General features: G+C 38.3%; 11 protein-coding genes and 1 pseudogene across 25 annotated transcripts in view; 4 read left to right on the forward strand and 8 right to left on the reverse strand.

The window, feature by feature from the left end:
• fam222aa (family with sequence similarity 222 member Aa) overlaps positions 1-30,006 on the reverse strand; it is a 55,771-nt gene extending 25,765 nt beyond the window's left edge. The window contains exon 1 of the mRNA XM_026261459.1: positions 29,004-30,006. The gene's annotated coding sequence lies outside the window, so the exon portion shown is untranslated. The remainder of the gene's footprint in view (positions 1-29,003) is intronic.
• Positions 30,007-99,290: 69,284 nt separating this feature from the next.
• mvk (mevalonate kinase) lies at positions 99,291-105,691 on the reverse strand. Of its 2 annotated transcripts, none has more exons than XM_026261467.1 (10): positions 105,372-105,691; positions 104,845-104,992; positions 104,541-104,679; positions 104,260-104,415; positions 103,450-103,553; positions 103,310-103,355; positions 103,057-103,147; positions 102,023-102,142; positions 101,261-101,414; positions 99,291-99,591 (listed from the first exon to the last, which is right to left on the reverse strand). In XM_026261467.1, the coding sequence occupies exons 1-10, from the start codon at positions 105,447-105,449 to the stop codon at positions 99,440-99,442; spliced, it is 1,188 nt and encodes a 395-aa protein (XP_026117252.1). In that variant the 5' UTR covers positions 105,450-105,691; the 3' UTR covers positions 99,291-99,439. The 2 variants fall into 2 exon arrangements, with proteins under 2 accessions (XP_026117252.1, XP_026117251.1); XM_026261466.1 differs by having other exon boundaries at positions 104,541-104,682.
• Positions 105,692-105,837: 146 nt separating this feature from the next.
• Positions 105,838-108,619, forward strand: mmab (metabolism of cobalamin associated B). The gene is made up of 9 exons (XM_026261468.1): positions 105,838-106,021; positions 106,146-106,210; positions 106,322-106,415; positions 106,523-106,580; positions 107,604-107,676; positions 107,780-107,877; positions 108,058-108,122; positions 108,223-108,282; positions 108,418-108,619. The coding sequence occupies exons 1-9, from the start codon at positions 105,918-105,920 to the stop codon at positions 108,500-108,502; spliced, it is 702 nt and encodes a 233-aa protein (XP_026117253.1). The 5' UTR covers positions 105,838-105,917; the 3' UTR covers positions 108,503-108,619.
• A 1,694-nt stretch (positions 108,620-110,313) lies between these two features.
• LOC113096067 (ubiquitin-protein ligase E3B) lies at positions 110,314-127,516 on the reverse strand. 2 transcript variants are annotated; one of them, XM_026261457.1, is made up of 27 exons: positions 127,088-127,516; positions 123,751-123,845; positions 123,381-123,554; positions 122,144-122,261; positions 121,952-122,011; positions 121,750-121,854; positions 121,473-121,569; positions 121,295-121,380; positions 120,897-120,979; positions 120,670-120,775; positions 120,428-120,548; positions 120,081-120,258; positions 119,793-119,962; positions 119,143-119,310; positions 118,712-118,883; positions 118,355-118,473; positions 118,052-118,166; positions 117,764-117,863; positions 117,530-117,649; positions 117,110-117,286; positions 116,785-117,033; positions 116,343-116,408; positions 116,203-116,261; positions 115,679-115,861; positions 113,335-113,446; positions 113,158-113,250; positions 110,314-113,067 (listed from the first exon to the last, which is right to left on the reverse strand). In XM_026261457.1, the coding sequence occupies exons 3-27, from the start codon at positions 123,539-123,541 to the stop codon at positions 112,876-112,878; spliced, it is 3,210 nt and encodes a 1,069-aa protein (XP_026117242.1). In that variant the 5' UTR covers positions 123,542-123,554; positions 123,751-123,845; positions 127,088-127,516; the 3' UTR covers positions 110,314-112,875. The 2 variants fall into 2 exon arrangements, with proteins under 2 accessions (XP_026117242.1, XP_026117241.1); XM_026261456.1 differs by lacking the exon at positions 127,088-127,516 and having other exon boundaries at positions 123,751-124,003.
• A 163-nt stretch (positions 127,517-127,679) lies between these two features.
• Positions 127,680-135,439, forward strand: kctd10 (potassium channel tetramerization domain containing 10). The gene is made up of 7 exons (XM_026261458.1): positions 127,680-127,775; positions 130,542-130,755; positions 130,874-131,043; positions 133,038-133,124; positions 133,214-133,266; positions 133,349-133,544; positions 133,787-135,439. Exons 1-7 carry the CDS (start codon positions 127,773-127,775, stop codon positions 134,003-134,005), a joined length of 942 nt encoding a protein of 313 aa, XP_026117243.1. The 5' UTR covers positions 127,680-127,772; the 3' UTR covers positions 134,006-135,439.
• A 148-nt stretch (positions 135,440-135,587) lies between these two features.
• Positions 135,588-147,100, reverse strand: myo1ha (myosin IHa). The gene is made up of 32 exons (XM_026261465.1): positions 147,095-147,100; positions 143,937-144,092; positions 143,734-143,849; positions 143,453-143,651; positions 143,293-143,373; positions 143,032-143,211; positions 142,806-142,904; positions 142,587-142,700; positions 142,398-142,469; positions 142,185-142,304; positions 141,888-141,955; positions 141,633-141,738; positions 141,451-141,531; positions 141,263-141,354; positions 140,360-140,454; positions 140,206-140,252; positions 139,937-140,017; positions 139,275-139,380; positions 138,987-139,104; positions 138,773-138,886; positions 138,590-138,666; positions 138,439-138,507; positions 138,210-138,294; positions 137,944-138,106; positions 137,522-137,605; positions 137,309-137,402; positions 137,177-137,232; positions 136,938-137,073; positions 136,309-136,379; positions 136,068-136,165; positions 135,888-135,987; positions 135,588-135,812 (listed from the first exon to the last, which is right to left on the reverse strand). Exons 1-32 carry the CDS (start codon positions 147,098-147,100, stop codon positions 135,786-135,788), a joined length of 3,111 nt encoding a protein of 1,036 aa, XP_026117250.1. The 3' UTR covers positions 135,588-135,785.
• Positions 147,101-152,047: 4,947 nt separating this feature from the next.
• LOC113096062 (forkhead box protein N4) lies at positions 152,048-161,046 on the forward strand. Of its 3 annotated transcripts, none has more exons than XM_026261448.1 (10): positions 152,048-152,774; positions 153,378-153,466; positions 157,072-157,235; positions 157,633-157,697; positions 157,829-157,921; positions 158,017-158,138; positions 158,249-158,345; positions 158,455-158,662; positions 159,427-159,813; positions 159,908-161,046. In XM_026261448.1, exons 2-10 carry the CDS (start codon positions 153,381-153,383, stop codon positions 160,156-160,158), a joined length of 1,473 nt encoding a protein of 490 aa, XP_026117233.1. In that variant the 5' UTR covers positions 152,048-152,774; positions 153,378-153,380; the 3' UTR covers positions 160,159-161,046. The 3 variants fall into 3 exon arrangements, with proteins under 3 accessions (XP_026117233.1, XP_026117232.1, XP_026117234.1); XM_026261447.1 differs by having other exon boundaries at positions 152,049-152,774; positions 157,606-157,697; XM_026261449.1 differs by lacking the exons at positions 152,048-152,774; positions 153,378-153,466 and adding an exon at positions 156,030-156,777 and having other exon boundaries at positions 157,606-157,697.
• A 112-nt stretch (positions 161,047-161,158) lies between these two features.
• acacb (acetyl-CoA carboxylase beta) lies at positions 161,159-186,354 on the reverse strand. 7 transcript variants are annotated; one of them, XM_026261439.1, is made up of 55 exons: positions 186,208-186,354; positions 185,227-185,754; positions 181,316-181,448; positions 181,061-181,199; positions 180,746-180,855; positions 180,588-180,669; positions 180,401-180,499; positions 180,214-180,323; positions 180,017-180,127; positions 179,704-179,913; positions 179,042-179,212; positions 178,654-178,815; positions 178,002-178,165; positions 177,719-177,869; positions 177,473-177,576; positions 177,284-177,365; positions 177,047-177,192; positions 176,798-176,948; positions 176,524-176,658; positions 176,135-176,281; positions 175,861-176,049; positions 175,266-175,366; positions 175,069-175,157; positions 174,781-174,905; positions 174,478-174,591; positions 173,836-173,949; positions 173,667-173,756; positions 173,465-173,583; positions 173,173-173,208; positions 172,260-172,283; positions 171,371-171,514; positions 171,195-171,294; positions 170,954-171,061; positions 170,821-170,877; positions 170,677-170,718; positions 170,374-170,589; positions 168,717-168,872; positions 168,420-168,623; positions 167,701-167,856; positions 167,453-167,575; positions 166,960-167,229; positions 166,615-166,712; positions 166,407-166,527; positions 166,167-166,277; positions 165,929-166,072; positions 165,486-165,606; positions 165,282-165,378; positions 165,117-165,213; positions 164,839-164,974; positions 164,108-164,285; positions 163,911-164,023; positions 163,674-163,828; positions 163,340-163,510; positions 162,848-162,984; positions 161,159-162,386 (listed from the first exon to the last, which is right to left on the reverse strand). In XM_026261439.1, the coding sequence occupies exons 2-55, from the start codon at positions 185,601-185,603 to the stop codon at positions 162,260-162,262; spliced, it is 7,167 nt and encodes a 2,388-aa protein (XP_026117224.1). In that variant the 5' UTR covers positions 185,604-185,754; positions 186,208-186,354; the 3' UTR covers positions 161,159-162,259. The 7 variants fall into 7 exon arrangements, with proteins under 7 accessions (XP_026117224.1, XP_026117229.1, XP_026117225.1 ...); XM_026261444.1 differs by lacking the exons at positions 185,227-185,754; positions 186,208-186,354 and adding exons at positions 183,448-183,489; positions 184,196-184,477; XM_026261440.1 differs by lacking the exon at positions 173,173-173,208.
• A 1,424-nt stretch (positions 186,355-187,778) lies between these two features.
• On the reverse strand, positions 187,779-205,275 carry rusc2 (RUN and SH3 domain containing 2). Of its 3 annotated transcripts, none has more exons than XM_026261482.1 (13): positions 204,971-205,275; positions 199,244-200,940; positions 198,553-199,090; positions 196,277-196,942; positions 195,623-195,820; positions 195,271-195,417; positions 194,624-194,700; positions 194,337-194,523; positions 194,164-194,269; positions 192,257-192,303; positions 191,015-192,074; positions 190,445-190,621; positions 187,779-190,314 (listed from the first exon to the last, which is right to left on the reverse strand). In XM_026261482.1, the coding sequence occupies exons 2-13, from the start codon at positions 200,780-200,782 to the stop codon at positions 190,131-190,133; spliced, it is 4,926 nt and encodes a 1,641-aa protein (XP_026117267.1). In that variant the 5' UTR covers positions 200,783-200,940; positions 204,971-205,275; the 3' UTR covers positions 187,779-190,130. The 3 variants fall into 3 exon arrangements, with proteins under 3 accessions (XP_026117267.1, XP_026117268.1, XP_026117269.1); XM_026261483.1 differs by having other exon boundaries at positions 190,075-190,314; positions 194,349-194,523; positions 204,971-205,274; XM_026261484.1 differs by lacking the exon at positions 195,623-195,820 and having other exon boundaries at positions 190,075-190,314.
• Positions 205,276-206,329: 1,054 nt separating this feature from the next.
• LOC113096090 (phospholipid-transporting ATPase ID-like) lies at positions 206,330-228,308 on the reverse strand. 3 transcript variants are annotated; one of them, XM_026261487.1, is made up of 28 exons: positions 227,752-228,308; positions 220,741-220,832; positions 220,412-220,470; positions 220,046-220,159; positions 219,288-219,386; positions 218,022-218,083; positions 217,076-217,148; positions 216,870-216,940; positions 216,631-216,713; positions 215,552-215,710; positions 215,197-215,285; positions 214,558-214,745; positions 214,227-214,435; positions 214,018-214,064; positions 213,775-213,940; positions 213,500-213,688; positions 212,772-212,887; positions 212,322-212,486; positions 211,923-212,034; positions 211,377-211,482; positions 210,996-211,137; positions 210,643-210,826; positions 210,103-210,323; positions 209,905-209,988; positions 209,395-209,640; positions 209,164-209,302; positions 208,545-208,675; positions 206,330-208,240 (listed from the first exon to the last, which is right to left on the reverse strand). In XM_026261487.1, exons 2-28 carry the CDS (start codon positions 220,781-220,783, stop codon positions 207,920-207,922), a joined length of 3,618 nt encoding a protein of 1,205 aa, XP_026117272.1. In that variant the 5' UTR covers positions 220,784-220,832; positions 227,752-228,308; the 3' UTR covers positions 206,330-207,919. The 3 variants fall into 3 exon arrangements, with proteins under 3 accessions (XP_026117272.1, XP_026117270.1, XP_026117271.1); XM_026261485.1 differs by having other exon boundaries at positions 210,103-210,326; positions 227,752-228,305; XM_026261486.1 differs by lacking the exon at positions 227,752-228,308 and adding an exon at positions 227,549-227,656 and having other exon boundaries at positions 210,103-210,326.
• Positions 228,309-228,686: 378 nt separating this feature from the next.
• On the reverse strand, positions 228,687-234,903 carry LOC113096091 (protein unc-13 homolog B-like). The gene is made up of 10 exons (XM_026261488.1): positions 234,790-234,903; positions 234,264-234,410; positions 233,876-233,999; positions 233,004-233,048; positions 232,855-232,926; positions 232,452-232,599; positions 232,262-232,318; positions 231,471-231,563; positions 231,179-231,338; positions 228,687-231,022 (listed from the first exon to the last, which is right to left on the reverse strand). Exons 1-10 carry the CDS (start codon positions 234,801-234,803, stop codon positions 230,737-230,739), a joined length of 1,146 nt encoding a protein of 381 aa, XP_026117273.1. The 5' UTR covers positions 234,804-234,903; the 3' UTR covers positions 228,687-230,736.
• A 6,037-nt stretch (positions 234,904-240,940) lies between these two features.
• Positions 240,941-242,317, forward strand: LOC113096057 (CCAAT/enhancer-binding protein delta-like; annotated as a pseudogene).
• Positions 242,318-244,292: the final 1,975 nt, after the last annotated feature.

A 244,292-nucleotide genomic window follows, 5' to 3' on the forward strand; every position in this document is an offset into this window, starting at 1 on the left:
AATGCCATATTGTGTGTGGGTGTATGTGTAACATGCTGATGAGTTGGGTGGGGGGCAAATGCCAAGCGCACATCAGGGCCAGTGACGGGCGTAATCAATCTCCCCCCGGGCCATAAATCTCTGGCTGCATTCCGACTCTGCATCCCTCCATCTTCAGCTCTTTCACTCCAGAGGGAGAAGAGAAAACGGGGCGCGCTGCCAGGCAGTCAACAGAGGAAACAGCAGCTCTGTTGGAGAATGCGGTATAGGACCATCTGACTACGTTTTAGGCAGCACCCACCCACCAGCCGACTCTCAGACTAGCAAAGAATTTCTAATTGCAAGTTAAAGGAGTAACTTTAGGTGAAGTGCCTTGCTCAAGGACACAAAGGAGAGTTTGAACTTGCAACCTTTTAGATACAACCCAGATCAAAACACAAAGCTACCTAGATCAGGACTTTCATGTCAGCACAAATGTGCAAGTGTATTGTACTTTGTTCTTCACTGACAAGTCAAGTCAAGTCAAGGTCTCTCAAGTGAACTATACAAAAACTAAATTATTACCCTGTCATTACTTCAAAAAATGTATACAAAAATGTCCCAAAATTAATTTGTTCAACATGATATACTATAAAACTTTGGCAGATCTAAAATACTACATGCAAAATAAAAAATAAACAATCTAGAAAAAAAATACACCTAAACAAAAAACAGCTGTGATTGTAATAAAAAAATAAATAAAGACCAATAAAGTGAAATAAATGGAAATTAACAATTCAAACCCATAATAACCTTGGTGTAATGCTTACATGGTCAGCATTTGTATCAACCAATCAGGTTTCAGGATTAGGCTTATGGCTGGGGTTAAGTGCTTGAACAACATTCTTAACCCATCATCCCCCTGTTTAGTTAGGGTTATGCGTACAACTAGCACTATAATTTATAGCTACTTTATCCAGCACCAGATAAAGATCTACGAACATATACTACTTGGCTAAATCAAGTCATCCTAGAGGCTCTTACAGCTCTTTAGGTAGCGATGTGATTAAACTCAAGCAGAAACTTCTTGGAGCTCAGTAAGAATGTCTGACAACCCTTTACCTCCCATCTTTTCAGTCAGAGCTTCAGAGGGAACAAATCCTCAAACTGCGAACAACAACAACTGAAAACATGCAATCCAAGATTGTGTTGAATTGCTCCGTTTTACTGACATGTGAAATCGGTGTTATTTAAAGATCGCAGCTCATTGGTAAACATCTCTGTCTCGGTTTCCTCAATGGCTTTCTGTCACAGCGGGGAAATGGATTAGCCCTTCCTGAGACTCTGTTCCCAAAAATCTGCATGTGAATACAAGCAGATGATGAGGAACTGAGCAAAGAATGAGAACGAGATCGGCAAGCGACTCAGGTCTGTCTTTCTGCCTGTCAATATTCATTTATAGTAAACAGGCATGCGATTTGAAATTGTGTAGCCATGTCAGCTAACATGTGCTTATCAATGTATTTGAATAAATCAATGGCAACACCAAATAAAATCTCCACCGATGCAATCCTCATTGCCGTCTTTCTTCAATCAAAAGCAGTACAAGCTCAGCACTATGAACAGCAAATGTAGGAAGATTTCTGTGATTACACTTGTTTGTGTACTTCCTGAGATACAAGCCACCTAATATATTTGCAAATTACTATTCTTATAAACTAGAGGGTTTATAAGCTTTCCATTGGGAAAAAAAAAACTCACGCATTCTTCAATTTCCTGAAAATAGTGAGATGAATTCTAGATACCACTGAAATCTTGCACCACTATAAGAAACACAAGGTGTGCTTGGATGGCTAAAACCGAGACAGCATGGTTTTAGTTTGATGTTTTTTAGCATATGATTTTTATATTTAGCCTTATAGCAACACTGATTCCATAGACATCCATCCTGAACATCCTGGTGTTAGGTCCCTTGGTTAGGGTAAAGGCTCATGTTGCAAAAGGCCTTCAGACCTACTAACACAGAAGAAGGGTTCAGTGCAACATTGTTTTAAAACTAAATGCATCTCTATGAAACACTTTAAAATGAGAGAGAAAATTCACACAGTGAAATTTGTTTTAAAAGCGGTTAAGAAGTTTTAATTAGCGCTACAATCACATGTAGAGATGCACATATATTTCAATTCAGACTGATACTATCTCTTTTTCATGTAAGGGCAATAACCAATAAATTGCCTATATTACAATTCAATACTACTCTTTAATTTTGAGTAATCCAAGATTACTTTTAACAGTGTTATTAAATACATTTTATTGTAAAAATCTTTAAACATAAGGTTAAAATCTTTGAGCTTAACTTTTAAGTGAGTGTTAGATGGCGGCAAAGGTGATCAAAATGCAAAAAATGGGATAAATGAGCATATGCAATTAAAATATTCTATTAAAGTATATGAACAAAATTCAGCACCATTGCATCTAAAACTTAAAATAAAAACCCTAAAAACGAAATCAATTGTTTTAAATTCTAAAAGAAAATTTAGGCATGTACAGTATGTAAAATGGATAATAATTTTAAGATTTACCCTCTGACCTTAACTTTTAAGCACGCATTGGATGACACCAAAGATAATGTAGAAGTTCAAAAGATGAGCAAAAATATCCCATAAAAACCAATGCATCTATAAAAAAAATAGATAAAAAATGGATGATAAATTATATGGTACTGACATATTGTGCATTTCTAGAAAATACACAATGCACTTGCTGCCAGTTTTTCTTGTTGGGCTGACATCTTATTATAAGTCTTCAGTGCTCTGATAGACTGCGATTGGGCAGCACCACGCAGCATTTTTGCTTTTAATGTGAACCAACAAACTACAATAAAACTTTTTAGGACAAAAACACTAAATTCTCCAACAGATACATGCAGCTTAGGTCAAAGCCTAGCCTGTGCATAAATCAGCTTCCGTAATGAAAGTGCTTTTGAACATGTAACAATATACAGTTTCAGGTAGACATGCACTTAGTTTGTCTGATGCATGCCGAGATCTCCGGTGGACGAATTAACCTCACGCTGACCTGAGCCCCCTGAATTCTCTGAAGTGCAATTCTGTTGGAGAGGCGAAAATATCGATAGGCTGGAAAGTGAGGGGAAGGTGAGAACGAAAGAGGTGTAAGTGCGGATAAAAGAACCTAAGACAAAAAGCATGATGGCTAAAAGTTGATTTCCTGTGTATAAAATCCTCCATTATGACCAGTATAGACTCGGCCTGTAGGGAATCTATGTACATTGATGTAAAGAGGGAGAAAGGAAAGAGGTTTTGCATTTGTCTGCAATATCCGAGAGAGATGAGGGGACGGAGAGGCGGGGGATTTCTCTTCCTAATTGAATGGTGACCTGCCAGCTCAGTGTGTGTGTGTGTGTGTGTGAGAGAGAGAGAGAGAGAGAGAGACAGAGAGCTCCATGAGTGCTTTTAAAAGGCCTGTGTCTCCCCTCTTAATAAGCCCAAACAAGTTAATCCAATCGACACACCCAGACCCTTTTCTTCGGCTTTAACAAGCAGCCACTGCAGTCCCCCATAATCCCTCACACACACCGCACCACTGAATGGAAAGCAATGAAAGAGCTCATTAGAGGGACAGACAGAGTCCCCGACCCCTTAACTTCACCACACAGCGCACACACACAAACTTAGACACTCAACACTATTATATAAAAACCACACACACATGAACATGCTGAGCAGGTGACAGTAGAAACTAATCAGAATAACACATCAAGTCGCACACACACGAATATAGCAACAGGACAAGGACAAACGAGGATGCAAAACACAGACAAACAAACAAACAATCCTTCAGAGAGGACATGCACACACTCTGGGACATAAATTCAGCAATTGTTAACAAGACACACACACACTGGAGACCCGTTGCTTCCTAACAACACATGAATGCAGGAGAGGACGTAAAACCCACGGAGCGCAAACAGTCCTGCTGACAACAAACAAATGATATACGCACGCGTTTCCACTATACATACAGTTTCTTTCAATAGCTAACAATTTTGGCACACAATATCCACATCTGCTAAAGGGCCGCCTCCATTCCAGGGTCAGATCCAGGTCAGCCATTGTTGCAAGCATAAGCAGATGGAAGATGGTTTATTCTGCAGCTCGAAGAATGAACAACATATTGCTGTTGTAAATTCTTGATTTCGGCTCTCGATCCGAGCCAAAGTGCGGCCCGTAAGCGGGAGCCGGATAATAATGCGAAAAAAGTCTATCTCTGTCACAGCACGCCAAATCGCACGCCCGTTATCTTGAATCACGCTACAGTAGCCAACATTAATTCTGTCACATTGATGGCTGAAGCACCAGCTAATTGGCCGCTGAGACGAGACGCTGAATGAATTTGTTGTGCGTGTGAGATCACATGGAAGAACTTCACGTCTAAAGCAGTGAAAGGGCAGTTAGTGCTGATGCATTCACAATAAACACCCAGGGATATTTTCTTATCATCAAAATGACATTTGGACATTTTCACATTATCCTCATCCAAATAATAGATTACAATTCATTAAAACATTAAAATTCTGTCAGCAAAAATAACAGAAAAACAATAGTGAGCGAATGCATGCACAATTAAATATCCAATATTGAACCGTATGAATCATAAAGAAAAATTAATTAAATAAAACTAAAATATACAAGCAAGCAATAAATTAATAAATATGCAAGCTAAAGCAATGTGCATGGTTTTGATCTTGTAATGCATTTAAATACAATAAATTGGAAAAGACAGACTGTACAGCCCAAGTCTATAGAGGTCACACATCTAAATAAAGACACATCAGAGCAATTGGTTGTCCAGAAAAGAGCAGCTAAACTAAAAAAAAGCACAGTGCTGCCCATCACATATCTGAGCTCATTCACATAACACAAGGACCCTGTTTAGGATTAACAAAATGAAAACAATGGCCTATTGTATGCACAACACCCCCACACCCTGAAGGCATTCATTTGTCAGTGTGAATATTCAAGGGTCTTCTATTTTATATGTTCCATTTCCTTTAATAATAATAAAAAAATATATATATTTATTTAGCCAAAACACAATGTAGTCATTCAATTATGTGACCACCATACCACCATTTCATTCACTCCCACAGATCCTTCAAAGCAGAAACATATTTTGTGCAGGGATGTGCAGTGCACACTCAAATATATATGCTTTATCAGACATTGTTTCCACTGAGATGACCAGTTTTCTGTCCAATAATCAGAGAGAAGGTGAGAGAGCGTGAATAACAGCCCTGTACTGCCCCAGAGGCAGGATATATCCGGCACCTTCCATATCACACAGCCGTCCTGATAAAGACCCGCGTTATCATTCCCCTTCCGAGAGACATGAGGTAGCGAAGGTGAGGTATGTGTGTAATTCAGGCGCGCTTGTGTGTGTATCTACATGAAGGTGAACACTAAGAAAGGAAATGTGTGTGAAATGCCAATCTTTAGATGAGTCTCAGATATGTGCACAGAAGCCTTCAATAAAAGGCATCCCAGTTCAGTGCTGCCCGAGACAAAGCTGCTATGCAAAATGACATACAAAGCAAATCGCTTCCAAACACACGTCAACTCTACCTGACACAATCGCACAACCACTGACTCACACGTGTGACTCTCAAACCAATGTCATATTCTCCAAGAACATTAGAGGGTTTAGTGAGGTCTCCTCCGCTGGTCTTGAAAAGCATCCTAAATCGCCACTGACAGCTTGACGATCATGAGGTCAAGTGAGGCTTGGGAGATTCATCCGAGACTGAGTTTCTGATCCGATGAGGATGATGTCATAAAATCCTAGCACAAAACAAACACTTGGCCTGAAACCTCTTATGCAGGCACTCAAGAATAGGTGCAGTCATGCAAAACCCTGCTTATGATGAGACGTGCCCTCTGACCTTCTCTCTCTCTCGCTCTCTCCAGGGTGGCATACACACACACACACACACACACACACACGTCCCTAAGCAGGGTTCAGCATCTTAAATTACTGCCTGCCCTTTCCCTCTGTGTGTTGCCCTCCTCTCCTGACCCCTCCGCTTCGCTGACGGGGAACTGTCCGTAATTAAATGTTAATCAAAAAAAAAACCTTTCCTTCTTCCTATCTCTCGCTTTTTCTCCCCCACATTTTGAGGAAGAGATCTAGTTAGAGATTGCATTAGCATGAAAAAGCAGGCTGGTAATTGTCTTCACCCAGCGGAGTGATCTGTAGCTCGGTGAACGGAGAAATTTGAGGATTAGTAAAAAAAAAAAAAAACGTCAGCTCTGTCTTTATTCCGAGTGCAGATAGTGCCCACAGCCACAGAGTCTCCGATTAAATTACACTGCGAATAGGATGTGGCCATTGACTTAAAAAAATTAAATAAAATAGACCAGCGGGAAACTAAAGCTTGACCTAAGTTTTAACTGCCGAGCATTTCCACAAACCCCTCATCGCACTAATCTATTAATATGCATTTCTGCTGAAAACGAGGGAAGGGATTGAGTCGGTGGTTAAATGTGTTTTCGGGATATGGCACGGTGTATTAAAAGGGTTAGATATCCCAAAATCATGCCTGTAGGCCCTACTGCCCTCCTTTAATCCTGGGTGTCACATTTGAACTTCTCTGCTTGCCGGATCCACACTTCAAACACACATATACCCAGAGGGGAAAAAATATTGCTCAGAGGTTGCTCTTTTAAAGCTAAGGAGACTTAATGTTCTCAGTTGTTTTGTTCAAAGAAAAAGTTCATCCAAAAATGAAAATCATGCCCTCCAGTGTACAGTAGCTTGCAAATTGTTTTTTTGCCAATGTGCACATTTCAGTCTGGGAGCATTAAGATTGTTGCTGCAGGTTTGATGTGAATGATAACAAACGTCAAGTGTATTGAGACACACCATGTCTAAAAATGCATAGCCACTAAAAGTTGAGCTGACTTGACTTTTGGGTTTTTGGGTTCAAAAAATATTTAAAACATTTTTCTTGTGTATTCTAGAGATGGGTAACTGATTTTCATTTTTGTGTGAACTATTCCTATAGCATAAGTTTTCCCTTAAACACAAATGAGGTTTACCTAATTATTAACATACATTAGAAGAACAGAGCTTTAAAATTTATATGGAGAGCATAATCTAGATGAGCATGTTTACATATTGAGTCACTAGTTGATGCTCAGGAAGTTCACTGAAATAGTGTTGAAAAATGTATCGATACATTGTAACGAAAAAAAGCACAATAAAATAATGGGTTCAGAAAATGGTGTATTAACATGTATTAAAATACAATTAAATATTTCAGTATAGCATGATTTAATTTTTTTTTTAAATGGGCTAAAAAAAAACTGTAATAACTAAAGAAAAAAGGGATCCAGAAAAAAAAGTGTACTAAAATAAAATTATTTTCTTTGCTGTATAAATGGGTCTTGTATATATGATAATACATATTAGACCATCAGGTCTGATGGGCCATGGAATTGAGAATTTTGAGAGCACCTGACCTAGATAATAGACCTTGATATTGGAAGAATTTGACCAGAAATATTTGCGTTCATACTTAAATCGCTGACTTCTGATTGTAGACGGGTATTTTGACAAATCTCAAACCTCTCGAAACCTTCTCGGCTAGAACCATCCATTCATTTTGGTCTTATGCCACAAACCACCAAATACATCAGGGATGAGAAAAAGCACTTCCACCTCCAAGGCAAAACTTCAGCCGCCCAATAATCAAATATTTCATAAGCTCCTTTATTTCACTTCGCAGACTTCCTTGAGATGAAACATTTGCCCTGCAAGCTATGGGAATAATGGCGGTGTCAGGGTGGAAGTTAAGGACCGGCAACTGACCTTCTCTTCTGCCCAGAACTCGACGCGCAATTAGCTACATCCACTGTACCGTGGAAGCCCACAACAGAGTGTCTCGGTTTACAATTTACATAGGAAATAAAAGGGCAAAAGGGCAATCCACACGTGTCTAGAACATTTGTGAAGACCTTGATAAACGTTTTCTCCTTGGATGCGCCTTTGAATTTACCATAAATAGATCAAGAGAAAAGATCTGTTTGTATGGCAAGCACAGCGTGTGCCCGTTGGTGGGGTAAGCAGAGCTGACGAGAGATTGACAGATTGAGTGTACAGGATACGGGTGAGGAGACTTTGTGTGGAGATATACGACTCCCGCTCTGATCGGCAGTCCCTGACCTTCCGATGCACGCTCCTTAACTTGCTCATTAAGCTGTCACACAGCCTGCCAAAAACAAACCAGACCTCAAAACATATCTCCCTCCGATTCAACAACACAATCTTCATCCTAGAAAATAAATTAAAAAAAAGCCCAGAGACAATCGAACAAGCGGACGGCTGGATCGGTTTTCAGCATCTCAGCTTGCCCAGCCTGGGCAAATGTGCTCAATACTTGCAACGATTAAACTGGCCGTCCCGTCTAGCCGTAGACAGTCTGCCTCAGTCCACAGCAATCATACCCTATTAGAATAATGATAAGATATCCCCATCTCCTTTTCTTTCCCTTCCTCTGTGCCTTCCTGGTCGGGTCTCTGATAGACATTAATTCCAGTTTCATCTATAAAGCCAAGCTCATGCATATTTAACAGAATCTATTACTTTAGGATTAAATTATAAAAGACTGTCCCTCTTAAATTTTTTATAGTTTGCGTAATTGGTTGCAAGGCCCAAATGGGACCTTAAAAACCCTAGTTTATTAAGAAAAGAAAAATAAAATAGGCCAAGGCACACAAAAGGCAACTTGGAGGCCTTCAGAAGTCTGTATAAGGATCCACATAGGAAATGTATGTGTAGATACAAACTAACAAGCAAATAAAAAGTTAAGCCGCTTTAAATTGACCTGACCTAACAGGAAGATATTTTAATTGGTTTCCAGGACTCAAGGGACCCCTCACAGCGAGAGGACACCTCCACAGAGGAGGAACTAGATTTACATGACAAGTGAGAAATTTAGCCGAAGAAATTATAAAAGCCTGTGAGCAAGATCATGGCCACAACAGCATAAAAGCGGCTTGCATGTAAGCAGAATTTCAATAAATGTAACAATTTAGCATTTTTTTTTTTTTTACTCAACACATTTGAATGTTGGCTTGATAAAACATTGTTTCAAAGAACTGACTGATCTCTGCTTCATTACAGTTTGCACATATTTTTTTCGTCGCGAACATTGATCTGCCTTCAAAACAACTGGTAAAGAGTCGCGCGATAACGTGCTTCATCACTACGAAACACCCTTTACGGCATTGTTTCTGGCTTTTGTTCACACAGAACTCGTTCCGGGACTGAACCCGCCAATGTTACTAGGTCCCTGACCAGGGATCTATCCTGGAATGTGTTTGCGTTCTCAGAAGGCAACCCGGCAATGTTCTGGCAATTGTCCGGGTCCAACATGCAGTGTGAAAGGGGCTAGAAAGAGGAATAGAGTGAAACAAAGTGGTGAAGCGACAGAGTGATAGCGACAGAACGATTCAGTAAATTTCTCTTCCTGTCATTCTAATTCCTAAATATAGGCCTTAGTGAAACTTATGGGCACATGTTTAACAAGGGCATTTCCTAACAAAAGAGGGGGGAAAAAAGGGAGAAACCTCTGGATGTCACCGTCGCCCAAATTAGACTGAAGGGGCATTCCCAAAGCTCGTCCTCAACGCCTGCCAACGCTCGGGCATATCTGCGCAGGGGGGAAATATTTCACAGTGTTTAAATTATTAAGCTTGCGCGAGAGGCCGGTGTGCTAAGCAGCGAGCAGATAGGCCAGTTATTCACAGCTCTGCTGGGACAGCGGCGTCTGCAGCCTCCGCGCTCCTATCAGATCGTTTGTCACCAGCGAAAGACAATTTACTACACAAGCCTTTTTCAATTTATTCATTGTGCTGTCACTGCAGTTTTCTCCCCCGCACTGAAAGCCGCCATACTCTCAAACGAACCCAGCCTAATGGAGAGAGGCTGAGCTGTGTCTATTTGGACACACAGACACACACTTGCAGAGGCTCCCTCTTTAGTGTGGGCAAAGACAAACACTGTCTTTTTAAATCTTCTTAATTGAGAGTAAAGGATAAGAACACAGGAGACACAAAAAGCAGATGTCCCTTTCCACACTCTGTCTCTCTCCCTCACTCCCCACCAAACCTCAGCTACTGAAACAGTGTGATAAAAGCATGCGAGGTGGGAAGAGCACATAGAGACCGCAAACACCCATCCTCCTTGTCTCAAATTAGCTCTGGGCTGGCTTGAGGAGATAGCCAGTGAGTGCTTCCATTAAGAGAAAACGGTCCCCTCTGTGACCACCACAACCATCTCTACACCAATCTCACAGAGGCTCAAAAAGGTACCCAGGGCTCTTCTGGGAACACCAGCAAGAAAGCAGGGTTGACCTGTGCTGGCAGTTACCTTATATTGAGGATTTTGCACATTAAAGATAAAAATCTGTAAAACATTGCACTAAAGTCAACACAAACGCAAAAATACCATTGGGGGCCTTTCACACAGTCACACAGTCTTTGCATCAAAAATTAGAGCCAGTATGAGCACCTCCTCCGCCATGTTGGCGTCAAATAAAACAAGTGCCATGCCAACTTGCAATTATTATTGTTATTATAAAAAAAAATGTATTATTTTATTTTGATCGTTATATATATACAGTACAGACATAAAGTTTGGACACACCTTCTCATTCAAAGAGTTTTCTTTATTTTCATGACTATGAAAATTGTAGATTCACACTGAAGGCATTAAAACTATGAATTAACACATGTGGAATTATATATGGAATTATATACATAACAAAAAAGGGTCACACTTTATTTTAGGGTCCAATTCTCACTATTAACTAACCATTAACTATGACTTTTGCCTCAATTAACCCCTTATCTGCTGCTTATTAATAATTAATAAGGTAGTTGTTAAGTTTAGGGTATTGGGTAGGATTATGGATGTCATGCATTATATGTACTTTATAAGCACTAATAAACAGCCAATATGTTAATAATAGACATGTTAATAAGCAACTAGTTATTAGTGTGAATTGGACCCTATACTAAAGTGTTACCCAAAAAAGTGTGAAACAACTGAAAATATGTCATATTGTAGGTTCTTCAAAGTAGCCACCTTTTGCTTTGATTACTGCTTTGCACACTCTTGGCATTCTCTTGATGAGCTTCAAGAGCTAGTCACCTGAAATGGTCTTCCAACAGTCTTGAAGGAGTTCCCCGAGAGATGCTTAGCACTCGTTGTCCCTTTTACCTTCTGTCTGCGGTCCAGCTCACCCCTAAACCATCTGGATTGGGTTCAGGTCCGGTGACTGTGGAGGCCAGGTCATCTGGCGCAGCACCCCATCACTCTCCTTCTTGGTCAAATAGCCCTTGATGCCTTCAGTGTGACTCCGCAATTTTCATAGTCATGAAAATAAAGAAAACTCTTTGAATGAGAAGGTGTGTCCAAACTTTTGGTCTGTACTGTATATATATAAATACTGCCTAAAACAAAGTTAGGCTGAATACTCAACTCAGGAGGTTTTTTAGGAAAGGAAAATTGCAGGGTGAAATTTGACCAGGGTACGTTTCTGTGAGATCTACCCATTTAGATTATGATCGAGTTGGGAATAAAGGCAAAGGAGAGTTAGAATTCCCTCTAAAGCACGTTTCTTCAAGACACTTAAAGGACAGAAAATGCTGTAGAGTTGCTGTCATACTATTTGTTTGAAAGATTTCAGTATCTCGGAGTTTAGCAGCACATAACCTTGCTGCTGGATATGTGAGTCTCTTTGATTAGCGGCTTTAATGAGCCACACAATTAGATATGAGGCAATAAAGGGCTCGTTTAGGAGCGGTGTGGTCTCTGATGGCTGAACCGGAGTTAATTGAGATTTACGTGACAAGATGCTGCAGCAGCTAACAGCCTTGGAGAACGGTCAGCCTAAACCGTGAGCTATTCGTGATCAAAGAAATGACCAAGCAGATAAGAGAGCAAAAGACAAGCCTGCTGACACATGCTTGGCATCGTATTTTGTATTTTCTGTCAAATTCGATGTTAACTTTAGGGAGAAGGAATACAGGCACAGATCTGAGCACTTAATTTTCATGAGTCTTTTAGCTCTGAAAAAAAAAATGCATCAGTGGCCATGAGAGAGCCAGAGCCAGAAAGGTTGGGGCCACTGTACGTCCTTCATGTGAAGCCAATGCCACTAAATAACAGCAGAGAGAAGACTCCCCAAGGACCACAGTCCTCATCATAGTACGCTGATCAAGGCAAAGCAGCTGTCACAACAGCCAAAGTTTTGGCACACATAATCACACAGATATATGTGTGGCTTAAATAATAAAAACCTCTTGGGGAATACCAGTACCAAGTTACAAACAATTCAAAAGTAGGCTGTATTTATTTGATCAAAAATACATAAAAAAGTTATATTGTGAAATATTGTGTGAAATATTGTGAAATATCATTACAATTTCAAAAATATTATTAAAAAAATATGCTGATTCAGTGCCCAATAAAAAAAAATATATAATTATTATCAATGCTGAAAACAGCGTAATATTTTTTTTTGGAAACTATGATACATTTTTTCTTTGGCAAATAGAAAGAAATAAAAAAAGCAGCATTCATTAAAAAATTATTAAACGTCTTTAATGTCAGTTTTGATTTAATGCATTTTAGAATAAAAAAAACCCCTAAACAAGCATATCTCATGTGATACAGTACAGATTAAAATTGAATAGAAAACAGGAATAAAATCATGTCACTTTTATCCAGCGTGGTTTGACATGATTGTGTAAAGTGAAATGTTAGACTATGATATTATTTATGGCCCTACATAATATAAAAATGGTTTCCAAGAAGAGGACCGTTATATTTTGACTAAAGATTATAAAAGCAAACATAGCATAATGTGCCATTAAATCATACAGAAAGATAAGCATTTATTAGGAAACTAAATAGGGAATCCGATTTTGATTTCATGTTAACAGAACTATTGTGCCTTGAATAAACAGCACAGTTTTCCACACTCCAAACACAACTATAGAATTCAGTGTCCTAAATGATTTCAGCTGCACAGACAGATCCAGAGTTACTCCAGTGTCTTCCAGGAAGAATGATTACAACTGTGCAACTATCTCAGATGTCCCCTTTGAAAGCACTGTTCCAGACTTTCTCTCTCAATAAGGGGAATCTGATAGATGTGCTGAGAGCCTGGCTGTCTGGCCCTTGTATATAAGTCACAGACAAAATATCCAGAGAGGGCACCAGGGCACAAGGTGACCCTGTTTCCTGGGAGCTTGTGAAATGACACAATAGACGCCTCTCATCTCTATGTCACACACACACACACACACACACACACACAAACATATATCCACATACGCCAGTCAGACATAACTGTGCCAAGGAAGGAGACGGCATAAAAGCAAAGGCTGGTTGGGGGACACCACCCACCCCATAACGCCCCACTCCAGCGCCACAGCCCTTGAGCCCCATTCAGGCAGAATCCGGTGACAAGCCCCCTTCATACACCCCACAGACGGTGCCGAATTCCACCCTCCACCCTGAGCCTCAACCACAGGCCCAACAGATGGAGTGGCTATTGATCGAACCGCTCGCACCCACCCCGCCCGCTGCATCCATCCCCTGAGGAGACAAAGGGCTGGAGAAGTCAAGAGAGACGCCTGAATATGGGGAGCAGGGCTGGGGCAGCCACAAGGGCGGGCAAAGGGGGGCCGAGATGCTTCCACACAGCTGAGTTATGCAGCAAGTGTCTGCGCGCTTGGGAGTGCGGAGGCATTTTAAAGCTTTGAATGCACTTTTATGATCCAGACTCGGAGGAGACAGGTTGTGTGGAGAGCACACAAGATCAGCGGCGGCTGTGTTTGCTCGGACATAATGGACAGTAAACACTGCCAGCGGAGATGATACGGTTACTGACGGACAGAGCATCATCAAAACAAACAGCTTTTTTTTTTTTATCAGCAAGCTGGGAAACTTCACAAATATTTAGACGGATAAATTGTTTGGTTAAAGTAAACGGAAGAACATGATATTGTGAAGTAAAAAAGCCTTGTTCTTAAAGGGATATTTTACTCAAAAATGTCAATTCTGTCATCACAGTCTTTTTTTGTCCATATAATGGAAATCTATGATTAGCAAGACTGTTTTGGTTAACAACATACTTCGTAACCAAGTACTTTTTGTGTTCCACTGAGGAAATTATGACAGAAACTATCCCTTTAACCAACAAACAATGCCAGGATTCCCATGACAATGTGCTGGGTATAAATTGTAAAAAATTATTCCAAAGACAAAACTTAAAAAAGAGCTATTTTAGCTAATAAAATGACAAATATATTTACAGCATAAATAAAATAATATTTATTTTCTAAATAAAAAGATTGGAAATTATTATTATATATTTTTAAATAAAATAAAATAGCATCCATGCTGTGACATTTCATAATTCAAGTCCTGCCATATCATATATTATATATTTTGACTAGGAAATACATCCCATTAAGGAAGCTAGATGAATTTTGATACGGTGTCATGTTGTCTTACACATTTAATAATCCATATAAAAAGCTTACTTAGCAGTAGATGTTCAGGAAGAACTATCTAGAGTGATTTCCACTTTTCTTCTCTCAAATTAAATACAGATCGACTGAAAACTGGTAGTGTGAATCAGGAGTAAGCAATGGCAAAAACATGTTTTTCCTGGAGATGAATTTCAAGTTTCTTCCCTGAGCAGTCCTTGGGAGAAACCCCTATCGAGTAGCACCATTCTCTGCACCACTGCGTCCAGCCAACCCTGTCTAGAGCTCTCAGCCCAGCCAACCTTGTCTGGATCAGGTTTCCTCAGGTGGGGACCTGAACACCTCATCTTAACTAGGAGAGGGGGGCTGAGGTTATGAGAGGGCATCAGCACGAAACACACTAATTCTATATAGGGGTGAGTCAAGTTCCAAGAACCGATTACCATTTTGTCTTTGAATAAGACGCCTGACCTCTTGTTGCTCCAGGGGGATTGCACTTGCAATTAGTGTACCATGAGTCTCTTTGAATTAAAAGTGTATGCTTAATGCCAAATAAGCAATTAAAAGAAGCACAACTGAACTAACATTAATAACCTCACTTCACCATCAAAATGCTGTTTAGAGGCTCGGTTCTGTTTTCCTCAGCTCACTAGTTTTATACTTTTTAATTCCTCCTACAAGGACGACACTTTATTAACAGTGAGAGTCTTTTTTTAGGCAGAACTGCCTTCTGGGTTTGTGATAAAATGAGTCTGTGGTTTTGCTTTAAAAGCTCACATGAAAGGTTAGCACTGATTTCTCAACTGTCTGCTGTATGACACACACAAAAAAATAGAATAGAAGATTAAATAAAATTCTCTACATAACTAGCAGTGTTTGCTATATTGCTCATACTTGTTGTTAGGAATTTGTCAAAAACTAAAGTGTCATGGAAATGAATTATACCACAAATCATGTGATCTGAAGAGAGACGTGCTGTTACTTTTGTGAACGATTACACTTATGATTTTCACCTGGTGGATGATTAAACAGATGGAAATTTTTCATGGGCCTACATTGAGGGAGGGAACGGAGTCATATCTAGCGACCAAAATATCAGAGATCTGGGGTGTGCAACCACCCAAAACACCCTAGAAACCATCCAAAACACATGTGCAACTGCGTAAGGCATAATAGAACAGCCGAAAAACAAAATCGCAAGAAGCATTGCACACAAAAATCTACCTATAACAGAGCTTACTGGAGTGTTACTGATTCCTATGCCTCACAGGACACACAGGATGTTAACTTTTGTAAGCAGCACGCTTGTTCTAATGTGCCCGTTTTTTTCCACTGCTGTTTTGCCCTTGAGCGAGGCAATGAACTCACATGATTTGCTCCAAGGGTGCCCGAACACAGCGATTCTGCATCTCCTGGCCTAAGCCCATGACCAACAACCTTTTCGAAAGAGCGGAGACCACCCAGTGACCTTCCTCTACTAAAATAAAGGTCATAGCAAGTCACATGGACTTTTTCTGACAAGAAAAACACACCCCCATGACACTGAACGGGTCAACGGGTTAGATGAGAGTCAACGAGCAGAGGGCCGGAGGGATATCAGGTACAGCCAGGCAGCCTGATTTCACAATCACCTCACCATCTGCATGTTGCTCATCTATCACTCGCTCTCTAATAGATTGGATTTCTAATATTGTGTGTGTTCAGAAAGCTTCGGTTTCTCCTTCACAAAGAGAACGAGCCCCGTTATGTTCCCCCCATTCGCTGTTTTTCAGAGTGGTCTCCACAGAGCGCTCTCAGATTCCAGAACACAATGCTGCTCAGGTCTGGCTCGGATTTAAAAGATTAATAGCCCTCTGTCGTGACAGAAATGCAATCGTCTGAGTTTTCTGTGACAGCAGGGAGGGGGACGTGCAAAAAAAATCGGCGAGTGTGAAAACCCGAAAGAGAGAAACTATTGTCCGCGGTCACAAACGCAGCTGATGAGGACTGATTGCTATCGCTGCTCTCTCAAGTTTGGCTGTCAATCAAAGCCGACGACATCAATGGGACAAATTTGAATGATAAAACGAAAAGTCACAAGCGGCAGCATTTTGCTTGTCATCGGGGTTAGCGAACGTGTCGACGCGAAGAAGAGGGGAGGGGAGAAGTTTTTTGCAGAATTCAGGTTTTGCTGTGAAAATGCCGGCTCTGCCCTTCAATCATAACACAAGGCTTTACCACCGAGCGTCTGCTTAACAATTCCAGTTTCAATACCCGACACAAGTCTGTCACTCGCACACGAGAGAGAGAACAGAATGGGCCTGGCGCTTCAAGAAACATCGTAAGTAAAACTCAATGGAGGAGTTTCATTGCTCCATCAGCGCGGATCAATCAAGCGTTCCCCAATAACCAGCAGCTGTCACCTCACAGGAAACATCAATCAGATGCCATTCAAAACTAAAGATGGTAATTAATCAAAGAAAAAAAAAAATATGAGAGTTAGTAGATCCACACGGGACCAATCAAAAATATACTTTAAGTATACGATCACAACCACATATCGCAAGAAATTAAATTCACTCCGTCAAGAACTTAGAGGCTTCGAAGATCAAAAGCGCTTCAAAAACGTCACTGGTCCAACTTCTAGAGGAACTGATGTAAAAGTATATGATAAATGTTTGATGTGCAGTGGATTTGAACCTAGAGACGGGGGCCAAAGAAAGTGGGAAAGCGAGAAAGTACATTTTGAACAGCTGTTCTAACTACAGTCTCTTCCCAGGAGAAATTCTCCTCTGGTCTTCTTGGTCTTCCTCCCTCTCACTGCCTTTCAGGCCGAGGACCTGAAAGCCTTTCTTCTCACATCAGAAAACTGACTGCTTCAATGCGGTTCCTTTCAGCCTGACTCTCCCATCTACTAACACCATGACTAGAAGGACAAGGGAAAAAAAAGAGGGTGACAAGATGAGCAAGAGAGGGAGAAGGAGAGTGAGATATCCCTGCAGGCTCTCGTCAGTTCCAGGCCATTAGCTCTCCCTCACTGGGACTTTGTTTACAGGCGGACATAAATAGAATTCTCCTCCTTTATCTGAAGCGCCATCCTGTGCCACTGATGAGGGATGGGACTTCAGAGTGGAGGCTCTCAGAGAAGCGGTCGAGTAAAAGGCACTATGATCTAACAGCCAAGAGATAGTGTGCGTTAAGAACTGGTCGCACAGGGCTCGTCTTACCGTGAGGGGAAAGAGGCTCACGCATTCACAAAATAAGGCAAAGTTAGCGTCACACTAACTAATGGTAGAAGACCTCCATGGAAAATTCCAAGAAATGAGAAACCGGAGCATTTAAGACTTTCATTTATTGGTTCATTTGAACAGTTCTTTATATTGAAAAGGTTAAACAATATTAATTCATTACTCAGATTACACGTTTTAGAGTAGTGAACAATATTTCATTAAATAAATAAAAAATGCATCAGCACTGAAGTCCTTTTCAGTGAATGGTAAAAAAAAATAATAAAAAAAGTTAGAATACATAAAGGTTTTTTTTTGTTCAATACTGTTGTTGATTACTATGTTTTTAAAAGAGCTATAGATAGTCAAACGTTATTTTTTCATGGTTCCAAAATGCCATAAACATAATTTGTTATGAAAAGGTTTATTTAAAAACATTTTATATTATTTCAGTTCAAGTATTTTTTCAATGCTTTCAAATATAGATTGTGCTCATAAAATGTTATTTATAGCCCTAATAGGTTTCAGTTTGACAAAATCATTAAAAAGAACCATTTCAAAATAATATTTTGATCGGCAATCAGACATCACTAAGCAAAAAGGATTGTGCCACAGTTTTCTGCTGAGAACAAACCACTTTCTATTAAAAATGTTCTGAAATGTATATAAGTTGACAGCATTACTTGAAAATCAGGATTAAACATGAAAAATCATACAGAGGAAAAAATACAAATTAGGAACCATCTGCTGCTCACATTTCTGCATATTATTGGTAAACAGGCACAGAGGGAGTGTGTATGTATGTGTGTGCATGCACATATTTGATATAAAATCACAGAGCAATGCTCTGACACACTCTCATATTCCTTCGAGAGAGACAGACACACGCGCAGACAGAAGACTCCAGCTACACTTCCACAGTTACTGCCCACAGCAGAATCTGATTGGCTGAGACAAGCTGACAGCTGGACAGATGTTCCAGAGGAGGCACACATGGGAGGATAGAATGTGTGTGCTGTGTTTTCATCATGTCTGCATTCTGACTCCATGAACAGGAGAGCTGTCACAGACGGTCTCACAGACGGATCCCATGATATCGGCGCGGAGCCGCTTGAGCGAGGGACAGGAAGAGGAGACAGAACTGTAGAACACATCCAAACCTTCCAAAATCACATCGTCGTCTGCAATTTCCTATGGCAGACATACTGATTGTAATGTGAAATGCAAATCAAATGAGATGATGGATTACTTTAAAACGAATCCTGCATTTAGGTCAACATCTAATTTGTTTCTTGACAGAACTGTAATTGAACTGTGACATGTTGGAAATGAACTATGAACCATCAGGAAGTTCAGACTGATATTTATCAATAATTAAGCCATATCCTCTAACCATTACCTATCAATATAACAAATAACTTATGGACATTCAAACCCACGTAAACACCAGACAGATAAAAGAGCAGCAAATGTGCCCAATGCAACATAATAAACCATTCAAACCGTTCAAAGTTCTGCAAGTGTATTTTTAAAACTAACTAGACAACTGCTAGACCAAGCTTAACCCAGAATGGGCCTAAGCAAGCATAATCCAGAAAAAGTATATTTAAAAAAAAAATACAAATACAAATGAACATATCCAGCAGTAGACCACTGAAAAAAATATGCTTATTTGAGATAGTTCAAATTGCAATTAAGGTGTTTCCAAGCCTAAAAGAAATCAAAACTAAAATGTCAAATTAAAACCAAGGGATCCTTGATTTTAAACCAGAGTATAATTTAGGTTTTAAGGCTCTCGGGAAGCTCCAAATTAATTTTCATTCCAACCTGTGGAAGCAAGAGAAAAGTCTTCAAAACTGGAGAGATAATTGGCCGCACACAAATTATGCCTGAAACTCGGCGCAAGCTAAAAGAACATCAATGACTTTCGCTAGGAAAAGGCAGTGTGTAAATTGGGGTCAGGCTCAAGAAGCACAAATGCACGCGGTGTAATGCATTCAGCGGAGGTTGCAAATGTGGGATTTTATAAACAATAAAACTCTTTTGAAAGACTCTCTTGTCTACCTTCTCAGCAAGTGAGCACTGAAGTTAAAACAATCGGCTTTGGGCCAGCCATATCTGCCAAACCTCTCATCTCACTTAAGCGGTGCAGGCAATTCATTAGTCCGTGGAGGGTCAGCAGTTCCAGCAACTCAATCAAAATGTTAATAAAACTAAGAGTCCACAAAAAGAACACAACAAATGTGCCAATGAGGGTGATTTCACCATGTCCTCATCACCCTGCAGCATTTGTCATATTTTTGAAAGCATCGTTTTTTGAACCAACAGCTAAAACGCCTCAGCCTTTTTTTCATAATTTTTGAAGGGGTGGTTAACTAAGTGTTTAAATGAGTATAAGGTGTCAAGAGCCTCAAAAAAAGCAAAACTAAATGGACAGTAGAGGGTAACTGGACATGATGATCAAACCTGCACAAGAACTACAGCACACATGACCGACCAACCATTACGAATTGATGCAATTCTAGAAACATTTCGATTAAACTCGGAGCAAACAGGCAGTCCACGAACGGCCGACTACTCATACGCCTGCTCGATGAAAGAGCTATTAGATGGGTTTCAAAGGATGAGAGTGGACTCATAATTATACATGACATCTTTGGGAGATAAAAGTGATTACCATGGCAAAAGGGTTGGGGAGGGCCACTAAAAATTGCTTAGCAACCAGTCATTATACCTCCACCCTGAGGAGAGTGAGGTGGCCGTCCATCCATCTAACCCCCTGCCCCCACCCATCCAAATACAAACAGTGATAAAAAGTGGCGCAATTGCTCTTGACACACAAATAGGTTAACACAATAAAGCTGCCTATGCCCGGCTCACTCGAGGGAGGAAAGCAATTCCAGCAGCAGGCAGAAGGTAATAAAGCAGAGGGGTTTTTTTTTTTTGGGGGGGGGGGGTGTGCTTGTGTGTCCATCCAGTCTTCATCTTGCGCTCCTGTGCTGAAGTGGAGGAAGGCATGCAGAAAAGTAGACGCCCGAGGGTCTAATATCACTGTTGGTTTAGAACCTTTTGACAAGAGCAATAACACTGGCCAAGAATGGCAGAAACCCCAGCCTACAGCAGTGGAGCACTGTACAGAAATAATGGCGTTACGTTAGAGACGTGTGCGCACTTTGCAGTTCACCACCGTCTCCCAACAATAGCATTAATATCAGGGAAAAACCCTATGTAATGGCTTTTTCAATCACAAACCTATTGAAGGAGTGAGATATTGTATTCTGACCCATTAACAACATCAACAATTAAACATCTATGCCTGGTAATATGTGATACAAATCTCCAGAGTTTTTAATAAAATGCTTTGCATTCCCAGCACACAGCATGAAGTCGGCAGCAGGGGTGTGGGATCGCTAATCGCACACGGCCGAGGCAGGAGGCATTGTTTCCTGCAGTCGGTGGAAATTTCATTACCTCTCGACAACACTACAAGTTGACTAACTGCTTTTATGAAACGCACGGCGTATACAATATAGATTGTGTGTGTTTGAAGAGATTCAGGGCCATCTAAGTCACCGCCAATGGCACTTTTGTTCATTGTCACCAACTTGAATTACACAACCCACTTTGAATGTAAACGGAATCAACTTTTGTCTTTGCGGTCATGGTTAAGAACGTAATTAAATGTGTTACACTTTCAACCGCACCGCATGACAAAACCCATTTTCCCTGGCAATAAAAAAAAACAGGATTTGTAAACAGGTCACAGTCTAAGGCTCTCGCTACGTTTTAATAGCCTCAATATGTTGGAAAGGAAAAGCAAGCATGCATTCCCCACCCACCCCAAACCAATTTTAAAGGCTGCCCACCACAATGTTAATAAATAAGACTCAGAAGCACAGTGGGAGTATGATATTAGTCACCCTTTCTGTCAGACAACCTTGCTAGCAAATAGAATCAAAAATGTGTCTACTCTATTCATTAGACCTCCATGAAATAATTCTAAATAATTCAACAGCTGACTTTTCACAGCCCATTTGCTGTGTATATGTCTCTTTCAATAGCACTAAATACAGAGGATATAGGCATACTATTAGAAAGGCAACTGACTGACAGACGAATAATTGAGCTTTGACTTCCAGCGCAGCCTGTCTTACCCTGCTGGGGGATTAGGAGAACTTTCCACTCCGTGAGAACACCAGGCATTTCTGTTTTGTGCTGCAGTAAGCCCATATCTCATGCATGTGTCATGTTCTATCAGTGAGCTCCATATGTTCAAACAATAGCACCGTTCTTTATAATAACAGGGTTGACATAGTTTAAGGGTCAACAGGAGCGTTGCAATGATCCAAGATAAGCTATGGATTTCAAGTTGTGAGAGATGTAACACTTGTGTGAGTGAAGGCTGCAAATATTAAAAAGCAGCATAGGAAACACAAACAGGCCTTAAAGTGTTAGTTCACCCCAAAATTTAAATTTTACTCACCCTCGAAGCACCCTAGGTGTATATGACTTTCTTCTTTCAGACAAATCCAGTTGGAGTTATATTAAGTCAACAATCATCAAAATGGGGGTGGTGTTGGCGCAGTGGATAAGACACATGCCTTTGGTGTGAGAGACCCGGGTTTGAATCTACTGTAAGACACCGGTGTGTCCCTGAGCAAGACACTTAATCCCTAGTTGCTCCAGATATAGCAATTGTAAGTCACTTTGGGTAAAAGCGTCAGCTAAATGAATAAATGTAAATATAAAGTGTGCGCATTCATAATAAACAAGCTTTACGTGGCTCTAGGGGGTGAATAAAGGCCTCCTGTAGTCAATGCATGCAATTTTGTAAGAAAAATATCCATATTTCAAACATGATAAACACTTTTTTCCTCACTTCCAATATCTATCATATGCAGAAGCCATTCCGGCAGATGACGTAGTAAGATGGCGTTGCGTGATAAGTGACAAAGTTTGAAATTATTGATTGACAATGCTTTTTAATGCTTTCTGAAAGCTTTTAAAATAATTTATAAAAAATATTTAATTCATGGGCCTTATTGATGCTTACTTGCATGTAAAAGTGCAACACAAACATTCCTTAAAACATTGTCTTTTGTTTCCTTTAGAATAAAAAAAAATATATAACACATATTTGGAACAACATGAGAGTAAATCAGATTTTTTGTGGGGGATGAACTATCCCTTAAAGTAATGGTGAAAAATATAGTCTAAACACTGCAGATTTGGACTGCAACGCTGGTTTCATTACAGCATGTCACAATGATGAAATGCACCATGGGAGGGTATGGGAGTCAGGATATTGCCCAAATCTTTCGCAAAAATGGGGTAAAGAACAAAGATATCTGCAACGGCATAGAACAGAGCTGCACTGAAAGCATTTCACTGAATTATGCTGGCAGAGAAACAATAGTGAAGGGAGTACAAAGTCACTAACTGAAAACACGAAGCCGTAACTCATAGAAATTGAACTGCTCCTTTTACAAGGAGGAACAGGATACACAGTGAATTCTCCAGTAAAGTTCTTTGAAAAACACACTCCCGTAATTCTCAATGACTGATGCCTAGGCAAACTTTTCATTCCTTGAAGAGCAGCAAGCAGGTCCACTTTCCCAGCATCCCCTATCATCGCCAGCAAAAACAATCCACCCAGGAGGCCGATTACAGAGCTGTTTGTTTTTTAGGAAGAACAATTTGCCCTTCAAAGTGGCACTCTTTGAATATGATTCCTGTTCGCTAGTGCGATTAGCTATGAAGCAGAGATGATGTGAAGTTGAACATACACCATTTAATCTGCCGTTCTTTCTCTGCACTCAGAGCCATTAAATGACAAACATGTCCACAGTTATCTCTTTCAGCCTGAAGGATAGACACAGCTCCTTAACATGCTCAAAGAGGGCTTGTTTGAACTTTCTTACCAGCACATAAAAATAGGATTTTTTAATAGGCCAAACTATCTAATCTGATTTGCTAATTCCAAAACATCAGAAGCTACAGTGAAGCCAAAGATCTTCAACAGGCTGTGAAATCATCATCATCCCCTTGAAGCTGCAGAGAGGCAAAGACCCTGGAACGGCTAAATCAACACACCGCAGCTCGGCATCTCGTCTGGATGAGGATATTGAAATTGAAACTGCAGCAAAGCAAAGGTCAAGTAAACAACAACAACACACATTATCCTGAAATTCCATTTAGAGCCGCCCATCTTGACACCATTTCCATGCTTGGATTTTCTTCCCGACACTTTTAATCAATATCACCTACGAAAGCAATGCAGGCTGGGCCTTTTATGTAGCGACAGGGGAGAAAGGAATGCCATAAAGGAGAAAATCAAACAGCCTCCTCCGCAGGTGTTGCGCATTAACAGATGTTGGGAACATTAGCATTGTACAGGCGGCTCGGCGAACAGAGTGGGGGAGAGAGGATAGGAATTGCGGATTACCCGGGGCACAGATATAATAGCTCTTCCGGAACAATGGCACCTCCTTAACACTCAATACTCGCAGGAGGAGCTCTGTAGGAGACCTGCGAGACAGGAGCATTCACAATCTATTCACCGCACTTTCACAACTAACAAAGACATTTTCTTTTGACACTCTTTTCTATTCTATATTTCTCAGCAGCCAAGGTAAATTGGTCTATTCATTTTTCAAAGTACCAGTGATTTCGAAAAATGCACAAGATTAAGGAGACCCATTCTGCTGAAGGTAAAAGCGACCAGTAAGTTTAGACAGTTTTTTTTTTCCTACTGTGGACATAAGGGCTTTTATTTTGAACAATACCATAGTTGACAGCTGAATCTGGGACAAGGTCCATTTCAGATCCTGCCTCGCTCCACACCCACCCCTTACCGGTGTTAAAATTCAACTGAGCCTCAAAAGAAGACAAACCCAGGGTTTGGATGGCAATGACCTCTTGATCATTACCAGAAAACCTCAAAAAAGGGAATTAAACAACACACAAATCCCATAAACAAACCCAATCTACTAGACATGCACACGTTTTCTTCATACGTGAACAGGCCATGCCCCAAGCCTTGAGAGACACTGTTTTCAGGCTCCAGAGAGATATATTCAAGTATCATGTCCTGCTCCATCCATCCAAATAACTGCTCCACCAAGCCCACAGGAAAAAAAAAATAAACAGGAAAGATTTGTTTCTTTAAAAGCTTATTTATAGTTACAGGACAGCTACTCTGTAATCGATTTCCAGAAAGAAGGGTTTGATTATACAACCAGGGAACTACTAGGTCTATACTGGCTGAGACAATACCTAAAAACAGATTCATATATAAAACAGGAAATTAAAGTTTTACTAATATAATGATATTCATGAGCGAAGCCCTAGCTCTCCCTGGTTTTAATAAGAAAACAGTTGAGTGATTTCACCCCATGGCCATCAATCAATCAATCTACACAGTTATCTCTATATTCAAATGAACAGTGCACTCTTCTTTAATAATATCCTAGTGAAATTAAACTATCCATCAAGATCTGCGGCAGAGGCAGAAACGGTGAAACGGGTACGAGTTCAACTTCATACCTCTGGAAATTCGCTCTTGTTTTAATCTCATTACGATCTTTCCCATTCAATACAGTTGGCAGAGGTTGAATTGCAACCAAACAGCGTTTCTCCATCAAAAGAAACCTTACTGCTGATGGCGGTGGTACAATAAACTGAGTTTCTTTTTGGATGGCTTTCAGGGCATAAAGTCCTTCCAAAACATCTTGACATCAGTTTTCTGTTGTCAAACTCTTTGTAATTACCTTGTGTGGAAAGAATAGCTACGGCACACAAGGAAAAAATTCAAGCTGAACTCTCAAAACTAATAATGTTTGCAAATGTGCCAAGATGATCGAGTTAGACATGGAAAAAGTCAACAAAAATGAGAAACTGACAAAAGGGAAAAATTAAATAAGCTATGAAAAATGAGAAACAATGCTAAGGCCATTCAGTGACCTAAATATTAGACTGTACCATATCACCACCAGCTATCCCCTCCTCCATGCACACTCGGCTCAGTTGAGATTAGCATTATGCTGGAAGCTCTATTTGTTTAGGTGAGATCGAGCCACAGAGCTAATACCGGGCCAATTTGCTCAGCGGGTCACGGATGTGCAGCAGGAGTAGGAAATGAGGCAACTCTGGCCCCCGGAGGTGAACCTTTCCACTCGTACATCACTGAATGTTTTATTCAATAGAGTGGTGAGCATAGTCCTTGACAGGTGCTGTCTCCACGGGTGGAGGGAGTCGCAGCCCTCAGAGTGAGGGACTCTGCTGGGGTAATGAGGCTGCCAGGCCCTGAGGAAGGCCACATGCTGGAGCTGAGCTAAGAGCCAGAGCCCTAAGCCTCCAGAGTGATGACTTGCAGAGTGGAACGTCCACCGTGGAGCAGGGGGCCAATCGCATTAGTCAGAGCAGCGGAGAAATGATGGGGGGCCTCATGAGACTCAAACTGTGATGTATGGGGAGAGAATAAAACTCTCTTTCCTGACAGACGATCAATATGAATGCTCATGCTGGTCCAAATATTAAAAAAAATGTAATCAGTTATTATTTTGCGATGTTAAACTACCTGTTCTACTTTTAAGAATAAATGAATAAAAAAGTAAAGTGAAGTGACCGAGTATGGTGTCCCATACCCAGAATTTGTGCTCTGCATTTAACCTATCCAAGTACGCACACACACACACACAGTAGTGAACAAAAACACACTGTGAACGATCACTGGCGGACCTGAGACTCAAACCAACAACCTTTGGGTTACAAGTCAGACTCTCTACCCATTAGGCTACGACTTCCCCCACTTAAACTCATGCTTAATCTAGCTTGTGCTCACTGTTGTAAACGGAAGCAGTTCCGGGCAGATGACGTATGAGTTCGACTTTGGGTATGTGCCGCTCAAAAGTGATGAAAGCCATAAGCACAGGGGAGAGATCAAAACGAAACAATGGTCACTATTTAGAAGTACAAAACAAGGATTTGTAAAGAAGAATGTCAGAGGATTTCGATATAAGCCAAGAGGAGACTGGTTATCCTTTGCTAAAATAAGAAATCTTTGCTTCCTTTGATCCTGTAAACAAACGTTGGTTTTCACGAGACTCACCAGCACATGCGCAATGCTGACCTCATACATCATCCGCCCAGAGCTGCTTCAGTGTACAACCTTTGACATGAAAGCGATCATTAAGTTTTGAATATGGATATTTTTCTTACAAAAACACATTGATTCGCCACAGGAGGCCTTTGTTCAACCCCCGGAACAGTGTGAGACACTTTTTTTTTTTTATGGATGGGCGCTTTTTTTGGGCACAAGCTTCTTTTGGACTGATGTGTGCAACACCCACTGAGTGCCATCAAACAGCTTGAAAGATCAAAGTTTTATATAACTCCGACTGGATTCGTCTGAAAGAGGAAAGTCATACACACCTAGGATGCCTCTGGGGTGAGTAAAACAACACAGCTTAATTTTCATTTTTGGGTGAGCTAACCCTTTAAAACCTCAAGTTGCCTCAGGAGGACTGACCCTCTGAAAAGCAAGATGTTTTATGTAAAAGCTTCAGCAGAGTGACTAAACAGTTTTAGGAGTGGCTCATGGCAAGATGTGAAAGGTTTGATAGATGAAATGCTTTGTGTTCAGGGCCAGTTTGGATGGTGGGTTTGGTCGTCAACAGGCTTTTCATGTAAAGCTATTGTCCCTGCACTCGGATGTCAGCTGTTCCTTCTCCATGCATCACTAGCAGTTTCCAAGAACTGATGTTTTGCATATCCTATCTCTATGAAATCTAATCAATGAATGCCTGGAAACTAGCTAAAGTGCAGTCTGGTTTTATTTGGATGTTAAGGCAGGTCAGTTGGCCTAAACAAATACAGTGTTTTTGATTTGTTTGTTTTTTTGGTCCCCAGAGACTTTAACCCGCTACAGTAGAACCTTTTTGTGAACAGGTCTTAATATATATATATATATATATATATATATATATATATATATATATATATATATATATATTTTTTTTTTTTTTTTTTTTTTTTTTTTTTTTTTTTCTTAGTGTGAAGAACATCTTAATAATCTAAAGAACTTTTTTCCACTATAAAGAACTTTTGTGCAATATAAAGCTTCCATGGACGATTCTTCAAAGGTTCTTCATTGCACCATAAATGTTAATAAGAAACATTACTTTTAAGAGAGTAACAAACTTTTTTTCTCCAGGGCCGGCTCCAGAGGAGGCCGCTGAGGGGTTTGACCAACCTAATCATGAGCTTGGCTTACCCGGAGAGTCTCGAAGCACACCTTAAATCATAAGATCTGGAACCAAGCAGATTTTTATCTTTGATATAAGTTCTTGAGCAACCAATATCTGATGTAAAACAGCCTTAACTTTTGTTAGTAGTTAAGAGATTAAGTCATAAAGGAAATCATTGACACACACTACGTGCTGAAACCAAGACGAGGAGGTACTGGCAAAGATTTTCACACTTTTTTTTCAGATTCTCTCGCCTGCCATCGTGTTGTAAACAGATTTTATGCTTTGAGAGCATTCATCCTGTCAGCGCGCTCTTTAAAGACCCAGAGTGCACATCAAAGCGCGTCCTGGGGCCATTCAGCGGCCGACACCTCCATTTTACTGCACTTCCTTTATTTATTACAGGTAAAACCGTGAAACAAAGGTTATATGTTCTGTCAGGGACCAAAAGACGCCACCCGATACCACATCACACGATTTTATTGCGACAGAAGCGAAGCGTTAAACAAATGAAGCTAATCATTGCTGAAAATCACCATCCAGTCAAAGGCGATTCTGTTACCTTTCAGTCAAAGTTGCTATCACACACATTTTGCATAATTGAGATTTTACTAGCAAACTTCTTTGATTATTTTAACGCTCAAAGTGAGCGCAACATCGTAGCCTACATTATAACAAATATTCACTATAGTAAATTAAGCTATTTTTCATGCTAAAACTGTGGTAACCTGCTATATATATATATATATATATATATATATATATATATATATATATTTTTTTTTTTTTTTTTTTTTTATTTTTTTTTTTGTAAGGGGACTACATTATCCTACTGTATTGTAGCCTACTGCGACTAACGTTACTTATTGAAGTGTGCGTCTCGAGAAGCGTTAAATTATGATGCATAGCCTACTTAAAACCCTGCTTAATTATGCGAAAAAACAAGCATGCACATTTTCATTAAAAGATCAATTAAAGCTGAAATAATGAACGGGGGAGGGTATATTTACCATAAATCGCTCTGTGATGCTGACTAGATTTCCATGCAGGATTGTGATGACAGGACTGTGGGAACGTGAAGCGGCCGAAAGAACAGACGAGGGGGAAATGATGAGGGGTGGAAAAATCAATAATATCTCACTCTGTCCTTAGATGAAATGGAAAAATGTATAATCCCTGGTATATTCAGTAGAGTTATTATAAGTTTATTTCCTTTTTTCTTCGTTGATCACGCGCGAAAAAAAACGGCTTGTTCAGAAGGATCGTTGGGCAGTTTTTCCTTGCCGTTCTTTAAAGATTTCTTCTTTTTTATGAATCTGATCTGTGCTTTTCGTTCAATAGCCTAGGAGACAGCGGATCAAAGTGAGGAGCGGTTCCCAAAAATGCCGTGTGTCAATTGCGCTCCGTTAACTGCGTTCTGAACTACCGTCAATGATCCCGTCTGTCTGGATCTTTACCCGTTTACTTACTGGAATAATCTCCGAGTAAGGCTTAGTAGAAAACTGCAAACTCCAGTAAAAATTACAGCTTATTCTGCTGACACGAACCCGATAAAATAAATAAGTGCTTTGCCAATTAAATAAACTGCGATTCGCAAATGTCCTTAAATCCGAACAGCGAACAGACTTTGGCGTATACAATCAATAGGAATGATTTATCCTCGGCATATATTAAAAAGCCCTGGTTGTGTTTAAGGCGATATTCCTTTAACGGGAGAGCAGGTGCAGGAATTGAATACACGCCGTTTAATCCTGGAGAAGAGAAATCACCGTTCAATTCCAGCGGTTCTTTTCATCCCCTTGCACGGACACCTTCCGTCGCGATTTCAACTCCGAGGTCCGTTTAATTATTCCTCTGAAGGACTCCAAAGGTTGCAGCTTTTGTTCATGTTAATATCGAGGGAGAATTAATCAATTTAAATCAATAATTTGTCTGTTTTCCGCGTCTCTGTGACACGCTCACATGCACTGCGCCTCACCCCTGCGCCGGGCTGCCGAGACTGACAATAACCCGGAACGGTGCAGACTCTCTCGGATCCACCGACCGCCCACCAGCCAATCAGCGCACAGGGGGGATTTAAATATTCCCACGGGTCGGCCAATCATGGGTAATTGAGGGTTGTTACCACGGTGACGCTGTCAGCGTCTAGGCGTCACGTTTATTATTTGCGATATTATAAACGCTCAGGGACTGGACGTTGATCTTGTGAGACTGAGGGGACGGCGTTAACAAAGGTTAAAGGCACCCGCAGCAACCAGTAACTAACAAATAAAAGTTGAACTATTTATTGGCATACACAGCAGGTCAATATCCTTGTAAATACTCTCATAGTCGTATAATTTCACATTATAAAGGTTGTAGGCTATTCTTTTATCTTTATAGTATACTATATGTCGTCGACCTACCTTTTGATATTGTGAAGCTACTATTAATTATTTAAACAGTAATCTAATCACATAATAATACGGTGATTGGTTGCAAGTTTGCTCATTAGCAGACTTGAATATGATTTATGTGTTTTCTGCAGCTCTGTGACTTACACGCTTACGGCATTTTCTCGGTTTAAAATGCTGCTTTTCAGCCAGAGAGAAATTATCCAGTGTGATATGACATTTGACACATTTGTTTTGTCTCGCGCATACATAATTCATTAGTTTTATGCGCGCTCATGCAGCCAGATTGCTCGCGTCCAATCTATATCGCAAATTGCGTCCACTCTAATCAAACTTGAGCAAACATGTGCGGAATGTTAGTGGAGTCATCTGCTTATGGAATCAACAGATAACATGCTCTCCCACACGCATGTCATAGCTGGAGCTCAATTGATTACCGATGGATTGTTCTCAGAGAGATGAGATGGCAAGGTTACCAGGTAGGAGAGAGTGGGACTGAGAGACAACTCTAGACACACTGGTTTTGTTTAAATCATAAAGACACTAAAAAACTCAAATAAGCTATTCTATTATATTCTATAAAATAGTAGGTCATCTATCTCTTTCAAAGCAATTTAACCTCTTCCGTAAGCTTCAGTAAATCTGACTGTTTGACATTGCAAACATCAGAGAAGGCTAGATCCTATAGGATGATCTTATAGGGAGAAGCTGCCAGCCTAAGGAAGAATTCTGACAGCAGACTGCAGCTCTGACTGAAGCCTTTCCATGCCTTCCACATCTCAAATCAGCCAGCAGACATCCATGTCAGGTCAGTGTTAAAATCTTTTAGTTTTTAATTAGTGAATAGTACTACTAGTTGTTAAAAGCTTGAGTCTTATCAAGAACCTAAAAGAAAAAGGGTTCGTTTTTTCAGCGAAACTTCTCTCGAAAACAACCAAAATACTTCAAAACATATTCATATTTAATAAAAACGGATTGTTCTGTCAGTTAAAATGCTTCAACACTCTGAATACACTCTCAGTGCTCATTGTTTTAGACAAATAACATGATTTGCAGTATTGGAGGAGATTTAGGCTAGTTGTCAGAAGTTCCTAAATGGGGAAAGTTGTTTCATATGTCGTAATTTAATACAGTTGATTGATTATACTTATTGTTTGGCAAAAAAATTGTTTGCTTTTTTTGTACTGTACAATTTTCTGTCTTTGTTGTTTCAAGAGTTGTTTTGCATTTTAATTATTGTTTTGCTGTTTCAGTTTTGCTTAAAAACCCTGTTTAAAGGAATAGTTCACCCCAAAAATGAAAATTTGCTGAAAATGTACTCACACTCAGGCTATCCAAAATGTAGGTAAGTTTGTTTCCTAATCAGCACAGATTTGGAGAAATGTAGCATTACATTACCTGCTCACTGATAGATCCTCTGCAGTGAATGAGTGCCATCAGAATGAGATTTTAAACAGCTGATTTATGTGTTCACCTGCCTATCCAATGTTGATGATTAATGGTAAACAACCCCCCCACTCAACAAATCTATTATTAAGATGTTTTTAACTTCAAATAACTTGATTTCAAATATGAGTCCTCTATCCATAATATTGCTTTCTTCAGTGAAAAAGTCATCTGGTCTGAGTTAGGAGAGAATGCAGATCGACAAGTGAGAACAAAGCAAAAACAGTCGAAAACAGTTCTAAATAAATGTTGATGGATTTTGATGTGAGCCAACAACAAGGAAAGTTTTAATGTTAAAATGCCTTGATGGAATGTTTTTTACTTTTTTTTTATTTTCACATGACAAAAAGTCAGTTGATGGATTTGTGTTGTTTGGATTACATTTGGACATTTGGGTGTATAAGCCTTTTGAACCTTCATTCTAACGGCACCCATTCACTCAAGAGGATCCATTGATGAGCAAGTGATGTAACGCAAAATGTATCCAAATCTGTCCCAATGAAGAAACTCATCTACATCTTGGATGGCCTGAGGGTGAGTGAATAATAGTAAATTTTCGTTTTTGGTGAATTTTGCCTTAATTCCAATATGTGTTTAGTCTTTTAACTTTCCAGATTAAACAGTACAGAAATAAACTCATATTAAGTGCAGATTAAAAAGTGTGACAATTAACCCTGGTCTCTTCTATATTATTTGTTGTTAAGGGTTAAGGGCAAAATTAGTGCATGCATAAGGGTGAAATAAACTTACAACTCTCTGTTCTCTGATTGATGAGATTTTACTATACAGGAAGGCTGTTTCAGTAAATAGCATTTGTATAACTCACAAGCTCCCGAGATGCACAATGGCAATATGTCCCATCTGTGCTTTGGATAAACTGTTCATTCTGACAAAACTGTCACTTGACATTTCTGCTACATTGAGGAATTGAATCTAAACTGAAGCAACCCTTTTTTACCCTCTTCCTTGATCTTTTTCCTCCTCATCTTCTCATCAGCCTTATGTTTCAGTTTGTTGTTTTGGCAAAGTAAGGCAGTTTAATTGAGCGAGGTTTGAGTCTTCACAAGCTGCAAGGTAACAGAGAGAAATCGATGGAAACAGAGGCATGGAGAAAGAGATAACATTGATTTATCTGCCATCGATAGGGCTGAATCACTGAATTCCGCTGCCAGGTGAAACGTGTGCTGTCTGCCAACAGGATCTGAAAAGGTGTCAGGTGGTCAGAGGACACAGAAACAGAATGAGAGAGAGAGAGAGAGAGATTGAGAGCACGAGGGCAATGTGATGATGGAGAGCATGGAGGAGGGCAAGGGCAAATAGATATAAAGTTGAAAAAAGAGCTGCTGATGCGATCTGATGAGATTGAGAAATAGGGAGTCGGATTTAGGGTCATAGGTATCTCTCTCACACACACACACTGCAGATGGCTGATGCCACTGTGAAGCCTCAGGCACAGCGGTAAAGGTCAAAGAGAGATGTATGTTTTCCATAGAAGCCAGCAGCACAAGTGCACTTAATTGTGGCTTTTGTGAGCAGCGTTTATTTTGACAGATATGTGACTGGAATTGATGGTATATACAGGCTGTTGTCAATAGAAACTACTCACTTTTCATTTTAGTTCATGTGTTGAATTACAATACCAAACATGATGAAGAATAGAATTTTAATGCATGGACATATACAGTAAATAAAATTAAGTTACTGTAATTTAACAACAATGAAAGGATAGATAGATAGAATAATGATATCAAATAATCAGGTTTAACAATGTGCCCTACTCAGTTTGATTCAGACCTTAACAAGATGCGAACTGTAGATTAAAGCTGCAGTACGTAACTTTTGTAAAAATATATTTTTTACATATTTGTTAAACCTGTCATTATGTCCTGACAGTAGAATATGAGACAGACAATCTGTGAAAAAAATCAAGCTCCTCTGGCTCCTCCCAGTGGTCCTATTGCCATTTGCAGAAAATACATCGCTCCCGGTAAAAAATAACCAATCAGAGCTGCGGTCCGTTACTTTGTTTGTGTTCAAAATGTAGAAAAATTTATATAATAAGCGAGTACACCATGAATCCATTTTCCAAACCATGTTTTTAGCTTGTCCTGAATCACTAGGGTGCACCTATAATAAGTGTTTATATTCAGACTATTTTAGATTGCTTCAGGGGTACCGCGGCGGAGTAACTCAGTACCTTTGTGATTCTTCATAGACATAAACAGGGAGAAGTAGCTCCGGCTACGATGTTCTTCCGCAAGACGCAAGCAGTTCTGTTTATTAACCGCTAGAGCGTCAAAAGTTCCCTACCGCAGCTTTAAATATCAAATGCATTCTAATGGGCTGCTACTGTGCCACGTAGCATTTTTTTTTTTTTTTGCTTTCAGTGTGGACAGACAAATTATGTGTCACTGCAAACTTTGCACCTGGACAGGACACAGTGGGAGGCACCATTGTACTCCTAATCTCACACTATTTAAATAATGCCAGTGTTATAATCTAACGTATTATTTTATCTTAATAACACCCTTTCACAAGAGAGGGAGATTGTGTTATACAGAGCTCTGGTTAAGTATAAGTAAAATTTTACAATAGCTAAAGTTTGCATTTGTGATGGAAAATGGAGATAGGACATTTTATTGGGACAATGACAATGTGTTCCCTGATAGTCAAACTGAAGTGCTGAACCGTGGAGGATTTTGGCTTTGTGTGAGTGTTAAACCTTTGGGTGTGAAGGCCCACACTGGCTCCGGCAGGTCTGCTTACCTGAAGAATTTGTTAGAAGACATTTACTCCCCCAGCTTTCCATTGCAGAACAAAGGGACAGGTGTGATCAAGGTAAGATAACAAAGGGTTATTGATGAGATATAAGACCATCCTGTAAGGAAAGGTGAATTCAGCATGGATGACCTGAGAATGAACAGGGGCAATCTGCCACCTGGACTGAAGATAAAGCAGTTTCTCCTTTAAAATGCAAAACAACTCCAAGTCACAGGCACTGCATGGCCGGAGATCTGAACAAAACATCATGACACCCAGTGCTGTGTCCTCCCACAGAAAAGACTCTTGCAGACACCAAGTGACAGAAGCCACCAATGAATTGTCAGTTTTCTCTGTAATCAACAGCTGATTTGGACAGAGCTGCCAGGAACAGGCCTTTTAGGCCTAGCTTTTTTTTTAAAGGCACTCTTAAGAGAGGACAGAGCATTAGTGTGCCTGACAACATGAGATATCTCTGTGACTGACAGCAGTCGTGGGGTAGTTAGGGCGGAATGGTTGATATTATTGAGGATGATGAGGTCTACATGCAGTTTTTGTATGTGTAATATATGACAGATGCTGTTAACACTCACTGGTCCTTAAAGGTTTTTGGACACCTAAGACACCCCCTTAAATGAATAGTCCAGCCATAAATGAAAATTCGGTCATCATTTACAGAATTTAAAGACTGTGGGACTTAATTTTTTTTCTGTGGAACATAAAAGAAGATATTCTGAAGAATGTTTCGGTTCCTGATAACTTGTATTGTAAGGATAAAAAATACAATGGAAGTCAGTGGGATCTGAAACTGTTTGGTTACCAACTTTCTTCAGAATCTTCTTTTGTGTTCCACAGAAAGTCCTTCAGGTTTTTTTCATTTGCCATGGACTTTCATACAATAGAAGTCAATGGAACCCAAAACTGCTGGTAACATTCTTCATTGTAACCAGTATGTGACGAGTGGGGCGGGGCCGAGAGACGTGGTAACAGAGCGAGGCCGGTGAAGTGATTAGCCTCGTTTCCACTGGCGAGCTTAAACCGGGCGTGCTAGTGCGTGCCAGGGCCAGTCCCGTTTCCGCTGTCACTTCCGGGGCTTGATCGTGCCTCGCCGCGGCTTCCTCGGGGCCAACGGGCAGGTTTTTTGGCCCGACGAAAACCTTGGGCCAAAGCGGTTATGAACAAAGGCGGAGTTTCTCCGCATCTAGAGAGCTCAGCACTGCGGATCATTTCAGAAAGATAACAGCTTTAACACCAGTATTAAAGACTTTTTAAAAAAAGTTGTGGTCAAAACTCACTCTTAGTCAGCAGCAAGTTTTTGAAATAACTTGATCCGATGTGGATTATAATCACTAAACAAGGCAGAAATATTTATAAGCGATGCAAAAGACTATGCACGCTAAACATTAACATTACCATAGTAAACATGGTAAATATGACCGCTTGGATAAATCAGACTTCAGCTTCTTATTCTCTATCACAATTGTGTATTTATTAAGTAACATTTTATCTTTCGTTTCGTTTCAAGAGTTTAGCTCCACGTTGCATATCATCAAAATATAATAATGATTTTTGTTCGGGGAGCTTTTATAAAAATAGAGAGTCTGCGCTGCTGATCATTTCAGAAAGATAACAGCTTTAACTTTTTTTTAAATAAGTTGAGCTCAAAACTCACTTTCAGTCAGCAGCGTGTGTTTGAAAAAACTTGATCCAATGTGGATTATAATCACGTAACAAGGCAGAAATATATATAAATGATGCAAAAGACTATGCACGCTGGGCATTGACATTACCAGTAAACATGTAAATATGACCGCTTGAATAAATCAGACGTCAGCTTCTTATTCTCTATCACGATCGTGTATTTTTTAAGTAACTTATATTATCTGTCACAATCCTCTTCTCGAGAGTTTAGCTCATGTTGCCTATCATAAAAAATATAATAATGTTTTTGTTCGGGAGCTTTTATAAAAATAGAGATATTATCATTAATTCTAAATGTGACGGCTAATGTGGCTACAAATAAACAGAAACAGACTCGACTGAATAAGCAGGCTATTTTCATAAGCGTTAAAAATAAATAAATAAAATAGAAATAAGTTTATTTATCCTGAGTCCTGATAAATTAAATCAATATGATCAATGTATCACTTATTCTATAGTTAAAACATTGATGCTTTTGAATTTGATTATATATAACAAAGCATGCAAACAAATGGCCGAAAATGGTCTAATAACTTCTCTTTGTTGGTGAAATGATGGGGTTGCATGACGTTGTTATGAGAGGCGTGTAAAGGGCATGTTTTAGTGACGTGTAGCGGAGCTTCAGGCTTGACTGTGGAAACCCTGCGCTATTCTGGCCACGATGCTACTGGCCCGAGGCTATTAGCCCTGCCCGGCCCGCTTTAAGCCCTGGCTCACACTGGCCCGACAGTGGAAAAGCGGCTATTGGAGATGAGCGACACCTGCTCGACCAACCGGTCTCGAGTCCCACGGAGGAGATGAAGGGATATAAAACTGGAACGACGACAGTGGAGGACGAGAGAGGACCAGGCCTGGGTTTTAGTTGTGTTTGCTTTTTATTTGTGCGCGTCAGTCGTCCTTGAGGGGCTGACGTGCTGTTTTGTCTTTATTTTGTAATTAAAGTTTCAGTTTGATTGTCCGCCGGTTCCCGCCTCCTTCTTCCCGATTATTATGGAGTTTTAATCGTTACACAGTGGTTAGTTTGTTAGGGCATCTTTCTGAACTTGTTAGTTGGCAGATGCCACTTCATTTGATCTTTTATTATATAATGCAACAAAATACCTACATTTTCATGGCTTAAGAGTGCCAATATTTTTTGGGGAAACTGTATGTGGGTATACTTATGGCTATTTTGAGCAATATCAAACATTTAATCGCACTCGCCATTATGATCCATGATCGGGTGTTTTTAGGAGTGTGGTTCATCGTTACAGTCCTTTGCTTAGGTCAGATAAAGGAAGACTGATCATGTGTGATTTTGGAGAACATTCTGTTCTGACCAATTTCACACCTCCTTTCTCACCTGATACAGCACCATTAATTCTGACAGGTCCTCTTTACCATCTGGGATTTTAAGAGCCTGTTCCCGCTCTCTCCGTCCATCTCAGAGCATCATCATCTCTTTCCATCTCCCAGTCTTTAAAATATGAGACTGAAACAATAGCAAAGGTGCCAAGTCCAAATGAGGACTGTTCTTGCTTTATCTTTAGTATCCACTTTTGCTCCAGTTGCAATGGGCATCTGATCACATTCAAGAGGGCATTTATTTCTGCTTCCCATAATCAGACCCCTGCATCCTCGCAGCAGGACTTCTGGACTTTTGTGCAGTTTGAAGTTCAACTAATTCACAGTTTTGCCTTTGAGACAAAAATGAGATATTCATATGGCCATTACATGCTTTTTAAAATGACCAATTGTGTGCCTGATTAGGATCAAATGTGCACTTTTATGAACTCCATTCATGAAACATCTTTCAGCAGAGCTTTTAAAAAAAGACAGAACATGTTTCAAGGGAACCTGGGATCCCATGGCCTCAAAAATTATGCTTTATTAGGAGGTTTTTCTCAGAATAGGTTTGCACCTGAATAAAACAAGAAATGTCACAGTCTCTCCGCTTTCAGCATGAAACACTTGGTCTGAAATATGTGCATTATTAACTACCTGCTCCATATTGCCTCTGAGAATGGGGTTTATGGAGAAGAACCGGATTAGATGACTAGAAACGCAACAGAAAGAGAGAAAGAAGTAACATGCAATCAGCACTCGAGGGGGAGCCCAGCTGAAGGAAGTGCTGTGCAATTAGTAAAGTTACAGGAGGGAGAGCTGTACAATTAAATAGTCTGTATACCATTCCAGGGACATAACTGATTCACAAAGTGCTTTTTATTGCTAGTCAGCTCCTGCTATGCCATAAAAAAGTGCAAGCTGAAAGAAGCTTTTAGATAAATAAGCTCCAGGTGCTCATTTCCATGCTTGCTCTTCCGCTGGCCCCCTTTCCTGCAGTTCACTGTGTCACTTGGCTGTTGGAGGGGTGTCTCTGCATACCGCTCATGCCGTTAATATGTCTACTTCTCTCTTTTGCTCCCAGTCTCATGCGTTCCATTCCTCTCAATGCAATTTTGATGTCTGCCACTCCAGTTGCCCTCATACCTCCCACTTTCCTTGTAAACACACTTTAACCATTTTACCACTCTTCTGTCTTTCTGTCTCAGCTGCGGAGCAGTTTGCATTCAATATTCAGATCAGTGGAATAACTAGAATGAGTAACAATTTATTTTAAGGACCAGCTCTTAACTATTAACTAGTTTCTTATTATTATGTATATAACGAGCATACTGGCTGTTTATAAGTACTTGTAAATCACATAATAATATATTTTTCTGCATGACCATATTTTAAGATCCCATAATCCTACTCCATACCTAAACTTAACAATTACCTTACTAACTATTAATAAGCAGCAAATTAGGAGTTTGTGCAAGGAAAAATCATAATTAACATTGAATATGTGTTCCCTATTCTAAAGTATTACTCCAGAATGCCAACCTGGGCCATATGCATAAGTTTCATAAGTATTGACAATGTAAAATTGTTCACTTACATAACCTCAATTTGTCTAGAAAAATTGTGAGAATGAAATAAAATCATGACTTATTAGTCTAGAAGCAATAATTATTATCTATTTTTTAATTTTTTAACATTTTTTACAATTTCTTTCACCGATGGAGTTTGTGTCCTTTGCCAGTGTCGCCTTTGGTTTGCTTAGTTGGGGTCTAAAAGACACTTAATATTCAGTTCACAATATTTTCTGCTTTATAACTGAATCTAATTTTTCATAATTGATTAATTCTGCAACACTGACAATGTTATTCAACTGAACAACTGACTCGCTAAATAATGACACTACTGTCTTCAGTTGAGCTGCTTATTGCTGAACTGAGCTTGTTTCATGATGAGTGTACTTTAAACAGTTGTTGAACTGAACAGAACCAACACTAAACTGACTGGAGCTCAATAATGACTCTATTGTCTGCTAAAACTGCTTCATAGCAAAATTACACTTGCATATATTCTGTTACTTTTCTGTTTAATACTGTAAAGCTGCATTGAAACAATCTTTATTGAATAAAATGCAATCAGATAAAGATGACTTGACTTTGCTGAATAAATCTGAAATAAATAAAAAAACTATCTAATATTAGCACATAATAATTCAACCGAATAAAAAGGCTAAAACAAATATAAAAAATATTGAAAAGAAAATACTTTTTAGGTATTTATCTATTGTTTGGGTTATATTTGATATAAAAGAAACTGAGGACTTTGCCTATAGTATAAAAAAATATATATATAACAACCTATTGTTGTTAAAAACAACCTTTATGGAATTGTGATTGTTTGAAATTGAAAATTTTCCCATCACGTCTTCTACACACAAAACTTCTAATTAGTGCAAAAAAATATATAAATTAAAAAAATTAATTAAAACGTTTTTTTTATTATTATTATTGGCCCACCCTCACCTATGTCCCTGACTCATGTCCACAATCTCCCAGATGCAACACCTGCTCATTTCTAGCCCCTGAATATCTCCTCGTATAATGTCTCCTGAAAGATGCTCTCTGCCTGAACCTAGCTCTATCTATCTATTAATCTAACTCATCTTTTTTTCTCCCTCTGCTTTCTTAAAGGTTGGCTGCCTCTCCTCCCTCTCCATCTGTCAGTCAGTCTTTGTGTGCAAATCCTCATCTTTTGCTCCAGTCTTACAGTACTGCTGCGTTTAAACACCATTTGTTTCACAGCTGGCACAAGGAGCAGCCAGCTCCCCTCCTCTAATAGCACCGCTGCTGCTAATCGTCCATCCACCCACATCCCTGCACTTCCTCTGCCTCCCTTAATATCTCAGACCATGAGTTAGACTCCTGTCTCTCTCTTAACCTCCCCTCCTTCTTTTCTCGAGGAGGCGTTTAGTTGTCGCAGGCTGCTGTGCACCTGGAAATCAGTTTGTCAGGAAACGCGTCTCTCTCAATGCAGCTATTGTCACTCACTAATGCTGGGCTGGGTCAAGATATCCTGCCTCCAACTTGCTTTAATTGGGTTCTTGCTGAGAACACACACACACACACACACCTCTAAACGAAGGTGAAGAATGTCATTGTCATCATGTGACTGGAATTGGACGGGAGCTGCAGCCAAAAACAGTACTTCCTTCTGTCTGGCTCTAAACTGCTGGGTGTGGGGAATCATCATGCAGCCGAGCTCTAATGTCAGACACTTTAAAATTCTCGCAATCTAGAATCATGTGTTATTTTAATCTGCAGTGGCTCTCATCAGTGACTGTTCCCTGCCGAGAACAGGCCCGGCTGATTAGCGGCGAATCTCTCGCAGACCAAGACTCAACTTGCTCCGACGACAAGGCGAATATAAGACACAGAGGATTTCAGGTCTCTTCTTTTTCCGTCATGAATCCTTTGAGACTTCCTACTGAGAAAAGAGCCAGAATTTTGCAGTCACATCAGATAAAATGAGATTACCTTTGGGTGACTTTATGCAGCGTTTTAATCTTTCTCTCTTTTTTTAAGGCCATGTAATCAACTGCCAAAGCAATTCCACCACTCTATTTCCCTTCTCTCTGGAGGCTCTGACAGGCATAAGACCGTCTGGGCCTGTCTTTTACCCGATGCTAAAGGTTTTACCCTTCGCAGTTTGCAACTCTGATCCCACTGCAAATGGTGGCAATTCGTTGCCCAGGCAACACACTTTCCTCCTGGCTAGTGTTATGTTAATTCAGCGGAGGGTGAAAAGTTAAGAGAACCAATCCATTCACAACACTCATGCTCTGGAGAAAAATCTTTAATAACACAAAAGCTCTGTTCCACAAAAAAGCAGGGATCTTATTGCTTCCAAGGCAGCGTTCTGACTGAAATGTAACCCCAGAAGTGACCGATCTGGAACTTTCTACTCTCTGTGTCCTACTTCCATGGAAAATGTTGACTTTTCAGTGGTGTTTTCCATGTGGCTAAGCTAAGGAAGTAACACTGGAACACTATATTAAGCACTAAAAATACTCAAATGGGGTGTAAACCAGTGATTTTTTTTATATTCATAGATTTTATATTCATTTTTTTTATTCATCACACTGAATAACATTTAAAAAAAATTATTTTATTGTGTGACAACAGTGATGGATGAGAGAGAACCAGGCCTGGACTATTTATTTTGTTTTATTCTTTTACTTTAGTTTTGTGTGTTTATTTATTTGATTATTCAAGTTTTATGTTAAAATGTTCGCCTGTTCCCGCCACCTTCTTCCCGATCTACGAACTTTGTGACAAGTATAAGTGGAAAAATCTGCCTGTGCAGTAAGACAAACTAGGCTACACTTATATTAAAGATTAAAAACAAGATTTAAGGCAAAGTAGAATAAAAAATAATTAATTAAATCTTTAAAATCATTAACTCACCATCAATCCATCCTTGTATATGACTTAATTTTTTTCTCCTCCTTTTCTCTTTTTTTCTTTCTTCATTCCTGCATATGACAACTGGCCAGAAGTGATAGTTTATATGGTTAAAATGTTTAAATGATTTATATTTATTTTCAGACACATACTGATACTTTCAGAAGACATCGATTCATCTGCTGGGGTCATATGCATGGATTACGGTCATGTTCATATTTCAACTTTGGATGTTCCAAATTTTTTTTCTAAAAATCATAGTTTGTGGTCCTGAAGAACACTGAAGAAAGAAAGTAATTTACATCGGGGATGGCATGAGGGTGTAAAAATGATAATGATTTATTATTTTATGCAGTGTTTCTTCAACATGCAATCTTGGTCTTGATATTTATGAAATCATCTTGTTATAGAAATTTTAATATTTTACACAAAAAAAAGAAGAAAAAAACGTATTTTTTTAGCAATTAATCATTTCTCTAACTTTATCATCTTTCTTGAATTAATTTTATAGGCCTTAGAACTAGGTCTAAGATATTTTATAAGGTTGCATAATTATGCAGGAACATCAGGAACGTGCCTATGATGCCTTAAAATGCTGTCTTGATTGACAGCTCACTAGTCTGTACCTCTCTCTATCCTTATCCTTCTCTCTCTCCCAGTTCTATGTTTTGCAAATGCAGACAAAGCAGACGGTTTATTTCTGACCTATACCTTATAGCCTGTGCACCACAATCCTGAGTGTCAGAGGATTTCCTGTCTAGAGCATGACAGAGGCTTCGTCTTAAGAAAGAAAACAACAACATCAAAACAAAATATAGATGTTCCGTCTCTCAAAAGGAAAAGTGTGGTACTATACTAAAATAATTGGATTTGGAGTCTCTCTCTCTCTCTCTCTCTCTCTCTGGCATGGAGTGCCCATATCCTTAATAGGTAGTACCCGAACAGATGGAACACAAATTGCTCTTTCCCTGCACCTCTGGGTTCAAGGCAATTTTATCCTGTGTGCCTGTGAAGTACTCAGATTGCCTTCCTGGCCTTTGAGCTGTGTGTGCTTCAAAGGGCTCTCTTTTGAGCGTGCACACACACACACACACACACACACACACACACACACACACATGAACACAGACAGCATGTCATCCGGACCTAAGTGTTTGTGCGTTCACTGAACATACAACCTGAAAGAAAGCTCAGGCTGGCAGGTCACCGTCACAGTGGAAGGGGTGTGGCCTGATTGAAACATCAGTCTCTACGTATTTGTTTTTGTAGCTGCACTTAGACCCCTGTAGAAGTACATGAATGCAAATGTTTGTGATGGTGAGGGTGATACCACATCTATCCTTTTCGATCCCACACTAAAGTGTAAAAATTCTAAACACTGAAAGTTTTTTTTTTTTTTTTTTGAGGATAAAAATAGTTAACAGCTATTCAACTTTAGCAATTTTTTTATTATTTTAAAATTTATTTAGTCTAAACTGCAAATAATCATATCATTCAGTACATTAATTTCCATGCTGAAATAATAAATGAAATAATTCAAATGTAATTATTACCATTCTCCTCTCCTCATGTCATCTTGAGTACCTGCATACATAAAATAATTACAATTAAATACTTTGAGTTAAGTAAATGTAGGTGACATGTACACTGAAGAAAAAATGGTGTATGATTTACTTTCACTCAGAAATTGCCAGTACATTTCACAAATATTTACAAAGCAACAGCAAGTAACTGTGAAATTTTGAAGTAGAAAACTGAAAGCATTTTCTTGTAACTACAATAATAAATCTTTTTTTTTTTCCACCGATGTAGATGTTTATCCAAAATTACTGAATACAATAGTCTCCACACTGGCTAGGTCATTTATTTTCCCCTGTAAAACAAATTTGTCCATCACCCTTTTTGCTCAGATATAACAAGGATTTAGATTCAGCATTGGGCTTTTTTCGGGGGCAAATCCATGAAGGCGATTAAAAAAAGACTCCAGTCCCATTGTTTACTGGCCCATTAACAAACAAACATCAAGCCCCATCTCTCGAAAAACCGCTGACAGAAAAGGCAACGATTAATCACCATGGCAACCAGCCTCTTGATTACAAACTGCTTGATGGGGCTTTGGGATGCAAGGGGACCAACGGAGAACGGGAGGGGAAAAAAAGAGGGGGAGGAAGCGAATTTAAAGAGCATTGTGCTAAATTAGAGGCCTTTATGAGCAGTAGCGACTAACAGGCTGCCTGATCTGCATACCAAGTGAAGGGTTAACCATGTCCCTGAGGTAATTTTGAACAATCAGAGCTCCAGTTAGCAATTAGTGAATTAACTGTAATGAGTCTGTGGTTGCCATACCAACAACGGTTTTTAAATGACACTTGTCAAAGTGAAGAACACTTGAATGTTGTGGAGATGAGCCCTTTTTATTAGAAAGGGAGGGGGTGTTCGTTTAGTCAAAGTCCATTTAATTATCTGAGAGATGATGAGCATTATTTGTTTGTCTGAATAGATGTAAAAGCATACCAACAAAACAGTGTAATTAACCTGTGAAATCAGATCGAGAAGAGTGCACCGTTACGAAACTTTCAGCTGCGGTGGAAGTGCATTGGTGGTGTTCCATTCACCAGGCAGGTGAGGGGAGCGTAATAAATGCAGGCGAGCAGGGTTCAGTGATGTTTTGTGTGGGTTGGAACTATTATTTTATAGAGGAGAGATGCAGAGCGAAAATTCGGAGGTGTAAAATGGATAAATAGCGCTCTCTCTCTCTCTCTTTCTCTCTCTCTCCTTCTATCTCTCTACTAAATGGAGACTGAAACAAGATTTGTGAAAAATATGGATATATGTATGGATAGAGTGTGGGAAAAGAGGGAAATTATAAATGACAATGAATGGAGACGATGCAATGGCACAGCCGTCACGCTTTCTGAGTCTGTGTCAAACTGAGATGCTCCAGGTTTCTGACAGACTGTGTGGAGGAAAAGCACCTTAAACTGCCTTTAAACAACACTCAGAGTTTAGTGCTTTGTCTTCTTTCAGCCCTTTCGTGCACATTCGGCCTTTTTAATGGGAAAACTGTCTGAAATATGGAAAACCGACAGCTTCCTGACGCAATCGGGACTGTCACACAAACAATCATGATGGAAAAGCTACAGCAGAGAGTTGTAGAAAGTTACTAAACAACCATACTGGTCACAGTTAAACTATTGCCAAGGCTTAGGAGAAATGTGCATCTTTGCAAAATGATTGCATATTTTCAAACTGCATTTTCTTATTGTGTCTGCATCTCTGTAAATACGCTGCCTCAGACATGTAAGAATTTGCATGCTTACACGTTTTTTTTTTCTTCTGTATACTCTGGCTGCCTATAGGGAATTGCTGCATTTCACCCATATTATTAAACCCAGCATGTAGATGGTGGTGGTATTGTGTGCCACTCTGTGGGGTTAGGGTAAGATAAATCACCACTGTTGCTACATTTCTGCTGAGAAGCTTTCTCGTACACCATGGGCAGAGCTTGTAACGTACTCTCATATGTGTGCACATACACATATTGCCGAAGGGTTTTCAGATGGCTATATGTCATGCGGTTATTTGTGTTGCCATTAGTGTTGAAACATCACCGCTGTGCCCTGCAGAAACCACAACAATAGTAAAAACACACAGCACATATACAGAACCTGGTTTATTAGTACTGCTGTGAAATTTCATGTGAAAAATAATCAACACTGCCATCGATTAAGAGAGAACTACAGTGTGCCTTTAAAATATAACTGTACCACGATACACTGGTAATATCCCTAATGGTAATATTTAGGAATTATTATGTCAAAGTTCCATGATTTTTTTCCATCTGATATATTAGATGGTAAAATCATGGAACTTTAACTAATACTAATCCCTAATCATTACCATTCGGAATAGGAATAATACAATCATTTACATTTCTGTGAATAATTTTTCATTTAAAACATTAATGGAACATTATTTGAAAAACAAAAAAAAACAAATGCAATACAATTTCCAAATGAGGAGATAATTGCAATTAAAATAATAAATAAATACATTTCGGCAATTCTTGCAAAAAGCTTTTTGATACAACAATACAACAATTGCCTTAAAAATAATTGCCTTATTTCTTTATACAACAATGCTAAACAAACAATAATTTAACATTTAATTCATTTCATTTTTCTATGGACAAAAAGCAAAATGTGTGTGTTTAGATGCTGTCATATGAACAACAAAGTGAGTAATTTAAGTCTCACAGTTAGGTTTTATGTGTTTGATTTACAAAAAAGAAATGAATCATTTGTTTAGGAATCGGACTGAACTGACTGTGTTGTGTGTTTTTGATTCATTAAAAAGAACCTGTTCATAAGAGTCATTCATTTGGGAATCGGACTGAACTGTCTGTGTTGTGTGTTCTTGATTAACTAAAAAGAGCTGGCTAAAAAGATTAATTTGTTTGGGAAATTGACTAACCTTGTTGCACTGTGTGTTCTGATTCACTGAAAAGAACCAGCTTATAACAGTTATTGGTTGCTCTGCATGTTGTGGAGTGACAAATGATAAGCCGGTTCATAAGAGTTATTTATTCACTCTGTAGCGTTGCAGATGTATATAATTTCAATAACCTATATTCAGACAGATTTGGCCTTCTATCCACAAATGGCATACATCCTTACTGCTGCGATTGGTGGGTTTATATGGACACATATATGGCTCCTCCCATTTGAAACTCCATTAAGTGCTTTCATAAATCTGACCTCATGGTCATGTACTCTCAAAGCAGAGAGAGGATGAAGGCTGAGAGGTGGGGATGGTTAGCACTGTTCCAGGAAATGGCAGATATACTGTCATGATCTTTTTTTATGCTTTATGTCAGGACGTTCGTCAGTGCCTGTCTTTAAAGAAAAATGCCAGAATGAAACAAACTTGTGTTTGAAACAGTCTTCTTCCTTAAGGGAGGGCTAGTCTTTTCTAGTGGGTAACTGAGATGCTTGTACAGTGGTTTATAAAACCACCATCACAAATCCAAAGACCTTTTTTTTTTTAACAAATCAGATAAAATGGAGTTCTCATTAGGAACAGTTCAGTGAGCTCTGGGTGGTGAGACCAAATCATTACATTAAAAAAGAGCCCACACATGAGTCAGTTTCCACGATAGCAGCTTTAATGATTCTTAGAGCTGCAACTAAATTTGCAAAGGACAGTTCACTATCTCTAAAAAAGAGAAAATGAGCACAGTTCAAAACTCCAGTTATGCACATGTAATACTGGAGTTACAATAATTCAGCAGTTCTGAAACATTGGAGCTACAATTCTTATTGCGCCCTTCATATTTGGCCCACTTTGCAGATTATTCAGGTTATAAAACTGCCTATTTAGGAAGGTCTGAAAACAAAACAAAAATAGATTGTTATGGAGGAAAAAATGCCTTTGTAATAAAAACAAATCCCCAAAACATTAAGAATACATTAATGGTCTTGAAAATCTATGAGAGTTTCCTGACTTTTAAGTGTTTCAAACAAAACCAAACTATAATACCTGGAGGTTAGCTATTATCCATGACAAATCTCCCTTCAAAAAATAAAAAAAATAAATCAATCAAACAATTAATCAAATTGCTATTCATTAGATATTATCCATACAAAATGAAAGGCAGCAGAGAAGGGGAAAAAATATGTTCCAAAAATATAGTTTTATGCATTTAAAAGTCTCAAAACTGTTTAAGAAAGCTATCCATTAGATGTTTTCCATTATTCATAACATGAAAGTGAAAAATAATCATTCCAAAAAGACGTTGGCTGCAAACATGCTTGCATTGTGACTTAACAGCAGTGTGTTTCAGCTGTAGCCTGTTACTGGAAAATCTGCTCTGTTTTGAAAGCACTGTCATGCTAAAGTTGCCACTACTTTTGGTTAGCTACTCCCCAGCACTGTTGTCTTCATAATCATTTGATAAGAGAAATGGGCATTTCAAAATTAAATATGCCACTCTACAAGAGATTTTAAACAAGTACACAGCTGGAAGCACACCGATACCAGCTGTTAGCCACAGAGACAGAGAGGGGGAGAGAGTGTGGGATTGTGGGAGATTTTAGAATTACCTGAGGGTAGGGTATAGCAAAAGAGAGATAAAGGGAAAGACAGTAGATTAAAACCTCAGTCTGCCTGACTTTTTTACACATATAGTAAATCCAGTTCACTTCTGAGTTTCATATAATCTTGGCACAAGCATCCAAGAGGCCTGACCAAAAATGACCGGCCGCCCTGCGTGTGTATGTGCAAGTTTGCACACTCAAAGGTTGACATATTCAGCAATGTGTCCAGAGCTCTGAATGCGGCAGTAATTAAAGTGAATTAAATATGTGCTGAACCTATTTTCACAGAGTCTGGCTGGCAGTACTTTTATTATTGGGATGGATGGATCAGACTGGCTTATACGGTTGGGGATTCGAGCCAACGGAGGAGAAAAGAGTGAAGATTTATTCAGAAAGAACCCCCCCCAGAAAGCTCAAGGCTCTCAAATGCAAGTGGTGGTGTGGAGAAAATCACTTTCTCTCTTTTTTCCCTCCTTTATTCCAGAGGGACGGAGATGACAGCAGCAGGAAGAAGTGGAAGTACCAAGGTTCAGTGGAGGAGGAGAACGGGCGTGCACATCAAAGACTCTCAGCTGGAGTGTGTCCACACCTTTCTTCTCTCTCTCTCTCTCATTTACTCTCACGCAGACGTGCACACACCTCTCACAGACTCTTATCCGTCCTACAAATGGCCGTTTTTAATTTGTGTGACAATATGTGTGGATGGCCCCTTATTTGCAAGGGGAAGCCTGGAGCTGCTCCCATTTGAATAAGCACGCATCTGGGTTATCAGGGATCAGAAGCCTGTGCACATAGACGACAAGCAGAGCGTGACGAGTCGGGCTTGGCCCTCACCACTGGGGCATGGAACCACACTGCACAGTGCAACACAACGCAACACAACACAACACAACAAAGCTCAGCACAACACCGGGGTTGTGTGGCATTCAGAACTGAATTAAGCATTCCTTAAAATGAATTGGATTTTGCAAATTTTGCAATTGCAAATTTGAATTTGAATATAATGAGGTAGAATTAAAGTGAACTGAAATTCAAATAAATTTCTAACCACGTTAACAGGCCATACAGATAGAATGTCAGAAAGGATGATTGAACTATCAGAACTTTGGATAGAATTCTAGAGAGAATGAAAGAACAAACAGCAGACAAATTATCAGAAAGACAGACAGACAGATAGATAGACAGACAGACAGACAAAATAAAAAAAAAATAATAATAAATAATAAAAAAACAGTGATCTACAGTTCAACATAAGAGGACTGGAAATAAAAACAACAGAAATAACACACACACACACACACACACAAAAAAAATAATAATAAATGATTAAAAAACACTACACACACAAGCACACAAAACACAAGTCTCCAGACTCCAGAGGTCTGCGGGGTTCCACTTCCAGGCTTCCCAGTAAACCTCAAATTAAAGACTACACCAGGATGCTGCAGCCCTTTCATGAAAAAACCACATCGGGCTTTTCCACCGTGTCGTCCTCATGTCTTATTCCCTCATGAGGCACAGAGAAAAACCTGAGTGAACAAGTGAGCATTCTCCCAGAAAATATCATTTCCTCCCTCTGTCAGAACAGCTGAAGACATGTCTTGTTTGTGCTTTTTTCCTGTGTCAGCTGCAAGGCCCTCTTGGCGACAGCAGCCTGGGGAGAGAGCGAGAGAGAAAGCAGCTCCCCTGGGGGGAGGAGTTGCCTCGGGCCTCAGAAAGCCTATTTACGACAAGCTGTGCTTGTTACTTTCATCAAAATAGAGCACAGAGCTTTTCTTCTCCCCTTGTTTTCTTGTGCTTTTGGCAGGAGGTTGTTATTGTAAAGCACCAGGTTCCATTGTGCTTGACCAAGCAGTGAAAGTAAAGGAAGGAGGATGGTCATTTTAAAAAATGTTGACTTTATGACGTACTAAATGCTGAAATTTTGAATAAGATTCTTTACAAGAGGCCTATACTAACCACATACTAATTTCTTGACATTATTACTAATCAAAAGTGTGTGTGTGTGTGTGTGTGTGTGTTTTAGGTGTATGGCAAATTCCAATCAGTTTTTTAAATGTGCAGAACAACAAAATCAACTAATTCCTATTGTTTGATAAAAAAAAGTTACAGAGTTGAAGGTTTTATATGTGATTTGTAATATTGATAAACCTTTTCATGACTGAAAAGTAATCATATTTTGAGAAGGACCTGGAATATTAGGGAGGGAGGCACTGAAATAGAGGATCACACCTTTTTATTCCCTGCCAGCCTTTCCTCTCCACGCAGTCCGTCTCTCTATCTCCGCCAGAGGAAAACCTGTAATGTCATAGAGTGTGTGCAACCTTTGATCCTCAGCTGTACTCCATCAAGTTCAATTAGAGCTGCTGCTGTCCCTGGTGGCCCCGTTTGTCATCATCTATTGGCCCGCGCACATTCCACATATTGAAGGAGTGGACAGAAAATCAATAAATAGGATTGAGCTGCCGAGGCGCGCAGGGAGCCCTCTCTCTCTCTCTGTCTCTCTTTGTGTCTCTCTCATTCTCCGTTGCTTATGGAGTCTAGGCTAAAGCAATTTTTAGATCTGCTCCATCATATCTGTCTATTTTCACCCAACTCTACACTGTTTTCAATTTCATTAGCAAGCAAAATGCTGGTTATTACTTTCTCACTTGGTTTAATCCATTAAGTGTGAGTCCAGTAAAATGTAATAGTACATCTTACCAGAGTGTCTGAAATCTTGTATATTGCATTCTTCATAAGTTTGAGTAGGAGCATCCAAAGTTGCAAAACAATTCCAAATGTGCTGGAGTCCACGAAATAAAAATAAAAACCCAACATCAGGATACCACTTGTACACCATCCAAACAAACTGATCTGTAATATTAAATGCACTCGGTTCAACACCATAAGCTCTAGTGTGATTCTCTCCATCACTCGTTCTCTAGTTCTCCCTCGCCTTCTCTCGCTCTCGCAGACACTTACACTCATGGTCACCCACTGTGTTTCCACAATGCAGTTGCTCAGTTTGACTCCCTCTCTGAAGTGCTTCCTAGAGCGCAACCTTTCACCCTGCACCCCTGCATGTCGGCCCACACTTAGAAGAGTCAGACATGAGACCAGAGGCTTTTTTCACCTGAGAAAATAAGAAAATGCTGTTTGATGAAAGTTAATAATCACAGAAAGACAATGTTTACACATGAAATGAGACACAACATGGTAGAAATTATTTGAAGTTATTGTTTTTTAGTACGTATATATATATATATATATATATATATATATATATATATATATATATATATATATATATATATATAAATGTTTTTTATTCACCTAAATGCTCTCTTTCTCTCTCTCTCTTTGACACCCATACAATAACTTCATCAGTGCAGGTGCACGAAATGCTCCCCCGAGGTCCCTCTGTTTCCCCGCTGACAGAACTCTCTCCTCTTTCACCTGGAGGAAAAGTGACAAAGCCACTCAAGGTCAGCGCCTCCTTGACAGCCGCTCCGTCTGCAAGGTACTATCATTTCATTACCTGCCTGCATCAAAAGGCCCTGCTGTTATCCCCATGATTCCATCGCCATAGTAACTATTGATTTATTGTTTGTTAGAGGCCAGTCGTTCCTGGATGATTAGCTCTTGATAGCGCCATATGACAAACAGCTGCTCTTTGAGCCAGAGAGGTTGTTGTTTCAGTGTTTGTGTATGTGCCCACCCTGAAGACTCACTTTGTCTGTTTTGATAGACAGTAACCATGTGGCTTACTAGACCGGGAGGAGATGGCTCTCTGTGGACCTCTGTGGTACATGCAGCTGGACATTGGTTTGTCAAATAGAGTTTGAGAACTTCTGTTTTCTGACAGAAAGCTGCTTAAACGGATAAGAAACCCCCTCCACCCTTCCACCCACCCTCTGAAGCAGCAAGATCTATAAACCCCTCCATCAAAATCAGCTCACCTTCTTTACGAGAGCATTAATCACTGCTCTATGCTCTTCAAAGCACCTTCATGATGCCCGGCCCAGCTCGAGTGTTTATCTCAGGAGTGATGAAGAGAGAGAGAAAGGACAGAAACTACACCTTAAGATGTGGTCATATTAGTGTCACATTGCCAAAATAGTCAATTGCCAATAGTGTAGTGATATATGAAGTAGAGTGCATACAGAAGCCACAGCTTGGTCAACGCAGCAAATTTGAGGGACTAACTTGAACACGTTGCAAAATCTGTGTGAGGAAATATTTCATGTGGTTTTCAGTTGAAATCACTGGATTTGGGACACAGAAAGTCACTGGATTTAATCTGTGTTCAATGACAAGCAATAGTCTCAGTCAGTTGTTTACTGATAATGGATTTTTTTTGTAGTTTGTTGTGTGATGGGTTGTTACCTTGTGTGCTGTGACAATAACTTCATTCAAACATTGCATATATAATATAGTTGAAAAGTTTGGGGTCATTTAAATTATTTATTTATTTATTTTGGTAGGGGGGGCACTTTAATTCAGAAAAATGCACAAGTGACAGTACAGACTTTTACAATGTAAAATAATAATATATTCATAAGCAGATTGAAATATACTTAAAGTCTTATTTCTATGAATTTGTCTAATTTTTTATGTTTAAATTAATTTAATGTGTTTTTCATCATCTGTTATGTGATGAGTGTTAGCTCAGGTATTGCAACACTAAGGCTTCATTAAAACAGCAGTTTTAGTGTTGTCTGTGGTAAATTTGATCAGAATTAGAATACTACTATTACAGAAAAAAATAAAATAAATCAATAATAATGGGAAAAAAACATTTTGCTAAAATCTCATGTAAATTTGTGATGTAACCATGACAACTAATGTGGGCGTGTTTGCAAAAGTGACTACTATTTAAACAGAAAAAAAATCAGATCTTAGCAAACATAAGTTGCATTTTGAACAGTCTGAAAAGTAATTTTGCTGAAAGACCAGGAAAGTGTATTTACAAAGTAAACAGAGTCAATTTTGGATTTCCTGTTGACTTTAAGAACCCAGTAACCTACAGAAAATGAAAAACCTAGACGTATTGTTATCAGTGTCAGAAAGCCTTCGGCTACTTTACTTTGTGCTTGTGCATGCTGTAAAGCAAAAACTGACCGAAGCCTGGTAGCTTTAAGAGTTTTCTAAAGCACAAGCGGAGTCCCATTAAACTGTGACCAATCATTGCCTCCGCTCACCCTGCCCTGTTTAAGACCTCCATTCACATAATTTATGGCACCTACTATTTCGTTTTTAAAGAGAGAGAGAGAAAGAGAGAGGGGGACACAGACAGAGAGCTCTCTGAAGGACCCTACAGAGTCCCGACGCTGCCACTGACTTGCAGTAAATAAATTAGGCAGGCAAACGAGGCAGGTCGCAGGCTGGGAGCACAACCTCACTCTGGCTAATGACAGCCCTGGCTGCAGCCTCACCGCCCTGGAGCTAACAGGTGGAACTGCTGATATTAATGACTCCAGGTGGGCCTGCCAAGCAGGAGGGAAGACGAGAGAGATTGAGACAGAGAGAGCGAGAGAGGATTAGAAAGCTGAAACCAATCCAAAAGCAATCTCTCATCCTCAGTCCTAAAGCCATTTTACAGATATGATCATAAGAGAAAAGGCAGCAAATCAGTTGTAAATATTTAGAACAGACTAGTGGCTTAAGTCGTATCACATTGAGGCAGAAAAAGAGGTGTAATTTAGGACCGGGGCTGTTCTAATAATCCTGCAGAGGGGACATAGTCATAGGGGGTGTCTCGTTCCATTCACTTCTTTACTTTGAGGCTGTATTATAACCAATATCATTCCAGTATCAAATGATTCATATATTGTGCATCTTGTTCAAAAGTACACTGACATTAAGAGGTACTGTATATAGAGTATAGATAGAAATATATACAGTAGTATACGTTTACAATCATATACATAGGTAAGGAACAGAATGACAGATAAATGATAGCTAAGACAGACAGACAGAAAGACAGACAGAGACAGATAGAACAACATAACAGTAGAACAATGAGTAGAACGATAAACAGAATGACAGAAAGACAGATATAGATGAAACAGACAAACTTTCATTTATGAAATAAAGTGCAGTAAAAAGTATGACATTTTGCTTTGGAGTGAAGTAAAGTTTTCCAATGAAAAACACTCTGATAAACTACAGACGCTTTTTAAATTTACTTGAGTAAGGTAAAAAATACTTCACTACTGTCCGCCTCTGCACATAGCCATGGAGAAACAAGAGATGGAGAAAGGCAAATAAATGGGATCCCCTCTGAAAACCGGTGGCAACCTGCTCTTTTCTTTTTAACAGCCTTCCTTCCGTTCTGTCTTTGTGCAGATGAGAATTGTAATCAGTGACAAGAGAGCAGCGCACATCAAACGGCAGGGAATGGCTGGGGTCTGTGCCGCCACCTAATAAAAAGCAAACAAGCTATAAATAAAAGGGAATTTTATAGTGGGGCGTCTGTGGTGGGCTGGTGGAGAGGCTGTGGAGACACAAACACACACACACACACACACATACACATCAGATGGATAACATAGAATGACTTACAGTTATTATAAATACAATAATTCTGTGTTTCAATGTAATGCATGGAGAAGGCTGGGAAAGAGACAGAAAGAGAGGAAGAGAAAGAGAGGAGAGAGGAGAGAGAAGCTAAGATATGACAGCAGGTAATGAGATCAGTATATGTGGCAGATGAGGGGGAACAGAATGCCTGCCACAGACCTCTGGAGAGGAAAGAGGTGAGGGAAGACCATGGCTTTGGTTACAGATCAAGCACACACTCAAACTCCACACACACACACAGACAGACAGTGATATGCATGCGACCCCATTAAATACGCAACAGATGTTTAATCAGAAGTTAATGTCAACATGAAATATATATATATATATATATATATATATATATATATATATATATATATATATATATATCATGTCCCAACACGGGAAATCAGAATATGCAATGCTATGGATATAAAAGGGGTTACAATGGTATTTCAACAAGGAAGAGCTAATTTCCTCAAAGCCTAACGCATATATTAAGATTTTTTTTTTGCCAATATATAGCATTCAAAAAGCAACATGCTGATCAAACTGTCACATCTGACAGTGTTTATTGTGAATCCTTGTACTTTTGACACTTCTTTGAGATGGTCTTTGTTGCGGCTGACTTTGAAGACCTCCACAGAACAATAATCAAGGCCTGTGTTAAAGAGCGCATAGGGATCAGAGGGAGCTGTGTTCACAGATCCAAAACAAATATGTTTCACCTCTTCAGACAACCTTGTGCAGAAGAGAGAGTGGGAGTAGTTTTTGACATTTCATCTTGTTTTATTATTATTATTTAAAAAATATATATAATTAAAGAAATAGATTTGGAACACAGGAACACAGTTGTGATTCATCAAAGTTTGTTTTAGAAAAGAGCTTTGATTTATAAAGACACAAAAAGAGACATTTGACTCAAAACCTGATTAGTATGCATGGGAAATTAGATTTTAAAGTCAACATGAAATCAAAACGGACCTTATTTACTTTCTTAATGTACGTTTCAGATCTTACAGTGCATGATTCATCAGTGCACATTATTCCAAAGGAAAACTTGTTTGTCTTCATAATCTTTGATCAAAATGTAATAACTTGCTCCACCTTTAAAAATTACTTTCTTTACTTTTCTTTTCTTCAAAGAGAAGGTTATTCCATAGAGGACCTTAGGGTTATCCTTGTTGACTATAGGGTACCTTGTTTAACCATAATCCCACAAAATGCATAATTTTATGGCAAATTGCAGTTGCACTTCATTCTTTACACAACACTTAAATCCAAACCTGGTTTAATGCAATAAATCAAACCAGTTTCTACCACTTTGTGAGCTCATATTTGGACTAAATGCACCCAAGAAATTCAATTCCTTAACATTTTACTCTCAAATTTGTACAAACTGACCAATGAAATTACCCTACATTTCATTTGAAATGTGAGAGGCATATTTATGCTTTTCTCTGCTTATGGAATCGTGAAATACTCTGAAAGGTCTCTGTCAATGGAAACCAACCCAAATAAATCAGTAATTATGAGCAGACCTTCACTTCCTGCGTGCAGACCTGCAACTGTGTGTGTGTGTGTATTCTCATTAGCCATTAAGTCAAATGGGGGTAAGTTTTCACCAGCGCTACGTGTCATTTCCTCCTGTCACATGTCTGACTGAACAGGTTTCACCAATCCATACTTGACAACAGCAACAACAGCAGCAAGAGAAATATTAGATATCACACAGGATATTCTGAGACAAAATAGTCAACAAATTACAAAACTTTGATGGCTCATTTGCCTCATCTATGGACAGAAATAAATTGATTTAATGCAGTTTCTATAATGGTTTAAGAATTATTACCCTTTAGAAATTCAGAAAGAAAAGTGATATATGCATACCATTTTCAAGAAGTTATTTTATTTTTATTTTAGAGTCCATAGTGTAAACTAAACAAAGCAAACCAGTAAAGTAGTATGATGCTCATGGCTGCCATTTCCAGGCTATTTTCTTAATAGCATGTCTGTTAATGTCAATGACATTTTATGCAAGTTGTGCAAATTCTCAGTTTAGTTGGAAGGACATTCATCTTTTTAGCATCGGCCTTGTGACGGCTCAGCATCAATTCCCAGATTCATGAAGCATGAAACTTCAGCATGGCTCTACCTCTCTCTGCAGGAAACCTCCAGTTCTTAAGGATACAGAGTTGATACTGGTCACCTTTGAATTTGATATAATATCACTAAATAGAAAGTACTTGCTGAGGCATTTGCTAATCAAAGATAAAGGCAAGCCACAGGGGGGTTTCATTATGGGAAGAGCTGCTCTGGGCCCCATGGCTAATTGCTGAAACGCACAAATGGAGGGGAAATTCAATGTGACATGAAGCGTAGTAAAGATAATACGGCTGCTTTGAAAGAGCAGCATGTGTGTATATGGCTCTCTGGCTGTGCCTAAATAGGAATTGAAGGTAAGATCGGAATACACACACACACACTTACCTCTCCTGTGTTTTTAGAGAACAAACACAGAGGGTTTTCTTTGTTTGATCTGATGCATGCTTTGACTGGCAGACTTTGTCATAACAGCAGAAGTACGGCGGTGAAGGGCAGAACTTATCATGGCTAATTTACACCTGGCAAACTGACAGTGAATATAAAGCAGCCCATAGCAGAACTAAACCGAGACAACCTCCAGCAGTTAGGATATGGTGGAACAGAGATAGCATGTGATGCACATACTGATAGAGAAAAGGGGTCAGGCGGTGGATTAGGAAAAATACAAATTTGCTGTGCGATCACTAGGAGGTTCATTGTTGTGCATTTCCCTCTGAAGTTGTGTCGAGTTCTGTGTTTTCTCAGGTTTGGGTTTATTTTCTATTATGACAACATGCTAGCTGATCTGAATCCATATTTCATGGTTAGGCATTTGGTACCGTGGCAACGGGCTGCAGGGCCCAATGAGGACGCAGCAGGGAGCTCCAGCTGTGCAGCTCAGTTTACTCATATGCCGTCCACCCCTTCGCCGGGATCTTCACTTCCTGTCAGAGAGGAGCAGCAGGAGACAAAGACATGCTGAACCTGCAAACCTCCCTAAAATCTACAAATATAGATCACCAAAAACATTTTCTTTGCTATCTACATAGACACATACCAGAGACATACACTTATTTTATATAAAGCTACTGATTCGAAATATCATCTAAATTTAGAACAACAATAATAGGTATGTGTGTGTGTGTGTGTGTGTGTGTGTGTGTGTATGTATGTGTATAATATATATACACATTAGAGAAACAGTGTGAAAATGGGGAAAAACGAGTAAATGACATGAAGAGCTTCCTTCCACTTCTAGTGGCTAATTTATGAGTAATGGCAACATAATGAAGACGGAGTCACAGATGCTGACAGCTGGCCAGATGTATCTTTTAGAATCTAAGTGTCACTCACTCCAGATCCAATTATAGCCTGCAGCTGTGAACGGACAAACAAGCGACTCCAGTTTATTTCAGCTTCCAGTCAATCAATGTGTCTCATTGTCTACAGACCCTGATTGACCGCCTTTCACATCAAGGTGAAAAAATACAAAGATATCCTAGCAGACTCCTCAATCAGTGGGAACCAAATGGGCCACAACACCGACATTAGCTAAATATTTAGAAAGACTCACTCATTGACCGAGGAGAACAGCTTACACAATGGGATCTGACACTTTTTTTTTTCCGTCTTCCAGTTTGTTTAGATTAACCAACGACAAAGAATTAGATCAATCATGCCAAAGCTGATATCACAGAAAGCGGGACAGGAAGGTCACGAGGGTCACAAGAATGTAATCAATCGAGTCAATAAAGCAGCTGATTTCCGCCTAGCAGCTCTGGAATTCAAATATTGCTATGGATCGGTTTTTCGCTTCATCTCCTCTGCGTGTCAGAATATGTTCGGATCGCAGTGGATTCAAAGCTCCAGGCCAAGATACTTTTGCACTTTCCTCTAATGGTGCATCTAGAAGCCAACAAGGGTTATTGGTCTAATGAAATTATACTGATTCTGTGAGTCTAATATCATTATTCTGATTAGACAAGTATAATCTCTCTGTCCATCTCTCTTAGGGTAAGGGATATCTCTCCCTCTGTTTTGCAGATGGAGGGCAGATGGCTGCTGCTTCACTGATGGCAAATTTCCATTTCCTTAAGGTCAACAGCTCACTGCCACAAAAGAGGCAAAATAGCTCCAATAAACACTCAGTATTTGCAATTAAAATAGGGTTGAAGAGGGTCATACTGAACCGCGATGTTTGCCTTTCTGCTCATGAGATCGGGAGGGGAATCCAACACACCATATAAACTGTCACTTTTAATCACGCATTCAGCCAAATGTGAGGTTTCTGACTGTCAGGAGTCATTACTGTGGGGTGAGGATATTCCGTTTGTAAAATAGTTGGCAGTGTATGCTGACCTGTACTGTCGACTGTTTATGTTGGCTATATTTCAAAACTGACAATCAATCAGAGTGGAATTTGATAAACTTCTCTGGAGAAAAATAATAATCTAAATAATGTAAAATATGGGAGACCTCCTGGGAAAACTAGTTTGCTGCTGGAAGAGGTGCTAGTGAGGCCAGCAGGGGGTGCTCACCCTGTGGTCTGTGTGGGTCCTATCACCCCAGTGTAGTGATGGGGACACTATACTGTCAACAAGCACCGTCCTTCAGATGAGACATTAAACCAAGGTCCTGACTCTCTGTGGTCAGTAGAAATCCCCTCCAAAAAGAGTAGAGGTGTGACCTCGGCATCCTGGCTAAATTCGCCCATTGACCATCATGGCCTCCCAACAATCCCCATATCTGCTGATTGGTTTCATCACTCTGTCTCCTCTCCACCAGTAAGCTGGTGTGTGGTGGGCGTTCTGGTGCAATATGGCTGCCGTCGCATCATCGCATCATGCTGCACACTGGTGGTGGATGAGGAGATACCCCCTGACTATGTAAAGTGTCTTGAATGCCTAGAAAAGCACTATATAAGTGTAAGGAGTTATTATAAATGTAATTTTCCCGAATTAATTTGACATACTATGGTTCAGTTCCTTCCTATTCATCAGTTACACAACCATGAACTTTTAGGAAGAACCTGTGACATCTCTAATGAAACTTTCTTCCTAAAGTGACAAAATTATGAAATCGATGAAAAACTACATTCTGAGGCAATTTAATACCTTGCCAGAAAATTGCCATAAAGAAAAATGTTTATATTGTTCATTTGTTTTGTATTTTATATACACACGTTTACTTCTAATAAGGATATTACATTTACTTCTATTGTTTTTACAACGTAATTCGAACCCACAGTCCCACACCCAATATATTTTTTACAATAAAAATTGTGTTACAAATGATGACATACATGTGGGTGTTGTTAATTTTTATATGAATGTAAATGTGTGTATAAAACAGAAATATAAATGTATCATGGCCCTGACATAAAACCACTTTTCTAAAGACAAGTAATTAGTGAGATGCTCTTGTTGTAGTTCGTAGAAACTGTTAATCAGAAAGCATTCAAAAAATGCATATTTTAAACAGCATGTATTGCAATGTTTTCTGAAATAATATTGAATCAACCCCAAACCCACTTTAACAGAACTCAGCCCCTCGAAACTGGCAAAGCTACAGTATGTCTGTCCCAAGCCGGAGGGCTGGACGAATCAGTACGGAGAAATTCCCAAAGAAGAGCTTTCTGAAATGTATATCAACTTTGACAAGAACTCACACAGGCAGTTTATCAGAGTAAACTCTGCCAAATATCAGACTTCTGCTATTGCTCTCCACATGTGCGTCATCTTCAATAAACAAAAATTAAAGGTGCTCTGTCTCCTGCGAGGACGTTTTAGCTGCGGCTGTCTCGGAGTCATTGATTGTGACTAACGGTGGAGACAGTAATCCTGTGCAGGTACTAGATTGCAATGGCCCTGATCAATAGGCCCCGCACGAAGGGAGGTAATGCCCACAGCGGCAGCAGCATTCATCAAAAGGATAACAGGAACAAAGTCAGCACTGCCCACAGTCTGTCTGCACAGCAACCCACTTGGAAGAACAAAGCATGCAAATACTTCATCTCCAAGCTGAAATCTAAGTCAGGTTTGTTCAGGGTGAGCTTCAGTGTGACTGAGGAAACAACCACACATGAGGCTGCAGAGTGTAAACAGAAAGACCACACCACTTTTGTGTACCACATGAGTTTATTTGACGTACAAGCACTCGCTATACGGTGTCTTATATCTCTCGTATGCGGTTTTAAAGACGGAGATGTCGAAACACAGTACATTTCTCATTTTTTCTCACAGCTTCTCCTGCTTGTCAGTGTTGAAACAGTTTGGTATCTCACTCACTCTTCCAAATGTTATGGCTAAAATTAAATCAAAAGCTCATTTGCACATTTGCCATTCTCAATGTTATTTAGAGCAGAGAGTGAGAATTATTTTGTCCCTGCACCAAACTGTGAACATTTTTCCAAGCGCAGCCAGATAAGATACCAATCAGTAGGCCAGATTGGTTTTCCAGTATCTGTGTGGAGATCAGAAGACGCATCAGTGAGATAATTTGCAAATGTTTCCTGTGACCTCCACACATTCAAAGGGAGTTCTTGTTTCGGTGCTGTCTCGGGTGTCCACAAGTTTACCCACAAACCCCCGAGCTTCATGCAGGTGGGGACATATTAAAATTCACTGCAGCCCAGCAGTCAATACCCCTCCATATTTTATGCCGTCTTGCTTTCAATGAAATTCATTCGTTTAGGATTTGTGGGTGAAGCTCCCAGTCAATCCAGCTTATAGACTGATAGATTGACAGGTGCTTTATTGATTCAAGAAGAAAAATCCAGCAATGATGTAGTTAATGTTTCATAAATCCCACAGGGAATCATTCAAATTTAAATGACACAGAGCAGAGCTGTGACAAATAAAAATAACAAGACAGATAAAGAGATTATATTAAAAACACACAGACACAAACATTCACCTTCATCTGAGAGAGAATGTCACGGAGAAATGATTAATCCTTTAATGTTGAATGAAAGAAATCGCTGTCCTACTTATTTGCTATTATAAGAGACGCTAGAAGGCTCCTTTGATTTCTCTTTTGGTCTGATTTTGGCTTGGTTTACCTCTTATTTTGTTGTTTTTCTTTATAATATTTTTCAAATTACAAAGTATTGAGCAAAAAATGGCTCCTTTGATCTTAAAATTGTGCATTTTAAATACTATTAATGAAGGAATACCTAAAAGCAAGAATGCTGCTGTACTAAATATCACGATTGTGAATGTGATATTGTTTTAATACATCAGTCTGATAAAGAAAAGGTTAATATCAAGTAATTTACATTTGGAACAACATATATGAGAGGAGCAACAACAAACAGTGAAATATGGAATGCCACTAATCCAATCAAATTCCAGAACCGGAACTAATTGCTGTGAAAACAAAAATAATAGTTGCTTTATTGCATTAAAAAACTGAATATTAGAGCCCTTGTGCTTTCACACAAACTTTTCTGTTTACAGCTAAAGCAGCTACTGTGAGTTATTCAAACATATTGATTGTCCTAAATACACTTTTTCGCCTGGGTATGAAAATGAATCGAAATGACATTTGATTAATGCCGTGTAAATATGATTAAATGTGCAAATTCAATAATGCATCCATTAAGCCATCAAAAGGAAAGTTCTGGCACTTACAAATTACAGAGGAACTGCTAACTTTATGAAATGAAATAAAGGGACATTGAATTTCGCCATAAAGACTTGACATTTAAATTTGATTGATGGTTTGTGAAGAAAATCATCAAACCATCACTTCTAAATGCCACAACAGACAGTTTAACAGATGAGCCTGGAAAGGTTTAAATTACATAATGCTAATCCAACAGGCACGGTGAAATACAATGGCAATCTTTAAAATAAAAATTGCATCTGGTGTGTTTTGTAATAATGTCCAATGCATCTCCCATATGTGGCCTTTTAGACTCGAAATATCAAACAGTCTAGGACACACTTTAAAATTGTTTCCCTAGGACCCCTCTTATGTGGCAAGATCAGAGAAAAAAATAGCTTTTGAGACATTTTTGCGTTTCAATTCGAGATATATATACATGTGTGTGTGTGTGTGTGTCACATTACAGGACAAACAAGCCTTTGATGTTTATTTTCATATGTATAAACCTTTCACATAGTTTACCAAAGCCTAACATGCACTTGTGATGGAAATAGTTTTTGGTGCACTGCACAGACGGGATGCTAGCCTGAAGCTATAAATGATAAACGAGAGGAACGGCAGAATTTCAAACGTTGCAGGGAGCAATTGGAATGCTGATGTTCCCATTTTTTGGAAGCACACACAGAGGTACGGGGCAAGGGCATTGAGAAATCGAGTACAGGTGCCAGACAGGGCCATAAAGCACATCATTCACCTGAAAAAGAGGCTGTAAAAGCATTGATTGACTGCTGCTCCTGTTTCGCAGCCATGGGTGGAATTTATCAGATTGGATGGAACACGACAACAGCCGCGCAATTTTCCCTAGTCAGCAATTCTATTCATCAAAGCCCATGTAGAATTCTTAATTTACTTTTCATACTCATTTCCTAACCTCCCTCACCCCATCAAAGCATTACTAAATCAGTTTAAAACAGGGCACAGTACGTACACACACACACACACACACACACACATCGCCAGGTGCTGCAGTGTGTGATTTAAAGCTTTGATTCTGTTCAAACGACAGCAGAGGTTAGCCTGGAGCAGGCTCAGGCAATTCATCATTTCCTGCTTGATAAGAGAGGGATTAATACATTTAAAGCTTTGGTCGCCAGCAGTCATCCGTCTAAACGTGGCCTAATCCATTCAGGCTGCGACTCCCTGGAGAACGCAACTAAACAGAGAAAACACCTGAAACTCAAATGCGAGAGAGGGTTGCTTACCCATTAAGGTGGGAAACAGGCATGCTGAGACACTGCATTAAAGAAGCCCACGCTAAGGAAATCTCACGCTGGGCTGATCTCTGCTCGACGGGGTATGGGATTCTAGAAAATGCCAGAATGCCGCCCTGTGGCTTTGGGCACCTTCACTCGAGCAGCAGGGCCAGATTGAGTGAAGACCAGAGGTAAAGTTTGACCTAAATGCTGGAAACCGGGAAAAAAAAATAGAACGTATGCCATCCCTCCACCCTTACTGTACAAAACCGTCACCCCAACAAACCCCATTATATTCCAAATCCGGACCTGGAGCACTCTGGGGATTTTGCGTCCGGAAGGCGGGCCGTGGGGGCTCTGAACGCACTCCAGCATCAGAATTCACAATTATGTGCCTGTGTTTTTAGGACACTCCTTTTCTTTGCCCTAATAGCTCGTAATGCATTCATTCCACACTTAATTTAACAGCCATGCCCATTTGTTCTCCCCTCGCTCACATACTCTCTCTCCCCCCTTTTTCTCATGTGCAAATGCGACGGCCGTGGAATGAAAGTGATCCATTATGCACATGTGTCTGAACAAGGCGACCTGTGTCACAGCTGGCTCTCTCTCTGCCTCTCTAATTTCGGTTTTATTGTGCACCGAACCGACCCCTGAATACACACTAAATGCACACTTCCTGGACTGATACATCTATGAAGAGAAATCGTAGATCTCTGGAAAAAAAAAGCAGGCCGGATCCAACCATCAATTGTTACCCACCTCCCGCTGTATAGAAAAGCCTCCATTGTGCGCTAGAGAATAAGACCTAATTACTTTACTGAAGGAGTGGCTCTGGAGTCTGTCATAAAGCGTACTCTGACTTTTTCTTCCTATGTTTCAGAGCCCTCGGGGCCAGGCCGGCTCCAATTTGGAATGAAGCATCCGCATGCACTTGAGCTCGGTCTCATCTGTGAAGGCCACAACCACATGGCTGTTGGCAGAATTTGGCAGAAATTGTGAATAAGACTATGAGGCTATGAGGCTGATTTTCTACACCAAGAGACGGTAGCATTACTATAACAAAGACATAAAAAAAAAGCTAATAAATAAACAAAATGGGAGAGTTTACTCAGAAATGAATATTTACTCATCCTCATGTCGTTAAACATATATATATATATATATATATATATATATATATATATATATATATATATATATATATATATATATATATATATATATATATATATATATATATATATATTCATATATCCATTTTAATTTTTATTTAAGCTTTAGTAATTTAGCTATGTTCACTTTTTTTTTATATATATATATATATATATATATTATTTAGTTATCTTTAATTTAGGTTGTTATTCAGCTTTAGTTCTATTCATTTTAGTATTTCCAGAAAATAGATTAATTTTATTTTAGTTAGTTGCCAGGGCAACTATATATAAATTATTCAAGGTTTATTTAAATTAACAAAAATTAAGGCTATTTACATGAATGTAATTATGTATTTTTTTTAAATGTTTGTGTGCTGCTACGCTAAAAAATCAACCAAAAACAACAACAAAAAACAGACAAAAAAAGGTGCACATTGTAAAATAGCAAAAGAAGATCATGACTATCAAAGACTAAGCATTAGTTCACTCTAATATGTTGCAAAAGAAATACACAAAGACAAGCATCAGTCCAAACGGTGAGAGGAAGAGGATGAAAGGACTTTTGATAATTGACAGTGATACATATTGTCTGAGATGACAGGATGAATGGTGACAGGATGAATGAGTGATTGACAGAACAACGACAGGATGAATGAAGCAACAGAACTGATGAAGCCTGGCAGGCACAATGAATAGAGACAGAGGAAAAGATGGACCCCTCACTGCTCCTTTCCGACCCCACCATACCCCCCCCCCCAACCGTATACTGTAAATGGTAAAATCCTGGACAAATTACAATTACACAATTTGAAAAACTGACTAATGACAACTTTTTACATACATATTTGTATTAGATATATTCACACATTTATATATTTGATCCACATTCTGTATGAATGATATAGTCCCTGCTCATAAATTCCTCTGGTTCCCAGGAGACAGCGGTCCTGCAATGCAGTGAATGGACTGCAGCCCCTTTCTTATAAGACCTGCTTCAGGCACACACTTAGTTCCATCAGCTGCATCTGCTTGACCTACGGTTCGCTCACACTAGGGAAACAGCTCTCAGTCACTTACACAGCTAATGTTCTGTGTCCTGACCTCCGCAGCACCGTCCATCTGACCAATCACTGACAACACATTTCATCACTGGAGGAAACCACACACAATTTAAAACTTGGAATTACCAAAAGCACTTGATAATGCAATCTTCATTATTGGTTATAATTTGAAGATTAGGACCAACACCTGATCCGTGCATAAACTCCCGCATGGCCTGTGCTTTGGATTTGTATGATACTTTACTTCAAATTATGCGATCATGAAGCATTAATTTTTAAGCAATCAAACTTGTCTAAAGATTAAATGGGCAAATTCCTACCAAGCCAATCATGGACACAAGCCATATTTATGGATAAGAAAATCAGGTAACACTTTAGAATAAGGTTCTATTAGTTAATGTTCGTTAACTACTTTAGTTAACATGATCAAAGCAAGAACAATACTTCTAGAGCATTTATTAATCTTAGTTGATTTTAATTTCAACATTTAGTAATGCATTATTCAAATCAAAAGTTATGCTAGTTAACATTAGTTAATGCACTGTGAATTAGCATGAACTAACAATGGCTGTATTTTCATTAACTAACATTAACAAAGATAAATAAACACAGTTATAAATGTATTGTTCATTGTTTGTTCATGTTAATTAATATGGAACATTATTCTAAAGTGTTACCGAAAATCATTGCACCACTATTCCAAACATCTAGAATACCCTAGCAACCACTTAGCAACACACAACCAAACACTCTGAACACAATAGCAACACCTTAGCAACTACCCAAAAAGCCATAAACCACTAAAAAATTAACAACAAAAAAGATAAACAACTATATAATATTATCAAGAATAAATTATATTTTATTTTAAAACCTTTATATGGGTTGTATATATATATATATATATATATATATATATATATATATATATATATATATATATATATATATATATATATATATATATAAATATATATATATATATATATATAAATAAATATATATATATATATATATATATATATATATATATATATATATATATATATATATATATATATATATATATATATATATATATATATATATATATATTTGTAGATAACATGATAAATATGTTGACGATTCTTTGATGATTAGAAGTTACTATATAGTGTGTGTATTTTATTTATTTATCAAAATGCACTAATATACTACAAGTTTTTACTATATTTTTAAGAGAAACCCAAACCATTAGAGCATTAGAAACTTCTTTCAAAAACATTTCAAAAATTGATCAAACCTGACAAAATAAATTGCTAAACACAAAAAGAAAACCAAAACAAATTTTTACTGTAATTTTACCGCAGTAAGAGGCCAGTTTTAGGCTTAACATGCCAATTTGCACAACCATCATTGGAATGTAAAGAAATGTCTAATGTGAATCATGCAAAATAGAAAAATTATCTTGATTTTCTTATTAGAAGAACATCATTAATTTTACTGATATTTGGAAGAAACAAAGAATGTCTGATGAGATGTCTGTGTGAGATTTAATTTCCATTATTTGCTTCGTAGTGAGAGCAGGAGACTGACCCTCACAGTCAGAGTGGATAGGACGCCGCTCAGCAGGGGTCAGGAGGTCACACCAGCCTGTGAAAAAGCTCTAATGCTGTGGAACGCCCTCCACTGGTGTGAAAGAAATACCAGGATATACTGTACATGGCCACACAACTGAATGCAAAGAAGGTATGCAAGAGCATTTACAACAGATTTAAAAGAAAGAAAGTTAAATCAAAAAAGGAAAAAGAAAAAGATGACAAAATGGAGACAGAGGATGCAGAAAAAGGTAACACATTTGATCTACTTTGCAACACTGTGAAGGATTGTAAAACTGAACATGATTTAGTGCAAACTATGTATTCAGTATCCACATATGCAACACCGAATATAAACAAACCCTTATTAAAATGTTAGCAAAGCCCAAAAATACATTTCTGTCATTATTTACTCACCCACATGCTGTGCTTTTTTAATAATCACCATGCTTATCTTTCTCATGAAACAACAGTTCATAGCAACCACATCAATAAGTTAAAAATAAATAAAGAAAAATAAATAAATAACACCCACAAAACACCACAAACGTCTTCCAAATCCACTACCGAATCCGTTGAAATTATGGCTTTAGAAGACTTGGAAAAAGTGCACAAGTCATATGGGCTCTGTTTTGACACTGATGCTGCTTTTTGGTTTATTTGTCAATACAATATCTATCTATCTATGTACACACACACAAAGAAGAAAATGTGACATGATTGTAAATAAATATTAATAGAATTTTCCTTAGGGGAACTATTCCTTTAAAATGTTCATATTTAAATTCAATCAACAAAATTCCACAATACAAACTCAGACAGAGCACTTCAATTCTCTACTTGAACCTCTTCATTAATGGCATGCATTAAATTAAGGAATAATTTAATGACTCATCCTCAAATAAGATCCTAAAAATATCCATGCTGGGCGGCTAAATGGCTGTTCTTTCATAATCCAGTGTTTCCTCACAGCAGCCCATCACTTTGAGGAAAACAATCCAACACATACTGCAGAGACTGAGAGAACGCGGCTATAATCTGGCCATACTACTCTGATACGCTCATCAGTTATGATTTCTGTGGCTTTCTAATTTCACAGAGAAACACTATAGAATTAGAGTGTTTGTTTGGGATAGAGGGGGGTAGAGAAACCAATTAGGATCTCCCTCGAGGAAGATGCTCCCAGATTGTGGCACAATTTTCTGAGCTCACACATCTGTTCTGCAGCCTTGAGTGGGGACGCACGAGCTGAAGACTTTAAGTACTGTATGACTATTACGCAATGATGTCATTTTTTTTTTTATAGCTTACTGTAAGTGACATTTAATTAAATGAATGTTTATGTCTAAAAAAGGTAACTTCGAACCTGCATCTCTAACATAAGCAACACAACTCAACATATCAAGAGAATGTGTGGAAATCTCTGCATCACAGAAACTCTTTTTGTGCTTTATTTGCTCTTTCTCGTTTTTTCCTCTTCATCTCTCTGATCCATATATAAATGATAGTTTGACCTCTGGCCAGCCTTCGTCCGTCCCTGCTGCTTGACTTTTAATACGCTCGCACAGCAGTCATGCACAAAGGTCAGCTTTCCTTAACAAACTAGCATCAACAGGCGACCAGTCTTATCTGACATCCTATAGTTTACCAGAAGAAATTTATCTCACAAACTCTCATTCTTTCTCAGATGTGCTGTTTGGGGATATGGCTAAGCATAATTCTAGAGTGAAGTAGATGCTGCAAAAACATTATGAATGTCCCAGATTTTCCTAAGCATTTCATTTTAATTATGTGTTTAATATTGGCAGCAGAAGTTGTTGTTGTTGACATTTACAATGGTGTTTAATACGGCTGAAGATTGCATATAAACCAATGGTAGAAATGTATACTATACTATATAATACTATACTATTTTATAAAAAAAAAAAAACCTACCGCAGCTTTAAATGTTATTTTTAAGAAAAATATAAATATAATACTAAACATAAAAAAAGTAAAGTAATATCGAGCAATAACTGATATGGTACAGTATACTGTATTATCATGCATCCTTAATATTTGCGTGTCTATGAACAAGCAGGATTGCTTTATGCTATTTACACATGAAACATGAAGTAATGCGAAAATAGAAGACAGGACACACCCTGAACAAGTAAAGTAAAAAAAAAAAAAAAAAAAAAAATTGAATCAAACAATATTAAAGTATTTAATCGGCTGGTAGGTAAAACAACATGGCTAATAAAAAAATGTTAATTTTTTTTTTTTTTTTTTTTTTTTATAAAAAAATAAATTGTGATACTGCTTTCATCAAAAAATATAGATATATTTTGGTCACTCTGCCCACTCCTATAATGTGTATGTATGGTGATATTTATCCTCTGCACTGATAAACAAACCGCTAGATGTATTATAACTATTGCTTTACAGGGGAACTGGATCAGTATCCGGGCATGCTCAGATTCGCAGATGCTTTAGAAGTGTGTATTGATTTTCTGACTAAAGCAATGAATTCATTAATATCAGCATTAGTCGACCATCTGACAGAGCAAGTGGGAGGGAAGGGGTGGGAGAGATCCTATTAGCTGATAACGTACCCGCAGACAGATCCGCTGAAGAACTTAATAAATCAAATGCACTGGTATTCAAGCGTTCCTCAAGAGCAAGGCCAAGCTTAACTCCAATTCAGTTACATACATATTCAGAATTTAAACACACACGATCTGGCCCTTCTCTCAGCTTGATTTGCACCTTTCTATAAAAAATAACACTACCGTATATATATATATATATATATATATATATATATATATATATATATATATATATATATATATATATATATATTTATATATTTATATATATATATATATACTATATTGCCTCTGGCAAGAAACCAATGAACAGAGAAGCAGGAAATGCAGGGTAAGAATTATTTGAGATTTTTTATTGAAAGGAAGGTGAGGGCTAAAAAACAGGTCTAAACTAGACTGACTTCAGTGTATGGTTTGAAATGGCATGGTGATGAGCAAGATTTTCATTATTTGGTGAACTATTGGTTTTAAATCAACATTCAGTATTTTCACTCTCTTTTCAGCTAATGACAACAAATGCACAGTATATTCATGTTTATTTCTCATTACAGCACCTTTTATAAATGTAAATGGTTTAAGTGGCGCTGTTTGCTGCCTCCCTCAGAGTCATCTGGCTCTTAGGGAACATCTAAGCCTTTTTTAGACAAAGAAGAAATATTGCACACATATATCCCATACATAAATGACCTATGTGCATATGCAAACACATTTTTCCTAGAGCAGCTGGGTTTTTGTAGCCCCTGTTAGCTGAGGTTGAATTTAAAACTAGGTTTTGTCAGGATTAGGACACTAATCCCTCTCTGGATGCTGGAGAGGAAGAAACAGAGCGATTCAGCCCTGAACAAAACTTTGGGTGACCCATGAATCGTGGCCTTCTGTGTGTGCATCTTAATAGTGTTTGAAAGACAGTTAGGGCTGGATAATATATCAGATATTTTCAATAATATGCTAAGGAATTAACATAAACATATACATTTAAAAAAAATTTATCAGAACAATGTTATGTGCTTATTATCTAGCCATTTGAGATCTCTTCATCTCACTGCTTGCAAATACTGAACTTTAAGAGAGTTGTTTTTTTAATTTAAAATGCTGTTGATTCAAAAGGTTTGATTAATTCCTATGACTCAGATCAAAACTCAGATTAATTTGCATCATCAATCAAAATGCCATTTAAATCTATTTAAATATTTAGTTAAATATTACTGTTTATTATTAGGTAGTAGATTGCTCAAAGTTGCTTTAAAAAGATGTAAAAAATGTAAATAAAATGTTAACACTGATCCAGAAAATCTCTACTTCAAATAAGCAGTTCTTTTTCAATGTTCTGTTTGGTGAAGAATCCAGAAAGATTTCACAGTAACATCTAAATCTGCATATTAGAATGATTTCTGAAGGATCATGCGACACTGAAGACTGGAGAAATGGCTGCTAAAAATTCAAAATTCAGCCCAAACTGCAACACAGGCTTAGCTGTAGAGAAGGCAGATTGGTTACAGTCTAATTTGCCCCTTAAAATTCCATGACCTCCCCTGCAGAATTCTTTTAAAACAAAACCGCTGCGACACCAATCTACAAACATTACAGTGTAGCTGTACGATTTCTGTAGGGAAGCATTACACCGGGTTAAACTTCCTGTCTTTACTCGCTACTGTAAAGTGAGAACGTCTCTTACCCCAGGGCAGAGATGCGCTCGCCCCCTTCCCCATATTGGAAAGATCCTCTTCAGAGCTCGGAGGTGGTCCTTTTCGCTTGGCGCTAAAAGAACAGTGCAGCCAAAAGCCCCAAAGCACCTCTGCAGGGCTCTCATGAATCAAACATGCTCTTCTGTCCGATTCTCTTTGAGCACAGGGGGCAGTGAGAAGCATTAATACTCCCAGACTGCAGGCTGCCAGTCCGACCCTGGCCTGACCTGACCTTCCTCCCTTCTGCCCCCAGCAAGAGGCCAGAGTCTAACACACAGCCAGAAAATACTGGATCAGCCCACCTTCAGCCCAGTCACATCGCATTACATTCACATATACACACGCATAACAAGAGATGGATCGAGTTAGAGAGAGAGGCACAAAAACCCACTGAGATAAGGGAAACAGAGAATGAGAAATGGAGAGCAAAGGGGGGAGGACGGGGATTAAGGGTAAAATAGAAAGAAAGACAAAATACGCCTTAGTCCAGGGCTGAAGGCTCCAGTGAAAATCAATTTGTATACACAATCCCTCATGAAAGCTACCCATCTTCATCCAGCAAGCGAGAGGCTGAAATATGTGACTGTCTGCCTGTGTAAATTAGCTGCTCCAGCCCATTGTGTGGCAAAGCATGACGAGGCCGGACAGTGCACTAACTCAAGCGGGAGAAGAGCTCGGTGCCGCCAAACACACAAATACACACATGCGCCCACACCAACCCAGCAATCCATAAATCACAGGCGGGGGAAATGAATGGCTGGTCGTTGGTGCAGGACCCGCCAGCTGGCTAGGCCGCCCGGGGTACCAGTGGAGGGATCGTAGCGAGCTGGGCGGCCGAGCGGCATTCTGCGTAGGTAGGGATGAAGAAAAACGAGGTCCTTCTTCTCTTTTGCTCCGCTGGCTTTCTCTCTTGGGCTGCCCGTTTGCACACAACAAGACGTATCATGTGAAGAATTGACTGCCTTGCAGGTTCGAGGAAATTCTGCCGTGTTACAGACGGAAACTAGGAAGGTAGGCGCACATGAATAAAGACTCTACACACAAATAGCTTAAAATAACTCAGCTGGAGGTAGTTTTGCACTTCCATAAAGATGAAATATCGCACTGTTCTAAACCATAGTGAGCTGAGAGACTTTTAAGGCTTCATCATCGGCAGTGGCGTCACTAGGAATTTAGGGCCCATTGCACTGATTTTATATTAACAAAGTGTTACCAATTTTTTATAAATATATATAGAAAAATAAAAAGCTTTAATTAAAACTGACTTTTCATCTAATATTTGTGTGAGCTACTCATTTATTCTGTTAATTAAAGTCACAAGCTTTGTTTATATATGCTAGCCCTTAAACTCAAACCTCAAAGCTGAAATTGACTTTTAGTTTCAAGTCTGTCTTTTGTGTAAAAAGCTATTCATGTGGTGTATTTTGAGGACATTTTGTTTTTGACTGAATAAAGAGCAACTTTGAAGAAATTTTGTCATTGAGTGCAATTTCACTGTTCCATATGATTTTCTCTGCCCACATATGAAGATATTTTACAAATGATGCATAAACATTCATCATGTTCATGATATGATGTATTGATGATACAGTGATATATTATGAACTGATGCAATATACATTTCCCCCTCCAGAATGTTCAGCAAGACAGCAAGATAACAGATTTCTTGTCAAAAAAGAATATTTTCCTGGCATTGCATCTTAATAATGACCATTTTCAAAACCTTTTGGCAATAATGAAGCCCACCAATAGTGCCTCCAGATATAGGGCTATAATAAAATTGCAGCTAATGTCACACTGTCTGTTATTAGATTCAATTTTAAGGGTATGGAGGACAGTTCAATCAAAAGTAAAATCATTTGTCATTCCAAAACTGTACACATTTCCCAGACAGCAAGCAGTTTCGGCCCAGGTCTGGCCCACATGGATTTCATGTGGGCCAGATGTGGGCCGGATCTGGGCCAACACTATGTTGCTGTCTGGGTTCTCTCTTATGTGGAGCAAAAGAGAAGACCCAGTGTTTGTTTGGACACCAATGTTCTTCAGAAATATGCTTGTTTTTCATGTTCCACAGAAGAAAGAAAATCTTTGGACATGACAAGAAGTAAATGATGACAGTATTTTCATTTTTGGCTGTCTATACCGACAGACAGGGATGCTAAAATTTTGGAAAGAAGCTTATGTCTGGAGCTGAAAAGAAAAGTTAAAAGAAAAGTGTATGGTGAAGTTTGAGAGGTTCTGCTCTAATGGATTCATCAGTGTAATGACTCACTTTGAACTATCATGAGATTCAATCTCACAATCAGATGTAATTAAAGGACAATATGTTGATGAAAGCTCTTTTTGATGAGGATTTTGCTGAATTGTATGTGGAGGGCTGCACTTTCCTGCTGACCAAGCTCTTTATGCAAACACAGGTGGGCGTCTGGACTAACAAGCCTCTTAGAACAAAAGCGTACCACACTGAAACAGAAGAAAAATGTGAAAAGTGCCAAATGATACAGGACTACCAAACCTAAAATTCAAGGAAATAATGAGACGGAGTCTCATCAAGTACTGAGTAATATAAATGAGCAATATGTACTTCAAATGTGATTATTTTGTAGCTTGTAAATACACTTTACCATTATTGTTAATAATGCAACAATGTGTGTGTGTGTGTTGTGTGTGTGTATAAAAAAACGAACAAAGAGCTTTTTTCTGTGCTGCAAAATATAGTGGATAAGGTCTGGTAAGGTGCATGTATCGTATTTCTGTGTTTTTGGGTGATTGCTTATTGGTAAAGATGCATCAAAATTGAAATTATAGCCAATACTGAGAAGACAATTATTTATTCATGTTGTGGATGATAATAGATAAATAGCCGATTTAATAAATAGCTTTGACCTAAAAAAAAACAAAACAAAAAAAACAACAATAATAAACACAAACCTAAAATAAATTGTTTTAATAGATTTATGCATGGCCAATTTAACAAACATACAAATTTCATTAAAAAAAGTACAAACCCGATTCCAAAAAAGTTGGGACACTGTATAAATGGTGTATAAAAACAGAATGCAATGATGTGGAAGTTTCAAATTTCAATATTTTATTCAGAATACAACATAGCTGACATATCAAATGTTTAAACTGAGAAAATGGATCATTTTAAGGGAAAAATTAAATAAATTTCATGGCATCAACACATCTAAAAAAAAGTTCGGACAAGGCCATGTTTACCATTGTGTGGCATCCCCTTTTCTTTTTATAACAGTCTGCAAACGTCTGGGGACTGAGGAGACAAGCTGCTCAAGTTTAGGCTCAACAGTATGTGGTCTGGCATTGTCATGTTGGAAAATTTAAGGTCTTCCCTGAAAGAGATGACGTCTGGATGGGAGCATATGCTGTTCTAGAACTTGGATATACCTTTCATCAGTGATGGTGCCTTTCCAGATGTGTAAGCTGCCCATGCCACACACACTCATGCAAACTCATACCATCAGAGATGCAGGCTTCTGAACTGAGCGCTGATAACAACTTGGTTGTCCTTGTCCTCTTTAGTCTGGATGACATGGCATCCCAGTTTTCCAAAAAGAACTTCAAATTTTAATTTGTCTGACCACAGAACAGTTTTCCACATTGCCACAGTCCATTTTAAATGAGCCTTGGCCCAGAGAAAATGTCTGTGCTTCTGGATCATGTTTAGGTATGGCTTCTTTTTTGACCTATAGAGTTTTAGCCAGCAACGGTGAATGGCACGGTGGATTGTGTTCACCAACAATGTTTTCTGGAAGTATTCCTGAGCCCATGTTGTGATTTCCATTACAGTAGCATTCCTGTATGTGATGCAGTGCCGTCTAAGGGCTCGAAGATCACATGCATCCAGTATGGTTTCACGGTCTTGACCGTTACGCATTGAGATTGTTCCAGATTCTCTGAATCTTTGGATGATATTATGCACCGTAGATGATGATAACTTCAAACTATTTGCAGTTTTTCTCTGAGAAACTCCTTTCTGATATTGTTCTACTATTTTTCGGCACAGCATTGGGGGAATTGGTGATCCTCTGCCCATCTTGACTTCTGAGAGACACTGCCACTCTGAGAGGCTCTTTTTATACCCAATCATGTTGCCAATTGACCTAATAAGCTGTAAATTGGTCCTCCAGCTGTTCCTTATATGTACATTTAACTTGTCCGGCCTCTTATTGCTACATTTAACAACTTTTTTTGAATGTGTAGCTTTCATGAAATCCAAAATGAGCCAATTAACCATTAAAACTTTACTGTAAAGTGTTACCAATCAAATATGCATATACTGTGCGGGCATTGCAGTGAATTGTGGCACCAAATGTCAATTAAAGTGTTACCAAGGCAATTATATTGCACAACACATTTTCACTATGGGAATAGCTACAGTATTTTCAGAGTACTCTTGTGTTATAGTTGGCCAGAAGGGGTGAAATGTCATCTATAAAATTGTCTGAGAGAAACTGTGAAGCTTCAGTTGACAAAAACCACAAAACTGGGGTGGAAAGAGGGGAAACAAATGTCATTGGGTGTGTGGGTGACTGCAGAGGGACTGGTCCCAGTGGCAGACAGGGGCAAATTATCTGCTCTCCCCCCAACTGTTTTAACCTAATTTCTCAGCGACCAGAGGCCCTCAACACAGTCTATCAGCAGCGAGGGAAAAAATGATTATCTTCTGCTTTCTGCTCTCTCTTTGGAGAATGACTTTTCTGCTGTCATGTCCTTGTGATGGATGAAAGGCAGAGAGAAGGAAAGTAAGAGATAGAGAAGGCAGATCCAGCATAGTTAAGATACCCCTAACCCCCTCGGCTTCTCATTTTTCTTTAGCACTTCCCAATTCATGCCTTTTTCTGCACTCGTCTATCTTTCTCTACCCTTCACTTGACCCCGGAGGTCTCCAGGTGCACAGAGATACACCTGCAGCTGGCTGCTACCCGAGGACCGGACGACATCACAGGCTTGGCATCAGCTTTGACAGGGTATCTGATTCAATCATCACATCTGGCGGAGTCCGAGCACTGAGAGAGCCAGTCAACCCTCCTAAATCTCACCCCTCCACCCTGAACCGAGGACGCTGCCATATTCACAGAGACATGGTACATACACACCCTAGTGCTGTACAGAGTAAGAGCAAAAGATGCATTAATGCACTGTAGCTGCAGCTCTCAACAGGACAGACGAAGTCAGCACACATAAGCAGAAAACAATCCTGCAGGTCTGAAAAGAGCCAGACTTTCCATAAAAACCTGCTGTCACCTAGCCAGCCATTTACCCAGCAGCTTCCAGTCGTTGTAATTTAGTGGACTCGGCTCTCCTTTGCAGCTGTAGCCATCGCCCTGCCTTACAAATGCAATAATGCTCTGATGCAAATGTGCCACAGTGCATGACTGATATTGCTAAGCATTAGCTACAATGCTACAAACTACGAATTCTGAGTGGAAAGTATTTATCTTATTTTTTTGCACCAACGAAAACTTAAATTACTGAAAAGTGAAATATCGTACATCAAATGTTCAGGCTAGAAATAAAAAATTCATACTGAGAATCATTTTCCACAAAATAAAAGTGGCCAGAAATCATTCCTTTTCAATCAGAGATGGCGATTTGAGATGGCATGAGAGAAAGTGACCACTGGAAATGAGTTCAACTTTAAGTAAACAAGCAGTGACAACAAGTTAACTGTAACTGTCACGGTAGGAAATCCAGTGTTTCCTCCGTGTCATGTTTTGTTATTGTTTTTGTACTTACGTTGTCCCCATGTGCTCGTTTAGTTGATTGTCATCACCTGGGTGTTGATTGTCTCGCTCCAGCTGATCTTCATCACACCTCAGCTACTTATACTCACCTCGCTCTCTCTCTGTTGTCAGATCCTCTCTCATGTCTCCGTGTCCTAGTTGGATTACCGTCTTCCGTGTTCGTATGCTGGATTGGATTAGTGTTGTCGTCCTCGTGTCAGTGTTCCGGTCTGTTCCTGGTTTCACCCATTGACCTCCTTCACCTGCACCATCGACTTCACCATCCAGCTCCTCTCACGCCACCGTAGACCTTCCTTGCCATTGCCAACATTCTGGACTCTCTTTCTAATAAACATCATCTTATTGCCTGCAATTGCTTCCTCCTCATTTACCTGTCGTTACAGAAGGATCTGACCATCATGGAAGCAGCAGGCGATCGCTCCCCATCTCATCTGGAGGAATTTCTGCAGAGAGCCGTGGGTCGTATGGATCGCCAAGACAAAGCGATAGATGAGATGGGTCGAGCCTTCCAAGCAATGGTGACGAAGGTGTCCGAGCTCGCTCTCCAGACTCAACACCAACAACAACAGTCACCCGCTGCGCCTCCCACACCACCCACACCGCCGATCGTCTCCGGGGGTATTTCCCAGCCCGAACCACGCCTCCCCATCCCTGAGAAATATGCGGGTGAGCCAGAGTTTTGTCGTTCATTCCTGTCTCATTGTTCTCTGCACTTCGCCATGCAGCCCCGCACGTTCTACACCGAGGAAATGAAGGTGGCATTCGTCTTGTCACTACTGACGTGAAGGGCTGCCCTCTGGGGGACGGCGGTGTGGGAGAATCAAGACAGCTGCTGTGCCTCGTTCCACGCCCTTTCGGAGGAGATGAGACGGGTCTTCGACCGCTCCGTCGCCGGGAGGGAAGCGGCTAGACTTCTCACGGACCTTCGTCAAGAGGACAGGTCCGTATCCGATTACTCGATTGAGTTCCGCACCCTGGCGGCGGAGTGTAAGTGGAACGAAGAGGCGCAGTGGGATCACTTCCTGCATGGGCTGGCTGACCGCATCCAACAGGAGATCCGCGCCGTCGAGCTCCCCACTTCTCTCAATAGCCTGATTGATCTCACCATCAGAGTTGACAACCGACTCGATCAAGCCGCCAGACGGAGGGGGAGAGCAGTTCTCGCGAACAGACCGGAGGCTCAGTGTCAGCGCTCAGAGGTTGCGGTCAGCCCACCGGGAGATCTTGAACCCACGCAGGTGGGGCGAGCTCGGCTCTCCCGGGAGGAGAGGATCAGGCGGAGATCCCTGGGACTATGTTTATACTGCGGCAGCCAAGAACATCATATCCAGCGTTGTCCGGTAAAAGACCAAGCCCGATAGTAAAACTGAGGCTACTATCGGGTGGGATCTCTGCCAGGAAGACCTCATCTACATCGACACTCCTTCCGGTGAGTCTACGGTGGTCCACCCACGCACTCGATCATCACGCTTTGTTGGATTCTGGGGCAGAGGGTAGTTTCATGGACTTCAAGTTCGCTTGTAAGCTTAACATTCCTCTCACCTCCCTCAAACACCCCATTGCACCCTTTGCTCTCAACGGACACAGATTACCAGTCATCACACAGACCACATTACCTGTTTCTCTCATCACATCTGGCAACCATACTGAGGAGATCTCATTCTACATCACGGACTCACCTCAATCCCCCATCGTTCTCGGTCACACCTGGCTTCAGAAACACAACCCCAGGATCAATTGGCGCCTTGGATCTGTGGTTAGCTGGAGCGAGGAATGTCATTTGTCTTGTCTTTTGTCTGCTGGTGTTAATGTTTCTGAGTCTGTGTTTCAGGGGGAAGCAGTGGATTTGGCTAACGTGCCCGCGGAGTACCACGACCTGAAGGAGGTGTTCAGTAAGTCTCGTGCTGATTCTCTTCCTCCTCATCGTCCCTATGACTGTGCGATAGAGTTATTGCCAGGTACTTCTCCGCCTAAGGGCAAGTTATATTCTTTGTCTATTCCAGAGACGGCGGCCATGGAGAAATATATATCCAGTTCTCTAGCAACGGGGTTTATCCGCCCTTCTTCTTCTCCAGCGGGGGCGGGGTTCTTTTTTGTGGGAAAGAAGGACGGATCCTTGCGACCTTGCATTGACTACCGAGGGCTGAACAACATAACGGTAAAGAATACCTATCCTTTGCCACTTATGTCTTCAGCTTTTGAGAGGTTGCAGGGAGCGTCCGTTTTCACTAAATTGGACTTACGTAATGCTTATCATTTGGTCCGCATCAGGGAGGGGGATGAGTGGAAGACTGCCTTTAACACCCCTAGAGGCCATTTTGAGTACTGCGTGATGCCGTTCGGGCTAACCAACTCGCCGGCAGTCTTTCAAGCACTCGTTAATGACGTGTTGCGAGACATGGTCGATCTGTTCATATATGTTTACCTGGATGACATATTGATTTTTTCTTCGTCTCTCCAGGAACACGTGCAACACGTACGACGAGTGCTTCTGCGGTTGCTAGAGAATGGATTGTTTGTCAAGGCGGAGAAATGCGTTTTTCATGCACAGTCTGTTTCTTTTCTAGGACACATCATTTCGACTGAGGGTGTTCGCATGGATCCTGAGAAGGTTAAGGCTGTGGTAAATTGGCCATCCCCAGAGTCTCGCAAGGCCCTGCAGAGATTTCTGGGGTTCGCCAATTTTTACCGGCGTTTCATTCGCAATTTCAGCCAACTAGCCGCTCCTCTGACCGCCTTGACCTCCCCTAGTTTGACGTTCAGGTGGTCAGACGCAGCTGAGGCTGCGTTTGCCAAACTGAAAAGCTGCGTTGTTTCAGCTCCCATTCTCGTCACCCCTGATCGCTCACGTCAATTCATAGTGGAGGTCGACGCGTCAGAGGTGGGGGTAGGAGCAGTGTTATCCCAACGCGCATCCTCAGACGGAAAGGTGCATCCGTGCGCGTATTATTCTCACCGTTTATCTCCTGCAGAAGTTAATTATGACATTGGCAATCGAGAGTTGTTGGCAGTCAAACTTGCACTGGAGGAATGGCGTCACTGGCTTGAGGGGTCGGGTGTACCTTTCATTGTATGGACGGACCATAAGAATCTCGAATACATTAGAACCGCCAAAAGACTTAACTCCAGGCAGGCTCGGTGGGCATTGTTTTTCGGTCGTTTCGATTTTACACTTTCTTACCGGCCGGGTTCCAAAAACATCAAACCCGATGCTTTATCCCGTCTTTTTGAGCGTTCCGATCGTACTGCTACTCCCGAGCCCATTTTACCGGGGACCATCATTATCTCCGCGCTCAGATGGGAGGTCGAATCGAAAGTGTTGACCGCCTTAGAAGGGGTAACGCCCCCGGCTCGTTGCCCACCGAACCGATTGTTTGTGCCGGAGGGGTTACGGTCAGACGTTCTCCAGTGGGGTCATTGTTCCAGTGTTGCTTGTCACCCAGGGGTTAGTAGAACTAGATTTCTAGTCAAGCAACGATTTTGGTGGCCTGGTATGGCTCGTGACGTCCACGATTTCGTCTTGGCTTGTTCAGTTTGCGCTATTGGTAAGACCTCCAATCGACCTCCAGATGGGTTACTCTTACCGCTGTCTGTCCCTTCAAGACCCTGGTCCCACATTTCGCTAGATTTTATCACCGCCCTCCCGCCCTCTAAAGGCAATACGGTGATTTTAACCGTAGTGGACCGGTTCTCGAAGGCGACTCATTTTATTCCCTTGCCCAAATTACCTTCAGCCAAGGAAACAGCGGTAGCTGTCATTGACCACGTCTTCCGCATACATGGCCTTCCGACAGACGTGGTTTCTGACAGGGGTCCCCAATTTGTGTCCAAATTTTGGCGAGAATTTTGTAAATTGTTAGGAGCGACTGTTAGTCTTTCTTCCGGGTTCCATCCCCAGAGCAATGGTCAAACCGAACGAGCCAATCAGGATGTCGAGAGGGTTTTGCGATGTTTGGCTTCCAGTAATCCTTCGTCCTGGTGTCAGCAACTCTCAGTTGTGGAGTACGCACACAATTCTTTGCCAGTGTCATCTACGGGCATGTCTCCATTTAAGTGTAGTTTAGGGTACCAACCACCTAATTTTGTCAGTACGGAATCCGAGGTTTCGGTCCCCTCCGCACACGCACTAGTCCAGAGGTGTCACCGCACCTGGACCAGAGCTCGCAGAGCTCTGCTCCAGGCTAGGTCGCGCACCAAGGCTAAGGCCGATCGCCACCGGTCGAAGCCTCCCCGTTACGTCGTCGGTCAAAGAGTGTGGCTTTCTACCCAGAATATTCCTATGCGTTCCGTTTCTAACAAACTTGCTCCCAAATTTATTGGCCCGTTTTCTATTACCAAGATTATTAATCCGGTAACCGTGCGTCTTAGCCTTCCTCCGGCGTACAGGAGGATTCATCCCGTGTTCCATGTGTCCAAAATTAAATCGGTGATTTCTTCCCGTCTTAATCCGCCTGCCCCGGTTCCCCCCCCGCCTCGTCTCGTTAATGGGGAAACCACCTATTCGGTTAATCGTATTCTGGACTCTAGACGGAGGGGACGCGGTTTTCAGTACTTGGTGGATTGGGAGGGTTACGGTCCGGAGGAGAGAAGCTGGGTTCCTGCTCGGGACATATTGGATCACCACCTTATAGATGATTACAATCTACAGGTAAAGCAGGCTGGGAACGTCAGGTGACGTCCTAGGGGAGAGGGTACTGTCACGGTAGGAAATCCAGTGTTTCCTCCGTGTCATGTTTTGTTATTGTTTTTGTACTTACGTTGTCCCCATGTGCTCGTTTAGTTGATTGTCATCACCTGGGTGTTGATTGTCTCGCTCCAGCTGATCTTCATCACACCTCAGCTACTTATACTCACCTCGCTCTCTCTCTGTTGTCAGATCCTCTCTCATGTCTCCGTGTCCTAGTTGGATTACCGTCTTCCGTGTTCGTATGCTGGATTGGATTAGTGTTGTCGTCCTCGTGTCAGTGTTCCGGTCTGTTCCTGGTTTCACCCATTGACCTCCTTCACCTGCACCATCGACTTCACCATCCAGCTCCTCTCACGCCACCGTAGACCTTCCTTGCCATTGCCAACATTCTGGACTCTCTTTCTAATAAACATCATCTTATTGCCTGCAATTGCTTCCTCCTCATTTACCTGTCGTTACAGTAACATCTGTTACAACATCTGTTTTGAGAGAACCTTGCCAAAACATTAGACAAAGTTCTGAAAACATTACCTGCTTGGGATAGTGTTAATACCAAAATAACTCTGGCAGTGACATAAGATGCCAACTACTAATTACAGTACTGAGAGTATAGATTCATTGGTGCATTTTCTTTATATTAATCTATAATTCAAAACAGTAATAAATAAAATACTAAATGATATATATATATATAAAAAAGTCACATTATGCAAGTAAAGCAGGTTGCAAATGGATAGATAGAGTATGTGTACATTTGCATACACTTTGCAATTGCCTTTTAAAAACCTCAAACGATGATTAATTAGTGTGTTTATGCCTAATTTGCTACACTGGTTGGTAAAAAAAAAAAAAAAAGATCAGTAGCATCAGTGTCTAACACATTACACCATATCTCCATCTCCATTTCTCCATCTAAAACACTCATCTCTCATCCCACATTCTGACAGCTGCTGAGATGCTGGTGGGCTGGTTGGAAGTGGCCGACCAGGAATTAGTGTGGGTGTGGGCACACCACCATTCAGAAGTGCTAAGGCCTTTCACACCCCTAATGTGTAATTAGGTGGTGTTTTGGAGCATACAGCCGTCCTCAACTGAAATTAGTGGCCTTTTATTAATCAGACAGACCAGCACAAAGGCATTCTGAGCCCCTCTGTAATCTACTACAAAATGTTTCTCTTAATTACAGAGGTGAGAAGCGAGAGCAGGGGGAGGTTTTTTTTTTTTAGGTGCTCTGTGCACAATGTGTCAATTTACTTGCCGCTATCTGCGTCAAATTTGCAGCACAGTCTGTGCAGCTGCCACATTGATAACAAATCATTTAAACTGTTCTTGCACACATAGGTACATGGACATGATGAAATATGGATATGAGTAAGATTATAACACTACTGTTCACATGTTTGGGGCCAGAAAGATTATTTTATGTTTTTGGATAGAAATGAATACTTTATTTTCATTTTTGCATTCAAATTTATCAAAGGTGACAGTTAAGTTATTGTAATGTTACAAAAATATGCTTTAAATAAATGGCTTCTTTTTTTTTTTTTACTTTATTTCCCTTAAATAATACTGAAACAAATGTTTTCCACAAAAAAAGTGAATAAATATTAAGCAGCACAACAGTGTTCTACATTGATAATAATAAGAAATGTTTCTTGACAAAGATGATTAATTCAATTCAGCAGTACAGTATGTTGTGCAATCCAATGAACACATTGTAATTGAATCCCTTATAGCCTCATGTTCATTCATGTAAAAAAATAAATATGGTACTCTGCTGAGTCTGACTAAGGTCTATTACAGTAATACTGAGGGTCATTTTCTCAAAAATCGATAAATGAGCTATACATCATTACCATGGATGACAATGAGCATTATGAAAAATCTGTCAGCTGAATCCTACAACTAACCAATTAGAATCAAGTATTCCAGGCCTACATTATGGTAAATCTACACTTTACATGATAAGTCCAGCAGCCATCACTGTGATCCAATGGCTCATGTGGACCTAACGATGAGTATTCAGACAACTAATGCCATGCAAGAAATCATCGAGAATTTGGATGCAAAGCAACTTCCTGTAATTGCCCAAGGCAAGCAGAAGGAACAGCACCCAGAGGGCCTGGCAATTAGGAACAGGAGGCATAAAAACATGAATGGTGCTGCTCGGCACACTATCTGCTGCTTTCCGTCTATAATCTCTCACTCAAATGTTGATTTCTATCACATATGATCCATCTATATCATGTCGAACAGCGAGAAGAAATATAAGCATTATGACTGAGAACAGTAATGTTTCTTAGTGGCTTTAGACTGCTCAGCTGAATACAGATAAAAGAGGATTCTTTCAGTTCCCAGGTCTCTGAATGCCACTCGCAGTTAAGAGGATGTTTTTCTTAGTGAGAGGAATATCAGGCAGGCTCTTTCATGTTTTTGTGCTCGGTGAAGGACAGACTTTGTGAGTACATCTCAGAACAGCGACGCACAGGAGTGTCTTATCCGTGAGGCGATGCTGTCATGAAAAGCTTTTGACTGCGTTTTCAAGAATCCGAGCCCGGGTTCCAAGGAGCAGTAGGACTGTCAATCACAAGCCAGAGTTTTGTTTTTTTACCAAACTTTCTTTTACATCTGACATGGTCCCAAGCACAATGCTCTTTTGCAAAGCCATTTTTGTCAGGTAAAATTACAAAGTGCTCGACATTTTGAGCACACTGTCACTTGGGGACCCCAGCTGACCTGCGGGATGTTCTTCTCTACGTCAGAGGAACAGGAATCTTTTTCATTTCTCAAAGCAGAAGAAAATAATCAATGTTTGTACTACTGCTTTTTTTTTTTCTTAACATGTTAGCGCCATTCACAAGGAATTTCAGAACTTCCTGAGTACCTACAACAACCAACGTAATAAAACATAAAATTGAATGTGCTTTTAATGCCACTTACTTTGAAAGTGGCACAAAATGTGCAAGCTCATTTTGAGCCTGTTTTGAAAAAGTAAAACCCTGAACTTGATGCAAATCTGCAATAATTAAAGAATTCAAAAATGTCTTCTGAATGAAAACACAAAGATCTGATTTTAAAGGTAGAACTACAGTAAGAAGAACTAGTATAAAAAGTTAAACTAGTCAAATAGAGTAAAACTAGTCAAATCAAAACTAACCAGGACAGAAATCAGAACTAACTTTCTAGGCCAGGCAAATTGCAAATGAAATCATCAGAAAAAACATTCTATTAATGAGCTCTGAAAACATTTGAACAATAAGGCAAAATCTCACAGAGACAGCTGATAAAGTCAATAAAAGCTGCATATGATTTAACATCATAAAATCTCACTCAACTTCTATTTAAATTTAGCTGTCTTAATGCATTGATATTACTCTCTTTTGCGGCCCCATTTTCATTAAAAAAATAAACTGAAGCAGCTGTCCTGCTGAGAGTGAAGGCACCAGGCAGAAATTCCCCTGGAGTAACTTTTTGCTTTGATTAAGTGCCTTATTCAGAGAGCAAAGAGAACCAACAGCTCTTTCCTGATCATTTTTGGGTGCCTACCAAAGAGTTAGCATGAAGTAGACTAATACTTTGACATTCCCTTCAACATTACTGGTCCCTCGCAGCAAGACCTGATGCACATTCTCCTGCATAAATGTGCCATTAAAGCATTCTCAATATGAAGGCTGACACATTAAAGGAATACTTCACCCATGAAGTTAGAATTCTGTCATCATTTATTCACCCTGTCATCATTTCAAACCCACTGGACAAAAGACGTTTTGAAGAATGTTCAGATTGCTCTTGTTCATATAATGAAAACATATAACCAGATTGTTCTAAGCTTCAATAAGAAGTAATATATATTAGTACAGCTTATGCAGAGATCCGATGAATACCATACTGTAGCTTTGTTTGTGTGAGAGAGCTCGCCAATCATCATGATGTTCCAAGCTAGTAATTGCATTATATACAGATTGTAAGTTACACCTGGTATAAAGGAAGTAATGTCAACAATTTCATTAGTTTAAAGTCAAGGTGAGTGTTTGCACTTTAAACTTTAGGTCTCAACCAACATGATCTTCACAAACGAACTGGTGAGTACTGTTCTCAAGAAGTCCCCTAGCTAGTTTCTTAACTGTTTTACTATCAACAGTGTCTGTGTGTGTTTATGATTACTCTGACTGAAGGCCTCTTGGGAATAATGCTGAGTGAAAGCTAAAGGAGCAGTGGCAGTCTGGTTTGACATGTATAGTCTGTGACATCTTACAAGGATAGTGGTCTAAGCCACTGCCTGAGTGAAAATCAAGACCCCAGCACTGACAGTGACAGCAGAAAAACTGTGGCAGACCGATTAAACATATGCAGTCCAGAAGAATCTTGTTTTATTTATATGTCTTTAGAATAAACTGGGGCCAACGGATTTAGTCGGTGCTTGAAACTCATATTTTGTAAGAGGCCTGAAAGACCTGAAAGCCCTTTAACAGTTAACATTTAAACTATTTTTTGTTTATTCAAACATATTTGAAATAAAAAAATATAAACATTAGATTAAAAAAACTTAAACTAAATTTAAATCAGAAATGATGCCTTGGCAGATAACTGAAATCATTTTTAATTTAAAGTAGGCTACTAATATTACAAAATGAAACAAACTGAAACTGAATTTATATATATATATATATATATATATATATATATATATATATATATGATATGATAGTATTTAAATAATACTATAAGGGACCCTATATTTAAAATATAAGTAAATGCAATGAATTTCCAAGTTGCAATTATCTGTAGTTGTTAAGTCCCACCAACTGTTATTTTGTAGTATTTTCTATATGTTTTTTTTTCTGGGGTTAAACTATGGCACAAAGTCATTATCAACATAAACACACAGGTTAAAACAGCAAAATCACACGGATCTTATTAATTTAGCCCATTTTTGCTCTAACACTAACCTGATATGAAATAATTGAACCTGACAGCCAGTGACAATGAAGATAGTTCAGGGTTTGATGGGATCTTGTGTGATGTGTGCCATTCAAATCCACCAGTCAGCGGGGGAGAAAGAGAATGAAGAAGGAGAAAGACAGAAAGAGAGAGAGAGAGAGAGAGAGCGAGAGAGATAAAAAGAGGAGCGAGAGAACCTCAGGACCTTGAAGGAGATGTCAGTTGAGGGCTTGAGTCGGTCTCGCGCCTGGCTGAATAGCGGTCAGCCCCTCTGCACGCTTCTCTTCTCTGAAAGCATGACATTGCCAAAGGGGGAAAAAACACCATTTTATCATTCTGTGCCATTCACACCCTCTCTTTCCCTGTCAAACATGCCATATGTCCCCATCTCAGGGCGTCCTGCCGGCTTATCGAGTGTGACAGGGCCATTCTCACACTGCTCCCAATCACACTCTGTCTCCGGCGGGTAGAATCCTGCTCTGGCAGCACCGTGCAGTGATGGACTGTCAGGGAGAGGGCAGTGACTTCCGCAGGGTCGCACCCCAGACAGCTAGAGAGTCCAAAGAAGACAAAGGATGCAATAGATGAGAGGGAACAGTGCTTGGGAGTAAAGGTGAGGCTGTGATGATCATGTGGACCAGAGAGCAGACTGGTCATTGGAGGTGAATTACTCCAAACGGTTTCTGCGAGACAGACCCTGCATTTCAATTCACATACTGTATTATGCATCTTAAACAGAAGGCGAAATTAACATAATAAGAATTAGTGAGTCGCAAATCACAGTACACTGAAAATACTATTTCAAAAGCTTCCTGGATAATAACAGCTTATTTTTTGTTTAGATTAATTAAAGGGGCGAAGCTGCACAGCATTTTTTTTATTGCTGGTAAGTAATAATGAATTTTCAGCAAGATGCTAATGCATACATATAAGCACAAACACTAAGACGAAGGACTCCGTTGACACTACTTTATGCAACACAAGACTCTTTGGTAAAATGTGCCTCTAACTTCATTTTTGCAAAACTCCAAAAACATACCTATACATAAACATTCACTGCAGTTTGTAGCTGAAAAAAAAACCTAGTGGTAATAAAAAGGTAGCAGCTTTTATTGCTTTTCAAACAAATATTGATTACGGGGGCACTTGGTTATGGGTCCTATGAAACACAAGTCACAAAAGCTCTCATAGTAACTTCTTTTTATTTCACAATTGCTTTTTAACACTATAGGTTAAGTCTAGGATAGAATTTAGTGAAAGTAGTACATTATTGTCAGGCTTGATAAAGCATTAATTAGCACCACTTTCTGCATGTACCTACAACAACCAAATTAATAAACTGTTGTCAGATTCTCGTTCATCTGTTTTGGAGAAAATTTTTTGTGCTTTTAGAACCATTCACTGGACATTTCCTTCTGATGGCACCCATTCACAGCAAGGGACACATTGGGATATCTATCTATAACCTGGAGGGTAAGTAAACTTTCAGCAATAATTATATATATATATATTTTGTGTGTGTGTGTGTGTGTGTGTGTGTGTGTGTGTGTGTGAATTATTACTTTAAATGTACAATTTGTAAGATATTTGCAGTCAAATAAAAAATAAAAAAACACTTGGCTAGTGTTATATATTTTGCCCAGCTGATTACTAACTACTACTACTACTACTACTAGCTACTTGTAAATCATGAGAAAATTCCCATTCTAAACAGTGACACGGGGCAGTGCAGTCGCCAGTCAATGACGTTAGTTCTTCTACTTCTTCTTAGTTTTATGGCAGATTGCAACCATGGCTTATAAGGTGCATACCGCCACCTACTGTATCGGAGTATGAAGCATGGATATGAATCTAATGACCTTAGTTACCCTTTGTTACCGCCTTTACTGACATAGAAACCACATGAGAACAGTGTCGTGGACAAATGCGGAAGTAGCTTTGCGACAAACATCAACTAGAAAGAGATGCATATTTTGCTTGTGTTTTACTTGACATATGAGTATTTTTGATTCATATCTTTTAAGAAGACTTATGCTATTATAACGATCAACAAGATTAGTATTATGGGGCACACACACCAAACGAGGGGGATTGCGTCTCTAGACCCGTGCGAGGACGCGTCTGATCCATAGTCTGATCGTGTCTTTGCATTGACTTTGTATGTAATCTACTTGCGCAAATCTTTGAACTCGCGTTAAATCCATGATTTATGTTGCCGTCAGATTTGATGGCCATCAGCGGTTGGGTAGAAGACTACAAATCCCATCATTCCAAGCTCCCTCTTAGCGTCATCAAACCACGCGATTGTTATTGTTTTGATAGTGCACCCTCTAGTGGCAGGTCCTACAACCTGTACCTTTAAGGCCAAAACATAGTGTACACAGTGCAATAATGTGAATGTAGATGTAGATTTCGTGTATCTCTGTATGCATTTTGACTACACCATCTCATGCAAAAATTCTATTTAGTTAATTGATTTTTCGGCTGCTCAAGAGACCACACTATGTGTACAACATTTAAAATATTTTTTTGAAACATTTTAAACTTTATCAAAAATCATATTGATTTCCTTTATTCTTGAAGTGAAAAAAAATGGTTTCAGTTCCTGTGGGCTCACTGCGCGTCACTCATATTGTGATGAGAAATTGAGAGAAAAGCTCTCAAAACCACTTGAAAGCACTGCAGAATATCACTGTCATGTCACAGCACCTTTCCTCCTGACAGCAATTGAAGTCCAAGGTGACTCAGAGCATTTAACACCTCAAGCATTAATATAGATGAACGCACCCAATGGCGAGCAGGTCAAACGGCTGCTGAGGAGACAAAGGCGGTACAGCTCACCTGGAAGGCCAGGTTACAGCTTCGTTTTCTCGCTCATTAGACCATACCCACACCTTCTGTTTCATGCCGATCTGTGACGGGCACAGGGGGCAGGGAGAGGTCACTCCGCTTAAGTATTTGATGGTGAAATGAGCCTCACGTATATGCAGATGACAGTGCCTCCTAATGACTAATGTGTGCTGATTGCTCAACAGCACTAGAACTCTGGGAAACAGCGCAGGGCACAAAGAGCTCTGCAGATGCCTGGGTGCTCAACAAGTGAGTAATCAAGAGAAAAGAGGACAAGAAATTGAAGACATTCCTCAACTGATGATGTGCATGGAAGCAGAAATCAGGAGCTGAAAGAGAGCGAGTGAGAGAGGGGACCTAAATTACCTGTAACTAGCATCTCGAAGGCAAGCCAATGCAAAACCAAAGGTCTCCACTTCCTTATGAGCATTTTCCCCCCTTAAAATATATCTGTAAAATGATTGCTAATCTATGCAAAAAAAAAAGCAATCAGGAGCTCTTGCATAATGCATGAGCGACCAATTTTAAAACGCTTTCAGATTATTAGATATTATCAGGAATTCAGCAGATGAAATCTGAACACTCCTACCTGTGCGGCTCTAATTACAGCAGCCGAGTGGGCAGACAGGAAGGCAAAATGCGGCACGGTTAGGGCCCACCGCAGGTCATTTGCAAACATAATTTAAAGCCAAGGTGACCGCAGGACAAATCCCAGCTCCAGGTCCAAGTCATAATAGACGAAGAATGAAACCACAGAATTAGCATGAGCATGAGTGAAACTGATAGCTGGAGATGAAATGGTTCAATCACTCTAAGCATCATGGATGATTTTTCATACATCAAGATGGTATAGCTATAATTTTGAAATTATTCAAAGGCAGATCAAATCAGTTGATCTGCATGAGATGAGATTGAACTCGGCAAGGATACCGACTGCTTGTGTCAACTTTTATTTAAATGGACCCAAAATCAGAGTGGGCTGTTATATTCTCCATTAAGCACTCAAACAAATGCATTTGCATTGGATTAAATTACTTATCTCTGCAGACAGAGGATGCTTTCTTATCATCTGAAAATCTGCAGGAGAGAAAGAATGGAGTGGAATGTCAGATGACAGGATTAACTAAACACTAATTAATTTCTGACATGCGGCTATGTCCAGTCCATCCAGAAGGGCTGCATTTAGACACCTGAAAATCCACCATGCAATCAGCTGTCATTCACAGTGGAGTTATGAGAGTTCAGGAAATTCGGTTTGACACTGCAGTGAGTGGGAGTTCTTTTGTGTATTAGGCCAATGTGGATAGAGCAGGACTTTCATGCTCTGTTCCAAAACCATTTACAAAGCATTTTAAGACATAACAGTGAGGCCAACAATGGAAAAAGGCTAATTAATTATGCTGCCTCCTAAAATACCCTGTATTGGACAAATTGTCGATGTTTGGAGAAAGCAGTCCCAGAATGCACTGAAGAGTTCAAAGAATATGCTAATGGAAATCACAGAGTTTCAAACTTTGGAAAAATTATAATTATTTGAAAATCTGACAAAAAGAGAAATGTACAATAATGTACTTAATGGCTTTAATGATGAAAAGAACTACAAAAACAAACATGTTTAAATATTTGCCATGTTTAAAAGCGCAGTTTTACATATGTTAAGGATTTGCCACGCTCTATTCAAACATAAGTGCCCTGCGAAGTGGACATCACAGGATATTACTCCATGATTCAGTTTCATTCAAAGTGCATTGAAGTGTACGAGACATGAATTTAAATTGTATTTATTTACAGAGGTATATGATGTCAAACTTGTCTGTGTCTGAACACATTGTGCAGTGCAAATCCGTGAATGAATAATCCGAAGTGAGGTAAACTTCAACAGATTTCCCTTGCTCAGGGAGTAGGGAACAATGAACACTGTGTAGGAACCATGTCAATGGGAACACATTTTCCAGGAATGGCGCTCACTTCTAATGAGCTGATTATCTGAATTAGGTGTGTCAACAAAGAGAGACATGGAAAATATGCAGAGCTGGGGGGCGCGAGGACTCAAACTGAGAACCGCTGGTGTAGAGTAGCGCTTGTTGTTTGCCGTTCCTCAGATCGTAAATGCAGACATCGTTTTATGTTTACGCAGCATGATGAAACATGACATCAGTATAAATCATTATAACCCGTAATTATGTCACCACTGGATGTAACAATTGGCTTGTTTGTAATGGGTTTCATTGTTTTTGTTTTGTCGCGCCGGGACATAAAGCATGACAGTATGGTAAGGGGCGTAACATTTTCGTCACACGGTTGAGGTATTCGTCCAATCACAATGCACTGCATAGCTGGCCAATCAGAGAATACCTCGCTTTTCAGACTGATGAGCTTTGTAGAAAACAACGCATTTCAGTAACTCAGGGCATAGAGGAGAAGCAATAATGTACAGTATGTGGACATTTTTTTTTTTTTTACTTTAAACCATACAAACACATTTCATTACACCAAATACACAATGTGTTATTTTTAGCAACATCATAGCCCTTTAACAAATAATGTGGACTGACCGTTTTAACAAAAGTATATTACACTGATTAACATCCTCACATTAGCTCTGTTTTTAGAGGTTTAAGTTTTTGTCAAAATCTATTCAACTCAATTAAAGTTGCTTCCTTTCTAGTGCGTTTCAAATCAGTCACACACATAAAGTTCCATTTTAAATATGATGCTGCTCTGTTTTTGGAACAGAGCTTCATACAGCAACAAAATATCTTCATGTACTGGGAATGTTCTTTACTCTATGTGTGTGTGTGTGTGTGTTTAAAGCAGGTAAAGGTGCCCTTCCCCGACACCCTCCACTCTGAACTGCTTCGATTTGCTCAGAGATTTTCTGAGGAGAGTCTGACAGGCTTCATGCTCTGAGCGTTAGTCAAGCAGAGATGAACACTGCTACAAAAATCAATGAAGCTTTTCAAAACCTACAGTACAACAAAAGCATTACTCTGCAATTAGATCTGTAGACCTGGGCACCCAAACACTACACTTAGTACAGTTCAGATATTTTATATTGTAAAATCAATATGGAATATATAAAAGTAGCACTGGCATTATAAAGAATCTTATGCAATTTCTCTGCTATACACCCATAGCAAGAAAAAGAAGGGAGAAAAAGGACCGGGGCTGTGGGAGTATCAGATGGTTATATCCTGGTACTTTGATATATGGGTAGTATCATGGTATTCTTGAATTACCATGACTATTAAACAGTAAAAGTGGTATATAGGTAGTTGATTCATGTTTCATGATTTTTTTTAATGATAAATCTAAATTTGTAAGAAAAGTGTTCTCCAGTCTCTAAATTAATATGAGGTCATAAAAGTTGCAAACCTAAAAGAATGATCAAAATTCTATTTAAAATAGTATTAATTGTCCATCATTTTATTGTCAAATGTCATACTGTGGGATTCCCAAAAATCCAAAATACATGGAATACTGTTTGATTACGGTTTAATATTTATATACTATGGTGTTTACGTGTACTACAATACGATGATATTATAATGATATAACATGGAATCTTTTAAGTTTGTGAAAATAGAACTTCAATTACAAGTGATATTAACATACTACACAGAATCATTTATCATTGAATTGATATGCTTTCACTGAGACCGTGAACAGCAATGGTATTGGATTAAATGTGATCATTAATCAAAAGAGGACCTTAACTGAATTCATCAACCTGAAGTGTCTATAAGACACTGCGGTCTTCTGTTCTCACTGATTCATCCCACCTTCAGTATTCAGACACTCACACAAGGACTTCTTTTCTCTCTCCTACACACACTTCAGCCTCTTGACATGTGCAGGTCTGTGCAGGATTCTTCTGCAGCCGACAGCCTTAATGGGGTCAGCTGACCTCTGCTCTCACTTCTCACCAGGGCCAGACAGAAGGGGAATGCCTTTCTCCACTCTGAAAGACACACAAACTCCCACACATACTCTCATTTTACACCACCTTGACCCTGACCTTTGCAGCGTCTTCTCAAGAGGAGCAGAGAAAAGAGCCCTGCTCAGCTGCAGAGCCACGAGCTCTTGAAGGAAGGTGAGAGGTCACTGGTGGGCAAGATGAAATCCTTCTCGCCAGTTGGAATTGCACAAGGCTTTGCTCATGAAATATCACCACAGTCTTGATTTTGCTAAAGTTGCTAGGGTTAAAAATCAATAAGTCTAATGAACTAGAGAGGAGATGAGAGAAAAGGGAAAGGAAAGAGAAAAGCAAAACACAAAGGAAAGGGGATATTGCAGAACAGGAGAAAGGAAGAAGAAAGATGAAAATGACATAACATGAAAATGAAAGGGGAAAAAAAACAGGACATGGGAACTTACAGAACAGGAAAAAGGAAAGAATCGAATAAAATGATGGACATGGAAAGAATCTGAATAGAAAGAAGAGGGGGAAATTAGATAAGAGGAAAAGCAAAAAATGGTAAAAGCAATATGAAAAAAGAAAAGGGCAAAATAATAGAAAAGGGAAAAGGAAATGGAAAAGATGAAAGGGCGAGAAAAGGGAAATGGAAACGAACTGAAAAGGAAAAAGGGGTGCGAAAGGAAAAATGAAAATTACAAAAACATGAAAAGGAAAGAGGGAAATAACAGGACAGGAAAAAGAAATGTGAAAGGGGAAAGGATCAGAAAAGAAAGAAAATGACAAAACATGAAAAGAGGAAGGGGAAAACAGGACAATAAAAAAGAGAAAGAAAAAGGAAACAAAAATAGAACTCTAAAAGGAAAGAGAAAAATAGTAGCATATGGGAAATGGAAAAGAAAGTTGAGATGACAATGACAGGATAGATGACAAGACAAGAAAAAAGAAATGGATAGAAAGGGAAAGAGGAAAGGGAAAGGACAGTAAAATAAAGATAAGTGATGAATGTTACTTTCCCCGTAAAAATGGCATCAAAGGCAAAGCCTGCTGAGAAGATGAAACATACTGACACTCACAGATCTGGTCAGATGCTGATCTTTATCTGTGCGACTCACAAAAAGGACATGGTGCCAGCGTGCTCTTCTGCTATGATCTGTTTACAAGAGTGTCACATAGACAAACGCAGACTTCATATCTATCACGCACAGTGTCATATCCCTGCAGAGAATGAGTCACAACAGCACCACACAATGCTCACATGCCCAGAGAAAAGAGCAGTAAAACACATCACGTCCTCACATTTACTCATTACTTGAACTGTCACTCTCGAACTTTGGTTAAACGAACACACGTAATGGGGCGAAATCATTCTGGCTGATGTTACTTCATGCAACACAACATGTAACAGACAAACAGAATAAAGATGGAGGGGAGAGAAGGCCTGAATACTTTTTATTATATTTCAATAGCTCTGCAGTTTCCCTCCATCCTTGACCCCTTTTCTCGGCTGCCTCTGTTATCTGGAATAATGTCAGGCCATCCTTAGAATCTATTCATCAGTGCAGAAAGAAGCTGCCACTGACATTGATAAAAAATACCATCTGTGCCTCGCAGGGAGGAGAGACAGAGAGGTACAGCTCGCCCCCTCCTCATTCCTCTTCATCAATGCAATTTAAATTGAAGAGCTCAGAGGTAATTAAATTCAAGCTGGGGTTACGGTGGGAGCCGAAGACACCGGTTCGACACAACAGAGAATGCGCAGAGAGGACAGCACATAGAGGGTCAAGGTTCACCAAAGGCAGCCTCGGCAAGCCAGTTCCCATTCATTCATACAACCTGTCTGCCTATGCCACACAAAAGCCTTCTGACATTTAAAGAAATGAATAAAAACAACAGAGAGAAAGAAAAAAATCAATTATTCCAGATTTTCCCCCCTCCACAAACTGACCTTTTCTCTCTAACATCCTCTGCCAGTTGTTTGTTGGACAGACTTCAAAACTGCCAATAGTGTTTAACTCATAGCTGGCCCTATCAAGGGCTCTCATGTCCGAGAACTGGGTGGAAGGAAGGAGTAAAAGTCAATAACGATTTGGGGGGATCTAGTTTTGTGAAATTATTTGTCAGCACAAACACGAGGCGCATGACTAGCAACAGGTCAGGGGGATTTCGGTGGCGGGGGCCGGTCCTGGGCCCCCCTCTTCTGGTTAAAGCCAGCTTTTTCTCATTCATTTATTCTCCTTCGAACGGCCGATGCCACCTTCTCCTCCCTCCACTAATCCAGTTACCGTATTCACACGCTGTACCCTCTCTCTTTTCATTACAGCAGATCAGAGATTGAAAAGCGATTCCTCAATCTGTCTGAGGATGAGATCCAAATTGGATCGGCCTAAAGTGAATGTGGTAGAGAGGGGATGATAGGAAAGGAAGATGATGCAACTCATTTTTACCCTTTAGAGCTGATGGCATCAGAAAAAGCAATATTCAGTGTGTATATATGGGTAGACGTGCCGTTTGTGGGTAAATGCCACACACTGTGATTGACAAGAGGGACAACGGCTCACTCCTGGGTTCTGAGGTCACTTCCTCAGAGTACTGCAATTGCTCTCTTGAGTGTACTCTTAAACGTCAACGTTCTCCAAAGGTGTAGATCTGCTATGCACAAGGATAAAAAAGAAAAGTACACTTCTGTTAAAAAGCTAGGGGTTATTTATTTATTAACGTTTTTGAAAAAATGTCACTTGTGCTCATCAAGGCTGCATTAAAATTCGGAAATATACAGAAACACAGAAATTGTAACCGAAACGGTATTGTGAAGTGCTATAACAATTTAAAGTAAGTGTTTTCTTTTCAAATGTATTATTGCGATGGCAAAGCTGAATTCTGCAGTAGCTTCAGTGTCACATGACCCTTCAGAAATCAAGCTAATATGCACTAATATGATTTATTACTAGTGTTGAACACAGCTGCATATTTTTTTGTAATGCATTTATTTCAGGATACCTTGAAGAATAAAAAGTAAAAAAAAAAAAAAAAACTAATTGAATAACAAAGAAAAAAAAGTATAATAAACTGTCACTTTTAATCAATTTAATGCATGCTTGCTGAATAAAAATATTATTATTATTTTTAATAATCCTCAAAATCTTTGACAAAATAATAATCCGAGATATTGGTTTGTTTTAACTCAGAGGGAGTATCAGTCACATTAAAAAAGTGAACAGCATAAAGGTCCTGTTATTCTTGCTTTTTTGATTGTGTTTACAGTGTGCAATATAACGTGTTCATGTTTCGCGTGTAAAAAAACAGTATTTTTCACACAATTCACCTATCTGTAATACCGCTGTTTTCACTGTCACAAAAACGGGCTGATGACTTCCTTGTTCTATAAAGTTCCTCCTTCAGAAATACGTAACGAGTTCTGATTGGGCCAGCGGTTCCTATGTTGTGGTTCGACAGCAGCTGAGCGCACGCAGCCCTCCTGGTAACATGATTGGACTAGTTTTGGAGTAGTTTTGAGAAGCAAGTGGGCAGGAGCATGTGCTGGAGATGTACTTATAATCACAGGAGCGTTTTTACTGACGAGATGCGCATGAAAATCACATTAGGTTTTTTGCACAGCCCTACCATCTAGTTAACAAAGGTAAACAGCGTTGCCCTCTGTGTAATAAGTTACAGAAACTGTTAAATGCACCAACTTAAATAATAAAATACACTTACGGGTTGTGGTCCATAAACAACGCCTTCTCCAGACAAAGAGGGAACTGCTCCATCTTTCAAGAATAATCTTTTTGCGAATCCGGCATTAAACTGATTGAGATTGAGGAAGTTGTCCTCAGCAAAATGTGCTGCACATAGCTTTACGTGTGGATTATAATTTTCTGGAACCGAGTTAAACATAAATTGTAACCATTAATCTCAAAGTACAGCGTCCCTGGGAAGCCCAAACAAAGATGATTGGACTCCCGAGATGAAAATGACAGCGTTTCAACGACATGGCAGACACAGCTCTTCCTTCTTCTCCGTCGGAGCGCAACAAGGCCACGACCCATTTGTGAATTCAAGTGGGCGGAGATTAGTCAAAAAAACTGTTTTAGTTACAACATTACTGCAGGAACTAGAGGGCTCTATTCCAAAGGGGTCGTTTTCTTGTAGGCGAATTCCGTTAAATAAAATATCTATATATCTATTTTTGGACCATGTTTTTCTTACCTTTCTGGACATGGACAGTAGACCGTTCACACAGTTTCAATGGAGGGACTGAGAGCTCTCGGACTAAATCTAAAATATCTTAAACTGTGTTTCGAAGATGAACGGGTCTTACGGGTTTGGAACGACATGAGGGTGAGTTATTAATTACATAATTTTCATTTTTCGGTGAACTAACCCTTTAAAAGTCATGTTCAAGCTCTTAAAGGGACAGTTCAACCAAAAATGTCTGATGATCCAATATATTTTTGAACTCCACTAGCTTGCAGTGTATGGACAAAAACGTAATTAATTTTTCTGCACAAAACATAAATAGCCTGAAATGATGGCTTTGTGCCTGGATTAAGCACGGTGACAGCTTCAGATTTACAAAATCAACAGCACTCACTTTTAAAGGTGTCTCTGACCTCCCTGGGTATTCTCAAAGTTGACTTGTTCAATTATAAGAGCCTCTGTCCTTCTGCTGGCCTTCAGTTTACAGGAACACATTCATCTCAGAGCAAATCCATTTCCTATTCTCTAGCTCCAGGTCTTGTGTGCTGAAGATAGCCCTCTTTATCTGTTCCTCACAAAACACCACTAAAATTACACCCCTCTCCTGAGACTGTGGGGAAATGTGTTCCTCTCTAAGTGCAGAGCATTATTTCATCACAGCGCTTCACAGATCAACTTGGACTGCATCTGGTCGACAGCCAAATGCGTCCTTGCATCCCCTCCTTGGCTTCAAAACTATTCCGGTGCAAAATATCCGGAAAAAGTGCAAAGAACTGAAAAGTAATTACTTTGGGTTTAGTGACACTAATACAACGGCTCCAGTCAGTCCAAAATGCTCCAAGCTGTGCTAGTTTTGGTCAGAAATGTGATCCGTGTTGAGAAACATTTTGGCAAATGAGATGATTGTACTACATTTGCTAGGAATACACAGACAGCCAGGAAATAATAATATTGTGCATGACAGCTTTCCATAAAAAAGGCTGTCATTTATTAGATGTTATTTTTAAATTAATTTAATATTCATATTTAATTAAATTATCTATTCTTTGAACTTCATGCATTCTGCCTAAAATTGACAGTATTAAATCTGACTTACACTTTGCTGCCATCTAGAGGCATATAAAACTTCATAATGCATAAGCACTCTGAATGTAATAACACAAAGATAAATATATAAAAATAATAATAATCAGGCAGATAATGAGGTTATGTTTTATATAATTTTCCCCAGAAATTACGGTATGATTACTGGTACGTTTGTCGAACCAGGATCCAGAGTAAAGGCAGCAGTGAACATCCTTGTTAACGGTAACAATGGTGCATATAGTACAGTGTTTTCATTGTGTCTCAGTAGCTGTTGAGGATCTTCAGTATGTCCTGACTGAGTGCAGCTGAAGAGTGCTGCTGGACGCCAGGAGCGCCAATACTGGTCTCCCAGCAGTCGAAACCACAAGCCTTCAGCTCCTCAATGGTGCTCTGAATCATAGAAGTATCTGTTTCTGAAAACAAGAGGACAAAAACATCCCCATCAACACCAAAGCCTGAAAAAATAACACTCAATGGAACAGGAACTCCATGGAGTTAAAGCTGAATTTTGTAAATGTGTCAATTCTGTACTGTAATATTCTAAAAGGGTTGTTACATTTTTTTTAAAGAAATGAATACTTGTATTTGGAAAGGACATATTAAATTGACCCAAGGAGACAGTAAAGACATTTATATCTGTATCAGTTTCCACAACCAATCAGCATATTTGAATGTTTTTAAAGGATCATGTGACACTGAAAGCTGGTTAATACTAAAAATCCTAAAAAAAAAGCTTAAAGGGATATTTCACCCAAAAATGAAAATGTTGTTATTAATCACTTACCCCCATGTTGTTCCAAACCCGTAAAAGGTTTTCATCCAAAATATCTTTTAAGATTTTACGGGTTTGGAATGACATGTGGGTAAGTGATTAATGACAAAATAGTCATTTTGGGGTGGATTAACCCTTTAAATTATATTTTAAAATATATTAAAATAAATAAAAGGTTATTTAATTTTGTTACATTGTAATATTAATTCACAATAATTTTTTTTACTGTATTTTTGATCAAATAAAATGCAATCTTGATGAATATAAGAGACTTCCCCTTAAAAACATTATCAGCCCCAAACATTATCACCAATTCCAGGAAAGTTTGGACATTTTGTGAAATGCCATAAAACCAAGAATATGTTATTTGTTCATTATTTTTAACCTTTATTTAATTGACTAAAGCACAAAGAAAAAAGATTCTCCTTTTCATGACTAGTCATACATTTCTCCTTGTGTAACAGAGATTGCTGGCATCCATGTCACCCTGTAGCCCAAGACCGGTTGCCCACTGAAGATTGACATTGCGTTTACTAATGAGGAGGCAAACTGTGTTAAGTGACAGCGGTTTTCCAAAGTACTCCTGAGCCCATGTGGCTATACTTAACAAAACAGTATGACGGTTTCTTATGGTACTGTAGATTTTGCAATCCTGTTTGCAAATCAAATGAGCAAGAGGACTTAACCTCAAAAATCTTCCAGCCTTGAATCAAAAATTCAGCCTTAACAAAGTGTGCCTAGAAAATGACAATGTTGTTAGTCATCATAAACATTATAAACGTTGCCCAGCTTCTTAAGCGTTGCATCTCCTCTTTATTGGAGGCTGTTTTTGAGGCTTCTTCTAAGATCCTGATTAAAATTCAATGCGTTAGTGGCTTCAGGCATAAACAAAGAGTGTGGCCCAGTCTGACAGCTGCTTCATCAAGTTGTTAGCTTTGTCAGACAAGAGTGACAAGCGAGATTCACCTCACGAATCCCGCTAAACAGTCACGCGGTCTGCAGGATGCCACCTTCACAGAGACTTTTCAAATAATACGAAGCAATCAGACTGACTAACCACAGGTAGCATATTCAAAACATACACACTGCAGGGTTCCATGAAGACATTTCATGCAAAAACAATGATTGGTACAATTATAATAAACCACAAATGCATTATAAAGCCCTAGCAACCATCCGTAAAACACTCTAGCACCAAAGCAGGGATTTTTGCATGGCCGAGTACCACTCATATCTTCTTGATCAAATATATTGCACACACAAATAAAAAACTTAAAATGTTATTGTTCTTCTGATGTTTGTACTGGTACCTGGTCGTAGGAGAGTGATTCCACAGCCTCCTCCTCCTGCTCCTGTCAGTTTGCTATGCAGCCCTCTGGCCAGAGTGACCCTACACAGTGTGTCCAGGGATGAGTGACCCACACCCATCACGTTCAGATGGTGCTGGTTTATATCAATCAGCTCCTGATGTCAAATGACACACAAAGAAATGTCTTAAAAAGATCAATCTAATCAATCCATCCATTCATCAGGGCTTTCTTGGAAGAATATATATATATTTTTTTGGCACTTTTTATTTAAAGGGGATCACAACTCAACAAGTAAATGCGCAAACTGCCATATGTCTGACAACAGAATAGTATCTTTGCTCTTGTGTAATTTAACAAGATTTGCAGGATTACAGTGAACTGTAATAAATTAACTGATCCTGATAAAAGATTTTCACTTCACTACTCAAATGTGATAGATATGAGTCAGATTGTACAGTAACATCTTGACTTAAAGCAAAGGCACAGTGTGCAACATTATCTTTCATTTACGCCTGACTGTTTGAGTCATGTCTTAGCTAAGATTTGGTCATAATTGATAGTGCTGACTGGATGTTTTAATTCACCTGCACATGTCCATTCTAACACCCTCATTTACATGTAAAAGCTTTTGCACTAATATTAGTACAGACTTTTATATTGTTACTTTATATATATATATATATAATACACACATATTGATAAATGCACATTGCTAAAGGTTCCACCTTCTTTATGAAGGACAATTTGTGTGTGTGATTGTACCTCCAGTATGTTGTAGTAATCAGCCGACGGTCCGTGCGCGGCCATCTCTGTGAGAGTCTGTTCACAGGTGACGGACACAGCACTGATGGACTCCAGAACTGGATTCATTATGGAGGGAAACTGCAATATAACACAGCACAAAGAAATAGAAGTACAGATAAGTGCCGTACAAACACAGGTGAGGGATTGACATTTTTCACCAAGAAAAATGATCAGCTTAAGCTTGTCACATTAAAAGATCATTAAAATTGTCATCCTTAGTCAAGCAAAATATTACCATACATTTGCTACTCAAACTCTTGCTATTTGACAACAAAAGAGTCCAATGTACTATGTCGACATTCTCTAACATCAGTCCATACCTGATTTTGATATTTCTCAGCTCTGAACTGAATCAATGAGGTCTAAGCTTTTAACAGATGACTATGTGACTGAAGTGACCAATGAAAATTCACTGTGGGCGGGGTTTGCACTCAGGGGGGTGGGTTGGGGTATAAGAACAGCAGTGATTTTTGCCCCCTATTGGACAGGAGTGTGAAGTACTAATTAGCGCACAAGAAATACATGGCATATGTTAAAATGACACTCTAAATTATCTCCTTTTATGTACCATGGAAGAAGGAAAGTGGTGAACATCCTTTTTTTAACTATTACTTTATAGCTAATTGTAAAAGATGGTGGAAATGGTTGGGTAAAACTAAACTTCAATTGTTTATGACTTACTTCTTTGACTAGTAATGACACAAAAGTGTAGATTGTTACCACTTTAAAGTCTATACTGACTCTTTGCTGTATTCCAGCCCAATAAAACTGGACTTCCACTTCACCAATCAGGATGTGCCAGCAGTGAGGCTACCTGCTGCCGTTGTCAAGGTAACGGAGCACAGGAGCGTTGGCAGAGTGTCTCATTTGGAGCTCTTATAAAAGGCACTCAGCACCGGGCCCCTGGAGTGTTCCTCCCTCACACACACACACCGGCCATTATGCTAATTGAAGGGCACAGGAATAAAAACATGCATGGGGACATTTACTACCTTGTTAATTTTGTCCTTCACTCCAGAAACAAGCACTTTGGTGCTACGTGGTACTTTGGTGTTAGTCAGGAGGATTCTCAGAATAGGGACCCTAGGGAGAAAATGAACCCAAAAACACACTTCAAAATTCAGCTGGTTCTGTAATTTCACTGAAATAACTTTTTATATACTTTTCTGCTTAATTGGAACAGTAACTTAAAAAAAAAAAAAAAGAATTCACTGTGAAAATAATTTTTGCAGAGAAAAATATTACCAGCTTAGTGGAGTTATATTCCCAGCATGGTATCTTAAAAATCCCCCTGTTATAAAAAGGTGAAGCAGCATAAAAAAACAGCATCAAACAAAGCAGCACCGGAGATTTATAGGATGGCAGTCACAGACTAAGAGTCTTACCCCATGTGCCCACAGCGTTATCCACCCCTGAAGGGTTACCGTGGATGATCTTCTCGCCCATGAACGCCCACCTGTTAATCAGCTCCAGCTCCTCTTTCCTCCACCTGCATCACAATCAGAACAAAGGTTTTGATTGATCTTAATACAGCTAATAGGCAAATTGTATATAACCTCAAATTAAATAATAATAATAATAATAATTACCTGTAATATACTATAATATACCTGTTTATATGTATAATATAAAGAGATCAAGGATGTATTAAAAAGACATTTATAATATTGAAAAACCTATTCATCAGAGAAAAATGCCATCAGAGGAATACATTTTTTGTACTGTATTTTTGTTCAAATAAACTCCAAACTTGTGTTTTTTTTCTTCTTAAATGTAGCCACTTTAAATGATCCAGGAAGAGGACAGAAAAAATTATAGGGGTGATCACTGTAGCTAAATTTGACACCTTATATCATGGTTTCCCCTGGAAAGTGTATTTTGAGCCACGCATTTTCAAACTTTAGAGAGATCTTTGAGAGGACAGACGAAGGACAAGGACTTAATCTCTGGTCCTTGGTCTGGTCTATCTTTATCTCAGATCATTGGTTACTTAAACTATCATCTCAAACCATTTCAAGAGTTGCATCACCTTGCTAACAATCTGGGCCGATAACCAAAAGGCTGCAGGTGGTTTCAGGAGGACACTCCCTAGAATAATTGACTACGTCACTTTTAAAGATTTAAAAATAAACGAAACAATCCTTACGAACATTATCTAAATGAAAGCCTCATATTTCATTGGAATAAAGTCTTACCTGGCTGACTCCAGCTGTGGTGTAAGAGGAGACGATATGGTTCCCCTGGCAGACAGCAGAGCAGCAGACAGACAAACATTATAGGCGGCACTGGAGCCTAAACCAGCTCCTGTGGGCAACTCTGACCACACAGAAACTGTTATACTGGCCAGAGACCTGGAGGAAAAAAAAAGAAGAAAACGCAGAAAAGACAAAAGTGCATATTAACAACAATTTTCATATGCAGCTTTAAATATATGCAGTTTTACAAAATGATACAGAGAGCTTAATGGTTTTCTTACCCTGCAAATACAGTCAGGTACATATAGAGGAAGGCCAACACTGCCATGCTTCTTGTGTCTGTGGAATCATCTGAAATGCCTGTGAATTCACGTAGCCTCTTCAAAAGATCTGCATCAGGTTCCTTCAGGCCATCCTGCTCTGCTGAAACAACGAACAGTCAAAGAAACATGACTGCTTTCCGACAACTGCGTTAATACAACTTCAATGAACAGTCCAAACAATAATGACACACAGAATATACAGGAGCAAACACTAACTGGTTTTTCATCTTTTTAATAATAATAAAAATCCATCTCCACTTACCTTTACACCCAGCCAGAAGAGGCTGCAGTGCAGTTATTTCCCAGGACAGAAAAGTGTCAATATTGGGGAGGTTGATGCGCACGTCACCGGATGATGTGGCCTGCAACCGCAGGTGTGTGCGCAGGTTCACACTCACAGCCAAAGCAACCTGTTTAACAGAAGAGGGACTCCAGAACACTTGATTTTAAATAATTAATAACAACAGCTACTCAATAAATATAAATATTGGTAAAAAAAAAACAGCAAACAGCAGCAGAATTGAACTGTAACACAGCAACAGTTCTAACAAACTTATTAAAACTATACACTGTACAAATATTTACATAAATATATTAGATGATTTTCAGGACCACAACACTTGTACACATGTACATCAAGTTTTCGCAAAATATGAGCAAAATATGAATCACTATTATGATGTTTGTAAACCCATGACTTTCTAAAACATTTTAATGGATCAAAAGCGAGAAGGAAGACTAATCATTTAAACATGTCAGTGTTAGGGTCTCTGATTACTAAACACCCACCTTTCCATGCACGACTGAATGCTCACCGTGAAGAATTACTTTCCCTGGTGCTGAAACCAAGAACTCACTTGTCTGCATCTTGGATATTCTATCAACTTCTGAAGTTATGAGGTATTTCCCAGGAAATGTGTCAGTGTATACTGGAAAAAGCAGTATAGCCTTGCTATAATCTCATACTTGTGTTCAGCCACCGATCTAAATTCAGCGCACTGCTCTTGTGGCAGTTTTAAAAATAACTATTTTGCTCAATAATCGAGTAATCCTGGCGCAGAGCGTCAAATGCATCGCAGCGGCTGTTCCATTGCCACACACGTGAACTGTCGCTGTAGCTTGGACCAATCAGGATTAACCTCTCACATCGCTGCCTCTAAACCGTCCTATCAGGATGAAGCTCTCATCGTCACCGACTCTCAAAACACCAATCGCATTTCGCACCACCTCGCGTCATCGGTTGCGTGATGGAACGCCTATCTACGGGCGGCACAAGCGGTCAAAACGGTCTGTAGTAAACATAGAAGCGCGTTTGGAAATGTTTTAACATTAACGATGTCATTTTTCGTGACCAAGTACACGGGTCTCCGCCGTGTCTTTCGTTTAGGGAGATATGTAAGCATAGAGCAGAAGCAGGTTGCGTGTGGCCATGAAAGAAGGTAAAAAGAATGTTGAATGAATCCCATATTCCATGTGTTCAGGCTAACGTAGCCACTAAACTAAACTGTATCAGTGTGGCGTGACATTTATTATCTGTTACTAACATTCTCTCACGTTTCTAAGCTATGCCAGCACGTCTGAAGAAAATAGAAGAATTCCCAAGATATACACGAAAACAGGAGATAAAGGTTATTTAATTCTATAATACAAACATGATTATTGACTAACGTGCTTGTAAAAGTGCAAGTGTCAGGTTTGTATAAACATTGTTTTGTTTTTAATACGTCTCGCCTCATTAGGTTTTTCCAGCACCTTTACAGGTGAGAGGAGACCGAAGGAAGATCATATATTTGAAGCTTTGGGAACAACAGATGAATTATCATCAGCAATTGGGTAATGGATAGAGTTAATGTTGCGTAATGCATGGGACAAATGACTCGAAAACGCTGAATGTAGTATATTTCCAACAACAACAACATGTCTCTGGTTCTCTCTTTCAGGTTAGCCAAAGAATTTTGCATTGACAGTGGCCATTCGTTCACAGATCAGCTGGAGAAGGTCTCTCTCTCTCTCTCTCTCTCTCTCTCTCTCTCTCTCACACACACACACACACACACACACACACACAAACTCACTCACTCACTCACTCACTCTAATGAGAAACAAAGCCTAAAAGGAATAGTTCACCCCAAAATGGAAATTCTGTCATTAATTACTCACTCTCGTGTCGTTCCACACCTGTAAGACCTTTGTTCATCTTTGGAACATAAATTAAGATATTTTTGATGAAATCTGAGAACTTTCTGACCCTTGCAAAGCCTGCAACAGAACTACCATGTTCAAGGCCAAGAAAGGTAGTAAAGACATTGTTAAAATAGACCATGTGACATCAGCGATTCAACCTTAATTTAACAAAGCTACAACAATACTTTTTGTGAGCGAAGAAAACAAAACTAATGACTTTATTCAACAATTTCTTCCTTGTCAGTCTTCGACGTGTATTTCACGACAGTACCTATAAAATGTACATAAAACGTTTCAGTTGCATTGCTGTCTATGTAGGGTCGGAAAGCTCTCGGATTTCATTAAATATATCTTCATTTATGTTCCAAAGATGAACAAAGGTCTTGTGAAATTGGAATGACATGAGACTGAGTAATTACAATTTTGGGTGAACTAACCCTTTAAGATGTGGATGAGTTTGGAGAATTTAGCATTACATCACTTGCATCACTTCTTTGTGATGTTTTTATCAGCTGTTTGAACTCTTATTCTGACTGCGCCCATTTACTGCAGTGAACCCATTTGTGGGCAAGTGATGTAATGCAAAATCTTTCCAAATCTGTTCTGATGAAGAAACAATCTTATCTACATTTTGAGATGTTGCCAGAGAGTGAGTACATTTTCAGCAGATTAAAATTTTAAGTAATTTAGCAATTATTTTTAACCAGCTGGTATCAAGTTGCTTTTAGTGGATGCATTAAGTCATTTAACTGCAGATTTGAAATGGTTTAGTGTAAATGGCACTTGGTTTACATTTTGTGTAACTTAAGTGCTTATATACTTCTCTGTTCTGTACAGATCCAGTGTGTACTACAGGATGTAGGGTCAAATATTGCCACTCCCCGGTCATCAGCTAGAGACAGTCACATCAGTAAGCAGAAGGAGGTTTTTAATATCTAAATGCATTCAGATATTTCATCATAAAGATAAGCAGTTAAACATAAACCATGTTATGATGTTCTCGTGTCGAAAAGAGAAGACAATGTTCAACTCTCAAGCTGTGATTGAGCTGGAGAAGTGGATGGATGCGTTCACAGAGGAGCTGCCTCCACTCACCAACTTCATACTTCCTGTATGTATGTTCAAGAAATAGATATGGTTACATAATCTCCACAGAGTACCTGAAATATTGATATAATGTGCATGGAGAATTGTATTTGATTTGGGTTGTTACTTACATTTTTATGACATTAATACTGCAATTTGAGTAATTACTAAAAGAAATCCATTTAATCTCACACCCAATTTGCAGTCAGGAGGGAAAAGCAGCGCAGCTTTACATGTGGCCAGAGCAGTGTGTCGACGGGCTGAACGCTGGTCAGTCTGACATCCACAATATTCTGTAAAGTTGAGCAGTTCTACTTGTGTTACCTTACAGCTGTATTAAAGCTCATAGGTCTTACACAATCTATTACAGTGTTGCCCCTGCTGTCCGTTCGGGTGAGACAGATCCTGAAGTTGCCAAATATCTGAACAGGTAAGAACCTATTTTAACCATTAGTCACTATATACTATTTATATTTTGGATCTATGAATTCTATTCAATTAGTATTTTTTGAGGAATTTTATTTCATTTGTTGATGCAAGTTTTATCGATGAACACTGTTTACAGATTGAGTGACTACTTGTTCACGGTGGCCAGATATGCTGCGATGAAAGAGGGCAAGGGAGAAACGATCTACAAAAGACCTGAATAGTATAGTATCAGGATATCATCTAGAATTTGAACCATGTTACTCTTGCTTTCAAATCCCGATCATGTCTAAATACAAGAACACTGTTTCAGGCAATTTGTTCCAGAGTACCTGTGTACATTTTTTATTTGTATTTTTCCAGAAGACTGTATAGGGATGAGGGAACATGTTTATTTAGGAGAATTTCTATCATGCTCCAGTAATATTCTAATTGAGTTACTAAGTAGTTTTTAATGAAACTTTGTATTATATTCATGATCCCATATTTTATCATTTTGTCAAGTACATTTTTTTTTTTTTACATAAATGAACTACTGTGGTGACTTTATGATATAAATACATAAATACATGTGCTGTTTAATATTTTGTGGATTCATTTTGGTGAACAGAAAGTTAAAACAACAGCATTTGCAACATTTAACATTGCAAATGTTAGTTTAATGCATACTTGCTGGATAAAATTTTAATAAAAAAATACAAATGCTATTTCGTTTTTTTTTTTTTTTTTTGTAAAATTTTAAATTACATGTGTTGTCTTCTTTCTTTCTTGAATGTGTTATTCTCATCTGTAAATCGCTGATTTCTAAATGAATAAATGGAAACATCAATGTGCAATTTACACTGAGAAGAGTGTGAGATCACTATATTCTGTATAGGTTTTCAGAAGGATGCAGACAGCTGCATATGACATTGGGTTTTACAGTACAGAATCAATGAACATTCCACGTTTCAATATCAAAGTTTATACACGGGTTTAAAATAGTTTTATATTAAAGAGACTTTACCACTTGGAGGGTAAAAAGGAAGTTGAATGATGATTATACTTTTGCATAATGTTACTTACAGTGTTTGCACTATTAAATTCCCTGTAAAACACAGAATATATATATTTTTTACTATTTTACCACAAGACGAACAAGTTTAGATAAATATCCTGGTTGACCTTTGAAAAATTTTAAATTTAAGTTTCATTTAAGGGTTAGGCGTCCAGATGGTGGTCAAAACTGTCACACTTTCAAAAGTACTAATATAGTTTTGGTACAAATATGAACTCTTAATGTATTTATATGAACCTTTAAAGTACTAATATGTAACATTTAGGGATAAATAAGTTTCTAACTTTGTACCTACGGGTACAGCCCCTGTGAAAGCTTTGTATTTTTGTATTCTGTATTTTGTAGTGAGTATCACCTTGTTACATCTGTTTTTGCTTGAGGAGAGTGAAATGGATGACATAGAGAGCATCACCAGGTTTTACAGTCTTCGTCATTTGAAAGCTTGGCACATTTATAAAGGCAAATACCAACAATTTGCTAATCTTGTGACAGAACATAATTTATTGTCTTTGTCATAAGCTACTTTTGGCTAGCTGAGAGAAAACACAATGTGAGGCTTTGTGTCTAAGGGAATGAACAAGTTTCTCTGGGAAGTGTCTGCTTTGTAAATGGAGAAATCCAAGCCAAAGACATAAGACTACAAATTCTAAGCTAGGTTTTATTAGGCTTTATTTCTCTGTTGCTATTTCAGTCTTTCTCTAAGTTCATGCCAAGTTGTGTTCTATACATTAGGGGTTCCGTCCATTTCAAGTTAAGTCAAGTTGGCTCAGTTGTGTTGGCTTTTGTGTTCAACAGAAGAAAGAATCTCAAACAGGTTTGGAACTATTGGAGTGCGAGTTAATGACCGAATTTTCCTTTTTTTTTCTCAAGTTTCTCACATTTTGTTTCTGCATCATACAGTATCATGCTCTGTTGTTGTTGCAACTTTCTAACAAGAGTCTCACTTGATAATCTAATAATAAATGACAGTGCACATTCTTTGTTGTTTAGTAAAGATTTAGATTTTCAAATGTTTATATGTTTGTTTGACAATTAGGTTTACATTTTACAGAGGAAATATTACTGTACACATGGAGAACTTTACAATGCCATTGCTTTTGTAATATACTGCGTATATAACAACCTGCAGTTCATGTAGTGCAACCAAATTCGAAAGACACTTCATTATCAGGCAAAGTAATAGAGACCAGACACTTTAAAGGTAGTTGCATCCCTATCGGAGAGAGAGAGCAAGATTCTGTGACATCATGAAATTCAGCCGAGTCGCTTCACCATACACAGTCCATAAAGACTCTTCAATGACGTTAATGCCAGTTACTTTAAATACAAAACTCTGCTATTTGACTCAGCCCTTGTGCATTAGGACAATACATTTATAACTTAACATTAACAGCAATGCATTAAAAAATAAAAAGTTTCATGAGCTTAAAACCAGTTTTCCACATCTACAAAGGCTTCTATTCATTAGAATATACTTTCATGCTTTGCTTCAAGGAGAGCTGGGGGAGGGTGGGCTGATAGATAATGTTTAACTCTGTATTTTTGCATATATAACAAACTAAGGGAAAGAGGGTTTGCATACAATAAACATTCTGGAATAACTACAGCCGATTACTGCTTTTTAGAGACCTGAAACCAAGAGCGAATCTAATGAAGAAATGTCCAGGTCATAATTCACTGCAAAAGACGACAAAAGAATAAATTATATTTTGCATTAACAAAATGAAGCTTGATTTAAAAAAAAAAAAAAGAGCATATGCCAAAATATTGCCCGGATACAATGATTAAACAAAACCGTAATAATTTTTGTTTAAATAACATTCATGAATAAATACTACTATGATGTTTTCTTGATGGTCAATTTAAATCTTAATGGACCTGAAAGTAGGCTTCACTTCTTTTTTTGCCAAGAATATTTTCTCAATGTCTTTCCTTAAACATTTTTGGGGAAAACAACCCAGAAATGTCTTAACAGATTAACCCTAACTTTCTTTATAACGAAAGAAAAAGACCAAACAACACAATATCAACAGCAGACTATGAACTCTGTGACCTCTGTGACACGGACATGGAATCATCCAATGACATCATTCAAAGGGAGATTTTGTTTGTTTGTTTTTTGTCCATTTGGAACAACATTTCACAAGATTCCATTGAGCCCGCCGACTTTCAGGAAAATCACTGCAACACTCTCCCTTTAAGAAAAAAAGTTCCCACGAGAGCTGGTTTGATAGCTACTCATCTTTACTGTATGGCTTAATTCCAGTAGTACACACCGCAATGAGGAGCAGTGTGTTAGTGGAAGATGATAGGGAGAGCGGTTTGTTATGTGATGATTGGTTACTTCCAAGATGGAGTAAAATACCTTTTAGTGATCAGTCTGTCCTTTCTTCATCAATTAAAAAAAGCAACCCAAGACAAGGAATTGATCTTAATGAATAGATAAGTTTGACATGAAGACAGCATTAGAGCTGAAAAGCATGAGCAGAATAATGAGTATAATATAATGAGCAAAAAGAAATGTCTCCATGACATTAGGCTGATAATGCATTCTGGAAAGGGCTCTGTAGTGTATGTGAAGAGACAGCAGGAACGGAGAGGCGTATCTCTGCAGGGACAGATCTCATCTAACATACCGCTGGCTCTACTAGCTAAAGCTGATTAACAGTGCTGGGTTTCCTCTTAAAGCTCGGTCCTCAAGTCCAGCAGAAGTTTAGTGCGCTGTGGATTTGAAAGCATTTGCCATACAAACAGGCAAAAGCCTCCTTTGTGTCTTGAGTTGAATGGCTTGCATTGCATTAGTATTGCTTTCCTGTTCCCTTCTTGTGGGAGTGAGACACGGAGACCTGAGACACAACGCTGAACTGTTTCTGCAGATCTTACATCTGAACATCCACCACTGTATCTGCTGGAACTTTAAGAGGAGGTTTTGGGGTGTTTGTCAATGGATGGAAACAGTGCTTAGAAGCCAATAAAGAACAAGCCCAATTTAGTTTTGGAGTTATTCTGGATGTACAAATGGAGCCAAGTTTTTCTAAGCCTCCGCTTGACAGGTGTCGATGAAGCAGGGGTCAGAAGGATCCTGACTTGACAACATTAAATTGAGCTGGTTTAAAATTGATTGTGTAAGGCGTTTGGAGCTATTTTGGCTTCAAATGCTGACAAGGAAAAACACGACAATAAATACGGATCTTTAAGTAGTTCAAAAACAATTCTGTAGGTAATGTTGAATGTTTTTAATATACTTCTATGGTTGAGCTCCTCAGAGTCTCTACGTTTCACTGGAAACATTTAGCTCAGTTCCACGATTTTAAAAAGTTAGCATGTTTCTTCATTCACTTGCCATTTGGTGGACGAGACAAGAGAACAAATTAATAAAAACAAAATCTGCCTTAACTGAAGGCCAAAATGTCAACAAAGTAATCAATATGTCTCCTACTTCAACCTTTGTGTGGCCACTTACTATAGCTCAGCCACTGCCATTTTTGTAGATATTCATGTTTGTAGATGGATGAGTTTGTATTGGTAGAAATAATGGGGTTATGAAAGCTCAAAGCCAGTGTTCATGCTGATTGCGTAGCGGAGTTTGTCTCTGAGGATGCTCTTCTTGCTGTAGTTAGGCAGCTTGAGAAGGTTGAAACAAGTGGAGGATGTAGGGAGGCGACCACCTGGCTCCTTCTTACGAATGGTGAAAAAGCCACGCAGAACACTACCTAAAGTGTCGCCCGTGTCCTAGATATGCAATCAAACACAAAAAAGAAAGATGAAACAACACAATCTTCGCAGGAGAATGTATGGAATGGTGATGGGGTGATGTCTAACCTGATCATCTGACACTTCCACACAACGGATGGAGAAAGGAGGTTTGAGGTAGGCAAAACCAAGCAGAGGAGGTCTTGAACAGCTGGTGACAAACTGAGGAGTAATACAGCCACTTTATAGATGGCAATAAACCTTGAAATAACACAAATAAAACCTTTGAGATTTGAGAAGTATTACCTTCAAGAACATGGCTCTCTCCTCAGGGGAAAAGTCACTGGAGAGAATGTCCCACAGCCAAAGAATGACTCTGTGGCTGCTATGAAAACCTCCGTAGTACACAGTGTGCTTCCTGCGAGACAGAAAAATCACATGCATCGTTCTGAGTAACCTTTTTAAGGCAGTTCTTCACAGCATGTGATTATTAGTGCTACATGTGGACATCTTTACAATTTCAGTGCTGTCTGTGGGAAAGATTTGCACAATGGTTACTAAAGTGGTGAATTTTGTGCTTGTTTAGACTACTTTAGAATAGTGAAAGCCTTTAAAGATATTTTAATAAATCCGTCAGAAACAAAAGATAATTAAATTGAAAGCAAGGGAACAGAAATAATAAATAGCTGGCTTTGATGTAACCCTCAGAGGTTATTCAAATATATAACAATTTAAAGAATAGGAGTGTTGCAATATACTGTTCTGTACTGAAAACAACCATGATATTTACAGAAATTAAACATAAGTATCATTATGTTAATACTACACATATTATATCAATAAAATAAATGCAGTAATTGAGCGCCTATCTGGCTGAAACACCAACACAGTAGATGAGAGTATTGCACATTCAAAGATGCTGTTTTCATGTTTAAATATTTGAGGGACAGGATAGTGAAATACAAAAAAAAAGCACAAGGTCCAGAGAGGATTTTTAAAAAAAGCTGAACATGATGCGTTTTCAGAGACACGAGCGCAATGGTCAAACAGATCCGTATAGTACATAAAGAAGCTAATGAAGCAATGCATTGGGATTTAAGAGCAATAGCCGCTTTTCCACTGTCGGGCCAGTGCGAGCCAGGGCTTCAAACGGGCCGGTCGGGGGCTAATAGCCTCGGGCCAGTAGCACCGTGGCCAGAATAGTGCTGTGTTTCCACAGTCGAGCCTGAAGCACCGCTGCGCTTCACTAAAACTCGCTCTTTACACGCCTCTCAAGAACAATGTCATGCAACCCCATCATTTCACCAACAAAGAATAGTTATCAGAGAACTAAGAAATAAGTCACTGGAACTAGTGCGATCACAAAACGAACATGATAAAAGTGGCCATTTTTTGCATGCTTTGTTAAATATTTAAATTCAAAATTCATCAATGTTTTACTATAGTATAAGTGATACACTGATCATAATGAATTATCAGGACTCAAAATTAATCACACAAAAATAAAAACAAAATATATTTTATTTATATATTTTTAATGCTTAACCGTTATGAAAATTGCCTGCTTATTCAGTGGAGTCTGTTTCTGTTTATTTGTAGCCACATTAGCCTATATTCACATTTAGAATTAATGATAATATCTCTATTTTTAGAAAAGCTCCCAAACAAAAACCATTATCATATTTTTATGACACAGGCTTACGTATAAATAAATACATGATTAGACAGAGAATAAGAAGCTGATGTCTGATTTCTTCAAGCGGTCATATTTACCATGTTTACTATGGTAATGTTAATGCCTAGCGTGCATAGTCTTTTGCATCGCTTATAAATATTTCTGCCTTGTATAGTGATTATAATCCACATCGGATCAAATTATTTCAAACACACACTGCTGACTGAAGTGAGTTTTGAGCTCAACTTATTTTAAAAAGTCTTTTATGCTGGTGTTATAGCTGTTAGCTGTCTGAAATGATCCGCGGCGCTGACGCTCTCCAGACGCGGAGAAACTCTGTCTTCGTTCATAACCACTCCTCTAAACCCAGCTGCCCCTCTTTGGCCCAAGGTTTTCGTGGGGCCAAAAAACCCTGGCCATGGCCCCGAGGAAGCCCCAATGATGCACGAACAAGGCCCGGAAGTGACAGTGGAAACGTGACTGGCCATGGCACGGACTAGCACGACCGCCTTTAGCCCAACAGTGGAAACGCGGCTAATCTGTGTGAATGGCCCTAACTCCAATTTCCACCGATCAAAAAATGGAAAAAAGAAGACAACAATGCATAGTGTAGCAATGCTGCCACAAAAAAAAAAGAAGGTTTTAAATGACAGACTAAAGTGAGACACTCTACAAACACCTAAAAAAAGCTAGCTTTCCAGGATAAATTTGTTATTTTTGTGAGGATTCTTTTAAAAGAATAAAAAAATGTAACCGTTGTTAGACACCCTAGTCTTCAGGAAGTTATTTTCGTATATGCTTTTGTAAATGTACTGTTACAAACTCTATCTCCACCAATATATAGCAATATAGCCAATCAATTTCTGTTCACTGAAGGTGTGATGCATCAAGATGCTTCCAGCCTTGTTGAATATATAGAGAGCAATGTAGACATGCAAAACCCTTCAAGGCCAGTGCTAAACTCTGCAGACTCACTTGAGATCATCCAGGTCTATCTCAGCGTTGTCTCCAGAGACAAGCCTCTGGACCTCAGGGGTGGAGAACATGTGGAGCCACTCTGGGTTGATGATGCTGCGGAAGCCCCTGATGAATGCGGCAGTCTGCTCCTTGATCTGGGTGTGCATGCGGAAATGGGCCATCAGGTGAATGTAGCTGATCCTGGAGGATGGTAACCAAAAAATAAATAAATAAATAATTTTATAAATAATTTTTTTGTTCTTAAAGGTTGACAAAACATGAAGTGAAAAACATTCTTTTATTGTGTTCTCTTCTAAGCTTGCTGATAAAAGAGAATTCGACTGTGAGAGAACAATAGGTTTAAATTGGCAAGTATTTGTCTGTGGTTGCAAATCCCTAATTGCTTTTTGAACTGCTCTGCTTCCAATACTAATTTGTTTTTTCATCGGGTCATTTCTTCTTATTGTAATGCATTTGAATAAGAGGCAGCACTGCCATGAAAATTTTATTTACACTTGACCGAAGAGACAAAATGGACTCACTTATTTTCATTAGTGACAGGCATGGTCTTTCCACCAGGAATCAGCTCATGACAGACTAACTGTGAAGAGACAGAGAAAGGAAAGAGAATGAGGAAAGCAGATCCAACAAAACTGATTCAGCTGAAACAAAGTTTGCTTACCTGCCCCATCACATCTTCATCATAGGACAAAGTCAGACCCAGATCACTGACATCCCCATCGTAACGCTGAAAAATCAAATCAATAAATGGTCATGGATATTACTATAAGATAAAAATGAATGAAACTAATAATAATTTGGCATAGGATTTGGTTACTATGCTGCAACTGTTCACGCCAGACCAAAATGCTTTTTGTGGTATGAAACAGAGACGTTTAGACATTTTTGTAACATTTAAGCCATTGCATGTGAAATGAAATGGGTAATGTCAAATGCTTCTTTGTCAGATTTGTTGCATTAGACTTAATTTATTAGACCAAAATGTGTTTGGGGGTATAAAATGAAGGAGATTAGACATCACCAGAGAGAATTTGGGTATAACACAATGGTTCAAATCCTTCCAAATTCTGCACAAATGTTGTTATAGTAACACTGCCACTGACCTTAATGGAGGTGAGGTTTTTGTAGAACTCTGAGTCCAGAGAGGGCAGCTCATCTATGGAGCTGTAGAAGGTGCTGTGATGGTGACCTAGAACCTGACTGAGGAAAAAAGAGGCAAATGGCACATCCACCACAATGCCTTCATACATGGCCTTTCCAAGCATCTTTCCAACAAATTCAAACAACTGAAGATGGTTCTCATGGATGCTGGAGGTTGGGGAGGGATATAATCTCTCATTCCCACTGGTGGTCTGAAAGAAGAAAGGTAGGTCTTATGATTGTTTGGGTGAACTGCAGCCTTTAGCCTTTAAAAAGAGCAGCGTATACCTTAAATAGATTGAGCGCTGGGTTGAAAACCTTCTTGATGATCTCTTCTAAGAACTCTTTAAACACACCGTCCTGGTCAATTCCAGCCTCATCCATGCCTAAATCATTCACAAACTTCACTCGGATCACACCCTTAATGGAGTTGACAGGTAGACGCCGCAGTTGATCATAACCATCCTATGGAGAGTAGGGAAAAAGAGAGATCATTAGTAGAAGTTTAAATTTATGCATATGGGAAACACTTTAATCAAAAGCATTCAACGTATACATTTTTATCAGTATATCCATTCATTGGGAATCAAACCCATGACTTTTTGCACCACAATCTTCTGTTTGAGATACAAATTCTAATAGGCTTAAAACACATTATTTATGTTCATTGTGTATATCAGTATTTGAGAATCACTGAAGAGCAATTACCTCCAACATGCGTGAGCGGCGAATAGTTATATGAGTCACATGGGGGGAGGCAGAGGTTGTTTCCACCAATCCTAGAGTCTCCTTCTCTTTTGTCACAATGTTCCGGAACAGCAGCACCCTCTGTGACAAAAATGAATAATTTTGTGTTGACATAAAATAAAGATGCTTTTGATCTAAACTGGAATCAAGAACCCATGAACATTAATAATCTCCTGTGATGAGTCCGATTCTCACATTTTTGTGCGGGATGACATGCGGAATGTACTGAAGTAGCAGCTGTGCTCTTTTTTTGCCTTTCTCCAGCTCTTGAAACAACAGGCTGGGCTTCAGGTCCCTGTATTACACAAGCAGAGAAAAGAAAAGAAATGAGACTTGATTTTGTATTTTGTAAGCAGAGGCATTTATCTTTCCCCTATATGAGGATAACGATCAGCCATTTGCTTTTGAATCGACCTAGCTCCAACTATAAAGTAAAACCAGAAAGTAATCTGGCTGAGATATATAAATGTGAGGTTGACACACTTGCGGAGCCAGTGATCTTCAGGCGTGAATCTCCTGCGACAGTCCCGCTCATAAAGAACCATCAGCCACCCGTGAACACTGTGGAATAAGTCCAGCTTCTCTCCTTTGGCATTCTCTGAAAAAAATGAATGGCCACACACAGAGAGCAAATTATCACTGCCTCCATACACAGATGGTTCAAAACAACTGTGGTTTATCTAAACGAAGCTGCAAGAAGAGAACAAGGCTGGAGAAAATAAAGCATACACATAAAAATCCCCTTGTTGCAAAAATAAACAAAAGGGCTAAATAATACCTGCTCACCTAAAATACCATCCCATATCATCTTGTACACAAATGTGTTGAGGAATGAGGAGATGGTAACAAGCTCTTCTATTTTAAAAGAAATCTGTTCCTCATACACCTCTATGTCGTCCAGAATCCTGTAATATATATATCACACACAAAAAAAAAAGAAAACATGCAAATTCACTGTAATTTGTAATATATTACTTCAATTTTTAAAACAATTCTTTACTCACACTTTTAGCCTGATAAATTAATTTGTAGTGAAATGGATAAATAAACATGCATGCATACACATATACATTTTTTTTTTTAATACAATACAAATAAATGCAAAATAGAAGCATCGTCACCAGTGGACTATTCAACACTTACGTGATGAGATGTCTGGAGCAGTCACAGAAGAGCATCAGCATGGCCAGAAGCTGTTTGGACTCTTCTGTGTCATTGTTAAGACACTCCATGAAGAGTCTGAGTCCCCCCTGAGGGCCAAGCTCACAGATAAATGCCCACAGCTTAGGCAGCAGCTCATCCAGATATGTCAGTCCTGGAGGCGGAGTTTAATTTGAAACCATAAGATCAAGATTAACAAGAATAGTAAACAAATATATTATGACATCCAATATTTAAAGATTTTCTGTAGTTGTTTCACTGAAAAGCTAACCTACAAACAACAAATATTCCGGAAAAACTACTTATACAAGTATAAACATTTTGTCCAGGTTCAGGATAAAACATTACTGAAGTGTTTGCTTGTGTGAATGTGGCTTAGACTTCATAAGTGGATTCTTCTAAAAAGCATGTACCTGTGAGAATCTGCAGGCGGATCTGTGTGAGCGTGGTGAGGGCCGTCTGATACAGCACACAAATACTGCACACCTTCTGAACCTCAGCCGAGTCCACACGCTTCCCTCCGACAGGTTTCAGGATGTTCCGCACAGATGCGGACTTCTGGAACGCCCGCTTGAACAGATCTAAACGTGATGAGAGGTTTACATTGAAAACAGGATGAATAGAGACCTGATGGCTTGAAAGACAGTACTGCGGTTTGCTTCGTATCTTTCGTATCGTAGCACTTAAAACAGACTCAGAGACAGCAGTGTGGCATTATTTACGCCAACCTTTTTGACTCCGATTTTTAAAGACAATATTTGAAGGCTCCTCAAGAGATTTCTAATACTACTGCTATTGTTTACAGAAACCAGGATAGACAATATATTACAATGTATATATTTGTAAATAATTAATTTCCATAACCACAATTTTTTACATTGGTTTACATTTTTTATCACCAATGTATATACATGACTACTCTAGTTTGTGATTACAGGGTTTTTGATTTGTATATACTTTTTTTTTTAGACAGTTTGTGTGCAAACATCTAGCAATTGTTCTATAAGTCCTGTAAAAATAGAAATGTTTAGGAACTTTATAGTATAAGATGGGTGTTTCTCACTTTTGACAGGCAGATTATTCTGTAATGAGCTTGGTTGAGGAGGGGAAGGTTGAGTGGGATCTTGAGTTTCGAGCTTTTTGCTGAGAACATCACAGAAAAGAGTGCAGATGACTGGAACTCCCCACAGACACTGTAACTGCTTTGTTACCAACGGCATAGACTCATTAAGCCTGAAAAGATCGCAAAGAAAGACACAAACAAGAGAGTGAAAGAAAAAGAATGCTCAACAGGAAACAACAGAGAAAGTATAATCAACTGCTGTATTCTTTCGATATAACACTGACATACCCATAGTCAACAGTCTGGGAGAACCAGCCCAACACTGGATGCCAATGCGTGAGATTGGATTTCTTCTGAAACACATATCGCTGGCAGTATGACAACATATCTGTCAGATCCTTTACAAAGTGACCTGCTTCCTGCTCTAGAACTTTTACATTAAAGTATCCCAGCTGAATGAGGTTACCTGGAGACAAAACATAGAGAGACAATGAGATAAAATGATCTAGGAATTATAAACGAAGAATGAAAATGGTCCAGCAGTGCAGTTAACATCTGTTCACCAGTCCACCATCACTGTTCTGCAAATCAAATACACACTCCAAGAAGTGTCTGCATACAGCGCACATGCTTACCCAGTAAGCACAGAGTGTGGCTTCCCTCCAGACAAACACAGATATCCAAACATTGCTCCTCTCGACTTAAAAACAAGACAAACTTGCGGAAAAGTTCATGGGTCTGGATAGTGACCACACACTGCAAAAGATCACAAATTCAGACAGGTGAAATCATATTTTCACAATATTTGTTTTGAATTTGTAAGACACGTGTGCAAAATAGGGGGTTATTATCCTTTCCAAATGTGTTTGTTTCTTACATCCGGAGTGAGCGTGTTGAGGTGCGAGATGAATGCTGGAACAGACATGATGTGGAGAAGGAAAGACCTCAGCAGGTTGTCTGAGAAATGTGCAGCGATAACAGGCCTGAAACACACCAGGATCAAGAACACATCACACTATCGGTCACTTGACAGAAACAGAGCTCCTGATGTAATCAGACTGTGTGATGTCTCAAAGAACAAAGCCAGTTCTCATGGCAACCGACCTGAGTGACAGCGTAAAAATGGCCGTGAGTGTTCCTTTGGAAAGGGAAGGTCTGGATCTTGCCAATCCATTTGTAAGTAGAATCTGCAAACAGCAAAGATGCTTATTATGTAAAACATTTCAAGCTAAAACTTGAAGTTCAGGTTAGGTTTGTTTAAACTAGAGCATTCAATCAGTTAAAAATTAGAATCAAATAACATGATTTACTAAATAGTTGTTTAAAATAATTGCAAATGTATCTCTTCGGATTCATCTGGGAGCTTTTCACATCAAATAATAAACACTTTTTAAAAATGTTCTTGAAAGAAGTCACAGCATTAGCCACATACTAAGATTCATTCAGATTATATACTACCAGCCTGTGACGAGATTCTGATTGGCTGTTTGGGTGAGAAGTACCTGAAGAACAGAGTAGAAGCCCTTCTGATTGAGATGTCCCATGATGTTCTCACAAATTCTGTTTAAAGCAGGCTTGAGGGCCTCTCCTTAAGAAAAAAAGAGAGGAAAATTCTAGTAGGGTTCTATGTATTTTAGCCTGCAAATCATCTCAACAGCTCTGAATAGATGTGACACAAACCCTTCCCTCGGATGATTTTCCATGTCGATGTGTCAGTGAAGGTTATCAGCATTGTCAGGTACAGCGTCACCAATTTATTCTCTTGCAGTATGTCAGGCTGCAGAGAGAAACGGAAAGCAGGAAATAAACATTCTTCCAGAATGACTAAATCACCGAATGAACAAATTACTGAAAGACTCAGAACTAAAAGAATACACCAGTATGGCACAAAGTAATTCAAAAGATATTCAGCAAACAGAGGAGATGTGTATTAACCAACACTATCACAAAGAAACACCTTCAGTTTCTTCAGAAATTCACAAGAGACCCAGAGCACATCTTTGATCTGTTTCAGCCAGGGGATGGTGAGATCTTTTGAAAGGGCCAGGGATACATACCATACCTAGAAAAATAATAGCTTGTCACAACAATGCATTCTTGCAGAACTATTAGAACATCAGATAAAGTATGTTTTAGTCATTGCTTGGTTAAAAACTTACTTTAGGTTCATTTTCGACATCCATGCTATTTAGTATGATTCGACACAGCTTCTCAAACCTCTGTGTAAGAGAAAGAGAGAGAGAAAAAACAATGCCATCAATAATAATAATACACAACATCCACAAAAAGTGTAAATGTTCACCTTATAAACAAATCCTATAAAAAATCTTAATATTTTATGTGATGCTCACCAACTTATCATCCTTGCTAAATATAAATAACAATTTCCTAGTGATTTTGAAGATGGATAATGCATTTCTTTTCGCTGAACCTGCATCGCTGACTGCAAAGAAGTCATCAACCTCTTTCCTGAAACGGAAAATCAAAAAGTGATAAATCTGTGTCAGAAATACCCACTACGCTAAATACAGCACATAGCTATATTATAAAAAATTTTTAATATGAAAATACAAATTTAATTTAAAATGTTAATAAAACTATAATAGCATATTAAATAATCTGTCTAAATTAACACTGGCTCAAACAAATAGCTCGTTTTTGAAAACAGTGTTTAGGGGTGCTCCGATCGTTAATGCGCATCTCGTCAGTAAAGCCGGTTCTCTAATCAGCCGTTAATTCCATCAGGTGCATGATTTCACATAGAGCAGCTGTTACTACACAGAGCCGTTGTTAACTGAGAAGATGCGCCAAAAAACGCTGAAAATGAAGTGGATTTGCGCATCTTCTCTATTAACAACGGCTCTGTGTAGTAACAGCTGCTCTATGTGAAATCACGCACCTGATGGAATTAACCGCTGATTAGAAAACCGGTGTTCTGTCGATTTGTCCTACGCTGTCAGATTTTCCTACCTCCCACCAAAACAGTGGGTAGTACAATTCCACAATGAAAATTCTACTGTTAAGTTATGGATTATTAACTTCTACACCTACCACAACCCTAATCATACCCTTACAGTACTGCAAATACAGTAATTATGTGTTATATTCGCGGTTGTAGCTAAAAGGGATACAGTTACAGGAAACCAACAATAAATATTATTTTCTACCAATTAGATTGCGTTTTTATTAAAGTCTACACCTACCCCAGCCCTAAACCTACCCTTACAGTAATCCAGATACATTAAATATCGTTGTTTAGCATAAGACAAAGGACGCGATATTGATGTGCGCGTGCGCAGTAAACCCGCGTAGGGAAATCTGACAGGGTAGGATAAAATGTCAGGACACCGGCTTTACTGACGAGATGCGCATTAACGATCGGCCGATCGTGATTGGAGCACCCCTAATAGTGTTAACATTAAATAAAATTTGTGCAAATTACAGCAAGTATTTTAATTTTCCTGTGTTGTTTCATTCCTAATTTTTACTTTTTTTTTTTTTTTATCTCTGGCCAACAGAGTTAGCAAAGACCTATGATAATCTAGAATGGTTTGACTATCGTAGAGAATGGCTCATTTTAGTCCAAACCTGATTTCTCTTTGCAGCCTGCAACGGCAGAGGAATCTTCTGACTAGAGCCTGGATTTGTGTGGCAGCTCTCTCTTTCTCCTTATAACCTTTCCTTTCCTCCCGTGCGACCCTGGCTTTATCCAGGAACTGGGATTTGGATATTTGGGTAGCAGTGAACATGTTTCACTCCAAACTGTGGGTTAAACGTTAGAAAAAGTGACAAAAATTGACATCACACCTGAGAGCAAACACAAAGACAGATGCAATGCATGCAAGTACGGAAAACTAGGTTCAAAATGATTTTCAAACCATATTAAATAAAGTAAGAAAATGAATGCATCTCATTTACAATCTCAAATCTATCTACCATAAACACACACACAAATTACCTTTTTCTAATGTAGTGATTGCTAATACTTCTGCTTCCACAGGTCACATGAATAATATCACATATTCACACTTGTTGTTCTGGAGGTCCATTGGACTATACAGACAGAAGAGTAATGTTCTGTTATTTATGTTAGAAAATGAATAGCTCTTCTCAGAGCCATATAGAGAGAGAGTTGCGACAACGGAAGTTCGAAATGTTTGGTTGTCACGTGATTCGTGTAGACTTCAAATAGTTCCAGGAAGTGCATTGGCGGCCATTCAAACTGATAGAGTAGAGTGACAGAACTGCGATTTCTGGTAATAAGGAGTCAATAAATGCATTTATTTTATATGTTTATACAACACACTGACATATGTATGTAGCATGAGTATGTAGTTACAGCGATGTTGTTTTTAAAATATCAAATCGGGTAATATTTGAGGATTAGTGTTCAATTACCGTTATTTTAAAAACGTATTTCAGGCTAACGTTAAGTTTTATAAACACGGGTTGCTGTTGCCTTTTTACGTTACATATTGTCCATTTTTTCACTGATCTAATGTTAACTCATGTCATATCGATGACTTTCAGGTAGTACAGAGACAGGCTGGTAACAGGTGATTTTCAGCTCGCACCGCACTATGGGTCAATTAACTGTTACCAGCAGTAATTAGCATGTTAAATAAATGTAAAATGAAGCTTACTGTTTATAATTCTTACAATTACATATAGTAATATAATTATGTATTATAAATAATATACCTATTATATCTAGTATAATTCTTACAATACGTATTCATGTACACAATATATTCAGGTTTAAAACAACTTAAGCATGCTCGTATATAAACATGTACACTGCCATTCAAAATGATGCTGAAAATTCAGGTTGGCATCACAGGAGTATATTCCATTTTAAAATAGAAAACAGTTATTTTAAATTGTAATTATACAATTAACTATTTACAGCAATTCATGAATACATTTCTAATAAATTTAATAGCATGACAAGCATTTTGTATGTGTCCTTTCTTTCATGTTGTCCTTGCATAGTCTCCACCGTGGTTTACTGTGCTGCATGGGGATGCTCCACTCAGTCAGAGAAAGGTGTGCGAATGTATGGCTTCCCCGCTGACATAGAGAGGAGAAAATAATGGTTGGCTCAAGTCAGCAGGAGCAATCTAAATACAAATAAAAATTACAACAACAAAAAATTGTTAGGTAATTATACTTACATTTATTTGCACTTTTTTACATTGACAATGTTTTACTAGAAATAAGGAACAAGCAAACCCTTGCAAAACCCAGGGAGCAGAGACTCAGGGTGAGACATTGCAGGGAGTCATCAGTGTTACCTATAACTGTGCATTTAACCACCATGTGATATGTACTGTAAGTGGGTAGACAAAAAAAAAGGTGTGTGTGGAAACTAAACTGAAGTCAGTATGCAGACAAATTGCGGCAATGCAATTTGTCATGACCAAAAAATTCAAGAGTAGGCTGAGACCAGATGCTATTCCCACAATCTTTGTACACCGTCCTGTGGTCAAAAAGAGGAGGGCCCTGCTCCACGATGCACCCCTAGACCTGTGAACATACAAGAAATGGCTGCTGATTACAGTTATGTTATTTCAGGTGATTCATATATAATAAGTACAAACTCGTACTAGTTGAAGTAAAGTGATGTGATATTTTCAATATTTAAAATTAGCAAAACCATGTATTCTACCTCTATCAGTTTCAAAGGTTGAGGAAAAAAGAACGAGGACACTCAGAGAAAGGAAAGTGAGAGTGAAGAAAAAGGACATGGCTAGAGAGGAGAGACAGGGACAGGTGACACTGCCCAGTCAACCAGCAGCAAGTCAGTCAGCAGCCAGTCAGCATTCCTGTGAACCATCAGCCAGTTACCAGGGTCTATTAAAAAAATTTAAGAGACAAGAAAAAAAAAATAAAGATCAAGCAATGCAAAGGCAGCACTAAGAAAAATTATGAAAATTCAGCTATCAAAAAAAAAAGGTCCCCTCAGCTCTCCTGACCTGCATCCTCACTGATGCTCCATCACAGAACACTTCAGTGGCACCACTAATCCTCCACCTACCAGCACCCACAGAATATTACAGTATGTTACTTTTATACACTAACACGTTTAAGTATATAATACAGTATTATTATATAATATAGACAGGTAATAGTAAATGAATCACAATGACTAAAAACACTCCACCCATGTTTTTACAAACTCAATTCACTCTAAATGTATATCAATAGGGTGCATTTTATTATTAAGTAATTGAATACGTGTAATAAGGAACAAACTTTATAACCTCATTTTTACCACTTCCACTCACCGCTGTCACACGTTATATTGAACTAACGTAATAGGCTATGTAACGTTAGCTAACTTTCCCCACCCTGCAAAAAAATATGTTTATACTCCTTTTTTTCTAATTGCAAACACGATGGATGAAACTGAATTATGAGAACAGATTTTACAATTATTAGGGTGTTCGTTACTAACTTTATGCAGCTCCAATCCTAGCCTAATCTGTTAGTTATCTGATAACAAACCTTAAATCTACTTATTTAATGAGTGATTATCTACTAGAAGGTTTTAATTTGCAATTTATTGTTATTAAGATGTACTGATAATATTCAATCTTATTATTTAAACGTCTTACCTGTTAAAAGTGCGTCGCAAACGGTTTGTTCTGCTGCATCTTCTACGGCGCGGCATCGGTTTGCCGCTACTTCCGGGAACTATTGAGAGGCTCCACGAGCCGCCATTGCTGTAAAAAAAGCGTTCCATTGGAGTCAATGGAGTTGTCGCAACTCTCACTCTATATGGCTCTGGCTCTTCTATAAGACAGCACAAATTATCCATTGATTTAGGCACATAAGTCAAGTTTTAGTATTTAAGTTAGTAAAGAAATGTTATAAATAAAAGGAATATTATACTTTACACAGTTTTTGACAGTTTTAGACACATCAACAGATCACAAAGCATAAAGTGAAGACGATACGTATCTGAAAGCATTATCAGACCAAAACAGAGCAGTCTTTATCATTTACTCAAAATAAAGAGGTGACACTTCGATTACACGACAGGATGAGCACTCTAAACATCTGGTGTACATTTGTAGAAAACTTAAACTACAATAAAAAACTGTGAATTGTGAATTCATTGTACCTGCAGAGACAATAACATTCACACTCGCTAACGTAACTCTGCTAGCAAACACAAACACAGTCGAAGCATTCAGCGAGCTGGTAACGCTTGAGAATGTTGTCACTTGAAAACTGTGTTTCAAATGAAAAGTAAAGAAAGTCTTTAGGGTATACACAAAGATTTCATTTACCTGAGCGTTTGAGAATAAATGGAAAACTGATGTAAACAAAAGAGCGACCAAGACACCGCAGCTCTAATCCATTAACGGTGTAACCTCCTAATCCTTCCGGAGCAACATTTTTTGTTATGACAAACCGCATTCACACAAGAAATATGGCTCGTACTTTTTATTCATCGTAGTACATTGATATCGTTTCATTGTTGAAACGGTATTACACCTAGCTATTTTAAACTGGTTAATTTGAGATTTGGGACAGCATTAATATTTTGTACTACGCGGAACTATTTGTGATACAGCTTGTCATTTGTTGATGTTCACCAACAATAATAAAATAAATAAAAACAATAAAAAGTAATTATTTGTTAATAATTTAAAACGTGCATGTGACCTAATGTCAACACAAAATCAGAAACAAAGTTCGTTGTATGAATCCGTTTTGTTAAATATAGTACCCCCAGCACTCAAAAAAATAAGTATATAATTACAATCACAGGCAGTGAGAAAATGAAATGAAATGATAGGACATTAGACCATTAGACAAGTGGAGTCACTGGAATGAAAAGCGCGATCACGTATTTGACCCGAGAGCCTCTAAGCGCGCGACCTAAAGCCTCGTGCACGATTCCGGGTTGCGACCGGAAGTGATCTAATTCCATACCTGTTCCAAGAGGCCCGAAATAATCGGGGGATTTCTATGGTAAATAATGACATTTGTCTGTTATTTTTTCTAATTTATATACTTCTAACGGTGTATATTTTAAGTACGATTTATCGCGGGGTGTAGTTAGCTTTTTTTGTAAGTTCTTGTTTATTTCCTTAAAGCAATTGAGAAAACAAGATGGTGTGCTAGTTTAGCGCTTCAGCTCTTGTAACTTAGTTATACGTTTCTTATGAGTAACTATTATTTTTTTTCGTATTTAGTTACGAATCATATATACATATATAAATATATATATAGGAATAAAATGAGCTAAATCTACTGGCTTTGTCAAAAACGTCATAGCAGGTTTTGATGTGACGTCATTAAAACAATCTCATTGTGCTGTATGAACGGGTTATTCATTGCATGAGCGATTAGTTATCAGTATTTTATGTTTTACAATCTAGCAATTTGTCAATGTGTTGCATTTAAGAGAATTTAAAGCTGCAGTCGGTAACTTTTGACGCTCTAGCGTCTTCTCTCTGGTGAAGTATGATCAGTGGTGTCAAAAGTATTGGCATTCATTACTCAAGTAGAAGTATAGATACTAGGGTTTAAAAAGACTTTTGTATAAGTTGAAGTATCAACTCAAGCTTTTTACTCAAGTAAAAGTGTAAAAGTACTGGTTTAAAAAACTACTTAAAGTATAAAAGTAAAAGTAATGTAAGGGAAAAAATGCCATTAAGAACAAAAGCTTGGGCCGTGCCACAGGGGCCTATTGTGCACTACCCCACCTCCTAAAAAAAAACATTTTTCTAAAGGCCATAATGACTATAATGTTATATTAAAATGTTCATGTTGAAAAATTTGGGATGCACTATAGGCTACCTTTTTCAGCCGCATATATGCCCATTGAAAATGAACGCATTTTAGTACAATGCAAATACATTAAAGTACTAGAGATATGATGACTAGTTGCCAGTAAGTATTGTTATGGTGCAAAAAGTCAAACTTCAGAGGCATGTCATCAATAACCTTTAATGGAATGTAAATGTACATCCAAGCTTAGCTGCAGGAATCTGCGAGGGCAATGGACAAGAACAGTGGTGCAGGCTTAGTAACAATTACTCTTGTATCGTTGTCTATTTACAATAAACATTATAGTGCTGTCAAAATGAATGATCAATCCAAGTGAGTAATCAAAACTAAAAATAACTCATAATCGTGATACCTTCTTGATTGATAGCTTCTTGTATTCGGTACATACGTCTGCTATGTCCAGTGTGGGAGGGGCAACGAGTTACAAAGTCGGTAAAGCCTACTTATCACAACATTGTCAATCGCGTCATCAATCGCAAACCATAATTTATTAAAACGTCTCGCTACCGAACTACCTACAATAGCTTAATTTGCGGAGGAAGAAGAGAAAGTACTCATTTGGTAAATGAGCCAGAGAAATAATAACTTTTAAGTAAGGTCCAGTGCCTTTTCGATACTTTTATAATGGTACCGGTGCCTAAACGGTGCCTAAACCAATACTTTAAAAAAAGAACCACAAAAAAAAAAAAAACTATGGATAACATTACAGAACATTACAAATATTTAAAATAAATCCATAACTTTCACCTTGGATGCTCTCATTTTCCAAGATGTGCCTCCCTTAATCTAAGGCTAAAAAATGTCATTTACAATCTGGGTCATTATTTAATACAAAAGCACACATAATGATTCTACTGTATCTCTGTCACTCACTCTGATATTTAGTTAAGATGAGTGCTGTCTGTCACTGTCTTAAATCAGTTCTGTGAATTACTGTATGGTCATTCTTTATAAAGTAGCTACAATGTCGTTTTTAAAATACAGTACTGTGCAAAAGTCTTATGGAAAAGAAAAAAATAGTATTTTCACCCCAAAAAAGGGTTTTAAACCAGTTATTTATATCTTTTGCTGCAGTGCTACTCGAGTAAAGTATAGATACCCCAAATTTCTAATTAAGTACAGTAACGAAGTATTTGTACTTCGTTACTTGACACCTCTGAGTATGATGGACTTTACCAATCGATTAGTCCACTTAAAGCTGCGGTAGGTAACTTTTGACGCTCTAGCGGTTAATAAACAGAACTGCTTGCGTCTTGCGGAAGAACATCGTAGCCGGAACTACTTCAATCGTTTATGTCTATGAAGAATCACAAAGGTACTGGGTTACTCCGCCACGGTACCCCCGAAGCAATCTAACATATTACGAATATAAACACTTATTATAGGTGCACCCTAGTGATTCAGGACAAGCTAAAAATACGGTTTGGAAAACAGATTCATGGTGTACTCGCTTATTATATACATTTTTCTACATTTTGAACACAAACAAAGTTACGAACCGCAGCTGTTTCTTAACGGGAGCGGATGAATTTCTGCAAATGGCAATAGGAGCACTGGGAGGAGCCAGAGGAGCTTGATTTTTTTTCACAGATTATCTGTCTCATATTCTACTGTCAGGATATAATGACAGGTTTAACAAATATGTAAAAAATATATTTTTACAAAAGTTATCTACTGCAGCTTTAAGAGACTTAAACTCCTTTTTCAACTCAAGTGCATATTTTTTTAAATCTTTGATGTTTAGAACAAACTTTTATTTATTATCTGAAGGAAATGTACCATATACCCTCTCTGTGTTCATAATACTGAAAATTATAGAGTGGTGTGTGTGTATTTGCAAAAAAGTTGCATATACTGTTAATCCTCTGAGAGAAACTAAACATATGATGTATTTTGAGTGTCCTGTGATTTCAAACCATTTATGTCACCATGTGTGATTTTCAGGAAGAGATGTCAGGAGAAAGTGTGGTGAGCTCGGCTGTGCCGGCAGCTACAACACGGACCACCTCCTTCAAGGGGTCCAGTCCCAGTTCCAAATATGTGAAGCTGAATGTTGGGGGAGCACTGTACTACACCACCATGCAGACCCTGACCAAGCAGGATACAATGCTGAAGGCCATGTTCAGTGGCCGTATGGAGGTCCTTACAGATAGTGAAGGTAGATGTACTGTAATAGCTACTGAAGAAGCATTCATGTAATAATATGAACCATATGAATACAAATGTGTGCTTCTGCAGTGCCCAAGTCAGACTTTTCACCTATGATCTTTCTCCAGGCTGGATTCTGATTGACAGGTGTGGGAAGCACTTTGGGACCATTCTGAACTACCTGAGAGACGGAGTCGTCCCGTTACCTGAGAGCCGGAGGGAGACTGAGGAGTTACTGGCAGAGGCAAAGTATTACCTGGTGCAGGGCCTGGTGGATGAGTGTCAGGCTGCATTACAGGTAGAGTACATTCAAACGGATAGTTCACCCAAAAATGAAAATTCTGTCATCATTTAGTTCTCGTTCCTAACCCATTTTTGTTCATCTTTAAAATGAAAATGATTTTATGAAACCTGAGAGATTTATATTGCTCCATTTATTAGGAGTCTATTAATCAAATGACTATTTCAAGTATCAATGCAGTAACAATTGAAAAAATGAAAGTGTTTTTTTTTTTTTTTATTGTTGTGAATGTCCCAACTGGGGTACAGGATTTACAATTGTCAGAGAATTCAGTTATAAATGTTTGTGTTGTATTTTGGTTGCATTTGTGAGTTAATGAAAATGTAAATGGTTGTGTAAAATAGGCTTAAAGGGTAAGTTCACCCAATAATCAAAATTTTGTCATTAATAACTCACCCTCTTGTCGTTCCAAACCCGTTGAGACCTCCGTTCATCTTCGGGACACAGTTTAAGATATTTAAGATTTAGTCCGAGAGCTCTCAGTCCCTCCATTCAAACTGTGTGCACGGTATACTTTCCATGTCCAGAAAGGTAAGAAAAACATCATCAAAGTAGTCCATTTGACATCATAGAGTCAGTTAGAATTTTTTGAAGCATCGAAAATACATTTTGGTCGAAAAATAACAAAAACTGACTTTATTCAGCATTGTCTTCTCTTCCAGGTCTGTTGTGAGATTTGAAAACACAGCAGTTTGTGATATCCGGTTCGCGAACGAATCATTCGATGTAACTGGATCTTCTTGAACCAGTTCACCAAATCAAACTTAATTGTTTAAAACGGTTCACGTCTCCAATACACATTAATCCACAAATGACTTAAGCTGTTACATTTTTTAATGTGGCTGACACTCCCTCTGAGTTCAAACAAACCAATATCCCGGAGTAATTCATTTACTCAAACAGTACACTGACTGAACTGCTGTGAAGAGAGAACTGAAGATGAACACTGAGCTGAGCCAGATAACGAACAATAGACTGACTCGTTCACGAGTGAAGAACCGTTTCTGTCAGACGCGTCCGATTCGAGAACCCAGGAGCTGATGATACTGCGCATGTGTGATTCAGCGTGAAGCAGACCCACACAGAGCATCTAAACCAAACCGTTTTTTTTGGTGATTGATTCTGAACTGATTCTGTGCTAATGTTATGAGCGTGGGTAAACCGAAGGCTTGAATCAAGGGCAATAATCGCAAATTACGCCATTACGTTGAGAGCAAAAGAACCGGTGAACCGTTTTGTTCAACCGGTTTATTGAATCGAACTGTCCGAAAGAACTACTGGTGATCCAAAAACCGATGCAACCGGTTCTTCGCTCGTTGCACTCGAGTCAGTCTATTGTTCATTATCTGACTCGGCTCGGTGTTCATCTTCAGTTCTCTCTTCACAGCAGTTCAGTCAGTGTACTGTTTGAGTGCATGTATTACTCTGGGATATTGGTTTGTTTTAATTCAGAAGGAGTGTCAGCCACATAAAAAAAGTTAACAGCTTAAGTCATTTGTTGATTAATGCTTATTGGAGACGTGAACCATTTTAAACGATTCAGTTCGATTTGGTGAACTGGTTCAAGAAGATCCGGTTACATTGAATGATTCGTTCGCGAACCAGATATCACAAACTGCTGTGTTTTGAAATCTCACAACAGACCTGGAAGAGAAGACAATGCTGAATAAAATCATAGTTTTTGTTATTTTTGGACCAAAATGTATTTTCGATGCTTCAAAAATTTCTAACCGACCCTCTGATGTCACATGGACTACTTTGATGATGTTTGTTTTTCTTACCTTTCTGGACATGGACAGTATATCATACACACAGCTTCAATGGAGGGACGGAGAGCTCTCGAATTAAATCTTAAATATCTTAAACTGTGTTCTGAAGATGAACGGAGGTCTCACGGGTTTGGAACGACATGAGGGTGAGTTATTATATATATATATATATATATAAATTTAGACTTACTTTCTACACTTCTGATTTACAAATGTTTTCAGAACAAAGATGCATACGAACCATTCTGTAAAGTCCCACTGGTGACATCATCTAAGGAGGAACAGAGGCTCATTGCCACTGCTAATAAGGTACAAATGCTTTATCATGTAAATTATAAAAAATAGAATTTGCTTTCACCGAGAACAGAACCTTGACTTGTCTTTCTGTTTATTTGCAGCCTACAGTCAAACTGCTGTACAACAGGAGCAACAATAAATATTCATATACAAGGTAAATATGCTTATAAGATATTGGTTGCTGGGAAGCTTACTGTTAAGCTTCTTCCTGATCAATGTACTCTTTCTCTTTGTAGCAACTCTGATGATAATATGTTGAAGAACATTGAGCTGTTTGACAAGCTGTCTCTGAGGTTCAATGGCCGAGTGCTCTTTATCAAGGATGTGATTGGTGATGAGATTTGTTGCTGGTCCTTTTACGGCCAGGGCAGGAAGATTGCAGAGGTGTGCTGCACGTCAATAGTCTACGCTACTGAGAAGAAGCAGACAAAGGTAAAGGGTGACCTGTCTGTCACATGTTTAAACTCCATACAGTCTAGCATCTCATTTTCTAAACATTAAATCTCTTTATTTCTGGGCTTCTGAGGTCTTAAAATGTAGTAATTTGCCCTTTTACAAATGAAGCAGAAAGTGTTATTCACAATATTAAATGTTTCATGCACTGCAAAAACTCTTTGTCCGAAATGCTTCTAAGTTGATATCACACACTTTTTCATTTCCTCCCTCCGTCACAGGTTGAGTTCCCAGAGGCTCGCATCTATGAAGAGACCCTCAACATCTTGCTCTATGAGTCTCAAGATGGCCGCGGACCTGACAATGCACTGCTGGAGGCCACAGGTGGCGCTGCTGGTCGTTCCCACCACATCGATGAGGATGAAGAGAGGGAGCGCATCGAAAGAGTGCGGAGGATCCATATCAAGCGCCCTGATGACCGCACGCACCACCATCAGTGACTACAGTTTCCCCCTTTTTTTAAGTGCCTTAACAACTACCAGCGCTTCAGTCACACCCCTCTATTTGCACACAGACACGTCAGTTAAGTTTATCCCGAGTCTGCTTCCTAAAAGAGAAACGAAAGCTCACAGAATTGCCAGTATTGATAATGTTATATGAACATTGCATATAGGGCAATGCAGCATTGACCTCAAATCTCAGTTGTGAACTTTTGGGGACCTCACTAAAAAGATACTATAAAGGTGTAAATGTGAACCGAAGTGCACAACAGATGGTTAGTTTTACTGCATTCATGACAGTTCCCTGAACACGTTGCACTATTTGCTAATCAAAAATCAAATTTCAATGAAGATATCAAGTCGATCAGCTAAATTGTCATTTAATTGTAGTTTTTAGGCTGCTAATGGATATTTTCCCAATTTGTCAGCCGTAGTAGTTGATGTTATTTACCATATTTTTCTGTTTCAGTCAAGACGGGTTCCTTGTGCCTTAATACTGTTTTGAGAGATTTTGTTGTTGTTGTGTATTGTGTGATAGATATTGGATTTTTGTGGCTTTTGAGTTAAGTTTATCCCTCTTTTCTTGTATATTTTGTTTGCTTTGTCGTTTTGAACTCAAGTGTTGGAACTGGGATTTCACAGTGCTGATAGTGAGATCTGATTTGAGATTCAAGTGAGTGTGGTTTAACAGTCAAGTGATCAGTGAAGGAGCATATTATCATTGCCTTATGAGAAGCATTCAATCCATAACTCCCCTGTTTTTACACGTATTAGAGAAGAGAGTCATACAAATTATTAATCAGTCAATTTTCATATTATTATGCGTGTGCAAAGCATTTATGCAAGCTGTCACTTGATTGTATGTGCTGATTTTTTTGAGAGGTCTATGTGAGTTTGGCCAGTAGAGGGCAGTACAGTGTTATGGTGTTTTCACTCGTACATGAGGAGGCACTTTTAGATGATCAAAGCCAGTAATTGTGAAGTTTTATATCCCTTTTTAGCTACAATCTCTAAAAAAGATGATGCTATTAAATAACTTTCCACTGCACTGTATTAAATTCCATCAATTTAATTACCCTTCTGGATTTTGTAAGTGATCACACACAAGTAAAGAAACTGAGATGTAGTCAGAAGTGTTTGGATGTATATCAGTAATTGAGAAATGGACACCAAGTATGAGAGTGTAATCAGAGACTGGACCACATCAGAGAAGCTCCAGGAAGAACCAGAGTACAGGCTCTCCTCTGCTGCAGAGTGTAGCAGCACAGATGGTTTGTGATCATTAGTTTTATTAAAAGTGTATTTAAAAATGAAATCTGTAATACTGTAGAGAAGTTTGTACAGACGTGCTCATGAATACAAATGTTTTACATACAAATTATTTATACACGCATTACAAATAAAGATTTCTACAAATTTTGTAGGTCAAACTGTTCATTTGCTTTATTTAATTTTTGTGGTTTGTGTGCATTTGTATAAAACTATTATAAATATTGCTCATCAACAAAACATGAGCATGACCAAATAATATATTTATTTTACAAGAAATGTGATCAAGTAACAACGATAACGTGGAGGGAAGCACGTATGAAAACGAAATATTTGTACTATTTATTTTACCTATTTAGCTGTAACTTTCCTTTTGTCTCCATATATTGAGCATTGAGTGGTCTGTTGGGTTGTGTGTGTGTTTTCAGTTTGGAATGGGATGGAGGAAGATATCGTCTTCCATAAGGGTTTCCCTCATGAAATACACATAGACTTGGTGACCTCCTTTGGATCATCGAGACTTGTTCCGCGGAGCCACCTTTGATAATGAAAGCGTCTTGAGTACTGGAGCGATAACGTTAAATTAAGCAGAAATACGAAAATAGTCACTTACCACCATCAGATGTCCATTTTTGCCTTTAGAAATCATAGGCTCTTGGCCAGTACTGAAGTCCACACCGCCCTCTTTGCCTGCCTGGATCTCAAACTTTATGCTGTGAGAAGATCAAATGTTAACACGTTGTGTCCAAATGTACATTACAGGTTGGAAAATAAGTGATGTTAGCCTTTTTACCTTCCCTGAACAACCTTGATGTTATTCTGCTTGTTTGCAATCATAGCCAGTTTGGTCAGAGCTTCAAACAGGTGGTCACACTGAAGTATCATGTCCCCCTAAGATAAAACAAGCTGCATTAGTACTTGGAAATGATGTATGAATTTGTGTAATATTGTATCGTGAAATAATTTAGAGTTTACCTAAAGGCCATCGGCCATGACAAAGTAACCAGTGTTGGCATGAAGCCTGGTTTGCTCACCTTCTGTTTTGGCTCATTCAAGGCAACGTGGAGGATCATGACCGAGTCTCCCAGATTACTGAGAGAAGCACCTGTGTAAACAAGATCAATTCACTGTTTTGAACATTGATGATAATAAATGTTTCAGCACCAAATCCGAATGATTTCTGAAGGATCATTCGACACTAAGGACTGGAGTAATGGCTGCTAAAAATTCAGCTTCATTTAATTATTTATAAAATATTATTTATATAGTTGCACTTATGTAGTTATGTTAAAATATAATATTACAGTTTTCTGTATTTTTAGTCAAATAAGTGCAGCCTTATGTTTCAAAAACATACCAAAATCTTACTGACCCTAGACTCAATAGGGAAAAGTTGTAGATGTTCTCAGTAGTGTATAATTGTACTTTTAGGTGTGCAACATGCCCTCAAAATCTCTAAAGGGTGCATATTGGTACCTTAGGAGTACACTGTAGTACCTTAAGGTACTAATATGTATCCTTTAGGGGTAAATATGGTACAAAGTTGTACCTTTGAGGATACTGCCCTGGTGAAAATCTTGAGGCATGCTACAGGGGAATAATTAAAAGGAGACATCTTTAAAAGTGCTGTCATGTTCTTTTACTTCACAACATATCAACCCACCTTTTAGAGAAACAAAGTCTACTCTCTGCTTGATCTTAGCCTCTTCTACCAGATATACAGCAGCCTGAGTGAGAATAAGTTGCCTTGGTCTGGGTTTAAATCCATTTCTGTCATACTTCACCACAGGAACGCTGTACTGCAGAGAGAGAAAGTGTGTTTAGGTGACACTGGAAACAGGCTTTTTTTCTATTATGCATGACTGACAACTGGGGCTCATCCATTAGAAAGATTCTTAATACCTTGATCCGTTCATGTCGTATAGTCTGAAGAACCCTCATATTGATGTCTTGTTCATCTGATAAATGAAAAGAAGTGCATGAGACATACAAAAGGATGCAAAACTAATTGCTGTTTTTGTAAACTGTACTGACTGATTCTAGTGTCCACAAAAGGAACAGCAATGCTCGAAGGGTAGCTGTCCTTCTTTCCCTTAAAGATGGCACTGGTTACTACTTTTTGTTGCAGCTGTGAAAAGACACAGCATTCGAGTCTTCATTGTCATCATCAGCCAAAATGTAAACATGGCGAAGTTAGATGAAACTGTATTTTAAGACACAAAAGCATGTGACAACAGTAATAGTGACCTGTGCTTTTTTTTGTGGCGTAATTCCCCGCACATACTTCCGCACCATCATACGTGTGTGCAGCTGCCGCAAAATCTCTGAGGTCTACAAATACAACAGCATTAAAGACATTCCCAGTTTTAAATACTATTGCACATGAACGTTTGCAATGCATACAGTGGCCTCAAAAAAATATGTAAAATTAAGCACTTAACTCAATGTTTATGACCTCTTTTGTGTATGCCTTATTTTAAATTATTAATTTAACTTTTTTAAACTTTGTATTATTTTTTATTGCTTTTTTATTTTTTATGTGTTCTTTTTATGACTACAATTTTTATGATTTTTATGTAAACCACTTAGAACACCATATGAAATGTGCTATTATGAATAAATTTGCCATGCCGTAAGTGTTCAAACTTTTTGGGGCCACTGTTGAATACCTCTGTCATGACTGGGGGAGGTGTCAGCCATGTGGTCTTGTCCAGGACAGTCTTTGGTAAATTGTCTTTCAGTCTATTTAGGTAGCTCTGTCGAACGAAGGCCAGGTATTCAGAGTTGTCAGTAGTTTTTGCCTCACGTCGTGTGATGTAACCCTTAATAAACCTGCATGGATAAAAATCATGTCATCATGTAAAAATCATGTGAAATGTATTAATATTTACAAAAAATAATAATGATTAATATTACATTAATTAATATTACTAACTTTTTAATGACTTTTACAGCCCAGGCTCTGCGGTCTCTTTCTTTACGTGCCTGCACTCCTCTCCAACACGTCTCAATTTTTGTAGCTAAATGTTGGCAAAAAAATAATAATTTTTAAATAGCACATATTTATGCTATAATAAATATAGTTTATGTTGCAATGAAGTGTCATAATATTATGCAATATATAGTTTTAAAAAACTATTAAATCAATAAATACTGTTATTTACCAGCCTCTTTCTGTTTTCGAAACTCTCCTTTGGCTCTGTAACCTTTGTATTTGGCCTGTATTCTCGAAGCTGTAAAAGCAACATGAACACATGCTTATTATAATACAAGAAAAATAATCTAAATGTCTCTTTTGAGTTCTCTTTTGCTTACCCAATTCATGTTTGCAGATTTCAAAGGCATCTTCTGTTGCAAAAAGTGTCCTGGCATATCGTATGAATATCTTCGTCCTTTGAAAATGACAGAATATGAAGAGCAGTTCAGGTTTGTGTGGTGAGAAACGGGTGCTAATTTCTCAGTTTTAAATTGTGAAGTTGAAAGCCTGACACCACTCACTTGCCCATTTTGTATTCATCAGGCTGGTAGCCTAGATGTTGCACGAGTTTTTCCACACCTTCTGCAGGTACACCTTTCCAGTGGGGCCAAGTGGCAGGACAAAGCGCTTTATACCTTAGAAATGTTGCATTAGATGAGCATTTTGAGTCTATGAGGTGTATTTAAAAGTTAACAGCTTTCACGTCTGAGTATGTGCTGGTATTAAATGCCATACCTCTTTAGAAAAACCTCATATCTACGTCGATATGCAAATCCAGCTCGTCTGACCCTCAGATGCTCCATTAACCCCAGATATTTCACCTGGTGCCTAACCAGAACTTCATCAAACTTGCCTGTGATGAAAAGAGAGGATAAACAGAGTGAAAAAAAAAACATATTTCTATTTTACCCGAAATCTAAATTCAGTTTGCACACAAAAATAAACAAGCATGTGCTTTTTCTCTGAATAATTGTATTTGTAACATTTATTAGTTCTTAGTATTCACATACACACGTTTCTCACCTGGTTGTTTATTGTCATTAGACTTGAGGCAGCGCACATACCATGCTTCCTTAGCTGTCAGAATCTCCGTCAGCCGCAGAAGACTGTTCTTAAACTGAGTGGCCACCTACAGATTTCATTTCATAATTCAGATTAAAGGAGATTGTATAAGGTAGCATGCGAACTGTCAAAGAAGCAGATTATTCATCATTTTATTTTATTTTATAGGATATTTTCTTTGTTTTTCTTCATTCGCCTTGATTTAAAATAGCAATAAGCTACACTACTCATTAGTAATTTATAGTAATAAACTGTATACATAAGGTGTGTATTGAAAGTATGGAAAGAATCCCTTGATCACATACAAACATTTGCAATATAAGTTTGTAATCAAGGTATTAATTAATTACTTTAATTATTTATTTTGTAATCATTTCACCTTAGGATGTTACAAACTGCATTTTGTCACATTATTGTGTGTGTGTGTGTTTATATATATTTTATATATATATATTACATTAAATTAAATTAATTACATTTATGCATTTAGCAGAAGCTTTTATCCAAAAAAAAGCAACTTCCATTTAATCTAAAAAAACAACAACATCCCTACTAGCTTGAAAACAACTTTCTGTACTTTAATTGAATATATTTCAGTATTTTAACACAGCAAGTGGACTCACTGTCTCGGGTCTTCTCTTACTGTCTCCCTCAGTGGCTGGAAAGCACTGCTGTATTACTGGGTTCTTTGACAGGCGCATCGCCTGTTGGTTACACACATAGAGACATACAGATATATGAGAAACACACATGCATGAACACATTTACTACCATTAACTCTTGTAGGACCAAAAACAAGGGAAAGGAAATTATTAAGTGGCTTTTATGAGCCAATGTTCCTTTCATCCACACAGACCAGCATTATCCTTTATTGTACACCCAGTGCACTTACGTCTTTGATGTTCTTGTACAAAAGATCATTGTTTTTGTCAATGAAACCTATTGAAAAAGAATAGATCATAATAAATTAAAGGTTGTGAAAGCCAGAAAACATGTTTCTGAGGTTAACTGGCATCTGAGATGTGTTTTTGTGCATCTTCTCTTACCCACAACGCAGTAGGTCACCTCCCCTGCATAATGAAGAAGACGAAAATCTCCTCTCTCCAGAGACTTGCGGGTCTTTTTATCAGCCAGTTTATACCTTCATTTCATAGAATAGTAAGGGAAATTGATCTTATTAGACTACAATAAAAACAAGTCACTAAAAATGTCTGAATGAAGAACAGAAGTTTCCACTGGATAGAGAACAATAGCAGGCCCTCCATGTTAAACAATGTATAACATTTACTTGCTTAAAATACACATCTATTAGAATAATAATTTGTGTTTGTATATTTATTATCTGTACTGATAAATGCACTGCATGTAATTAAGCACATACATTTTTATGCTTTCTTCTCAAGTTTTTTGGATGTATGTTTTCTGAAAATCCTTCAACCTTGACATTGCTAGTGCTATTGTCTATTAGCGAAGTACAATAACATGGAGGTTCTTAAATTAAATTTAAATTTATGCATTTAACAGAAGCGACTTACTATCAATTTTACCTATCATATGTTCCTAGGGAATCGAACCCCCAACCTTGCGCTTGATAGCATAATGCTCTACCAATTGAGCTACAGGAACACTTACAGGTTCTTGGCACTCAATCAGTAATTCAGGAACTTAATTTGTGTTTGACCTGGATAAAGATTGAGCAACACAACATCGTTATCTCTCTCTCTCTCAGACTGATGTGCACTTTCATCAGGGTGTCAGTCAATACATGGCTTAAGAGAGACCGTGTGGCCAAACTAGGAGAGTCACTCTCACTATCAGAGGCTTGTAGTGAAGAATCAAACTACTGACAGTTTCTAGCAGTACTGAATCCATTAAAAGATACTTAAAGCAGAAGAACTCTTGTTTAGTGCCACATTTAATATTAAGGTAATTATCAAACACAAACTCACGTTACAAAGTGGGGATGATTGCCCATTTTCTCTTCAAGTTTATCAAGAAAAGTGAGATCCGTGGCATCACCCGGCCTCATACACTCCTCATCCTGAAACACCAAAAGACCCAAAAAGTGCCAGAGAATTATATCTATCTACAGTATTTCTCTTCAGTGTGTAAAAACAGTGTCCTTATTATTCCATACCAACACAGAGATGATTCCTCTGTGCTTCTCTTCCACCAGATCACAGATGATTTTATTGTTGAAGAATTGCACCGGCTCCCACTGAAACACAGTGAGAGAAAAAGACCCTTATTCTATTATTCAAGCTCAGCATATCATTCCATTATGATGTCTGAATGATGAATGATTGATTTGTAGCTCACCCCAATTCCTTCTGCTTCATATTCCTCCTGTTCAGCCTTCAGTGTCAACTGAATGAAGAGCTGCTGTAGCTTCTCATTGCAGTAGTTAATGCAAAACTGCTCAAAACTAAGCACACATAAAATAAAATAAAAATCTATAAGATCATGCACTCAAATTATCTCTCTGTATCTATCTATCTATCTATCTATCTATCTATCTATCTATCTTTCTATCTATCTATCATCTGTCTGTCTCATTTAAATCCAAACACATACCTGTTAACAGAGAATACCTCAAATCCATAGATGTCTAACAATCCGATGACTGTCTTCCTCTCAGAATCCTTAAAAAAAGGTAAAGAATGAAGCAAGTAAATAAGTTATTTCGGTTTCCATCATAGTTTCTTTAAATCTGTCCAGTAGAATTTAGTTAGCAACAATATTTCCATTTCTTTACAGTGGAACAAACTGCACCCAGCGGCTTTTAAATGAATTTTACCGGGAACCAATCAATTGTCACTAATCAATGTCCTCAAATGGTAACTGAAATGTTATTTTCTGTTGTCCTCTTACTTTATTTTCCAGAGACTCATTGATTCTGTTGACCAGCCATGTGAAGGCACGGCCATAGATGGCTTTGGCCAGGGCATCTCTAGCATAGATGGCATGATCAACAGTAAATGGACTCAGAACCTGGAGGCCAAAAGAAAAAATAGTTATCACCTGCTTCAACACTGATCTTGGATAAAAAGACAAGTAAATCATTACATTGCAAACTTGTTTTACCTCCTCTGATTTGGCTTCAATCTTCCTGAATATCAGAGCTTCATGAAGGACCTGTACATGGATTCCTAAAAGCTGAACATCAACACAAAAAAGCAATGTTTGTTACTCAGATATGAAATCATTTAGAGTATGTCAATGTAAACTATTTAACATGATTAAGGATATATATATGTAAAATATCCAACTGACCTTGGATACCCAGCGCAGTGCTGCATTAGTGTTGAGAGTAGCATAACCTTTAGTGTCTCCATCAAAGTGCACGTTCCCCAGATGGAGCACACTAGCTATAATCCCAAAGAGGTGCTAGGATATTAAAGAAAAACTGTATCTGTTTATGTTCAAAGGTTGCAACTTTCATCATACTTGCACATCGGATCATTTATACACAAAAATTGCTACTCTTCTTACCTCAATGTCATTAGCATCAAAGTCAATGACCGATAATGCATTTTTAACAGTTTTCCAGTCATTCTTGTCATTAATGGAGCTCACATTGGAACATTCTCCCTATTACAACAAAAAAAGACTTATAAAAACACCGGAGAGTCTGATTCTACTATTTCTATCTGATTCTACGATTTCACAACTATCTTCTACTTATTTTGCACATCAGATTTAAAAATAGAAGTCATACCTGAACTAAATAACTATAACGTTTAGTCTCCTTCTCCAGGCCCAGGTGCCTCAGTAGGTCTTCCTCTCCTCCCTCCACCAGCTGGTAGAAAATATGAAAGTTTCTCTCACCGTGGTTTTGGTGAACTACTCTAGACTTTTCCAGCAGATAGCTGAGGATGTGGCCACCAACAGCATCTCCCTATGCATTAAACAAGCATGAACCTTCTTTAACAAGCCATATTATTTAACAGGATGAACTTAGTATGGTATTCGTCAATACCTGGCAATCAAACTGGATGTCCATATACTTCCCAAAACGGCTGGAGTTGTCATTTTTCATCGTTTTTGCATTTCCAAAGGCCTAAATGCACATGTAATGAATGTAAAGCATACGTAGTGAATGGTCAGACACAGTCTGAGAATATTATCGTTGGACTGACCTCTAGTACAGGGTTGGACATGAGCATGCGGTCTCTCACAGTGTCCAGTAAGGTGGTACTAGGACAGCTGACCGCATAGTACTGCAAAATCTTCTTGGAGGCCTCAGTTTTGCCTGCTCCACTCTCCCCAGATATCAAAATAAAGTTGTTGTTGGCTTCTGACAGCATGGTGTGATAGACATTATCTGCTAATGCATATCTGAGAAAATAAAAAGTATTTCTATTTTCTTTACAAATGTCTAATTTACTGGTTTGGCAATGAAGGTAAGTTAAACACTTACATATGAGGGGGCAGCTCAAAGAAGTTCACTCCCATGTAGAGGTCCATTTGTTTCTTGGTGTAGATGTCCAGTTCTTTGTACGGGTTTACAGATATCAGCAAAGTACCTATGTAAGTCTGAGAGTATAGAGACGTTTGACATGAACTTAATCACATTGAATATGTAAAAAGTAAATGAATCTTTGTTTTTGATATCTCACTCACATATATCAAATCCTCTGTGAAGCGCTTCTTCAGATTGTCCAGGAAGGCTGTCTCACTGTTGTGGGCATCAAGAAGCACAAAGTCCTGGATGCCAACTCGGTCTCTGGCAATCAGGGCTCCCTCCAAGTCCAACTGACCCAGTTTAACCTTTCCTTTCTGCCAATCAGACAAGTACAACAATGACCATGACCCAATGCAATTTGTTTACACTGACCAAGTCTATAGCACTGTCATTCTGCAGCCATAATGATCAAAAACATATTTTTTTAAGCAGTAAAGCAGTAAAACAGATCTAAATATAAATTTCAGTCAAATAATCAGTGACTTATTTCCAAAGAAATATTGGCTGTGGATGAGGCAGGGTTAAGATGGAACTGGCTTTTTTTTTCAACAATGAATATCAACAGTAAAACTGAACTATCTAGTGACTTTCCATCCTTTCATTAACAGACTAGCTATCATGTTAAGATTGAAACCGAAAATCGGGGTCTAAGGTCTCTGATAGAGTCACAATCATCCAACCGCATAATCCCCTGCTGAAGTACTTTATAATGGTGTTCTCTATTGTAGAGGCTTTTGTAATGAGATATCATCTGCAATGAGTAGACCATGTTCCTGTCCCTATGACTGACAGCTTTGCTTTCGCTAAGAAACCTGTTTAAATAGCATGTTGTGATTGGATTTATTCTACCAACCGTCTCAGATAGCAATCAGTACAAAGCCAAGAGTGCATGTTTTCAGTATACCTGAAATATTCCCTGAGATACAGGTTTATTTTAAAGCCAACATCAATAATAATGTGGGCTTAAACAATGGCAATATCTAGTCTCCAGTGTGTATCATTTACACAGGTCACAAGTGTGACCTGTGTAAATGAACAGAATTGTTAACATAGAAAGAAAGCAAAGAAACTTCAGTCTATGATGTTAATACATCGAAGTCTTTCTTGGGAACTCAGGAGGGTGTTTAGTATGAAACTGCAATCCTCAACCCTAAGGAACAATGTGCTTCAGTTACTTCCTCAGTTCAGTGTTTGACATTGTATATTAGATAAAAAAGACCAGAGAAGTATGTTTCTCAATAGAAAGAAACTTTCGAGGCATGCATTACTTCTTTCCTCAAAATTTTGCATTTTTATATGCAAGATGTATTTAGGATTTCCAGTGGACCAGCAGTAGAAATTTGCTCTAATTTGTCCTCTTCCCATTTTTTTAGAGCACAGGATATTTGACTTTCATATATTGAATTAGAAGAATAAACAGAAAAAAACTAAGTTTAATCTTACGACTAGCAGCCCCCAAAATCTTCTGCCCCCCATTCACCCCTATAAACCTCATTTGCTTTGAAAGAGGCCAGTTTTTTGTCCTGTAAATTCCAAAGAAGATGGACAATGAAGAAGCTTTTAAAATGCAGTCTACATTCCATTACACATATTCTCTCTGCATATCCTTTCAAAATTTATTCATTAGAAAACATTTAATGTCACACCGAATTTCACACTGGGCAGTCCCAGGACAATAGATGAGATTTGGCCTATATGGGCTGGTGTGGGCTAGTTGGTTGTAGAGGAGGGGGCAAAGTAGCAGAAGAGGGAGAGAGAAAGAGGGAGATATGGCGGGAAGGAGGGACAGAGGAAGGGAGGGAGGGGGGTTGCTTATATTTGTCTGATCTGAGAGTTTCTGAAATGAGGCCTTCTTGAGACAACAGGACAGACTAAATTGTGCTGTAACGGTCTGAGTCCCGCTGATCTCTGAGACACTCATTTTGCATGCCCTTGTGGCACACAATGGACGCTTGTTCAGAATGGCGCAGTTATATGAACACCGTAATCAAGGGTGCTTCGGGAGGGGGGACTTATTTCTCAGATGAGAGATTTTCTCCCACCTGTCCACCGATGAAATTTTCATCCCAACGTATGCGAGTTGTGAATCACCACCCACCACCTCACATCACTTCACGCTTTCCACTATTTCATACGCTCACCGACAACCCCAAAACATGCCCCTCCCCCTCTCACCCTGCATTAAGCCAAAGGGGCAGGTGAACAATATCATTGAAGATCCCCCATTTGAGATGTCAGAACCAATCTCAATCTCAGCGTTATTGTGGAGACTCCCCCTCTCTAGTTTCTGTCCTCACATGGGAACAAGCTGAACTCAATGTCACATGAGGAACAATGGACAGAGGGGATGCAAATGTTTATAGTGTGACTCTTTCGGTGTGATAAGACGCATGGACATCTCATAGGTCTGAAGAACCTGTATTGGTCACATACACAGTCAAAAGTTTGGACACACCCACCCATTCCTTTTGTATTATATTACCATGCATAAATAAATGAATACTGTAAGCTGTTATATCTTAGTCAAAACTATTAAGGTCGACCATATTTTCATGACTGTGTAGCCTGTAAGAAAAAGAAAAACAATACTGAGGCCCAAAGTCAAGAGATCAGTTTCTATTTTTTTCTATTTCTTTAGTTGGAAGATTTAATCTTTCTCTTTCAAAGAAAGTAAAATAGCCATAGAGACACAAATCATTTAAGTCACAAGGCTTGTCAGCCTTTTGTCACATCAAGTACATCGGCTTCCCTCTTTGGTATAAAAGCTATTGTCTTTTAATTAAGAGATAGTCCTTCAGCCTGGTCTAAAGTGTCAGTTGCGGCTGAGTTTAGATGACCTCGACCAAATCAGAAAGGGAGGGAAGGAGAGAAGGGAGAATGGAGGAAGAGAAAGAAAGATACAGCGAAGACATCCTACTCCTCAGAAGGCCTAGCCAAGAAAAGGAAAGACTAGACAAAATGGAAAATAGCACTCTCCTAAAGTGAACGGTGAGGTCTAGTTACATCTCTCTTACTCAGAGTAAAGGAACTTGAAGTTTTGACAGGTTTACAGCTTGTGATTAATCAGCTGGGTGATATATTGGATATTGCACTACACTGAAGCTTTCACCACCAACTGTGACGGAAAAAAGCAAACAGGAATCAGAAACCAAAAATAGAAAAATTTTTAGCTTTGCTTTTCATCGTTATTTCTGTACTATTGTTTTCATTCATGCAAAATATTGCTGGATGATTATAAAGATTATTGCAGTTAGAACTTATGTTCAGTAAAACACACTCATTCATATATATCTAGACACATGCAAACAGGTCGTACCTGCATCTTTGGTCAGCTGCCGATCAAAATATGAGAACTACTCGCATCCAGACCAACACTGTCCTAAAAAGTCCTTTCACGTCCAGCTAGAGCCAAGCAAATCCTACCATCCCGTCATGTGCCATGGAACACCCCAAAATTTCACTGTGGATCTTAAAACAATCTTGATACAATTTTTCTCCAAAAACTCATCAAAAGTTTTTCTAACAAGGCTTGCGAGCAGTTCAAACTAAGGTGGCTCAAACGCAGAGAGGATGCCCATCTATTATTGCTGTGCTCATCACAGAAATGACCCATGTTCTGGTGGCAAGGCCAGGGTATTTAATGATTCATGGCCCAGTCAGGAGGGGGTTCAGAGAACCAGAGATCTTATTCAGTGCTTACCTAGGTGTCTACCACTGCTCTGGGTGTAACACAAAGATACAGAAACACAATCCGACTAAACGTGGAAATCAACCCTTCCCCCAGTCATCTATCGCTGCTACAGTAAAACCAATCATTACAACAGTGCAGCTCCTGTTTCTGATCTTTGATTAGGGAAATAGACTAATGGCTAATTAACCACCATGCATTCAAACAGTGAGTTAGAGAGAGACTCAATAAAGTTGTCATCGGGGCAGATGGCACTCCTCTGTGCTCTTGGCCACTTGAAGCCAGCTGGCTCAGGACTCAACCAGCATATGTTTGCCATTCAATCACAGCTTGTTCTAAAATTTAGTCGGGCCTATAAACAATTACTACACATGGTTCTTGGATGGACTAGACTGGAAGAGGTTTTAGACAGTGATGACTATGAAGCCCAACCTTATTTTCCCTTTGTCTTGTTATCTGACTCATGCTTGAGACGACTGACTGGTGTCTCTTTTCGCTCCACTAATGACCCAAATAATCCAGCAGAAAAGATTGAGTTTCCTACCGCACTTGCCTTGAATCTTAAGTGTGTGAGCTATACTGTGTCAAGCTTGACAGGCATGTGATGTTCATTTTCACTCTAGCAAATTTCAAGGTGACATGTGAGGCCAGTTTCCACTGGAGTGCACTTAGAACTTTCGTCATAAACTTTTATTATCTATTATGAACAGGTTTGGAATGTAACTCTAACTAAATAAAAATTCACCTTTCAATACAAATAAACTCAATCATTAGCAATGTATCTCCATTTAATGAACAAATGGATTCATTAATTAAAGGATGAATAAATAAATAAAGACAGAAGTTACAGTGATGCATTTACAATGGAAGTGAACGTGCCAAATTTGCTAGAATTAAAAAAAATGCAGAAATGTGAAGCTAATAAATTAATATAAATGCTTACAATAATAATTATGTAAAAACTACTGCAGTATTTTATTTTTAAAGCTGTTTAAACATTGTTTTAGGGGTTATGGCATTCTGCTGTCATGGCAACATAATTGTAAAATTGGATATAACTACACAGAAATTACATGTGAATTTATTTCACACTAAAATCATGTCAACATGCATGTTGTTTATGTTTCTACTACTAAAACAGTGAGTATATTAACAATAATGCATCAGCCCCATTCACTTCACTGTAACCCAGATGTATGCATTTTTAAAGAAAAAAGGGATGTGCAGATTTTTTTTTTTTTTTTTTGGTAATCAATCATAATGCCACAAATGCTGTTGACTCAGTTTAAAATGATAGTTCACCCCAAATTTTAAATTCTGTTATCATTTACTCTCCCTAAAGTTGTTCAAAAACTATATGACTGACTTTTTTTTTCCTTCTGTGGAATACAAAAGAAGATATTTTGAGTCTCAGTATTTTTTCCATAGAATGGAAATCATTTGTCACCAAAACTGTTTGGTGACCAGAATTCTTCAAAATATCTTATTTTGTGTTCCGCAGAAGGGTGAATTATACAGGTAACTTGTACTGAATGCAGAATATTACTTTAAGCTTGTTGAGAATAATTGTTTGCTCTCATTAAATAGCCTTATAGTCCTGTGTCTATTGCAAACAGCTAGTCCATTGCAGTGTGAAGGTAGGACTACACATCTATCCACAGTCATATTGAAAATTGTCCCATTCACAACCTTTGTTGTCAAGGCTACCTTCACCCCCTTACACCACAGGCCCATTCTGCTTCACACCCCCCTTTCTAGTAATGCTTGTCCAGCCTTAACAGGCTTTGTGCTGCCCACTGGGCCCTGATGCAGCACGAGACCCGGCAAATCCTATTATACAGGAGTCACAGCACTTGATTTTCCCATTAGAGATTCCAAGCGGAGAATAAGGGTGTATTATAACACCAGCTTTGCCGCGTTCCCACCGAAAATCCCACCTTGCTCTCTCGTTTTCATGTGCTATTTTACCAGTATTAGCTATGTTTCATTGGTTCTTTTACTTTGGGATTCTTGATGAGCAGTGTGAGCTAGAAAAAACAATAAATATATAAAAAATTGCATTCTATATATCAATAGTTATCATATACGTTGGTTTCATTCATTGGTTTGATTTTCATTTGCGTTTTGGGTAATTAATGAATATACAATCAAAGCTTCCAGACTTACCTAGTGGCTATTCAGTTACTCTCTCCACGTGCCATTGGGAGTGATCCTAAAATACTTTTTCGCACAGGTTACCCAAGGCATCTTCAAACAGATCAACCAAAAGTCAACCGTTTTGACGTAATCCAGTTGGGACAAAACAAGTTGTTTTTGAATAAGTGTTAAATGAATAGCAGAGAGAAGAAAGCCTTCATTCACTTTCCCTGTCAGAGTTTAGATCAGCCATGACCTGTTGATATGACCAAAGGTCAAGACAAGTGTCAAGAGGTGACCTGATAGGTGACCCCCAAGACGTGGTGTTTGAACTGGCACTTTGAAGGTCAGAAAAGAAACAGAAGAATAGGAGGTGACCACTTACACAAGGGGACTCAGTCTATTGATTTGAGAGTTACAAATGTTTTCTATGTAGGCCAAGGCACTCTATTGCATTTTTGCTAGTCAATGATGTTGCAATAAAGAATAAGTTGCAAAGCTTGATCACATGTTTAACACAAGCAAACATATTGAATTTTGCAACATTATAGATACCTAAAGGGTTTTGAAGTCTTTCCTCACCTCCCCTTATTCAGGTGGTTTAGCCGTGAATTTGTGCTCTGTATTTAACCCATCCAAGTGCGCATACACTTACTCGCTTAGGCCACAACTGCCTCAATTAAAAGATCATCTTGATTTGCATTTCATTCTAAGAGTATCTTAAATGTTCTCCTTGAGTATGAGCTCTAGTGTACAAAAAAGCATATGTATCAAATATTTTACTCACTTAAAAACACAAATGCAGCTTTTATTTTAGATTTAGTAAAAAATCATTCCAAAAAAAATGATGCTGGAAAAGCTGAGACAGGAGATAGGTAAGCAGCTGCCATATTTTTACTAACATTTTTCAGATGCTTTCTTCTTGCAGCCATATTTGTCTCAGGAGAACCAACATTGTTACTAATAATTTATCAATGGACACCACTCTTGACCATGTGATCTCTAAACCTTTTTTAAGATATCCTAATGAGTTTTCCCTCTGACCCATCAAAGACGGATCTTGAGACCACACTTTCTCTGCTGTGGTCCAGTGTTGTCCTGGGTTTAGGGAGACAGTGGTCCAACAGAGGTGAGAACAGACTAAGAATGACCTCACTCTACAAGTGATTTGGTTAAAACAATATAAAAATGCTAAAACTGGTAATAAGCTTCAGGTAAATGCAAGATGACAATTTTGATTAACAATATAAACAGGACGTCTTCTAAACCTAAAGCACTGAGAAAGTTTCAACCCACAAAAATAATATAAAGTCATAAGGCAAGCTGCATGCACATGTCAGCCAAAATGTAGAAAAATATTGGTTAAGCAATAATGATAATATAACCGAATTCAGACACTAAATCTGATTTTTGCTTAAAATAAACACACATAAAAACGACAAAATAGAAGGCCACATAATGACTCTCAAAAGTGTAATTTCCTTAAACCATGTCCAATGAACAAATAGACAAAAGTGAAACATACCAATAGGGTAATAGACATCAAATATACACTAAAATAATGCTATAAACATAACAAAAACTCTAATACATAATGAAAAACAATAAGAAAAATAATTAAATAATTTAAATAAACCAAGTGTGATACGTCTGGAGGGATCCTGTTTAATCTAAAATTAGGTAACTTAATCAAACTGACTGGTTTTAATACAGTATGCATTGTTCACAATATGTTTCCCATAACATTATAAACATTGCAAATAGTGCAATCCAGTGACTGAGTCTGAGAGAAGCTGAAGCGCATACGGGCTTTAGGACCCAGTGCTCCTCTGTGGAACCATCTTTTTGTCCGTTGCAAGCGCGCATTGATTGTGACTTCGCGATTTACCATCTGTAGTGTCCCATGTGGTTCGACTCAATTAACGTCACTGGCCGGATCACTACCCACATGATTTAAAACCTAGCCTATATTTCAAAATTCCAAAAGTTTCCTTAAGTTACATTTAAAGACAAATAGAAAATTATCAAATTATGAAGAACTGTGGAAGTGCCCTTATCTGTTAGCTGTTATGAACTTATTTCGGCTTCCTTTCTCCGCTATCCACTATCCAAATATTAAACGTTAATCTTACTTTTATTAATTACAATGCCTGAAGTTGCATAATTAACGTTAGATAACTGCACGTAGTTCAAGTGTCCATATAAATGACTGTCAACCGTTCTAAATCAAACACACTATTGTCAATATCATTATTTGCTGTCGTTCATATTTATTTCAAAGGAGAGCTTTTAAGTCACTGCGTGTTCTTACATTTCGAGTCCCGAGCCGAGCCTGTCATATCTGTGAGATATCTGTCAAGTGCAGCAGCGCGCCACTCAGCGCGTTTTTCCCGCCGCGGTGTAACCAAACGACGCGGCTTCAAAGGCGGTTAAATCAAGAGCAGTACACTGAACTACTGCTCTTATTGGGACAGATCTCACAGACACGCGCGGAGAGGATGCATCGTCCTTTAGACCTGCATACAAATAATGTTTCTACTTAAAATAAGTGAACATTAGGATCTGTTATGTGTGTTATTTTGTGTTGTCTATGGCTAGAGGTGAACATGGAAATCACTGCTCGTGATAAACTTGTTAAATGTCTCCGGGTTTAAAGAAGCTATGTTCGTTTTTTCCCGAGTTTATAGGAATCCGCAGTGTGTAAAACGTTGCTTCCAGCAGAACCAGAGGATTTTGTCCAAACTCAGTTTTGTTCATTTATATTTTGGGGGTAACAGAAGCTGTACCGGAGCTGTAAACGCGCACCTGTGGACTACTGCACAAAGAAAACGGAGAAAACGCTTATCTAGCAGAAGAGAAGTAATGACTGAATAAAAACATTGGAAACCAGTAGGTGAGATGCACTGACAGAGATAATTCAAGTGATTGTGGAGGCAAGGCAACAGCTGTCAGTCAGCGCGCGAGCCCCCCTCCCCTGTACACGGCTCGCGCTGCGTGTGCACAGAGTGCGCATGCCCGTCAAGAGCGAACCTCACGGACGAGGGAAATTTAAAAAAACGGTTGTTGTTTTTTTTTTCTTGCGGGACAACAAGTGCCCCGACCAACAGTAGAGCTTTCCCCTGTCTCGTTATCCAAGATTTTCTATACCTCAGAACAACTTCAGCATTAACAGGTAAGATTTAATGTTTTTATTATTGATATTTTAAAATAAGTCTAGAGGCTGCCGACATATAATTTTAGCCCGATACAGCATGGACACTGATGTGTGACATAAATATATGATTTTATTTATTAGCTGGTGCTTTGAAGAAATACTTTAAGAAATACTTAACGTTTTCTGTTAAATTCAATGTGACGTGGCTATATTAAATATTGAGACGCGCGAGCAGACTGACAGGTAAGTTAACGGTGACTGATGACGTCTGGTGATCTCAGTTTTGTCAACAAAGCAAATATCACATCAACAGTGTAAAAATGTAATGGATAAAATTTAATTTTTAATCTTTTTTTATTTTCTTGATCACTTAGTTATTATGTGTCAAGTTTTTGTTGGTGATTTCCTAATTTAATTATATTAGCAAAGTCATGTATTCTCAGGGTGCCATGTGGTGCGTGTCAGACGTGTTTTCTTTCTTTCTTTCTTTCTTTTTTGTGTGGAAAAAGTTAATTATTTGTACTATTTGTATTTGCACTTTCTCATGACCACATGCACATTTCTAAAATTCATTTTATTCTCCTCTTTGCATTGTTAATTTACTTGCATTTTATATGCCAGGAGATGATTGAAAGTGGAATTACAACCAGGATGTCAGGAATTCACGAAAACCCTGTACAAAGCCACCACATCTCTGCACAAGACTACAGGTAGGGGGCGATTTCCTTTGATGGCTGAACCCATTGCTTTTGAACCTTGAGCAGATTAGAGAATAAAAAGATAATTTCGGGAAAAAGAAGAGCGCTGCTAATCTTGATACAATCTCCTCCTTCCCTATTCTGTAAAATAAAGGTGTGTTTTAAGAGGCAGGGAATTGAGGTTTGTGAAAAAAAAAAGGAGCGAGAGAATACATCATCTTTGCTCTGAATGGATCTGTCAGAAAGCATCAGCTCTGTTTACACGCCCGCTGTCGGCACACGGAGGGATTGAGGACCTTGGCGGGGGCCCCCACGGGTCACAAGGAGAAGTGGCTCCCAATTAGAATGTAAACGAGGGCGACTTGAGCTGTGATAAACCATGACTGTGTGCGCCCGCCTCCCCCTTTCAATGAGCATCAATGCATCAATGAGCAAATAAAATCATTTTTTCTTCCACTTGTATAACTGCACCCTAATGACCGTAAACTGTACAATACAGAGCTGGGTTTACAATAAGATTTCAGAAATGCTAATCAGTACAAGGATGTAGGCCCCCATTTCTTGATGATCCTAAATTTGAGTTTATGTGGCATGTTATGAATTCTTTCCGAAATAAAGCCCCGTCTCCTCCCAATTACTGAGGCACAGTTATATTCTATAACGAATACTTTTATTATTATTTCCTTTATTATATCTGTGCATCAATCTCAGACCTGCAGTGTAAGACAACGTTTTAAAATTAATTATTTATGTGCTTCTGACATTACAGTGCAGCCATTGTCTGGCAGGACAAGTGGATGCTCTTCTTGGCAACATTAAATTATCGGTTATAGTCATGTCAAAATCAGTTTATGATCCAAGTTCTCAGGCTTTGTGTGAAGGATTCTACACACTTAAATATTATATATATATATATATATATATATATATATATATATATATATATATATATATATATATATATATATACATTATAATAGAAAATATTTTCTATAATATTTTATTAAACATATAATATGTAACAACATGAAGGAGTTTAACGGTTGTTGTGGCAATTAATTACATATAAAGGTAACACTTTAGAATAACTTTCATTTATAAATTATTGACAAACATTATATAATGCTTAACAGATCATTAGTTATTATATATTCACAGTGCTAGTAGTATGAGATAATGTTCTTGTTAATGTTTACTAATGAACATACTAAACATTATCTAATGATTAACATATGATTATTTAAAGTAGATTGAAATGCTTACAAATGTTAGTAAACTTTCAGTTCATATGATCTTCATTTGTTGGTCTTTGTTTGTTGTGTATACCTCTATTTAATCATCTTAACAAATTATCTCTTAATTATTTCTTCATGTTTTTACAGTACCGAGTCCAAAATGGATTCATCATTTGCAAATGTTTATAAATGTTTACTAATTTTTAATACCAAAGAGAGAAGCACACCCAGGCTTGGCAAAAAGTGTCCAGACTCTATTCACACATCTTTACTAATCATTTAATAACCATTTGTAAATGGTTTTGCAGTAGCCAATCTAAAGTTGAAACTATTCATCATTTGTACCGGTAAATGTTTATAAGCAGTTGCTAATCATTTAGGATCTTTATGGACACTGGGCTTTAAGCTAATGTAACAAGATTTGTGTTTGTGGGTGACTGGTTAAGTTTAGCTAAATGCTGGCTGAAGAAATAACAGATTGTAATTTTGGTGCAAAAAATGTTTTTAGTGCCTCAACACTCACATTCTAATCTTCAGTATATCATTAAACAGGATATCAGTTGAATCAAAAATAAACAGGAGCAAACAAATTTATTTTTAATATTTTTATTTTTTATTTATATTTAAATATTTTTTTTAAAGAAAATACTTGTTCATTTATCAAAACGGTATAATATAAACATATTAAACTGTGTTCCCTTATAATCAAATTGACCACTGTACACTGTTTACCCTTTAACCAGCCCTTAAACCTTCCCATACCACTAAATCAAACAAGCACATTATCTCACGTTTCTTACTCTTTGAATATATATTAACTAATGATCCATTAAGCATTATATAATGTTTGTTATTAATGATTTATTGATGAAAGTTATTATAAAGTGTTACCCATATAAACATAAGCTTGTGGCAAACACTTTTATCCCAAGTTCTGAAGTCCTTCAGGATTACATTTCACAAATGCTGTTGTAATGTTAAATTACACTTATGAAATATCATAAGTTAATATTGGCTTAAGAAATTAGTAGAGAGCAATATTAATGAGGAAATCGATATTTGAAACTAATTCAGCTATAAAATGGAAGGGAGTAGAAATAAATTTTAATTCTGTTAAATGTTAACACTCATCAGAAAGCAGAAAACACTCATCAATAAGAAGCAGGTCTCATAAAGCCAGGTGTTCAAATTTCATAGTCCATTTGCAAGGTGTCTTTTCATGTCTTTCATGTATGTGGACAGGCATAAGAAGACATTTCAAAGCACATGACAGTGTAGTGTTGACATGTTCGGTATCTAAGGTTTCATGCTAGCAAGTGTGTGTGTGTGTGTGTGTTTAAAGGATAATTATTCAGAAGCTACAAAGCAGAGAAATCAGGGTGCTCAAGGCCATGTCCCCAAGTTCTTCTTTCAATGCTGTAATTTATTCAGGTGGCAGACTGTGTGTGCAGTACGGTTTGACCTCCAACTCCTTCAATGACTCCCTCCCAGCTACCCCCCTTAGGTACTGTCTAATGCCCCCAGGCAGGAGGAGGGGGCAGAAGGGGACAGGGGTTGGGTGGAAAGGGACAGGGAAACAGATGGCATCCTATTTTTCTCTGTTGTGTGAGCCTGTCATTCCAGTAGATTAATACAAGGGGTTGGTTAAAAAACGGTAAAGACAATCAACGAAGGGTCTTTGGGGGTTGAGGGGACAATAGAGCCACGTGCCGCTGTGCAGATTTGTCGTTTGGGACACAATAGGTGATCATTTTTCAATGGGGCTGGACCAACTGTTGCAGGCAACGTGTGCCACATACCCATGTTTCAAATGATCTCATGCATTGTTTACATACGATTCAGCCAATGACAGTGAAGAAGGCGGTGGTCACCTGACCGTTAGAGGTTGGTTTAATGGAGAGGGGGGCACTGAAGTGTCCAGACACCCAAAATAACTGAAAAGTGAGGGTTGTCATAGCGACCACAATTATTGGACTGAATAGCGAGTGTGGAGAGAATTCAAGAGGGTTTCTCTGCTTTCTTGTTGCTTAGTCCAAATGAAGAAATAGTTGAGTAAATAACTCTGCCTGCACTGGATTAGATCAGAGGGTAAGAGCGCTTTTATTTCTATTCCCAAACGATAGATTTACAAGAGGATTTTCTCATCTTTTATCTGTTTAAAAGAAAAACCTGCGAAAAGTATAGTATTAGTTTGTGTTGGCCAAAAATTATACAAATCTAATATAATCATCTGATGATTGGAAGGATTAAGGCAAAATTTGGTTGAATGCTTAGAGTGCAATTTTTGTTCACCCTCATGGCAAAAGTTATTCTTTCTTTTTTTTCACATAAAATAAAATCAAATGTTTGTGCTTTATGCAGAGCTATACTGTGTTTTTGCAGACTCCTGACTACTGACCCTTCACAGCTAAAGGACGAGCTGCCTGGTGATCTTCAGTCGCTGTCCTGGCTTACCTCAGTGGATGTTCCCCGACTGCAGCAGATAGGATCGGGACGGCCTGATTTCGCCAGTTCTGCCCAGAACAGCCTGCTGGAGCGGCAGACAGGTCAGAAGATTTACTGTGATAGAATTTGTAGAATAGATTGAGTATATATATACATATAATCAAAATTCTGGTTATCTTAGACAAACACCTTAGCATTAACCAGTGATTTAATTAAATTCTGTTACTTATTCACATCCATGTTGATTTGTCTGTCTGTCTGTCAGTTGTTGTTGTTTTTTTTTTTTGCATTTATTCTGAAGATTTCTTTTTACCAAACCTTTAGACTTTTCTTCGACCCAGTTCTTTAAATATACAAAGGATTATTAGGAAGCTGTGCCTTAACAGTAGAGGACTAAATCCCTATTAAATAACCGAATCCAACTTTTGGTTTCTAAAAAAAAAAAAAAAACTTAAAAATTCCAAATTTCAGTCCATCTGAATAGTATGACGGTCGCAGGAGGAGCAGGATCTGTGATTCATCTACAGAGTGAAATGCAGCACAGCCCTCTGGCCATCAGTAGCGTGAGTGATGATTCAGATTAACATTTCGAACAAATTCATATTACGTATATAACCTATTCAGAACTGAATTAACATTTGTAATCGAGCTAAAATAATCTTGTGTTTATAGATTTATTCTGTTGTTTCTGTAGATGCCTCAGTTTTCCCCTGGGTTTCCGTGTGCCACATCAGTGTACCAGACCGCCCCACAGCAAGTGCTCACTTTCACTCAGGCAAACCAACAGGTTGGTTTAGTAGTTGGGATGATTTGTAAAGACCGTTAAGAACAGGAATTTAATATAATATTTTAAAAATACCACTTCTTTGCTATATTTTTTAGTGTTCTCCCGGTGGACTTTATGGCAACTACAACAGCCAGAGTCTGTTTCCTCCACCCCGTATTACTGCTCACAACCAGGACTTGCAGCCCAAGACTTTCCCTAAACCCATCTACTCCTACAGGTGAAATAAAGTTCACTGTGACAGCCTCTGAATAACATTATAATTCTCTGGAAAGGGAACAAGATTTGATTTATTTCAAGTTTACTCTGTTTGAAATCATCTATTCACAGCTGTCTGATTGCCATGGCTTTGAAGAACAGCAAAACAGGCAGCCTTCCTGTTAGTGAGATCTACAGCTTTATGAAAGAGCACTTCCCTTATTTCAAGGTGAGGAATTTATGTAAAATAACGCTGGTGAATAGATGAACTAAGCCGACACACCATGGAATCAAAGAAATGTTACTTATAGTATATTGATGGTTACTATGCTTCTCAGACAGCACCGGATGGATGGAAGAATTCTGTACGCCACAACCTTTCCTTGAACAAGTGCTTTGAGAAAGTGGAGAACAAGATGAGTGGTTCCTCCAGAAAGGGCTGTCTTTGGGCACTCAATCCTGCAAAGATTGACAAAATGGAGGAAGAGATGCAAAAATGGAAGCGCAAAGATCTCCCTGCTATCCGTCGAAGCATGGCCAATCCAGGTCTTCAGTCTTTGACTATTATCTTTGAATGACATCTTTGCTCTAACAACAAGCCCCCAACACTCTAGCATCACAGCAGTACATTTTCTTACATTTAAGGCCGGCTCAACTCAAAGCAAACTCATGCAGAAAAATGCACCCTGTAACAAGGAAGACACATGACAAATAAAAAAGCAATGCATTCTAAAATTAACTAATGCGCCCATCACATCACCCATCATCACATAGGGCTTTTCACACTGCGCTAAAACTTGGTTAATGTCATGCTAAACCCCGCTTTTAACCCTGGATAAAGGAACATTTCACACAGAGTTAGCACCATTTTTGCTGCGTTAACCCTGCACCGGGTGCCAGCCTTGTACAGTGTGAAACAGAGCGGTGTTAGAATGTTACAGCTATACACTTAGAAACAGACATCCAATCACGTGCCTTATACTCACATGCTTTGGACAGTTACAAAAACACTGCACTCTATATAAACAGTTTTTCAGCATTTGAGGTGAAATGTCAAATGAGGATGGAAAACAATTGAATAGAAGTGAAGAAGAGACCATTTAATTATTACCTTAGTCCGAATCATCCATTCAGGAGGACTTCAACAATATATGTGGATACATACAAGAACCAACAATGTTAATGTTATCTCTATGCAAAGAGTAAGCTGAAGTAGTACAGAAACTAGAGCAGGAAATTAAGTGTAGAAATATGGTTAAATAAAGTATAATTGTTAATATTGTCCTGTTTTGATACTTTTATTTCCCCAGATGAATTAGACAAACTCATTACAGACAGACCGGAGAGCTGCAGAAAAAAGTCTATTGATACTGGCATGACACGCTTGCCCAGCTGCCCACCGGGGCCGACTCTCCCAATACCGGCTCAGATGCAGCCCCAACCAATGGTCACTCTTTCTCTACAGTGCCACCCTATGCATCAGCACTTTCAACTGCAGCTCCAGAATCAGTCTCGCTTGGCTCCGGCCTCCCCTGTTCCTGCTCAGACACCCCCTTTCCACACCGTCCCTGACCTGACTAACAGCTCCCTCCCTCAGCATCCTGCCAAGCAGCACAGCGACTTCTACACAGTTCACACTGACCTGAATTCAGAGGTGGACACACTGGACCCAAGTATTATGGACTTCACCTGGCAAGGTCAGCAATAGTCAATTAATATTACAATTTTGAAAGCCACAGAACGTTTGTTTGTAGGCTGATATTTAACAGAGTTCACCTCTTCCGATTACAGGAAACCTCTGGGAGGACATGAAGGATGACAGCTTTAACCTGGAGACATTAGGTACACTCAGTAACTCCCCACTTCGGCTGTCTGACTGTGACCTGGACACTGGCAATGTCACGCCTGTGTCCAATGCAGGAGGACTGTCTTACCCAGACCTGCAGATGACAGGCCTCTACTCTTCGTACTCAGCTATGGATGCCCTTTCTAACCAGTATATGAACACACAAGGAGGGACAAAGCCTATCGTTTTGCTTTAATTGCACCTACAAGAAATAAAGCAAGCTGAACTTTACTTTCCAGGACCATCTATAAGGCTTTCAATCCAAGCTTTCAAGTGTGTCAGACTCCAAAAACCATACTGCAACACAGATTTCTCCCAAGGCAGCCAAAAAACATCAGAAAGACAACATAACGATATTCTGAACTAAAATGAGTAGCGGTTATGGTGATGTCACAATATGCAAAGGTGTCATTTGCATTGACTATATAAATTGCATTGGGTTTGAATGGACCAAATCAGCAATTTTTTTTTTTTTTTTTTTGAGAATTTACATGGTGAGAAAGTGGGATTGATAAGGAGTTTAATCATTTCCTAAAACAGCACAGACAAGTGAAGATCGCAATATTGGCTTTGTGGCCAGACGTAATCATATGAACTAATGCTGTTATCATTATACACACAATGCAAAATAACGCAAGTTAACACAACACCTAAAGAACAAAGATCAAATTATGGGAATTATGATTTTGGGTGTTGCCAAGCTTTTTTCTGTACCATAAAAGGAACTTTTCATTTTGTTCATTTAACTGTTAGCCTTGTAACTGTAGTTGTGTTGTGTGTCTTTTGTTGTACTTTTTTGATAGACATTAATATTTGTTTATTATTTATATTTATGAAACGAGCTGAAATGGTGACATTAATCATTTTTATTGTACATATCTAAATATTTCAAATGCAAGCAATAAAATTTCGCATTCAGATTGAAATATGTCTTAATTTAACCAGTTCTTAATTCTCAATTTTTCAGCTGCATATACACGACAAACATACAGCACGCATTGCAGGGTGGCATTTAACTGATGTAATATTAGTGATATTACATTTATTAAATGGCACCTTACAAAGAGTGTGGCTAGAATAAGATGTTAAAAAATAAGTAAATACCATATACACACAACTGAAAGAAATGCTGACCCATCTGTATTCCTAAGATTAATTAAATTATGAATTGAAAAAACGGACATGTACATTATTTAATGCATAATTATTAATTTATTTTGAAACATCCTGAAAAACAGTCAATAAAGTCCGTCACTTGTCGGCTCTAGGATTAATCTGATTACAGTATAAATTCTAAAAACACACAAAATCGATTAAAGGCATTACATCTGATCAAGAAGTCGTCTTTAATCAGAATTAACAGTCGAGTACAGTGCAGCACCAGTAGATACACACATTTATCCATTCATAGAACCAGCATATACTGTATGACTGTTTTTATATGAACCGAAGAATTACCTGCAGTCATGTGATATAAACTATACAAACACCTGAATTTCAAGCCATTCAAATATACAGTGGCCCTGATATTGATAACACTTTTATAACAACTGTCACTTAGGTAATATATTTAACACTAAGCAGATTAATGTACATTCAATATAAACAGAAAAACGAATGACAAACTGTACATTAACAATTATCTAAGCAATAAAGTACATATTACAATGCAATGTTTGTTCATAACTACTGTATGTTATCAGAAAATCAAGTTATTATCAAGAATAACAGTGATTATGTAGGTGGAATACTTTTACTTCACTTTAGTAATAGAGATTTAATAGTTTGTTCTGCTTAATTAATATTGCATATATTCCTGAGGAAGTGCTACACAGCATGAATGTGCTCTCAAGCATCGGTGATTCCCTAAAATCATCTAATATTCAGTCTTGTCCTCTTATTATACATTCATCAGTCGGTTAACTCGACACAAAGGCACAAACATGAACAGATAAATACTATATACTGCTTTCCCTCTCTTGAGAGAGAGAGTTTAAGGAAAAGGTCTGGTGCTCATGTGAAAAAAGGTTCATCCTAACATGGTCACTGTGATTCAAACCAACAGTAACTGTGCAGTAAGATGAACAGGTGGACTATATGATCGCTTTTAAAATTGTTCGTTGGCAACTGACCAAGGTGTAGATCCAAAGAACAGACCAAAACCGTCCTTTTTGAAAAAAAAAAAAAAAAAAATTAAAAATATATATATTGTTTTAAAGTTTTAAAGCACTATTATTTAATAACACATCCGAAAATCATTTCTCTGTGTTAAGTTTATTTAAATGGCATGGATGTGATCAGCTTGTGGTGGAGTTGTCCAAGGTGGCCAGCAGGTGGCAGACTTTGGCTCTCTGTGAGGGTGTGATGTTCTGTGCCATGTGGATGATGCAGTCCAAGGTCACTTCTGGGTTGGCTTGGACCAAGCTAAACATATAATGCAGGACAAGTCCATGAGAAAATCACTTTGTGGATAAAGAAGTAAAAAAGGTTTTACTTATACGACTAGTGACTTCAATTTGACGTTTTGTTAAATTTGAGTTCAAGTAATGTTAGAATTAATCTCAAAACAGATATTTTGGATGCAAAGCTTTGAATTTTTGCTTCTTTTTTTGCCCCCCCCCCCCCCCCATTGTTATGAAAACAATTACATTTTAAATTAATGCTGTTAAACTTTCTGTTCATCAAAGAATCCTAAAAATGTTCCACAATTTAACAAATAATATGCATCACAATTGTTTGAAACATTGATAATGTGACACTGTAGTAATATTGTAGCTGTTGAAATTCATCTTTGATTTATTTCATCCCAGGAATAAAATACATTTTAAAACGATAAAGAGCTCTTTTGAATTGTAGTCATATTTTCCAGTATTACTGTGAATTACCTGCGAACGTGCTTGAGAGCATAGTCCCTCTTTAAGCATTTAATGTTCTCTCTGACGACAGAGCGCGTTCCGTCCTGCTGTGACAGATGGTTTTCCAGCCAATCCACCACCACTTTGTTATTGTCCCATAGATATGCCTGGAAGAATCAAACAAACACCTTAGATGGAATAAAAATCAGCTTTTCTTGATCAAGTTTGCAGATACTAGTAAATCATGTCAAGATACAGTTAAAGTACATTTTTCTAGAAATTGTAATACTTAAACTTATTTCTATTAGTGTCCAAGTCAACATACTTATATTTTATTTCAGCTTCACTATAAACTACTTTTAACAGTTTTCTTTTCTTAAAATAACTGTTATTTTCTTCTTGGCAAATCGTTTCAAACCCTATGTCTGATTCTATTAATGATTATTGATTTCATTAAAAAAAAAGAAAAATGGAAATCTTCACATTTTTGTTTTCCTATATACATGAATTAAGTTTCCTTACTTTCACAGTCCCTTCCGTCTCCACAAACCAGCGGCGTAACATGGACTGTATGTGTCCGTTGCTCAGATCTTGGTTGGCCTGCATGATCTCCCCCTTCACCACCTCCTCCAACAGCAGTCGCCGCAGACGCCAGTAAAAGAATGACCTAGCGTTCTTCCAGTCCAGGATGTCCTGGGAAAATTTTATTAAGTGATAAGCACAATGGCCACTCAGTTTTAAAACCAGTAGATTTCTCGCATGTGTCTTTGATGTGATCCACAGCTTTGGAAAAAGTTGTCTTCATAAAAGGTGACATATGGAGACTTATGTGCCTAAAAAATGGATTTCCTTTTACCGTGATGACACCCTTTTCCTGCATCCTTCCTGGAGTGTCATGAAGGTCCACAAACTGCACCGCTACCTGGTGGTAGATGGGAAGAAGGAACTCCTCTCTAGACTTCAGTTTGGCCTCCAAGTCTTTACGCTCCTGGCTCGGTAACTCTGGGGTGCCTACGTGGAGTACAACAGTAAACCATGTGTCACAGGTAAAGATTCCCTGGAAATTGTGTTCAAGTGAGATTAAATGCTGCACCTAGCTGCTCCGCCAGGCGGGAACACACAGCGTCAATCCTATGCATGGTCTTTAGCAGGTCTTTCTTCCTGAACTTTATCTCCACTGTGCCCTCAGCCTCCAGAACACCCCCTCTGAAGAGGAAACATGAACTGAGGTGAGCGATCATATTCAGTGGGCAGAAAGATTTAGAAGAGTAGTTGTGTCGACATGCTCACCTGCTTTCTCGATCTGCGTAGAGCTCCATGTGCTGAAGGTTTATAGTTGGGTCGATCACGACCCATGATCCTCCTCTCAGCTCAGCGTGGGGAGGGATGTAAACTAGTACAGGCTGGCTGAACTCTCGCAGGGCATCCACAATGTAAGAACCAAACTTTAGCACCTGGTCATACATATCTGACACAAAGCATTCATGTTGAAAGAAAAAACCCATTGAATACTGTAGATATACTTCTGTTCAAGATTTTATTTGAATTTTTCTGATGAAGTCTCATGCACTCACCAAAGCTGTATTTATTTGGTCAAAAATACAGTATAAATAATATTGTGAAACATTATTTCACATAATTTAACAGAATTGAAAATAGCTGCTTTTTATTTTAATGCATTTTAAAATGTAATTTATTCCTGACTTTGACTTCTCAGCAGCCCTTATTCCAATCTTCTGCGCCACATGACCCTTCAAAAATCTTTTTAATACGCTTAAGAAACATTTCTTATTATCAATGATGAAAGTGGCTGTGCTGCTTAATATGTTTGAGGAAATCATGAAAGATTATCTGATGAAAAGAAAGTTCAAAAGAACATAATTTATTCAAAATAGACTTTAACAATCTTTGCGGAATAGTTTCTTTCTTTTAAAAAAAAAAAAGTCTTACTGACTCCAAACTGTTTTACAGTAAGGTAAATTAAAATCCAAACTCAAATATAAGTCAGCTACTGTATATACCTTTCATGCCTCCGGAGAAGCCTCTCCAGTTGGCAAACACCATAAGTGGAAGTTTCTCCCGGTTGAAATCCTCAATAGCCTGAGCTGTTTTATACGCAGAATCTGGGAACCACACTTGACCAGCCTGCTGATAGATCTGAGGCAGAAAAGACACTTCATCTCCATACTGATAACAATCAATAGGATATACTAACAGCAAACACACAGAGCTCTTAGCACAGATCCCACAATAGACCCACAGTCAGGGTCTAAAACGTTCATAGTGTCAGGACTCTGACCTTGGCCTCTGAGTCCAAGTAAGCTGGATCTGCTGGAATGGTAACCTCAACTGTACGGGTCTCAACGGCAATGACACCAAGAGGAATCCCACCGAGCCTGTAGGACACTCACAGTCAGTCTCAGAATACTCCTTCAGTTAAATCAAATAATGTTCGGTCTCTTACCTGGCTCGGCCCACCACCACTGTCTGAGCCCAGGTAGCCATCACCTCCATAAACGTACCATGGTCAAAGAATCCACTCTGCCATGCTTCCTTTACAGCTGCCAACACAAATTCAATTCAATATCAGCCGAAGCTCCCATGCAGACAGGTCGATGGTATCTACTGAAATGTTCAGAACAGATTGTGTGGATAATGTGATTCTTACTGGGATGGGGTCGTCCACACAGCAGCCAGCGAGGATCATAGGGGGCTTTTGTGGGAACAAAATCGATCTCTCTCTCAACTGGATCAGTGGGAGGCATTATTGGGACCGGACTTTGATTGCTCTAAATTATAACAGCAAACACCAGTAGTGCTTTATGTTATTTAATCTAACAAAAACACACACAGACACATTATATACACACACATAAAATAAAAATGCACAAAACTTCAAGACGACTATGAAGTTAAAACCCATTCCCCAGCCAATTTTCAATACTGTGAAGCTGAAAAGTTTGTAGGGATAAATTGCCTGATTGTTATGAAAAAAAGGACACAATAAAAAAGGCAAAACTAAGTTTCATTTGCTTATACTTATAAACTATAATTTCAGTTTTTATTAATATTATTTTGGGGATAAATAGGAACTGGACAAGAAGAGACCACCTTTGGCATGTAGGATAGCCACTGTAGAATAGTTAACACCCCTTCAAAGTCATCTGGCACGATGGTGTGCGTCACTCCATTGTTGTGCATGATCTGAACCCCTCCCAGCTGGTTATTGGAGGTGTAGACTTCACGACCCAGCACCTTATAAAGAAATACAGAATTAAAGAATTTAAGACTTTAATCACTGAATTAAAGTGGATTTCTTCCATCCTCAGGAATAAAGGAAACACCACACCTTGTTTAGTGCCCCAGCCCCAGTCAGGATGATATGGGAGTTTTCCACTTGAATTACTCTTTGTCCTAGACGTACCAGATACGCACCAATTCCTATAGCACGACATGTGACCTAGAGGAACACAGAATGGTTACTTGATTACCAATATTTTACATTGCATAAAGAATAAACATTGGAATTTCATTTCCTGGCACACTGTAAAATGTCTGATAAGATTATTGGTATAATGTTAGGTCTCACCATGCTTATGGTGATGATTTCCTTATAAGCCTGTGAAGTTTCTCCAGCTATGGTGCCAGAACCCCTCAGATTCTCCACTCCAAGACCATCTACCTTCCCTATGATGTCTGTGATGATGTACCTGAGACAATATTTGAACACATGAGAGCTGAAAAGAGAGGTGTTTGGGTATTGGTCTTTCTGTGCATGCTAAAACCAGTTGGCTTGCCTGGACTCGCCTCCCTCCTCTACATGGTGACAGTGGACAGAATTAGAGGAACTGATGCGAGTGTAGTCCTGAGGCGTCAGATACAGGTACTTAAAGCCCTGCAGGGGCAAAACAGAATATTTGGACTTGAACAAAAACTTGAAAAACAAAGCAGAAATGCATCAATCATGATTTGTAAAATTAAAACCCAAGAGTCATTCAGACTCAGATTCAGTGGTTTTATTTTGCACTTTAAAGGTGCAAAAACATTAGTGATATATTACAAGAAAATATGCCCATCTCGCATATTCCTACTGGAAAAACTCAATTTGATTGCACAGTAACTCTTTAGTAGCATTCGGTCACCTTATAAGGGTCATCTGGGTCGATCCAAGCCACCTGAAACATGTGGCGGATCTCCTCCGCCAGGCCGATTCGAGCTCCACTATTGGCTGCAATGTAGATGCGTGGAATCCCCTCTTCTCTGGCCAGCTCAGAAGCCCGGAAAAAAAGCTGATCCTCCTGAGGCCCAAATGAGCCAATCATGTGAGTAATATCATTACAGATCACAATGATGTCTCTGCCCTCTGGGTACTCTGGAGTCTTCATTTTCATACGGAAAGCCACCATACCAATCTGGAAAGGGAGGACAAACAAACAAATGATTTACATACAGCTAATCCATACAGCTAATCCATTTACTTCATTGCAGAGAAAAAGTTAGTAAACCAGTTGCATTAGTCTGACTGATGAAGAGCGTTCCTCTACAATCCATAGAGAATTAGTACTGTGCGACAGAGTGTACACACTGCCTAAGAGAAAATCCCTTAATGAATATTTTGAGAATTCACTGATGCACCTCATTGTCTCCTGGTAGCCTGTTCATCTGCACAAGTCTCCCCTGAGAATCAAGGACCAGCTCATTACACATCAACACGTCTTTAGGGTAGCTGTCACCTGGTCCCCAAAGCTTAAACAAAGCCTGACAACAGAAGAAAAAAAAAAAAAAAAAGATAATTGGCTAATGTCAATCCAACAATACATCCCAAAAACAAGGCCGCCACAATCATACTGAGAACAGGTTTAATCTTAAATGAATCATCTCACCTGTCTGAACATTTCAGGGAAGTCATAGACATATGTAGTGCCAAGGGTCTGAGCCTGGAAGCGTTTGGACTGCAGTAAATCTTTTGTGACATATGGTGTGTTGATTAGCATGCCGTGCAGTGGACCTTGTTTTTCTCCATATGACTGGAACATTATCTGCAGAACATGAATACATGCAAGTAAATATATTTTTTTTAATCTGCATCCTTAACCCTTATGAAAAAGGAATTGAAAAGAATTGTCTAGAATTGTTCAACATCAAAGTATCACCTGCCGGACATACAGTAAATTATTATAAGTAAATTATTGGTTTACAGTAATGCAAGTACAGCTTCTATCTACTTGAATAGGGGAAATACTAAAATTCTCATGATTGTATTCAAATAACACATTTCAGATCAGGAATGAAGTCCGACAACAACTGCAAGTATAAAAAATTGGCGTCTTTGCAATTTTTTAAGATGGTCCGGCTAATGCGGCAGTTGGCAAAAGGAAATGCAAATGCACTTTGGAGCACATAAAAAAAAGAGATGAAAGCACATACACGACTTTGAATTAGCCATTGCTTGTGCTAGCTGCCCTGTAGCCACACTCATTACCCTGTGTTGTGGCTTAGCAGTCTTTCACTCTCTAAAAAATAAAGAGTTTTCACATTTTTATTCCTCCTTGACTACTCGTGTCATTTGCTATAATCATAATCTGGTAAATGTGGGCTGTACCTGTCCAGTGGAGGGGTCAGTGACCTCCTTGTATAGGCTGATGTCCAAATAATAGCCGGACTCATTGCTGAGAAAGAGGCGGATGGGAATGACATCTCCACTGGTGGTGAGGCGGATGCTGATCTTCAGCTCAGCCTGGAGAACACGCAACTTCCACAAACGAATACCGTACCGCATCACCATTGAGCGAACGGACTCTTCTATCTGTAGGAAAAGAAGACAGAACGTCCCAGAAAAATACATAGCTCGGGAAAACTAGTAGCTAGGATAATACATTTTCATGTTTCTGAATCTAACCTTTGAAGGGTCCATAATAACAGTGGGTACAAAATTGAGGAAGATGTGATTGCAGTCAGTACGAGTGGATATGTTACTGAAGGCCACCTCAAGCTCATCCATCGCCTCCAGCAACAGCCTCTCGCCCTCATTCTGCAGGTACTCAAACGAGGCCTCCTGCAGACAGAGTGAAAAGAATTAAAGGAAGTTGTGGGGAAGTCGTGGCCTAGTGGTTTTGACTCCTAACCCTAAGGTTGTGGGTTCGAGTCTTGGGCCGGTAATACCATGACTTAAGTGCCCTTGAGCAAGGTACTGAATCCCCAACTGCTCCCCGGGCACCACAGCATAAATGGCTGCCCACTGCTCCGGGTGTGTGTTCACTGTGTGTGTGTGTGTTCACTGCTTTGTGTGTGCACTTTGGATGGGTTAAATACAGAGCACGAATTCTGAGTATGGGTCATCATACTTGGCTGTATGTCACTGTCACTTTAAAAAAAAAAGCTTTTTATAAAATATAAGCCATTTAGAAATACCCATCAACAAACTACTAGTTTTTATATGAAATAAGAACTTTGGATTTCTGGTTTTGCATTTAAAATTTATGCAGTATAAAATTTTTATTATATTGTCACTTACTTTCTATTGCCAAGTCTGAAACAAGTGGAACTTGGAAGCAATTTGAAACATAACGTACACCAATATACTATGAAACCATGGACCACAAAACAAGTCTTAATTGTCAATTTTTCAAAATTTAGACTTATACATCATCTGAAAGCTGAATAAATAATCTTTCCAATGATGTTTGTTAGGGTCGGACAATATTTGGCCAAGATACAACTATTTGAAAATCTGGAATCTGAGGATGCAAAAAAATCTAAAAACTGAGAAAATCACCTTTGAAGTTGTCCAAATAAAGCTATTAGCAATGCATATTACTAATCTAAAATTAAGTTTTGATAAATTTATGGTAGGAAATGTACAAAATATCTTCAAGGAACATGATATTTACTTAATATCCTAATGATTTTTGGCAAAAAAAGAATAAGCGATCATTTTGACCCATACAATGTTTTTTTTGGCTATTGCTAAAAATATACCCCAGAGACTTAAGACTGGTTTTGTAGTCCAGGGTTACATATATACTAGCATTAAAAAGTTTGGATCAGTAAGTTTATTTTTTATTTAAATTTTTTTAAAGAAATTAATACTTTTATTCTGCAAGAATTGAAAAAAAAATATTCTATTTAAAAAAATAAATGCTGTTCTTTAACATTTTCTAGATTTTTTTCAACAAAGCACAATGAATCACAGTTTTCACAAAAATATCACAATACAACACTGATAATAATAAATGTTTCTTCAGCACCAAATCAGCATATCAGAACGGTTTCTTTAAGATTGTTTGATATGAGTTATGGCTAATGAAACCGCAAAAAAATATATATTTCTTAATCTTACAAATCTAATATCAATGCTAGTGTACAATAAACAAGAAAAATGTCAGTGTAAAAAATCTGTGCAGTATAGTAAATTATTTCACAATTTATGCCAAGGGACATTTAAGCATGAATTTATGATGGTCTACAGCTAGACTAATGTAATCACATGACTTTTGAATAATTGGGGATTAAATATAATACAGGATTCCAAACTGTCTAGTAGTGACATCAGTTACCTTTGTGATGAGATCAGAGTGCCGAATGATAGCTCTGATAAAGAAGCGATAATCTGTGACCTCTGCACCCTCCTCCACGTGAGCAGCACCCAAGTACAGTTGCATCCTGTGATGGGCGCAAGGAACGGCCGTCAGATCAAAGTTACGCATGCGATTCAGCTCAAGCTGGAAGGCCAGAGCAGGCTCCAGGTTACGGTAGATTCTGTCTTCACGGAACTAAAGAGGGGGGGAAAAGCATAATCTTCAGTTGTTACTCTATGATGTACATTTTTAAGTGATCAAATCCACACATGCATCACTTACTTCATCTCTGGCCCTGAACGTGAAGTACTTCGGGAACTCCCGCTGACGGCAAAGATTTATTATTTTAGCATTTATCATCTTAAACTTTTTCTGATTGACAATATATTTTGGAAATGGCAGTCATTTTTGTATCTGAGCATTCACCTTTTGTGCAACTAAAAATGTCATTCTTCTGATTCCATACTCATAGAGTAGAGTTTTCTGAAATTAGGCACAAAAAGAGTCAAGTCATGGAGCAGCACACACAGCTAAAAGGACAAGTCTTTAAAATACTTACTTTAGAGTGAGCAAAGGCAGTGAAAGCTCTGACTAAAGCATCATCGTCCTCAGTGTCTGCTTGTTTGATTGACACATTTATGATGTGTATGGGGTTTTCCTTCATGTTCTGAAAAAGAGACAGACCATTAACTAAATATTGTTTCACAGAAAAAGTAAAATCTTTTTGGTTTGGAATAGCATGAGGCTGAGTAAATAATGTCAAATCAATATTAATGTTGGTTTCTTCTCCTAACTCTGACCTTGCAACTCTCCCCATCACAGAATGTGGAACAGCCTTCAGAGAACAGAGAGCTCTCACAGAGCGGATCCGCAAAGCGGCAGATAACTTCATCAAAACACCTACAATACAATCAAACCATTTTGTTAACCATTTAATCAAGATCTGCATTTATAAGAAGAAAAAAAGTGAAGGCACCTTTTGAAGTGGTCAAAACTATGGAAAGCAACCATGGCTCCCATCCTCTGACAGGGGGGCGACAGTGCCCCCTCCAGGAAGAGATCACTGCCCTGACGACGCATTGTTTGAAACTCTCCTGAACCATTCACAGGAGCAGACAACCTGAGCGGGGAGAGGATTGTGTGTGTGTGAGTGCAAACCGTCAAAAGAAGAGAATTGTGGATACCAGTTATGGACAAAAAGGATAAACTAATTGCACTGCTTGTGCTGAATGGAAAAAGCAAAATACTCAGTAAACATTTTCTATAGTCTCAGCTTCATTGAAATTGGATAACGTGGATCATCTAAATTAAACGGGCAAGAGTTCAGGAATGGATTGGTAAATGTATTCCACATTTTTTAGACTGTGTTGACTGGCAGCATATTTAAAGGTGCCGTGTGTAAGATTTTGACTCTACTAAAGCATAAAAATATTTGTGTGCAGATATTTACGAAACATGCTAAGTTATCATAATTGTTTATCTAAAAAAGAATGCTACAGTCAGTTATTCTCCTTTAAAAATGTGCTTTCTTGGCCTGAAGCTTCGTTTTGGTTTGTGAAACTCATCCACTGCGAGTTTACCCAATTGAATTTCGGCACCTCGTTCCTGTTTGTGTCGTTAACCTGCTGTGCATGTCAAATCTGAGGAGGGACAAGGTGAAAAAAAATCTTATATTTTGAATTTGGACTGCAATATGTAGTATAATCACTCGGTGTCAATCCTACAAACAGCACCTTTAAGGCCAATTTGCGATTTTAGAATTACCCAATAAATTGAAAAAATGATCTGAGCCATTGAATCCAAATAAAAGGACTACCCTTTAAGGCTACTTTTCTTCAAGTCATTAAACAGATGCTGTACTCTACCTGTTCAAAGTAGGACTGCTCCCTCTGAAATGAGAGCAGGTGAGTTGTTAGCATGGGATCATCATCCTCTAACTTTGGATCTCTTTCTATCATGATTATGTTAAAAACAATCTTACTAGGAATATTTCTCTATATAAAAAAAAATCGAAATAGATTTTAATCAATATTTATCATTAGCTTAAAAAACTTCAGTGAAAAATAATTAGCAAATGGAACTGTTAGGGAATCACTTTTTGCATTTCATGAGAAAGCTACAATCCTTAATATGCCATTTGTATACAGAACACCCCAGTTAACGTGACTCGTGTGATTGACCAATCTGCTTTGACTTTTTGAAGAGATTTTTGAACAGTAAACATTTTTATAAAGCTGAAGATTTTATATAGTGATGCTTTAAAGGTGTTCACAACCCATTTTACTTCCATAATGTGACATATTTCTGAATATTACATTTTGATGAAAAACGGAAAAAAAAAAACGAAAAAGACAAAACTTTTGTCGTTTGATGAATCATTCACATTATGAGACCTGTAATGTTTAGCAGAGTAAACAGGGTCCATTTTAATTTCATGTCGACTTGTATTATTCAGTGATTTATATGATTTAAAATGATTCAGTGTCTATTTCAAAGAATTAATACCTACAATAATGTATAAAAGCAAATGCAATCTAATGTACCTTTTTCTTTCATACTCAAAACATGTTGATCAATCACTTGAAACTCCTCAGAGTGATGGTATGAAATCAGATTTCCCCTGTGCTCAATACCATCTCCCAGTATAACTTAGTAAGGGAAACCCAAACCAGGCTTTAGCCCAAAGTGGGAAGTTAGGAGTGTAAGACAATCTGTTTTTGTGCACTCTGTTATATATTACTTTATTAAAGAGATGCTAATAAATAAAGAGCATATTACGTGGATTTGGCTATGGACTGGCTCAGAGAAGTCTCTCTTTCAGAGGAGAGATACACAGAAAACAATGTCAAAGAAAATAGTTGTACTATATATCCAGGTTAAATTGTATTGTTATTCTATTACATAAACAGTGTGGTCTGTTAAGCACCTCAGAAATGAACTACATTTCATAAATATCATACCAAAAAGCTTCTCTATACAAAAAAGGTTAGTCACAACAATCCCAGAATCTGGATCAAATGTGTAAGCCCTATTCAGAATACAAAGAATCTACATGCGGTTGCTGCTATACCTGTTGGGGTGGGATGATGGTAACATGAACTGGAAATCCACTGCACATGTTCCATCCTGAAGCTGATGATGCTGAAGGCTGTTCAGCTCATATGCTATATATCCCCTCTGTACGTACACCTAAGGATTTCCCACACGATACATTGGAAAGTCTTCACAACATATCACTAACGTTTGGGAAGAAAAGGTCAGGCATTACTGACCTCTAAGGCGGCCATGCAAACCACTCGATTGTTGTGGTAAAAGAAACTGGGCAAGACGTCGAAGATAGAGGTTTCGGACAGGATGAGTTTCTGCAAATGCAGGATTTAAATCATCATATATATAAAAGGTGTTAAAGTGGTGAAGACAAAAGAATTGCTGCTGCTTTACCTTGAGGTTCTCGGGACAGAACTGATGCCCATACATATCAATAGCCGATAAAAAGATGGATTCCACCTGGTTATGTCTGAGCTCATATGAGGGCAATTGAGAGGCGATCAACACCTAAAGAAACATTATGAGTTGTTATGGCCATGTTGCATTTAGAGTGACATTCTGTTTTCATAAAATTTTGTTTTTCAATTATGTGTAAAATGTAACTTTTAGTTGTCCAATCATATACTAGTTTAAAAAAAAGCTATACATTCCTATACTGGAAATGGAACATTTTGGAAAATGTTGTAGGTCATCTTATGTATATACTTTCCACAGTATACGCTACCAGTTTTGTTAAATGTTTTTGAAAAAAGGCTCACCAACGCTGCATTTATTTAATCAAAATGCAGTAAAAAAAATTATATTGTGAAATATTACAAGTTAAAATAGCAGTTTACTATTTTCTGAAATTTCAGCAGCCATAACTCAAGTCTTCAGTGTCACATTATTAAAGTCGAAAACACTTGTGTATACACAAGTAGTGAACAGTATAGTCTACATACTTATAAAATAGTACCGTACAGTAGTATGCTACTTATTCTGAACAGAGTCAACATTAACACAGATTTCAAAGTTCACAACCCCTGATGTTCATACCTGTCTGGCCCGAAGTGCTACTTTAGAGTTTTCCATTTTACTGAGCTGTGTGAGCTCATTTAAAATGACCATGAGCTCATCAGCAAGCATTGGGTCTCGGCCACAGAGCTGGTCCTGAAAAAAAAAAATCAGTTGTATTATAAATTAAATGAGCACAGTTTGTATCAATGAAATCAAACTGAATTAAGTTACTCCTACTTAAACATTCTGTCACTGTTTTCATAATGAATGAGAAGAATCTACTCAAAGCCACAACTTAATAATATCAATAAGCACTGCTAAGTATTTCGGAAATGATCTTACTATAAGCATGGTGACTAAAATGTTCTTCTTGGAGACCTGAGCATGGGAGAAGATGGACTCCAGTACTGGAGTCATGTCAGGTTTATACTGCTCTCTTAGGTTGATGACGCATTTATCATAATGAGCTGTCAAGGGAAAGACAGAATTTTATATATATATATATATATATATATATATATATATATATATATATATATATATATATATATAAGAAAGGTAAAACTTCTGAAATTATCTTCCGTTTGCTCTGCTGTGACAGTAGTATCAGGAATACACTGAGACATTTACCTTGCTGAAATTGCATCTCCACCTGAAGGTACCGTCGCAGCAGATCCATCACAACTGATTTCATATACCCCCTAATGCCACTTCGGTACCTAAGAATAAAGTAAAACAGGTGCATATTGCCATTTTCTAGTTAAGAGAGAAGTCTTTGGTTATCTTAAGCAGAGGCAGGTCTGTGCGAGTCATCAGGCATTTCTTACCTTTGCACCAGTTGCACAATGCTTTGAGTGTTCATGAAGAAAACCTCTCGGTCTGCTTTCCTCTGAAGCATAGCAGCATGACTGTCAAGTATATTTGCTATCTGGAAGTGTCGATTGAAAACTGATTAAATTTTTTTTTTGCCACAACAGCATCATTTCTAAGAATCTGTCAAGTAAAACATATTTGTAGATCAGCTAACTAAATGTATTTCTTTTAATTAATTTGATGATGGTTCCAAAAACTGCTAAAGACTTATGAGTTACACTTGAGCCCTTATGAAACAAAAATATATTGCAGTATATTGGAAAATATCATGTAATATATTAGGCATATATTCTTATATATATTTATTTTTTTTCCAATATATTGCAATATATTGAAAGCGGCAATCATTTGTATCAATCAATATATTATTAAATGTATTCAAATATGTAAAATATTAGAAAATAAAAAGGGAAAATAATATATTACAATATATCACAATATATTTTAAGAAATATATTGGTAAATATATTTTCCTTTCGTAAGGGAGTCAACTATGTAAAACTGGCTGTGTCTGTGTTTCCAGATAAGTATATCAATTGCATCACTCACTCTTTGGCTGGGGAACTGACAGAGCACGGAGGTAATGTTACTGGCATACTGTGCCATGACCTTTCGAATGGCCTTCTCCACAGTCCCTGGTATACGTCCTGCCACGCTGGTCATAATCTCCTGCAGTTCAAGAAGAGGTAGAGATGGATCCCGAAGTGTCTTCATCAGTGTGTCGAGCCACTTCTTCAGCTGTAACCACATATGGATAGTTAACAGACTGGATTGCACACTTTTTATGCCGCTTTGAGTCTGATCATTGCATCAATGTTCTGACTTTTTGACTGAAGTATGGCTCTGGCAGACAGTATCCATCCATGATTTTCACCAGGTTCTCCAGAACACTGTGGAACACTTGGTGAAGCCTCTCCCCTGCAACAGGTAAAGTTTCCTGGGATGGTAATGGCTCTGTATTTGGCTTTACCTGAGGCAGTAAACCAAGAATTCATATTTCTCATCAGATGGCAGTGCGTCTATAAATTAAACCAGTAACAAAGCAAAAAGTGTGTCCTCAAATAGTATTTGGACACTACAGCATGAATGAATTACACTCATTCATTAGATATCTAGCCAAATTAAGCTACATCTTTTTACAGAACGGACAACACTTTTCTTTTTTTACTTCTAACCAGCTGATTTCAATGCGATTTTTGGAAGATGCATCACCGGGTGAATACAGCTGGGGTCATCCAGGTCCATTCGGGCCACTACACACCCAGGCTCTAATACTGTTCCTGATCTTTTTAAAAAGTGAATGCAGCCGGAATGCTGGACATGCAGGGTCATCACCATCTTCATAACCTGTGAAAAGACAGCAAAATTAAGTAATTTATAACTGTTCCCAACAGCACATATGGTCCTAATGCAGTATATTAAAAAAGTGCATTATATAAAGAGAAACTGCCACCTAGGAATGTAAAATGCTTGGTCTCATCCTTACCTCAATTTCAGCATAAGGCTGGGTAGCCAGAACATGAGAACCGTCATCGACTACATACTGCAACAGCTTGCCAGCAGAGGGCGACCTGAGCACCGTAGGGTCTCGCTCCTTCTCAAACACACACGTTTTGTTCCCCACTGTGATGCGGTAGCTATACATCACATGACAAACGGCCAAATAAACATTAGTTGATACACAAGAAAGTACACTTTGGTATCCAGTACAAAACCTCTTCTCTTCTTCTCTAACCTGTCAATCTCCTCTTTCATGTAGGTTGTGTAGCTGCTGCCACCATAGGAAAGTAGCAGACCGCCATCACTGAGCCTATGGACATCAACTTCAATATCTGAATCATTCATTATGATAATATACGTGGTGGGCGACTGGCGGGCCACCTGTACCACAGAAACAAACAAATAGATTCATGTCTGTCCATGGTAAACGGAAAGATGGTCAAAGGGATTTCACTGTTTTTTTTTTTGTTACCTGTAGGCAGTATTTGACTCCATCATAGATCAGATCAACACTGACTGTGTTGACTAGACTAGCAGCAGGCAACACCTGACCCCTGAAACATCCAGAAATGCATTAAAAAACACAGAATGCTGTGCAATACATTGGTTTCTTTAGGTTTTCAATGCCTTATATGCTGGAGCGCCCAAGTAGAGGAAATACCTTTCTAGGGAATGCAGGAAGTCAGACATGCTCTCTCTAAAACTTGCATCAGCAACTTGTAGAGCACCGCATACCACACCTAACATGGTGTCTGGCCTTTCCACCTAGAAGAAACATACGATGAAACAACATAAAACACTTTAAATGGCTTCAAAGTTTATTTCAAATTAGAGGAAAGTAGAACAAAGTTCCTAGAGAGACTCTGTCTTGATCTGGGACAATTCACTTCCCAGGTTTGGGTCTGACCTGGACTTTCTCTGCAATAAGGTGATCCAGCCAGCCAGTATCGATGTCATTGTTTCTAAAACTCTCGGTCTCCAGTAGCTTAATGAGGTACTCCACCGTGGTCCTGAAATCTCCTCTGATTGACAGCTCCTTCATGGCTACCACCATGTTCCTGCAGGCCATTGGAACAAAGACCTCATTCATTAATCTTCTACAAAAAACAGAGCTATCTGTCTATTTTTTTTTTTTCAAGGAGCAAAGAAGAAAAGACACAAGCATCTATTGATTGTCTCCAGGAACTCACGAGATGGCCTCTTCTCGGTTCTCGCCCCAGGAGAAACAATGTCCAAACTGAGAGTCTGCAAACTCATGTAGGCCTCCGGTTGCTCCTACACTGAAGTAACCCCACACGTTCTTACTGCTACGGAAGTTCAGCTCCTGAACTGTGCCTGAGCTTGGTTTAAAGCCCTTATGAGAACAAAAAATGACAAAGAAATGAATCATGCAATAAACTGCTGTAGAAGCCTTCAAAGCCTATTGCATTAAATCAAAGCTTTTAAAAACACCTAAAAAGATACTGTAATTAAGCAGGAGTTACTAAAATGATACTAATGAATTAATTTAGACAAGCAATATTAAGTTTTGTATTATCAGACAATTGTTTTAAGATACTTGCATGATTAAACTTACAAAAAAAGTTAGGGATCAGTAAGATTTAAAGATTTTGAAAGAAAGTCTTTTAAGCTCACCATTCAAGCACTTATTTAATCGAAAATGGCAAGAACAGTAATACTGTGAAATATTACAATTTAAAATTACTTTCCATTTTGAATGCAATTTATTACTGTGATGGTAAAAACTCAGCAGCAGAAATAATATTAATGTGTTGATTTGCTTCTTATAAAATATTTATTATTATTTATTATTTATTATTATTAAAGTTGACAACTGCTCACTTCATCTGGGTTCTCACTGGTGATGCGTGCAGCTATGACATGTCCTCGTGGACAGGGGATGCATTCTGGAGATTCAAAGTTAATAGGTGTGTCTCCCCAGGGAGTTTCACCAAAGAGGACGCGGATATCCTTAATTCTGTAAAGAGGGATCCCCATCGCTATCTACATGGAGAAGGTACAGAAGGAACAGTTTATGATCAGCATTTGAGAATTATATTTATATATTTTAACAACAACCATAATAAAATATGAAACAAAACATATATAGAGTCGATCCTGCAACACTGCAGTGAGAATCTCATATCTTCATTAAACCAAAACAGAACAAAAACTCATACACCCAATGCTTCCGAGTCCTTTTCCTCCTAATAGCTGTACTTTGCTTTACCTGTAACTGTGCAGCAGGAAGGTTAACATCAGCAATCATCTCAGTGCAGGGATGTTCCACCTGGAGCCGTGGATTCAGCTCCAGGAAGTGGAAACTACCATCCTCGGTGAACAGATACTCCACTGTACCAGCACTTACATAGCCCACCATTTTAGCCAGACGCACTGCATACTGACGCACAGAGCAGAAAATAAATTGTGCATGCCAATATCAACGTCATTATGGAATAGTTCCCAAAACCAAAGGCAGAGATGTAATCAAATAAATAATAAAATTCACAAAAATATCATGAATGGTCATTAAAACTCAAACTCTAAATAGCGCACATTAGTGTGCATCACTCCATGTTGTGCATGTCAAATCTAAATAAATAAATAAAAATGTATCAGTATTTATTTATTGCTCGTTAATTTCAATTAAAGTATCTGAATGTATTCTGCAAGTATACTTCTGCTCACAAATTTGAACGCTGTAATTCAAATTATGCATTTTAGCTAAATTCTGCCTTAAGAACAAATGGTGCAACCAAATATATTTCAGAGTTAGTTACAAAACAACTAATAGTTACTAAGCCTATGGTGTGACCTTTACAGCCCAATTCAACAGCTTATGAATGGCCAAAGGCAACATGACCACAATATATTCATAGATTTGTGTCTCACCCGCTCCATTTGCTCGAAAGTGGTGGTGGAGACAATGGTAGCAGGAGCTTCTTCTATGATCTTTTGGTGGCGGCGCTGGATGGAACAGTCTCTGCCGAACAGAGAGATAGCGTTACCGTACTGGTCAGCCAGAATCTGCACCTCCAGGTGGTGTGCATGTTCAGCTAGCTGCATGATGAAAATGGGTGAACCAGGCACCTCAGCCTGCACCTGTAGTGAAGAACAAACACATCATAGTACTACGTAATCAATCCGAAACTAACTACACAAAATAATGAAGTCATATCAAAGTAAAGCACTGTGTAGTGTGTACCTGTCTGAAAAAGTTAGGAAAGTCTTCGGAGCTGTCCACTTTTCTGATGCCTTTCCCACCACCTCCCCCTGATGCTTTGATTACCACAGGGTAGCCAATCTTTTCTGCACTCTAACCACATGAAATCACCAAATCAGCAGGATAAACGAAATCAAAGCTGTATGTATCCCGTAACCGATTCTGTAGTGAACACACACCACTAGGCCCTCGTCCACGTCTTTAACACAGCCCTGCACATAAAGTTCAGGTGGAACACTGATTACACAGCCATGTCTTTGTTCTTCTTCTGTCCATTCAACCCTCAGACCTGAAAAAAAGACAAAGAGGGATGAAGACATCACAAATACCCTAGCAACAGCTCATGTTGTGAATAGTATCTCTCACCGGTTCCGCTCCAGGGCAGGGTGGGGATGTCTGCGCTCTGAGCTACAATGGAAGATGCCACCTTGTCTCCTAATGCCCACATGGCTTTACTGGAAGGTCCTGAAAAAGACAACTCCATCAACCCTCTTTGACCTCAACTAGCAAGGCTAAGCTGTCTAAACAGGTTCTATATAATGAGATGAAATACCTAAGAAAGATATCCCTGATTTATGGAGAAGCTCTGGAAGTTTGGGGTTTTCAGAAGCATGACCCCATCCAGCCCAAACGGCCTTATAAGAAGAGAAGCCCATTATTAGTAATGATGGCAAACACACATCATTGAGACAGATTTTGGACAGGCCATACCTGCACTGGAATCCTTTTAGCTATGTCCACAATCATCTCAACATTGGCATAGTTGTTGTTATTTGGGCCACCAGGGACTGGCACATAGTGATCAGCCATTTTAATGTATTCTAGATAAGAACACAGGGAAATTTAGACAATTTCTAAAATATATCAAAATTGAAAATGTCCAGAACCAAATATTTATGAAATAAAGTAAAACGAGATCAAATTAAATAATAATAAATGTCATATTATATAAAATATTCACACAAAAAAAAAATTGCACAAAAAAAAAATACTGCAAATTGAACAATATTTTTCTTATCTGTGAACCTGCATTGGCTTTCAAGTCTTCGGGTGTGACCATCACCACAAAGCGAATGATCCTCTCATTACGGAACATTTCATAGGACCAGCGTCGAATTGAACGCATGCACTTAACTGCAGCAATGCCATTGTTAGCAATCAGCACCTAACATGAGAGAGATGAAAAAGACTACATGAGCAAACAAATCTTAAAATCTGTTTTTTTTTTTTTTTTTTACTGTTCCTGTATGTGAAACACACACACGAAGGCACAACTTTAACCTTGTCTATAATGTGGTTTCCCCCAAAGCGAGTGACAAACTCAGCTGGGGAGGCAACAGTGAAATCTCTGGGCGCGTCCATCTTCCTGTGTTCTTTGCCTGTTTTCAGCAGGTGGGGGCCTGACATGCTAGGCCTATAGACACAAAATATATATATATATAAATGTAATTATTGCCATTTACAGTGAATTTTAAAAAGTAAGCTGGTTATGACTCCAATAACGAATTACTTTTATTTAAGCCTTTATGAGAAACATCAATAAAGCACCATTTCAGCCAATATTTAGCATATTCAGTCATCAAACAATACAAAAACAAACATACGAGGTAAGAATCCATCAAATCTGATCTGGCCTCTGTACTCTCCACCTCTGTCCAAGTGTGCTATATAAATGCTCCCACAAGCAAATCAGCCAATCACAGCTTAATGTGTTATCATAAAGGCTACAGACTGACCATTAACTAACCCCTGAACTGTAGAACTACAGCTAACTTCACATTTTAAGTCACAGACCCATGTCTTCATGCAAATGTGAATGTAATGCAATGAATGTACAGTAAACCCTTACGAAAGGAAAATATATTTACCAATATATTTCTTAAACTATATTGTGATATATTGTAATATATTATTTTCCCTTTTTATTTTCTAATATTTTATATATTTAAATACATTTAATAATATATTGATGATACATATATTATATAATATATTGCAAAATATACAAATGATTGCCGCCTTCAATATATTGCAATATATTGGAAAAAATAAATATATATAAGAATATATGCCTAATATATTACATGATATTTTCCAATATACTGCAATATATTTTTGTTTCATATGGGAAAGGTGGAATACAGAAGACAAAAAAGTGACATGCAGCTTACAATACTGCTTCCTGTATGCCAAGGTGACAGCTTAAAATAAGAAGAGAATTGCAGATCTCCTGCAGGATCAGACTTCATTTTCTGCAGGCATCAGTGGAAAACAAAACTCTGAGATGCTGACTTCTGTCTTTTAAATGTGTCACTTGAAAAAATATCACTCAATAACTAAATGCAAGACATGTTGCATGTTACCTTTTAAAGCAAATAGAGATATAGCATAGCATAGCATATAGAGAATGTGTCAATATTAGCATTCAATTAACACAACGTCAATATTAATATTAACAACATCAATAAGACCAATATCACAATGACTAAAATTAGCCAAAATCATGATGATCAAAATTATATACTATTTTGTCTAAATTAATTCCAAAATAACACACTAAAATCAGAAATCAATGATTTTAAATACTTTCAAATTTAAATATGTATACTATAAAAATAAAATAAATAAATCAATAAAATTACATTTGGGTAAGTGCTTTAATTGAGTGTTAAATGGTAGCAAATGTCATCTAAATATAAATATAAGGGATCAGAGCATGTCCAAATAAATATCCAATACTGACACACTGATTTAAAAAAAATCTCTAATATTGCCTCAAACACAATATGGTACCTATACAAACTTTTTAGATTTTAAATAATTTATAACTAATGCACTGCTCATGAGTGCACATAAAAATGAAAAGTACCTAAAGATTTTATTATCCTTGTCGACAATCCTTTTGACAGGTATGCATTCTTAGACTTCATAACCAGCATAAACGGTACACAAACGATGAGCAGTTGCATTTGTTTATATTGTTATCTGAAGAACTGCATGTAGCATCCGGAGAACCTTTCAAACATTGCCATTATCACTCCAGATCTCATATGTTATCCACTTTCTGAGCTTTTACAAGTATATGAATTTAAAGAGACACATGCTAACATCATCATGCAGGTTACATTATGTAACCCTTCATGCACCGTTTAAACAGTCTGTATTGTGTTGTGCATTTCAGCGAAATCCAGCAATCTAAATTCTGCATTCCGAAACTCTTTTCTAACACTACTGTGCAGTTAAGATAAACTCGCGAGCTGCTGTGTTATGCTACACTGCTAGGAACAACAACACAAACCACACCCCTTTTATACTTCCAGTGTACTACCCTCGTCAAGAACATAGTGTACACTTACAAACGGGAGGTTCTAGAGGACAGAATGAACTAAATGCATGTTTGGTTTGGCACCAACCTCTTGAGGCACTGAAACCAGTTGAGTTCTTGCCCTCCTTCACTGTCCATGGCGAAGAATCAGATGATAGTGCAGGACAAGAAAAAAAACAAACATCTAAAACATTTTATGTTCCCTCCCTTTTCCTCTTTTGCCCTCTCATGTCCCCTCCCCCAAGTCAACGAGGACCTCACTTCACCACTGCATGTTTAAGAAAAACATTCTTGGTAATTCATTGTTCATTGTTTTTTGGTTTCTCTCCAGAGAAATAAATGCAAAAAGAGTAAACTTCCTTTCAAAATACCTGTTAAATTACAATAAGTTTCTGAAGGGTTATTACCCACACACTGTGCAAATAGTTGTGCAAATAAAGTGCAAATCTAACCATGTTTAATGCATATTTGATAAGAGTTTTAATTTGTAGATTGCATTTTAGCCAACTGCTGAATATAATAACAGATGCTTGTTTACATTATGATCACTATAACCCAGGGGTGTCAAACTCAATTCCTGGAGGGCCTGAACCATGCAGAGTTTTGTTCCTACCCTGCTTCAACACACATACCATGTAGCTTTCAAATAAGCCTGAAAAACTTGATTAGTTGGATCAGGTGTGTTTAAATTTTGTTGAATCTAAACTATGCATGGCTCTGGCCCTCAAGGAATTGAGTTTGACACCCCTGCTATAGCCAAAAACAGAGCTGTCTCAGCAAATGTCACCACAAGAAAAGATCTGTGTAGACAAATGTCACCAAAATAATGACCTTACCTTTTTCCTGTTAAGTTTTACTTCCACTGTGGGGGAAAACAAAATTAATGTGCAACCTCTATCCATTGGTTTTGAGTCCACCCAACTGAGCCTATGTCAACAGGATAGCTCACTAAAAGCCGGGGACCTCATCAAAACATCTTGACCCAACACATCCCTAAATATATGTCTAGGGTATTTTGTCTCTGGAAACGTTCTAAAAGAAAACACTGAAACGCAACGAGAAAGTCTTTGAAAGTCGACATCAGGAGCTTTGCTTCCATTAATAGTACAGAAATGTACGGCATGTCACTTTAACAGGTCATGTGATCACTGAGAATGGCCATATGGCTGTATTTCAGGTCCAACGCTCTGTCCCGTTTAACTTTCGACTCTTTCATGTGGTGTACAGCGTCCTCTTTTGGTAGCAAATCTCAAGACTAGACAGCAAATTAAACTATTATAACTAAAAAGTGGGTCACGTTAAGGCCCAAGAGAAAAAAATCTGAATTAATTTCACACTGCATTTAAGACCAGAGCTCATATCTGAGTTTATGAAAAATAATTTTTAAAAGAAATGTAAAGGTTTTAAGTTTAAGTTAAGTTAAAATAGTTGCCCTGCAAATGTATTTTTTCACTCTTTTATTTTATAAATAATGCAAACACATTATAATGCAAACACATTTCTACTCAGATTGTTAATTTTGTTGCTGTTTGTCAGTGGCTTTAAAACCTTCATGTCATGTCAGCAGCACATTTGCAGCTTAAAGGGTTAGTTCCATGTGACATCAGAGGGTCTGTTAGAATATTTTCAAGCATCAAAAATACATTTTGGTTCAAAAATAGCAAAAGGGTCGGTTTAATTAGAGTCAGAGCTAAACTCTGCAGGAAACTGGATCTCGCGAGCCAGATTTGAGGATAACTGTTTTACGGGTTTAAAACAACATGAGGGTAAGTTATTAATTACATAAATTTGCTATCTGGGTGAACTAACTCTTTAAAACCTTGTGCACACACAAGAACAACAATAAAACATCTCTAAGGATGCTCACCTCAAACTTGCTGATGGATTCGGGGGTGGCAGCACTTCTGATGACGTGTTTGGTAGTACATTAGGTGTCTCTGTGCTGTTGGGCTGAGGTTTGGGGGTCTGGCCCATAACCAAAGTCTCATCATCGGAGGAATTATCCTCAGAAGCTCCCAGAATAAACTTTAGTCTCTCTTTAGCCTGAACACTGGAACCAAATTTGGGCCTATCTGACTCACTGGTTTTGGAAACAGCTTCTTCTGTGCATTCTGACTGGTCAATGGGATCACTAGTCATTGATAGGGAAATTTTCTCATTTCCTGTGGAGGTGCTTGCTGATTCAGAGTCCATTGGAGGAGAGTTTTCCCTTGAACAGTCTGTGGTGGGTGTTTGTGATGGCATCCCTCTCACTCTGTGGACCTTGATGATGCATTCAAATGGGCTATATGAGTAAGAGCTGACAACATATATAACATTTTTGAGGGTTTCACATATGCCTTCTTGTAAAATTAGATGATGGTTCCTTTTTGTCTTGAGTTTTGTAAGTGTTCAACTGCAAAGGTAAAGAAACACCATGCCACAATTAGGTTATCAAAAGTGTGCAAACATGGCATCAGTGTGCAATATTATGATGCAACCAAAACATTGAGAAATGTGCATTTGCCTCTCTTGTCAGATATTAAAAGCTATACAGTGAAACACTCATTCATACATAATACCGAATTTCTTAATAAGATATATAGTTTAAATAACCAATTTCTATGATTCAGCTTTGGGAGGCTTTAGAGAAACATGTTTCTCATTGCCTAATATCATCATAGGCCTACACACACACAATTTAAACTGAATCACAGGCATTAGAAAAAAACATGGTCATATAGAAATCCAACATTAAATTATTAACATGTTTCATTAAGAAATTCTCAAAGAATTAATAAAAAGTATTATAAAAAGCGTTTAACTTTTAAAAGATTGCTAGGATTGTCAAAACAAGTTTAGCTCATACCTTTGTAGCAGTCAGTCAGTGTCCAGGCCTTCTCTGGTAATGGAATGTGAACGCATAGAACTCAATTCTCTTTAGAACTGGCCAGTGGACAGCCACAGCAGGGCCATTTAACAGAGTGGACCCTCTGTGTGTCTGTGTGTGTGTGAGGGAGAGAGAGAGAGAGTCTGTGTGGGGATGGGATCTAGGGGAAAGTTCAGCAGTGAAGGTAAGAAATGAGGGGGAGGGAATAGTAGCTCTCACAAACAACCTATTAATATAGTAACAACAACATCAAAGGTCAGAACACGTGTGGTGTGTAACCGGACACAAAGGTCACACCCCAGATAATCGGCCCGAGCTCGATAGCCCCACGACACCCGCGGTTCAGAATCATCGTCATCTGGGTCCAATGTGGCCCGCAGCTCGCTCTGGAGCATGTGTTTATGTTACGGCTGTAAAGCACCGGGTCTATTTCTGTTTCAGGATCTGTCCAGGCCTCTTTTTTGGCAATGACTTGGCTCAAAATTGAATTAACTACTAGTTAACTACTTTTTTCTACTAATTTTTTTCTCGTAAATTTGTCAAACACTAAATACCCGCGGTAAAGCTTAAATAAAAAAAAAAATATTAAAAGCGCTTTATGACATAACATTCACATAAATATGTATTTTAATTGCGCTGATTCATTGCGCTGAGTCTTGTACCTGTGTTCGTGGGCGATGTCCACCAGTGTGGATGCAAACAAATTTACATTGTCATTTCGATAAAGAAATTCTGGTAAGCATCGTACATTTACATCTTTAGCAATTTACTAACGCAGTAAACTTTGATGATCACTGCGATCCGCAAACAAACAGATGGGGAAGAGTATGATGATGGCCGAGCGTATACATGGACAAAGGTTTGTTTGTATTTCAAGTTTTCACATTTTTTTATGAATGCAGTTGTAACGGCTTTTATCTCGTGTTATGTCAGGAGACCTTGCTTTTCAGACCGATGAGCTCTGTGCATTTCAGAAGGGTGGGCTTTAGAGGAACAATGTACATTGTGTGGAAAATATTGTGTTTTTTAAACTTAAACCACATAAACACATTGCATTATACACATTGCATTATACCCACTGACCTATATATATATATATATATATATATATATATATATATATATATATATATAACCATGTTCTACATTATAGATCAGTGATTATACCACATACACAACATAATGTTATTTTTAGCAACATCAAATATTTCTCCTGGTAAATTTTATTTTAAGCAAACTTACCATAATCCTAGCCTACTTTAAGGTTAAAAAAGTGCCTTAACCATGGTTAAGCGTAGCTTGCATGAAACACCTGCTGTATCCGTGTAAGTGGAGAAACAGCCAAATGTTCAAAACAGTTTATGAATTAACAAAAAAATATCCATCAGTGAAGTACCAGTGTAACTGTGTTGTGATTCAAGTGGCACATGGATTTTGCAAACAAAAAAATGCAAACAATCACTAAATCAATATAATCATAAGAAAATCACTCCCATTAAAACAGTACTTATCATAAATACCTAAATGAGAAAAAAGGACAAGAGGCTCTGCATCAGTGTTCACATGAGCACTTTGTTATTGACATCCATACATGATGGTAATGTTATAGGAGAACAACATGGTCACAGGGGAAAGAAGAGCCAGGGGAGCTACAGGTATTGTACAGTATATACAGGAAATATTTCGAGGATCAAAGCAGATAGAGGGAGAGAGAGACACTGCACAAACATACATCACCCTCCAAACTAAAACATCCTCTTTGTCACTGGTGTTTACCTTCTAATAATCCGCATGGAAAACAGTCTGATTCCAGTTTTGCAAGCAACTGCAATGGGACCAACCACTTGTGAGGAACCACTCTTGAATCCCATTAGCAGATGCTTTGGTTCAAAAAGGCACTGGACAGCTATTTCTCTCGCAATCTCTCTCTCTCTCTCTCTCTGATATTTAACAGGTGGACTTTAGTGGAAACCAAAGCATATTTGGAAGACCAACAGACAAACCTGAAGTGGCCAAGACTGACCAAAAAGCAGCAGCACTACAATCTAGATTGCGCAGCTTTTTGTGAGAGCTATTTCTTCTCATAACATAACATCCCAACAGTATAATGTACGTTTGAATGGTTTTAACTGTTAGCGTTGAAAGCTGTTAATAACAAAGTTAATAATGTCATTTTCCTTTTGAGAACATGAGACTGCATCATATTTACATTTACAAATACACAAAATAATGAGTAATGCATTTTATAAATTGAAAATAATATAAATCATAAAACTGTTTTAACAAAAACATACTTGGACAATCATCTATTGATGTCTCAATAAAGCAATCTGAAAAAATCAAATCAAAATTTTTAACTTTAAACAAAAGCACATCTGGTGTCATACCAAGGGCTCAAGATTATTTGAAATAAAAAGTTGATCAAGTTGATCATTCTCAAATCCTGAAATAACGATGTACAATACACAATACACATTCCCTTCCATAAGGCCTCACCTTGAATTAAATTTAGCACATATAACTATATGTAGTTATAACTATATGCACAATGAGGAATAATTTTACCGTCCTTGTCTAAATGTCTTTTTTAGTGTGTGTGTCCTCTGCAAAAGCAGAGAAAAGTATTTGTGTATAATATTTTAGCATTGAAGTGTCTGGAGGATTACCTTCACAAGCTGGAGGAAATCATCTCATGAATTAAATTTATTTGAAGGGGAACAGATTCTCCAAACCCCATTAAACTAATTTTTGCTCACCATCTATTCAACTACTTGCATAAATCTCTATAAATCCATTCCTTTCTATCTATACATCCATCCGTTCATCAACAGACACATCTATCTTAATAAATATAGTCCAAACAGAATCAAAAGCTCCTTGAACCAAATCAATACAACCAAAAATATAAAGTAGACAAACATAAGACATTTCTTCCCTTTTTTTTATATCAACTGCAAATTGTGCAAATGTTGATATAGGAAGGAATTATAGCACATTTAAGGTTTAAGATGGAGCTTATTTCAAATCTTTAAATCCGTTAATATCAGCAAAAGCAAAACATTTGTGATGCACTCCATCACATGCAGGCAATCTTACAGGCTGTAAATTGTCCATTGAAATTGGTGAAAAAGCTTGAAATGAAGGGACAGAGATTGAGGTAATTGCATTAGCGTATTGATTAACCTGTCAAAGCAGCACAAGTTAGAGAAAAAAAAAATGACTCTGGGCAGACTGATTTTCCTTGTTCTGTTAGGTTGGGAAAACTTCTGTCTTTTTCAACATGTTAATGAGCTTTAATTCCTGTAGACTTAAAAACCAAGGCATCCACCTTTTCAGTGATGTACTATTCAGCTTCATACAGTTATTTGCACAAACAGTTTGAGAAAGAGATATTTATGAATGACCTCCGGTTTTCGCATGACCTCTGAAGGGCACATGCACACACTGTCAGTCACAACACATGAGATGATTAACATTTAGATTAGATAAAATCATACAGTATTTAATAAAGACAAGGCATATGTGCCAGTAGTGTCATCTAACAACTTCACTTGGTTTTTAAGTTATTTTTAAAAGGCTATTGTCATTTATGATTACAAGCTAAGTCGCAAAATCCCCATTGCAAACAATTTCACTACTCAGTAACTAGATCTACACTTTCTAATCACTGGTTGGCTCAATGCTGTTCACAGAAATAAAGAGGGTGCTTTCACAACAGCAAAGTGTGATGTTTGTGTGTGTATGCGTGCACTGGTGTATTGTTGTTTACATACACATGCAAGCACATAATGAATCCCTCAAATTCATCCCTTGTGCAGCAGATTTTATATTCAGAAAAGCAGTGACCCTCCTCTTTGTCCCCAACTGCATCTAACACCTGTCTCAATCGAAGCCGAAGAGTTTCAGCGCTCTTGACTGTCCTCAGTCAGGGTGACGTATATGATGGGAACAAGGCCCTGGATGTCGCCCAGAGCACACAGCAGCCAATCAGAGTCTGCCCTGCTGAGCACCTGCAGTACGTCACCTTTCTGGAAACTGAGCTGCCCTGGCTCTGTGGCTATATGATGGCAGAGCGCCTTCACTTCACTGAAAGAGGCATACAAAGATAGAAAGAAAAAGAACATTTTAGTTAAAATTTTAAGGTATGGTAGTAATATCTTTTCATTTGCAAATAATTCCAATTAACTAGTCATTCTAACTCATCTAACAACATTACCATGGGACTTGTCTCAGTGTTGGGGCATTCTGTGTTTGTGCTTGTTCAGTAGGGCCAAGGGGGGATTCTTGGCTTTGAGATGTGAGAGATTGTTGCTCTGCTCTTTTTCCCACTCCAACAGACTGAGCCATCAGATCTAACATGGAACGGTCGAGACTCAACCAACCAGACGGCAATCTGAGACAAACATATAGGTATTCAATTAGCTACAAGTCTAAACAAGTGAAGATGAAATATGGACCATCTTCATTTATAGCAATTATTTGTGTTATGAAAAGGCCAGTTTACACCAAGATCAATAGCTATAATGTTCTAATAATTGTTCTAATTTTAAGAGAATAGAGAAATGGACATCACAATGATAATGAGACAAAGGAACCATATCAGTGGAATCCAATCAGCCAATCAGAACCCATCTTACCTTAAAAAGCTTGAGCATTCAAATTGGGAGACAACATAACTGGAGCATGTGCTTATAATAATCAGAGCGTTATCATCCATTGGTGTGGGTTTAGTTAAATATAGTTATTGTTCTTGGTGTGAAAAGGCCGTAAATGTTTGCCAACTCACCTTTGTTTTCGGACTAGTTTCTGCTCACTCTTCTCCACCTTGCTTGCGTTTCCAGCTCCAAATAGCCGACCCCAGCGGAGCACCTGTGCCGACCCATCCTCCCCTGCTCCTGGCTGGGCCTGAACCCTTTCAAAGGCATCCAGGCAGTCTGGGTGCTTTTCCTTACTCTTCTTCAGCTCAGTGAGGACTGATTCCGGTGGACTTCCCATCCATGATGGCTTCCCCTTTGTGACTTTGGTGGGTTCTGACAATGCTGATTGGTGGAGGACACCAGTGCCAATGCTATTAATATTACTACTGCTGGTTCGACAATGTTCCACCTGTTCATGCATCTGCTGAATGGCCTCAGCTCCCTCAACCACACCTTCTCTAGGAGGTGGATGGCTTTTCCGGTTGCTCTCAACACCACCTTTCCTCCTCTTCTCCAGCTTCACAAATTTTGAGCCCTCGGTGGAGTTGTCGATGTAAACCTGTGAACTTTGCATCAGCTGGTACCACCAGCCAGCTTGTCGGTTTCTCTGTTTGGCTCCATCTCCATCCCTTTCTCTCCTTTTCTCCTTCTCACAGTCTTCTCCAACTCCCTTCATCCGGCCAGCACACCACCCGCCACCATTTATCTGTCCTGGGTCACTCTTCCTCAAGCACTCTTTGCCAACTCCAGCCTCCTTATCCCGTGATTCTGCTCCTGCACTCCTCCGCCCGTCACATTTCATTTTTAATCTCCTAAGCCGGCTCTCTTCATCTCTCAACAAGAACCTTTCTCTCTGAGGCAGCATTCCCACTTCCTGTGCTCCAGACTCCAGCGTTCCACAGCCTCGCATGAGCTGAAAGGTGGAACAATCTGATTGGTCGAGGCCTTGGCGAGCAGAGCACAGCTGTTCCTTGCGTCTCAGGTGTTCTTCCCCTTTCTGTAGCTGGTGTGGCTCAAATAGCAAGTCAAGGTCAAAGGGCAACAGTGAGAGCGGTTGAAGAAGGAGCAACAACTCTTCAAACAGTGGCTGGCAGGCCCCTTGAGACAGGGGTAGGAAACCCCATGGGTGGTAGTGGGCTGCTACGATGTCTGAGGAACCATGCCAGAACAAAAAATGCTAAATATTAGAATTATGCTGGGAATAGAGTATGAGAAACATACAAATATTGGCTCTGCTTCACTATTTCTCTGACTAAAGCCAACTGCTCTTGAACAAGACGCTAAAAATTAATGTTGCAGCATGAATGTAAGAGCAAATATCATGGTCCTACCTTCATGTGTATAAATGTGATTGAACCAGAATTCCAGAGATCGCAAGCTGAAAAACAGTGAAGGTGAGTGTTGTAAAATCATGGACACAAAACTACTGAGGTAAAATGCAAATCTGTAACTTTACTGCACAATAACAGAAATAATACACTTACACCAGAGGCAGGGGTCTTCAATATATTTTTTTCATTATATTTGAGGTCGGCAAGATTAATGTTTTTGAAAGAAGTCTGTTATGCTCACCAAGTCTCCCCTCCCCCAAAAGAAAAGTTATGTTGTGAAATATTATTACAACATTAAAAATAGATCTATTTCAATATATTTGAAAATATATTTTTTTCCTGTGAAAAACAGCTACATTTTAAGCAGCCATTACTCAAGTCATCAATGTCAAATGGTCTTTCAGAAAGCATTCTAATATGCTGATTTGGAGCTCAAATTACTTTTTTTTTTATAATCACATTTGAAAACGGTTGTTAATACAGATATGAAAATGTTGTATTTGTAATTTGTAATTAACGTAAATGGATTAATCGGAAAAAATTAAAATACAAATAATAATTTGCCTTCGACCATGCAGTACTGCTGAAAAACTCCTAGGGGTTGAGGACCCCCTGTTGAAGACCCCTGGAAATCTGTTTTAAAGTGAAATACTACAAGTGCAACAACAAGGACCCTGGAAGTGATTACTGCACTCTGTATCGATCTCAAGAAGAAGAGTGACCACAGTACAGAGTGAGACAGACAGATGAGAGAGTGAGAGAGAGATCAGTATGCATCAGAATGAATAATTGAAACTAATGATCAAAGTGCTGTGCGTCTGACTATAATTTTAATAGGAGTGGAAAATAGTTTGCACAGGAGCTGAGATGACTACGTCAAGGCCCTTCAAAGCAAAACTGGAGCCTTTGATGAATTCTAAAGACTTCTCTAATCTCACTGCAGAGATTTCGACAGGAAGATTTTAGTTTTTTTTTTTAGACCTAGTGCTAATAAAAAACATGCCATCGATCGGTTCCAAAACCTAGTGAGCTGCCTACCAAAACTCCATTTTAAGACACCAATCCTATTCCAAAAGTTAGAAAATGGCTAAATGTTTTAAAAGTTAAAATGTTAAAATCTAAAGCAATACTGCATGTCTCTTTCAGATAAAGCAATTTCTATATGCAAAGCATAAAAATGCATTTATATTACATTTTTTCCCCCATCAAATATTAGGAGTTGGCTCTCAATTGTTGTGATTAGACTATCAAATCTGAGGAGATGCAATCTAATCTAATTAACTTCATACACAGAATTTATTTAATCTTTTATTTTACTTTATTTGAGTTATTTCTTGTCATATGCCATTGGCTAAATTCATGATCCAATACTGAATGTAAAGCCTCTTCTCTTCAACATTGTTATCAAGATAAGATACTGCAGTACTGCAATGCATTTAATGGTCAAATATGTTTTTTATATCCAAGAAGATTAAGAAGCACAATCCGTTCCATCAATCAACTAAAGACGGAAACTATCATCCTTCTATCTGAACATCTCACTTGGTCTGTGTTGTCTATCTCTCGGGGGGCTGCTAAAATAAATGTAAGTTCTCAAACAGTGCTTTAAGACCTTTGAAAAAGTACAAATACTCCATAAATAAAATTTAAAAAGCATCAAATAACAGACCCTCCATTTTAAAGGCATTTCCAATTGAAAAAAATCATCCTAGATGGCAATCCAACAAATTGCACAATATGTCAATTTAGAAATCAATTTTGTATTAAATGTTGATGCTTTAACAAGCAATAAATGTAAAAAAGTACAAAAATGTGATTTCATAAGCAGTATGAAGACAAGCGTGATTAGAAACAGTGAAAGGAAGAACAGGGAGATGAAAAGAGAGAGAAAATTGAAAGAAGCTTACTTTAGCAGGCCGAAGATGAAGGCATTGAGTCTCATACTGTGATTGGTCAGCTCAGAATACTGACTGACTTTAGAAAACAGACTGTGTAAAACCCGTGTAGAGGGACCTAGGACAGAAAGGATAAGCATAAATAATTTCCTTCATTTCCAATCATAAAATAATCACCTCCATACCTCCTCTCATACCGAGTTGTGTGGAGGCCTCCACCACACTCCAGGGCTGGTTTTTGCATTGTCCGATGATCAGGTCTAGTACATAAGCTTTCAGTCCATCACGCAGTATCTCACGAATGGCAGGACAGAGGTACTTTAGAATAAGGTGACCCACGTTTGGACTTACAGAGCTATTGCCCAATTTGGCCTGAAAGAGACAGCGAAAGGGTAATGTCAACATTTGCACTGCCTTTAGTGAGACACGTAAACTAAGTATACAGAGTTTAACACTGTTATTTCAAATGTACCTTTACTCCTGCATCCCGGCTGGTGCCAAAATGAGCCACTATCAGATCAACTGCTGTGTTTATGGCCTTCACCAAACCTAGTACATAAGGACAAACAGAAGAGACAAAATAGAAAATATTCCATTATTTTATTTATCCAACTCTAACTAATAGTATGTACACCCAAACACATGCTGTCATGTGCTAATGCAGTTTAGAGGGTCTGATGGGATTGTCAGTATTTGATTGGAAAGCAAAGGGCCTTGTTTGACTGATATGAGTACCCAGTGGAAAAAACATGAAGAGACAAAGATTTCTTCCGCATTCTAGTCACTAGGGTACACATAATAATCACTGCAGTGTGTATGCAGCGGATTAAAACTAGAATTAATTTGAGAGCTAAAGGGCTCACCGCAACAATAAGGCTTTAAAGATGAGTTTCCTGAGGTTATTATACTGCTATGTCTATATGAAATTTATAGGTAAATCTGGACATTGTTTAAACTGCAAAATAAGTGAGAGAGGCAAACGTTCTGGCATAAAATAAAGACTGACATGAGATTGGCAGAAACTGTGTGTTTTGTCCCTTTAAGAACTTAGTGAACACATGCTAGGCCACTGTTAGCAGTACTACACAAAAAAAAAAAAAAAAAAAAAAAATCACACACCTTTCTTCTGCAACAAGTCTATAGAGATGGATTCTTCAGTATTAGCATCAGGAGATAAGCAGAATTCCTCTGGGGGGCGCTCTGTCTGAGAGAAATAATCAGGCAGGAATTCACTGTAACACTGCGGCAGTTGCCTCCATGACTGACCTATAAACAAAAACAACATCTGTCAGATAAATGCAAACCTACACCAAATATAGACTCTTTGCTAGACAAAACAAGCTGGTGATAACAAAAAAGATAAGGTCATTGTCACACTTAAGTGTTCACTAACTACAAATAAAATTATTCCAGCCCCCTTTCTGTCTCTTTCCCCTCAACCCCTGTTGGGTGATAGAAATTGGTTCAGCACCATTAAGTCTGCCGAAGCTGAGTGGTTGTTTGGTGGGAGGGAAATCAAACACATTGCGTCGCATGACTCGAGATCCAGGTCTCTTGGTTTCCAAAGCACAAGAGATAGAATGAGGGCCGTTTTTACCACGCTCCACACCCAGAGGGTTCTTGAGCCGGTACTCTCTCCATTTGAGTGCCTGCGGGGAAAGGTGGTGCACTGGGGGGGGCAAAATGGAAGAAAAAGGGGATGGTGGCAAAGAATGGATGGAATACGAAAATAAAATAAAAAGTATTGGTGAATGGATGGTAAGATAAATGAACATACATACATAGGGAAAAGTACCAAAAGAGAAAGAACAGTCAGAAGGGTAAGATAATATTGTGGAAATGCCAAAGTGATGCAATGGAAAAAATAGGCAGAAGGGGCAACAGAAGGGAAAGAAAAGATAAATTGTTAGCAGTATTTAAAGGAAAGAATAGTATGGAAGCTACGGCTTTGTTCAGATAGGCAGCCAATATACAATTGTTTTGAACTATCCAACTCAAATCAGAAAAGAAGAGCAAAACCACGTTAATGTTTTTTTTTTGAAATAAGAAAAAAATATTATAAAGTCATAAACAACACAAGGCAATGTCTAGACTGTGAATTCACAAATTTTTGCTCCAAACCTACCATTAGGCTGTTGCTGTGTCACACACGTGGGTAAAACCTTCACTGGCTCTTCCTGTGGCGCTGGTTCCAACTGTCCGAGAGGACTGAGACCTGAGCTGGGAAGCGTTGGCAAATTGCCACGGTGGAAACAGTGATTTCTAGTGGGCAATGCAGGCATTAGCAGACTCTGCTTCATCAGCGGAGGTGGAGGCGGTGTAGGAGGTAAGGGAGCAAGTTTTGGAGTCTCGGTACGGATGGCCATTCCAGTTGGAGTATGCTGTGGCAGAAGACCTGCAGAAATGGGACAAGAGAGGGAACGTGGTGGTCTCGGACCACCAGGGGTCGGAGTGCATGTCGAGCAGGTTCCAGAAGAGGTGGGTGCACCTAGGAGGCGAACTGGGGAATAGCTGCCCAGTGGGGATGGCCGCACTGTTGTAGGTGCGATAGAGGTGCCGTGAGGTGGCCTACAATCTTCTTCTGAGTCATCTTCACCTCCCTCAGGCGCTGTAGCCCCTCGAGCCTGCATTTGGCTGATGTATCCGTCCAGAAGAGGAAGGAGAGGCTTCGCCTGAGGTTTCCCAAACTGGTGCTGGAAAGTGAAAGGCTGAATGGGTAACGAAGTCGGACGTTGATCTTTGCTATAGCGAATCACAACTGGAGAGGAGTCTGTGGAACTAGACAGGCCACCTAGGGGGGAGAAAAAGATGAGACGCATAGATGAGCAAAGAGGGTTTGGAGATAAAATAAAACAGATGAAGATTATCATTTAATGCAGTAATGTAGGCATTAACTAAAGCTATCTAAAGTTCATAAAACATTAGGAATAAAAGTAATTTAAGTGATACATATCTAATTATCATATGAAGAAAATTATTTGATGGAAATTTAAAACAGAAAGGCTATGGCAATAGCACAGTATTTTACAACAGCTGGAATAAAACCCAGCAGAAGTAATAGCAACAACAGAGTCTTATGATGAAACTGAAACAAAACCATACATAAAACTAAATTCATACAACTATGTCAAAAACATACCTTAAAACATTGCTCCAAAAAGTTAATGACCAGCAGTGGTACATAAACAACCAAGACATTATGAGCAAAACAGCCTGTTTAAGAAGCTCCTCTGTTTGTGTGTGTGTGTGTGTGTGTGTGTGTGTGTGTGTGTGTGTGTGTGTGTGTGTGTTGCGTGTGCTCTGACAGGCACACAGTGTGTGTGAAACGTCACTCGGCTATTGCGCAAACGGTTTGCTCCACGTGCCTGAGAACTCATAATGTCAGAGGTCTTAGGACACTGCAGTACCCAGTCACGGCCAGCAGGGGCAGCACAGCACTAACCACAAAGAGAACTAACATGCATTCCAGCAACAAAAGCTAACCTTTCTGTTTATCAAACTCATTTTGCCCATTTCTTTTGCTTTGTCAAACATCCTAACCTAAGTATTAAACTTTATCATGTAACTCTAGCACTGTTTGTGCAACAGTCATGAATGACACCTCACATAATGCATCTGGACAGATGTATTATTACTAATCTCATCAGATTTGAGATTGCCTGGCAGAAAATAAAAAAACCATAGACATACATAAAAGAATATTTTACACAAAAATTCTGTCATATTTAATTTAACCTTATGTTGTTTAAAACTCACATAACATTTATTCCTCCACAAAAAGAATAATTATTGGAAAACAGGAAAAAAGGAAATAGTTAAAGCAAAATTATTGGAGATACTGTATTGTATTGCATAGAAGAAAGTCATACGAATTTGGAATGACATGGGTAAGTAAAGGATGACTGAATTTATTTTGGGGTCTTAAACTTCCAGTAAAGATTTTTTTTTTTTTTTTTGTCTGTTTTGTTTTGACCTAGACCAAAATAAGGAATGACCCAAAACATCCTTGCAACACTCTAGCAACCAAACAGTAACCGCAGATCAATGTGCTGAAAACACTCTTTATCAACAGCCAAGCAACTGCCCCAAGAGGAAAGAGTGGTACATTTTAGCAGATGCTAATCAAATTCGCTTGGAAAATGACAATCAAAGGGCAATCACTGAGAATACACAATGTTTACTAGCTAGGTTTGAAATGTTAAAGAAATAAAATGATGAAACTCAAATTGTCATAACCCAACCAAAACAGTCAAGAATGCAATCAGGCTTCTGGGTGCCAGACTGCACAGTGATATAATTCAAACCCAAAACAATTCAATCCAGAAAATAAACTAGCTCTTACAAGTAACACAATTTAACCTTCCTCTTTTTATAAGATACAGTGAAAAAACGTCTCCTTACCTTCTGCTTTGGTTCGAGTCTGTTTTCCTGCTCCCCCTGGAGATTCTCGCAGCGGTGTACTCCGTGATCTATGCGGAGAGGACAAATCACAGCTCCCTTGACTATGGCATCGAGTGAGTGGTGGCAAACTGTGGCTCTGACCCTGTGGAAGGTCTTCCAGGATGGGCAAGAACTCTCCAGATGAGTGAGAGTTCATGGATGTGGCCTCCATTCCACCCCTCTGTGATGGTGATCCTCCGGTTCTTCTCTTATTCCTCGCTATTTCAGCAAATGAAGTGACACGTGGTGGAGGTGGCGGGCTAGGGGCTGCACTCTCACTAAGCCCAACAGGGCAGCTGAGCATGCGCTCCAAGGACCCAAGGCGAGGAGATGGTGACTTGTCTAGATTCCGATCGTAGCTGCGAGAACGAGGTCGACTGCTCCCCGAAGCGCCAACTGAACTGCAGGCTGCTGTAGGTGGGGAGATGTTGATATACACCTGCCCCTCAATTACATTGTCACGGGTAGATTCAATCCCACATGAATCCTTTTCTTCATTCTGGCATAAGAAAAAGCAAAGGATGTAAATGATGTAACAAGTTACAAGAAAAATAAGAAGGTACAGTGTACATATTGCTAAGGAGTATAGAATGAGTGATGGCACAAAATGCTAAATACAAGCTAACACCATATGAAGCAAATAATATAACACCTCTTCTTCATCCTCTTTCATTTGTTGGAATAGGTAGTATTCTGTTGGCTGAGTGGGACTTCCTTTGCTGTGCTCATCTGAGCAGCTTGTGACCGATGATCCCACTGGACTGGGAGAGGACTGGGAAGAAAGGTCACATGTCACCAGCTTGTAGTAATTCTGCGTTGCTACAACCAAGCGAGCTTGGCTTTGAAGACATGAGGTGAGTTCACTGGCAGAGGTTTCAGTAGAGGCCAGTGTCTCGCTTCCAAGAAGGTTGTGGTAGGAATTACAGTTGGCATCTAGTTCCAGAGTGGCGCCTTGTGGCTGAGATACAGAAGAAGAGTTTGCATGTTCTTGAGTGGCTAAAGGATGCTGAGGTGTTTCACTTGGGGAGGTGTGTAAGTCCAGGTAGAAAGCTCCATGTCCACTGCTACATTCTGTTCCGCACATCCCAACGAGCTCAGAGACAGACGAGGCAAAGGATTGCTCGGCAGAACTGTTGATATTGAGTGACTGTTTGGCTGGGACAACATTGTTCATCTTGTTGTAAATCGTGCTGAAGTTAACCAGCACTCCATCTGAGCTATTGCAGGAGGAATCACTGCCGTAGCCCTGGTGACACTCAGAAAATGATTCATGAAAAGGTTCAGGGTATGGCTGAGAAAGGCCACAACAGGAGCAATGTGGTGCTGCAAGACTGGAACACTCCGAGCTTCCTCTGCCACCTTGCATGGACTGGTCTTCATAATCATCATCCTCACCCCATTCTTGCTCACCACAGTCCATTGAAAGGGTGGAACCACTGCTTCCGAAGCGCCGCTGGCTATCTAATCTCAGCAAGTTCAGTCCCTCCATGTGAGTAGACAAATCGAAAGTCCCACCTATTGTGTGGTCTCTCTGCTCTGCTTCCCCACTAGGCCCATGTGTGGAACTCCACTGTTTTTCTGTAGAGCCATGCAAGAGAAAAGGTTCAACAGTGAACTCAAGGTCATGCAGGTGGAAAGGAGGCAAGTCTTCATTTGCAAGTGCTGCATTTGAGATTTCATGCGAATCTCCATGCAGGTGAAAAGAGGAGTCTTCCAAATATCCGTTCAGATTGTCTTCATCTTCATCATCTTCATCTTCAGTGTTGAGCAGAAAGGGGTTACGTCTTGAGTTCAGCCGTTCATGTGTCTTCAGCTGCAGGCCTTGAGCTTGATCTTCAGAATTGCTTGAGGTGAAAGAGGAAGTGTCACTTGCCATACTCCCTTCTCTCCCACTTCTTCCATGTTTCTGCCCTCCTCTAATTCCTCCATCCCCAAAAGTATCACTAGAGCTAAGGCTGCTGCTCGATGTCTGTATGAGGCTGCTGTACACCAATGCCTCCCGCTGAAGAATATCTCTCTCAGGTAGGGAGGTAGTCCGGCTCAGTCCCAGATTCTCCGGGCAGCTGAAAGGATTACTGTTCCTTTTCAATGGACTACCACAGCACTGTCGTGAGCTTGAAACCTGGCAGTGAACTAGTGGAATGTGGTGGACAATAAGAGTTTCCCCGGCTATCTTAGGTGGACTGTCCATCTTCCCCTAGTGGGTTAAGATGAAAGAATGTTTGTATATTTGCAGAATGTGGTTTTCTGAAGACTTTAGTTCACACGTCCAATGCCAATCCGTGGTTTTGGAAAGTGGGGAATGTTAAAGAACAGGTTAAAGAGGATCTCTTGGCTGAAGGTAAACATCTGGAAAAAAGAGAGAAGACAGGACTCAGATTTTTAAATTATCTTCGCTTAAAACATAATATTCAGTGTTGATAAGTGGAAAAGGGCATTTTAGTTGGGCATCTCATTGTGTAAACATATATTTTCAACAAAGAATGTTAAAAAAAGTGCCAAAAATACACAAAAAGAAACTTAAAGACAAACTAACAAATGAACAATTAACTAAATCCAGGTCACAGGCTCCTTAATCTGCTCACAGTCTATAGATGATAATGTATTCAGAATGTAGACAATATATAAATACACTGGTATATGAGTAAATACATAATTTACAATTTCAGTTTAGATTTAACATAAAGGAAATACAACACAAAAATACTCAAACTTACAGGAGTCCATGCCATGAAGGAAACTAAGAATGGATTACGAGAGTTGACTAATGATTACATATACACATATATTTAGATGATTGCATATACGGTAATCACCTAAAACTACAAGTAAAATGTATTTCATAATTTCTTGGGAGTAAAAGTAACTTCATTTTACCCCTGAATGGAAAACAAACAGACAAAAAAACTATATCAGGACCTTAATTGTAGAACTGAGGTGATCATTTAGAGATAACAAAAGATTGCAAGGGAGATGGTGAGGTCTTTATAAAACTAAACTCTTACTTTCAGTGCTAACAGTGATTTTTATATATATATATATATATATATATATATATATATATATATTTTTTTTTTTTTTTTGACATTTTTGCAACTTTTAAATATGGGAACAGAGCAAATAGGACAGGAAATGATAGTGAAATTCAGGAAATTATGGAAGATGAACTCGCACAAACATACAGTATGTGTTAACCACTAAGCCACAGCTCTGACCATGGCTCTTATTCAGTATATTTTTGCTGGTGTACCAATGGTGGCGACTTCACTACAGAGTCACTAGAGAGGAAGGGAGGGGTGAGCGGTGGATATTTAACTTATTTTAGAAGGGTGGAAATCTTGAGGGAGGAAATGGCTGTGGGTCAGTGACCTGTTGTTGAGACTCAGAGTGGGCAGACAGTTACAACAAAAAGAAATAGGACGTGCAAAGCTTGCCAATGACCTAAACAGTCTCTGTGAAGTAGTAGAGCCTATTACATCATCTGAAAGTCGCTGTATGTGTGTGCCAGTGTTGATAACAGTTGTCCCATTGTAGGCTACAGGCACGAAACAAAATCAATGGGGAAAAAATTATTATTATTTTTCTAGTTGCCCAAACATGGACACTCAATCAACTTTACTTCATGTTCTACCAAACTAACCTTGAAAGTAGTGCACTAAAAAAAAATTTCATAAAATATAGTAATGCACCTATTTTTCCTAATATTGTTCTTGTAAGCACATTTAATATATTGCCAATAATTGTAAGCAATAATGGACATTCTGTGCATTTTACCTTAACAGAGAGGAACCATACAACAGCGAGAGATCCTCTGCAAACAACACCTGTCAATGAGAACCCTCACTGAACCGTCTGTATCCTCCTGCAGTTTGGCCAGATAAACTCCCTTACATAACATTCAGTTGTTCCTGCCAGTCTGTGTGTGTATAAGAAAAATATATTCTGAACCACATTACTTTAAATTATTTTCTTTTCAAATTGGTTGTCATCCAGTCCACAAAATTATTTTCAGAAGGACTTTTGGAATGCTACTCTATAAGCTAATTCTTAAAATAAAAATAAAAAATAAAACTTTTAAAGTTGGCATGAAATGAAAATTATCTTATGTACATAAACTCATGTATTTACTAAATGCATGTCATTTATTTTATTGTGAATTATTAATTCTAGTATATGCTTCTTTTTTTAATCTAAAAATATCATGACTTGATCTTCTAATAAAATGACATACTTTTGATTTGTGAAGTTGGACTTCTAAATGCATTTAGTCTGCTGAAACTCTGTCCCATCATAATTTACAGAAAGCTTGCATTCAACAAATATGACACCATCCAATCAACAACTGACGCATATAACCAAGTCCCACCATTCAGTTTTCTTAAATGATCCATTTTACTCTACTGTACATCAAAATATGAAAGAAAACAACTGCCACTAACTCTGTTCCATCAAGACTTTAAGAAGATTCACAAAGAAAAAAAATTGTATTCTTAGGGTCTCAACAAACTACTCTGATGATTTCCATTTCTAACTTGACACTGCAGGAGAAACACTGAAATAAATCTTAGAGCTTAAATTAGTTCACAGTCTGGGCCTCTATTTCCAGTAATTCATGAGTCAGTTTAGCCTGACTTCTTCCAATCTGTCACACACTCCTGAGACATACTGTATGGGAGTAACCAGTGATAGACTGTTAGATTGACCAGGGCAATTATTTGGCTTGTATTATTGGGTGAATTAGTACCATTTGAGCTACACCACAACATCCTCATCTATTACTGTAGTAAATAAAATGAGAAAGGCAAAGAGGTCCCTGATAAGGGGGCAGAAAAAGCTCCTGCTTTCAAGACTAATGGTATAACTACAGGCCATGACAGCCACTACATTCCACAGACTAGGTGTTTAGCTACAAGATCAGACAGACAGCTGCACACAGACAACAACACGGCTTCTCACACAAGCACAAACACAGAGAGGTTTGGGTAAAAACAGGCTGTTTGAACTGTTATGCAATTGTGTTGTAAATTTGGAATAGAATCATTTTGTTTTCTACTATAATTTTAGATGATTAAATGTTATCATGCAAATTTAGACTAAATTATTGACACTCTTTTGCTTAACAGTAGAAGAAGAAACTGACTAACTGAACATAGCCTATTTGAATCTACAGAAAATTATTTGAATTACAGGCTGTGTTGACCAAAATATTGTAATTTAAAGTCTTTAAAGATGGATGTTAGATTCAAACAGCCATTTTGGGAACTTGAAGTAAGATAGCAATAGCCTGGAAATCGAAAGAAATACAGGTTACAGTCATCAAATGATGAGTAAACTTTCTTTGAATAGACTTCTAGAGATAAAAAGGGTTTACTGGTTAAAAAAAAGTGTGTATCTTCCCAGTGACTCGTGTTTAAATGGACACTGTCAAGAGCATCCAAAGTGTTTGTTTATCAGAGTGTGCATTCTAACAACATTTATACAAGAAAGTTGCAGACAATGCTTATAGTGGCGGATCCTTCAATTAGTGCCACATCTTCTGACTGTTTCATCTGTTACAATTTTTGTCACATACAGTAATAAAGATATATATGTGTTTACGTGTGTGTGTGTGTGTGTGTGTGTGTGTTAGAGAGAGAGAAAGAGAGAGAGTATCTTCGAGATTTTTTAGCATTTATATTATGATCTATAAGGCCCGATGTTTTGAGGTGATGAAGTGACTGGTGTTTATTCACGAACCGCTGGTGTTGTGATCGATATGCGCAAACACAGGCCTCATGCGCCCATTTGACAGAACAGCAGCACGCCCTATATCTGTGGGCCTATTTAGTGATTCATCACTTGTATATTAATCTCTCTCTCTCTCTCTTTTCAGCCTTTTTTTTTTTTTTACATAAAATCCAACATAATTCTGAAAGCCAAGTCGAAACACAAATAAATAATGTAAAATCAGCATCAAAACAAAAACAAAATATACAACCGGTCCATGACCGCTTGTTTCTTTACACTACCGTGCATCTCATGGACCCTGATTACGGGAATTAATTATTTTAAAAGCTAAGAAACCCACCTTCAAGATCGTAAAAACCCACTATGCAGACATTTAACGTTAACGATGATGCGAGCGTAAAAACGGGCGTATGAGATAACGATGCACTAGCTCGCACGCGTCTACAACGTTTGTATTTTATCATTTTTTAATAACAACACGCATAAATGTCGAGTTAGTTCATTGTTAATAATGAACAAAACCACTCTCTGTTAAATCTGACTCGGCAGCAGTGATGTAATATTTGCCAGCGGGCAGTCCCGTTAGCTTCCACCACACCGCGTTTACCAAATTCCCATTAAATTATAAAACCAAAGCCATATTTATACTCACGTTGTCGATCAATGTAATCTCCTAGATTTCCAGATGTCTCGATGTCAAATCACGCTGAGCGATGGCCACGTTTGGGTTGGTTTTGTGAAGATACTGAGCGCAACAGCGGCGCAGGGCTGGAGCGCGCGGCGCGACGTCAGGATCGAGAACCCTCCCTGACGCTCAGACAACAGTGCGTCCTCTTAAAACACTGACTTTGGGGTATCTTCACGGTAATACACGGTCATAAATCGCGTCTTCTGGGTCCAGATGATCGGTTTTGCATACTGTGGTTTGACAGCGTGAGGGAGGGTGGGTGGGTTGTTTAGACTGCTGGTTCCCTGCAGGCAGCTCTTTGTTCAGCCTACTCTCTAGTCATTAATAGAGATGCATTTCTCATTGTTTGGTCGAAGAATGCCTTCCTTTACTCTCAGACTCGGAGTTAAATAGCTGTGGGGTCTCATGAATGTCTAAGGGCCCATCTGTCTGGGGGGCCCACCTAATTTTAGTTGGATATGAAAGAGAAAACAGGGAATACAGCGGTTCCAAAAAAAGTATCTGGAAATTTAGGCCATGCTTTGTAAATGTCATTGCAAAAGGACAAACGATACTTAAAAATGGCACCTGCTTGCAAAATTGGCAAATGTTGTTAGACCTTTTCTTAGAACAAAATTCACATGAACCAACTGTTCCCGAAGTCATTTTTAGTGGATACAAATCAGTAACAACAGATGTACAGTTGTACAATTTGTCTAAATATATTTGTTCAATATCTAAAAACATAAATATTTATATAAATATATATTTAAATCAAATATTTATGTATGCATATATTTGGTAACATAAATTTTTTAAACACACTATTTTATTGTTTATATTATTGTTGATTTTTTGTGACCTGATGTTATTACTGTGCTCCAAGTGTGGTCTGAAATGTTCAAATACTTTTTGAGGCCTGTCTCTTTAGTCTAGCTTTTAGTAGTTGAAGTGGTAATACAAATATATATATATATTTTTTTTTTTAGAAACAAGCATACAGTATAATAAGTAAAATAAGCATTAAAATCAAAAGAACTGAAAGGTCCGTTCACCCAAATATGTATATTCTGTCATCATGTTGATTCATCCAAATGACTGTGGAACAGAAAAAAAAAAAGGTTGCAGTGACTAACAGCCCACATGAGTGGAAGTCAATAACCAACACAAAGTTATATCTGTAGAAGGCTTACAGTAAATACAGTAAAGGGGGCAAATTTGTATGATCCTTCTATGGTGCTTTTTTGTTTTTTTCAATGGCAGATTAATGACATCTTCATTTCAGGGTGAACTTTTAACAGCCATGTGTAACTAAAAAGACTTGATCAAATGTACAGTTTTATACAATATTTTAAAAAGTAGTTTATTTGTACAAAATGTTTTTGCTTTTACAGGATTTGCATAGTACAATTAGAGTATGAATGTGATGTTTATTAGTATACCGAGTAAAAGCTAAATTAAAATGTATTTTACTGCACTGAAAATACACTTGTATGTTCCCGAACCATAAGAACTCCTTGTGCTAACATTGATCTTTAATTCAAAGTCTTTTGCAAGGCACTCAGTATTTAATACTATAAATATGTTCACATTGGTCTCCCTTTATTTCTTATTATCTCTGACATAATGAAGTCACGACATGAAAAATGGATGCTTCCTTGATCTTTTGAAATATACGACTTGGGGATGTAAACATAATGAAACATTCAGAAGTCTATACCCTTGTCCTAGTCCAAAGAAAAAGCATGTATAGAAACAAAGCTGCAAAAATGTCTTGTTCTGGAAGCTGTGTCTTTGTGTTGTCAAAGTGATGAATACATTAACACATACCTTTCACATTTAGCAACTTGGACTGCCTAATCACAGTAAAATAATGAGGAGGAAGTGGGATTGATACTATAATGGATAAGATTGTTCTTGCTGGTAACAAGCTGGTAAAGATAAGAGTAAAGAACCATTTCATTGGACTGTTAAGGACCATTCACAACAATGATAACATCAACAATGCAGATATTGTTTTAAAAATGAATCTAAAAAGGACAGCACAGCACACACTATAACAATAATTAATTACTTGCAAAATAATTTCCCCAGCTGATAAAAAAACAAACAAAAAAAAACAAAGACATTGACAGCCAAACAAAATCCATCCTTTAAAGAGCTAGAGCATTTAAAGTGGCAGACAACAAAACTGTAGCACACACTTTTAGTAAACAATATTATCATGTGCTGGTGTAGACCCTAATACAGTTAATGAAATAGTTAACATTCTTGGTGTGAATAGGCCATCATGTCACATCCTAAGAAGGCTCTTATATTGAGCTCTTTAAGGTATAGTACCAAAAAGGCCTTTTTGATCCTAAAGGCCTTGAGAGGGCGGGGAAACTAAATTAGGACTGTTTGATAAACATTACAAATGTACCTCAGGGAAAGGATAAAAATATGACATGACCCCTTTGAGTAATGAAATTAACAATGTTATGTGTGGGATATATTTAACTCAGGACTCAAAGACAGTCAAATGCATTAGTGGACATAGCACCCGGAAGAGGAAGAGTACAGGAAATACATCACTCGTGACTTCTTCTATGACATCATAGGCGTGTTATTGTTTTTTTCACTTTTACAGTCGAGTTTGTCTGTCGCTTCTATAGTACTGATGACAGGACAAGTAATCTCTGTCCTTCAGGATGATGGTTATTTTAGTTTGTTCATGCTGCAAACCACACTTGCATTCTGAGTGATAAGTGTGTCCATGCACACTCCCAAACAAGATTTAGTACTTTTAGGAATCAAGTCTATTGTTCTTAGTGTGCGTATATATATATATTCTGCTATATACATATTGACATAACACAGCAGCTGTGAAATTGTCCCCAAGAGTTTAAACCCTATAAACAAGCATTTAAGATTTTCGTTTAAAAAGCTGCACCCTCAAAACAAAGAGTCTTTAACCGCACGAAACAGCTGCAGTGACGTTGGTTCTACTTTCTGTTTGGGGTTTTGTTCTCGCCCGACCGGGCTGTAACACGCAGACCATCCTGTGGGCTTGAAGCCAGGCGAGCGTCCTGTGGGAATCAATCCCGTGGAGCTAGTGAGCGCATTTCGCCGCAGAAATCTGCCAGAGGTCACAAGGTCACCATAACCATGGGCGTGAGAGAAGGCATAACCAGAGCGACGTGTGCTCCTTCGGCTGAGCCTGGTGCGGCGCGGACGAGGAGCAGGTTCCTTCATCTGACACACCTTATGTCTCACCTGTATTTAACAATCAAAACAGAATTGTTCATTTGTTCACCTATCTATCCATCCATCCATCCACCAATCCATATCAGCAACATCAATGCATTTCATTGATGTGCATGTAAACATTGTCAATCAATTCATATTCAGAACATGCCAATGTATAATGTGTTTTATAAACAATCTTCAATTTTCAAGTAATTGATATGATAATATTTCATTGGATAATTATGTATTTTACTGTTATTCGGTCAGTAACTGGAACTCTGATTTGCCCTCTATTTGAGGATCAATAATGGGATGTTAAGTAACTCTATACCTTCTCATTGATGGTAGGAGAGATCTGGCTGTAGATGAACCGGTACGCAACCACAGGCAGCACACACAGTATAGCCGTCAATACAACAGTCAGCCACACGTTGGGCTGGTTAAGACAATTTTTGGCAGTTCCTGTAAAACACAACATACACACACTGTATATACTCCATACAAAACAGTTTTTCTAGAAAATGAATATGAAAAACAGTATGTGACATGACATATTTCAAATTGGAATGGAAAAGGATTTTTTTTTTTCACATATCCTTATGCATTTTATTGTATTGTTTTCATCTAATAATAAAACATTTAAATGAGCAAAAAATATAATGATAATAATAATAACAATAATTGCACAGTCATTCAGCTTTTGTAAAGCATTTTAACCATTTTATTATTAGATGATAACTCTAATATAACACCAAAATCAAACATCACTACATATTAAACAAAATAAAAATAAAATATATGACTGATATATACAGTGTACATACAATTTTTAGAGTAATGTTTTTTGTTTTTTTTGCGCGCACACACATTTTTGACATATTTTGACAATTTTGCATCCCAAAAAAAAACCCTAACTAACACAATATAGAGACAATGCAAGCCCTGCATACCTATGAACGCAAAAGAAGATGGACGTAACTGGAAAAGTCCATCAGTGTACATGGCGAAGGTCAGTATGAAGAACATTCCCAAACTTCCCCAAACAAAGATATGGTTAACAACAGTCCAGTACGAGAGGTCCAGTCCCAGCTGTGGGGAATATAGAGAAGAAATTAGGATAACTAAAACATCTAAACAAATTAAATGCATACACATTATCTGCAATGCAGGGATATACCGACCTGTACACACATAGTGACGGTGAGGCAGGTTTGAGTAATCAGTGCGAATGACTGATAGTCTGCCCCATCTTTGCCGTCGTCTCTCGCAGTGTCATATGTGGCAGCATAAGGCACAAAGAACAGCACTAGAGAGCTGTACCAGCTGTGAAGTGCACACATCATGAAAGCACGTTTACTGAAGTACTGGCTCAACTGTCCTGGCAAATACAGCTGAGGGTACTCGAGACTCCAGCCAGCATTCACATCCTGGAGAAACAGAAAAAAACTAATCTCAATTAACTAAATAATGGTTTATTTCAAACCATTAATATACAGTTGAAATACATTCATCTTTTTAACACACAATTGACATTTTTTAATGTTTCTTCAAGGTTAATAGTAAAAAAACATATATTTCTTCAATAGCCTTCCTCAGCTGTCTGAATCGAGTATCATCAGAATAGTTTGGACATAAACAGACATAAATGAGTTTTCATATCATGTAACACACACAAACACAAAAAACCCTACCTGGTCAAACAAACTCATTCCCAGAACAGGCAGGGCAGTGTATACCAAGTTATACAAAGTGATGTAGCCTTCATCATATACGGTCTAGAAAGACATGCAAGAATCTCACATTATTTTTATATTTACATTAATACGTCTTTGCAAGGGTAATTGCAAGAAAAAAAAGAAGAATTTTCAGTTCTGTTGCACTTGGCTCACCTGAGCAGAAAAGCCGCAAAAAAATGCGTACCAGAAATGCACAAAGGTAAAAGTGAAGTTCTTATAGAAGAAGTACCGCAGGAACTTGCACATGCGCAGGTATGACCAGCGCCCATGTACCAGCAGGAGGCGCTGCAGGAAACGGAACTGAGCAAAAGAAAAGTCACTAGACAGCACAGCCTGCATCCCCTCCTGACCGCTGATACCCACACCAATGTGAGCTGCTGCAGAAGAATAAAGAGAATAACATTTTATATACATATATACACATATATGCACACACACACACACATTTACAAAAATAAATAAAAATAAAAGCTGTCAAAAAGCTGTACCAATTGACTGAAAAGGAAAGACAATTAGCTCAGTCAGTTAAATCACAATATTAATACTTAAAATCATACAAATCATGTAACTGCATTGCTATGATCAAGTTGAAAAAACAAAACAAAAAAACAATCACATTCTGTCTAAAATTTCATTGATTCCTAAGAATTTTGATTTTGATATGCATCGATATTATTGTCAAGCTGAATTCACCTTTAATCATGTTGACATCATTAGCTCCATCCCCTATCGCTAGAGTGACTGCTTTCTTGTATTTCTTGACCAGCTCCACCACCTGAGCTTTCTGCAGAGGAGTCACCCGACAGCAGATGACCGTCTTGCACATGCAAGCCGTCCGCAAAAACTCCAGCTCCATGTTGCTCTCCAGAGCAAACGCCTACAAACACAAAAACCCCATACAATTACACTGGAGTATGAAAACATGACATACTGTACACAAAAACAACAGGAAATGGGATGGTTTCACTCTGTGCAGCAACACCCATCTCAGTCCCAAGAGTCACTTTCAGTACAGAGGAGGGAAAGAGACGGTTCCTGTTTCTCACCAAACTGTGTCCATTTATCACCAGGCCGTACTCTCCGTTCACGTTTTCATCCTCAACCACTTTTGGAGTATTACCCAGGATAATCTCAGGAATGAGGAATTTGTCTTGTTCAGTATCAGGACACATCTTTAGACGGGCATCCCTTTACAAAAAAACAAAACAAAAAAAGAGACAACTGTAGAAACATACGAAAAAAAAAAAAAAAAAAAAAAACCTTGGCTGGAAAAAGATTCATGCTTTCACAAGCTAAATTTTGGATATGGAATTTAACTGAAATCATTTAAATTGTCTCATAAAACACCCATTTTGTGAACAACCACCCAAATAATTCCATGTGTTTTAGTATAATACATATTATGTCATCTGCATGAGATCTATTACCTCAGCTCCTGTCTGACCTCCTCTGGTGAGTTCGCTGCAACAATAAACACGTCGTTCATCTCCTCCCTCAGCAGGTTACACGAGTAGCCAATGTTCTCAGCGGTCTCTTTTAGAGAAAGACATTTTATAAACGTTTTCAGAGGGCCATTTGGTAATTTATTAATAAAAGAACTTAATTAACAATCCTGCCAACCATGAAAGCACACAAAAATGGTGGGTAATCAGTACATTACATAATGATTATAAATGACACAAGCACTGACCTCATTATGTTACATAACTGAATCATTGCACATTCATAATGTACAGCATAGAAGTTTGAGTTTAATTACAAAAATAGTCTTTGGGAAGAGATTGTCTTGCTTGATGTTTTTCTTCCTCCCTCATGGCACGAGATGCACAGCACAGAAAATTAGGCAATGCAAACACATCAGGTTTACTTTAATCATGTCAGTAATGTTAGAGTGATCAGATATGCCAATTTTTCACATAACACTTGGGATGAGAAAAAAAGGTCACAAATAGCATAAAGAAATAACGAAGCACCTTGCTTGTCACCAGTGAGCACCCAGATTTTGATTTCTGCTCTGGCCAGCAGTTCAATCGTCTGAGAGACTCCATCCTGAAGTTTATCCTCTATGGCTGTGGCTCCAATTAACTACACAAAAAGCACAACACAAAAACACTTTAGCTTTTTATTCTTAAAAACAGCCAACATTTAGGGTAAATTAACATTTCATTTTTTAGTTTTTTTTTTTTTTTTTGGTTGAATAAAATGGCTATAGTAAGTATAAAGTGTGCCATCTACATATGAAATTACATACCAAAAACACAAGAGATGCAGGCGAATGACTGATTCAATATATATATATATATATATATATATATATATATATATATATCTGTGTGTGTGTGTGCTGGATATATTTAGTGTTTTGTGCATACCATCATATCTTTTTCTATTTCCTCGTATAATTTCTCCAGGTTCTCCTCCCGGTCCTCCAGACCCACACTGGACTCATGGTGGCGCTGTTTCCACTCTGAAAAATATTCCTCATCCAAATCCTTATATGCTAGAACAAGAGTTCTCAACCCCTCACCAGCAAACTCCTACAGAGGCAGAGAGAAAAAAGATTGTGAGAGAATGCACAATCAAATATATAGTTAATGGCCAATATTTAGCATTCCTGCTGTGAGGAAATCTGCAGAGATTTCAATGGACATCACGTGCTTATGATATTCTATTTGAGTTAAGAAACAAATAGTTTACCACCCATGTAGACAGAAGTCAGGAAGGCAGCTCACAAGGTTTTGGAACAGAGTTATATTGTCTAAAGTGTTTGAGATAAAGCATTCTCCTTGTAGACTCACTAGAGCCCTCTGGTGTTGACTCACATTGAGGTGCTCTGTGGTGACCTTCATCACTTCACTGCAGGAGGGATGTAGTCGCTCATATATGATGGTGTCTGCTCCTTTACAGTACAGGGAGAGCTTGCCCTCTGGATTACGAACTGAAAGGAAAAAAAACCCCACATATATCACACACAAAAACACAATATATGAGAAGAACCATGGAGCCTTCTTAAAGCAAAAGTTCACCCAAAGATAAAATCATGTTGTGTATTTCCTGACAATCAGGCCATCCAAGATAAAGAGGAGTTTGTTTCTTCATATGAACTGATTCTGAGAATTATAGCTTTACATGGCTTGAATTAATCTAGTGAAAAAGTCAGTCCCCTGATTTCAAATCAAAACACACCGATGTATTTGTTTAGAATGTCTTTCACTTGTAAACAGTGCTTGAAAACTCCTTAAGCAACGAATTGAAGTTAAAAACGTCTTTATGAATTTGCAACTTTTTGCTTCATAAGACAATAATTGATGGGCACGAGTCAAGTCGGATTATTGTGATGTTTTCATTAGCTGTTTGGACTCTCGGCCTGACGGCACCCATTCACTGCAGAGTATCCATTGGTGAGCAAGTGATGCAATGATAAATTTCTCAAAATCTGTTCTGATGAAGAAACAAACAGATTCACATCTTGGATGGCCCAAGGGCGAGTACATTTTCAACAAGTTCTTATTTTTGGGTGAACTATTTGCTCAATCACAAGTGAGCATACCAATTACAGACATCCTTTTTCGCACATTGTTAAAATCCAGGATGGCTAGCAGCTCATAGCTCCTCTGAACCCCCATCTCCTCTATTGTCACTGTCTCAGGACTGCGTGAGCGGAAAACAAAGCCGAAATTACGTGCAGCCGTAACCAGAGCGCCCTCATCAGGAGACTGGGCCTGGTACACCAGATCACCTACAGAATAAACAAAAATAAAACTATTCATGTTTTAATGTACACAAACAGTAAAAATGAAAGGCATATTATACTCAATCACTCACCCTCCCTTTTTTCTTCTGCCATGACAGTGTGACAGAGAGCGAGTAATCTGAAGAAAGCATGAACGTCTGGAAGCTCCAGTTTTACACCCTCTACCAGACTGTGATCATAAAAGAGGAATTTGGGGTCCGCAAGCCGGTTAAAGGAGAAATCCACTGGTGTCATTTCCTATCATCAAACTCAAACTTATTAACCCAGCAGACTCATTAAAACCCCTGGTGATTGTTTGAGACTTTGTTTCTCACCTCTGTGATCTCCAGTCTCTGTCCACTATAGTGGTCAATAACATCTCCTGTAGGGCAGAGAAAACACACTTTCAAGTTCAAACAGTATCTGGCTGTTTGATCGCTGCAGGGGACTTTTATGTCTTGGAATGTAACCATTGGCAATCTTCTGAAATAAAATAGGCCTATAAATAAAATAAACAAATAATGCATATGGGACTGGTCCTGACCATAAGATTTCCCATTAATGGAGCATTTGTTGAAGGTCATGATGTTCTGGGTGAGCGTGCCGGTTTTGTCTGAGAAGACGTATTTGATCTGACCGAGGTCTTCATTGAGTGTTGTGGTTCGAGCCTCAGCTGGCGTGTCAGTTTGTGCATGATACATGGTCCTGTCCCAGTTAATGTAGTAACTGTTACCTAACCGAATCACTTCCATACTGCAATGTAAACAGAGAATGAAAATGACAGTCATTTTTTAAATTAGTTTTTTTTTCATTTCTTCATTTTCATATAATTTTACAGAAAACAAACAAGTATACAGTACATGAACACATTCTACCTGACATATAGTGAGATGGGCACCACAGTGTTGAGGATTATTATGTAGGACCAAAAAGTGAGAAACGCTGAAAACACAGTGTTCTCTTCTCGTGGAAGAAAGGCTTTGAACTTTGACCCTGCATGGTTTTCCCAAATCCAATTCCCCACAGCCAGAATAATACACATCAGAGCCAGAAGCCCAAAAATCTACAAAAAACAACACACAACCTTGGTTAGTAACTTATAGTGACCAAATATTCTCCAATCTGTAATGTGTATATTTATATATATATATATATATATATATATATATATATATATATATATATATATATATATATATATATATATATATATAAATATATATATATATATATATATATATATATATATATATATATATATAAATATATATATATATATATATATATATATATATATATATATATATATATATATACACACACACACACACACACACACACACACATGCATGTTTGTATTTATATATACATAATAAACATATACACAGTATACACACATATATTATGTAAACAAAAACTTTTATTTTGAATGCGATTCATTGCGATTGATCATTTGACAGCACTTATATACATCATATCTTGCATATCTTGAAGTGAAAGAGCATTTAACTTACAAAGAGCACCAGTACATTCATAAGTCGATCGATACTCGTCCTCTTAAAGGTGCTCTTCCCACAGTTCTGCATCAACTTGGTGTCTGGGCCTGAAGACATAACATGCTGTATAAATGAACCAGACCACTTTTACTTCAGAAGAGCAAGCCACTATAATGATTTCAACCATAAATCCAGTACAGTACGTTATTTAAGAGCCAGTTTGGGTCTAGTCTATTTAGTCTATGGACTGGCAAACCATTTTACAGCCTCAAAAGAGTACACCAGCCACATTCTCCGTAGTAATAAAGAAGAATTAAACTGGGACACCTGACAGCTCCAGAGCATATACCACACATCTGCCTGAATTTATTACCTGCAAACAGCACCAGGCCAAAACACCAGTCAGTGTTTCTGAGCGTGCAGCCCCTGAGCAGGACTCGCTCATTGTCCAGCGAGTATTTCTGCGAGTCGAACGTCAGCGTGCCCGTGAAGCGATCCAGACGATTGTTAGGAGGCTCACAGCACACCTCCCCTGAAGAAAGCACAGAGAAGACCAGAGGAAAATGTTATTGCTCAGAAGTTGAAAAGATTTAGGAGTTCTCAGTTACATTTCATTTATATTAACTTTTTGGGGAATTGCATAGCTCTTTTGACTTTTGTTAACAGACTACAGGAAACAGATGATTCTTCAGCACAATCTGATTTGTTGCAGCCTGGAACTGAACTACTGGTTTCGTCTGGTCAGAGGAGAACTGGCCCCTCAACTGAGCCTGGTTTCTCCCAAGGTTTTTTCTCCATTTGGTCACCGATGGAGTTTCGGTTCCTTGCTGCTGTCGCCTCTGGTTTGCTTAGTTGGGGTCACTTCATCTACAGCGATATCATTGACTTGATTGAAAATAAATGCACAGGCACTATTTAACTGAACAGAGATGACATCACTGAATTCAATGATGAACTGCCTTTAACTGTCATTTTGCATTATTGACACCCTGTTTTCCTAATGAATGTTGTTCAGTTGCTTTGACGCAATGTATTTTGTTTAAAGCGCTTTATAAATAAAGGTGACTTGACTTGACTTTAATATCAAACTGAAGAAATGGAGAAGCGTTCTGCTTTGGTGATAGAAGTCCGTTGTTGCTTGGAACATCCATAGACTGCAATGATGGAGGAGAAAGTGTATTTTTTAAAGTTTCTGCTAATATGACAGTTTACTTAACAGCAAACCAATGATTTAAGAGAGAGCTAAATGCTACAATCTTAGATTAGACTGACAGGACAAGCTGATTCGGTGGTTGACTAGCAATGCACTGCCCTTTTCTAAACTTTCGCATCATGTTTTCAAACCTGGAATAACTTGAGGGTCAGTGAGAGAATTTTCTTTTTTTGGTGAACTATACTTTTAACTATAGCAAGGTATTCTCTCTCTCTCTCTCGCTCTCTATTTTTCCTCACCATTGAATGCAGCCAAAGCCTCTAAATTGTCCCCCATGTCTCCTGTTACAGTCAGAGCCTGTTTAACCTTCAAGTTGGTTTCTCTGTGTGAAAAAGGGAAAAAAAAGAAACACATAACTGTACAAAAACACAATTTTAAAACAGTATTTTAAAAAGTATTTTAAAACAACACAAATGTATTTAATATAGCTGCACGAACATAAAAACAACAATGCTTCTACTGTGTTTCTTGTACTCACCCGTCCAGCTCCGCAGTCTCAATGTAGATTAAGTTGAGAGGTTCGCTGCTGGACAACAGGAGCAAATCTGCCTGTGAGGAGGATACAGAGAGACAAGGTGATGTTCATTCATTCATATGCATCTGCTCCTAAATCTTTAAGTAAAGATATAAAGTTAAATGTTGCAGGTAAATTTAATATAAATCTAAATCTGTAAAATGTATTACTGTGACAAACTGGTTATTCTCCAGCTTTATGATGTCTCCCACTTGCACATTCATCCATTTCTCGCTTATCAGTCTATTGTGAAAAAGAAAGAAAAATTTATGTCTACCACATAAACCACATAATTATGATTACAACACAATATTTTCAACACTTAGGTTGTGTGGGTTATATGTTTCTATTAAACTCAACATAAATTATGAATGCACATTCTTGATGAGCTTGATACTGACACACTTTAAATATCATGAGGGACCACCTGGAAATTATTTCAAAAATAGAAAAATAGAACTCTGAGGCATCATTCTAGCAGCTAGTGTGTGTGTGTGTGTGTGTGATGTAAAAACATGAGAACAGGTCACAACAACAGGAAGAACCTCTCTGTGTGTCTACAGCTGTGTCCTGTTGTGATTGATGTGTTTGTTTTGTAGTAATTTGAAAATTCAAATCATTCCAGAGACAAATAAGGGGACTAACTAATTAAATCCCACCTTTTTTTGCTCTAAAAAGCCCACATATAATTGCTGAAGAAAATGGAAAAAGCTTTTTACATTTATTTATTTATTATTATTGTAAAGCACTTTGGATCAGCTGTGGTTGTGTTAAACTCGTGCTCTATAAATACAATTTCCCATGACTTTCCTTTTTATGCACTAGATCTGAGCTAAAAAGGAAGAATTTCTGAAACTATTAATAGTATTGGTGATACATTTTACTGAAACACTCTTGAGTCATTATCATGTACCAAAATGAAAGATACATTCAAAGTTGTGTAAAGAATATAGGAAATATAAAACTACTTGTTGGTAAACTATCAAACCTACAACAGCTCTGATTGCATGTTGATGCAATGCATGCATTGGTGTTATGTGAAATCCTTGTATGAAAAAAGGTGTATAGGTAACAAGACTGAGAGAGGGTGACAAACAATATTTGACAGCCACTCACTTTCCACTGATGAGCACATTCACTTTACGGTTATTCACCTTTCTGTCACTTCTGTGGCGATTCTGTCAGAAAAGAAGAAAAAAGAAAAACCTGAAGAAAAATCATTAAGAAGCCAAATGAAAGCAAAAAGAAAAAGATAACAGAAACCCTCATGGGCTGAATGGTCAAACGCCAAGACCTTCTGCATCCAGAAACCAGCTCATCCCAGTTTTTAGAAGGGAGAAAAAGAGGAGAGGAGGGGCGAGGAGTGTGATTCCCTAATTCCCCTCCACTCCCCTTAGCAGGAACATAAGGACTATTGTATCAAACTTTCCAGTCCACCGCTGACAAATTTTAGATCTGTAAACTTTTGCTTTGCGAGTCTCTGCTACTCAGAGGAAAGTTTGCTTGACTTATTAAATGACGCCTGTGTGTCAAAGTAAAGGGCATTAAAATTAGACATGTACTGAGTATTACAGTAAAAGCCGCCAGCCTCACTAAAATGTTGTTTATTTCCATTAGACTCACAACCAGAGCACGGGAAAACCAAAGTTAGCTCAATTTGGGGTCTGGCAGAAAGACTGGAGTTCCTCTGGATCACATGGGGAGAGCAGAACTTAATGGGTAAACCACATTGTCACCTGATTTCAAGAATACTTCAATTGATTCATACTCCTTACCAGTTACAATCCAATAGATATGAAGATGTGAAGATTTTGGACTAAGGGCATGTCAAAATGGGCAAGGCCATCCAGTACTACATGGCACATAACAATCAACAAAATGTTGCAATTGTGGCAGGCTAGGACAAAAAAATTGTTTAGATGGAAGACATTTTCTATTTATAATATTGTCTTAGATGTTTTTAAACACAGTGGAGTAAACCAAAAAATGTATGGTATAGTCCACCCAAAAATTTTATTTCTGTCATCATATCCTCACCCTCATATCTTCTGTGAAAGACAAGAAGAAATTTTGAAGAATGGCGAAAGCTAAACAGTTTCTGTTGCCTTGAATTCCATAGTATAGACAAACAACACAATGAAAGTCAATCGGAAAAACATTTCGGTTATCACCAAATCTTCTTTTGTGTTGAGCAGAGGAAAGAAAGTCATACAGATTTGGATCGACTTGAGGGTGAGGAAATGATGACTGAATTTTCTTTTCTGGGTGGACTATCCTTTTAAAGACTTTTCAGAATAATTTGGCAAAAACAGTCTTGTTGTTTCCTCTCAGGAAAAAAATAGGTCTTTCGTTTGCTGTATACTGTAACATGTGTGTACTCACAATATCATCGATGGCGTCTTTGGCTGCAGTCACTGATAATACTAAGACTAGAGGGACAACCGTGGTAAACCAGGACAGAGAAGAAATAGCAGGAATAACCTACAAAACACAAACAAATTTTTTATTTATGTGCTTTGAATGTGGAAACATGATATTCGAGTAATGCCAGCAATATACTGATTTACAGTTATACACCGTGAGCCAGAGAGGTTAGGCTTGTACATATACAGTATGAATGGGAGAAGTCATATCACTTAATATGACTGTGTGATATGAGCTTAAAAATACAATTCATGATAATATGATTATTGTCTGTTATTGATATGATTATTGTCTCCCCCAGTCATTTATCACTGTATATGGTATCTGTACTTGCATGAATGCAAAATAGCTGCCATCAACTGCTTTCCCTCAAAGTCAACGCTAGTAAAGAGTGATACTAATAAAGTCATGGGGTCATGAAACGTCATTATTGTGCAAGTACAGTATTTAGCTATTTTGAATGTGTTTAATATTGCTTAATATGGGAAGTTAGGGTCATCATGTTATGGTCACATTCTTTGAAATATGCATGACTAAACTAAAATATACTGTATGCATCTGAGGCAACATCTTTAAAGAATGTCACTTCTTTTGAATCGAACAGACTTTGTTTCCAAATCCAGATTCATTAATTCATTCATTAAGATTTACTTAATTTTTAGACTGACAAACACATTTTTCCAATGCTTCACCCAGTTAACTTGGATTTTACACACCTGTAAGATGAGCAGGAAGAGGAAGTAGGCATTAGCGATCCTCTGGAACTGCTCAAACAAGTTGAGAGGCAGAAATGTGAAGGGATTGTATTTGGAGGTCTTGATGGAATTGGTCTTCAGGAAGAAAGGACAGAGATGAAAGATGGTTCAGTAATGTCCTGATATCATGTTACTGTACATGTGGAGATTTCCAAATGTAAGTAATAAGTGATGAAACACAATGACAAATAAAAAGTGTTGGTGTTGTTGGAATCATAAATAACTGGTCATGATGACATTCTGTCAACTATATCACCAGACATAACATAAATGTTCATTTATGCAGGTTTGAAATAATGATTTTAAGTTTTCTGAATTTATACTCACAGCATATTTGAAGGATAAGTTATATTCTCTGTCATTTGCTCTGATTTTCCTCTCCTCCTCTAGAAGAAAATAAATAGAGAAATTGCACTTTCTGATGTGAAACAACTATTGCATAAGAAAGGAAAACTCTTTTTAAATGTTTAGACTTTGGAAAGTTTTTATGTGTATAATTTACTGATTGTTTTTGTTAGGATGCTCAAAAAAACAACAAAAACAACAACAACAAACTTTCAATAACCTTTTAGGGAAATCAACCACAATTTTAACCTCACAAAAATGAGTGATGAAAGACTAGTTTTCTAGTTCTGATGTCAGATCTGTGCATGTACCTCTTTCTTTCTTCCGTGTGCAGTCTAAGCCAAAGAATGACATGTCTTCCCTCTCCGTCCCTTTTCCTTTTCAAGGATTAATCATGATTTCTCTGAAAAGAGAACAAAACAACTTGTTTCCTTCCAGAAAGAACATGTGAACTGCTTAATGATGATGGTGATTCAAAATGATTTTCAAGCATCATTTGTTTGTACAAAAGCACCAGTACATCCTGATTTTGAGATTGTAATGGATAGACACAATTGTAGAACATCGTTTATACAAACAAACATACCTGAACACACTAAAACATCACTGCATAAAGTTTAAGGTCAGTAAGATTTTTTTCAGTAGAAATTAATTATTTTTTATCAAGCAAGGATGCAAACATTTGGGTTACAAGTCTGAAGACTGGCGTAAAGGCTGAATACATATTCTCAATATTACTGTTATACTTTATCAAATATAAATTGAGCTATGCTGAATGTAAATGTCTTCTTTGAAAAACATTTTAAAAATCTGATCCCAAACCTATGAAAGGTAACAAATATCCACACTCACACACAATTCCAAATAGAGAAAACAGCATTTATGAAACCCATCCAATAAAGAGACTTCCAGAGTGACCTCAGCACAAGAATTAATTACAGAAACCACATGTATGTGCATTTAATGCACCTCTGGAAGAGCCGTTTTTCACTGTGGTCACAGCTTGATAAAAAAATCACTGTAAAAAAAATTGCATTATGAAAACCAGAAATAAATATTTAAAGGCTTACAAATCGGTACACGTCCTACTCAAGTTTAATTGGAAGTCTTAAAGGGATATTTTCCTAAAAGTCTAAATTCTGTCATCATTTACTTAAATTAATGTAGTTTGAAACTGGGATGACTTTATTCATAGAGCATAAAAGGAGACATTTAACTGAATGTTCAAGCTGCTCTTCCATTCAATAATAAAATACAGTGAGCAAATGGACCAGAAAAGCACAGTAAATGTGAAGTTAAGTGAAGTGACGTGGCCAAATATGGTGACACATACTCGATATTTCTGCTCTGCATTTAACCCATCCAAGTGCACGCACACAGTAGAGAACACACACACCCGGAGCAGTGGGCAGCCATATTGCTGCGGCACCCAGGGAGCAGTTGGGGGTTCTGTGCCTTGCTCAAGGTTCTCGCCTCAGTCGTGGTATTGAGAGGGCAAGAGAGCACTGGTTGTTCACTCCCCCCACTGACCTGTCAGTACCAAGACTCAAAACTTTGGGTTATAAGTCTTCATATTTTTGAATTCACAGTTCATTGCAATCTGTGTAATCAACATACACAGTCTTTACACTGCAAATCTAATTTGCAATGGAATGCATAAGACCTTTCACACTCTAAGTGTTAATAATGACTGAACCCAAAAAATTTATAAATTACAGAATGTACTGAGACCGAGACAACACCCAAGCCAAATGTGCAAACTTTCTGATATTAATTCACCATGGCAGTACAAGATGCAGGGAGTGATTTACAGGAATAGTGACAGAATAAGACAGAAATAAATGGGTTACAGAGAAAAACAGACATGAGTCCAATTAAACCACAGAAACAAATACAAGGGGTTCTGAGAGGAGGTGCAAAATGAGAAGGCCCCGACCACAATATGCACACATTAAAACCACATATGCAAATGTATGTTTGCAAACGCGCATGCTGCAGGAACACCTGTCTCACTTCCACCACAGTAGGGTCAGGCTGTACCCTCACTGTACAGTGACAAGAAAGTAGTCACTGAGAGAATAAAATATCAAATATATTGATACTACTTTTTTAATAAATAAAATTATATTACACAAACTTTATGTAATGCAGGACCCGCTTAATGAATAAAGATGTAGAGAGCAAAAAGTAGGCAGAGAAAAGGGGGGGGGGTATAAAACTTACAAACCGCAGAAAGAAAGAGGCAAAACTTTCAATTTTACTAATCACATACCATAAATCATTCACTCACACTCTCCCTTCCAAACACACTTGCATTGTAAATTCCAATTTCATTTTATGAGAAATTTAAATTGAGGTTGCAGAATTGCAAATTGAATTTGAATTTAAAAGAGAAATGAACTGTAATTCAAAGAAAGTTAAAGTGATAATTTACATATAAATTCAAAGCTAAAACCGTAATCTTGAATGAATGAATAGTTAGTTAGTTAGTTAGTGTCATACAGTACATCATCTGCCCCGTAAAGAATTTAAGGCAGCACCTAGAAAATCCTCACTCAATACACTGAACTCTTTGGAGAGAAAACAATGACTTGTGATTTTACAAACACTGTCTAGAAATCAAGTGACAGACATATGTGTCAGTTACTGTGAAATGTGATTAAAAAAAACAAAACAAAACAAAAACAAGGTAAAGGAGTGCATGCACGTGTATATTTGTGTATTTAGGTTATATCTGAGTGAATTCAAGTTAAATATGCATACAAAAGGAGTAATATCCTGTCTCCTGATCAGCTTTGTGTGTCTCAGAATACCCCACATGCCTGTGTGTGTGCTGGCATGTTCTGGTCACTATTGTTCCACAACACTTCAGATAATCTCCGGTGCCCTGAGGGGTATTTTTTAAAACCTTTGACTGTAATCTGGGCCATAGAAATAGACATCATAACAGAATAAAACGATCAAGCAAATAAATAAATAAATAAATAAATATATAAAAGTTGTCGTGTCACATGCTATTAAGTTTAATAAATGTTGGTTTTAATAACATTTTTTTTATAAATAAAAAAAGAATGGAAATAAATGTGAAAATCAAGACAATTAAGTGGTTTTGAAAGTAGGGCAGTGTATTGCACAAGGGGTTCTTTAGAATCCCATCGAAGACAAAAGGAAATGCCACTGTGTGTGCAAAGTATCATATCATATATCATATCATCAATGCAGGTTAACTGTATAAATCCTGAATGCACCAACACAAACATTGCAACTCAAACTCAGATGGTAAATGGTGAGGGAATGGGGTGAAAACATTGTGAAACGCAACACTTTGACTAACCTCTGAAAGATCATACAATAAAGGGAAGTGCTAATGACAAACAAGCGCATAGTTGTACAATGTATTGTGCACAGACTGTGGGAAAGCTAAAAGACTAGCAACAGCAAGTGTGGCACAACACTGTAACAACAAAAACAGTGAATACATTACCATCCATTAAAGCATTGATGTATTATACAACATTCAAATTAATCACCGAACAGTTCAGCTACAGCTACATTTTAATAGTTAATTAAACTACAAGCTGCTGACAAAAGGTAGCCTAAGCCTACCCAAAAACACAGCTGTTTAATAGGCAATATCTTTTCAAAATTGAATCACAGCTTTTAATCACACATTACAATATATATTAAGAATGTTTATTAATAATATAATCATATAAATGTTTATATATTTTATTATATTTATTAACATCATAATATTTTATTCTTTTATATTTAAAATAATTAACAATGCAAAATATTGCATTTAAATATTTACATGAACCACCGAAATGAACTGATTCCCCTGATTAAACAAGCACTCTAATTCTACACATAAAAAAGAGAGAAGAGCATTCTAGGAGAGTTTATGCTTTCGTTTATTCAGCTATAAAGTTCGGTGCACAATGCAGTGTTACAAAAATAGTGATCAGGCTTGTTTCTAGGCACAGGAAAGCTAGGTGATCACCACCAGCAGAAGGGGCACCAATGAGCGAAGATACTGGCACTACATTTTAGCAGGGTTGTTATAAAGAGTGGCACAGTCACCCTGAAATATGATTGCCACCCCCACTGGATCCCCCAACATCTCTATGCCACTGGATCAGAGCACTGTCATTGCTGCCTCATAGTTGCATGCATATTTTTTTGCAATTGGAGTGCTCAACAACATCATTAGGTCAGTGGGTTCTGTCAGTGCTTTGGCACAGTAATGCTTTTTTTTTTTGCCATGCAATAAAGCTAAATTCAAAGAACATTTTTAAATATCGGTACTGTAAAGAGTGCACAAAATGAGTATTTGTTAAGGCAGTATTTGTGGCAGTGGAGAAATGCTGTGAAAATAGTCCACAAGGTGTGTTTTTGCACCAATGCTTTGTTAAAGGATCAGTGTGTAGTGTAATATTCTCACATAAAACTTTAAGAGTACTAAAAGTTTAAAAATACTGGTATAATAAAAGATGCTACATTTATTCATTCACTTTTAGTTTACATGTCAGTGAAGGAATAAATAGCTGGATTTTGATTACTTTTACAAAGTGTTTTATAGGTTTGACTAAAATAATGAAAAAAACTGACACTTTAAATCAATGTTTCAACAGCTTTTTATATGAATAATGTACCTTGTTTCTGGGGAAAAAGCTAAACCACATTGCTAGTTGGTTACTTCCCAGCACCACTGCTGATGGATGTCTGCTTAATGTTTAATCTAACAAAAAAAGTAACCTCTATCCAAATATTTGGGTTTAACAGATGTTTTTTTCCAAAATTGGCTAACAAAATGTTTCCTTGAAAATGTTTTACTTTTAGTTATGTAAACATCACCTCACACACAAGACTGAAACGGGTCTGGAACATTAGCTTTCTTTGAGTTAAGCTTTAAATTTAATCTGCGTTTATAAAAGTGTCCCTCAGACATGTAAACCATGCAAAACTCCTCCACAGAGTTTCAGGAAGTCTGAAAGATCGCTCTGAATCAGGTCAACAGAGCCAAAGGTGGCTAAGACTAAGAGAGACAACTTTCCCGGGAGTTTACATATTAATGGCTACTGAAGGGATGTTGTTCAGATAGTGCTCATCCAGCACTATTCCACTGGGAAAGTACAGGAAACACTTAAGGACATCTAGTAATACATTACAGGCCAACAGCATCATCTCTACCAAACCAGTCCTGAAGCAGACCCTTTACTAAATGTCTGTGTAGCCAGTAACGGGCAAAAAAGTGTGCCACTGTTGCACTGGGATTTCATCATTTGCTCAGCTTCACTCAGAGGGCGCAGGAAACATGCAGAGGAAAGCATCATGGGAATGGGCAGCTGAAGCTAAAGAGCAATGTTCAAGGTTAAAAATCTCACTGGAGATATACAACTTGGGCTAAAGATGTCACATCAACTTGGTGTGAATTGAATTTGTAAACGTCCCAGTGTGAGATGCTTGGCATTTATGGCCCTATGATGGAGATCTGACTAATGATGGCAGCTGTTTCAAGTACTTTTTCTAGCATTTTATGTGGCTGCTTACTGGCTCAGGTCAAAGTAACCCATCTGCAATCTCCATGACATTCTGAAGTCAGCATAAACAGCCACTATGTGTCTTAAGAACTAGTCTGACCAACTAGCAGTCAGCCAAGGTGTTAACGGTCTTACTTTATGGATTCAAATTAGGCCAATCTGCATTATGACCATTGTTAAAGAAACAAAATAGATAAACTAAATTAAACTTGTTTAAGATATGTCTATGCGGTTTATGCTGGTATCTATGTACTGTACAGTTCAGGTCCTTCCTTCAATGCAGGTCTATGGGTTTTTTGTTTTTTTTGTCCCCTCCATCCGCCATACTTTTATCACCACAGATGTCTAGCAATTCTTTACATGGCTGCATGGGTTGAGTCACCTCAAATGGTGCGAGACAATTTACAATGCAAAGAGCTGTCAGTCAAAACCTCTAACCCAACCTATGAGAAACAGTATTAGTGATGCTTCCTTAACCAAATATAACCGATAATATGATGTCATACTGGTTGTGACATGCTGCTGCGCTTCTTCTATTGTTAGTGTTATTTTTAACATTAGTTTATTCTTCACTTTTTGTTATCCTTTCTAGCAGCTTCAGTTATTACAATAGACCAGAATTTGAGGAACTCAGCTACTTCTGTTTTATCCGTTTTTACTGAAATCCCCTCACGGGATTAAAACATTGAACAACTAAACTAAACTTCCTTTTCTACTCGTGTTAAGCTTTTTCATACTGATACATAGTTTGTGTCTGTGTGTGTTTTTATATATTTCAACTAGCCACAATTGAACTTGCTTGTGTTTGAACACCAAACCAATACACATATTTTAATAATAATAAAAAAATAATAATAATATAAAGTAAATGCAAGTTAATAATAATAATAGTAAAGAATAAAAAATGTATTGTAAATGCATTTAAGTGATAAATCACAACTAAATATACAACCTATAAGACAAGAGCTGATGAAAAATTTAGCCAATCCTTACAACAGCACTCAGGTATAGCAAAACGAGGAGATGACTCTCTTTTTACCAGATAAAAGCATGTCATTTCTAATGACCTTTTAATTATTTACCCATTAACAGTAACAGCCTGTCAGAGATATAATCTGATCAGATAGAGACTGCTGTGTGTTGTCACTGCATTATTTGACAGTGAGTTATTTGCGCCACCGGAGGAGCTCAGGGTCATGCTACAGTCACAGATATACACGAAGCCATCATACACATTACACAGCCCATGACAAACTCCTGGACCTGAAGAAAAGTATTATACACGACCATTCAAAACTTTGGGGTTGGTAAGATTTTTTCAAATGAGATATAAAAAATTTTTTAAAAAAATTTGGTCACAGAAAAAAACAAAAACTGCAGTCAAAATCAGTTTTCACCTGATGTTAACATATCTTCACGAGAGCTAAACCCGGTGTGCCATATATTTATCTGACAGCTGACTGGTTTGAAAGTTGTATAGTCCAAAAGAAAGCTAATTTCAAAACGCCTCAATTTTCTCAGTCTATTTTTGACGTCTTATACACTTGTACGGAAGGCAACGATTACCAAAACTCACCCTCAGGCTGTGTAAACCTCTCACTCTACCCACCCTCTTGTAAGACTGCTGACAGATGAAAAAACCCCCAAAAACGAACAACTCTTTCACACTCCTACTCACGCACATTGTTTTACTTCCTGTGTTTTCTAGGACTGTCTGCTAAATTCCCCTCAACTGACCTTGACCTCCCGCTGCATCCCTAAACTTTACAGTGCTCTTACCGTAAGTGTCCTACGGTGACATCGTAGTGTGTGTAGGTCTAGTGTGGGACTTATTTCTCCAGCCAGTGATCATCAAAAAGTCAGCTAAAGAGTCTCCTCTTTGTCTCGCCCTCTTATTTTCTCTTTCTCCTCCTCCTTTCTCTTGCTTCTCAGTCTTCCATCTGCTCTCACTTTACGTTGATGGGAAACAGGGAGAGCAGGCATCCAGCCTAGACTCATTCACACACGCGCACACATGCACACCCACCCCACCACACACTCAAGACAAACAAGGAAGAGGGGCGGCAACTTGCAAAGCTCTCGTGTTGCTCTTTCTTGTTCCACTCTTGTGACAATTTGTCTGAGGCAACATTTACTCTCTTTTACTCTCACATGTCGTCCTGTTACAAACTCTGATGGGCAAACTTTTGTTAAGATCTCTATACATTTCTCAGTCTCTCTCACACTCACTTGATTTCCTGCACACCAAAAAAGGAAGCAACCCTTCCCCCCCCCCATTCCTCTAACCACTGACAAAGTATAGCAGTACTAAGCATGTTCACAATCACCACTACAAGGCCACACACAGACTACATACACGCAATATACATCTAAACAAAGACTTTCATGTTTATATAGAGCTAATTATAATCAGTCTATATAATATATATAAATATATCCCCAAACTACTGTATAACTAAGAATCCAAGCATCGATTTAGAGAGAAAGCTATCACAGGCCTATGACTTATTGTCATCCTGTTAGTTAATCAGTTAAATAGTCCATATACCACACTTTTCAGGGAGCAAGAATGCATGCATTTTACAAGTGGAAATGATTATAGATAACCTTATTATGAACCCATAAAAAAAAAGAAGAAAAAAATCCAAGAAATCAGGTTAATCATACTAATACAACATGTAACATGTATGTGATTCTCAACATATTTACAGTAAACATTTATAAAACTACCAATGTTTATCCATACTTGCAATAAAACAAATGTAACGAACCGATGACCCTAAACTGCCCCAAAACGCAGAAGTGAGAGAATCTTAATGTGACACCACCAAAATAACTTTAATTTAGAGGTTAAAAAGTATTTGCCACAAAATCAATGCCATTCCCTAACTTTTAAACATACATATTCCACATCAAACTGCTAGCATTAAAACAAATAAGTGATCTGCATTCTACAGAATTTAGTCTTACCTGGGTTTCATTGATTTTTAAAACATGTCACCTCATTAAAGGCAGAGGTCAAGGGAGTGGAACGGCCTGGTGGTTTTAAACAACAACCAGGGCAAGGACGTATCTGGATCAGACTCTTCTAGAGGCACTTCTAAAGAGAGAAGGAACACTAAAAAAATGACATGCTTCTGCTGTTAAATACTGTAGACAAAAGAAGAGAGGAAATGATTAAAGAGGAAGAACGACAGTCATATAGAAAGTTTAAAATAGCGAGAGTAGGTTTTACAATCACAGATCAATGCATCCAAACAAACACACCAGTGTCACAAAAACGGATTCCAAAAGAGAGATCAGAATCACACATTAATTCATAAATCATTTATAAATAAATTCAGAATAAGGATACAATCTGTGAACTCCTTCCACAGTTTAAAACGCATAAACAGCTTTCCACATATTAACAAAACATAAACAAAACATATGACCAAAAGCTGGAATTTACAAGAAATGCATGCACATGTGGTAGTCTACTTTACAGACTGTTTGTTTGTGCATATATTACAAACAAAACACCTCAGAAGAGAGAGCATACAAACTACTTGGCACAAAGTAAACAATGCTTCATACAGGACCTCTCTTCTCAATGGCTGGCACTACTGGTTGGTCTATATTTGTCTTTTTTTTACTTCCGTATTTATCCGTTTTGAGACACCCATAAACAAGCTATGACTACAAGAAATGCCTTTCAATTTGACAAAGATGAATGCATTGAAGGTACCACAGATAAGATTTCTGGAACACATCAGTGATCAATACTAATAGAGAAAAGTGTATGTCTAAATGTGCATATCTGTGCCTGTCAATCAAAAAACAGGTAGAATAGACCACTCCCATTCACAAGGCCACAGAGAACATGTGGAATGAGCCCATAGACTCATGGTTAGGCAAAACTCTCACATCTTCTCCCATTTTTTGTTCTCACGATGTTACTGATACCTTTCATTACAATGTGCTTTGAGTAATTGTGAAGTGATAGTTCTGCTTTTCTATTCTCACAGGGCTCCCACACCTTTTTATCAATACATTGCTGTGACTTCCAGATGTTTGATAAACAATTTGACCAATTTCTAACCAACAAATTATTTTAATGCTGACTTTTTAACATTTAAATGCCTACATAATTTTTTGTAAAAAAAAACAAAAAAAAAAAACACCAAATATTTACATTTCTAGCCAACCAAATATTTTAGTGCTAATTTAAAATTTAATTTGCATAACTTTTCCAGTCATTTGTTTACTAGATTTTATATGTAAATCTTCAAAAAAAATATTCATAAATACCAATTTCTAGCCAACAAAATATTTTAGTACTGACTTAAGATTATTATTATTTTTTTTAATTTCGATGAATTTTCAAGTTGTTTGGTAATCTAGATCATTTTTGTAAAACACAAATGTAGAGATTACTTGCCAATTCAATATTTTAGTAATGACTATGTAATGAAGATTCTATTAATTTCCTTAACTTTTCCTAGACATTTCCAGATTTTTCACGACCGTGGGAACACTATGCTAGCACTCATTTAGTGAGCAGTTGCCCATCATGAAGAGTGATGCGAAGCCAGTCAAACAGTGAAGTGACTCTTAAGGCTTTGAATAAACATACACAATTTTATAAACAGTGTAGGTCCTTGGTTTGTGAATGCTCGTCTCTCTGTCAGTCTTTTCATTTGTCTCATAGTATCAGTTTCTTGTTTAAACCAGTCCACTTTAATCCTAATGATAAATTGAAGATGTCGACCTTGAGTTTCATCTTCACCTTCCTTCTTCAGCAGGCCTGGTCTCAGATTTGAGTTTGACGAACTCTTTGGCAACCTCATCAGTTGAGCGCTGGGAGAGGATTCGTAGTGCAGTGGTCCCGGTTTCGTTGATGTTGATACGCGGGCCCAAGGGGCACCAGCACACGCAGCTTTTCCTGTCTGCTATGTCACGTAGCTGCAGTACTGCGATCCCGACCACCCGGTCCGCACGACCGAAACAATAATCCTTTACCGTTATTTGAATCTCATAGCAATCCAGACTCACGCCTTTACCCAACACACTGAGATTAAAATAAAGGAGGGGACCATTGTCAGTAATATGTTTCTGATGTTGTAATTTTTAAATACAAGTTTAACTGCCAGTGAGTACTACTATTTATCTCAAAGAAAATGGCAGTGTTTCAAACTAAATAATATATGAGAGCGTTTTTACTCACAATTGAAAGGCCTCGTTGTACTTTGCATTCCAGCTGTTGTTTTTCGATTTGGTTGTGAATTTTCGTTTCTTCTCTGTGAGCTGTGGGCCGACCAGGTTAACTTCCACAAATGGACGAAACATCCCTGAGGTCTGCCATGTCATGTCGTTTACCGCAATAACTGGAAGAAAAAGAGATAATGAGTTCATTAAAAGGATTTTTTCAAAACTTGATTAAATCATCATAATCTCACCAGACACTTAAATGCAAAGATAAAAGTCCTAAATTTAGCTCCTCTTTGCTGTAGTCTCACCTCTGACACAGAGTTTCTGCTCAGTGTTCCCAGCAGGGGGCGACAAATCCAGCTGAATCACTGCCTCCCCAATCAGCCGCTCAACCCCAGAGCCTGTCAAACCACTTCATTTTACAAATACTGTATTTTCAACACACTGCAGTCAAACTTATGCTTTTTTTAACACTTTATAGTTTGATTGCGGTTAAAAATTTGGAATTCTATTGACTGGATTTTAATAGAAGTTTCTAAAACGTGCAAGTGGTAGCTTAGGTGTTACACACACACACACATATACTGTATATATATCACACACACAAAAAAAGCATTTATAATAATAAGACACAACTGCATTCAAAACTTATAATAAGAAGAAATATTTATCGAGGCACAAATGTGACACTAAAGACTGAAGTAATGGCTGCTGAAAATTCAGCTTTGCTATCGCAGGAATAAATTACAGTTGAAAATATTTTAAAATATTACAATATTACAATATGCTTTTACTGTATTTTTGTATTAAATAAATGCAGCCTTTATAACATAAGGCACTATGCTCACAAAAACACTAAATCTTACCTATGTTTACATATGCAGTGTGCATATATATACACACACACACACACATACACACAAACACTTTTATTCAATTTATTATTTATTATTATTTTATTAATTCTGTTTTCCCTTTAATTTCCTTATTTCTGCATTTAATTCTCTAGACAGAGAGAGAGATTGAGAGAGAGAGAGAAAAAGAGAGAGACTGTTCCTAGCCCTTCAAAGAGTCAAGGATAAACGAGTCTTCAGCCCACCTCTGTCAGGTCGAACGTTCTCCTTGGGGGTGAACCTGATGCCCATGCCATTTTGAACTGCAAGGAAAAATTTCATTTTAAAAATATAGGAGTCTTGCAAATGTCAAATAATTATTACAGACTGTGTGGCCATGTGCAAGGGTTGATAAAAGTCAGCACTTGAACATGTGTGCAAGTGTATGTATCTCACCCTGAGCATGTTGTGTTGTCACAAACGCCTTGATAAGAGCATCTGTGGTCTGTGTATATAGTGAGAGAGCATAGCGCAGCGATGACAGCTCAGGGCTCTTCTCCAGGTATGCTTTTTTTAAACCGTTCCCACCAGCATGGAAGAAGAGCTACCCAGTAGCAGGTTAAAGAGAGAGAGAGAGAAAATGAGCGTGAATTTCCTTCTGTAAAGGCGCTGAAAAGAATTAATGTGTGAAAAGGCATGCTTGTGGTGAGAAGCTTTCTCAGACTGTTTCTAATTTTCTCTCCTTCCCACACACATTAATGACGCACCGATCCCAAGCACCCAAACACTCAGTGTGCAATGTGTGAAAGTTACTTTAACATGTTGTTACTCAGCAGGCATGCCATATCCACCAACACACCTTTATTGAATCCAGTGCTGCCTCCACGATCACGCATTGCCTTGGTGTCAAGCTTTTTGGCTCCACCCCTCCCTATAATGAGAGATGCATTAGCCACACCCACTGGATTAGGCTTGAGATTATATGTTTCAGGTAACTATGGTTGACACCTTTAGTTTAGACAGTTCCTTAGCAGCAGTAAGAAGTTGAGCTCCCTAAAAAAGAAAAACAATATTTCAAACTTCTGCCTGGCAGTATTAGCTGAAAAACATTATATTATTAAAAGCCTAAATGTCAAAAGTGTGTTAACTTCAGAATGGCCATTATAGTCATGCTGTCTACTCTAGTGCAAGACATTTTTCTCTTTATTTAAAAAAATTGCCATAAACAGCGCGGATGCCATCTCAATTTAAAAATAGTTTTAACTTTAAAACACTGCAGAAATTTCAGCCATGACAAATCATACCACAAGTAACCACCAGTTAAAAAATTACAAAAAACAAAAAAACTAAATGAGGCTCATTTGAAAAATAAAATAAACTGAAAACAAAACATGATCAAATAAAATAAAAGCATTTTTTTGGCATGTTTTAATGTTTTAATTTAATTTTGAAAAATTATTGCATTATTTTTTCCATTGTTCGTGATCAATCACCACTGTCTTGTGGGTCATGCTTAGTCACAATCTCTGTTTTTGCGAATGCAAAATGCTGCAATAAAACTAAATTTAAAATAAAAACTGAAAAAAAGAAAACCAAAAAATAACACAAAAGGAAAAGCCAGGAAACTGAGAAACCTATTCAATCATTGTGTTTTCATGATTTGATCATCGCCGTCACTTCTGAGTGATTGAGTACTGTAGTCATTGATTTCCCTAGATAATATACTAAGACTGACAATTGAAATAATAATAAAAACACTGATAATCATATGGTGTTTGAGAGCAGGGACAGAGAATCATAGTACTGCTTGTGTCATGAAATTAGTTTTTTGGGTGTCTAACATTGACCATCATGTGTATGTTTCCTGTAAAATAACTCACTATACTGTCGCTGCTCTGAGGTAACACAATCGTTTTCTCCATGCAGATCAGTACATTCCTCCAGAGATCCTTTAGCACACGCTTCAACACGGTCTTGTCACATATGTCTGCAAAGATGCTGAGGCTGCAACACACATCATGAACAGGTTATGTGTATGTACATATTACATGTGGCAGTCTGGAGAATTTCCCTGGGCAATTTGTGAGATACAGTACAATCAGCTGATGACAGGCTATTAATTCACTTTTTTCTGCTCTTTTATATAATACCAAGCGTGCCAAGAAACAGAAATGGGCACACGTGGAGACACTTGGTGTGGAAAAATTGACAAGTGATCTGAATCTGAACGGGTCTAAAAGCAACTAAAGGAAGTTGAGCTGAACTGACTTTGTGTCGAGGAACTCCATAAGCGGCCGCAGTGCGTTGTCTGCATCAGCCTCCGCTGTGTTACGACTGTTCTGATTCAGAGGTCCTTTAATCTGATACAGGATCTCCGCCATCTGACACACACATGCATTCATACGGGCCTGGAAACTATAAACATATACATATAGAGAGAGGGAGAGAGGAATGCAATGATTCAGAATTAGGCCGACAAACAAGACGGTAATGATAATGGCATTATTCCCAAAATATATTTTTCTGTAGCACTTAAAAAAAAAAAAACTTGATTAGTATTGTATTCATTTAAACGTATATATATTTATAGATGCGTTCAAAATGCTTCAAAATAAAGTAAATAATAAAATAAGATTTTTTTTACATTTAATAAAAAAAATGAAACCAACAAAAACAATGAATAGTGATTTCTGAAAGAGATATTATGACAAAGGTGACATTTATAAGCAGAACTCGCAGAAACGTTGCGATAATGATATTCAGATGAAATTCAGGCTCAGAAAATTACGTTTACCTCTTGGCAAACATGCCACTCAGGTTATCCAGAACAGAATTAAGCTTCCCTTGCAGGTCATTGAGGATATCTGCAGCCTCTGAGTCAAGCTGTTGAGAGTAACACACACACACACACACACACACACACACGGAAATAAGTATTAGTTTAATAGAAAATATCAGACTTAAACTAGGCAGAGGCAGAGGCAAGGAAAGGTACGGAGAGAATGTAGGGGGAAAAAATCACAATGTCTGTCATGGTTCTGCAAGTGCATCAGCATCAAGAAAGTGAAACTAATTGGAAACATTCTCTATTAAAGCTGTTTTTCCACGGTAAGACAAGTTTTCAGCAATACATCTGTCAGATCCAACAAACAGCTTAATTAAAGCAGGTGTAATAAAAAAAAATACCAAAACAAAGAGTGGAAGAGTTACACTTTTATTCCCACAATGAACAATAGTAACATTTGTTTATTCAACTTAATACTGCTCAGGAAGGACAATTAAAATACACAATATCACCAGTAAGGGATGTAGATTTGATTCTGACAACCAGAGTGGTAGAACAGAGAAAACTTTTAAGTAGGTTTTCAAAACTACTGCTATTCAAAGAACAGAAACTCCAATAAAACTTAAAAAACCAACCTGTCCTCCAACCAATACGCTTGTATAAGTCGTTTGTCCAAATCCCTGAAATATGACCCATCAGAGTATATACTTCAATTGCGCCCCTATCGGCAAAAGGTCGTTTTCATATTAATGTTTTGTACTCTTTTATTTGCCCTCTGGTTTGCGTTTCTTGTAGCTCAGTTAGTAGATTATTGCATTATACCTTGATATGTAATCATGCTATCATGGGTTCGATCCCAGGGAACAGACGTGCACGAAAATGTATATGCTCAATAAATCATAATTTAGCATGATTTCTGTGAGGGTTAGGTTTAGGGTTGGGGTTAGGTGTGGTCATTCGAATGAATAAGCCACCTACAGTAGTAAAGTATGTAGGAAATACTGTGAGATCGGTGTAAAACGCCCACACATTGCATTTAAATAAACGTGCGTTTTGATTGGTAATGACGTTATAAGTCAATTCATACTGTCATTATTTTTACGCCCGCTAGAGGGCACTTAACTTTAAAACGTAAATAAAGATCGTAATAAATGCATGCACAGGCTTAAGTGAACAAATATATTGCAGATCAAGATTAGAGAACAATATATAAATACTTTAATTTTATTTTCATTAATACTATTATCTCTGAATTGACTTTGTAATTGGCATAATACATTTTACCTGACTAATAATAAATTGTCATATTTGATATTATTCTGTCTTACTCTCAAATTATTTTCTAGATTAAGTGAAGGTGGATGTTTCCACAAATCTGCATCCAGTAGCTATTATAAAAGTGTGTTATCTATTGTATGCAGCTGCATCAATTATGGGATTTTCCAGAGTTTTTCAGTTGGGTTTAGATCAGGACTCTGGGCAGGCCATTTCATTATTTCAATGTTCTTAGCTTCGAGAAACTGATTTATCCATTTTGTAGTGTGACGGGGACATAGTTTTGCATGAAAATTGCTGGTCGATTGGGAGATACTTGCAGGGAAGGTACTGCATGTCTCTGAAGGAGGTTCTGATAATCATCTGCATTCACCCTGACATGTAGCTGCATAAAAGGATCAACACCTCCTGCAGAAAACATCCCCCAAACCATGACACTTCCTCCTCCAACTTTCACTGACTTCTTTACACACTTGGGATCCAGTCTTTCCCCCAGTCTGAACCAGTCTGGACCAGTTCTTCTTTGTCCACACAACATGCTTCTAAGCAAAGGTTAATCTAGCCTTTTGACTCTTCCTGCTGTTGAGAGTCTTGGCCACTGCAGTGTGCGCTTTCAGCCCGACTTCTCTTAAAATTGGCGAGACAGATCCATACCCAGTTCAGCGCTGAACTCGCAAGCAATTCCAGCTGCAGTGTTGAACCTTCCCCATTGAGGGTCTCCGAATCATCCTGTCATCTCGTGCAGTTGTCTTATGTAGACGACCAGCCTTTTGGGGGGAGCTGAATTAGAGTCACTGTAAAGCTGCAATATTTGAGAAATCTTAGATTTGGAATGACCAGCTTCTCTTGGAATGGTCAAAAGGGTCATGCCTTTAGTCTTCATCTGGAGATCCTCTATCAGTCACCTTGGAGCAGTCAGCCACCTTGCAATGTCATTGAACATTGGAGGAATGCTGCCAGTTGTTTTACAAATATAATTATTATTCTTATTCTTATTATTTTATTTTTTTACTGTGCTTCAAAATGCAATTAATTTATGAAAATGCATAAAAATTGCCTTTCTACTCCTGTTAGGATAACTTCAAATAGGACAAAAAAATTGACCTTGAAATTTAGGAAATTGTAGGTTGTTCTCTATTTTTGATCTGCACTGTACTTGTGGACTTGCAATTAAGCCAATGAAGGCATAGAACTGATCATAAATGCATGTTTTTCTGAAACGTTTATTCACACTATGCTATCACAGTGATAGTGAAAGAAGAGATAACTAGGCTTCTATCAAAACATCACAACAGTCTGACTCACACATACACACACACTCGCATACATCCATGATGATTATTGCACCATTTTTGTGTCGACCCTTGCCTCTTTCTACCAAGGGACAGAATGAAAATAACATGGGGATACAAAAGAAAAGGCACAAAGAGAAAAATGATACACCTGAACAAATCCTCAATGGCACTGATGCTTCTGAATGTTAAAATTTAGATAAATAAAGAAATGTTACAGTTTAAACCATGGGCGTAGGTTTAGGGGGGGACGCTAGGTACTAGTCCCTATCAATATTTTAAGATGACAAATTTGTCCCCACCAATATTTAACAAGCTCCTTTGAACTGCTATTTGGATCTTTGCACTGCTATTTGGATGGATTCTAACGGCCAGGACGACGACGACAGTACATGAATGCCGTAATTTGATTGGCGGCAGGGTATCTGACAGGCTACACGCGTGGGCGGGGACTACTTTTGTGCTTGCACTAGCAGCGAGCGGCGGTTTGTGTGCACGCGCATGTTGACGACACCGACGGTAAGTTACAAGGGCTGTCTCATTTTACACATTTTAAAACATTTTAATATTCCGGGTGGGGGGTTGCCCTTTTTGTACTTTGTAGATGCCACCCAAGAAGAAGAAAGGAGACATAAGAAGCTTTTTCATAAAGCAGAGTCAGAGTGTAAGTAGGCAAAATAACTAGCTAGCCACAAAAATAAACTAGCAGTAGTGACTGACCAGGCTTTCAAATGCATATTCTGTGGAAAATAGTATTAACTGGTGATAGTATGTGTTACCCAGGATGATAGAATGCTACGTTAGCAAGTAACTGAATGTCAATTAGCCTGTAAGTTACCTTAACTTAGAATCTTGCAGTCCACATAAACGTGTGTGTACTGGAGGGTAAATAGTGTTTATAATAGAAAAAGGTTATTATATTTATTTATTTAGATTTGTTTCCTTGTGGCAGAGTATTTTTTTTTGTTAGTGTAATACTAATGTACATAATAATTTATCTTAATAAAACGTTTGGTTTCAGATTTTAATTTTTTGAGATTATACAGTTATATTAAATCACCATTAAATCACTGGTATTTTACAACAAAATAATTCCCAGGGGGGTGGGGTTATGGGGTGTCCCCACCAAAGCTGAGACCAAACCTACGCCCATGGTTTAAACTGCACGAGAAACACCACAAACCTCTTTCCCTTCAACTTTGGACTGAAGAATGAAAAAATATTTGTATAAATAAAATGGGGAAAACATTCAAACTCAATTTTAGTCTGACAGTAGTGAGGGTCTAATCTACTCTCTGTCCAAGGTCACATTCACACAATCAGTGTTTGGCATTGACAACTGTAATTTACTCATCACAGCGGACACAAAGTTAATAAACTGAAATCCAATAGAGACTGGATCTTATAGCTCCAGATTACACGGCTCATATCACCTACATCTCTCAGAGTTACTGAAATAAAAAAAAATAAACGTGTGAGTCTTACTGGCTATCATATTGTGTAATGTGTATTAAATGATGGACAACTTGGTTAGTGTGATTACAGTATGTTCACACAGTGCTTGTTTGTGATTTAAGTCCACGAAAGTGCAGGTGTCAGTTCAGTTCTAAAATAATGCGAAACACGTCAGAAAACAAAGCATGTTCAAAGGTTTGGTGTCAGATTATTTAAAAAGATTTTTGAAGTCTCTTATGCTCACCAGGATACATTAATTTGATAAAAATACAGTAAAACAGTAATATGGAGAATTTTTTTTACAATTTAAAAGTAAAATATTTTATTTGAATGTATTTTAAAAAGTAATTTATTCCTGTGATGTTAAAGCTAAAGTTTCAGTAAAGTATATTAAGTGGGTTGGTTTGGTAAGTTATGGGTCGGTCATCAATAATTTTTTCATTTTGAATTATTTTTATATGACTTTAAAATAAGAATAATTTGTTCATTTTGTTGTGCATGTTCATCTTTCAGTCTTTAACATATGACTGTGATACAAAAGTGTAGTTTGGTGAATGAATGCTTATTGTCTCCAAGTACAGTGTCTATGTGTCTGTCACATAATTTATCAAAGACTCAGACCATAAGACGCTGAAGAATTTATTGTTTGGTTTGCATGATAATGATTTCTAATTCAAATTGATTAAAGATTTTCTAATGTGGACGGTGGCGCGAAACTGTCTGTGACGTAAATTCGCGGGAAATTTTGACCAACCAACAATACGCTCCTCACTATCAGTCGAGAGGGGGAAGTGATCGAAATGTGTGTTTAAATCATAAAAAAAAATCGTTATTTCTTAGATTACGCAATTCTTTTCGATTACTTATGTTTAAAATTACAATCAAATCTTTTTCAAACGCTTTTAATGGCAGGTTGGCAATTATAGGGCGGGTGATATAAACGAATGGCATGAACTTTTTGGTATCGTCCAAAGTTTTCGCGGGAAAGAACATCAACACAGAATAAACAGAGGTCATTCCTCTAACATCCACTAGATGTCCACGTGGACAAGATTAATATGCCTACATATAGAAAAACAACTGTAGCATCCTCACAAAATTATGAATGACTTTTTGGCCTCACTAAGGAAAATTATTTATTAATACAAGTCTAAGGCAGGGAATAAAACATTTTATTGTGTTGCTTATATAACAGCAAAATGATTTTTACAAATTAAATATAACTAACAACAAATAACCTAAATTTTGCTTGCTTTAATGCTTTAATGTCGTTTCAATTTATATTATTTTTGTACTGAATTTGTACGTTCAGTGTGCTTCTCAAATACATGGATGTGGAAAAATAAATGAATTTAAATTGTGTATATTTCCAAGTATACAATAAACACACTTAACAACAAAAACAACAACATTATAATAATAGCAATAATGACAACAATAATAATAATAATGAACCAAAAATATTTTATTCGTATTTATTTATATTAATTGTCTCTCGACGATCCTTCTTTCTTTGCATTCAAACATGCCCTCATGTCCAAAAAAATGAAGTATAATAATATAATAACAAATATGAACGACAACAACAACAAAAACAACAGTAATAACTAAAATAGTAAACAAAAAATATTTTTAATTTATTACATTATTTTTTTATTCAGGAAGGGTGGTAATGGCGCATTAATTTTCTCTCACTGATCCTTCTTTCTACACATGCATACGCATTCAGCTTGAGGTCATAATAATAATAATAATAAATAACAAAAATTCATAATAAGTATAATAAAATAATTTAAATTATTAATATTATAATCCGAACGAAAATCCATAATAGTAATAATAATAAATAAAAACTAACCAAACATTCATTCTGTCCATTTAAATTAATTTTATTTGTGTATGCATGAATGTACAGTACACTCGCGTACGCATTCAAACTTGTCCTCATGTCCTACAACATGAAGTTCTGACAGACTGTTCTTACAAGTTTGTGTAGGCGTTCACGCACACCCGAGTCTCCTCAAATAAGAGCACGGGCGGAACATGTGACTGACGCTGGACACTCACTGGCTCCTGGAAGGGGCGTTGATGCCGTGACGCAAGCCGTGCGCTCGTACTTATTCAGGCGGACGGCAGAGTTTCGATAGAGAGCTACGAGGACTTTAACACCTGTGCGCGAGACAGCCAGACTTTTGGAGATACGCGCTAGGTGCGCGAGACAGCGTGTGATTGCGCGTGAAAAAAAAAAAAAATTACGCCTTTTGTGGACTGGGACAAGGAAAGCATCTGCTGATCGAGTTTGAGTTTCGCTGTGTCCATGTCTGACATGTACAACCTGGACTCGCAGTGCGTAACGCCACCATGCAACATGAGCTGGGCAATGGAGCCTGCCAACTTCTATGATAATAAGGTCATGCCAGGGGATGCCAAACCCGAGGGAGAGCATTGCACGTCCGAGGACAACAACAACAATAACAGCAGCAGCAACAGCATGATGGAGCTCAGCAACGCGCCTGCCATCTACGATGATGAGAGCGCCATCGACTTCAGCGCATACATCGAGTCCATGTCCACGGTTCCTTTGGAGATCTGCAACGATGAGCTCTTTGCAGACTTGTTCAACAACACGGTGAAGCATGAAAAGCCTGACTTTTACCTGGCAGGCGCTTTTGCGCAAAAGAGCTCGGAGAGGCTGCAGACCCAGGATGGGGGCTTTGGCAAGGGCGCGTTTTTGCGCACCGATCAAGAAAGAGGCAGAGGCAGAGGCAGAGGCGGACTGGAGCGACAGTGATGTGTCCTCGTCCTTACCATCTCAGATCGAGACGTGCGCGCAGACGTCCGTGAGCCTCATGCACACGGGTCAGCCGACACCTCCCACCTCACCTGAGCCAGAACCCCACACCCGGAGGAGGCTGGGAAAGGAAAGGGGAAAAAAGTCAGTCGACAGGCACAGTCCCGAGTATCGGCAGCGGCGCGAAAGGAACAACATCGCCGTGCGTAAAAGCAGGGACAAGGCGAAGCAGCGCAACCTGGAGATGCAGCAGAAGATGATCGAGCTGAGCGCCCGACAACGAGCGCCTGCACAAAACCATCGATCAGCTGACACGAGAGCTCAGCAGCATCAGAAACTTCTTCAAACACATGCCCGAACCTTCTTTTGGGACTGCTGCGCGCGCGGCTGTTGACAGTCGGTGACGCGCTTCGGGGAAAGAAAGCGCGTGTGTGAGAGAGAGAGCGCTCCCCAAAAACCTTGCCAAAAACATACCTCAGTGAACTTGAATTACTATGTTCTTCTGTAGCAGACGTGCATTAAGTTACACATTGGATGATGGACTTTAGCACCGCATGGTGTCGTGCTTATTTTTGTATTCTAAATTATTACAGAAAAAACTTCATATGTTTTTATGGTACTGTGTTTTCTAATTACCCAAAACGTCGTATTCAATGCAAGAGCATGTTTGAAATTGTACAGTGTGTATAAATGTATAATAAAACGACGTGAATTTTCAAAAATATCTATGTGAACGCGCATGTGTGCAGGGGGGCGGATCTGAGGGGGCGTGGTCTGTTGAAAGGTGAAGCTGTCAGTCAGCTCAATGGGATTGTAAACAGAGATTTTTTAACTTAAAAAAATATATAGCCTATATATTTTTTGTAATGTCAGATTAATCTAATTGTTGTGAACTTGTCACTGGATTCAAATTAGAAATAAAAACTATGTAAAATGCATTTTGCACACTGGTTATTAGACACTTAAAAATCGTTGTACTGGTTGATCTTTAATGAAAATGACTTAATCAGTTATTTGGTGCCATTAAACTTTTATTTAAAGTAAACGTAGGTGTTCAGCTGTCATGGAGAGCAAAAATCAGTTATTGTACAAATAATTAAACTTCAACACCACCATAATGTAATCACTCAGCTGATCCGGACATCACATGAGCATCTTTTATACTAATATTATTAGTTGATGGTTCAGTTTCAAAATGCTCTCATACTACAGGCTCATGAATGATCATTGCTAGAATTATTCTAGCATTCTATACATTTTTTGTTTATTTATATACATTTGGAAATAAGGCAAGACCAGTGTTGATTAATTATTCTTTTTAAACCATAAAATCAGCAGATATAAGTGTGCTAGTCAGTGAGGTTCAAACTCCTCCAAACAGTGTGACTTCTGCTGATAATGTGGACAAACCTCAGTACATCTTGTCGAGTTCAAAAAATATTTAATGGTCTTTGCTGCAACTGAAACACATGCCCATGAATGCATTAAGAATGCATTAATATCATATTATGATTCATACGATGTCACAGGGATATGGGAAAATACTGTATGAAACATGAATATTTTTTGTTAACTCACAGACAACCCTGGAAATCATTTAGACTAAGGCCTCAGGAAATCAACAGTCTGACCTCATCTAATCGAGCATCTTAAACCATTTTCGCTTGACAGCATTAGACAAAATAATGTTAAAGTCTTCTTTTACATGGTGAGAGCTACATCAACTAAATGCATTTAAAAATGGCTTAGTATTCAGTAAATTTGTAATATTTTAACACTTAAGATTAGATTTTTTTTTTCATCTAAACTTTCCCTTTCATACATCATTTACTCAGTAGTCCCAAACCGTCCCAAACTTCATAACTTTATTCAGGTTCTGCGAGTGAAACTCATTTCTGATAACATATGAGAGGTATCTTTTAAATCTGTTCCATAATATATGACCCTCCACTTTCGCTGACATTTCCAGGAAATAAAACAGAATAAAGATAAACACTACATGAAATCTTTTTTTTTTTCGTTTCTGCACAAGAGATAAAATCATGCTAGCTTCACTTTCTAAAGTGTTTATGATAATCATTTTAAAGTCATGTGAGATGTAGATACTGTTTTCAAGAATTAGAAGAATGTCACGAAGACTTCCAAGTCATATATCAGCCCAAATATATATATATATATATACATGGATCAAACTTACTATTATGATTTAAAATATATGATAATAGGCAAAAATATCATTAGGTGCGAAAAAAAGTACTTTATTATTTAAATGGCTATGTATATATATGTTATTTAAAAAAACTGGACATGATTTTTATATAACACTAGTCAAAAGCTGATATAATTGAAATTAAAGCAAATTATTTAAATTGTACATTATTTATATATCATATAAGTGTCTGCTGTACTGCATTTAATTTATGCTTAATTTATGCTATTTTACATTTCATTTATGCTTAATTTATGCTAAAAAATGGCACATGATTTTTCTATATCTAGACAAGAGCTGATGCTAATTATGCTAATTATTTAAACTGTAAAGTATATCTCTATTATGAAAATGTTTACTGTATTGCATTATATTCTATTTAAAAAAAGAAAGAAGGAAAAACTGGACATTTTTATTGTAACAATAATAAAAAATCTAACTTATCTAAATTCATGCAAATTATTATCTGTTTTATTTCATTATTATTTCT

Source organism: Carassius auratus, unplaced genomic scaffold (genome assembly GCF_003368295.1).
Source record: "Carassius auratus strain Wakin unplaced genomic scaffold, ASM336829v1 scaf_tig00215868, whole genome shotgun sequence".
In the NCBI taxonomy this organism is placed as follows: Eukaryota; Metazoa; Chordata; class Actinopteri; order Cypriniformes; family Cyprinidae; genus Carassius; species Carassius auratus.

What these genes read in the sequence shown, in the direction of transcription:
- mvk (XM_026261466.1), bottom strand. Translation starts at nt 105,449, where the DNA reads ATGCAGACAAGTGAGTTCTTGGTTTCAGCACCAGGGAAAGTAATTCTT. An exon ending in AATATAACTCCACTAAGCTG is followed by an intron (nt 103,148 to 103,309) that starts GTAATATTTTTC and finishes TTTTCTCCCTAG; the next exon opens with GGTCCCTATTCTGAGAATCC. An exon ending in TGAAGGACAAAATTAACAAG is followed by an intron (nt 102,143 to 103,056) that starts GTAGTAAATGTC and finishes GTTATATTGCAG; the next exon opens with TTTCCCTCCATAATGAATCC.
- mmab (XM_026261468.1), top strand. Translation starts at nt 105,918, where the DNA reads ATGTCATTTTTCGTGACCAAGTACACGGGTCTCCGCCGTGTCTTTCGT. An exon ending in CACGAAAACAGGAGATAAAG is followed by an intron (nt 106,211 to 106,321) that starts GTTATTTAATTC and finishes TCGCCTCATTAG; the next exon opens with GTTTTTCCAGCACCTTTACA. An exon ending in TCACCAACTTCATACTTCCT is followed by an intron (nt 107,878 to 108,057) that starts GTATGTATGTTC and finishes CCCAATTTGCAG; the next exon opens with TCAGGAGGGAAAAGCAGCGC.
- LOC113096067 (XM_026261457.1), bottom strand. Translation starts at nt 123,541, where the DNA reads ATGTTCACTGCTACCCAAATATCCAAATCCCAGTTCCTGGATAAAGCC. An exon ending in CCGCCTGCAGATTCTCACAG is followed by an intron (nt 118,884 to 119,142) that starts GTACATGCTTTT and finishes CTCCGCCTCCAG; the next exon opens with GACTGACATATCTGGATGAG. An exon ending in ATAGACCTGGATGATCTCAA is followed by an intron (nt 113,447 to 115,678) that starts GTGAGTCTGCAG and finishes TCTGTCTCGCAG; the next exon opens with GAAGCACACTGTGTACTACG.
- kctd10 (XM_026261458.1), top strand. An exon ending in TCATTGCCACTGCTAATAAG is followed by an intron (nt 133,125 to 133,213) that starts GTACAAATGCTT and finishes GTTTATTTGCAG; the next exon opens with CCTACAGTCAAACTGCTGTA. An exon ending in AATAAATATTCATATACAAG is followed by an intron (nt 133,267 to 133,348) that starts GTAAATATGCTT and finishes TTCTCTTTGTAG; the next exon opens with CAACTCTGATGATAATATGT.
- myo1ha (XM_026261465.1), bottom strand. An exon ending in GAGGTATTCTCTGTTAACAG is followed by an intron (nt 141,739 to 141,887) that starts GTATGTGTTTGG and finishes ATGTGTGCTTAG; the next exon opens with TTTTGAGCAGTTTTGCATTA. An exon ending in TTTTGTGGACACTAGAATCA is followed by an intron (nt 137,233 to 137,308) that starts GTCAGTACAGTT and finishes TTCATTTATCAG; the next exon opens with ATGAACAAGACATCAATATG.
- LOC113096062 (XM_026261447.1), top strand. Translation starts at nt 153,381, where the DNA reads ATGATTGAAAGTGGAATTACAACCAGGATGTCAGGAATTCACGAAAAC. An exon ending in ATCTCTGCACAAGACTACAG is followed by an intron (nt 153,467 to 157,071) that starts GTAGGGGGCGAT and finishes GTGTTTTTGCAG; the next exon opens with ACTCCTGACTACTGACCCTT. An exon ending in GCCCTCTGGCCATCAGTAGC is followed by an intron (nt 157,698 to 157,828) that starts GTGAGTGATGAT and finishes TTGTTTCTGTAG; the next exon opens with ATGCCTCAGTTTTCCCCTGG.
- acacb (XM_026261439.1), bottom strand. Translation starts at nt 185,603, where the DNA reads ATGCCATCACAAACACCCACCACAGACTGTTCAAGGGAAAACTCTCCT. An exon ending in AGCCTTATGCTGAAATTGAG is followed by an intron (nt 176,659 to 176,797) that starts GTAAGGATGAGA and finishes GTCTTTTCACAG; the next exon opens with GTTATGAAGATGGTGATGAC. An exon ending in TCTGTCCCGAGAACCTCAAG is followed by an intron (nt 173,757 to 173,835) that starts GTAAAGCAGCAG and finishes CTGCATTTGCAG; the next exon opens with AAACTCATCCTGTCCGAAAC.
- rusc2 (XM_026261482.1), bottom strand. Translation starts at nt 200,782, where the DNA reads ATGGACAGTCCACCTAAGATAGCCGGGGAAACTCTTATTGTCCACCAC. An exon ending in GACACAGCAACAGCCTAATG is followed by an intron (nt 195,821 to 196,276) that starts GTAGGTTTGGAG and finishes TGCCCCCCCCAG; the next exon opens with TGCACCACCTTTCCCCGCAG. An exon ending in AGACTTGTTGCAGAAGAAAG is followed by an intron (nt 194,701 to 195,270) that starts GTGTGTGATTTT and finishes CTTATGTACTAG; the next exon opens with GTTTGGTGAAGGCCATAAAC.
- LOC113096090 (XM_026261485.1), bottom strand. Translation starts at nt 220,783, where the DNA reads ATGTCATTCTTTGGCTTAGACTGCACACGGAAGAAAGAAAGAG. An exon ending in TCTTCCTGCTCATCTTACAG is followed by an intron (nt 219,387 to 220,045) that starts GTGTGTAAAATC and finishes TGTGTTTTGTAG; the next exon opens with GTTATTCCTGCTATTTCTTC. An exon ending in TTTGCGGCTTTTCTGCTCAG is followed by an intron (nt 209,989 to 210,102) that starts GTGAGCCAAGTG and finishes ATGTCTTTCTAG; the next exon opens with ACCGTATATGATGAAGGCTA.
- LOC113096091 (XM_026261488.1), bottom strand. An exon ending in CTCAGAGCAGCGACAGTATA is followed by an intron (nt 233,049 to 233,875) that starts GTGAGTTATTTT and finishes TTTCTTTTTTAG; the next exon opens with GGAGCTCAACTTCTTACTGC. An exon ending in TACAACGAGGCCTTTCAATT is followed by an intron (nt 231,023 to 231,178) that starts GTGAGTAAAAAC and finishes TTTTAATCTCAG; the next exon opens with TGTGTTGGGTAAAGGCGTGA.